The sequence below is a fragment of the Ixodes scapularis genome, unplaced genomic scaffold, assembly GCF_016920785.2.
Source record: "Ixodes scapularis isolate PalLabHiFi unplaced genomic scaffold, ASM1692078v2 PGA_scaffold2__306_contigs__length_199485367, whole genome shotgun sequence".
Taxonomy (NCBI): domain Eukaryota; kingdom Metazoa; phylum Arthropoda; class Arachnida; order Ixodida; family Ixodidae; genus Ixodes; species Ixodes scapularis.
In genome coordinates this window covers 54,438,553-54,702,935 of record NW_024609857.1, presented here as the reverse complement: position 1 = coordinate 54,702,935, position 264,383 = coordinate 54,438,553, and the positions used below count along the sequence as shown (strand labels likewise).

General features: G+C 46.1%; 8 protein-coding genes, 1 non-coding gene and 1 pseudogene across 16 annotated transcripts; 5 read left to right on the top strand and 5 right to left on the bottom strand.

The window, feature by feature from the left end:
* Window positions 1-825: 825 nt before the first annotated feature.
* On the bottom strand, window positions 826-1,983 carry LOC115326065 (the record flags this gene model as incomplete). The annotated part of the gene is made up of 1 exon (XM_029986793.2): window positions 826-1,983. A coding segment is annotated over exon 1 (1,158 nt), but the record flags the coding sequence as incomplete, so codon positions are not given.
* Window positions 1,984-20,959: 18,976 nt separating this feature from the next.
* On the top strand, window positions 20,960-21,841 carry LOC120847848. The gene is made up of 2 exons (XM_040219758.2): window positions 20,960-21,154; window positions 21,491-21,841. Exons 1-2 carry the CDS (start codon window positions 20,971-20,973, stop codon window positions 21,787-21,789), a joined length of 483 nt encoding a protein of 160 aa, XP_040075692.1. The 5' UTR covers window positions 20,960-20,970; the 3' UTR covers window positions 21,790-21,841.
* Window positions 21,842-22,407: 566 nt separating this feature from the next.
* On the bottom strand, window positions 22,408-25,825 carry LOC115328356 (annotated as a pseudogene).
* A 19,859-nt stretch (window positions 25,826-45,684) lies between these two features.
* On the bottom strand, window positions 45,685-55,590 carry LOC115326062 (chromatin accessibility complex protein 1). Of its 2 annotated transcripts, none has more exons than XM_029986792.3 (3): window positions 55,370-55,590; window positions 54,324-54,444; window positions 45,685-45,899 (listed from the first exon to the last, which is right to left on the bottom strand). In XM_029986792.3, the coding sequence occupies exons 1-3, from the start codon at window positions 55,484-55,486 to the stop codon at window positions 45,802-45,804; spliced, it is 336 nt and encodes a 111-aa protein (XP_029842652.1). In that variant the 5' UTR covers window positions 55,487-55,590; the 3' UTR covers window positions 45,685-45,801. The 2 variants fall into 2 exon arrangements, with proteins under 2 accessions (XP_029842652.1, XP_040075680.1); XM_040219746.2 differs by having other exon boundaries at window positions 45,820-45,946.
* A 207-nt stretch (window positions 55,591-55,797) lies between these two features.
* LOC115326061 (protein ELYS) lies at window positions 55,798-124,280 on the top strand. The gene is made up of 35 exons (XM_029986790.3): window positions 55,798-56,048; window positions 60,773-60,884; window positions 62,072-62,316; window positions 64,908-65,133; window positions 66,620-66,728; window positions 70,351-70,470; window positions 70,563-70,647; window positions 75,005-75,149; window positions 79,652-79,781; window positions 79,865-79,949; window positions 82,608-82,698; window positions 82,791-82,852; window positions 83,639-83,767; window positions 85,154-85,244; window positions 85,926-86,015; window positions 86,595-86,732; window positions 88,120-88,276; window positions 89,496-89,706; window positions 90,977-91,078; window positions 93,189-93,394; window positions 101,986-102,080; window positions 102,553-102,770; window positions 103,592-103,718; window positions 106,580-106,706; window positions 108,275-108,388; window positions 111,617-111,831; window positions 112,287-112,344; window positions 112,541-112,566; window positions 112,676-112,728; window positions 113,132-113,555; window positions 113,727-113,800; window positions 114,211-116,143; window positions 118,495-118,542; window positions 122,271-122,406; window positions 123,439-124,280. The coding sequence occupies exons 2-35, from the start codon at window positions 60,779-60,781 to the stop codon at window positions 123,614-123,616; spliced, it is 6,354 nt and encodes a 2,117-aa protein (XP_029842650.2). The 5' UTR covers window positions 55,798-56,048; window positions 60,773-60,778; the 3' UTR covers window positions 123,617-124,280.
* Window positions 124,281-128,860: 4,580 nt separating this feature from the next.
* On the top strand, window positions 128,861-160,909 carry LOC8027989 (protein FAM3C). Of its 4 annotated transcripts, none has more exons than XM_042291860.1 (13): window positions 141,289-141,366; window positions 145,157-145,196; window positions 145,725-145,791; window positions 145,871-145,969; window positions 146,623-146,712; window positions 146,853-146,929; window positions 147,057-147,156; window positions 152,374-152,423; window positions 152,490-152,616; window positions 153,900-154,164; window positions 159,131-159,304; window positions 160,449-160,580; window positions 160,688-160,909. In XM_042291860.1, exons 3-13 carry the CDS (start codon window positions 145,773-145,775, stop codon window positions 160,797-160,799), a joined length of 1,245 nt encoding a protein of 414 aa, XP_042147794.1. In that variant the 5' UTR covers window positions 141,289-141,366; window positions 145,157-145,196; window positions 145,725-145,772; the 3' UTR covers window positions 160,800-160,909. The 4 variants fall into 4 exon arrangements, 3 of the variants coding, with proteins under 3 accessions (XP_042147796.1, XP_042147794.1, XP_042147795.1); XM_042291861.1 differs by having other exon boundaries at window positions 141,298-141,366; window positions 145,157-145,168; XR_006077964.1 differs by lacking the exons at window positions 146,623-146,712; window positions 146,853-146,929; window positions 147,057-147,156; ... (4 more) ...; window positions 160,449-160,580; window positions 160,688-160,909 and adding exons at window positions 128,862-129,645; window positions 129,721-129,798; window positions 129,884-129,934; ... (2 more) ...; window positions 139,434-139,543; window positions 141,070-141,154 and having other exon boundaries at window positions 141,240-141,366; window positions 145,871-145,933.
* On the bottom strand, window positions 129,074-129,155 carry Trnal-aag. The gene has a single exon. It is a non-coding gene; the product is annotated as a tRNA-Leu (tRNA).
* A 2,999-nt stretch (window positions 160,910-163,908) lies between the features above and the next one.
* LOC115326059 (centrosomal protein of 57 kDa) lies at window positions 163,909-169,511 on the top strand. 2 transcript variants are annotated; one of them, XM_029986786.3, is made up of 9 exons: window positions 163,909-164,003; window positions 164,298-164,355; window positions 164,613-164,699; window positions 164,784-164,992; window positions 165,084-165,164; window positions 165,938-166,081; window positions 166,642-166,865; window positions 168,614-168,743; window positions 169,244-169,511. In XM_029986786.3, exons 2-9 carry the CDS (start codon window positions 164,298-164,300, stop codon window positions 169,406-169,408), a joined length of 1,098 nt encoding a protein of 365 aa, XP_029842646.2. In that variant the 5' UTR covers window positions 163,909-164,003; the 3' UTR covers window positions 169,409-169,511. The 2 variants fall into 2 exon arrangements, with proteins under 2 accessions (XP_029842646.2, XP_029842647.2); XM_029986787.4 differs by lacking the exon at window positions 165,084-165,164.
* A 2,414-nt stretch (window positions 169,512-171,925) lies between these two features.
* Window positions 171,926-189,111, bottom strand: LOC8027990 (reticulon-4-interacting protein 1 homolog, mitochondrial). 3 transcript variants are annotated; one of them, XM_029986781.4, is made up of 9 exons: window positions 188,706-189,111; window positions 188,479-188,630; window positions 180,556-180,624; window positions 180,369-180,496; window positions 175,154-175,202; window positions 174,225-174,361; window positions 173,955-174,138; window positions 173,414-173,506; window positions 171,926-172,251 (listed from the first exon to the last, which is right to left on the bottom strand). In XM_029986781.4, exons 1-9 carry the CDS (start codon window positions 188,929-188,931, stop codon window positions 172,129-172,131), a joined length of 1,161 nt encoding a protein of 386 aa, XP_029842641.3. In that variant the 5' UTR covers window positions 188,932-189,111; the 3' UTR covers window positions 171,926-172,128. The 3 variants fall into 3 exon arrangements, with proteins under 3 accessions (XP_029842641.3, XP_029842644.3, XP_029842645.3); XM_029986784.3 differs by having other exon boundaries at window positions 180,369-180,493; window positions 188,706-189,110; XM_029986785.3 differs by lacking the exon at window positions 173,414-173,506.
* A 222-nt stretch (window positions 189,112-189,333) lies between these two features.
* On the top strand, window positions 189,334-193,738 carry LOC8027992 (cytosolic Fe-S cluster assembly factor NUBP2). The gene is made up of 8 exons (XM_029986788.3): window positions 189,334-189,392; window positions 189,527-189,657; window positions 189,732-189,820; window positions 190,251-190,360; window positions 190,835-190,989; window positions 192,443-192,553; window positions 193,314-193,383; window positions 193,465-193,738. Exons 1-8 carry the CDS (start codon window positions 189,377-189,379, stop codon window positions 193,590-193,592), a joined length of 810 nt encoding a protein of 269 aa, XP_029842648.2. The 5' UTR covers window positions 189,334-189,376; the 3' UTR covers window positions 193,593-193,738.
* Window positions 193,739-264,383: the final 70,645 nt, after the last annotated feature.

Sequence of the window (264,383 nt, the reverse complement as noted above, 5' to 3'; positions counted from 1 at the left end):
GGGCTCTACAGGTCGTCAACGTATCATAAGCTGGATGATACTGAACCGAAATTTGGAGCTCACAAATCAAGGCTGCAGCGTCCAGCCTATCGCTTGGAGCGATAGGCGGGACGCTCCAAAACCCAAAAACGTCACTCATACAGCGATATCTCTAACGGATGACCTATTTGTTTTAAAAAGACGTGCGAAACTGAACACAACCGACGAGGCCGACGAGACATGCGACGTCACGATTCCCATCCTCTCTCCTCTTCGCTTCGTTCCCTCGAGCAGGTGAACCGAAGCTAGGAGGAGAGAAGCGAGGCCGCTTTACCTGACTCTCAACTGCTCGAAGAGAATCGTGACGTCACATTCCTCGCTTGAACGCGCCTTTCTTTTACAAAAATACGGCTATCGGTTTGAGATATCGATGTATGAGTTTTGCTTTGTAGTTCGTAGCGTCGCGTTCAATGCGTATGCGGCCTTATTTTGCGAAATCCAAATTTCGGTTCAGCGTTCCTTTAAAGTAGCCCATTACAAGTCTTCCTAAAAACTGGATTATTTTCGTTCTAGCAACATATAAAAAAACGCATCGGTGTAACACGGGACATCACGAAGCAATTTAATACCAATGAGCAGAACTCGGCCAAGTCGAGCACTCGGCGTACTACGCCTTCTTCTTTGTCACTTTTTGCCTTTCTTTCCCTTCTTTCCTTTCTTGCCCTTCTTCCCTTTCTTGCCCTTCTTTCCTTTCTTTCCCTTCTTTTTCTTTTTTCCGCCTCCTTTGCTGGACGAGCTGGAGGCCTCCGCAGGAGGCGGAGGCGGCGGCTCAGGAACCGGCGGTGGCGGCGGCGGAGGAGGAGGTGGAGGCGGGACCGCAGGAGGTTTAGGGATTTCAACCACGATCTTGGTCTCTTCCCTCGGTGCTATCCGCTTGGGAAGCGATTCCGACGAAGAACTGGCGCTGCTGGACGTGCTGCACGTGCACTCGGGAGAATCGATGGTGACCCTCAGCATCCCTGGGTACATGGGGCTCGCCATGAAGCCTCCTTGAGGGCCTCCAGCCGTCTGCATCAGTGGCATCATTTGTGGTTGAGGCATCATAACCATCGGCTGAGATACGCTTGGCGACTTTGGAGGCGTGTAGGATGACATGGAGGTGCTGATCGAAGACTGCGGGCTGTAGCGATTGCGTGGCGTCATCAGCTTGTAGGTTTCCTGCTTGAAGCTCTCTTTCTTGATGCGGCGAATGTCTTGTGCGGCACTGTTTTCGGCACTCATCAGCCGGCGCAATTTTTCTTCCGTCTGAGTTAGAGCGTTGAGAAACTCGGGATCTCTGACCCTTCCCGACGCCCTGTAGTTGGCGATTTCGTTGGCAAGCTTGTTTTCCAACGACATCAGATTCCACAATTTACTTTCCGCGGAATAAACTCGATTGAGTGGTGGCGCGGGCCTCTGCCTGCGGAGACGCTGGGTTGCGCGGTTCACGTTCTCAGATTCTCGCATCACCTGAGAGGTAAGGTCTCGGATACGGGTTGTCACGTTAACGGTCGTCGACGGCTGTGGCGAAGTCGTGGCTTGGTGGAAATGTTGGATCGCGGCGGCATCCGGCTGTACCTGATACTGTTGGACCGTAGAACTACCTTGTAGAGGAATTTCGGCCAAGTTGGTAATGCTGTTGCCCCGACGCACAATAATATTGCCCGGACTCCCAGGCGTGCTTTCATTGAGAATGATGGTCGTCTGGGCGATTACATCAGCATTACCGAAACCGTCATCGTCATCCATGGTGGAGCCACAGCCGATGGCCCTCAGGGACACATCTCTTCGAGGAGGAGGAGGCGGAAAGCGAATGTCGTACTCGTTCTCGAGAGACACGATGGCACGTTGTGCGTCAGGACCATATATGACTGAAGGAAGTTCTATCACTGGGGGTGGCTGATGCACCTTTACGTTGCCAGTAGCCTCGGTTAGTGTTTCCGATAGTTGAGGCAGCTGCTGCATCGATGTCGGTCGGAAAATAGGTATGAATGGAACCAAGGTTGGATCAGATGGTTTTATAGTCTCTTGTTCCGACTTTGCTTCGAAGTGGACGACGCAGGTGTCATCGGTCTGAGTGGGGCAGCTAAATATTGGCGCAACGTCTCTTCTGGGTGGTACTCGACTTGCAAAGGGCAACACGGGCAATGGAATAGAAAAGGACCTACGAGTATTGGCGATCGGGAACGTCTCCTTGGTCTTTGTGATGACGATACCTTCAGGAGTGACTTGACGGTGTACGGAGGCGCCCGTTGGCTTCCCTTTGTTTTCAAACCTTGTATTTTTTGGTGGATTGAATATAACTTTAGGCTCTATGCTTACTGGAATTTTTTCGGGTTTCCCCGAAGGCCCCGCTGGAAAGAACTCCACGGAAACTTTAGGATCTTGATTGGACATCGGGGCCTAACATATCAAAATTTTATGAGGCCAAATCCAAAGGATCGCTGGGACCCGTGCTCGACGCCATGCTCGTGGCCATGGCGAACCGCACGTGTCCGCCATGATCATGCACGAGTACACGTCTTCTACTTCAATAAGATAAACTTGTTATATCTGTTTACGATTCGCACCGAGACATCTTCTAATAAAGCACCGAATTCAAATGTTGCATGTGTTCTCAAACGAGCTCATATATTTTTCACTATAGTTCAATCGACAATGGGGCTTGCATCCTCGCGGACGCTGTTGTTTTGGTGACGCTAGTGGTTTGGGTAAAGGCCGGTTCACAGCGCCGTTCCGTTACGTTGCGTTATATTACGAGAGCTTACGTCGACTTAAGGCCGGCTCATACGGCACCGTTTGGTTACGTTGCGTCATGTTACAGAAGCTTCCGTCTGCTTACATCGAGTGTCATCAGGACATCTCTGCTTCATATAAAAAAAAAACATAAAGACGATTTTAAACTTTTTTTTTTTTTTAGAAAAGGGTGTTTTCTGACTTTCTAAGGAAGTGGCAATATTCTCAATCTTTTTATGCATTTCTATTGGGTTTTTTATTTTTATATCGTATTAAATAATTTAACGAAACCGAAACTGACGTTAGGCTTTCCCGTCACACAACCTCTCTTAAAACGGATGTGACGTCAACAGTGAACCGTCGGTTTCGGTAGAATTTAGGGATCGTGAGCATAGCTGGTGAGCTGTAGCGGTGCTTTGTGGTTTGAGAACCTTGTACCGCGCGTTGCGACTGCGATTCCACACGTGCTAGATCACAGTCCAGTCAGAGCTCGCTTGCAATTGCGGCCAGTCAGAAATTGCGCGTGCATAGCACACAAACACAGCAATTAACGCGCCCTCATACGCTTTTATGGAAAGGTCCTCATGATGATGATGATGATTCTGCGGCTTTTCCCTTTGCAGCGGGCAAACTCGAAAAACATTTCGTGCCCTAATCATAAATAAAACGGTGAAAAATAAAAAATAAAAAAAACATCAGACAACTATTTCGTCTTCTGCCACCAGTGCTCCGATCTCGCTTCGTCTTCTGGACGCACCGAGATCGCAAACCTCCATCCCCCATCGCAGTGTTTGCTGTGGCTACCTTGATCGTATTGGGGTTCCGACTGGCTCTGTCTACTTCATCGGTGTCGCCATTGTTGGCACTTGGAGTCAAAGTGAACCCCAGAGCGTCCGCTAGGGTCTTTTCGGGGTGAGGCTGACTAGAGTTCCTGTATATGCTCCCTTAAGGGGTATTCACACGAGGGAGAAATCCCGGGGATTTCTCCCCGGCACGCGAGAATCACGAGATGAAAACGCGAGGCTTTTGCACATTGCAAAGCCTATCGTTTTCGTCGTGGAATGCGCGTGCCGGGGAGAAATCCCCGGGATTTCTCCCTCGTGTGAATACCCCTTAAGGGAGCCAGAGTTGTGCGTTCATCCCTGTAGCGCCGTCTTTCCTGCACGGCACGTTGACCCAGCTCCTCACGTGACTGAATTCGGCGAATAGCGGCGCCGCGCGTTCGAGGCGCGCGGCGCGCTCAAAAGCAGCGGAACTGTGGGTGACCGGACGGGGCGGCCGAGAAAGGTGGAGGGCTGTGGCCGAGCTTCAAAGGACGCTCGACAACGTCATCTATCATCTCAGGCAGCTCGGACTCACTGTGTCGACCGAAAAAACTCTGGCCCTCATCTAGGCCCCCGCGCCCGGCCTCATTCCGACCGACACTGCACATCGAGGGGCAGCCGATCATCCACGAGCAGAAGGTCACATACCTGGGCCTTGTCCTGGACAGGAGGCTGACGTGAGGGGCGGTGGTGGCGAGCGTAGTCCAAAGAATGCGGCGCCGCATGAACACCCTGCGGTCGCTCGCCGGCAGCACTTGGGGGGCATCCCAGAACATGATGCTCCAGCTACATCAGAGACTGGTGCTGTCGGTGGCGCCCTACGCGCTGCCGCTGCTCAGCCTCAACACCTCACAGGCAGCAAACCTCGAGACAGTCCACCGGATCGCACTTAGGATCTGCCTCGGCATATCCAGGTCGGCGGCGTCCATCCCGACGTACGCGGAGGCTGGAGCCAACACCGTCAGCAACCATCTCCAAAAGCGCTCACTTGGGCACCTCATCCGCATTTCCACGTGCGAGTCCGCGGCAGCGCTGCTGGCACGCATCGCGGAGAGGCCCGAGTCGCGCTTGGGGCAGCTTCTGTGCGTTCTGGGGTCGTCGCAGGCCCTGCACCGGCGATCACTCCCCTCCCACCATTGCACTCCGACCCCCATCCACTGACTGTCCACCTCCGAGTCGACGAGATGGGCACTCGACGGAGGACGGCCGACGTTGCGGCCAAACAGCTGGCGGAGAACCACATCGAGCGGCACTACCCAGGCTGGGCAAGGGTGTACACCGACGGCTCCGTGCGGCCCGGCGACGGCTTGTCGACGGCGGCTGTCTTCGTGGAGAGGGCAGACCTGGGCGCGGGCGAACGGCTCGCCTTCCACGCCACCAGCACCACCACGGAGCTCGCGGCGATCCTCCTAGCGCTGCGCCTGGTCCGCTACAAGAGATGGCTGGTGCTCTCCGACTCCCAGGCGGCCCTGTCTCAGCTGTACGGGCTCGAGGGGGCATGCCCCCTCGCACGGGAGATCGCCGGTGAGGCTCTGCTTCTCGGCGGCCTCGGCCACCGCTTGGCGTTCCAGTGGGTCCCGAGCCACTGCATTCCTGGCAACGAGCGCGCGGACGCCCAGGCGGAGCGGGTTCATGACGCCGCCGAGTTCCGGACGTCGGACGTGGGCCCCTTCGCCGACGCCAGGCTTCTTATCGCACGGGAGGCCGCCGCAAATCACCCGGACGAGCGGTACGCGGTCGGGGACCGACCGGTGAAGCCCCCTCGGGGCACGGGCCGCCCAGCCGCTGCAGTCGTCCACAGGATCCGGACGGGGTGCACCCTGACGCCGGCACGGATGCATCTCCTGCGCAACGAGGCCGACCCGGAATGCCTGGCCACCTCCTCCTGGCCTGCCCGGCACACGCTGACGCCCGGGCGGCCAGGACAACATCCCTCGCCGCACTGGGGCTGCCCTGCAACACCACAGAACAAATACTGAGACCCAGGGGCGACCGGCGCGGCAACGACCGCGTGCTCAGGGCCCTACTGACCTTTCTGAAAGAAACCGGGCTCCTGTGGTCCCTCTGAATTTCCTCCGGGCGCCCGCCGATCGCGGCGGGGCCCCGGCGGCCGTGCTCTGTCGTGCCCTGGGCGCTCGCTTTGGCGCGCACCTGCCGCGTGCTCGACGATCGCGCCCGGACTCCGGCGCGGATGGACTAGAGTGGGACCTCCCACCACACGACGTGGTCACCCCCGGACGATTGCTTGATCGCCGGACAACGCGCCGTGCCAGCCTCCTGCGCTGGACCCCCAGCTCCCCCCGCCCCCCCATCTCCCGGCCACCCGGTATTCGATACAACTAAATTAATCCCACTCGCGCTTCCTCCGACATGCCCCCCCTCCCCTTCTATAAAGCTATTTCTATCTCCCCCCCTCCACCCCCAACCTTTCTCCCCACACCCCCCCTTCCCCCGAGAGCCCGGTGCGCAACCACTATTGGCCCTCTCCTACCCCCCCCCCCTCCCCCCCCCCCCCCCCCCCCCCCCACACACACACACACACACATCATCTTTCACAACGCTTAGAAGAAGAAAAGCAGGGAAACGTACGCCGGGGCGCGCGCGACGTCTTCTTTCCTGCACGACACTTGATCCGGCTCTTCACGTGATCCGATCTCGGCGAATAGCGGCGCGGCGGCAGGTGGAAAAGGGACGCGCAACTCTGGCTCCCGTAGGAACTGTAATGGCGAATTCCACTAACGTTTTGGAGCGCGCCGGGATCAGTTGACCAGATCCGGTCTGGAGCACACGATCCGAAAGGGGTCGCGCCGCCTACGGATCCCACGTGGAACATGACCACTGCTCCGGGATCGGCGGATGCCTTCCCGTCATTCAACTGCCCGGGAATCCCCTTTCTGCGGCCGCCGCGGTCGTTTCGAAGACGTTTTCGCAATTGTGGCGCTAACACGTGTTCGACGCACGAGCTACAGGAATGGCTCAGGCGCTTCTAGCAACGATTGCCGGAATGCCCGTAGCGCGGCAAATACCTTCTCTTCTCCTTCCTGGAAAACGAACCGGTTGTCGAGCCAAGGGGTAAGCAAGCGGCCATTACGAATTCTTCTGATGTCGAGACAATCTAGGAGCCCAGCCCGCAATGTGCTTCTTCTTCTTCTGAGGCGAGATGGGCGAGATCAGGGAAGTCACGTGTGTGCGCCCAGGGCTGGCCCGGCTGGCTTCCGGTTGAATCCGCCGAAATCGTGGGAGCGACTTTTCTCGGATCCAGATCAAGATCTGGAGCGGGAGTTAATCCAAAACGACCTGTGAAACACATCGGTCTCGATCCCGATCGCCCAGTGAAGTAGGCTCGCTCCAGAAAAGTCGATCCCGGCGCGCTCCGAAACGCCCTGTGGAATTCGCCATAAGGCTGACGATGGTCCATCACAGGTGGCAGAAGGCACTCACAGGCGAGCATCAAATGCTCCACTGTGTCAGCCCCGTCCCCGCACGCCCGACACACAGTGCATATTCTACCTTGTGGTGGAGTCGTTTCCGGTAGATCAGAGTTCACAGGGCTCCAGCTCTTGCTTCGAACAACAGTCGGCCACCCAAACTGTTGTCAAACAGTTTGGTTTCCGCCGCTGTTACTTGTTTATTGTCCCTTTAGAATAATAAGGTCGATTTTCCCTGAGCCGCTTCGAGCCACTGGAGGGCCTCCCTCTCACGCACTCTTCGCATTTCAACTTCCCACTTCTGCGCTGTTGTTTCCTCCATGAGCTCTTCGAAGAAGTCGTACTTGCTTTCAAGGTGGTAGAGACGCTTCTGCCACCGTGTTTGTAGCCCAGCCATGTGGGTGTAGTCAAATAACCTCCTGGCACATCGGCACCGATTCATGTGCCGCAATCGTCCGTCGTACCCGAGCTTGCTGGTAGCCTCTCGGGCTTCGAAACTCGAACTCCCCGGGTTCCCCTGGATGGCCTCGTTGGCGGCGTTCCCATGACAGCCCACTGCCTGCCGATCGACCCATTTCACGTTGTCGTCGCTCCATGACGTCTCGCGCGTCACCATGGGACGCACACAACCGCGTTGGCGAAAGTCAGCCATGGGACAATCACCGCCTTCCGCACCTCTCGAGAAGAACCTGTCACACCTCCACAGGCTGCATTTGTGGAGGACGTTGGGCTCTCACATGGCCTACTGGCGGAGGTGGGCATGGTGCTCCCGAATGTAGTTTGGAGAGTTAGATAGCATGACGCCCAGGTACCTGTATGAGCTTACAACCAGAACAACGCCGCCACCCAAGCTGAGTGCTTCTTGGGGGCCTGCGAAATGAACTACTGCCGACTTTGTGGCGTTGAAGCTTAGGTGTCTGCAAATATGTTTAGGAATCGCTCCATATCTTCGGCAGTCTCTGCTATGAGCACGATGTCATCGACGAAGGTAAGCCCAGGCAGTACCCAGCTTACCCGCTCGCCGCCCTCCAGGTGGGCTAAGGAGAAGCCCACTCCCGACAGCAATAGCCGCTTCTCTCTCCCAGCGGGGGAAAGTGGGCACCCCTGTCGGAGGCCTTTCGTGATCGTCACCTCCTTTGATTCGGCTCCTCCCAGTTCCGCTCGCCCTGTACTGCCATCGTACACAGAGGCGTAGTGTTGCCATCTTTCCGGAAAAGGGGAGGGGGGTGACAGGCGCTTCGGAAGTGATTGCATGAACACGCTAAAAGTGAGTCGAGAATGATACACAGAAGAAATCGGTCCTTCAGTGAGCAAGCTCTGAAGATTTTATTTCCGCATGGCGGGTGCATTCTTTATGAAGTGGGGTACATAAATGATATACAAATTCAAAAAGTATATTTGTAATATTGAATTACAGCACATACCATCATAGAAAGATGATATAGCAAAAATCTTTAGTGCTTGCCAAATGACAGTTCTCGCAAATATAATAATACGCTACAGCTTGTTACTTCATTACATTAGCCTTATAACTTTCACTCACAATAATATCGAACAAAAAAAAAAGAAATTACTATATTGGCAAAACACACATAAACGTGACACACAATTTCTATTTTTCATGACATCATATCATTTCTATTTTTCATGACATCATAGATAGCTAATCTACGTATTATTGACAACAACAAAAAAATATTATCGGAGTTTTCTTGGCTCTACTGCAAAAACTCTGTGTTTTCTTTCTTTGGTCTTTGATACGTACTTTAGCAATTTAATAAGTTGTACCACACGGCAATCAAGCCCCTCGTAAAATTTGGGGCCGTCTGTTCGACTATAATGTCGCTGTACGTTGAAATGAAGTTTTGGGGTGTATTATATCGGACAAAAAGGTGTATGGTGATACCCTCTTTTTTAGAGTGTGGTGTGGATTCCCAACAACCGTGCCAGAATCCAACGCATTTGCTCCAATTTATGGCACTACCTACCATCTTGCAGAATAAGACAGTTTCTTTCACAAGCTCGCTAACGCTTTCTGTATCCTTACAAAACACAGCTATATCGTCTGCGTAAGAAAGGAGCTTGACTTCACTTGAAACCAGCTTAAAACCACGTATCCTTTGACTATGAAGGATCTACAAAAGGGCTCGAGATAATGGCGAACAACAGAGGAGATAAAGGGCATCCCTGTCCGACCGAGGACCGAACTTCCAAATTTTCACTCACTTCCTTATTGACGATGAGACTCGTGAAACACTTTGCATATCACATTTTTTACGCCATCTAAAATAACTGAACCTACATTCACGTGTTCTAATATGGAAAAAAAGTACATCGTGTGCTACCCTATCAAAGGCCCTTTCTGAATGAAGTTGCAGCATAGCCACTCTACCGCCAAAAGCGTCAACACTCTAAAATACTTCTGGCCACGTGGATATTTGTACCAACAATAAACGTTATTATAGTTTGCATTCTTCTCGCCAAAACTTTCATAAAAATCTTATAATATACGTTGGTAAGGCTTATAGGGCAATAGGACTTAACCGATAACTCTTTTACAGGGTCTCCACCTTTGGGAATCAAAATGGTATGGAGCACACGGTGTAGAGCCTCAGCCATAGATTCTCAAAACCCCTAGATCTAGGGACAGATCCCTAAGGTTGGCAGCACTGGCGACAGACAAAGCGAGGCGACGGCCTGAAAACGCTCGCTCGGACAACACCTTCTAGAAATAAGGCCGTACCGCCCTTTTCGTGACGTCGCAAAGGAAGGCAATCAGGGGCGCGCGTCGAAGCGCAGGCAACGCGTGTGGATCGACCGTCGTAACGCGCTTTTAGTCACATACGCGTGTCTTATTAGCTAAGATGAAAGCTGCCCATAACAGCGGGTCTAGAAAACATTTTATTACACGGGTAAAACATTACACCGCTAAATAATCGTTACGAAATGGCACGAGGTATAAGTATGAGACGTCTATAGAAAAATGTCATTATTTTAAGTCGAAAACATTGAGTCACGCAATTATTGCTGTAGGAATGTATACTTTTTACAGAAATAATTGGACGAAATGGCGAGGCACGCGGTGATTGGACACAGCAGAACAGATCACAGTTAAAAATCAGGTGGACGCAGTCAACGCGGACACGCCTCGACAAGTGTCACTTACGATCATGTAAGCGATATTATCGCGTGCAGTCACTGAATTCTTACATTATACCCCGGCCACATGGCAAAATTATTGTAATTTCGATCGAATGACATTATGGGGTTGACAAACCAGCTTGCGACGCTCGTATAATCACTCGAGACCGCGAGCTGATTGAATCTCATATTATTTAATGAAAATATATTATATTTTTCCGCGTGGCAGGGGTACTAAACTTACAAGTTAGTCAATTAATTTACTCCTCCCTATGGGCTCGAGCTGCCTTAGAACAAAATATAAATTATTTTGTATATAATAATACTATTACCTTAATACAGCTAAAGAGTCTATTATAAATACGGTAAAGGCAATAAAATGGCATTAGTATAAATAAATACAAGCACAAGCAACGCACTTTCAATAATTACTAGGGCTGGGCGTCGATTAAACATTTTAACCCGATTAATCGCCACCCTTTAATCGATTAATTAATCGATTAATCGGTTGTGTTGATTTTTATAATATATTGAAAAGAATGCAACCACTTGGCTTGCCTTTGAAGACTTATCTTACACTCTGGTGCACGCCGCAGAGGACGTTTGGAATTGATGATACATATAGTTAAACCTAGAGCCACTAAAATCATGAGCTGCGCTTAGAGTATCGGCACTCCGTTCCCCGGCATTGTTGTGGGCGCCGAAATTTAGGCTCGTGCCGATCGTCATAATTCAAAAGTGCGACATCCTCAGCATTATATTCGGTGTTAGGAAGGTCACGCAATATTGATTTGCTGTGTCACAAACTGTTTAAACATTTGTGAATGGCAGAAAGGCGTTTCCTGTGATTTCAGATAAAGCTTCAGAGAACTGGCAACCATGATTTTAAGACACAATATGGCCAAATGTCGTTAATTTTAGTTTGGGCAGGACGACTTGCCCAAACTTTTTGTTTCGGCAGGTCGTCCAGGATAGAGCCGTGCGTGCGTTTAATCGACCTCTTTTTGGGTACTGATTAAAAAACCGACTAACCGGCTAAAAAAATTGATCGCGATTAATGCCTTAATCGATTAATCGGAAGGTTAATCAATCAATTGCCCAGCCCTAATAATTACACAAACTTGTTATCCCCCTTCCGGTAAAAACTAATATTACCACGCATATTTACAAGTGTCGACGCAATAGCACACGGATAACGACGAAGAACAAAATTCCCTTCTATCACAAAATCAAAAAAAAAAAAAAAAGACCAGGGGTGCTATTCTGGTCACAAACGGTCACGTTCGTGTTTCTCGAAAACTCCTCCCCCCTACGAACCGCGCGCTCCTATTGGCCACAGCCCGCGTGATAATTCCACGCGGTTCCCATGGGAACGTTCGCGAAACACGAAAGCAACCGTTTGCCGTAAATGTCTCTCTTCGAGTTCGGACCGTGACGACAAAGTGACGTATGACCACGTCCGACCTACGTAGCACATAGCGGAAGTCGCGTCACTAGATTAACTGCGGTATTACTCGACACACCCTACTCTCTGTTTCACTATGAGTGCGAGCTAGTGCGGGTGTAGGAGCTACAAGAACGTGCTCCGGGCTTTCAACGTCCCTGTCGAGCAGGCGCGCTTGCGCAGTGCAAGCCAACGTTCGTGCAAGATCGTTCGGGGTGATGCGTTCGTGCTTTTAACCTCTCTTTCTATTGCACGAAGCGGAACAAGCTTTGGGCAGGATTCTAGAGCGTAGAAAATGGCGGCGATGCTTGTTGCTCAACGATGGCTACGCGTACAATGACGGGTTTTCCGCGAGCACCCGGTTGCCTTCGCGATGCACGACGACTGTTTCTGACGACAATACCGCTTGTCGAAAAGCACCGTGTGATCGCAGTGTGACAACGAGAGACGGCGACGATGAGAGATGATGACCGTCGAGCAGCAGCTACTAATTGAATCGCACTGAGATTTTTCGCAACGGGGAACTATAAGGGCGCAGTTGCCCCCCCTGATCACATAGCTAATGCCCAGTGGATGGTGATCAGAGCCTTGACGGCCGTCGTGAGTGTCGCTGTCAACCGGCTGGGAAGAGACGGTTGGGTCGACAAAACCCCGGACCGAGGCAGCTGAGGCATGTGCGAAAGAAGGCTTTCGTCGCCACCATGACAAGCACACCGACGTCGTCGGGTGCGTTGACTAAACTTAGACTCTAACTAAACCTTTGTCACCGTCATCATCGGTCTGAAGGAGACCGTCACCATTCTGAAGGACTCCAACACTTTGCCGCAATCACCATTTTGCCATTAACAACATGGTAATAAGTTGACGTTTAAACTTCAGGGTTTCTACCGCTTCGAAGTTAGTGCACGCTTAGTACCTATGTCTTTAGTTGACAATTTGTTGCGGTCTGTAGCTACTGTCAATTACGCAATAAAATCTGGATGGGTTGCTGATGGCATTTCGTTGTATCAATTAGATGTTTTACCTTTTCACGCCAAGCTGCTGGAATTGCAAGTCAGTCATCGGAAAGTTATAAGAACACTTTTCAATGTCCTGCAATAAACTACGAACAGGTCTGTCCTAAAATAATGGTTACTTGTCTATACAGCAGCAGTTTAGTCCGACAGAGTATGGTAACATTGTTACACACTGTAGACGAGAAATTTAGCCAGTGTCTTGTGGATGGTTGTCATATTCGTGACCAAGAAAAACAATAAAAATAGAATTGTCCTACAGTCAACATACGTGTTATGATAGCAATTCAATAGATTGTCGTTTCAAAAGTGACAGTAACTCATTGAAATTAAAGAGTAGTGTGAGCTGGATTTTTGAAATTTGCCTGTGATGCAGAGCAAATACGCACTGTTGGCCTATCACCATCAAGCATAAACGACAAGCGGAGGCAGAGTAGATGTGTGAAGGAAAAGCGAGCATATGTACAAAAAAGAAAGAACTGCTACGTAACGTGAAGAATGTCAGCAACTATCTTGCCATTGTGGTAAGAGCTCAGTGGCTATGCACATGCTTATAGCAGCCTGTGAATGTAGGATGCTCCCCTTATGTGGCAAAGCCGGGGAGGGGGGGGGGGGGGGCGAGGTGGGGGGGGGGGGGGGGGGGGGTGTTTATAGGGCTTCGCTCCTTCCCTCCCCCAATCGGCGGGCCCTAGAATATACACACAAATTCCGAAACCATCCCCCTCGCACCCTAAGTCATGAACATCCCAGCCACCTCAACCCCCCTCCATCCTCACCCCCCTTAGAAGTTCCTGGCTACGCCACTACTATCAACAGCACTCAATAGATAGTCAACATTATCAAGATAAACGAAATTTCTTTTATTTTCTGCACCATATAGGCAGCGTTTTTGTCTTTATATGCATGCAGCCAAAGCACACACTGTAGAAAACACTTGTGTGAAGCCTGCGTTCACAATGCGGTTCCCGTCAAACTTTCAAGGGGTTAAAGAATTCCACAAATTAAATTTTCAACGAAACGAATTCGTTTTGCAAAACGCTGGCAAACTTACGTTGCGTTTTACATCATTCACCTTTGTCGTCCGATGAATTAGTAGTCAGCACTACACAAACCTCAATGAGCTTGTCGTTTGTTTTCTTGCCGTTGGGGCGTTCGCTGGCGGTCGTGGCGGCGGCACAATTCTTTCTCAGACCGTTGGCTGCTGCCTCCGTGCTCGCGGAAACGTCGTTCCCTTTGTGCCAAGGTGAGGTTTTGAATTTTAATGCACGGCAGCGCTGAATAAAGATCTATTACCGCCTTCATAATCTCAGCAACGGTACCGTACGAGCCACAACAACACCACCACTTTCAAGCTTCATAACACCGGCACAAATAGAAGCCAAGTCTTGCATCTCTTCAAGCGTTACATCGGAGACGTTAAACGCCAGCTCACTGTGCTCTTCGACCCGGTCCTGTCACCGAATGGGCTCATCCAACAGCACGAAAGTATTCGTGTGCGCGTTGATCAAGTGACCGATTGCATGTCAAACCCCAGCCGCGGTCGATCCGACGAGCATCGCGGCCATGTTCTTTCGAGTTTAACTCGCCAAAGGTACGGTTGTCGAGTTAAAACAATGCAAATAGTCCCGTGCATTCTTGTTCTTACGTCATTTTGTCGTCACAACCGGAACTCGAAAAATGACTGTTAGCGGCAAACAGAGGCTTTCTAGTTTCACGAACGTTTCCATGGCAAATGACGTTGAATCGTCACGCGCAATGAAGCCAATGGGAAAGCGAGGTACCTAGGGTGCCTTCTAGAGGTACCTATGTAGGGACGTGTAAAAACGTAAAAGCCGTTTTTTTTTTTTTTTTGCACGAGCTCTTCTGCAAATAAAAATAAGTAAAAAAGACTGCCCGAGATTATGCCGTCGCGTGCATTTCTTCAGCGCCGAAAGAGAAGAGCATGGCTTATGGAGACTATACCGGTATAATCACTGCAGTGAGCAAAGGAGCAAAGCATTATTAAAACTGCCCGAAGAAACTTTCCTGCATCATCCAGAGAATGCTCACAACCGTTGCACTCTGCGTCGATCTCATGACTTGTCATATACTACCACAGAGTCGTCGTCAGCTCTGTATCCATTTGGAGTCTCCTTCACAGGCGAACAGGAAATTTCATTTGCAGCTTTTGTTCACGACGGCTTCACAAACGATAACGGTGTCGCAGCGTATTTTCACATAATATTTTCTTATCGTAATGCCATCCGCATCGTGCAGAAACAGGGAAAGCAACCGCGCAAGCGAGACACAAACACCACAAGGTCGTTACCGCGGTTTTCGCCATGTTTGTTTTCAAAGACCGTAGCGAAAGACTTCGAGAAAAAAAAGCTGAGATATCTTAGCTAAATTTACTTTACGTCATAATTATTGAAATAATCATTCGTATTTTATAAAAGGATAATATTATTTTTCTCTGTTTCCTTCCATTTTCCGGAAGGTGGCCTTTTCTGCGTTATTCGCTCGTTCTAAGTCCCGGAGGAAAGGAAGAAGATAACAAAAAGAACAGAGGGAAATGCAGGGATTTCTTCGCCCCAACTGGGTAGATACGTCACCGCGACGTAGGGCATCTTCAGATTCTAGCTGACCGCGTGCGTGAACCCGAACGTTGGGGCGGAGCCTCAAACAAGAATCATTCTAGTTTGAGGCTCCGCCCCTTCTTTCTCGATACGTCACAACTCGAAAGGTACCCGTTTGCGACCAGAATATTCTGGTCGCAAACGGGTACCCTTCGAGTTGTGACGTATCGGGAAAGAAGGGGCGGAGCCTCAAACTAGAATGATTCTTGTTTGAGGCTCCGCCCCAACGTTCGGGTTCACGCACGCGGTCAGCTAGAATCTGACGATCCCCCTACGTCGCGATGACGTGTCCACGCAGTTGGGGCGCAGAAATCCCCGCATTTCCCCCTGTTCTTTTTGTTCTCTTCTTTCTTTCCCCCGGGAGTTAAAACGAGCGAATAACGGAGAAAAGGCTACCTTCCGGAAAATGGAAGGAAACAGAGAAAAATAATAGTATCTTTTTATAAAATACGAAATATTATTTCAATAATTATGACGTAAAGTAAATTTAGCTAAGATATCTCAGCTTGTTTTCTCGAAGTCTTTCGCTACGGTCTTTGAAAACAAACATGGCGAAAACCGAGGTAACGACCTTGTGGTGTTTGTGTCTCGTTTGCGTCGTTGCTTTCCCTGCTTCTGCACGATACGAATGGCATTACGAGAAAAAAAATATTACGTGAAGGTGCGCTGCGACACCGATCATCCTTTGTGAAGCCGCCGTGAACATAAGCTGCAAATGAAATTTCCTGTTTGCCTGTGAAGGAGACTTCAAATGGATACAGAGCTGACGACGACTCTGTGGTAGTATATGACAAGTCATGAGATCGACGCAAGAGTGCAACGGTTGTGAGCATTCTGTGGATGATGCAGGAAAGTTTCTTCGAGGAGTTTTAATAATGCTTTGCTCCTTTGCTCACTGCAGTGATTATGCCGGTATAGTCTCCATAAGCCATGCTCTTCTCTTTCGGCGCTGAAAAAGTGCACGCGACGGCATAATCTCGGGCAGTCTTTTTTATTTATTTTTATTTGCAGAATAGCTCATGCAAAAAAAAAAAACGGCTTTTACGTTTTTACATGTCCCTACATAGGTACCTCGCTTTCCCATCGGTTTCATTGCGCGTGACGATTCAACGCCATTTGCCATGGAAACGTTCGTGAAACTAGAAAGCCTCTGTTTTCCGCTAACAGTCATTTTTTGAGTTCGGGTTGTGACGACAAAATGACGTAAGAACAAGAATGCACGGGACTATTTGCATTGTTTTAACTCGACAACCGTACCCTTGGCGAGTTAAACTCGAAAGAACATGGCCGCGAGGCTCGTCGGATCGACCGCGGCTGGGGTTTGACATGCGATCGGTCACTTGATCAACGCGCACACGAATACTTTCGTGCTGTTGGATGAGCCCATTCGGCGGCAGGACCGGGTCGAAGAGCACAGTGAGCTGGCGTTTAACGTCTCCGATGTAACGCTTGAAGAGATGCAAGACTTGGCTTCTATTTGTGCCGGTGTTATGAAGCTTGAAAGTGGTGGTGTTGTTGTGGCTCGTACGGTAGCGTTGCTGAGATTATGAAGATGGTAATAGACCTTTATTCAGCGTTGCCGTGCATTAAGATTCAAAACCTCACCTTGACACAAAGGGAACCACGTTTCCGCGAGCACGGAGGCAGCAGCCAACGGTCTGAGAAAGAATTGGGCCGCCGCCACTACCGCCAGCGATCGCCCCAACGGCAAGAAAACAAACGACAAGCTCTTGAGGTTTGTGTAGTGCTGACTGCTGATTCATCGGACGACAAAGGTGAATGATGTAAAACGCAACGTAAGTTTGCCAGCGTTTTGCAAAACGAATTCGTTTCGTTGAAAATTTAATTTGTGGAATTCGTTAAAGCCTTGAAAGTTTGACGGGGACCGCATTGTGAACGCAGGCTTCACACAAGTGTTTTCTACAGTGTGTGCTTTGGCTGCATGCATATAAAGACAAAAACACTGCCTATATGGTGCATAAAATAAAATAAATTTCGTTTATCTTGATAATGTTGGCTCTCTATTGAGTGCTGTTGATAGTAGTGGCGTAGCCAGAACTTCTAAGAAGGTCAGGATGGAGGGGGGTTGAGGTGGCTGGGATGTTCATGACTTGGGGTGCGGGGGGGATGGTTTCGGAATTTGTGTGTATATTCTAGGGCCCGCCGGATTTGGGGAGGGAAGGAGCGAAGCCCCATAAACCCCCCCCCCTCGCCCCCCCCCCCCCCCCCCCCTGGCTTTGCCACATAAGGGGAGCATCCTACATTCACAGGCTGCTATAAGCATGTGCATAGCCACTGAGCTCGTACAATGGCTAGATAGTTACTGACATTCTTCACGTTACGTAGCAGTTCTTTCTTTAGTACATATGCTCGCTTTTCCTTCACACATCTACTCTGCCTCCGCTTGTCGTTTATGCTTGATGGTGATAAGCCAACAGTGTGTATTTGCTCTGCATCACAGGCAAATTTCAAAAATCCAACTCACACTTCTCTTTAATTTCAATGAGTTACTGTCACTTTTGAAACGACAATCTATTTAATTGCTATCATAACCTTTACATTAAACACACGTGTGTTGAATGTAGGACAATTCTATTTTTATTGTTTCTCTTGGTCACGAAGATGACAACCATCCACGAGACACTGGCTAAATTTCTCGTCTACAGTGGGTAACAATGTTACCATACTCTGTCAGTCTAAACTGCTGCTGTCTAGACAAGTAACGATTCATTTTAGGACAGACCTATTCGTAGTTTATTGCAGGGCATCGAAAAGTGTTCTTATGACTTTCCGATGACTGACTTGCAATTCCAGCAGCTTGGCGTGAAAAGATAAAATATCTAATTGATACAACAAAATGCCATCAGCAACCCATCCAGATTTTATTGCGTAATTGAGACAGTAGCTACAGACCGCAACAAATTGTCAACAGAAGACATAGGTACTAAGCGTGCAATAACTTCGAGGCGGTAGAAACCCTGAAGTTTAAACGTCAACTTACCACCATGTTGTTAATGGCAAAATGGTGTTTGCGGCAAAGTGTTGGAGTCCTTCAGAATGGTGACGGTCTCTTTCAGACCGATGCTGACGGTGACGAAGGTTTAGTTAGAGTCTAAGTTTAGTCAACGCACCCAACGACGTCGGTGTGCTTGTCATGGTGGCGACGAAAGCCTTCTTTCGAACATGCCTCAGCTGCCTCGGTCAGGGGTTTTGTCGACCCAACCGTCTCTTCCCAGCCGGTTGACAGCGATACTCACGACGGCCGTCACGGCTTTGATCACCATCCACTGGGCATTAGCTATGTGATCCTCGGGGTAACCGCGCCCTTGTAGTTCCCCGTTGCGAAAAATGTCAGTGCGATTCAATTAGTAGCTGCTGCTCGACGGTCATCATCTCTCATCGTCGCCGTCTCTCGTTGTCACACTGTGATCACACGGTGCTTTTCGACAAGCGGTATTGTCGTCAGAAACAGTCGTCGTGCATCGCGAAGGCAACCGGGTTTTCGCGGAAAACCCGTCATTGTACGCGTTGGTCCAGCCATCGTTGAGCAACAAGCATCGCCGCCATTTTCTGCGCTCTAGAATCCTGTCCAAAGCTTGTTCCCCTTCGTGCAATAGAAAGAGAGGTTAACAGCACGAGCGCATCCCCCCGTACGATATTGCACGAACGTTGGCTTGCACTGCGCAAGCGCGCCTGCTCGACAGGGACGTTGAAAGCCCGGGGCACGTTCTTGTAGCTCCTACAATCGCACTAGCTCGCACTCATAGTGAAACGGTGAAACAGAGAGTAGGGTGTGTCGAGTAATACCGCAGTTAATCTAGTGACGCGACTTCCGCTATGTGCTACGTAGGTCGGACGTGGTCACACGTCACTTTGTCGTCACGGTCCGAACTCGAAGAGAGACATTAGAGAGTTTTAGTAGATCGTTTCTCACTCCGATAACGATACCCGATACTGCGCCGGAGCCATCACGCATGCGCTAGAGTATCGGGTGTTTCGGGCGCAGGTATCGGGAATATCGGGAAATATCGCGCGCACTCTCGTGCATCGCGAGAGTTGACGAGATCCGGCAAAAGCTGAACGATCATGGCCGCTCCACTCGAACCTCTTTCTGCCCAAGCGGGTCGAAAACGATTCACGATCATCGAGGATATCCTCCTTTTAAGGGAAGTGCTTGCGGTGAATCCGTTTGTGAATTCTTCACGGTGGGATACAGTGGCCGCGAACCTAAATGAAGCACTGGGGAGGAACTTCAGTGTTCGCGGAGTGAGAGACCGCTGCGACCTGCTGCTCGGTCTGTTCAAGCGAGACGACCGCACAAACTTGAGAAAGTAAGTCGTTTTTGAGTCCCGTTTGAAAGTTCAGAAGCGTTTTAGCTGGGATGCCTTCATGTGCGCTTTGCTTGGCGTGATGACATCTGGTCATTTTGTTTCGAACGCTTATTTTTATTTTTTTGTTCTGAAGCGCGTGAAAGTGCATGTCCCTGCACGCGCTCGTGGTGCTGACTGTGCTACGGCGACATTTTGTTTCCTGCGATTTCTTTGTATTTTCCCTGTGAGCGCGTGCTGTCGGCATCGGGTACTACCAACGATGGCATCACCCTAAACAGAAGGACATTGAGGCACTCTAGTTTTAGCATACTGCCATACCCTGTCCAACAGCTGGCGCAACTGCAATCTAGCGCGAGCTTGTTGTTTGGAAACGCACATGCCTGTGCCGCTAGACATTTCGCGTAGGAAAGCGCGTTTTCAAGCTACCGAGTTCGCGTTGCAGCTTTCGCGACACGGAGATGTACTCATGTTCGTTGACTGAAATAACAGATCTACGCTTGAGGAAGACAGGCGCACTTGTTGATACCGCTCTCCCCCTGAAACCCTTAGATCCGGAACGGAAGAGCAGTACACCGAAAAAGAGCAGCTGCTGCAGGGTGCTGCTGACCTGGCCTGTGAATTTTGTTACAAGGTTAAGCCAGTGCTCAGGAAGGCGACAGCCACCGAGGAAGGTGCCACCACCACCTCCACCGCTGCGCTGGAACCGCGGGAACGTGCCACAGCCACCACAACCAGGCCGGCGACAAATCGGGCTGCTCGCGATGCTGCCACTACAGCGCGAGTTGTTGCGGCTGCAGCCGAGTACAGACCGGTCAATCATAATGCAGTGGCAGGGCAGTCTAGTGAGTATGACACGTGCGTCATGAACCCCACCTGGTTAGGAAAGTCAGGTCGTCATGACCGCTCTATCAATCGCGTTTGTTTACGACTGATATTAGGCTACTCGCGAGTTCCCATCGAATAGCCTACTGAGGACGACTTACATGGTCTGCTGCTCTCAAGTAAAAGTGTAATTTACTTGGGTACATCTGTAGTTCCCAGAGCACAGCTTTGAGTAAACTGCCGAGTTCTGATTAGGTATGTTCTAAACATACATTAATGTATGTTCTAAACATACATTAATGTTTCAGGCATTCAGAAAATGCAAAATGCTAAGCCGGCATGAACCGCTTCTTCTATTCATGGAACATTTTCCTTCACGCGCCGCACATCGGAGTGTCGTGATGTGTCGAGGAAACGATAAGAGGCACTACATATTTTGGAATGGTTTTTTGAAGATCTGACTCCATCATACCTGCGTTGTATTTTTCATACATTTTCAATGCCCAGCTCCACAGCGTGTGTCATGATACACCACAAATATTTATGCAATACTCTATTTACAGGTTCCGAGAACTGCCAGTCTATCTTTGCTGACATAATGAACGGAGTGGAGGACGCCGACGCCTGGCAACCAGGCAACACAGACCAAGTTGTGGAGCTGGCCCCAGCCCCTGTACCGCTGGTTCCGACCCCTGAGCCGCTGGTCCAACCCCCCTTGCCACCAGTCCAGGCTCGTGTTCCGGTTACTTCTGTCGCACGACCTAGGACTTGGGGCGGACAGGGTAAGCACTGCCATCTTTCAGTAGATGCTTCAAGCATACGTTAAACTTTTGAAAGAGGATACACATAACCCCATTTGTAGAAATTCTCCAAATCTGCTCTAGAAGTTTTGGGCTGTCATTTACATTTGTCATTTTTTGCTTACTAGACCGACATATCTCAGTCACTGTTTGAACACACATGAATTACCCAGTGTTTTTTGTGCAGTACCTTCATTGAATGGCCAGGTCCAATAAAATAAACAGTCAATCAATTGTCAACCTACACACTAAGAAAAATTTTAAAAAAGTTGTTTATTTGATGCTGTGTGCATTGTTTCCTTTGTTGTATTTTTCCAGCAACCAGGCAGAAGCGGTACAGGGAGCACCTTGCATCGCTGGAAAAGAGAGCAGAAGAGGACCGCAGCATAAAAAAACTAGAGATCGCTCTTGAGGAAAGGCGTCTCGCCATGGAGGAGCGCCAGATGGAGAGGCGCCTGGCCATTGAAGAGCGCCAGGTGACCTTAAGCGAAAATCGCTTAGCGTTTGAAAGAGAAAAATTTTATGTGCTACAGGAGGCTGGAGCAGAGGAGAGGAGGCTTCGTCTCCAACTGCAAGAACATTACCTTAAAGTAGTGAATGGTCAAATTAACAAGTAAAGTTAAGTGTGAGCAAGTGGTATGACATCATAATACATAATGCAATAAATCTTTCATTTCACTAAACAATGTCGTTGAAAAAAAACGGCAGGGGTAGGCCTGTTCGATTTACTATACAAAGAAATATTTTGAGTGTAATATTGAACAGACAGCAATTGTTATGTTGGCAATGACTGGCAAAGCAATAACATGAGACACTTGAAAATCACCACGCTGATAAAATTTATGTCAAGCTGAAGGCGCTTGACGAATAACAGAAATAGCATATACTTAACATATAAACCTGTATCGTTCACAAAACTAAAACAATATGGGAACACGGTTGCTGCTTTGAAAAGAACACAAGAGGCAGATAAAAGAAATGCAGCAGGTAAGCAACCAGACAGTTGCACAAAAGTCATCCCGTGGAATAAACAGTCATAAAAGATGCTATGGTCTGTTGCAACTAAGAAGGTAGGGTGAGAAAAAGAAAGACAAAGGAGGAGGAAGCAGATGAAACGCTAGAGGAGGAGGTTTCCCCCACTCCTCTCTAGGGTTCTGTCTACTTCCTCCTCCCTGGCCTCCCTTTCCCTCGCCCTACCCTCTCGAGTTGCAACATGCAACAGACTATAGGCACTCGGACAAAAAAAAAGATTGCACAAAAAGAATTCAAATTATACGAAGTCAATAACGAGGTGAAAGATATTCATCCAGCGTCGGCGGAGACAGCTGAAAGTACGTGGAGGTTTGGCTGCCATACAGGCACGTGTGGCAGTTTGTTAACTGTGTTGCAGCCTGATACATATCGCTCACGCGCTGCAGCCTGTGCTTCTGATTTTTTTTGAAATCTACAAAAGCGAAGAGAGTTGACACTTTCCCAAAGCCCCATTCTACTGCTTGCCTCACGCTGCTCATTTTTTTGTTAAAGTTCTGCTCTGCGGCAGTCAAGCTAGCACCCATGAATGGTTTCTGCAACAAAGGCCGCAAAGGATAGGCAGGGTCACCGTAGATCGTGTATACGCTGCCCTGCACGAGGTCCTCAAGCCTTTCATAAAGGCCGCTCAGCCGCAGGATACCTGAAAAAGGAGTCAGATGAGACACAACGATAAAACACTGAGTAGCATATAGTGACAATCACCACCTGCACGTCGATAAGCCACAAAGGTCGACACGCCCTTTCCTCACTCCATAGAGCAAAACATTGATTTGTGTGACCTTGTTTGGCTTTGCCAATTTAGAGGTCAGAGGGTACTGTTGCCACTGCCACAGCCACCTTGTTTAATGTTCCAGTTTGAAAACATCCAAATTTGTTGGCATTTCAAACGCGAAGGGATTTACATCAGAGCTGTGGACGCATCAGCCGCCTCGTTCGAGGCAAAGCGTCGGCCTACAAATCCCCAGGTGGCGGGTTCGAATCCCCGCCGAGGTGCCAGCACTCTGATGGAACAGTCAAATTTGGGGGTTTTACGTGCCAAACCAACGACGGGTATCTGGCACGCCCCAGCGGAGGACTAAGGATTTATTTGGACCACCTGGGGATCTTTTGACGTGCAACCGAAAGCTCGGTTACACGGCGCCTCCTCTGCAATAAGCCTCCGTCAGATTGCGGGCCCCTCGGCCGGGATTCGAACCCGCGACATGGGGATCCGTAGGACAGCGCTCTCGCCTCGGAGCCACCGAGGCGGCTAGCACTCTGATGGAGGCTTATTACAGAGAAGGTGCCGTCGTAACCGAGCTTTTTGTTGCACATCGAGATACCCAGGAGGTAGAAATTAATCCTCCACTGGTGCGTGCCAGTCGCCCGTCGTTACTTTGGCACATAAAGCCCTCAACTTTTACTTCTGCGGACAAATCATTCCCACCACGGCAGTTAGGCACAGTCTCAGGTTACCAGTTTGACATCGTTTTAGCTTGCTGCCCTTGTTCGGCCAGTGTCTTGCACTGCGTCAGCGACTGTGACTGCTGCCATCAAGTGTTCAATAACTGGGCTAATGGTTACCGAAACATTGGTTTACTGGAATGCCCGATGATCTTGTGAGCTGCCAAGCTGACAGCTCGCATGCAGGCTCTCGTCTGCACGATCAAACACGCTGGAAAACTATCCGCAACTCTGGCAAGCAGCCTAATGAAACAAGTAACCACGCAAGGGTAAGTGCTGCATTCAGTGGCAATAGGTCTACTGCAGTAGTCAAAACTGACATGTTAGGATAGGAGTAAAGGACTGCCATTCCTGATCCATTCTCAGCTTTGTCTTCTTTTATTCCACAGTCCCAAGCTTATACAACAACGCCCTTTAACAAAAAAGCAATGGGACAAGTGTTTGCTCCCTTCGTACTGTCACATTATTTTTCCACCCCAGTTTAAGAGTTTAACTCCCTGTCCGAAGAACACCAGCTTGACGTTCAGCATTTAAGCATGAAATAGTAATTCTTCTGTACTATCGCGGCCAAGATGAGCTGAAAAGCCAGGATGTGAGGCAGGCAGTACTTTCGAAGCCGCCTGCCGCACTGTTCTGCAAACTGTGATGCACGATGAAGCCAATACATACCCCTTTCTGCGCTCGTTGTGCCACCCTGAACTTCTGTGTTCTCTGCCTATGAAACAGCAGTTCTGTTCAAATGGATGCCTCCATGGTCGGGTCATCTTGAAGCTCCCACTCCAATTGGAAAGAATAGGCTTTTTGCAAAAATCCCTCATTGCCTGCCCCCCCTGACACTGAAGAGAGCAAGAGGTATAGCACAGTTGCTCGCCTTACTTTGCTGTCGCCTCCCCGGTGCTGTGGACAGCGGCATCGTGCTTTGAAAAAGGTCTATTCACCGATGCAGCTCTGGCAAGCTGGCGGTCCCTGTCCCTTGAAATACGAAAACGCCCTTTACGTGGTGTACCCTGAGGTCGAACCACATTCCTGTAGGTGCGATCTATGTGTTTCGGGCACTAAATCGTTTACCAATTATTGTGTTATCATAAGCACAGTCTTTCGACAAGGTCTGCAACAAAGATTTATTCTGCATCGTGCGTGGGTTTTGAGGTTTGGCGAAAGGAAGAAATGTCGCCACCATTTGCTCAATAGCAGACGACACGGAAATATAGAGGTGAGCCGCCAGTGTAGAAGGAACTCTGTGTTGGCCACGGCGCCCATCACAGTTTGCAGAACAATTCCACAGGCTGCCTTGATAGCAGCACGGGTCTTGCATGTGGCGTTTCAACTTATTTTGGCTGTGATAGAGGCTGTTCCTCTATTTATGAGCGCATCTTCCAAGAACCTGTAGGTTACGATTTCCGAGTTTTTGCTATTGACTTACCGGCGTCGTGTCGGTGTCCCGGGTAAGGGCCATTCATCTCCACGATGATGCCGTTGGCACACATGATGCCCTGATACTTGATGGCGTGCACACGCTTGTGGCCAGAGAAATAAAGCCGCTGGTCCTCCGTGGGTCGGCAGATGGGGCGGGCCGTTCCATCAACGAAACCCCAGCAATTCTGAAGAGGTGCCCCCTTCGCGCGGACCGCCTGCAAAAGCAAAATCAACAACGCAATTGCATTTTTTTTTCTTTTTTGTGTTTTTAATTTAACTTTACAATATGCTTACCTCGGAGAACTCGTCCAAGCTTGCACGGTTCAACCACGTGTGAGCTGACAGATCCGCGGTCAGCTGCCCGAACGTGGACGTCAAATGGTGTAGCACCACGGTCGTCGCACTCGAAAGTGTCGAAGAGTGGCGGCCAAACATGCCTTCCAGGTCGCAGAGGCGGTTGGGGTAGGAGAGTCTCCGCAGAAGAATACACAGAGCTTCCTGCCCGGGGATGGCGACGTTCTGGGCCGTCCTAATTGTATGAGGGACTCGCAGCGCGCTACACAGCTCCATTAAGTCCATCTGCTCAAAACGAAACTGATGGCGGAAAGCTTCACAATCTATGTTGAGCACATCCAAGTAGCCTCGCCCGGACCTAAACCTCCGCGGAACGGGGTACTCCATATCCAGAAACTAGAGTTCTTCAATTTCGTCCCACCTCAAAACAGCTAAGGCCAAGGGATCCTCGAAAACACACGTCGCCATGGCTCAGGTTGGTCACTCGCTCGACTCGCTCACGCCCGTGCCACCCGTGCTTCCTATGGCTTCCCGTGACAAGCCACGGGGGGGGGGGGGCTAAATTGGTTTGTCTTTAGTTGGCTAGACGTAGCTTGCTGCTACATTTCTCTAATTTCTGCAACTTATAAAACTTAATTGATGTTTTTTTTAATTCTATTAAATGTAAGAACTGTTATTTTTCCTTCAGTGAAACATCTTTCTTTTATTTCGTTATTTTTCGTTTTGGAAATTGCAAATCGTTTCCACTAGGGAGTGCCCCAGCGCCTTAAGTGACCGTATCGGATGTATCGTCTTCAAAACGGTCTACTAAACGTTCATTCCTGTTCTGTGTATCGGTATCGTATGGTTATCGTATCGTTATAGGGTATCGTTATAGGAACGATCTACTAAAACTCTCTATTTACGGCAAACGGTTGCTTTCGTGTTTCGCGAACGTTCCCATGGGAACCGCGTGGAATTATCACGCGGGCTGTGGCCAATAAGAGCGCGCGGTTCGTAGGGGGGGAGGAGTTTTCTTGAAACACGAACGTGACCGTTTGTGACCAGAATAGCACCCCAGCACTCGATTTGTGTTCTACATGACCAAGAAAGCCCGTAAATAAATTAATTCTCACCTGTTGATCGCATCCATACGTCCCACAATATCCGTGACGAAAACATTTGAAGACGAACTTTAAGAAGTCTCCCTCTGTTGACCCGCACGAAAATGTCAGATCGGAGCGGCTCCAGTTCGGATCCGCGGGATTCTAAACTTGTGGACAGTTCCAATCCGCGCAACGCAGTGGAATCACACGGTGTTCGGTGGTTCCGATCCGCTCCCCTTGTTCCGACTCGAGTCTGCTGGGTGGGGGTCAGGGGCCGGCGGGGAATTTCCGCGGTTTCTCGCAGGTCACGTGTTAGTGACAGGCGCATCCGCTAAGCAGGCGCTGCGAGCCGGCGTTATCTGCGCGCGCGCCTGGCTCTCCGATCGAGAGTCTAGTTTCTTCGCTCTCTTCGGAATGTCGGTCGGCGTTCGCCCGGCGGCGACATTCGTGCTGCGGGCGCACGGATACTGACGCTCCCATCGTTTCCCTGGATGGATACCCACTGACCTCGGCTTTAAATCTTTATATAGTGTGACGCTGCCGACCCATTGCAGTTAGGCTCGGCATCTGGATGCACTGGGGTGCTATGTTGCGCTTTTTGCACTCCCAGGAGACTTGGAAGAAAGAAGTGACGTCAACGACTAGAGCAAACGCAGATTGGATGTTGACAGAAGAAAACAAAATCAACGTCCAATCTGCATTTGCTGCGTTGTTGACGTCACTTCCTTCTCCCTAGTCTCCTGGGAGTGCAAAAAGCGCAACATAGCCCCCCTGGTGTGCTTGGTGACAATACTTGGACAACTCGGATACCGCTTGCCCACCGGAACTTCCCGATGCATTCAACACTGGACACTGTGCTTGTGCACGCTGTGTGTGTATTCCGTGCACCGTGTTTGGTGACGACGCCTGGACGACCGTGTGCGCCGCCGGAATTACCGCTGCGCTCACCACTGGACTCTACAGAAGTATTTCGCGCGATGCCCTTAGTCGTTACAAACGAGAGATCGTCGCGATTTCAGACCCAGTCCACCTGGTTCTGAAATCGCGACGATCTCTCGGTTCTAACGGCAAAGGGCATAGCACGAAATTCTTTTCTAGAGTCCAGTGGTTAGCGCAGTGGGAATTCTGGCGGTTCACCGCTTGGTCTAAAATTGGGGCTGGAAATGCGCGGTTCCAGGCTGGATACAAACCGGTGCCCCAATTTTGGGTCTAGGCGGAACCGGCATTTTTCATTCCGGCCTGTATCTGACATTTTCGTGCGGGGAGAGAGAGAGAGGTCTTCCGATAATCGATCAGTGTCACCGTTGGCTGGTTGCCACACACGTCAGTCAAACCGTAGCAGGACTTGTTCCACAAATCCACGTAAATGCCGCAGTATCAAGGGAACACAAAAAAAAACTACCCGAGACTGCGGTGACGTCAGAAAAACGACGCGAAGAACTAAACAAGTCTCAAAAGAACCACACACGAGGCACCGGCAGCAGGACGAAAGGCTTAACGTTGTCGACCCATCTCTTTCTCGTGTGCGCTCTCTGCGGCGATGACTGGATTTTTTTCCGGTTCCCTTCCCTTCTGAAATGTCTCAGCGTTCCTTTTCAGACAGTCAGCAGCTCACACACAACATAAATTTACCAGAATCGGAGCCCGTATGAGGGAAATGTAGCATCGCAGCCGGTTCATTCGAAAAGTGTGGGAGCTGCAGGACTGCATGTGGTCCCGCGGTTACGGGGAGAATCATAAATATAAGTTTGATACTTTCAACCTTGGTAACGCGTTGTATATTACGTTTATATTATATATATAATAAATTGTACAAGACTCAGCTTTTAAAACATAAATTAATGTCGTAGAAACGCGCGCGAACACCACCGCGCCGCTCGACAAGAAACATTTTTTTACTCCGATACCGGATATTTTCTCATGTAGTTACGCCATACATGGCCTTCCTTCTCCAACATTGTGACGTAACCACTCGGAGTGCTACGGCCTTATTTCTAGGAGGTGTTTCTCAGATCCGCGCGGCTCCCTCCCTTCTCCTCCAGTCACGCATGTGCGCGCCCGCTGGCTGGGAGCAAACACTACTGGAACCAAGGGGAACGGATAGGATCCACCCATCACCGTGCGGTTCCAGTGCACTGAGTCTCATTGGATCCGACTGGTTACACCCAGAACCGCTTGTACCAGATCGGATCCGCGCGGATCTGAGCTATCCACAAGTTTGGAACCGCGCGGCTCCGCGTGGATCCGGACTGGAACCGCTCCGATCTTACATTTTCGTACGGGAGGACACATAACGACCGGATCTCGATGCCTTTATAGGTGCATTAAGTTTCCATAGCTGCAGAACATTTCCGAGCTTCCCAAAAAATATAAAAACCAGCCGAGTTCATGCAACCGGCAGCCTCAAAATTCGGCGAGTGTTATTGGATTTTATCGGATTTATCCCAAAACGCAGAAGCCACATTGGCGATATTTATCTGGGACCATTTTTTTTCTAGTTTGTACTTGGAACCATTAGTTTCGGGATCATTTGTTCCGTTTCCCGTGACTAGTCCCACAAAAATGGCGGTAAACTAAGAAGAAAGCCGAACCGTGGACGTGCTCAAGCCTCCCGAGGGCCTAAACTTAACAGGAAACGTAGCGGAGGATTGGCAACGGTTCAGACGTGTGGAACTGTACCAACGGGCGACGGAGACCACACCACCAAGCAAACCGATGAACAAAGAGCAGCCATTTTGCTTCATGTGGCGGGACCCGATGCCGTCGAAGCAGCACCCTTACCGTCGCACCTGAAGAAAAACAGGACTACCAGACAGTACTGAAGAAGTTAAAAGAGTACTGCATGCCCCGGAAAAATTAAACCTACAAACGGTAAGTTTTTTGTTCACGAAAACAAGAAAGTTGTGAGCCGTTTGAACAGTTCGTGCGAGAGCTACAACTAAACGTGAAATCACGCAACTTCTCGACTTTGTCGGACTCCATGGTACGAGATCAAATCGTATGTGAGGTAACGGACAAAAAACTGCGAGAGCGTTTGTTGCGCAAAGGTCTGACGTTGGAAAAGGTCATTCAGCTTGGAAAGGCCTGTGATGTTCTTCAAGCTAATAATGAAACTCTCGACGGTCCCCGACGTGTCGACGCAGAAGACAAAAAGAAAAGAGCGGACATGCATGAGCGGAAAGTCCAACCGACGGGAAAAAATTGTCCCAAGTGCGACCGGAAGCCCGACCCAAGGAAGTATCCGGCATACAAGTACAACAAGTGCCACAGGATGAATCACTTCACCGTGTGTAGAAAAAACGAAGGCCTTTGTAAAGAAAGTAATAGAACAGGAAACAGCGACTTCGCCGTTCCTCAAATGAGCACATACATTGCAAGACTCAAAAAGGAGATGAGTGGCTGGTCAAGGCCCTATAGTAGCCAACAAGAAAGTGGAACTAAAAGTTAACACAGGGTCACAAGCAAATATTTTGCCAAGTTCACTGTTCCAGAAGCTACACAAGATGGCGAGCTTGAAGCCAAGCATTTCAATCCTAAAAAGCTACAACGATGGCGTGATTGCACACCAAGGGAAAGTACTGCTGGAAGTGAAATTCAAAGAAAATTTAAGAGCGCAAACATTGAGTTCTTCATCATGAAAAAAGGACGCCAGGCCATAGTAGGATTAGCAGCTAGTGAACTGCTGGGGCTGGTCCAGCGAGCGCACACGGTGAAAGAAACTGCATCTCATCGGTCACCGCAAGTCTTCCAACAGATCATGACTGAAATTTTTGATTTACTCGTATGGGGTCGATCCAAGGAAGAAAGAGCACGACAATAGACTATGGGAAGCATTCAAAGCAGCCCAAAGATCTGGAATGACCTTCAACAAGGAAAAGTGTCAATTTGCGGTCCAAGAGATTAGCTAACCGGGTGACCGAATCACTAAAAATGGAGTAGAGCCGGATCCATCACTGGTTGCGTCAGCGCTTCAGATGTCTACTCCTCAAAGCAAGAAGAAAGTACAGCGGATGCTAGGAGTTATCAACTATGTAGGCAAGTATTTGCCACACTTGTCGCAAAGAATAATTCTTCTCGGAATCCTTATCAAGGATGGGGTATTTGAGGCACGCGAAGCAGAATGAGCGACTAAAGAGAACACTGACTAACAAACAGTGTTAGCATTTTTTGACCCTGAAAAGAAGACAAAAGTGACTGCTGACGGATCAGTGTGGACTGGGAGCGGCACTCCTACAGCCCAAAGATACAGAGTGGCGTCCAGTACCATATGCGTCACGAGTGATGACCGACTGTGAAGTGCGATATGCACAAATTGGAAAAGAGACGCTCGCCATCACGTTTGCCTGTGAGAAGTTCCACGATTTCATTTATGGTCGCAAGTTCACACTGGAAATCGACCATCGACCATTGATCTCCGTAGCAAGCAAAAAAAAAAAAAAGAAAAGCATTGGAAACATGCCACCTCGTCTGCAGTGATTTTTTATTTGTTTTATTAAGCAGGCCTCCTGCATCATGCATTTTTTGTGCAAAATATACATTAATATGTATATTTTGCTTTGCTTTGCTTTGCTTTGGCAAGGAAACACCGGAGGCGCATATTGTATTCCGTAAAGTAGCGTTGGAACTGTTCGGGGCGGGTAATGTGAGGTGCCGTCTTATACAAAAAAGTATTAGGGGGAAAGGGGGGGAGCCCCCCCCCCCCCCCTTAAAAAAAGCATACTGAATAAAAAGGGGAGGGAGTCCCCCCTCCCCTTTTTATTCATTATGCTTTTTTTGTGTGTAAAAGTAGTGGAAGCTTGGAGTCCTCGCATTCTTAAAGGCCGACGTACACTTCACGCTTTCCACTTTTGCCCGCTTCCTCTTTTCCTATATCCCCTCCACTTTTTACCTTGCCCCAACTTTGCTCCCCTCGCAGTTTAGGAGAGCGGAGCGCTAAGAGGATTATCTTTCCTGCAGAAAACAGAGGTTGGTACGCCGGCCTTTAAACCAACTCAGCAGCCTGAGGCTGCTCTTATTTCCGTAAATGAAAGACCGGCTGTAAACGTTGCACCCGTCTCAAAGAACACAAGCGGGATGTGGCGAAAGCCACGCATGCCACAAGGGCAAAGATTGAACTGGTTGGTCATTGTTGACAACCGGTAACAGTTTTGGCTTCGAGAATGCATCGATCTTGGTGCGTGAACAAAAGTGGGGCCCACGAAGGTACTTGGAGTCGTGGCGTGTCTTTAGTGTCGTCTCATTCCGGCCAACTTGGCATCGGTGTTGATGCCGTGATGGAAGCGACATTTGACCTTTTGTAGCAGTTTCTGTAGCAGGCAAAATATTGGTTTGGAGCAGCCATTGACGTGTTTGGAGCAGATGCCAACATCTGTTAGCACATCACTTGATAATGAAAAAAATAATTGCATATCTCAACGAGTTCATTTATGATAGTGATCAAAGGTTCCACTTTGATACTCGAGCATATTACTTATTATCGTTTCCGACAAGAATAGATTGGACATAAAAGGATCATAGCAGTCTTCTTAAATAAGGCTCTAGTCAGAGTAAGTTCCATTTACAATGGATATTAACAAATGGTTGTAGAGTGAATTACAGCACAGCTCTTCACTGGGATAAATCCTCTCTTCCTTCTCTATTTTACTCGGTAGTTTGCCAAGACTAAAAACACAATTTCTGTAGAACGCCAGCAAGAACCAGGATATCCACTAACATGTCTACCAAAAGAAATGTCCCGTAATTTTAATGAACCCACCAAACTCTAATATCATAAACTGCAAAAACAACCACCCAAAAATATTTGAAAAGCCTACACTTGCGCTTCAAAGGTGACAATGCTCTTTAGCGACATTGGAACCAGAGTTAGTCAAAGTTGGCTGCGCTTTCGGTCGACAGCTGCATAGGAACTGTTTAAATAGATTAGACCCTTGTTTTCCTCTCTCTTTCTTTCTCTGCTGTTATTTCTCTTTTTTAAATTAGAGATGAATTTACAATTAGGACGAAAAAGTTCGACCTGTAATAATCCTGATCAGAATTTGTGTGCGTATCGCGCTAAGCCAGGCGCTTCCCCAAGTCAGTCGCTGCTCCTAGCATTCCAGTGCAAAGCGGTGAAGCTCGACGTGCACACGCTGGGGCGAAGGTTGGCGTGAGCGGCGCAAGTGCCACGGTACACTGCAGCCACGAAACGAAGGCGTGTGGCAGACATGATAATCAAGTGATCTTATCAGGAGTACAAGACCCTGGTTCTGTTTTATCACAGTAGGCAAAATCAGCAACCTTACTATTTAGCAAAGCTTTGTCCGGACCCCTAGTTCCTGACATCGACGACATTGTCTGGAAATTTAGACAATGTCAGTGATCAACCAGCCAGCGCATCAACTGGCCAGAGCGGTTGATACCCAGCATTAACGGCTCCGGCCGGTTGATTCGCAGCATCAAAGCGTGACATCATAGCATCCGTCATCTCATTTTACAAGTTCTTTCATTGACTAAACCAATCAAGTGCAGCGAATGCCAGCAGCACCCAGGGCGGTGGCCCACCGCGACCACCCCTACCTTCCCCCCATTTCAATGCCCAGCTGCACCCCTTTGAGCCGTATATTGGGAGAGTTTGGCCAGTGGGTGTGGCGACGAAGGCGCCGGAGAGGAGAAAAGTAAATGAAAGGGAGGAGCAGGGTGTAAGATAGACAGGTGGGGAAACGGCTCATAGAAGCCTACCGCAGCGCCGTGACCGGATTGTGTACTCGTCTGTTTGCGGGTACCCCCGATTTGCGACAGATGGCGCTGCGGCGAGAGAAAAAAAAGTCGGAATCGGATTTGCGTAGAACTCTATGGGAGAGTGCGCAGAATAAACCGAGAGAACGACAGTTCTCCATTGAAAATCCACGAGAAATTATCTCCGTCAGTTTAGCCGGTCGCCGCCACTCGCCCACCTGGAGTGAGAGTTCGCGGTGCTCCACATAGATGGCGCCACAAAAAAAGAGAAACCCGAGGGGGACACAATCCGGTCGCTCATTTGGCTCTCGTTTCCCCACCTGTCTATCTTGCACCCTGGGGAGGAGAGCGCCGAAGGAGCGCGGGAGAAAGAAGGGAGCAGAGAAGAGACGACCGCCATTTTTTTCGCAACGCTGTCGGAGACTGGTCGGAGAAGAGCACTGCTGAGGCTACGCGTCGTCTGCTACGGGCCGACTTCTTTTTCGCCTGAATAAAAGTTTGTGGCCATACGCCGAAAAATCTTCATTTATTAGCTTTTTAACCCACCGAGGAATAACAGTATGTCATTTTCTTGCCACAGCCAGCGATATAAAAAAAAAATAATCGAGATCTAGATGCCGATCCCACGCATTCCGCCGGGAAGAATGAACGAAAATGGCGGCCCTCCCCACTCAGCTAGGAGCAGCCGGGAGTTCACGCGCATGCGCTCATGCCTCTCGCTCTGCGCCGCAAGCTGATTGGCTCACTCGGGAGGAGAGCGTTACGGCGGCGAGATCATAGACCGACCGAACTCTCCCCATATACACCTTTCCAAAAAACACTCGACCCCAGAGGCTACAAACCGTTTTCGAGGCCGGCTACCGAGTTTGAGGCTAGACCAGGGTGTAAGATAGACAGGTGGGGAAACGGCCCATAGAAGCCTACCGCAGCGCCGTGATGTTTGTTTGTTGTTGTTGTTTGTTTATTGTGGGGTGTCGGGAAGGGGGGCAGCTAGGAGAAATGTGGGCCTCCGATGCAGGGGCAAGTCGCTACCTAGCTTTTGGGGAATGGGAGGAATAAAGAGGAAAGAGAGAGAGAGAGAAAAAGAAAAGAAAGAACGATTGAAGCGTTTGAACGGGGCGTTGAATCGATTAGCTGACAGGCGAGTAGCGTGACTCTGAATAGCCGCGTTTAAACGGGCATCCGTGCTTTGTGGAGGAAACAGATCTGGCACAATTGATTAGTGTGTAATTACGCTATAGCCGGCTTGAAAGTCCACTTTCGCGCAGATAAGCCAGGAGAGCACGAAAGGCCTTCTCGGCTACTCCTTGAGTCCCGTTTGGATTTAGAAGGTCTTCAAGATTGGAGTGGGAGAGGCCGGCCGTCGCATACCGCTGAATCAGAAGTTTCCGATGCTGGTCGTGGCTTGGGCATAAAAGAAGAGCGTGCGCTGTGTCTTCAGGGTCACCGCAAGATGGACAGTACGGGTCTGACTTGCGGTGGTACATGTGAAGGCGTTTGGAAGTATACGCACATCCAGCTCGAAGCCTGTGCAGCAAGGATGCCTCGGCACGTGGGAGTCGACGCGGAATAGTAGCGGGAGGTCTTCCGGTCGCCACTCCTCGGTGTGGATGTTGTTGTCTGAGGGATATCCGGATTAATCGGTGAGCCTCGTTAAAACGATCCAAAAGAAATGTTGGGGACGGGTCGTCATGTGCCCTTGCTGCAAGTGCGTCTGCTCTCTCGTTGCCGGGGATTCCAACATGAGAAGGTATCCACTGAAAGGCCAACTTCCAGCCAAGGTCTTCAATGTTGGCCGCCATGAATGCTACCCTTGCCAATAATGGAGTGATTTTTACATGTCTTTGAAGCTGCTGAAGGGCTCCCCTGGAGTCGGTGAGAATTACAGCTTTCGCCGGAGGTGAGACATTTTTGATTGATTCAAGGGCTGCCCAAATGGCAACTAATTCTGCAGTCGTGGATGTGGTCTCGAAGTCAATTCTGCCTGAGACGTCGTAACCCATGTCCGGAATGGTGACCGCGACCGTCGCCGATTTTTTTGTCCTGTCTACTGACGCATCGGTATATACCTGAATCCAGCCTTCATGCGCTTCATTCAGGCAATCTAGGGCAATCGACCGCGCGGCCAACACAGGGACGTTAGCTTTACGCTGGCCGATTGGTAGCGTCTCATGTATGACTAGGAGTAAGCGGGTTGAGTGCGGAGGCGTGGAAGTCAAGTATTCTCCAGGACCACCAATCTCATGTTGAAATAGAGATGCCAGTTGTCCCAGCTGAGAGTTTGGTCGTTCTAGAAGGCGGGTAAGAATGTTATCTTTTGTGGGGACGCTGTTGATTCGGGCAATATGCCGCATAGCTCTTTCCTTGAGTCTCAAAAAGAGTGGCCATTCTTCTGCTGCTGTCAAAGTCGCCAGATTTTCGGCAGATGGTGGGAGCCCCAAGCAGACACGCAGTGCTATACGGTGAAATATGTCAATGTCACGCATTTGGGCCGGCGCTATTCTTAGAAGTGGCAGGGAGTATAAAAGCTTGGACATTATAAGGCCTTTGTACAACTGTAGCATTGATCGCTGTGGTGCTCCCCATGAAGCACCTCCAAGGTATCGGAGAACACGTAGAAGCTCACGGCATCGCTGTAGAGTTCTATGAACTTCTGGCCTCCAGGTCACACGGTCATCTATAATCATGCCCAAGTAGGTGTGGTTTGTAACCCTTTTAGAGCGCAGCTCTTAGGGGCCCGTTCCCGGCTTGAGCGGCGTCGCCGTCGCCGTCGGCGTAACCAAGGTCATCCCAAGGTCACGTGACCCCCAAGGTCACGTGACCCCTCCAGGTCACGTGACCCCTCCCAAGGTCATCTCAAGGTCACGTGACCCCACGTGACTCCCAAGGTCACGTGACCCCTCGAGGTCACGTGACCCCTCCCAAGGTCATCTCAAGGTCACGTGACCCCAAGACCCCACGTGACCCTTTGAAGGTCACGTGACCCCCAAGTCACGTGACCCCTCTGAGGTCACGTGAACCCCGAGGTCACGTGGTCTCCTCCCCAAGGTCACGTGACCCCCAAGGTCATCTCAAGGTCACGTGACCCCAAGGTGACCCCCACGTGACCCCCAGGTCACGTGACCCCTCTGAGGTCACGTGACCCCCCCTCCCCGAAGTCACGTGACACCCCCCCCCCCCGAGGTCACGTGACCGCCCCCCCGGAGCATATTAAAGAATGAGGGGAGGAGGAGGGGTCTACCCTCCCCTCAGTACCCTTCACTCCTCCTCCTCAAGAGCTGCGCTCCAATTCGGCGTTACAGGGATTTGTAAACGGCTTTCACTTTTTACCAGAGTTCCTCCGATTGTCAGTCTCAGTGCTTGTTCTGAAGCACGGCCTGTTGGTCTATAAAGAATTGAGGCTGTCTTTTCAGATGATAGAGTCAGACCTAGATGTGAGATAGCTAGGGCTGTTGCATCCAAAGCAAGTTGAAGCCGGTTTCGGATTGCCATAGCGTTCTTCGAGGGTCCAGCACACCATATTGCGACGTCATCCGCGTATATTGCCATACCATCGGTATAAGTGTGATGTATGGCTGGGAGACAGTGAGGTAGAGAGGCCATTGCAACATTAAAAAGCAAGGGGCTAAGCACGCTCCCTTGAGGGACTCCTTGGGTTGTTAGACGGGGAGTGCTTGTTGCACCTGGCACTTTCACTCTATAGCTTCGTCCAGTCAAAAAGGCTTGAATAAAAGACAGCAACCTGCCATGTACCCCAAAGCGCTTTAGCCTCTGAATGATGATGGCATGAGGAAGCGTGTCGAATGCTCGACTGATGTCTAGAAACACACAATGAACCATTTGTCTGGCAGCTTTTGCTTCTTCAAAGGTTGAAACAAGATCTCCAATCGCATCGGCGGTGCACCTGCGTGTCCTGAAGCCTGCCATTTGGTATGGAAAAACATTTTATGGTCCAAAACCCAGGTAAGTCGCCGCATGACAATGCGCTCAAGTAATTTCCCCAGACAGCTTGTCAGCGATATAGGCCTGTATGACGAGACAAGCTCCGGTGGCTTCCCATGTTTTGGCAGAGGAATGATCGTCGATTCTTTCCATGCTTGTGGAACGGTCCCAGTTCGCCAGATGGTGTTAAGTTGTTCCAGAAGAACCGGATGGTATGTAGCATCGATATTTCTAAGTGACTGGTAAGTTATCCCATCCGATCCTGGGGCACTTTTTCTGTGGGAGAAATGAAGCGCATATGTGAGTTCCGCTGTCGTTAGATCAGTGTTGCTTGCTAGTTCTGACTCCCTGTCTTGGGGTTGAGCGATCGATGGGTTCAGTTTCAGCAAGTCTTGGAGGTATTGCTCAGGTTGAGGTGATGATCGGGCGAATTCGTCTGCCAGAAGCTCTGCCACTTCCGCCATGGTCCTACCAGTTTTTATGGCAACTTCTGCTACAGGGTGTCGCGGAATTTTCGCTCCTTTGAGGGCTCGAACGAGGCGCCACGCCCGTCGTCCTCCACCGGGACCGCCAAGTGCGGCACAGTCTCCCCTCCACTGCCATCTCTGAAGTTTTTTGGTGTGTCGTCTGACAGAGGCATCTATGCGATTGTACCGTGACCAGTCCCAGGGGGCATCAGTGTGAAGTGCTCTTCGTTGCGCTTGACGTCGGGCAGCTCGCAGGTTAAGCCACTCAAGGTCAGGTGTAGGGCTGGTGACCGGGATCGTAACGGTGCGTGAGGATTGTTTTAGGCACTCTGCGAGGCAAGCCGAGATATTCGGATGGGTATTATTTTCCATGGCGGATGCGAAGTTTTGACGAAATAGATCCCAGTTTATCACTTTGCATGTCTTAAGTTCTCTCGGAGAAGCACTGGGGTGAACCACGTTTATAGGAAAATGGTCACTACCTGCTGTGTCAGGCTCGGTGGTCCATATGGCATCAATATCAGGCGAAACGAGCGTTATATCAATAGGGCTTCTTGTAGCTCCTGGCCTGCAGAACGTTGCTGAACCGTCATTTATGATACGGAGATTAAGTGCTGTTGCCATTGCTTCGATCTTTCGTCCTCTGGTGTCCGTTCGAGAGCCTCCCCATTGCTGGTTATGCGCATTAAAGTCCCCACAGATAATAATATTGCCTCGGCTTCTCTTGCAGATTTCTTCAATGGTGGTCGGGTCCCAGCTTCCCTGTGATGTAATATATGCTGACACAACCGTCGTTTCCTGTCGGCCAATTCTGACTGTTACTCCAGCATATTCTTCAGACGGCGAACAGAGGTCAGAAAGGTCCAGTGAAGCATGGTGTAGGCTTGCACGAACAAATAGGGCGACTCGTGATCTGCCATTGGGGTTCACCGCAGCGCTGTGAATCAATACGTACGGTGAGAGACGAACATCCCCGGATGTAACGTTAGTTTCTTGTAGAGCCAGGATGTCGACTTTCTTGTTTGAAAGAAATTGGCGTAGTTCAGACATGCGTGTTCGCAGTCCGTTTACGTTCCACTGCAAAATGGAGGGAAATATCGGACCACGCCCCCTTCGTGAAGTTCCAGGTTGCTGAGGCGTTTTTGAAGTCCTGTGTTGAGAGTGATTTCCTTGTGCATCGTGTCTTATATTTGGATACGAGGGTCCCACTACCATCCTCCCGGAAGTGGGAGGACCGTGTATAGGATGTTTGAGATGGTGCTAGCCCATGATGCATCGATTTTCGCTAAGAGTGTGAACGCAATGTTGACGGCTGCTCTGACAATCGATTGCCAGCCGTATGTTTCTTTGTCGATGTTTCGAGAGTCTTCAGTTTCGTCCTTCCTTGGAGGTGACTTCTTCGTGTGGGAACTTTGAAACGTTTCTGCGTGGATGTTGGCTGATGCATAGATTTGTTGTTGACCGACGTTTGACTGGCCGCGGAATCGGTATTTGGGGCAGCCTTCTTGTTTCTAACTGTCCCTTTGAGGATCGAGTCATAAGACACTTTGTTTTGTATGTCCGTCCTGCTTGTTGCCTGCAGTGCCTGGCTTGTGGTAGCTGTCGTGATTGGCTTTGGTGTGGTCTCCAGAACGTCCACAGTATTTTTGCCTGCACTTTTATGTACGATGGCGTACCGTGCTTCTCGAAATCCTATATTGTTATTCTTTGAGAGCGTTACAATATTTTGCTCTTCTTTCCATTTGGGGCACGTGCGCGATGTGGCCTCGTGACTGCCACCGCAGTTGCCGCACTTCAGTGTCGTTGACTGACACTCTGCAGACTGCACATCGTGATCTTCTCCACACCGATTGCATGCCTTAGGGCGTTTACATGCAATCTTCTTGTGTCCGAATCCACCGCAGTTGTGACATTGCAGCGGCCTGTTCTTGAATTCAACAACGGGATGTCGAACATAGCCAAATAGGACGTGGCTAGGCAGCCTCGTACCACTGAAGACTATTTTGACGACCTTCGAGACTCCGAGGCGGCGCACAGTGGCAATTTTTGTTTCTGATCGAATGTGTTGGATTAGCTCTTCTTGCGTGACGTCTGTGTCGACGTCATGGATGACTCCGATGGAAGTTTGGCCGGACGGTGGAGCATATGGCCGAACTTGAATTCCACAGAGAACGATGGTGTTGAGCAAGGTTTTCGTAGTTTGCCCATTTCGAGTGTCAACTGCGATGAGGTTGAGCCGATCGTTGTAGCGAACTTCGTGTATACACTCTGAGCATATCTTCTTTAAGGCGTCTGTCACCTTGAGTCTGGTAAGGGAAGTCAGTTTCTGCTCAGCATAAACCGGAGCAAATACAACAGTAAGGCTGACGTCATCGTGTTTTGGTGAAGATATTATGTCGAGGTTGGAATTCGAGTCATTGCTTCGGACACGTTTTCGGCCTCTTCCAGCTTGTTGCCATGGGCCTCGTTGGTCATTGCCCTGGTCCATCTCCATAGCCTCCAAGTTAGGAAATTCGCCAGTTGGGTCAGAGTGCAGTGGGCTGTTGTCAATGAAAGCCGACACTGCCGTGTCTTGTACGGTCATGATGTCGGGTGTTTGGCCATCGTCGGTGCTGGGGGCATCGTTTCTGAGCGAGGACATTTCTCCTCACAGAGAAAGTCTGGCCCCAGATAGAGTACCCGCTACTTCCTTCACCTGTCGATTCAAGGATGTAATGTTCCAGCGCAAGAGATAATATTAGAACACCAGTATTCCGGGAGCACAAGAAAATGTGTACCTTAGCCGGCAAACTTCGTCGTCCTTTTCCGCAGCGCCGTGACCGGATTGTGTACTCGTCTGCTTGCTGGTATCCCCGACTTGCGGCAGATGGCGCTGCGGCGAGAGGGAAAAAAATCGGAATCGGATTTGCGTGGAACTTAATGGGGGAGTGCGCAAAATAAACCGAGAGCACGACAGTCCTCCATTGAAAATCCACGAAAAACCATCTCTGTCTGTTTAGCCGGTCGCCATCGGTCGCCCAGCCGGAGTGAGAGTTCGCGGTGCCTCACATAGATGGCGTCACAGAAAAAGAGAAAACCGAGGGGGACACAATGCGGTCGCTCATTTGGCTCTCGTTTCCCCACCTGTCTATCTTGCACCATGGGCTAGACCAACGTTACTAAAACACTCCGTTGGGAAACTCCCATAAAGACAGCTTCGAAAAAGTGGCCCCAATCTGTCTCCGAGCACCGAGCTAATGACGAACACAACGCCAACATTTCTCCCGCAGCGGCCACTCGAGGAAGTGCACGTGACATCCATTTTGGCTGTAAGAACAGATACAGCGGTAGAGGATGCAGGGGTGCCCCCCCCCCCCCCCCCCCCCCCCCCCCGTCGCCCCGGCGGACGCGCCGCGTTCAACTACCGAAGTCAAAATGCACCTAGGGCGGGACGCGCTACCTGAAAGGCCGGCTGAGGCATGGTTGAATAAAAACAATATTGTGCCGCAAAACCCTGCAAACTAAAGATTTTAAAAACATAACGCGCCCCCCTTTTTGTACTAAAGTCCAATAAATTTCATACAAAAAGAGTCTTTTTTTATTTGTTTTTACGCAAAAACAGGCTTTCAAAAAGCTCGAGGTGACCACAGTACAGGAAAACGAAAAGGAGTGGCGCTGTTGTCGCATTTAGCTCGGTCTCGGTGGACGCCAGCGGCCCAGGTTCCGACGGCGAGTTTCCCAACTGAGTGTTTTAGTAACGTTGGGCTAGACTCTCACCGGCGTCCCTCCTAACCCTAACCGAGTGGACTGTGATTACAACAGGCGCAGCCTGCGTAGGCGCAGTTTCAAACGCTGCTGGCGGCTAAATTCTCGTCTTTGCCCGCTATATTTTGTGTTTCATGGGACATGTATTTTCCCGAGGACATTCAGAAAGCATTGTGCCACATTTGAAAAAACAAAGAAAGCAAAAAAAGAACTGTGAACTATTTTTGTTCGGTACGCGCGCGACTGAACGAATGCGACTGGAATGTATAGTTCTGTTGGTTTTTTTTTTGTTTTTTGTTTTTTCTTCTTACGATAAGTTTTGACGGCACCGCGGGATTCGCCTTATGTGAAACGACAAAGCGTTTTGCTGTCAAAAATAAATTGCAATAGAAGAGGGCCGAAAGGCATGCATTTTTCACGCTCACAAATAGCGTGTTTACCGATGGACAGGACACGGACATACAATTGAGGAAGTGTTAACATTCGAACAATATATCGTACGTACCACACGATGCAGCGTTATCCGATAAGAATTTATTTGATAAAGATCTCAAATAACACAGTCACAGTCGACGACAGTCACATCTTGGCGATCGGACGGAATCCGAGATGACTTCGTTTTGGGGCACGTTTTGGGGAGAGCTTCCTTCTTTTTTTTTTTTTTAACAACCGCACGACGGCAAAGAAACAAACGCGACTGACCCGTTTCTCACCCCAACCCGGACAACTATTTTTGGAGATGACTGAGGATTCTACGCGGATTATCTCTGGGAGGGGGGAGAACAATGTTTGCAAAATTGCGTTGAGGGTCGCTCGACGTCCTTCACCTCCTTCGTTTCCCGTGAACAGTGATGGAAGTGCCATTTTACCTTTTGGAGCAGGCCTTGTAGCGGGCAAAATGTTGTTTTGGAGCAGGTAGTGGCCCTTTTGGAGCAGGGTCCGGCATATGTCGGCATATTACTTGAAAATGAAATAATTCTGCATTGCTATATAAAGCCCATCTCTGTCACACAGCGCCTGTCGCATTTCTAAGACAGGATATACAAAATTCAACAAAGTAAACACACACAAAAAAAAACATTTTTTTTAAAATAAAGTTTATCTGCTCGTCAGATAAAAAGAAAATACAATTAAATATGTCACTGAGTTCTGATGGTACAGGATAGTTAGTTTTCTCAGCCGGCACTTCTTTTAAGGTATCTGGAGCAGCATCTAACGACCCTCACTGTTGTGGAATGTTTTAGTTCAGATTAGAGTTGTCTTTCGGGCAGCAGCTTCAAATATTGCGGTATCTGATATTCGCTTTAAAAATTCCGATTCATTTTCAATGTGCTGGCGAAGTCACGATCGGATCACGGTGAGGTAACCCGTTGAGTGCGCTCCTTGGCATGCACCAACGCGCTGCAGAGAAGCGACACCCGCAGAGCAGACACCGCAGTCGCGCGAGTCGCGCTGTGCTTTGTGCTCCGAAAAGGACGGTGAGGCTTTACCAGCACTAACCAGCACTACATCCAGAGTTCGGTGCACGGTAGTTCGGTGCAACCCAACTATACTTCGCTTCAGCTTCGGTGCGAGCGCAGCCGAAGCTACAAGCGCGCGTGGAGCCCGTAACGGTGCCCACACTGCACGAGCCTACGCGCGAATCAGGAATGCACAGAGCATTGGGCTCGCGCTAGCTTTGACTTTGCTGGTAGCTAGCGCACGGGAACAGGGCGGGCCAACATTAAAAACATCCCCAAACTGGGCCTTTTCTTTTTTTCTTTTTTTTAATAGGCTGCTCAGCGGGATGGTCCTTCGCTTAGCCCGTTACTAAAACACTCAGTTGGGAAACTCGCCGTCAAAACCTGGGCCGCTGGCGTCCACCGAGACCGAGCTAAATGCGACAACAGCGCCACTCTTTATCGTTTGTCTGTACTGTGGTCACCTTGAGCTTTTTGAAAACCTGTTTTTGCGTAAAAACAAACGGAAAAGACTCTTTTTGTATGAAATTTGTTGAAGTTTAGTACAAAAAGAGGGGCGCGTTATTTTTTTAAAATCTTTAGTTTGCAGAGTTTTGCGGCACAATTAATATTGTTTTTATACAACCATGCCTCAGCGGTCCTTTCAGGTAGCGCGTCCCGACCTAGGTGCATTTTAACTTCGGTAGGTCGACGCGGCGCGTCCGCCGGGGAGACAGGGATGGCACCCCTGTAACCTCTTCCGCTGTATCTGTGTAACGTGCAGTTTCGTCGAGTGGCCGCTGCGGGAGAAATGGTGGTGTTGTGTCCGTCATTAGCTCGGTGCTCTGAGACAGATTGGGGCCGATTTTTCAAAGCTGTATTTATGGGAGTTTCCTAACTGAGTGTTTTAGTAACGTTGGCTTAGCCTCTGCGGCTTTGGTCTCAGATGTTGCTAACGTTGTTCCTTTCAATGATGATGATAATGCGCCCTCGCAGTTTCAGTTTGCGTAACAGTTGCGGCGCGGAAAATACCGCGGTAGCGCCACGCGCTCTGATAAGACTTCATTTTTTTTTTTTTTTTAGTTTTTATTGCTACACTTTATCTCGGCGCAGGCATGGCGCAATTCTTCGGTGAAATGACAATTTGGCGCTACATGTAGCAGAATTGCGTCCTTGGCGCAATTTGTCGCAATTGGCGCAGCACTTCCATCACTGCGTGAATGTCGAGCAGAAAAGCTTGAATGGCAGGCACTTACCAGCCTTATTTCTCACTATGGAAGATAACACAAAAAGGGTACGCAGCACGCATAAAAAAAATTAAGTGGAAACTTTCAAAAGGGGCGAGAAAACATCGCATGCAAAACCGCAAAAACGTAGGTAGAGAACCGCGCTGAGCTAGAGTTCCTGTATAGGCTCCCTACGGGATACGCTGAGCGTGTCTTCACAGCCCCAGAGTGGCAGAAAATTTCTAGCTGATAGAGGGCACGAAGTCGCACCAGCCGCATCAGCATCAGTAACATGGCGGCGGCCTAGGAGCGTTTTTTGGAAAGGTGTATACGGCTCTGGTGTGATCTACCCCTCCGCCCCCTCCCCACCCCCACCGTCACCACTGCCACGAAATAACACCACTGTAAACAAACGTGTTCTACAACTTCGGCGTATACTTTGCATAAAAGTGCAGCGAATGGGCGGCACGGGACGGAAGACGTCCTCGTGCAGCTGTTTGAGGCCAAGGCCCTGAGCTTTGCTCCTCAAGGTTCCAGAGGCTTGCCGCACTTACCGTCACGGCTAGGGTTGCTACCTTTTCCCGAAATTCGGGGCAAGGTGGTAACTCTAGCCGTGACGGTAAGTGCGGCAAGCCTGTGGAACCTTGAAGACTCCGTGATTATTGATTTGAATAATGTACTATTCGATTTGTCATTAGGATCAAACTTTGGCAGTACTCAGATTTTGCGATAGTTCTCGTTGTTCAAGGTCTGTTTGGGCTGGTAAGTTAGCTCTGTTGAGGGCGCTTCTCACGAGGGACTCGTGCACTGTGTGGAAGAAGCATCCACAAAATAGACACTGCGATTCGGGGTAGGGTGCCTTTATGTGCGCTTTGCTTAGAGTGGAGACATCTGGCCATTTTGTTCCCACTTTTACACTTATTTTTTGTTCAGAAGCGCGTGAAAGAGCGTGTGCCCTGCACGCGTCTGTGGCGCTGACTGTGCGACGGCGACATTTTCTTTTCGTCGATTTCTTTGTATTTTCCTCGTGAGCGTGATGTCGGCATCGGGTACCACAAAGGGTGGCATCACTCTAAACAGAAGGTCATTGAGGCACCCTAATTCGGGGTATCTCGCTCCGCCATGTTGCAGCCGCGCGCTTAGGGGATATAAATCCCTTCGGAGCAAAGCTCAGGGCCTTGGCCTCAAACAGCTGCACGAGATGCCTTCCGTCCCGTGCCGCCCATTCGCTGCACTTTTATGCAAAGGATACGCCGAAGTTGTAGAACACGTTTTTTTACAGTGGCGTTATACGGTCCGTCAGAGCTCTGCGGTCCGTAGGTAAGACCGGCAACCGGCCGGGCCAGTCAAAAACCGGGCAGGTGGCCATCCTTGTCACGGCCCGGCAGTGTTGCGGAACCCGAGTTATTGGTTGCGGCACAAAGAAAGAGGAATTTACATTTTGGTATAAAGTTGACGTAAACTATATTCAGCTTTTGGCGAATATACACATGGCTTGCTGCTGAGCATGCACCTTCTGCAGCCTGCATTTTGAACCACCAGCACAGGGCGATGACGTCACATGTGTATGGGAATGTAGCAGAGCACAAAAGGTGCAGCAATCACATCATTGCTCTTGTTCACAGTTAGGTAGGGCGGGCGTTCCAGCCCGACTTAACTGCAGCTGCACATGACGTGGACGGCAGTAAGCCAAGGAGAGGACACACCATGAAAGGAAAGCAAAATGCTTTATTAGGTTAACTGACAACTGCGAGACATAAATATACATGCTTCCTGTTTGCACCACCACAACAGAATGAGCAAATAAAGCAAAGTCTTTTCTTCTGTTCATAACTCAGCTTGCTGCTCACGTTCCTGCTCCTCTGCCTCCGTTTCTTTGAGGTATTTCAGGAAATCCTTGAACTTCACTTTTCGTGGGATTATGTCTGCGGTGGAAAGCAACAGGGTGTGGAATTAGCAGATACCCAGACCACTGCAAAGCACGGAAAGAGGCATATAATTAGTGCCCTGGTTGAGAATAACTTTATTCAGTGATTATCCCCAACACAATATGCAAAGGACCTCTTAAAGTGCAACTCCGCTCAATTCCAAAGATTTCGGGATAACGGGAGATTTCACATTAAAAGGCACCAATACAGAACATTACGTCATTAGCTTCGCCATCTTGGGATATATATATATTGTTAAATCTAATTTTAAACACGAGCAGAAATCGAAACCGGAACGACTCCCTCTGGCAACATCGGCCTCGGGCCGCCAAGAATGTGGCTACCACGTGGTCATACCTCGGCAAACCTCACTCATGAGGGCCCTCACTCACCCTCACTCACCCTCATCTTCACAGGTGAGGTGAGGGTGAGTGAGTTTCTGAACCAGGAAAATTCATGTGTGACTGTGAGGGTGAGTGAGTGCGTGAGGGGCGTGAGGGCGGTGAGTGGCGTGAGGGCCATAAGTGCGTGAGTGGTGTGAGGGCGGTGGGTGCGTGAGGGGTGTGAGGGCCATGAGTGCGTGAGGGCAGTGAGTGGCATGAGAGGCGTGAGGGCCGTGAGGGCGGTGAGTGCATGAGGTGTGTAAGGGCCATGAGTGCGTGAGGGCGGTGAGTGCGTGAGGCCCCCTTCAGATCGAGCATCTTTCTCAGCTATTCTGGTGTTAATGGCAGGTTGTACTCTAGCTTTCCCTAGATCGACACGAATTGCTGAGATCGGGTCTGGCTCGAAGTAAGCAAGCAACTCGGAGCAATTCGAATACGTTTGAAGCGGCTGCATCCAATCAGGGACGCAAACATTTCACGTGATACCTCGTGCCGGTGATGATGACACCGAATGACTTGGTTCTGGTTTGAAATCAATCTTTTTTTTTTGGAAATAAACTGTTTCAGAAAGGTGCATTAGTATTCTTAACGAGGTTTAAATGCATAAAAACACGTTTATAATGCGTAATTGTGTCTAAATAGTGCAAGAAAAATAAAATGTTATGATGACGATGGCAAATTGCAGCAATTGGTTGCTGCGTGTGATCGCGGGCGGCCCGTATTGCTGGTGTTGCGACGTAAAGTTTCTGGGCGAAATTACCCCATCTGAAGCTGGCCTGAGTGGCGTGAGGGCCATGAGTGCGTGAGGGGCGTGAGGGCCGCATGGGCGGTGAGGGGCGTGAGGGCGGTGAGTGGCGTGAGGGCGGTGAGTGGCGTGAGGGCGGTGAGTGGCGTGAGGGCCGTGAGGGCGGTGAGTGGCGTGACGGCTGTGAGTGGCGTGAGGGCTGTGAGTGCGTGAGGGCTGTGAGTGCCGTGAGGGCGGTAAGGGCGGTGAGGGCGGTGAGTGGCGTGAGGGCTATGAGTGCGTGAAGGCCGTGAGTGGGGTGAGGGCCGTGAGGGCGGTGAGGGCCGTGAGGGCGGTGAGTGGCGTGGGGGCGGTGAGTGCCGTGAGGGCCATGAGTGAGTGAGGGCCGTGAGGGCGGTGAGGGGCGTGAGGGCCGTGAGGGCGGTGAGTGCGTGAGGTTCAGTGGGGGTGAGTGAAGGGCTGAAGGTGAGTGTGACTGTGAGGGTGAGGGTGAGTGAGGGGCTGAAGGTGAGTGTAGCTGTGAGGGTGAATGAGGGGCTTAGGTGAGTGTGGCTGTGAGGGTGAGGGTGAGTGAGGGCCACCTAAAATGCCGACCTCTGCACGTGGTACAAGATGTCACGTTATCCTCCACACAACGACGGGTGGGATTGTGGACGGCGTGTGCAAGGTGCAAATGTTGTCTGCACTGCAGTCTTCACCACGTTTTGCTGTCTACGACACTCGACAACGTCTGCACAACTTTCTTTGTTTTGTTTTGGGGTTTTTTGTTGAGAAAAGCAAACTTCTAATTAGCCGAGGGAAGATGATCAAAGCTAGACATAATTTTAAAGCATCTGACAAAGTAATGCATGCCAAGTTGTTAGAAATATTATTCCCCTTGGTGCTCATAAAAACTTTGGTTCTAGGGATCAAATCTTGGGATGAAAAGGTTTGGTTCTCGGGATCAAATCTTGTCTTTCTAACAGGACAAAGTACAGGGACCATGAAATGATTTTAAAATCGAGTTTCATCCACCGGACGTCGTAAAAGGTGTGAAAAGAAACACAAAAACACAAAAATAGGGAGCCCAAAAAAATTATTTGCTATAGAACTTTTAAAAGAAAACTGGACTCTTTTGCGCCTTCCTTCCTTCGCCTGTTCACTACGATGCATACGCAGAATCGGTGCACGTCAGCCGAATCCACATCGCCTATTGGGTAAGAGCCTACCTCACCAGCACCGCGATCGTAAACAATAAATAGCCGGCGAATGTTTCCTAAAAGTTTTGTTAAATAATATTCAGATCCACATTTTGTAGCATAATTAGAGATGTGTGGCGAAAATTGCCAAATTTGATAATGCTGAGAGCCAAGCGCCATCTATCGTGTGGTAAACGAAGCAACTACTGCGCAGTAGGGCAGGGCCGCCAGTTACTTGGGTGACGGCGACCGACGAACATTTATTTTCTTTGTTTTCCTTCCTCTCAAAACTCTGACTGACTGAACGTTTATTTTTCTACGTGTTCTTCCCGCGCGTGCCGACTTCAAGCAGCAAGAAAACAGTACTTAAAACAGACCACGACGAACAAGAACGCTGGATTCACCGACTCCGACGAAGCGTATAGGCCTAGCAGGCATTCCGACTCGGCGCTGCGTTGCTTCGTCGCAAGACCGTCTGCCTACGACCGGCTGGCGTGCTAAATGGAATATGCCCGCGCGACCCTTGTGGACCCTTCCCGTATTATAGTTTGATCACTGACCTCAATTCTAGATTAAGAGGTGAGGAGGTCAATCTCTTCCCCTTGTTTTCCGAGGCAGTGTTGACGAACACTCGTCGAAAAGGGACTCTCGTCGATTCTATCTTCTTGTTTTGTGTGATATAGAGCTGAAATAAACGCCGTATGGATTGCCTTCGTAACACGGTATGTACACTTTGTTATTGGTATGCCATTTTTATTCTGACAGACTGCACGTCACTGTCGACCCCGGTCCAACCTTTCTTTGCCGAGTGTCGCGTCAGTATCGAGTTGCAATCGTAAAAGAACGGTCCCGAAGCGCTTACGAACAGCGCGAATACAAGACTTCCATCAAGCGCGCGCGTCCGCTCCGAGTGTAAGCAGGTATTTACGTGGCTCTTGCTGACACTCGTAGTTCAAACGTATCTTTTTTAACGTCGGCTCGCTCCTGCATCTCCGAGGCCGCGAAAAACGCCATCTACGTCGCTTTGCAAACGACTGACACGGGCCGGCCCTTCTGCCAACAATGACGGGGTGGTGACAAGACTCGCTGCACTTCCCAACAGGCATACCGGCGTATGGGACTAGTCCCATGCTGTCGCTGTAGCGCAACATGTCTCATTAGGGACTTTTCGTAGACCGCGCTGCCCCCTCCGCTAAGCGTTCCGCAACGAAGAAGTTGCTACTGCGCCTGCGCGCCGATAGCCTCGACTGTGGAGTTCCCGCTATTGTAGCGGGTTGCGGAGGGCCTTGCGGGACGCCGAAAACGATCTACGAAAACTCCCTATTGAATTTCGCTCAGCTGCGATGCGGCGATGAGAGGCGCCGATTCAGGATTCGTCGGTGACATCAGCGCAGTAAAACCTACCGGCGCACCCCAACTCGTTGCCGCTAACACTCCCATTCTCCTACTGCCGAGAGAACTTCCGGTTCCGGAAACGGTCTACGTCACGGCTTCTTTTGCGGTCAGTTGGAGAGAATGAAAAAGTCGATATTTCAATAATTTTTTGTGTAAAAGTTAATAAACCGAGACGAAAACGGATGCCTGTTCGGCATTCAGTGGACATTGACGGTTTAATGTAAAAGTTATCTGGAAAAAGTAAAAAGGTCATTTCATGGTCCCTTTAAGCTGAAATGGACAGCCTGTGTTACCTTTTTTTTTTTCCTGCCATGTCTCCTACCCTCCAAGATTCTATATTAGGGTCATTGTTTCTTTTGGTATAAGCTAAATGAACACTGAGTTTGTCATCTCGGCTGTCAAAGTGTGTCTGTTTGCCAATGATGGTTTAATTCAGATGACAATAGAAACAGTCTATGATTAGGCCTTAATAAATCCTTCTTATTGGCTATTGTTTGCTGGTCTGAAAAATGGGGTATGCAAATAATTTTTGGCATAAGTAGTGTATTAGGCAAAGCACTGAAAATGTCTCCCATGATGTTTTCATTTCAATGTTCTAACATTTCTAAGCATCTTGGTGCAGGATGGAGAATAAAAACCAAAATGATTTAAACCTTGATTATTATAGTGTTTTACTAAAATTATATCCTTCGCGGCTGCAAAGTCACGTCATACAAGCCTTGAAGGCTTTGATGGGCTCGAATATTTGTATTAAAAATACACACAAAAAAAATTATTATTATAAAACAATACAAAAAAACATGATTTAAATCAAGCCTTTTGCACAAACACAATCTCCATTTTTTTTTTTTATTTACTGTTAGCTTATTGTTTGGTGTATTCTATGTGAATTTTATATAACAAAAATAAACATAAAGCAAGAAAGATTTGTATTAAGCTGAACAGGAACAAAAAGTGGTGCTCTTAGGATAATATTAGAGATTTGAGCTTTGTTTCTACCTTCCAGAATGTTTGACAGATTAGTATATCTTATCTAGCAAATCAGAATGTGAAAAAAAAAGAAAAAAGAAAGTCTGCATGCATGCATGCATACATGCACAGACTGGCAAGGAGAGACAGAGACAGACATTTCACGTTACATTATATCTAAGGATAGTTTCACATCTGCCAATACATCCATTTTGCTGTATACAAGCTTGGTGCTTTTATTTTTTTTTTTAGTGAGACCATATACCACTGCCTTGCGCACTTCAATATCAAAAATACTGCCAATAGGCGATTTGTTAACTGTGCTCGAGTTCACAAATCACAATTTTATGCCGTCAAAATCTGTTGTTGTTGATTTAAATATTTGGCATTGCCCAGAAACTGTTATTATTTCATCTGGAGCCGGCTGCAGAGGTCATGGTAAGAGAGGCACTGTGTGCATGAAGCTGAAGGCAATCAATTGGCTGAAAGATTTCAAGAGAAGGAAAAAATGGCTGCAAGCTGTTTCCACAAGATACTCGTATCTATAAGCTCGAAAGTGGCACCCGTTTTAATTTGCTGAAGTATTACAGCATAAATACTTTTTTTACTAAAAGAAAGAGAAAATCAAGCTGCTTCTGCTGTAGTTTGATGCAGTTTACATCTAGGATAAAAAGTTCTTAACAAAACATTATGTTAGATGATTTCCTCGACAGTCAATTTTTCTTCCCTACCGTTTTCAGTAACCACTATGTTTTGACAGAGTGATATGTATCATATAAATCAGATTTATTTTATCTTCTCCAAACAATCATGAATTTTTTCCACCCTGATTTCAAGTGACCTCAGCTGCCAATTGAAATGTTGGCAATTGTACATGAGCAAACTCCATATGATGAGCTAAACTCAAAGTGAGACACATTCCAATGTCAGAACCAATGTACTACATAAAACTTTTGTGTGTCTAATTTTACAATATGCATCAATAACATGAACCTCCTAACCCCAAACACACAAAATAAAATAGAGCACATTAATTTTTCTTTTTCTCTGTACAGTAAACATGAATCTGTTATGGTTTGATGAGGAAAGCCCAGTTATCCCCAATAAAAAAAAAATAAAAAGACATGTCATTAAAAAAGACACCTCAACGTGGACATGCAAAGTTAAACAAGAGCCCTGGAAGCTGGCCTCGACACTTAAAAGGGCACTGCAAAAATAAATCTAAGGGGTGTTCTGAGGGGAGCGCCTACCAGTGGCAAACACAAGCGTTCAGTGATGCTCAGCTATTGACATTAGTTGAATAAAGAGTGTGGCACTCAAAGGCAGGATTGGTTGTAACCCCTTAACCGTTTTGAACGAGCCTAGCTCGCCCAACGTGGAGCCGTCCTCAAACCGTTCAGGGCGAGTATAGCTCGTCTGCTTTCCCCAGTTCAAGCACATAACCGTTTTAGACAAACCGGGTTGGCTCATGGCTTGCTCCCATTCTGTTTGCGGCTAGGAATCTGATTTTGAAGGCAACAACTTTGATATTGAGACAACAATTAAGCAGTTGTGGGTCAGAAATTTCCAACAACTAAAAACGGTTAAGGAGTTAAAGTACACGCAACTGCTTCTTTATGCTTTGTAGCAGGGGAATCGGTGACCAAGTGGGCTAGCGCACACCAGTTCGGAGCACGTGGACCGAAAGCTCGCACTGCAGAATCCCCACCTGTGCACGTTTCGATCTGGATGAGCATCATGCCGGCGAGCGGTCGTGTATCACTACTGCGTAATGCAGGTTAAAGACCCCAGGCTAGCGGTTGTACTGCACTGGCTGAATTTCTCATCTACAGCTGGGAGACTCGTTGCCCATTGAAGCAGACCAAGTTCTAGGCTATATAAACATACACACAACCCAATTTTGATACGCTTTGTAGCATGTGACTCTCGCTCACATCTTAGCCCGAAGCAACAGTAAATTTGCGGATCGTCCAAGTTCTCATAACTCAATGCAGATTCCAAGCTCCTTGAATAATAATGAACATTGATTGTGGAGGATGCATGCCCATGTCGTTTCGGTTCTCTATTGGTCTGTTCCAACAGTGCCATCAATAAAATAAAAAGGGACTCAAATTCTGAATTCACTCAAACTTTGAAATAACATCTTAATTGTCTTAATCAAGCCTCACACACCAGTTTGTGCTTAGGGCATTCAAGTTCAGAGCTAGTTACAAATGCATTGCAGGGTCACTTTAGGCAAACAATTTTCTGTTGACCCACATATAAGACCTACCAATATTAGTTTTTCATGCAAACCTGTAATAACTTGTCTAATTGTGTTTTCATGGGAGTTTCCTCTGCAGAAGCATTTAAAAAAATGTAACTGAAATTCGCTTCCTCCTGTGTATTTGTGAAAGCACTTACAGACTATACCTTGAATTCTCTGTAGCAATGTAATTGCAATCTTCATTTTATGTGTCACTTTCTTGTGGGATGTGCTTTTGAAAGCATTTCTGCACCCTCACCTGCAAGACTCCTCATGGGCTGGCATTATTTGAAATAAATAAAGGAACAAACAAATAAAAACCAGATGTGTCGTGATTGATAGAAGGCAAAACCAGGTGCCATCAGTTATGGCAAGTGTTTGATCTAGTAACTACCGGCTGAGCCATCAAAGGGCCACTGACAACCGCCCGGATCAATATTTTGTTTTTCCTGTCTCAAATGCTGAAAACGTGTACAGCAAAATAATTTAAAAAAAAATTATTGAAAAAAATTTGTTGGTTTGCAAAAGAGCCAGTCAAAGTTTGTGTCCTCCCCCAATTTGAGCTCCTCCTCGCTTCTTTTTTTTTTTTCGGTGATGCGATTGGCAAAGCCATTTTTGAAAATCTTAAGAGGTATCGGAAGTTGCCTTCTTGTAATAATTATTGTTGTCATTCATAAAATAAATTTTTTCGACGACTGTAAAGGCACTATACTGTCGACTCCGAAAAATAAAACTCGGAGACTGGAAGTGTTAATCATGAAGCGTCAGCCAACTCCTAGCTTTTTCTTCACGCTCTCAACATGCCAGTACCCGACGGCTGTGCTGAGGGCGTTGATAAGGGTGCATACAACGGAGAAGCCAAGGACAGCTCGGACGAGTAGTTTTTTTCGGTGCTGGATAACCTTTTGGATAACCTCTCATGCAGGCCCTTTGCGACATCGCCCCTCACTGAGGTCTGCTACAAATCGTATTGTTCTTTGCACTTTTAAAAATTGTTTTAGACCGAATAAAACTGCTAAAAAAATTGAAACCGAAAAGTGCCACGTCATTTGCATGCGGAGAAAGGTCTCGTGAAATACCTTTGCGGATGGCAAGGTGGCAAGTGCGCGTGCCCATGAACAATGTGAGGGAAAGAGAGAAAGTTCAAAGACACTACCTGTTTGAAGTTATCCAAAAAGGCAGGGAGTACACCATTTTGCTAACTATGTCATATAGTTAGTGAAATTGTTGTCAGTGGCCCTTTAAGAACAATAAGCTTGAACAGTCTCACAACCCTGAAACAGGGATGAGCACCTTAGCTGTTGAATACAAACTGTAAGAGCACCTGTGACAATGTCTACTATGCATAGGTCGTATCAACATATTTGAATTCTAGTCACTGAGGTCTGAAGGGACAACACAGAACGACCCTCCAACACAGAAGAAGCTTACAATGTCGGTATTAAACCAGCTGGACCAATTTAATACCGACACTGTCAAACTGCGCACGAAACATTTTCCGCTTGCCATTTAGAAAGTCCAGCCGGTCCTGAGAGTCCACCACAGCGGCCAGGTCCGAGTACTGGACTGTCTTCTTGTCTTTGCTGTGCTTGAATGCTTCACGTACCAGCAGCGCCACGAATTGTTCCTGCAAGTACAAGGACAGTGCATACTCTCAGGGGAATCGGTGACCGAGTGCGTTAGCATACCACAGCTCGGAGCACTGGAACGAAAGCTCGCGCCGCAGAACCCAGGGATCCCGAGTTCAATCCCTAGTCCTGCCCCTTTCGATCTGGACGAGCAACGTATAGGGTGTTTTCACTGACGTAATTTCGTCCACCATTTTGTTGTTGCGATCTGTCTGGCGTGTGCCAAACTCGAGCATTTCAAGGATTTGCATGCCTTCTCAAATGCGTAAGCACCGCTGACATCATTTCAACCGGTTACGATGTAATCCTTCAATGTAGTAAATTTGTTTGAAAAAACAAACTAACAACAAAATGGCGGATTGACGTCATGTGCAAACAACCTATAGGCGAGCGGTCGTGTACCAAGTGCACGTTAAAGGCGCCAGCCTTAGCCTAGAAGTGATACTGGACTGACTAAATTTCTAATCTACAGCGAAGACACCAGACAACCGCTGGGGTTGATTAACTTCTCGTTACCTAAGCATACACACAGCATTACACAGTTACAGTTTTTTGGGGGGGGATCGGTGGCCGAGTGGGCTAGCGCACACCAGCTCGGAGCACGTGGAGCAAAAGCTCGCGCTGCAGAACCCAGGGATCCTGGGTTTAATCCCCACTCCTGCCCGTTTCGACCTGGATGAGCATCGTACCAGAGAGCGGTCGTGTATCAGTGCTGCGTGATGCACGTTAAAAGACCCCAGGCTAGCGGTTGTACTGCACTGGCTAAATTTCACATCTACAGCTGGGAGACAAGTCGCCCGTTGAAGCAAAATAAGTCTAGGTTGTATAAACATACACACACCCCAATTGTTTTTACTGTTATTTTGAAAAATGGGGATTGGTACTCGGCGTCGATGTTGATTCACCATGGACGCGGCAACTCACAGAAGCTTTGGTGGTTATGTGGACGGAGTCCTGGCCTAAACATGATACTTCGGGGGAACTCTTCATGATCGTTCGTATTCTTGAAACGGGAAAACCGTGTCTCGTCTTCGGCTCCATGTTTTAAACAAAATACGCGTCTCGCTTCGCTCGGGAGAAGGCACAAGACCACGGTGATCATTCGCGAGCGCTCGCGAGTTTAAACGGCGTGTTCAATTGCTGTGATGGTGATCATATTGATATTAGTGCGCTTGTGATCTATGACGTCACAGAAACAATATTTTTCCACTTTTTGACCTTCTCTTAGCCCTTAACTGACTGTTAGCTTTTTTAAATCGAATAAAAACAAGCAAAAACCTAGCTTATTAGGATGTTTGATTAGTTTTAAAATAATTAACGGCGAGAGTCGCTGCACGCAATCATCATCACCTGTAGCGTTGTTAGACACGTGACAGCGCCAACAGCGCTTTTCAGTTTGTGTTTTGTCGTTTTCGGCGCTTCGGTATAAAATGGCGGCAAGTGCACATGCTGAATGAAGCCAGTGAGTGAAGCTGCTAAAACGTTTTGAAGCAGTCCAACCTGTGGAATCGGTTTGTCGTTTGGCCTCGATTCTGGACGAAAGAACAAATTGCCAGGAGGGTAGTTGCTACACCTACCCGTTTGTGGCATCCTTTGTCCCAAGGTAATGCTACTAATTGTGCTATGCTTTGGCTATGCATTCCAACTTGCAACCTTTTTACCCGGAGTGCATTTAAATGAGTCGCTCGCTGCGAGGTCCATGCATTTGTTTTAAATTTCGCCTTAGCCCTGTTTCTGTTCACCACCACTCTACTATGAAGCGACGTGCATTGACGCATTTGTGTTTCCGTGTTTATCCGCACACCGAGCGGCACCGGGAAAAAAAGGCTATGATTAAGATGCAATTAATGCATTGGTGTGGCTAGCGTTCCGTCTAGACGGAACGATAGTCGCTACTAGAGTTCCGTCTGGAACGCGGAGAGCTCGTGCCACCTCCGTACATGCCGCTTCGCGGCGTCCAGCCAGCAACCCAAGTCCGCTATGCCGCTATGCCCCATTGCACCTCCTGAAAGGGAGACTTATACCATTAAGTTCAGCGAAGTTTCGTCGACAACATGCGTTCATTTTATTCAATGATAATTGTAAAAAAAAAAAAAAAAAAAAAAAAAAATGTAAATATCGAAAAAAAAAAAAAAAAGTCTAGAGTCCCACTGCGGTTCGAACCCGGGCCCGCTGCGTATAAAGCAGACACCTTTCTACTACACTACACCTACACTTCAGAAACTAGCTTTCACCATTTGTTTTATATGAGACCCAACATAAACGGAACTTTAATGGTGACTATCGTTCCGTCTGGATGGAGCTCTAGACACTTCCTTAATGCAAAGGTGCAAGCGAGCTGGACAAGAATGGCAATACTAGTCCCTGGAGAAGGAGAGCAAAGGTCAAACACAAGACTCCAAACACAGCTATTCGCGACTCCAACTAACTATAGGTGGCGCCACTCATTTTCCAAGATGGCGGGTTTAGTGAGGGTCAGAGATACGCGCCGCTGTTGAGCCTGTCTAATGTGCTGGCTTCACTGAGTGACATAAATTATTTCTGGTAATACGAGGAAGCTCATGTTTTATGAGCGTAGGTCACCTCTTTAACCCGAAAACAAGAACGGTGTTTAGTCTATTCATTACGGAAGGATGCGCGTCTTAATTTTGGAGCGAAACCGAAACTTCTATTTTGGATTTAATTTCTCGACAGATGTCTTAATTTCGGATTCTTTCCTGACTCAAGATGTGTCTCACATCGTAATTATTTACTTAGAAAAGTTGATCGCGCAAACTTTTTTTTTTTTTTGACATACTGTTCGATCCAGGCTGATATTCGTCGTTGTTGAAAACATCAGTGCTGATATCTGAGCGTTCTCGCTGCCTTTTTCTCGCTCAGATAATTGTCATGGGAAATAATGACAATTGTCCCAGCTCAAGAATAAGAGAATTCCAATTTTTACAATATGTCCACGAAACGCATAAACTAATAAACGCTGCTCTCACTGCAACAACCCAAGACGAAATCCGAGTCAGACAGCTGAAGTGTGTGTGTGTTTTTATAGCACCGCGTAACGCGTAGGACTTCATATTACATCCAGCGTTTAACTGTTTGCCTATCTTGATAACTATGTAAGTGTTTTTCATACGCTAAAAAGAAAACAGCATTATACCTTTCTGGAAAGACTATTATGGTTAAATAGATTATTCTCATGATCTTGGCGTTAATTAGAGGCATACATTGCCGCAATTTGTATTATAATAATATATTAAAATTCGCATATTTGAATAAGTAATTATTCAAGCTTTAATATAATTTGTTGCTTATGATCTAATTTTAAACGCGCGAAGAAATATGACAATGAAAACTGTGCTAATTATCATCACTGGTTCCTATTGCTGCATTTTAATTACAAATAAAATAAGAATAGTCTAAAATCGACGAAAACATTCTTGCTAATGTGAGAAATCCATGTAAAATTACATTAATAGTGGGTAAAGTATATTGTGCTATCGAAGTCGCGACTTTTGAGAATCGGCGAAACGTCCAAAGTCGCAACCAATATACTTCCAGGCCAATTGCCCAAAAGTAAAAAAAAGCCTCTTTTTAATTACTAGTTTTTTCATAACATTTATTTACTTTTGTATTTGCTCGCCGTCGTTTTGTCAATCTCAGCCTTTCCAGTTCGAAGGCTTGCCTACCTGCTTGCACGTCTGCTTCCTGCAGCACGTTTTGTTGGCGTTGGAAGCCGGTGAAACAGTAGTGAGTTTTAATATTGCGTATATAGGAGCGAACTCAAGCCCTGTGTGTTTGCGTCAGCTTTGCGCGTTCCACACATCGCGTGCGCGGAGCCCGAAATTGCGGTCTTGGATGGCGCATGGCAATGAGGCGCACGCACGTCATGGGGCACGCAACTCTAACGCAAACGCACACCGCTTGCGTTTGCTTCTATGCGCAATATTGAAACTCTCCAGTAAGGCACAATCCCATACCGACTGCAGCACTACGTTGGGACAGTGAAGAGTGTTGTTTGCATTCGGAAACGGCATTTCGCTAGCCATGATCGCGAGCAGTTCCGCCATGCCCGCTGAGCAGGAGAATCGGGGGACCCTCACTAGAGCGCTTCCCGTTTCCGCCGCGGGAGGGCGAGCGTCGAGCTGGAGACGCGAATAGGTGACTGGTGCACGACCGAAAAAATCCGCCTGGTCCGGGCATCGAACCCGGCACCTCTCCATTTCCATTGTAGCGCTCTGCCAACTGTGTTCAACAAATGTTTCATTTCTCCAAAAAAGAAATGGAAGCGACGGAAGTGATGATATTGCGTCTGACTGGTTAAAGTATGGTACCTTGAACACGTCATGTATGAAGAATTGGTCCCCCTTTTCTGTCTGATGACGTCATAGAAGTGTCAGGCTGTCACCGGTCGCGATCCTGGTGGCGTCCCAACAGCTGTGTATGTGGAAGATGCCTGTTCCGCTGCAGGTCGCTTTCCAGTTTTGCTGTTCACGGAAGCTTCGGCAACCAGAAGTTGGGACGCCGTGACAACAGCAACACTCGCATTCAGTTGTGCTACTCGCAGCCTTCTCATTAGCATTTCTACGACCAACCACCAGGATCGCAACATGCAACAGCATGACACTTCGGCTTCTGCGACGTCATTTGTTGCCACTTCAGGACAATTTTTTATGTATGGGCAGCATAGGCCGCTAAACACACCAGTCGAAGACACGCTGTAGGCACCATTGTCGTCACAGAAGGGCATCGCGAACCGGTCGAGGTTCGAGTTTGACCAGGTTTGACTTTTTCGAACTTCATGTGAAAAGTTTGACAAAAGTTCGACTCGGGTTCGACTGCTCTGCGCATGCGCGACAGGCTGGCCAGCTGGCTTCGGATTGAATAGTGATGGCTAAGGGATGAATTAAAGGCAACACTGACTCATTATTTATTTTTATTTATTTAGAGGATACTACAAGCCATCGAAGGCCCAAGTAGGTGTGGGATACAACATATACATTCACACATAAAACGAAAGCAAATAACACGACATTAAACGGTTTACAACTAACTAGCAAATATACAGGATATATTATTTAAAAAAAGGGGGAGGGGGAAAAGCAAGCATCAAGCAGTATGTAATTCCATCATGCACTAAAACAAAATGACCTATCCAGATGTAGTATGAAGGTTTATACAATCCTAATGTTCATGCGAAAAAGATGAAGGTGCAGCAATGTACAAAGCAAAACATGTTAGTTATCAAGACGCTCGAGACCTTCTACGAAGTTGGTGTCGATAAATAGTTCGAGAGATAAACCGTTCCAGTCGCTAATAGTGCGAGGGAAAAAGCTAAACTTAAACATATTATTTTAGTTAATACAGTACAAACAATTAAGTTATTAACGTCTTCAGCTATTATAATTAGTTTCTTTTACTTGCAAGTGTTCATGAAATTAAAATAACCCTTTGCGTAAAAAAAAATTTCTCCAAACCTAGACATGCTTGTATCAAGGTCTGGCCACACTGTCCACCAAGTCGGACCGATCGAATCTAGTTCGAAGGAGTCGAACCCCGAAAGTTCGACCTAAAAATCCGGTTTGCCAAAAGTTTGCGACACCCCTAGTTAGAGGCTCAAATGACTAAAGTTCCCTCTTACATCATTTGAACCTCTAACCAATTGAGCGCAATATCATCACTTCCGTTTCCTTTTAGGAGAAACGAAACATCTGTCAAACATAGCCCCCCTGCTTAAAGGCTCACTCTTTGACAAATGTTGACAAATCATTCCTTTCTGCCCCCCCCCCCCCCCCCCCCCCCTCCCCCTTTTTCTCCTCGTGGAGGTATGCGAGTGCATGGGCTTTAACTCATTAAATACTGCCCATCGCTCCGTAACTTGCCGCATGCCTTCTTTTTTTAGAGCAGCAGCTTCTTAGGTGCCTGTAATACTGCTGAACACAAGAACTAAAACAAAACAACCTTATGATTTGTTTGACAAAGACCAACAGTTCCTCATTAGTTGGTTGACGATCATTCTGTCAGTCAATGAGAGACTGGAAAGCCTGCAATACCCAAAGCTCGTCATAGCTTTCTACTCCAGTTGTGACACCCTCCTTATCCACCCTGCATGCAGAAATGAATTTTTGTGAATGGCTTGTTACCCGACTGCCGTCGAGGTTTGTGAATCCTGACTGACATTACCTGGCATAATTTGAAAAAGGAACAAAGCATCGAGGGACAACTATAGTCTATTGTTCCCTGGTGCTGTGATTTTTTATAGTTATGCCAAATACACTTTCTCCAAGTGTGTACTCTGCTTCATTCTCTCGCATAATTGTTCTTTCCCGACAGGGTGCCATGGCGTTGTCGCCGGTGCCCCCAAACAAGATCTCTGACATTGCGTTTCGGCCTGTTGCGTATCCGGAGCAAGTTTGCCACACGGTCCCAGCGTACGTGAGCAGAGGTCAGTCAACCCTTTTGCACTATTGTCGAGCTCTGAAGACTATTCTTTCAGCACAATGCTTGTGTTTGAACGATGCCTGTTTTTGTCTGCCATAATTGTCTTCATTATGGGATCGTCTTCAGAGCAAATATTGTGCATTATGCGGTTCTAAGCAGCAACAAGTTACACAGAGATAAATATGGTATTTCTGGAAAAAAAGTTCACAATGTGCAGCAGGCCGTAAAAATTGCCAATCAGTTCGTGCAAGTTAACTTATCTTTAATATATTTTTCTAGCTAGCATAGTTCTACTAAAATTTAAATTATCTCTTCTCCTCTTTCATGCATGAAAATATTTTGCTTTTTATTTCAGCCATACATACAAAGATGTAGGATGTATTTCGAAACATTGAAAAGAATGAGGCCAGTAAAGCCCATGGCACAAAAATACGAAAGAAGAAAGAAAAAAGAACTTGGGTTACCTCAATTGTTTGGTGTCCAGGTACTCTTTGCATAGGCTTGGACGGAGCACAGGGTCAGTGATCCCGAGAAAAAAGTGGCTCCAGTTTCCCATCAAAGATTGGATGATTGACAAAAAGGCTGAAGATTTGTTCAGGACAACTGGTCGTTGTATTTCTGGCTCATGACAAAAGTCATTCTTTATATGGTTGTGCTGGCCGCTATTTCGTCCTGAGATTAGACCATTTATAAACTGTGAAGCTGTGATCTCGTAAAGGGAAGCTAAAGCTTTTATAACATCCCTGGCAGTCCCGCCACTTTGATGGCATCTGCGACTCTGAGGAGATCCTTAAACTTGGAGATATGGGAAGCAAATTAAAGCTTCCGAAGTAATACAGTTTAGTGGTTGTGAGAAAGTAATGTCTTGTGAAACAACCCTTGTTTGCATGTTTTGTTGTGCGACATTTAGTGTCAGAAATGGCGAGGGTGCCCTGAGGATTTCGGAGCATTTGCAGTCTCAGTGGCACATCAGAAGAAAAACCCCCTCGAGATTTATTTCACAAAAAATAGACGCTTGGTCAGGACAAAGTCGAAGATGTAAAAGAATTTAAACCTTTTTTTTTTTCCTCTTCAAAGTATTAGTAACTTGTCATGTGCTGGCGTTTCGCCAGTTGAACCAATTTGGATGCATTTTGTGTGGTCGAAGTCTGACACTAGCTCATGTTTTTTGTGCACTTCTTTTTTTTTTAGATGGCTCAGTTGCTTGCATCTGCCGGGGGCCACAGTTGGACCTCTACTCCACAAGAACTGGTTTCCTGGAGTGCGAGTTTAGGTTTAACAGTCCGAGCTCTCAGGCGGGCCCCTTCGTCTCGCTGCGCCACGGAAACCGCTCTTACATGGTGGTGGCCATCACGGGTGGTGCCGCCGGGCCCCTGCTGTGCATCTCTTACTGTGGGACGGCTAGAGTGATCCAGGCTATCGCCATGCCTGCTTCTGTAAGTTGGGTGATCGAGGGTAGTGAGAAAAGTGCTTCAGCTTCCTTACTTTTGATTTGGAGTTCCTTAGGGACCCTCTATCCAAACTTGTCGCTCTCGTTGGGGGAAAGCACTTGTAGGTGGCCCAGTTATGCTTGATGCCTAGTGCTTGTCGAGAAATTCTCCTTTATCGTTTGCTGCGTGCCAGACGCGAGTTTGTTTGTCGGCAGTGTTGGTTGACTGTTTGCCTAGTGTGTTTTAGTCCTTAAGAAGACAAAAGATGATCCGAATTTTTATTTTAAAGGATTTTTTCGGTTTTTGTAAGGACCTAGCAATATGCTCAATTTTTTTATACAATTCTATGAAAGTTGTGCGAGTAAAATAAATCGACAAACCCGAAAGTTACTTTCTGCTTCGCCCTTGTAGAAACCTCTCTTGAAAGCATGTCAGCTGCAAACCGTCTGTTCCTGCAAAATTCATTGGTCATAGGCGCGACTAGCGCAGTGAGCTATAGGACTCTTTGTGAAGGCGACTATATTGTTGTTTACATTCAACGTCTTCTATCGTAGCACGCTCTCAAACAAATTCAATTCCTTACACAGTAGGGCCTTGTTGATATATTTTTTGAAGGACTGCAGTAAGACGTGCGATGCGGGAAAATATAAACAACGTTAACTTTTTTGGTGGGGCTTAGGGATGAGACAAGAAGTGATTTTCACACAGCATTTTAATGTTTCAACTGACTGAATCTCTCATGCCTAGTTTGAGGTGTTGCCCACTTGCAACATATGGGTGAAATTATATACATATGTAGGGTGTCTGAAGTCACCAGGCTCGATCTAAAATGGACTGTAAATATTGACGCCTGCACGAAGCAATCTAAACTTTTCGCCAAAGGTGTATTTCACAGGTCCATTTTTTCTTGTCAAATTACAAAGCATAGTTCCCTTTCTGTAAAAAATGATGTCGTCGTTAACACAACTGTTGCTAATTTTGTATCTGCTCTTGAATTCATACTTAATTGAGTTTTTATTTATAAATCTGCATCTTGTATACATGTTTTGTACCCACTCCTACCATGGCTCCTTGACTGGAGCCAGTAGTATTCCTAAATAAATAATAATAAATAAAAAACTTGCCAGAGTCAACGGCTGGCGGCGATGCAGGTGACAGAGTCGAGCGGTGGGACACGTTTGACACACATATTGATAGATGGTGTTGGGAGCAGCATCGGAAGGTGTAGCCAACCAGCGAAAGAAAGCAAACGACACTCGGGCGAAATCCGTCAGCAGCAAGTATACCGTCATTATGCAACCACACTTTTTTTGTGCAAGAGCACTACATGCCCCATTATGTGAAAATCCGGCGGCGGCGTGACCCAGTGATGGTACCAAAAATGGCTGACAGCACAAAGAGTAAAAACACATAATAAAAAAAATGCTCGGATTGACGTCAAATTTCTCGGTGAGGTTCTTGTAAACGAAGTAGATGAATAGCTTTTAAAATAAAATTTGGTGCATTTTGGTCTGGGTGGGAATCGAACCCAGGCCTCCGGGGTGTGAGACGACCACGCTTTCCCAATGCCACGAAGGCTCCACGGTTCTGGCTGACTAAAGGTGTACCTAGTGCGTCCGTCATTGCACACGTTCCCCGCAGCATTTCTATGCACCTCAATGAGCCACTCTGAGGTTACGATGTCATCATTAACGGAGATTTAAGGAAACTGCCTCCGGTCAGAGCGTCCGAGGTCTACAAACAGTCGCCCCGTATGAGCGGAGTCTTCAACACCGCTCGGATGCAATGTTTTCGCATTCCCACACCTACTAAATAGTCTTGCATCTCTGCCAAATTTTTTTTTTTTTTTTTTTTTTTTTTTTTACCTTTAAGTTTTGTTTTTCTTGTCTGCAGTCTCGATAAGGAGGTAGCGCCTACTATCAATATGTGTGCCAAACGCGCCCCGCCGCTCAACTTGATCGTCTGTGTCGCAACCCGCCGTTGACCCTGGGAAGTTTTCTGGCCCAATTTGTTACAGGAAGGTAGCTAAGCTTTGTAATTTTACAAGAAAAAACTGACCTGTAAAATACACCTTTGACAAAGTTTAGATTGCTTCGTGCAGGCGTAGATTTTTACAATCCATTTTAGATCGAGCCTGGTGACTTGAGACACCCTATATATCCCTGTGGAAGTTCAACAGGACCGGTGTTTGGGAATGTAATGGCCGTTACAAAGTGGAGACGAGGTTCTACTGTGCCCAGGTTGAAGAGTTTTTAAGTCCTTCGGGAATAAGGCAGCAGCTCAAAAACACAATGTCTCTATGCTATCCCTTAGACGACTTGAAGACGAAAGCCCAAGCGCCGATGCATTAAAGACAGACACGTGATTTACTTTGTTTCACATTCTCTTTTTTGACACTCCCTTTAATTCCTCTTAATTCACTTGGTCATCCTTCTTAATTTCATTGAGTCTAATTAGCCTGAGTGGTTAGTAAACGTTTTGTTACCTTTCGTGTCGCCGACGTGTTTTCGCTCAACGACTTAGAAGGTCGACTGAACGATGAGGCGCGCAAGGCTTTCGCCTTAATAATCTTTCTGCGCTCTGGTACATTGTGTCAGGTCACAAAACTCGCTGCGGTGAGCGGTGGTCGTGTCGGATCCATGAGCGGCTGCGTAGCCGTGGCGACCTCCGATGGACACGTTGCGCTCATCGACTTGCGTCTCGGCTGCGACGGGTCATCGTCGGAAGAGAAACCTGCCAGCCTGTCTCGACAAGAGGCGGTTGACGTTGGTCCAGCCTCGTCCTACCACAGGGCCTCGCATCATGGATCCGTCTTTGTGTGCAGTAAGTGCCTTGGCTTTGGCTTTTGCTTCTTGTGATTGATTATTTTTTCTTTTTTATCTACAGTTTGGAGGTCTGTTATGATAATAGGTATTTCATCAATTGTCACCAGGACTTTTACGTTATATAAAAGCATGTCACTTTTTCATTGATGGTGGAGAAACAGCTTGAACTTTGAGCAGTTATGCAGAGACAGACAAGGCATGCAAAAAACTGTGTGCATCTTTTCATTGATCTTGAGAAGGGTGACGTCTTGTTAACCTGGCATCTGCATTGTTGTATGCGGAGGGCAAGTCGTCTGCTTCTTGCGCAGGAGTTGCAATGATGTTGGAACGACACCGAGTTCTGATTGGCTTTGATTGGAAGGATAGCGGGTAGACCTCAATGCTAGGTGCCTTGGGGTCTACCCACTATTTTTTTCAATCTGCCAAAAAGGGCTTGGCGTTCTGACGTCACTGCATCCCCTGTGCATAAAGCAAACAATCTTGCGCTCCACATTGATCTTTGTTCAACAACCTGCTGTCTATTGGGGAATCATTATCTTGGTGTACACACTTGTTTGTTTCATGTGTCATCTTTAATTGTGGTGTCCGGTTGCATTCCTAGATTACGATACCCTGCTGAAGCTTGATCCAACAACATCTAATGTGGACAGTGAGCATGTTCTCTTACAGTTTGGCAGAACGAAAGTAGTCTTGCAATCTTCTATTATTTTTTTTAAAACCCTCGACCTATTTAGTGTCAGTGGAGTAGCTGCTGACTTTTGGTGGAACCGTATTTACCATGGGAACTTAGGGCAGCCAACATAAGACTTTCTGTTGTATATGCGTTATTGTTGGTATTAGTGTGTGAAAAGGCTAACGGGTATATTATATGTACATTATTTTTTGTTGGCTCATCATCATGCAGACGTTGAGGTCGACCCCCTTTACCCTCTCCCTATTTTATGCCAGAGAAACAAGAAAGATTATACTTGTAAGCCTATTTCGCAGCATATTTAGAAAACAAATCTCTCGACAGATACCCATAAAAGCTCTTCTTAGGTGTCCGGGGTCATGAATACAGACAGAACGGCAAGGGGCTTTTGGATGGTCTTTGCGTTCGCTTGTGTAGCAGACAAAGTCGCGTATGTACAAGCAAACATAAATATTGAGATGAATAGTTGCATGAAACAAGTACAAAACTGCCCAATGTTTGGGTAGACGGCTTGAGTAAATAGTGATTGTAAACCAACCAAGGTGCTTCTGGCAACAGTGCTTGGAATTGGGCTAGTTGGTTTTGACATGTTGCGATTAAACTGCGCTGCAAATGTAGTTCAGTTTTGGCTTTGTCCAGAATGGCACGGTTTAGCTCCGTTAAGTTCAACCCTCTAGTTTTCGGTTTTGTAGTCCAAAATAGGGGGATTGGCCTACAGTCGTGAAAATATGGGAATGTACTAGGTGCATATCCATATTTGTGGATTGCGGCATTTTGTTGCTCTTGTTTACAGGAGATGTTGAAGTGAGCTTGCTCAAGTACATCCCTCAGCTGGATTGCCTGGCAGTTGGTCTTCAGGAAGGACGCGTCCATCTCTGGAGCCTTGAGGACAATGCTTTCCTGTGAGTTAAGCTTTTGCATCTGTTCTCGCAGCACCATTTTGCAAAATTTAGCTTGCACGAAATGGTCCACCTGGAGGCTCGGGAGGAGTAATGTTGTCTCCAAAAAAGTCAAACTTTTGTCCCCGTTTCTCTTGCACGCCACCAGACGGCAATACTGTCGTTGAGGCCTACGAAGGGCATCTGCTATGCGGGGAGTGAACAGTTCATAGACTTTAGCGAAGCTTTGCACTTGCTAGGCTCAACGTGGCTGTTAAACGTGGCACTTTAAAGCAGCGGGGGATATCCCTGACGTTATGTAAGGCTATTAGCCATTCCAAAAAAGGGCTTCCGTCCAGTGTCATTTTGAGCGTTTTTGCATACTGTGCTTTGTTTGTGAATCGAAACTAGTATGTGCTGGGTTGTTGAAATCCCGTACTGGGCTGTGTGTTGGTAAATGTCCGAGTATGTATGGAGCAGGCCTTCGGATTCAAGCGCACTATTGGCATGTGAAGTGCTCAGAATCTGTTACGAGGGTTGAGATGCTGAAGTCCTGTTTTGGCGACGGTATACCATTTGCTGATTAAGTATTCCTAGATTCCACGGCAGGCAAAACTTCTCCCTCAGTTGCACAAAAAGGTATGCATTAAAATAAAGAACTCAAAAATGGCTTACTATTGGCACAATTTTCATGATATAATAGTATGAATTGTTCATAAATCATGTTTACATCAGTGTTGCGGAGTTGCCACTCTGGAGTTGGAAGGATTCCGGAATCATTCCGCATTTTTGCGACCCCGGAATGGAATGGGGGAATGGAATGGCGGCAACGTTCAGGGGAATGGAATGGGAATGGAATTAGATGCCTTTGGCCTGGAATGGAATGGGAATGGAATGGAACCAAGTTCTTTGTATTTTTTTTTTTTTTTTTGTGTTCCGCTACACCGAGCCAGTCAGGGAGTCGGTTGTTCAGAAATAAAATGAGTGGGAATCTGCGACCCACGTAAGGCCCTAACAGACTTATACGCAAAAAAATGCAATACAGAAAACAAGCGTCGAAGCAAAGAACAGAGGGAAGGGGGGTAGAGGGGCGGTGGCGCCTTTCACCAGTGAAGTTCAGCACATATCCGAATGCGTCTGCGCCTGTAATATTGCACGGATCAAGGGCATGTCATCAGCCGACGTGAACGTGACCCGCTGTTCTGGGACCAGGAAGGAGGCCAGATGTGGCCTCGCTGTGCGCACCCAGACTTCGTACACCTGCAACTTGTCTGGAGTGCGCTGTTTCTCGGAGAGCTCGCACCTGTGCTGGCCATCTCAGGTCGCAATCCACGAGGTCTCTGTTTGAATTATGCTAGGCGAAACTTGAAGACTGCCATTCATGCGTTGGAGGCGGAGAGTCGGCAGGAAGGACCATCACAACAGGGATGCTACCGGATTGATTTTTCAACCTTAACAAAAGATAAGACATGTGCTTCAGTTTTCTTGAAAATTTCAAATGCAACTCTCTGCATGGTCTTCAACGAGGTCACCTACAACGAAAGTACATATTGTCCTTTCATACAGCAGCGTGGGTAAAGTTTCATGTTCAAGGCAACACCTTGAACATGGAAAAAAAAAAAATAAACCTCCACTTCCACTTCAAACTTAAAGCCTCACCTCAGTTGGCGTCTCAAAGAAATTTGAAAAATGTATTGCATTATCAGATTTACATTTCTGCCCTCTTTAAAATGTATTCTTGTATTTGTTTTCCAAAAGCTTTTTGCCTCTTTTTAAAATGTATTTCCGATACGTATTGCGATACATTTTTACAGATATATTTGAGACTTGAGAATCAGTATCTTAGCAACTATTTTCATCTATTCCAGTATTTGTACTACAGTCGAACCTTGATATAACGAACTTCAATGTAACGAAATCCTCGATTTAATGAAGTATTTTATTTTTCGTAATTTCTTGCCCATAGACCCCATGTATTTTTAGTCTCTATATAATGAAGTCTATTTTGCTGCTATTTCAATATAACGAAGCGCCATTGCCGTAGAAGGCAATAAATAAATAGACTCTAAAGAACAACTTGGCAAAAAAATTGTGGTTAAAAAAAAATTATGCTCAAACCCGAGCGCTTGATAGGTTACTTCACGGGGACAGGCCTTCTAACGTTCCTAGGCTGCCTGAGGATGCGGCGCCGGTAGCGCCGGCGAGGCATGCGGCAAAGCGCATTCCGTGGGGCTGGCCAGAAAATGCCGAAACGGCATCACCACTGACATTCACTGATCATCATAGTCCACTGTTCCGCGGTTAGCGCGGGAGCCAACTTCAAGGGGGGAGCGACGTGGTGGCGCGACCGCACGGGCAGTGCCATCTAAAAGAAGACCGATTATCGTCTTGCGAGCAAGCACACTGTGGGCGCAAGGGGGCAAGTAAACTGTGCAGGCAAGAGTGCTGTGTAGGTTGGAAACATTGGCACCGCCCAAAACAGCTTTATTTTTCAACCGGGCAGTTCGCTCACGTGCTTGCTGCCATAGGGAAATGTAAAGTTCTTTCTTTGGATGAGAAAGCAAACGTTTTGGACGCCATCCTGAAGAAACTGCCGAGATCACGAGCACTCGGGAAGTGCTCGACGCAATGGACGTACTGAGGAGGTACACGGTGTCGCATGGGCAGCAAGATGCCGTGCAAGCGCTCCGGGCGCTGCTATGTCGGACAAGGCGCAAGCAAAACTCGCGGACTACTTTGCCCCTAAATAAATATCATTTTCGGTGAGTTTTCAAACCCGTAAAATGTTTCGGAATTTTTTTTTTGCATGCTAAAGCCAAATTTTGATTTAGCGAAATTTCAATGTAACGAAGTGAATTGCGAATTTTACCGACTTCGTTACATCGAGGTTTAACTGTATTTCCAAATACATTTTTGAATAATTCTGCCCAACCCTGCAACAAAATGCAGCTGTCAAGTGACACTTTTAACGTTTAGGAATTAGAGGAATGGAATGGAACGATTCAGCCATTCCAGGAGTGGGAATGAGCCCAGTGTCCCCATTCCTAGGAGTTGAAAGGAATGGAATTATCGAAAACTCTAATTCCCCGGAATGGAATTGGAATGGAATGGGGGTGGCCATTCCGCAACACTGGTTACACATGTATGTGTCTACTTTTTTCTCTTGCATCATTAAAGGGGTACGAAAACAAAAATTGAAATATTCAAATTTCGTTCGGGAATGAGTCAAGTGTGACGGATAATAACCGTAAATGATAATCGTGCGTTCGTATTTTGAACGACTGGCTATATTTTTCGTTCCGAATGGTGCACTCGAGCAAGCGCTCGAAGAGAAGCAATTGCGGGAACCCGCTATGAACTTTTTTCTCGGACGTTCCGGTACCGCAGATCGTGCTGTTGATGCGAGATTCCCATCGATGATAGCTTGACGTCTAACGGGAATGGAGGGGTGAGCGATATTTTGGGATTTTTATGTTACAGATATTTAGCCAGAAAAACGGGATGGCGACCTCTCGGGAGGGGGCGTCCTTATGGGAGTTTATGCTTTTTTTTTTATTTTCTTCTGCATTTGTTTGGTTTTTGCACACTTTCTCTCTCTAAGCGTATGAGGCACTTCTCTATTTTAAACATTGTTTGGTGTTTCCAGGTTTTCTGTGATTCCTCCCTCCAATTCGCCTGCCATAGCAGTGGCCCTGCAGGAGCCAGAAAACGATCCTCGCTGCTTTTGCTACCTGTGGGTGATCAACGGAGCAGACTCTGCAGTTGGGTGGGTCCACGCAATCGCTTTGAAATTTGTCGACATAACATTGTCGGCGCCTCTCCGCTGGCTGCAATTGTGACGACACTCGCTTCTTGCAGGACCAACTGTATTACATCCTGCTTCATGTATGCAGTCAGCTTCACCAAGAAGCAAGCAAATCCAGAGGGACGCTGCATCTACCAGGTTTGTGAATGTGATCTCCTCAGGCAGCACACCAATGTTGGACCTACATTGGGCCAACAATGGCAAATGCTGGCTCCGGAGGTTGGTCCAACATTGGTATTCTGGCCGAGCGCAACTTCTTCCAATGTTGGCCCAGCCATTGGCACCAACGTTGGGCCATCGTTCAACCAATGTTCCAGCCATCATTGGCACCAACGTTGGGCCATCGTTCAACCAACCTTCCAGCCGTCATTGGCGCCAATGTTGGGCCATCGTTCAACCAATGATCCAGCCATCATTGGCACCTTTTTTAGGCCATCGTTAAACCAATATTTCAGCCATCGTTGGCATCCACACTGTGTCATTGGCTATGCCAATTTTGGCTTTCACACTAATTCAATGGCTATGCCATCATTGCTATACAACTTCACTCATTGAATAGGCCGTTATCGGCAGTGAAGCTGATTCATTGGCATGTCCCAGTGTTAATGCCATATCTTTAATGCTGGCTATGCAATGATGGCAATGTGTTTAAATCCTGGTTATTCCAACATTGGGTTTTAAGAACCCCTGGCCTGTTTCTTATTAGCAGCCCACTGCAAGAAAAACATTCTGGGCACAAATGGCAAGGTCCTCCTATGCTTTGTCTGTGCACTATTTTATCTGGCGAGCAAATGACTAATTCAAGATCAATTAATACTTTTTTCGGGACTTTTATTGAAAGGGGCTAGGGAGGAAGCTCAGCGGGGAGCCTATGCCTGGTCCTGGGGAAGGTCCTGGGGCGAGTCCTGGGGCTGGGGAGCCATTACGGCTTCCGAACGCCTCTTCCTGCAACCTCCCCTGTCGCAAGACCCTGGCAGCCACTCCAGCACCATTTTTAAGCTGCCGATTCTTCAATTGTTAGCTTCGCACTGATGGCATCTACGAAAAGATCCAAAGGTCAAAGATCACCGCTTTCAAACCCACATTGGTCTTAGTAAAGCACACTCCCAAGCAGCACTTCAACAAATGTTAAGGTTTGAGTGTCCCCTAAAAAGTCCCTCGCTCACGACTTTTCAGTCCTTGCGGCGTAGCACCCGTGGTAGCCGATGATCAGGGGTCTACGACGTCAGGGCCGAGGTCCGGACGTAGTGACGAGGCAGTTGACCGATGGCCGAAGGCTTGAATCAGGCCCCGTACGCCGGTGGCAGCCTATGACCAGGTGTCCGCCAAGGACTGGGCCGAAGGACGTAGCGACGAGGCAGTTGGGCGTCGGCCGAAGGCTTGAGTCAGGCCCAGAACGTCTGTGGCACGGAGTGGCAGCGGGTGTTCAACTGCGCAACGCATGCAGTCTTGTCTACCTCCGGAAGGTTGGCGCCCGGACTGCGTGAGAAGTGGGTTGTGGGTCGGGCCTCTTGACGTCTGGTCACGCCGACGGAGCTCCGGCCTGGTCGCGTCTGCACCGTCCTTTGTCAACCGCCCGAATCCCCTCTCGCGCTCCTCGCATGCCCCCACCTCGTCTTCTTCTTTCTCGTCCTCTTCGGCTGGTCGCGGGATCGCTCATCACACCAGACTAAAGGCCGGTTCAGACACTTGCGTTTGAGTGCGTTTGACTGCGTTGCGGCGAGAACCGAAAGCGAGTCACCGGCACATCTGTGCTTCGTATGAAGCGTGGAATCTTCTTGGCACTCGATATAAGCAGCAGGGATGTCCTGGTGTCTTGCTGCCGCAACGCAGTCAAACGTAGCTAAAATTATTAGTGCTTTTTATTTATTTTTTAATTTTGTCCGGTTCAGTCTGAATTATAGGCCGCGTTTTGCGGCTCAGCAAAGCGGGTTCCCTTGAGATTTTCAAGATCACATACAGCTGACAATACACCCGTGTCCTAGGTTGGGGAGGCGGGTGGAAATTTCGGGGTTGAACCCTGCCCTCCCCCCTCTTTGGAAAGGTTTCCCGGCTGCGTCGCTAAATGGGCATAAGAGAGGAGGCACTATGCTTTTTGCCGTATAAACATATACACAAATCGAAGGAAGCGTGCATTTTGTATTTCGTGTGGAATTTACTACGCATAACTATCAGTTTTGGGAAGACGCGTGTTAGTTATAGTCGGTGACAGGTGGTAGAAGCTCCTCCCATCTCTTTCCATATTTGTAGATCGAAAGATCAGGAGGAGTCGACCTCCTCCCCAGCGTTTATTTTTAACCTGTCACCGACCACGGTTTTTTTCTGCGTGGACGTTCAAACTTGCTACAGCTCGCAATGCATGCAGCGTTCTAATTCAGTTGCTAACTTGCTCTGCGTGTGAAAACAAGAATCGTTCCCCCCGGAGGCATAGCTAGAGATTGTTCTCAGCGTGCGCGATCAGCACATTAAAAGAACTAAGCCAATTATATATAACATTCGTAAGCCACTGGCTAAGACAGGCCAATGTTGCCCAGCCTAAGTCAATCGATTACCAATGTCGGTAATTGATTGGCTTAAGCTGGCCAACATTGGCCTGTCTTAGCCAATCGATTACCAATGATGGCAACTCATTGGCTAACATAGACCAATGTTGGCCAGCCTAAGCCAATTGATTACCAATGTTCGTAACCAATTGGCTAAGACAGGCCAATGTTGGCCAACCTAAGCCAACCAATAGCCAACGTTGCTAAGCCGTTGGCTGAGGTTGGCCAATGTTGGCCAGTCTAAACCAATCGATTGCCAACGTTGGTAAGCCATTGGCTGAGGTAGGCCAATGTTGGCCAGCCTAAGCCAATCGAATACCAACGTTGGTGAGCCGTTGGTCAAGTTAGGCCAACGTTGGCCAGTATATTCCAGTGTAACACCAATATTGGTTCTACGATGGCCACATTGGCCCAATATTGGACCATTGTTCGCCAATTAAATACCAATGTTGGCCCGACGTCGTGTTCTGTCTGGGGGACGTTCAAACTTGCTACAGCTCGCAATGCATACAGCGTTCTAATTCAGTTGCTAACTTGCTCTGCGTGTGAAAACAGACGAATCTTTCCCCCCGGAGGCATAGCTAGAGATTGTTCTCAGCGTGCGCGATCAGCACATTAAAAGAACTAAGCCAATTATATATAACATTCGTAAGCCACTGGCTAAGACAGGCCAATGTTGCCCAGCCTAAGTCAATCGATTACCAATGTCGGTAATTGATTGGCTTAAGCTGGCCAACATTGGCCTGTCTTAGCCAATCGATTACCAATGATGGCAACTCATTGGCTAACATAGACCAATGTTGGCCAGCCTAAGCCAATTGATTACCAATGTTCGTAACCAATTGGCTAAGACAGGCCAATGTTGGCCAACCTAAGCCAACCAATAGCCAACGTTGCTAAGCCGTTGGCTGAGGTTGGCCAATGTTGGCCAGTCTAAACCAATCGATCGCCAACGTTGGTGAGCCATTGGTTGAGGTAGGCCAATGTTGGCCAGCCTAAGCCAATCGATTACCAACGTTGGTGAGCCGTTGGTCAAGTCAGGCCAACGTTGGCCAGTATATTCCAGTGTACCACCAATATTGGTTCCATGATGGCCACATTGGCCCAATATTGGACCATTGTTTTCCAATTAAATACCAATGTTGGCCCGACGTCGTGTGCTGTCTGGGTCCCTTCTTGACCACATTTCTTGTCGTGCAAAAAGTGAACTGTTTCGTGGATAGGTTTCTTGACTACTTAGAACGATCAGATGAAACTGGTCCAAATAAACTGTTTCTAGTTATATATTGCCGCGAGCGCAGCTGACCAAGTAGGCGGTGGGCCCGTGGCCTAACGGTTATTGCGCTTGCCTTCTACGCAGAAGGCCAGAGTTCGATTCCTGGTCGCGACACGTCTTTTATTTATTGTTGCAATTTACTGTTCTCGGAAATTCGAGAACTCTGTTGCATGTTCGAGGTCAGAATGTTCTATGCACGAACCTTCTGCAGTCGATTGTTCGAGAAGCCCACGCATGTACAAAAAGGGCTCTGCGTGGCAAGCTGCACTCAGTTTCGCCCCAGCGTTTGACTCTGCTGTCACGCCGACTTCGACACTTGCGGCGCTCTACTTTCTTCTGTTCTCTTTTTATTTTTAGGCACAAGTTCGCCCCATTAAACGTTTAGTTTCTTCGGTTATTATCGCCTCTTCAATTGTCATTCGTGACAGTATAACCTTACCCTCCCTTTGGAGCAATTTCTTCGTCTTCAGCCTAAGGTAGCCCTGCATAAGCCAAAGATCTCTGATGCAAACTTCTTTCTTGCATCAGTAAGAAGTGTTTAGCTGACAATCACCCTTTAGTTATAGTTTTCTTTCACTCTGCACGTGCGCCCCTCCTAAGGCCTGCCAGCTGTTGGGGGGAACAATATACATGAATTTATTGGAGGAAATTTTATTTGTAATTTAAAACTTTCTAGGGCTTCCAGTCGTGCCGCCAGGTCTTCGAGTACACGCTGAATGCGGAGGTTGTCGGGCTTGACGAAGAGGCCTCCAGCTCTCTCCTCGTGTCCTGCCGCACGCTCCCCTCCACCAGAGTCACCGGTGACGTGCTAAAGCAGCAGGGTGAGCCACTGGTGAAACATAGAACTGCGCCGTACCTTAGCTGGATGAATTGTTTTCGGGCTGTTTGGCAACGGGCCTCGTTTCTTGCAGCAGACCTTCCTCACTTAAATTAATTTCGGTTTACCCGAGGAGTTGGTAAAACTGCCTCGGTGAAGTTTCACATTAATTGTAATATTCTGGCTCGGATGTTTGAAAACACAATTCTTTGGAAATGTCTACTGAAGCAGAATTCATTGAAGTGAGGTTTGATGGAGATCATCTTTCAAACTGTCTTCATGGATGCAAAAAGCTGTTCTGAATGAAGCAGTCCGTTTTTATCGGTCTCCATAATAAATACCTTGCAGTAACACAGAAGACATTCCCTGGGCCTAGTTTGTTTGCGGACTTAAAGGGGTAATGACATGCCAGAAATAAAATAAGATAACTATACTGCTAGGACCCATTGTATGTTCCTCTAATCCTGCGAAATTTGTTTTGAAAAAGGCGCGATAGTTTCGTGGATAAATCGATTTATAGCGGGTTCCTTGGATCAGCCCCATTCAAAAAGGACGCCGTGGCTGGGAGGCTGGGGATGTCACCAGCCTCCCGTGCGGCATCCCCTTGCACGCACTCACAGACTTGGCTTCGTCTCGAGCTTCAGCTTCCTCGTTTACCTTACGCATTTTGAGCATGCGGTCCGTGACGATTACGTCTACGGCATCGCTCGCCTTGTCAAAGTGTTGAACATTGATCGCAGCAGCGATAAGAGTGATTGCTATCAAGAGATGTTGGAAGCTGTTCACTTTGACTGTGACCCGCTCGCGACCAGCTCCAGCGACGGCGATTACGGATGAACTCGCCGTGGTCACGGTCGTCCGGGAATATCTCGCAGGCGCATGCAGGGGGGAAGGTCAAGGGGCGGGGGGCAAGAGCAAGAATTGTCTTCGGGTTACCAAGTTGTGTGAGTGGTTTTCATCGTACCGCGGCGAGGAGAGCTCGGGCGATCATGGAGGCCTCTAGAATGAGAAAGCGATCATGATCACGTGGTTTATGGACACCATGGTGTGACTAACTTGTACAGTGTTGCCTGGTCGCCAGATGAAAATGATAAAAATTCGTAAATTGATTATTGCAATTATCAGAGCTCTAAAAGTGTTGTAACTTCCTGTATATACAGTGTAGACCCCATATGACGTATGGCACGGCATATGACATGTGACGTATATCTCATGACATATGACGTATGACGTATCCGCACTATAAGCGGTACCGCGCTATAACCAAAACATCAATTTTTCAGGCCAAAATACATGCCATGAGACAACTTACCTTTGTAAAGCAATTTATTTTATATTAGATGAAAAATAAAGCTTAGTTTGAGGAAAGTCTTTATTTCACCAGACTAGTACACTTCTCTCTCAAGTATGTCACACATTTTGAAAGAAATGAGTGACTTTTGCCTGGCGCAGCCTTTTAACGGCGTCGCGGGTTGTGGACGAACGTTGCGAGCGTTCAGGATTGCTAACCCTAATCGCTTTTCTCCGGTGATGAAAACGCGTGAAATTTCGCATCCTTTATACGGTACGCGCCAGTAATACCTTCAACTTGAGCACAGGCAAGAAATGCTCCAAATAAGAAATCCTGCCGATGTTCGAAAACACAAATGCTTAGAAATCACCACTGTAGTCGAAGTAAACAAACACAACGACACGGGCGTTTCTGCTGTCTTGAGAGTGCCGCTGGTGCCGCCACGACATCGCCGCACGAGTAGGTGAATCTTCCCTTCTAGTACGTGCTCGGTTATCATAGCGACACACAACGAAAATTCACAGTCAAGGATAGCGCTTTTACGCGAACGATGAGCTTCCACCACGCCGTCTACGTCGACGATCACCACCGACACTATGTTAGTGGATAGAAGAAGCCGGCCCACGACCGGCATGCAACGCGTGCAAACACTTTTCCTCGACCTGGAATTGGTCTGTCGTTGCGGTTGTTTCCAGCGCAGCGGGAAAGAGTTGGGCTGGTTGGACTCGCTCCAACGCCTTGCACCGTGAACGACACGTGCGTGCGTCCCTCCGTCGCTATGGCAACTGAAGCCTCTCTCTTCGCTTCTCCCCGCTTCTTCGAGCAACCTCCTTGCCCCGCGAGTGCCGCTTGCGGCTAGCGCCGTTATCTAGTGTCGCACAGGGAAGTGTGCTCGCCGCTCCGGTCGGTCGGCGCGGTCGGCGGGCTGTTCCAGAAACCGCACTATAACCGGTATTTCTCTTCGCACGGCTGCATTTTAAGCAGTATGTAATTACATGGAGTTCTATGGGAGGCGAACCGGTGGTTTTAAAAAAGCCGCGCTATACCCGGTCCTGCACTATGAGCGGTTACGTTGTAAGTGGTCTATGCTGTACTAAGTAGCCTATGAACATTCTATTTCAAGAATAATCTATCCATTTAATTTTTGTGTCATAACCCCTTTAAAGGGACCATGAAATGACCTTTTTACTTTTTCCAGATAACTTTTACATTAAACCGTCAATGTTCACTGAATGCCGAACAGGCATCCGTTTTCGTCTCGGTTTATTAACTTCTACACAAAAAATTATTGAAATATCGACTTTTTCATTCTCTCCAACTGACCGCAAAAGAAGCCGTGACGTAGACCGCTTCCGGAACCGGAAGTTCTCTCAGCAGTAGGAGAACGGGAGTGTTAGCGGCAACGAGTTGGGGTGCGCCGGTAGGTTTTACTGCGCTGATGTCACCGACGTATTTACTAAATCGGCGCCTCTCATCGCCGCATCGCAGCTGAGCGAAATTCAATGAGATATGTTGCGCTACAGCGACAGCATGGGACTAGTCCCATACGCCGGTATGCCTGTTGGGAAGTGCAGCGAGTCTTCCGGTGAAGACTCCAGAAGTCAACCACCCCGTCATTGTTGGCAGAAGGGCCGGCCCGTGTCAGTCGTTTGCAAAGCGACGTAGATGGCGTTTTTCGCGGCCTCGGAGATGCAGGAGCGAGCCGACGTTAAAAAAGAAACGTTTGAACTACGAGTGTCAGCAAGAGCCACGTAAATACCTGTTTACACGCGGAGCGGACGCGCGCGCTTGATGGAAGTCTTGTATTCGCGCTGTTTGTAAGCGCTTCGGGACCGTTCTTTTACGATTGCAACTCGATACTGACGCGACACTCGGCAAAGAAAGGTTGGACCGGGGTTGTACGTATACCTCCCACGAACTGTTATAGCTCGACAGTGACGTGCAGTCTGCCAGAATAAAAATGGCATACCAATAACAAAGTGTACATACCGTGTTACGAAGGTAATCCATACGGCATTTATTTCAGCTCTATATCACACAAAACAAGAAGATAGAATCGACGAGAGTCCCTTTTCGACGAGTGTTCGTCAACACTGCCTCGGAAAACAAGGGGAAGAGATTGACCTCACCTCTTAATCTAGAATTGAGGTCAGTGATCAAACTATAATACGGGAAGGGTCCACAAGGGTCGCGTGGGCATATTCCATTTAGCACGCCAGCCGATCGTAGGCAGACGGTCTTGCGACGAAGCAACGCAGCGCCGAGTCGGAATGCCTGCTAGGCCTATACGCTTCGTCGGAGTCGGTGGATCCAGCGTTCTTGTTCGTCGTGGTCTGTTTTAAGTACTGTTTTCTTGCTGCTTGAAGTCGGCACGCGCGGGAAGAACACGTAGAAAAATAAACGTTCAGTCAGTCAGAGTTTTGAGAGGAAGGAAAACAAAGAAAATAAATGTTCGTCGGTCGCCATCAATGGTCGCCGTCACCCAAGTAACTGTCGGCCCTGCCCTACTGCGCACGCGCAGTAGTTGCTTTGTTTACCACACGATAGATGGCGCTTGGCTCTCAGCATTATCAAATTTGGCAATTTTCGCCACACATCTCTAATTATGCTACAAAATGTGGATCTGAATATTATTTAACAAAACTTTTAGGAAACATTCGCCGGCTATTTATTGTTTACGATCGCGGTGCTGGTGAGGTAGGCTCTTACCCAATAGGCGACCTGGATTTGGCTGACGTGCTCCATTTCCGCGGATGCATCGTAGTGAACAGGCGAAGGAAGGAAGGTGCAAAAGAGTCCAGTTTTCTTTTAAAAGTTATATAGCAAATAATTTCTTTTGCCTCCCTATTTTTGTGTTTTTGTGTTTCTTTTCACACCTTTTACGACGTGCGGTGGATGAAACTCGATTTTAAAATCATTTCATGGTCCCTTTAAGTATATTATTTCGAGCACTTGAAGATCATTTGCAGTATGGTTTCGAGCACAAGCGTTTGGTATAGAAGATCCACAGGTTCGGACCAAATAATCTTTTATTAAAGTTATAGTCGCGCACAACTTGCAAAACTTGGGGCATGATTTATTATGCTCACACTTGACTCGTTCTCGGCGTTCTTTTTGGCTAATGCTGCAATCTCATTGGCTGCATTGCGATGGGATGCACAGGGCTTGCCACGTCATTGGGGACAAATCGCTTCCTTTTTTCTTTGCACGTGCAGAGTACATCGAAGACCTCAGGCTCTTGCTGTTGACCTGGCAGTTGTTTCGCGGTCACAGACTGCTGGGTACTTATGTGTCTGTTTTTGACCTCAACCAGTGGTACCGAGCACTCATGCCTGGAGCGTACCGGTGAGGCACCACCTTTCGAAGTTCCTTTACTTGTTTGGAAGCTTCGGAACCTGTCCCTGAATGTGCAACAATGTTGACTACAGGTGCAATGCTCTCAAGCTGTGTCCCTACGTTGGTCTCCTCTCCCTGGATGAAGCCGTGGCTGAGTGTGGCAGCAGACAATTCCTGGTGAGGCCTTCCTTTGCCCCAACTTCTTGTAAACTTGGGAATTCTGTCTCCCGTACAGGATCAGTACACAAGTTGATATTTTTTTAAGTTCCCACTTTGGTTATACGTAGGACTCGCATGTTTTTGGATAAATGCTATAAACTCGAAAGACAAGCTCACCAGTAAAATTTTCGACAATTCGGATTTGGGCGAAAAGCTGAAGATTTCGATATCACGATGGCAAAACGAAAGGCCTACAAAAGACGGTATTCCGACGAATACAGTTTGTTAGAACACAGGGTATGTGGTCCTAAAAAAAAGTACAAGAGGGAGTTTCTCGTTTATCTCGTCAAGGTTTGTTCAGTACAATGAGCCAATGCACTTCTAGACCACGGCAAAAGCCACTGTTCTGGTTTCCAGTTTGAACCATACCATTTGTGCTTCTTGCGTTTTCATAAAAGTGAAAGATGTGAACCTGTAGATATCGTAGGATGGGAAGGGCAACTGAAAAGCTTTATGCGTCCAGGAGTTTGACTATTTCAAACTACCAACATTTATTGCATTAACATTCTTGTCAAGATTTGTCATGGGACAGTTGATACTGCCAACTGCAGGGCGCCAATGCCAAATACAGATGCAGAAATTTGGGTGATTTTTTTCATGCATTTAATGTATGTTTTTGTCCAGGCATTATTTATTTTCATTAAAAATAAGAACGGAGTAAAATTAAACTGAGTTTTGGGAGAATTGTGAATCTAAGATAAATAAACTCCGAGAGACCCCGAATTTCCAGCATAAAATAAGCTCCAAGGAACCACCTCCAAATGTTACAAACTCCGGAAACACCGAATCCTAGTTATAATACGGCAGACTTCAAAAGGCATTAGCCAATGCCGGTTTGCTGCCGCCGACCATAATTATGCCCAATGGAATGGAGAGGGGGTTACACAGCTGGGGGGTGTCATTAAATTTGTGTATTAGTAATTTGCAAATATGAGTTAATATTCACGCGTTCAAACTAAACGGAATACCGAGGGACAGGCCAACGGAAACAGAGCTGACTCTTTTCACCAAACCGGGCATGAGCCAAAGCAACAGGCGGAATGCTGCGTTCCCGTCGATATTCCTCAACGGTTGGGCCACGGCATGGTGCCTAAAACACATCGTCAACTGGTGTGTTAACCGTGTCTTTATTCTTCATTCATTATTTTCTACCCCGTGACTCTCTTAGTGGCTTGTGCTGTTGCCGGCAGCGATCCTGGCTGCAGCACAGCAGCGAAGTTTGGTGCACAAATCAATACCATCTAGAAGACTGGGGCTGTGCCCCTCCTCCTAAAACATCATCACTAGGGGATTCACGCAGTGCCGCCTAGCTTGTGTCAGCATCACTGCCAGCACGTCTCTCAGTATTGCACGACGCTTGCACGCGACGACAACAAGACTAATGTGTCCTCGTGCAGTGACGCTCGCGTCCGTGCGCCTTTTTCGTCCTATTTCGACGGAACTTCTTCAACGAGTGGCCGGGACTGTGACAATGGACAGCGGAAATTGCCACCTTCCACAACGCATTTCATTCCCCCTTTGGTACCACTCCGGCTGCGTGGGTGGTGTACCGTACTATTCCAAGATATGGCCAAGATGGCCCGTCCTCTATTTTGGCACAATTTGATATTTTTGTTCTGAAACACCGCGAAAACAAGCTTGCTTCTTGTAATTGTGGGGTTCCGGCCAATGGTCACCTTGGCAAAAACGGCGTTGCTGAACCACGGTGGGATACGGGGGAGCATTGCCGACTGAAAGGACGGTCGCCTTTGATTCATCGCTCCTTCCTGCAGTCACAAGTTTTGAGGGTAACAAAATCTAAATCTAGCCTTTCTTAAACTTTTTTTTTGCAGCGAAGCTGTCATGCGCTAGGATCTGGGAAAAAATGTGTTCGCGGATGTTGACAGAAATTTCTCCATTGGTCGTGGCAAGCATGAATAAATAAAAATAAAAAAGGTGCAACCAGCATGTGTCAGCTTTCCTTGGCATTGTTAGATAGTAAGGTCATGATCCCTTGTTGTCATCCCTAGGCATCGTCTTCGAGGTCGTCCTTGAGGTCGTCCTTGAGGTTGTCCTCTAGGCGTCGTCCTTGAGGTCGTCTTAGAAGTCGTCCTCGAGGTCGCCCTAGACGTTTTCCTCGAGGTCGTCCTAGACGTCTTCCTCGAGGTCGTTGTAGACGTCGTCCTCTAGGCATCGTTCTAGATGTCATAAAAATAACAGCTTTGCTGGTCTTCCATCTTCACGCGAAGTGGAAGGGCTCTACAATTTTTTTCTTATGGCACGCCTTAGGTTAGTTTGCCCTTTATTTTCATTTGATTGGCTATCGATTGATAGCCAATCAAACGAAAATTTTCGTTTGATTGGCCACCTCTTGGGATATTCCGGTAGAACACTAGACACACCAGCTGGAGACGTGTTCCAGGCAACATAGTCACGGTTTCTTCATGTTGGAATGTGCCTGGATTATTGTGACCCTATTTCTAGCCGTAAGGTGCCAGTTTCTCAAACATAATTCTTCCTCGAATAGTCGCTCAATTTGTTTGGATGTTACCGTAAATATTTCACAGTAAATGCTGTTGTCATTGGCTTTCGCCCTCACAATGTCTATATACTTCTTTCTTTGTGAACTCTCATCAGGACATCCGAGTCATTCCATCGTCGGTGAAGAAGTTCCGCTCCCCAAACCCGCTGGTGGAACAGACTCACTTTCCAGCTTCGCTGGCCTTCGGTGAGTGGGGACAGAATGTTGTCACATTGGATGTGCATTTTACTGTCATGTCGGGAGGTCCTGGGGCCCATTAAATTTCTGTGGTTTTTCAGACTGCATTTGCATCACTCGAGAAGGTTCCATTCTCGTGTCCTTCCTGGGAATGCAGCGGCAGGTAATTACGTTCACTTGTACGATACAACTCTGTTATACGTATGTGCACGATAAGAGAGTTTTCAGCCACTGTATCTTGTGAGCCATGTTGCTGGGACCGCTGTAATGAATACTGTCGAGACCGGTTATAACAAAGTTGTTTATAACGAAATAGCGGCTAGAGCAAAGCGATCACGATTTCCCATCCCCTTTTGCACTTCGTTATAACCGAAGTCGGTTATAACAAAATAGCGGATATAGCGACGTAATTTCCGATTCCTGTTCACTTCATTATAACCGGTCTCGACATCCACATTTTCTAGTCGCAAGCCTCGTCTCTGCTGCCCCAATGGGAACTTTAGTGCCCCTCCCCCCCTTGCTTCACACCTGCTTTAAATATTCCTAAATTTGACCGATTTAGGGGTTTTCCAGGATGCCTGGCAAGTTTCTAATGAAACTGTAATTCCTTTTCACTGTTTAGAAAGTTAATTAGTATACGTCTTTGTCAATTATTTAGCTAATTAGTAGGTTTTTTGCACTTGAGACGTTGGATGTGACTGGCAGTTTGTTCCCAAAAAGAGTTCATTATTTTTTTTTTCTCGACCAACCTATGCGGAGAGCAAGTCGTCTGCTTGTTGTGCAGGAGTTGCGATGACGTCGGAATGACGCTGAGCTCCGATTGGCTTAAGGTCTTCGCTGAATTGCCTTGTACGTCAAGGGTGCACTAAACATATGCTGCAACTCGACTGTGCTGTACCGACTGTGATACCCTTTTGTGTCCCTGTGCCTCCCCGCCCCTGTCTTCCAGCTGCTGTATGCCATTCAGGAGCTGGGTCCCAGCTGTCTCTCCACCGCCAGAGATCTCCTGGTGCGCTGCACTGCCGTCGGCCTCGTCAGCGAGGCAGCCCGCCGCTCTTCGCACCGCAGGAGCAACCCGGTTCGTTTTGTAGTGCGTCTTGGGATAGGGAAAACATCTTCTATACCTTAGGTGCAAGCTTCCTACCTCCGACAAAACTTGGGCGTCCCGCGCAGCTCGAGTGTGCGTGCGGCGCAACCAAAGCACGGTTGGAGGCATGGAGCACTTTCCGGAGGCCGGGTGCTCAAAAGACATTCCTTACCGTTTTCACTCTGTTGGTCACTATGAAAGATCAAGCTTTATTCAACTTAAATAGGGTTTATTTGATCTTAATTGCTTCATCTCGGATGTTAATTTTTTTTTTTTTTTCACCGCTGCTTTTTTTAGGTGCAGCATGCTAATGTGCAGAAACTGTTTTAGAATGAGTACCCCACTGTAAATGAAATTGTGCCATAAAGTATAGTTTAATTAGGAACTTCTTACCTTTTGTTAGACAGAGTGCTGCTGGATATTTTTATCTAGCAAGCGCATGCAAGAAATCAAGACGATGATCACTATGTGAGCGATTAAGTATTGATAGTATTGAACTGTCTGCCACACCGGAAATGCAAAGCAGCAAAGTCGAAACACTATGCGATTTGCGGCAGTGACTTTCGAACTCGAGCGCCGTTTACAAATTACTTTTTCTTATTTCAAAATGCCCGAGGTGGTGGAAGGGTTTTGCAAAGGAGGCAGCTAGCTCAGGCAAAACAAAGCAGATACATATACTAGCCGATGCAAGATCAACCTTGAGCATATGTAGTTTGCTACATCTGTCAGCTTCTCTTGCTCTCTCTCTCTCTATTTCTCTATCTCTCCCTTTCTGTTGGTTTGTATATATGTCTGTGTGGGCATATGCACAAGCAACTTTTTTTATTTTTTAATTTACATTTTATTTAGTTTGCAATTGGACGCTGCGTGGCTAACAAACGGAGTGAAAGGTCGATAATATGTGCCTCGAAGTGCTCGCCAGTTGTCTCGGAGACCGGGTGAAAAGTGGACTCAATGCTACGTTTGTTTTTGCCTCGGGAGCATGTTTTCTGCTCATCACTCTCATGCAAATCTTCCTTGCCCAATGATTGTTTGCTCCAAGTAAAAGTGTATGGTTATGTAGTAGTTGATTTATCAACATTGAAGTGGCAAACAGGAAGTTTCCAGAATTTCTTTTTAATATTGGCATTTTTAAACTCGCAATTGAAATCGGGATTTTAATTCGTAAATAAACAAAGCAGGATGAAGGGTATCTTCATCCTGCTTTGTCTAGTATGTTAATTTGGTGTTGCTGTCTGTTTGGGAGTTGTGACGCCTCGGCGCATTGCTTGGTCGTCGACTCGTTGGCTTGACAGCCGTTGCGCCTGTTGTCTGTGCATTGTCTGTGGATGCTGGAGTTGTGACGGGTGGCCAAGGTCTTTGTTGTTTTCTTTGTAGGTGGCCCAAAATGCCCTACTGTCCCTTGCACTGGAATACAGGATGGTCGGATTCCTGCAAGCTTGCCTTCGCCACCGGACAGCCACGCCAGGTGGGGCGGCACAGCTTTGTGCTGTACTTGGAGGAAATGCTGAAAATTGAGTCTTTGGTTTGTCGAAATGCGAGGTGGGACACTTCAATCTAAGGGTGACATGGAGAATGCTCAGGGAACCTGCAATGACAAGGAAGCGTAGCACGCACAGGGGGAAGGGGGGAAAAGCACGTCGGTGCATTTCGCCGGTGTACAAACACACGAGGTGTGCAAAGAGTGGACAAACTTGCATGCTGTGTAGTCACTGGCGGGATGAGACCAGCAAAGTGTCCCTTTTGGATGTTTGACCTCCGGCACGCGCTCGTTGCCTTTTTTCGTGCTTCGTCTGTGCATCCATGCTTGAGGATTATGAGACAGCAAGACGTTATTCAAGGTTAGTAGCTTGCTCTGAAGTAAGGACAACTGAAAGAGCTCTCTGTTGTTCTTGTATCTTATTGGTGCCTATACATGATCTCAGTTAGCGACACAACTTCGCTCCTAATGTTTCACACTGCCCAACGAGTCTTCAGTTATTTAAAAGTATTAGTGGTAGACGTATATTTTACTCAGAAGGTGCTCCTCGCCTCACGGTGACGAGCATTCAGTGTCTCTTGCAGTCCACGGTAAATTCGACGCCACCTAGTTTCAGCGTCCCTCGTTTGACTTCAGTTTGCTAATGGTAGTTGGTTTCCATTGTTGTAGGAGACCAGAGCGGAGAGCCACTGCTACCGTTCATGCTCAACTGGGTCTGGAACAGCGTCAAGGAGATCAAGGAGTCCCTCGACACACTCTGTGAGTCAACTACTCTACTTCGTTTGAGAGGAGGCCTCTCGTTGCGCTGGCTGCATTTTATCCGGCCGTATATGGCGCCTGAATCGACTGGCTGTCGAGTCAGGCGCCATCTGGCATACATACGTGCAGAACAATTTATTCGAGACATTGTCTCATCCAACGTAGTTACAGGCACTAAATACCTGCAAGGCCGTGCCACCCCTTCGACAGTTGTGTGCACAGTTTTCAAGAGTGCAGACGTAAAACTTGAGAAAGTGAACTGCTTGCAGAAGTATTCGTGCAAGGAAATCGCTTCCTAAAATAATGTGGCCATACCTTTGGTAACGGTGCTTTGTACTCTTAATGTGGATCGTCATGGCTGTTACATCTATAGCCACAAATGTGAATGCCACGTTTCCTCCGTCGTGCCTTTTCTTGCTTTGACCATGCATATTGAGTTATTAACTATGTTTTTGGGAATGTTTTTTAAGTTGCAATAGTATCTTGTGAATTGATAATATTTTTTTTAATGCCATCCCCTTGGATATTGACTGTTGGGGCCCACAAAGAAAACAAACGATGATGAGGAACCGTTTGCAGACGTACCACTTTTCGACTGCTCGGGTCGTGACATGGAGGAAGGCAGCTTCCTCATGGCATCTCACCTGGGAGAGCTGTCGGTGCTGGCACCGCTCCTCGACCTTGGCCGATGCCTGGCCAGCGGGGATGTCGACGTCGGTGAGTGGGGTCTTCACTCGCAAACTCGCCCCTTCCCCCCCCCCTGACAAACAGCATTATATACGCATTTGACCGCAGCGCCCTCTCCTGTATAGACGTTCAGCGGCTACATGCAACGTTTCATCTATGGCATCCCCAGCTCTTGAGTTACTACCACATCTCAGATACTCCTACTCGTCCCGCAGTCGTGGCCGAGTGGTTAAGGCGATGGACTAGAAATTGATTGGGGTCTCCCCGCACAGGTTTGAATCCTGTCGACTGCGCAAACATTTTTTCTTTTTTTTAAGAAGACAGATGGGATGGCAATCGATGTGAGCACGGACGCCGGACAAAGCTAGACCCTAAGGAGCTTCGCCCCTAATAATATTCGGGTAGAGGCGTACCGTTAGATCAAAAAAGAAAAATCGCTTGTATCAATTAGTATTTCTTCAGCTGGATCTAGCATTGATGCCATTGCCATTGGCAATACTAATTTGTTCCAAGACAAAAGATGCACACAAGTGTTGCTATGGTGGGAGTCAATACCTTAAAATCAATAAGCTTCTGGAGGTAGTCGCTAGGAAGCTCATACTCTTCCCATTGTATTTCATCAGCCTACCCTCGGCAGAGCGAGGTGGAGTGGTAAAGGAAGTAAGAGAAGTTTCAACTGCACCTTTTTCCACATTTTATGCAATCCCTATGGTCCATAGCTGTCACTGTTACAAAAACACGTCTCCTTCCTGTAAAGCCCGAATAGTATGGCCCAAACTGGAAACTAAAACAGTGGCTTATGTCGCGATATGAAAGTGGATTGACCTGTTTTACTAACGTAATCTTGATAAGATAAGGCCCCTTTGGACAGTGGTCAGAGACAGGCACGTAGCCAGGATTTTGTTTTGGGGGGGGGGGGGGGGGTCCTGCCCATGACAAAATGCTGTATGAGGGGGAGGGGGGAGAGGAGGTCCCAGCAAAATGAAAGATTTCGGGGAGGGGAAGCCGGGCCCTATGGGCCCTCCCCTCCCCGGCTACGTGCCTGGTCAGAGATTTGAAGAGTAACTGTTGTGGCATTTTCCTAGGACCATTGACCCTGTGCGCAGATCAAACTTAATTGTAAAATACCGTCATTTCTTTTTTTGTCTTTTTTTTTTTTTTTTTGTGTGTGTGTGCTTGTTTGTTTGTTTGGGAGGGGGGAGGCGTTGGCACATCAAAATTCGGAGTTTATCGAATAAATCCGAATTGACCAAAATTTTACCGGCGAGTGTTTTTTGGAGTTTTTCGGATTTATTCGAAAGCACGGAGCCCTATTCATAAATCTGGTGTCCTTTAAACATTATTTGGTACACATACCGCTCGAGGGTTTTGCCATTTTGCGGCACCTTGGATGCAACGGTTGCATTGTTTATTGCAGAGTTAGTAGACTTGCGCCGAGAGGTGCTGTCGATGGTGAAAAACCACGTGGAGGTCGTCCTTTTCCTCGTGGACTGCGAGCTTCTGCCTGAGCAGCGATCGTCTGGTGCTCCAGCCTACCCCTGGCCAGTTTTGCGCGACTGGTACCAGCGGAGAAGGTGGGCTGCCTCCCCGTCCCTCTTGCGCTTGGCTGTTCAGACAGCTTACCTTGCAGCTTCTGGAGACTTCACGAAATGGTACAATCGGTACTCTAGTGCTGCTGATTTGCAAGCCAAGTTTAGAAGTTTCGTTCAGCATCCCTTAAGGGGGGACACTGGCTAGAGGTCAAACTTTTGAACTACTCAAGTGATTGGAATGAAATTTGCAGGGCAGGTTTAGCTTCAGATGTAGGTGTACTGTGCAAACTTTCAGCTCTCTAGGACAAATTTACATACCTGCATAAGATGATGTGTCACTTTTCATTAAGAAATCTATGATATGCAAATGAAGCTATTAAGCATCCTTTTGACTGCTTGAATATAAAGTGGGGAATATGGGACTTTGGGCTATCTAGTTTTAATAACTTAAATGTAAATATTTCAGGAAGAGTTATTACCTCAAACTATGAGATGCATATCTGTCCTCTGTCAATTTTTGAAAACTTGGTTTTTTATCACTGAGGACTTCAACCTATAACAAAATAAAGTAGATAGCCCGATTCCTGAGTAAATTTCAGTTCAGAAACATCTTGATTGTGGTATCAGAATACTTTCACCTTCGAACAAAAGATTCCTTCGTATGAAATTTGCAGCAAAAAGTGGAACTGAGAAAAATGCATTCAAACATTGAACTCCTTTACTTTGTTACTGCCTCACAATGTGTTGAAAATATTTGATATCAATGTAACTATTGGGCATATGGTTATCAAATTTGGTGTAAGGGTGTATAATTAGTTTCTAAAACTGAAAACCTCAAAATTAAAAAATGAATTTTTTCAAAAAAATTTAAAATTTAGGCCCATGTCCCCCCTTAAACAAGCTCTCGGTCTCTTTGTCAGTTGTTGAAGTAATTGTGTTGCAGGTATGTTTAGACAGCGGCAAGTTGGTCAGCCCCAATAAGCACCTGGTGTATCTGCTGTAGATGAGAAATTTAGCCAGTCCAGAACGATCATCTAGCCTGGGGTCTCTAACGTGCACCATACAATAGTGATTCATGGCCACATGCCGGTACGACGCTCGGCCAGATCCAAGAAGGCAAGGGGGGGGATTGAGCTTAGCATCCATTGGCTCTGCAGCACGAGATTGAGCTCCACGTGCTCAGATGCGGTGCGTTAACGGGCTCATCAGCAAAAACCCCCTGTCAAGAAGTTGAAAGAGCAGTTCACGTGTGTGGATGCAGGGAGGACTTTGGCTTGCCACTCCTGGTTGATGTGCTCGTGGAAAAGGCGGGGAACTCTCTGCCCTGGGATTCTGGAGACTACCCTCCACCGTCGGTGCAGCAAGCCCTCGAGGTGTACCTCTTGCGTGGGCTTGCGCCCTGGGCAGCAGATGCCCTCTGCCTCTACTTTCTGCTGGATGTGGCTTCGTTCCTCAAGGAGGAGCATTCTCAGGTCTGTGTACCAGTCTCGGCTACCTCGGATCTATCCCGTACTTGCTTTATTAGAGTCCACACCCGGTGCGTAGCACACACCCGGTGCATACCGTATTTATTCAAATATAAGTCAACCTTTTTTTTTCCAGAAATGTTGTCAAAAATTAAGGGTCGACCTATAATCGTGACTAAAGAATTTCGACCTACATTCGCGACCAAATTTTGCGACCCTACCGACGGCATGGAGCTATCGAATCACCGAGCCGGCGTTGCCGTAGAGCTGCGCCGCTGCTCGTTTCAAAAAGCTTTGGTGCACAAAACCAACTGCAACAGCAGCAACCAACAGCCCCCCCCCCCCCCCCCGCCGTTGCCATAACTGCCGCTCGTGCACATCCCTCAGGTGTCGGGTTTTGTCATCGCGCCTGTAGCGTTCCCCTCGATGGGCAAGGGGAGGGAGAGGAACGCGATGCGCCATGCAACTTGCGCTCCATTCCTCTTCCTCGCAAATGCGCACAAAAAAAAAAAAAAGTGAGACAATGGAGGTTACTTTATTTTGTTCCACCTTCTTTCGTTTCTTCTCATCATCATTTTACAACGGACGGTGTCAGTGAGGTATTGTTGCAAATTTGCGAGAATGTTGTCTACCAAGCTGACGAATTCGGACGACGATTACATGTCCAGAAGTTCTGACAATGATTAAGTTTTTGGTCATTGCCCTGTGATTTAGCCGAGAGTGTTGTGAATAAAGGTTTGTTCCTTCCTTTTGCCCCAACTTTCCCCAATTCCTAAAAAAAAAAAAACTGTCGACCTATGTTTGAATTATTTTTTTTTATTCTTGGTGGGTCCAATAAATAGGGTTCGACCTATTTTCGGGTAAATACGGTAGTCTTAATGTAGCGAGGTGAGTTGGTTCATGATTGCAAATTGGTAGTAGCATGGAAAAAATAGACGAAGGGAGAAATGAACAAGACGAACGCCGTCCTGCGCTCGTCCTGTCCATTCCTCCCTTTGCCTCTTATTGCACGCTGCTACCAGTTTCTGTTGTGTTGTCTGCACCTGGAGTGTAGTCTGGACGTTAAAAATAGTTATGTGCAGTGTGCATGGACACATGCTTGTTTTATTAGCTCACAGAGGAGCTTGTCATTGTTCGTACCTGTGGATAATCTAGCACGTACTAAAGTTTATACTTGAACGTGTATTGTTTGTGGACCACAGTCCAGAAAACTATGCTGCAACTGACAGTTTTTCCTGTAACGACAGTTTTGGTGCTTCTTTCGTCCCTGCCGCAGGTTGAGAAGAAGCTGGGACGATTCCCATTGGCCGTCGGAATGAGTGCAGATCTTCAGAGCTTTGTTGAGGCCATTTGGAAGTTGGACCATGGCTTCTATAAGGTTGGTTCAATGTTTTGTATTGGTTGGCCTTCTGAAATGTGACCTTGTGTCTCTAGATCTCTAAGCTTTCCCTTTAAGAATGATGTAGGGCTTGCATTTGTACGACAGAATACTGAGTCGGCAGACTTTGCACTGGCAAGTCAACTAAAAGGTGGCCATTGGCTCCTGGACCGTAAGAGGACTACATAGTCAGTTCAGCTGCAATTTTAGTGCGAAAGCATTACCTGTCCCATGGAGTGAGCCGACGTCATCGGTTTGAAGTGCAAAAACGGCACCTAGTTTTCCAGATCCCAAAGGTCCCATTGGCTGGCACGCGGTGACGAGGCTTCCATTGGCCGCTATGCGTGTCAGTTTCAACGACCGCTGCCAGATGGCACTACGTGTCCATGCCGCCAGCGCGCCAATAAAACTAACCGCCACAACCCCATGCCACTACGGGACCCGCGTTGGTTAAAACGGACACGTTGGCGCGCGCTCGGAGGCTTCTGCTCGTCACGCCGCCGACCAACATGCCGTCGCCTACATCGCCCACGTCATTGGCAGTGCTTCTGCTCGTCTCGCCGCCAACAAACACGGCGCCACATCATTGCTGGTGTTTCTGCCACAACTCGAAAACTTTATTTGCGCCACAAAATTCCGCAGATCACTCCGCAGCGTTCCATTGGACATTCATGCTTTCGCATTCATAACTCATAAGAAGTGCGTAGGTGCCTTCCGACTTTTTGGGCAATGATGCCCCTTTGTGCCATCCTTAGAGGTCCACTCCAACCTAAATGGGGGGTCATTAGTTTTATAATATGAAATATTTCTGGCAGGTAGCAGGACCTCCTCATGGACGTGTTCGTGAAATTTCAGCTCGCGAATTGAATAGTAAAGCATGTAAAACTCCTCTGGAAGTTCCTGTTTTGTTAACTCTCGATAAACAAACTGCGACGTAGCAGGATCAGGACGCTGTCTCCTTTGGGCTTTCCTTCCTCCGCCCTCTGCGGTCCCCCCTGTTGTCATCGTGTCGGTTGCATCGCGTTGCTCAGCGCATCTCGATTTCATATTATCAGCAACAGCGTGTTACAATCGAGTACAAAAAGAAAGGACTTATGGGACAAACACAGAACTGACTTGCAGCTCACGTTTATGCTTCTACTTCTAAGAAGCAGGATGATGATACAAAGAAAACTTGAAAGAGTGAAAAAAACTTTCTGGAAATCTGCACTCATCACATTGACTACTTTGCCAAGTACTTAAATTCTCTGGCACATAAAGAAACGGAAGGGGCGCCGATACACTTGTCATCGAGTGGCGCAATCTTATCTGCCTCAATAAATTTTCTAAGTAGAGGGTTGCCACTCATTGTCAATACAGTGTTTTGTGAACTGAGGATCACGACCACAGTCTCGGCAGTGAATCTTTAGGTGGCCAAAGACACTCTTGAATGTGTCTTTTTGATGCTCTCGTAGCCAATCTTGGAGACATCTGCCAGCTTGTTCGACATAAATCTCGGGTTTCTCGGAAAAGCAGAACAGACGTGTAGCCAATCATCGCATTCCGCATAAAAAATGTAATCAATCATGAGGTCAAGAAAGCTATTCTCTAAAAAATGTGATCCGAGCAGATAGCATTTTTGTGTGAAGATGTCATCTCTGTCCCATATATCGCTGCCATTTTTCTGCCAATCGTGATGATCAGCGCGGCTATTAGTTGAGCAAATGCGGTATCTTGTTACGTCGCAGGTTTCATCAAGTGATGAAACGAAAATGTGTATCAAAATTTAAACTCCTCAGATTAATTTTCTGATTTTTTTTTTTTTTTTTTTTTAATTTCATATTTTAGCGCCGTAAGTGAAGGTACCATACATAATTTTGCACGAACTGTGAAAGAACTATGATCGGTACTTTCAGGCTGGAGAGGCCCTTTAACCCTCTGGTAAAATGGCAGATGCAGTGTAAGGAACAGAAGAGAAGGTGCTGCTAAGATTTCCACACTTGTCTTTACATGTTTTGGGTCATGGCCACCCTGCAAATTCACATTTCGATTTTGTCTCGAGTTATTTTAGAGTTGCTGTGTTTTTTTTTTCTTAGTTTTCATTTACCGTCTTCTTGCTGAACTTTTCCAGGACGGCGTGGAGTCCCTTCTGGAAGCCACCAGGCTGGCTGAGTCCCCGGTGTCCGCCTTCCTAAGCAAAATTTGGCCCACGGTCCTGAGGCACCTGATGGCTGCTGAAGAATATGCGCTGGCAATGCGCTACATGGGACGCCGCAACTTTTCCATCGAGACCGTGGATCACGTAGAGCTGCACCTGGATGTCTGGTTGGCTAACGAGTGGGTGTTGACTTCTTTGCAGTACTATATCGTAGCTCGCATCGAGTTGACTGTAGTACAGTCAAACCCGTTTATAACGAACAGCAGGAAACGCCACGATCAGTTCGATATAGCAAGTAATTCGATATAGCAAAAAACTATTTATAATGACCTTCCACGATGCGTTCATTGTAAGGCGAGGACTTCTTTTTCTTTCTCATCTCTTCGCTTCCGCCTTGTGACGCCTTGGAAAGTTTTTTTTTTTTTTTAACTTTTTGCCTACATGAAGAGTTTGTCTTTAGCTTATCTTCCCTTCTGAATCGCTTCTTTTCATGGGCAACAATTTTAAAATAAAAAGTTTTTTTTTTTTTTTGCTGTGCGTCTGTACAGAGAGTATTTTCTTGCTTTCTCCACCTTCTGATTCGCTTCTCTTTACTCAATTTTGTTCGCCACTTGAGCCTTTGGAATTTTCTTTCTTTCCTACTTTTATTTTTGTGAAAGGAACAGGCTATAGAAGAATATTTGGGCGTTTTTGGAAGCCTTCCCGGAGGGGAAAAGTTTGCTATAGGCAATAGGTTGTTTGTTATATTAAGTACTCTTTACATGCATTTTTATTTAATTTTGTTGTGAGTTCGATATCGACAATAATTCGCTGTGCGTGGATTCGTTCTAAACGGGTTTCACTGTAGTCACCGGCAGGACGAGAACTGGAGGGAGCTTCTTTAGAACACCCAGCCTCCAGCATGCGTTGCCGATTGTTCTTTCCTGGCTGTGCATGATCCTGGACCGTGGCATTAAACTAGGCTTGAAGGGAGTGCAGGCTTTCGCAATAGCCGCTTGTTTATCTTTCCATCTCTTTCCCTGATGTGCTGGGTTTTGCACTTCTTTTGTTCTTGGTTTCCTTGGTTCTACTAGTTTCATTTTATGTGGAATTCGTAATTTGTAATTGTGCACCGCATGTTTCTCAAGGCACACGCACATCGTTGCTCTTGGCAAACATACATCAGGTTTCACCACTTTGTACTGGCGTGCTAGTAGCAGTGAGTGACATGTGAGTGTTTGTTTGTTTGGTGTTGTCCAGAGAAAAGGGGGATAGCTGGGGAGAGGTACGGGTCTTCTTTACAGAGCAAGTCGTTTACAGAGCATATAAGTCGATGGGTTCTGTCATCATTCTCTGATCATGACTGTAGATGGGCCCCTATTTCTAAAATCAGATTCTCAAAAGGAAACGTCGACCTATATTTGAGTAATGATAGTTCTCCACAGCCATTAGACTCCATTGAAGTGAATTGCTGCATGGTAGTTGCATCCTGATCTTTCTATTTATAGGCCCTCAAAAGCCTTGTCAATGGTTAAGTTTTCTCGGATTGTACATGTTTTAATGCAAAAGCATTAACTATCCCATGGAGCGCAGCCGGCGGTGGCTGTAACCGCAAAAAAACGCAAAAGAAATGGCCATTCACCCATAGGCTACACCAACTCATGTTTACAAACAAACCGGAGCGCCCCTAGCGGACGCCACCGGCGCCGCGCATGCGCGTTGGATGGTGGGCAAGAAGCCCGCCGTCGCCCATAAACAAACCATTGAATTGCGTTGTTGTCGGCGTCGGTGGGAGTCCCCGTGCTCTTTTTCGCGTTGGAATTGTTGATTCTACGTCCTTCTAACGATGTCCGATTACTTGTGCGGCTTCAGCAAAACTAACGAGGCAAAACTTTGCGTGAATAATGTGACGTGCGGTGATTCATTTCACGTGGACGCCGCAGAATGGGCGCTAAACCTGACTCCCACGATGAGATTCTGCTCGCTATTTTTAGTCGCGACGTCGCTCGGACTGCAAAAGCGTGGACCGTAGCTGAGATGGTGGACGTCGATACTGAAAACCGCAAGTAGAATCGGGCATTACAAGTCGGTGATGGCCACCGGTAACAATAATGATAAACATCTTCTTGTATCTGTTTACACTTAGCCTACTTACCACAACCAACCTTCAAAAGTGTTTTGAAGCCTGCACTTAGTTCTTATCGCAATTACCGGGTCAAGATTTGGTTTACGAGCCGCTGTCGTTTGAACGAGCTGACGACAAAAGGCAGCCAAGTTTGAAAGAGCAGACGACAGTTCGAACGCATGCGCAATGGAGTACGGGCAAGAAGCACCGCGTCCCACGTCAACAAACCATTCGAATGTCACCTTGTCGGCGTTTGTGTGAGTCTGCATACTCTTTTTCGAGTTGGAATTGTCGATTCTACGTCGTCATCGCAATGTCTTTCTTACCACTTTAATCGCCTGAGCGAAATTATCAATTCTTGTTATGCCGCTAAACTTTCCGTAAATAATTTGCGATTCATTCGCGTGAACGCCGCAGAATGGACGCCAAAATCATGATGAGATTCTTCTAGCTATTTTCGGACGCGACGTCGCTCGTGCTGCAAAAGTGTAGAAGGCAGCGGCGATGATCGACGTCGATATTGAAAATCGGAAGCGGGAACAAACCAAGCGTAACAAGTCGGTGATGGCCACCGGTACCAATGATCAACATCTTGTATCTACTGTTTACATAGAGCCTACTTAAGTCTTTTGAGGCCTGCTATTACTTCTTATTGCAATTACCAGGTCAACGTTTGGTCCACGGGCCGCTTTTGTATGAACGAGCAGACAACAAAAAGCAGACAAGTTTGAAAAAGCAGACGAAAGTTCGAACGATCAGGCGGCCGTGTGAATTTGAAGACGCACTGAACCCGTGGGTGGTCCGGACAACTTGGCGGTTTTATCTCGTTCATGTGGAACGAAGCAAATACATCTGGCGACCACGAAGTGTTGCCCGCACACGCAATTGTAGAGCGACAGCGTCTGGTTTTCCCTTTTCACGGCTACTATTCACGTTCTCGGACGAACGGAGGGGGCAGAAACACATGAAAACTGATCTTCAAGCCTTTCCAGGCTCTCTTGGTACAGCCCTCGTCGCAGCATTTGACGAGAAGGCAGGTTTTTTGTCTCGTTTCTTCCAAAGGAACACAGGAATGCATGTCTGGCACGGCGACTTCTGCCCACCGCCCCAGACCGGAAGTGCGTCCGGCCCGCCACCACCGCGGCGTGACGTAGGAGAGTTGAGTTGGTGTATAGGCTGAGCAAAATTGCTCCTAGATAGCCATTTGCACTCGCTTCATGAGAGTGTGCGCTCGGCAGCTGCTCTCTTGGCAGGCGTTGCTGGAAAAGGGGGGGAAGGGGGCTGTGGCCACTTGACAAGAGTACGGGCTTGGCAACCTCGGCAGTAGCAAAACATGGCCATCCACGCTGGTACACCGCAGACAAACTAAGGGAGTGGAAGAACGACATTCATGCTTTCACATTCACAAATGTTTGAGTGTCCATAGAATTTTTGTATTGCAGACCCCTAAAAAAAATCTTAGGTGGGCAGTGCAGCAATCTTACCATAGAATGAATGTAAAACCACTTTTGATTGAGTGTGCTAGATTTCATTAAAAAGTGTTTTTTTATTTATTTATTTATCCTAAAGGGCCCTGATGGGCATTACATGGAGGGGGGGAACGATGGTACAAAGTTTAATACAATTGGGTCAGGTGGGAAAAAAAATGATTACATAGTTGGCATAAACAATGTTAAGCAAGCAATACACAATAGAAATAGGAAGAACACTGGATGAAAACATAACGCAAAACAGCGCTGTATAAGTTGATACATATTACTTAAAGAACTAATGAACATATCAGGTGAAGTGATTAACGCAATTTCTCTGGGCAGGCTGTTTCATTCAAAGATGGCAAGAACCAGAGGGGAATTTTTGAACAAGTTTGTGCGGGCAAAGATGGGCGATAGTTTAAAGTGATGATCTACGCGAGACGAAATATGATGAATGGGCTGAATGAATCAGTAGCCCGCTCATAACAGTCATTTGTTTGATGGCGGCTGTACAGTGATAACGTCCCTGCCGTTGTCCCGCGCCGGGACACGACAGAGGTCCTAAAGGGAGATGATCCATGATATTAGCGGCCAGGTGTTTTGGTGGCGCCCTCCTACGGTTCCCCCTTGTGACGTCATTACCTTTCAAACAATAAGTTCGATGGTGTTTGTTATTAGCATGGTGGAAGCTTGAAATCATTGCGCTCTCAAAGGAACACTGCCAACACCGTCAAAATTAAAGTTCTTTCATTCCTCTTATTTCCGTTGATGATAAATCCCCTTTCCGACGTCATAGTCAGCGTTCGGCCAATCGTGGAAGGCCAACCACAGCGATGCTTTCGGTCGCGCACGTCGCCAATAGAGCTTGTGGAAAAATGACATGCGAGCAATACATCTTCTGTACTGCAGTTGGGTTAGGTTGAGGTTACATTTTATGTTAGACACACTGGAAGTATAGGAGAAGTTGCGGGTTATAAATCTTTCGGCTTTATTTTGAAGTGCCTCAATATGGTTGGTTAAGTAAAGCTGATGAGGGTGCCATATGATGGATGCATATTCCAACTGCGACCTGACAAGGGTAGTATAGGCTAGAAGTTTGGTTTCTCGTTTAGCTTGAAATAAAGAGTGTTTAAGAAAACCAAGAGTTCTGGATGCTTTGTGGGTTGCATGTTCAATATGAAGGTTCCATAATAAGTTAGCTGTTAGGTGGATTCCGAGGTATTTATTTGACGTAACGTTATCACTGTGGTCCTCTCCAGTCATGTACACGTGATGAATGATTTGTAATTTCGTTTTAAAAGTGACAACTTTAATTTTGTTAGTGTTTATTTGCATTACCGTATTTACTTGTCATATTAGGGGCCAATATGACACGGCAAGGTACTGTGGCACGTCTCCAGTGATGGAGGCACACCCACGGCTGGTTGGCTCTTTGGGGGGTGCGCCACAATAACCATGCTTTATAAATTGCAAACCTTTTTAGGGCGCTTTCGCGCTGCCTTTTGCCGAAGGAAAAGCGCCCTTCGAAGCTCACTCAGCACGAAAAGCAACATGACCGTTCTTAGGCGATATATATTGCTAGTATCCGGCAGACACGCTCGGGTATAATCTGCGACTACTCGTATAAGAACACGTACGAAGTCGAAGCCCGGACCGCCGAAGCCCGCTCGCATGGATCAAGTTTCGTTTACGGGGACAAGAACTCGTACGAACCGCCGACCCCCGAAGCCCACTCGCAGGGATCAAGTTTTGTTCACGGAGAGGCTACTAGACACTCCCAGCCTACAGCTCAGCATGCACGTCGCTGTGCCACTAAGTGTGCACAATGCTCGGTTTCACGGTTGATCACTCCCGCAACTACCGCAACTACGCACTTGCGGTCATTACGAGAGCAGCTTGGCTTTAACTTGGCTTGACTTGGCCTGACTGCTTGACAGCAAAAGAAAACTGGCTTGGTGGCTTGCTAAATTGGACGCAATTCGAGACTCGCGGATCCGAAAATTGGAGGTGCATCGATTACGGGAGGGAAAACAAAAGTCAAAATATTGATGCCCATGGGGGGGGGGGGGGGGGGGGGGGGCGTTTATTATGCGAGTAAATATGGTAACCATGTGGTGCACCCTTACTGGACTATGTCTAGGTCCTGCTGGAGTATGTGAAAATCAAAGGGGTTAGAAATGACCTGATAAATGACGCTCGTCCGCAAAGAGACGTGTGGTTGACTGAATGTTGGAGTGAAGGTCATTTATATATAAAAGAAACAATACCGGGCCGAAAACAGAGCCCTGAGAGACGCAGGACTTCACCGACATAGGGGAGGAGACACACTTGTTAATTACAATAGATTGAGAGCGTTTTGTTAGAAAAGCAGTTATCCGCTGAATAACGGAAGCGTTTATATTCATAGTTTCTAATTTGTATATTAGTCTGTTATGGGGAACCTGATAAAAAGCTTTAGCGAAATTAATATTACAATAGCATCAATAGGACAAGAGGAGTGAACGGAAAGGTGACGGTCAGTAATCAATTCAAATAGTTGTTTTGCAGGAATGACTGCATTGAAACCCGTCCTGGTTAGAGGAAATGAGGCTGTTTGAAGATAAGTAGGTCATAATCTAGGATGAAAGTATATGTTCTAAGATTTTACATGAGATGGAAGTGAGTTTTATGCGTCTGTAGTTATTAAAATTATTTTTATCTCCGGCTTTGAAAATTGGAATACAGTCTAAGCTCATTACAACAGTCCTGGTTACAACAGAAATTTGGATATAACATACCGATTAGTGAAGTTCGGTTGGTTTTCCTCTACACACCATTGACTCAACTTCATGTCTGCATACAACGCACATACTCCTTTTGCAACAGACCAAAATCTTGGTCAAAACCGAGGCCTGTTATAGCAACCTTAGACTTTAACATGAGCAAGTTTCTAGTCATCAGGTAGTTGACCACTGGAGAGGGAATGTTGGAACAGCCTACACAGTAGAACTTCATATATGTGTTTGGTTAATTTTAGAAGCTTAGTAGATATTCCGTTGGGACCTGGGCTAGTTAGTTTCCAAACAATCAATGGCACACTCAACTCCGTAACTAGAAATGACAATATCGTTCATTATATTTTCGGTAAGTGAGGAAATAGCAGTAGGATGTGGAAACATGTTCTCCTCAGTAAAAACGCTGCTAAAAAAAAAAAGTGTTAAAACCAACAGCTAATTGATGTGAAGTTTGTATTGATTCGTCGTAGCAAATAATACAAGGTAATACTGCAGTTGGTTTTGAATTTATCTCTTTCAAACATTTTTTTGTGTCGGATCAAAACTTGTTTGAGACATCGTCATAAAAAAAAAAGACGGCTTGGCATTTTTTATTTTGTTTTTGCAGAACACTAAGTGAGCATGATAAAAGATCCAATCGTGCTGACTGTGTGAAAGCACTTCACGACTGTACAGACGTTTCTTTTTTTGTAGGTAGCACTTGATTCTCGTCATAAACAACGCTTTGTGCAGGCTAGGGGAGATTTTTATACAGAAACTCAACTCTGTGACGTCACGGCGCGGTAGTGGCGCATCGGTTGCACTTCCGGTCTGGGGCTGTGGGCAGAAGTCCCCATGCCAAACGTGTATTCCTGCGTTGTTTTGAAAGGAACCAGACAAAAACCTGCCTTCTCGGCAAAACGCCTCGACTGGGGCCGTACCAAAAGTGTCGAGAAAGTTTTGGAGGTCAGTTTTCACGTGCTCGGTTCGTCCGAGAATCTGGATATGTGCCGTCAAAAGGGAAAAGCAGACGCCGTTGGACTACGATTGCCTGAGCATGAAGCACTTTGGGTTGAATACACGGATACTTGTGGTCATCAGATTTATTTGTTTTGTTCCAACATAAACGCCAGAAAACCGTCAAGTTGTGCGGACCACCTGCGGACTACGTTCAGTGCGTCTTCAAGTTCAAACGGCCGACTGATCGTTCGAACTGTCGTCCGCTCTTTCAAACGTTTCTGCTTGCCGTCTGCTCTCTTAGACAACGCCGGCCCGTGGACCAAATGTTGGCCCGGTACTTGCGATAAGAAGCAAGTGCAGGCCTCAAAAGACTTAAATTGAAGGTTCGTAAGCAGGCTCGATGTAAACAGTTGATACAAAAAGATGTTGATCATTGTTACCAGTGACCATCACCGACTTGTTATGTTACACTTGGTCCGATTCTACTTGCGATTTTCAGTATCGACGTCGACTATCTTAGCTATGGTTCACACCTTTGCAGCCCGAGGGGCGTCGCGACTGAAAATTGCGCGCGAAATCGCATCATGCGAATCAGGCTTTAGCGTGCATACTGTGACGTCCATGCAAAATGAATCGCCGCATGTCACATTATTCACGCAAAATTTTGCGGTGTAACGAGCCTTGGTAATTTCGCTGACGCCGCTCAAGTAGTCAGACGTTGCCAGGAAGACGTAGAATCAACAATTCAAACATGAAAAAGGGCAGGGGGACTCGCACCGACGTCGACAACATTGCATTCCAATGGTTTGTTTATGGGCGACAGCGAGCTACTTGCCCACACTTCCATCACGCATGCGCGGCGCCGGTGGCATCCGCTAGGGGCGCTCCGGTTTGTTTGTTAACATGAGTTGGTGTATAGTGGGTACACATACAGCCCGAGCCTCCAGTAACTTATCCCGAAAGAGAATCCAGCTGTCGTTTAGAGACCCTTCATCAAACCCACTCAGGAATGTGCTAGAAAATTCACTTATAATACAGAATACAAAGTTTCCGTATCAACTCTTATAATCAAATGTCTTTGCTATTTTGGTCCAGTCTGTTTAAAGTGGTGGCAAAATCGCCGTGAATAATGCAATGATTACTAATTTTGTCGATGACACCTACAGACGCATGCTTTGGATGGGTGGTGAAAATTATTTTGTTGACTTATTTTGCCACGAAAGCTCGCATACTCCCAATGATGTGACCTGTGGTTCTAACGACCGCCACACGTGGCTGCAGACCGGAAAAGAATTTGGTCTTTTTTTTTTCCGATTACGCGGCAGTTTTTGAAGTTTTCGGGAGAAGCTGGCGGGATTTTTCTCGCTTGTTCCTAGGCAAACAGTATCGAAAATACAACTTGCAAATTCATTCAATGTTAAAATCGTTGCTTTAAGAGGCCCAAGTGACTATTCTTTTGTCTCTGGGCATCTGTGTTCTAGCCGGGTCGTGGATGCTTTGGAGCTGGTCCGCGACCACGAGAAACTCTGCGGCATGGATCACCTGCTCAGGCGAATCGTTGCCCTGGAGCACACAAGTGAGTCTTTCCATCGTTATGCATTACTGAACGCATGATGAGTGTTAATCTCAGAGTTCCAACTGTAGAGCTCACTAATTGATTGACCCTGTCTTAGACAAGTACAAAAATGATTTTTTTTTTTCTTTTAGTGCAGTTTTTTTATTTAATCCAAAATCGTAATAGGCTATATTTTGCTTCTTTTTTTTTACTTGGCACAGAAATCCTGCTGGAAAAAAACAAATTTAAACCTTAGAAGAATATTTTTTTAACCCTCCAGCGTAAAACAGGGAGATCCCAAAGATAGCAGACAACCAGATAAGGAAGCACGTCGCAGTCACGTCAGCCGTACCATTCAGCCGAATGGTACGCCCATCAGCCGTATAATTCAGAGTTCGGTTAGAGCCGAATTCTGAAAAATGAATTCGGCGTACAATTATCGGTTCAAACCAAGGCACCAAAGCCTACTGGTAGGTTTCGTCTCTCTGCGCAGTGGGTGACCAAGTGGCCAAATCGCGGCTGGAGCTGATGCTGCGGCTGCCCCTGTCGAGGAGCGAGGAGGATGCCTTGAGCTCGTTCTTCCACGACCTTGGGCAGACCACCTGGCTGTGCCACCTCATCGTCCACTTCGTCCAGGGCGGAAGGGTTGAGGCAGCAGTGCCCCTGGCCGACCGCCTCCGCGACGTCTTCCGTGGCTTCAAGGGGCACCAGGTCTGTGCCACATTTTTAACGCAGAATCTGGTAGTATGGGGCTGGTTTTACAAAAAGAAGATTGCACGTTCTGTTCGACTGACGTGCAGGTCAAGGTCAAAAGCAATGCAGAGTGCAAGTTAGTCTGCCTCATTTGCAGGGGTTGGGGTGATGTCAGAATGCAGAGCTCAGATTGACTGATTGAGGGGTATAGTGGGTAGACCTTAAAGCAAACTGCATTGAGGTCTACCCACTATCCTTCAATCAGAGCCAATCGTAGCTCAGCATTCTTACGTTGCCGCAACCCCACCAAAAGAAGCAAACAAACTTGCGCTTCGCACATATTGCTTGTGTGACATTAACATCAGTGTGTTATGTGACATGAGATCACATGACTTGACATCCAAGTTCTGATGTGTGTGTGTGCACACAATGCATGCAAGCATGTGCAGGATGTTCCCGGCTCATTTGCATCACATTTGTGCAAATCCAAATAGGTCAGATGCAATCGAGACATGCGGGCATTTTTCAGTCTGTGTTGTGTGCGAGTTGGATCGCCTTGCCTAGACCCAATGCGGTTGAAGAATTCTCTCCATCGATAAGCTAGTTTACTCTCTGGCGCCGGTGAAGATCTATTTCTTTTGGATTCAAAGTTGGGAGAAAGGCTGCAGTTCGAAGGCCTGGTCAGATTGTGAATCTTGTGGCTGTGAATGTGTTTACCATGACTATGTAAAACAAAAATGTATTTTCAGAAAAGAGCTTTCTCGTGGCCTGGTTATTTCTGCCCTGTCCCTGTGTCCTAACCTTTCTTCTTTTTTTTTTTTTTTTTGTTTGGTCCACAGTTTGCGGACTCTGAGGCTTACCAACAGGCTGAAGCTGTCCTGGAACTGGTGCAAGCCTTCCTGCGTGTTCGGCCGCTTTCCAAAACAAGTTACCATCGGGCAGCGCCATGTCCTACTGTCTCTGCAGGTAAAGTAACCCAGTTATCGGCACGGCTTATTGAGGCATTTGCCACATTTACCGTGCAATGAATTGTAATCTAGCCGCCGACCAGTTTTTCGGATATTCGAGCTAGCCAGCACGTTTGCCATTTTCAAAGTGCACCTGCTCGCTCCACTTTGGTTAGGCGTAGTAGGGAGCCCCTTTTTGGAAAGTGTTTCTTTTTTCGTTTACAATATGAATGATTATTCAATGCGGTGCATATCGTCAAGAGCACACTGTTATTGGCCAAGTTGGCAAAACGACAGCTTTGATGAGCTCTGGCTTACCATGTGACTGAATAATTTACCGTAATATCCCGAGTCATCGCCCACCCCCCCTTTTGGGCGGAATATCGATTTCGTAAAAGCACCCAGTCAACGCCCACCCCTGTTTCAGCAATGATCTCGTAAAAAAAGCACCGAGTCATCGCCCAGACCTGAAAAAACGTCAATTCCGAGCCCCACAAATGGCAAACAGAAAAAAAAAGAAAAGAAAGGGCGCCCTCCTGCATTTTCAGGGCTCCAAAATCGGAGGATGCGTGTGCAGAAGAAACACAATAAAGATAAGAAAGCAAACCTATATTTATCTGGCAGACAAAAGCAGACACGTTTCCGATCCTTTCTCTCCTGCCCGCGCCCCCCTCCCCCCCTCCCGAAAAAGAAATACATATAAAATGCCAGAAGGTCCGTTTGCAATATAGTGCCTGGACGCGTGGATCATAGGGTTAAAAAAGATCGTAGGAGGAAGAGAAAGAGATAACAGAATGCCGTTTTATGTTCTTTTTTCTGTTCATAACTGAAAGTCCGTTTTCACCGAAAAGATAAGTCAGGCCGCGAAACCGCAACTTAAATAGGACGCGGATCGCATGACTAACTCAATACTGCGAATACAAGTGGTTCAGAACAAAAAGCCTCGTTTGGATTCGATTTTCTTTGTCGAAAACCTACTCCGGCCGACTTGGCATTCTTTGAGAACGTCGCGACCGACAGACGTCCGACAGTGATGTGTCATTTGACGGTTTCGACGAGTAAATAAAGATTTGCTCGTACACCCAGCGCAAACGTTTTCTTCCTATTTTTTCACGCTTCGTTTATCTCGGGCGGCATGCCAGCCGCACTGTCCACAACGCAGCCAGCCGCTCTACGAGTCACCTTACGCAAGCCGCGCTATCTGTAAAAGAAAACACCATTGTCAGAGCTGTAGGCAATGGAAGCCTCTTTCGAGCTGTTTTCTCCCACTCCCCTTCCCCCAACATGGCGCTGACCTACCGGCAGTATAAGCCTGGAAACAAAGTGTCATTTTCCTTTCCCAAAGCATCACCCGCCCCAGAAGCCAACCGGGCGCCGGCGCAGAGCGTAACCGGTGGCTGCGTTCTGAAAACAACCAATGGCTGCGCTCCGCGTCGGTGCCCGATTGGCCTTGGCTGCCCGCAGCTCCGGTTGTACTGCCACAGAAAGTTGTCCCGGAGCCGCGCGCGCGCCCGCACAAACTCGAAGGTCATTGAGTTTGTGCATGCTCGCACTTTCCGCGGCAACGGTCGCACCCGCGGAGAGAGCCTTTTTATGGTTTTCGCTTTTGTCATCCTATTTTTGCTTTTGTACTGGATTCGTTTTAGGCGTCGGTTAAAGGCTGCCGGTTTGCTTGGTTCCGAAGTCGAAAAAGAAGCGGAGACTCGCTTTCCTTTCGGCTTTCGTCACATTTGCTCGGTCACTGTGGCTTCTTGCGATTTTTCTTTTCTTTTTCTTTTTTTTTTTCAATGATTCTCTTCTTTTTTTTTTTTTTTTTTTTTCGTTCACGTTGGACCGAAGGCTGCAGCGGTCGTGGCTTTGAATTGCTCTTGCTCGGAGGAGGCGGAAACGAGCTACCCGCGAAGCAGTGGATTTTGCTCGACAGTAAAATGAGTCGCAAGTAAGATACCAACCCGAGATTTGAGTTCAGTTAATCTCCTGTCTAGCTTCGCTACACACGGACAAAAAAAAATCACATTTTTAAACTTTTTCGAAACTCCCGAGTCATGGCCCACCCCACAATTTTTGAGAATTGTAGGCGGTGGGGGGGGGGGTGGGCGTTGACTCGGGATATTACGGTACCCGTTTTTATGCACTGTTGTGCTAAAGGTTGTGAAAATGCAGAAAGTATCAGGTGTTGCTCTGCTGTGATGTGGCCGCCTTGGTGGCTCCGAGGCGAGAGCGCCGGCCTACAGATCCCCAGGTGGCGGGTTCGAATCCCGACCGAGGTGCCCGCAATATGACGGAGGCTTATTGCGGAGAAGGCGCCGTGTAACCGAGCTTTCGGTTGCACGTCAAAAGATCCCCAGGTGGTCCAAATTAATCCTCAGTCCTCCGCTGGGGCGTGCCAGATGCCCGTCGTAAGTTTGGCACGTAAAACCCCCAAATTTTTTTTTTTTTCTGCTGTGATGTTGCACAGAGGGGGCATGGTACACATGCGGTAGTTCGACCGTGCAAAAAAAGCTTTTTGTTAAAATTTATAAAGATTTTGGTATGCACCTTACTTGTTCCCCATTTATCCAAAATGGCATTTATGTAAGAAAAGTGATTTCCTTCTTTAAATCATGACTAATTTTTTTCTGACAGAATAAACTGTAGCTTTGTACAGCGATTATTTTTAGGTTGAAATTATCCTAGCCTCCTGTGGTATTAGAATTGACACACATTCGGAGTTTCATTGAAATCGGTGCATTACTCAACGAGTCAACCTCAACAAATGCCAACTTTTCTTCGGTGTGGCTAGTTAGTTAACTCATTTATATTGGTAACATGTGCAGTGCCTACTTTGTCGCTTTCACTTCCTCCATTTCAAAAGAGAGCCATTGCCCTTTTTTGCTGCAGGGGCACCACTGCAGGGCCCGATCCCTACCAAGGTGGTCCACAAGGGCACCACACCAAGCCTGGCGTCCCGAACCATGGCGCAGGTGGGGAAGGAGGCGGCCGGCGCAGACAAGCATCCGCCGCCCAGGTAAGTGTTGGTGGTTGGCCGCATTGCTCGTTAGCTTGGAAGGTGATCTTCTCACTAATACTGTTCTTTATGTAGTGAGTGACAATTGGTATTAGCTAATTACTTTGAATTCCCTTCGGCTCAAGGCACAAATTCTGGAAGGCATTTATTTTTGTTAGATTGGTATAGATATGTTTATTTCTATGCCTGAAAACAGCAGAGGTCTGGACAGCAATACACTGTATTATAAACACGAAAACAGGTAAAAGCGGATAATGGAGAACAATAGAATAAAGCGAAAATATTCGTGTCTGCAAACATGGGATTGTACGTGTGTTGCACCCCGGTCTTAGCATTGAACCTTTGGACAGATAACTCGCACATCGGGACCAAATATGTCCCGTCATAGGACTTACGTCGAGTGGCATCTAAAACCTCGCGCCATCAGTAACTTTCACAATCAACCGAACTACGCGCAACTTGGCGCAGGAAATGCACAGCCCTTTCAAATCTATTATGAACAACAAACCGAGGTCAATCTATGCGCCACATGGCAAATGCTGCAAGGTTTCTAAGCTGAGGAATTGCACGATGTGCTCATCAGTCGATGCAAAATGTGTCTTTCAGCGAGCGGTACAACTTGGCATTGGACACTTGCCACCGCTCACCATGCTCAGAGAACAGTGTGGGCTAAACTCTATTTTCCAAAAGCGGTTCTGAAAAGTTCTCAGTTTTGGAGTTTTTTTTATTACCGTATTTACTCGATTCTAAGCCGGCATCGATTCTAGGCCGACCCCCCAAAAGAACGGCAGGGCCGAAAAATAAAAAGAAAATTCTCGATTCTAGGCCGACCAAAAAGTATAGGAAAAACACCATAAATTAAACACAGAACGGAATTTATCTGCAATGTACAGCACTATTTCGGTCACGAATCCGACGGTATGCTCACGGTTAATGTCCGCATTTTTCCTGATCATTCGTCGTCCTCACTGGTATCTTTGTCACTGTCCACTTCCCACAACGCGTGGTCATCCGTACCGTCCAGGGCATTCGAGATGCAACACTTTCGGAACGACTTTACTACCAGTTCCGCCGGGATGCCGTCCCATGCGGCCGCGATCCAGCTCGTGGTGCCTTCCCTTCCGCGGTCCTGAGAACGCCATTCTTGTTGCCGCACATGCAAAGAGCTGACCACGCTGCTTTCTCCAGCGACGTACATTTTTTTCGTCCACGCCGAAGTCACGCTGGGCTTGCAGGTTGGACGATTGTTCAGCAGCCAAGACAGCTTTCCTCTTAAAAGCCGCGGAGTAGTGGCATCAACTGGTCGATGCCACAGCATTGAGTAGAGACGAACGTTCCGTGCTTTCCGTGGTACACAGCGTATCTTCCCGAAGCGATGTAGACAAGATGGCGTCCCGCGGTCATGGCGGAGCCGGATCCTCGTATCTAGGCCGACCCCCGAGTTTCGGATTTAATTTTTTTGGAAAAACTATCGGCCTAGATTCGAGTAAATACGGTACGTTCTGGCTAGTTTGTCCCACAGACACAGTTGTGCAGTTGTAAGGGTAATTGCATCCTTCTTGCCACAGGGGAAGGCAGGAGGTTGTGTTTCCTCGCTTCGTGCCTGCAACAATTTCCACATCCGGCCCAAGCACTCCTGTGTCCGCGTTGCACCTGACTAAGAGGCTCAGTCTGCAAAGTGGGTGAGTTTCTGTCACACAACCAGCCGTGCCGTTTCTTGCATTTGCATACTTGTGGGATGCTTTCGACTGGATTTGTGTGGTGCCTTTTGCAATAGCCCTATACACCTTTCCAAAAAACGCTCCTAGGCCGCCGCCATGTTGCTGATGCTGATGCGGCTGGTGTGACTCTCGCGCCCTCTATCAGCTAGAAGTTTTCTGCCACTCCCTGGGACTGTGAAGACCCGCTCAGTGCAGTTCTCTAGCTATGTTTTTGCGGTTTTGCATTCGACGTTTTCTCGCCCCTCGAAAGTTTCCAATTAATTTTTTTTTATGCATGCTGCGTAGCCTTTTTGTGTTATCTTCCATTGCGAGAAATAATGCTGGTAAGTGCCTGCCATTCAAGCATTTCTGCTCGGCATTCACGGGAAACGAAGGAGGTGAAGGACGTCGAACGACCCTCGACGCTATTTTGCGAACATTGTTCTCCCCCTCCCAGAGGTAATCCGCGTAGAATCCTCAGTCATCTCCAAAAATTGTTGTCCGGGTTGGGGTGAGAAACGGGTCAGTCGTGTTTGTTTCTTTGCCTTGGTGCGGTTGTGAAAAAAGGAAGCTCTCCCTAAAACGAAGTCATCTCGGATTCCGTCCGATCGTCAAGATGTGACTGTTCTCGACTGTGACTGTGTTATTTGAGATCTTTCTCAAATAAATTCTTTTCGGATAACACTGCATCGTGTGTTACATACGATATATTCTTCGAATGTCAGTACTTCCTCAATTGTATGTCCGTGTTCTGTCAATCGGTAAACACGTCATTTGTGAGCGTGAAAAATGCATGCCTTTCGGCCCTCTTCTGTTGCAATTTATTTTTGACAGCAAAGAGCTTTGTCGTTTCACATGCGGCGAATCCCGCTGCGCCGTCAAAACTTATCGTAAGAAAAAAACAAACAACTAGAACTATACGTTCCAGTCACATTCGTTCTGTCGTGCATACCCCCAAAAAAAATAGATTACAATATTTTCTTCTTGCTTTTTTTTTTTTTTTTTAATGTAGTACAATGCTTTTTCAATGTCCTCGGGAAAATGCACGTACCATGAAACACAAAATATAGCGGAAAAAGACGAGAATTTAGCTGCCAGCAGAGTTTGAAACTGCGCCTACGCAGGCTGCGCCTATTGAGATCACAGTCCACTCGGTTAGGGTTAGGAGGGACGCCGTTGAGAGTCTAGCCTCAAACTCAGTGACTGGGCTCGAAAACGGTTTGTTGCCCCTGGGGTCGAGTGTTTTTTTGGAAAGGTGTAATGGCGAGGAGATGTTTCGGTGGCTCCCTCTTGTGATTCCTATCTGACATCACAACGAGGAATATCAATTCTTAGCAACAATTTCAATGATGCATATAAAAGCATAGTGTAAGCTTATAGTCAATGCATCCTAAACAAACACTGTCAAGGTTGAGTCTGACTTGGTTTTTATTTTCATTAATAAAAATAAAGTTTGTCCTTCTTTGGACGTTGCTGTTAATCTGTGACCAATCGTGGGCGACCCACCACAGCGACACTTTTGGTCGCGCTGTCGCCAATACAGTCGACTTTCCTTAATTCAGGCACTTTATTCAAATTTTCGGTTAGTTCAGAGCAGGGGTGCAGTCTTGCCAATTGCATACAAGTCTATGGGAACAAATGCACAATAATTTGAAGTTTACCATAGTAATTTGAAGTTTTCCATATTCATTCAAAATGGGGTTTACCATTTCATAAGCAATGCCTGCGTGTGTATTTCTCTGCAATACTCAAGAGCTTATCATTGCGATTTACGGAAGAGTCCCGGCGAATGGCAAAGGCGGCGATACGTAAAAACTCAAAAATAAAATTTGCATGTCACTTTTTTTTAATGTGTCGTCTCTATTTTGTTTATTGCCGGCTTCTTTTGTAAGTCTTAGCAATTGGTCTTCGTGGGTTCTGCAGGAAAGTAGACACACGGGTCTGTTCATAAAAAAGTCAACCTATTTTCGAATAGATACCGTAACTTCTGGAACTGGTTAATTCTAAGGATTTTTTTATGTGGCTGAGAAGTGTGGCTACTCTAGGAGCATGCAAAAGGCTCGCGATTAGGCCGACCAACTATCCATACCTTATCGCTTTTATCTGCCGTGTACTTGATCAAGAAAAGAGGGGATTAAGTGAGGCGCACAAACTAGCCACCAGGCGGCCAAGTCAACTAAGCAGCCAAGCTGCGGGCTCATGAGTCGTGGCATCATACCCGCGAAAATTGTGGAAGCGAGCGCAGCCGCGAAGCCCGTACGACTAATAAAGCTTGGCTCGAGGGATTGCCCAGTCGTACGAGTTGTTTTGTCCAATTTATACAGTGAAATACACTTATAACGATACCACATATAACGATATACCGCTTATAACGATCAGTTTATAGAGTTTCTGGACTAGAAAAGATCAGCTTCTAGTCCAGATACAGCTATAATCGGTAATAACGATTTTATTTTCGGGTTTTCTCTTTATAGTTATAAGTGGATTGCATTGTATTTATGTCAACAAACATGCTGTTGTCTGTAGTCTGCTTTCAGACGGTGACATTGTGCAGGTGGTTAGGCCTAGGAACGGGTGGTTAGGCCTAGGAACGATCGGGTCGCTTTCAGCGTCAAGTGGCTGTGTGCCGCCGACGCGGAAGCTGCTTGTGGCACAATGGAGTACAATTTTGAGTTTTCTTAGACAATGATAGTGCTCAAGGCACCCTAAGGAAGGTTTCATATTTACAGAGCAGAGTTAAGCACCCTTTCCAATGTGGGGTGCCTGTCTGTGCTAGGCCTAATGAACGCATAGCGAGTGCGCTTTGAAAATAACAAATTTGTGCGACCGCGAGCGTTTTTAAGAAGCGCGCTCGGCCACCTGTACATAAAAAATAATTTATTTCAGAGTAAATACTTTATCTACAGGAAGGAAACTTTTTGACAGCATTCTTCAGGAGTTAAACAAGCTGATAAAACTAGTTTACAAAAACATAACTTTTTAAAAAAAAATTGTGATTTTAAGGCCATGCAGATTTGTACCGCGAGTCTTCGTTGGCAAAACAGGTTAGCAGGGGAAAGCGAAAATCAACTTCTCCAGGTAAGTACCGCATGAAAACTCGATGGCTTCAGTGCCTTTTTCTTCTAATCGAAGTGTTCAATTCTAAGCATTTTGCAGTCCCCGTGAGCTTCGACTCGTTGAGGGTCAACCATAAGGCATCGAATTGTACAGGTTGGAGGCCGACGCCCTGTCGCTGCTTCACACACCGCCCGTGAAGCCCTGGTCCCCTCCGGCCATGGTGAAGGGGTCTTCCCTTGGGGGGGCTCGGACCAGCACTCCGGCCTCGATCCTCAAGCCCCGCGTCTCCCTCGCCCGCCCCATCGCCATTCACGCGGAGACTCCTCCGACACCGCCGGCATTGCCAACCGAGCCCTGCCCTACCCCAGGTGCAGCCCGTAACATTTCATCAAAGTATCGTCTCGCCTCCCTCGCAAAACCCGTCCACTGGGAACAATGTGTGGCATGTACTATCGCAGGCAATATGAGCTGAATCAGTCTTTCGCATACCTGCCAGTTTTTAGGAGAGCTGTGGTCCGAACTAAGAATGGATTGCGAAGTTAAGGACCCATATTTTCGGCTATTTTACAAATTAATAGTTACTGGAGCTTGCAGGAACCACAGATGTGGGAAATGCCGGATCAAGGGTTTCAGGTAGTAATGTCCGCAAGGTTACATCTCCTTTGCGACTTGTGAAAGTCTTTTAAAGCTTCCATGTTCAACTTTGTTTTCTCTAAAGCTGAGAAGGTTCCAACCTTTGCTTTATTGTCTGGTTTTACCAGGCACTGATGCTTTAGGATAAGATTAATGGAGTTTGACTGATCTTCCCATACGACGTTCCCAGATGCCGCAACGCGCAGACTTCGGTTTGCCATGTCCGACTCGTCGGCTTCGGACAACGGGTACGTCGGACATCTGCGCTGTTTTTCTCGTATTTACGAAACCTGGTGGGCAAGCCAGTTCAGCATACACTCGCTCTATGCTTCGGGTTAATACTATTCTTGGATAGATGCCTTGTCCTTGCAGTATTTCCAATTGCACTGTATAAATCTACAGATTTGAGACTGATTTGAGTTTTCTCTTTTCATGCAACTTCAGGCTCGACCTGGAGGAAACTCCGATTGGTGAGGAGCTTTGACAAATTGTTTAGTTTTTCAGCTGCAGCCTAGCATGCTTAGGCTTCAGCTTAGCATGCTAAGAGACCCGAAATTCACAGAGACTTCTATATTCCAGATTCGTCAGCACCAGAGCAGCAGAGTGATGCCATCCGGAGTCGTGAGGAGTCTGTAAGTTGATTGCACATTGGTTTGCCCACTCCGATAAATAGCAGTAAGTGGCATTCAATGTCTGTTATAGCCACTGTAAAATGTTACTTGCTCAAAAGTGGAGTTTCTGGGGGAAGGAAAGTACTGTATGTTCTTAATTTAGTATGACACTGCAAGGGTGGTCCACGCATAAAATGGCAATCGAGGAAAAAGAAGAGGAAAAACGTGCAACGAGAACAAACTTGTGGAAAACAAAGATAATGAATGGAGCATTGATGCCGGATCTATTCTAACTGTATTAATTTTGCTGCGAATATGTGCATAAATATATTGGGCCTTAACTAGATCCCTACATAATGTAATCCAGACACTATTCGAACACGCAAGCTTTGTTAGGTACCTTCAACACTCGTTCCGACAACAGGTGGAACAAACGGTGACCAGTGACGAGTCGGCCAACTGCTCCTTTTTGACTGCCGCCGGTTCCGCCAGTGACGCCGAGTCCGGCACGGAACTCGAAGACGAAAGCCCAAGGCAAGTCTCTGCTTTCCACCCTCAAGCTCCGGAGCAAGGAGCACCCACAAGGCCGGGCCACAACATTGGGGACAACACCCGCACGCCGTCTCCATTACCGCACTTGTTTCCGGAGGGCACCCCCTTGGCAGAGGAAGTTGTCAAGGAGGACATCGAAGAGGGTACAGAGCTTGCGGAGGAAGAGGGATGTGCCGGCGGCAGCCCCGCCCCCGTCGGGCAACCTGAACCTTCGTCGATTGGTCTTTCTGTGGAGGAGGCGGACGGCAGTGCGTGGGATGCTGCCGTAGCGGAGACCTTCGAGCCAGAAGAGAGCGGTAAGCGGGGCTGTTGTTGCGTTCAGTGGGATTCGTTGCAACGACTCCCGTCTGTCACTTGCTTGTCTGGTGCAAGCAGTTCTTCCGTAACCAAGAGATCGACGGGTTTCATTGTTTTTTTTTCCTGTGTGCCTTTGGAGGTATTTGAGTTTGGGACTTTTGTATTCTCAGGGGAGTTGCAGTGGAGGGATGAACCTGGGGACTGTACTGCACCCAGAACTCTGCAGATCTCCAGCTTCAAAGTTGTGAGTTTTTTTGGTTTTTTTTTCCCACTACACTGCCACAAAACTGTCTTGCGAATACAGAAACGGATTTTCATAAATTGAGCCCACATGAATTGCAGTGCGTTGTGAAATTCTCGTTCTTTGAACCCAGTATCCTCCTTTGAAAAAAGAATGTTTGTAATGACCCCCCCCTCTTCCAAAATAGTGCATCCGAAAATACAATGCAAAGCCTGTGATTAGGCAGTAATTCACAGTATTAAGTTTGCACACGTATATAAATTACACTAATGGACAAGTAAAAGGGGTGTGTTCTAGAATGTTTTGTTAGCCACTGAGCTGCAGGCCGATTCAGGGTCAACGGTTGAAAAGCAAAAGCAGCGAACAAAACAAAAATCCTAAATAGATTTTTTCTCGTCTTTTTTGCATTTCAGGGAGTTTCCATAGAGCCCACTGCTGTAGCAGACAGTGAACCGACGGCCGACATAATTTGCGTGGGGGTCTATCCCGAGGGCACCGATGCAAGCCTGGATGGGTCTTGTTCTATTCCCATGCCCGAGGAGAGGGACGAAGAGGAGGACATCGTGCTGATACTCTCAGATGACGAATCGGAGCAAGCAAACGCGGACTTGGCATCGACAGAGGAAAGTTGCGAGGACTCGGACGAAGAAGACGAACACGTTGAGCAGGAGAGCGATCGGCAGGTGCCGCGTCTCGATTCGGACGCGACCGGAACGACTTTGGAAGACAAGCGGAGTCTGGATGCGAGCTCGGTCGCCACAGAAGAGAAACTATCATCTGCATCCCAGCCAGAGACCCACGATCAGGCGGCACAGACGGGTCAAAGTCTGGTCGGAGCTTCTTTCGGCACGGACCAAGGAGAGAGTGAAAGACACTGCGATCGAGGACCCGGCTCAAAGAACGACGCGGAGGGAGTAAAAGGCGGAAGTCCCACTTCACTGACGAGCGCGGAGGAAGCCCACGTTCTTTCCGACGCGTCTGCCTGGACGGGACATGCCCTACAGCCCGAGGAAAGGTCCGGCAACATTCCAGAGCTCGGTGCTCACACGGATGTTCATTCAGCAGCAGAAATGCCGACCGAGGATTCAAGCTCCTCGGCCTCTTCATCAATGTCCGATCCTCTCCTCAGGCGGGTATTTCCGCAACAGGCAACTTCAGAGCATCCCTCTCCCGTGGTGTCCTCGTACCTCCTTCGACGTTCCGTCAGAGAAGAGCAGGAGCACCCCAACGTTGCAGTCAGGACAAGGCGAAGCAGCGGACCGACTACGCCGGCAAGAAAGCCGATCCAAGCCTCTCCGAAGTCGGCGCGGAGTACACGCCGCAGTGGAAGCGTCGACCCATCGAGTATGACCTCGATGCGAAAGTTGAAAACTCCAAGCCCGGAGAAGGAGCAGTCTACTGCTTTCTCCATCGCGAGGACAGACTCCGCACTTGGGAGGACGCAAACTCGAGGCGCCCGGCGGAGTTCAGAATCGTCAACGCGCAAAGACCGAACCCCGAGCCCCCAGAAGGTCCCCGGTACCCCTAAGGGGAAAGCAGCGAGTCGAGCCAGTTCAAAAAACGAAGGAGCCACGGCCAGGGGAAGGGTCTCGCCAGCAAGGACTCGGAGGGGCGAGAGCTCCAGCCCTAAGGGCCGTGGCACATTGAGGGCACTCGAAACACCCAGCCCATTACCGCGACTGGCAAGGCTCAGTGTCTCTCCGCTGGAAATCGATTCCGAAGGCTCCACTGTTGCCGAGACCACGCGTCGGGTGGCTCAAACGCCCTCTCCATCAAAATTGAGACGTGGACAAACTTCTCCGAGGAAGGCCAGGACTCCAAGTCCGGCGGAAGGACCTCGGAGTCCTAAGCGTAAGCAAAGGAGGTCGTCTACGCCGAGCCTAGCGAAAGAGCCTCCAAGTCCCAACAATAAGAGAGTGAGCTTGTCCGTTCTAAAAGACAACCAACCAACTGCAGCAGAGCCGAACTCGCCAGAGCGGTCGCCCACCCGCTTGCCAAAGCCACCGGTGAGAAGAAGCACTCGCTTGACACCAAGGAAACAGGCTCCCGAAGACTCAGCCGGCAGCCTAGAAGAAATGCAAGTCAGGCTTCAGTCGGCCAGAAAATCTGCAGGAGGGTCAAGCCGCAAGCTGCCGGTAATCCTCGAAGACGATGTTGTGGTGGATAACGTGGCCGGGCAGCCATCCACAAAAAGATTGAGCTCTCCACACAAGAGCCTGCCTCGCATTGCGACAGTCGAAGTTCCAATGACGAGACTCCGAAGTCGACAGCTCTCTGGTGATGCTGACATGGAAGGTGCAGTGGCAGGCACTGCAAAGCGGAAGATTGAGAGGGACGCAGAGCTGGGTGAGTGTGTGGTGACCTTTGTACCCATTGTTGCGAGGTACCCTGTGTCTAAAGTACAGTAGTTGCTATTTACCCGAGGAGTACTAGATTTGTTTGGTTCAAGCATTCACCATTCATGAACAAGATCCTTGTTTGTATTCTTGCAGAATGTGCTGGTAGGCAGTCGTTGCACCCTCCAGAAGGAGCGTTGCGAATAGCAAAACTTTGAAAATGTTTGCTTCCAAAGCTGTGATCTGTTCTGGACATGTGGAACGTCATGCTCACTTTTACAGCACGGATAGCAGTTTGCGCTGAACAGTTATCGCTGGCGTATCATCAACTGAACTCGTTGCATATCTCCCGGCAATTGGCTGTTGGCATCCTCTTCGTACTGCAATTTATTTTAATTGCAAGGTCGCTGCAGTTCTTGTTGTGCACCTTGTTGAACTCACACCCTTGACAATTTGGATGTGTTGCAACATAGCAGACGTTGGATGAGGAGCAAAGTAATAATTTGTTAATTAATTGTACCTGAAATTTTCTAATTATCTTTGCTTCAGCTAGCACTTTTCAATGACAAATTTGTTAGCTGTCGTCAAAATATATAATACCAGTTGTTAAAGTTCAGAAAAGGAAATTCTGCTACGAGTCCTTCTCTGTCGGATTTAAGCTACAAACAGACGAGATACCAGAACAAGACTCAAAAACGGCGGCGGAAGCCCCACCTGGAAGCAAGGTCGCTCACCACAGTGGACGCAGATAGCGAGTTGCCGCAAGCCGTTATGCGTCACGTGACCGTAGAAAAGGCACGCCCTATTCTGCTGTCTCCTCAGGCGCTCGACTTTCTTCACCCTATGTTAGTTTTGGTATGGTGGAAACTTGACAGCATAACTTTGCCAGAGGATAGCACAAAGCAAAATAGTTGTCCTAATTTTAACAACCACCATGGCAGATTTTGACGAAGAGCAAATTTCTAATTGGAATGTGCTAGCTGAATCAAATATTTTAAAACTTAATTGGTGAATCTTACTTAATTAGTTCGTTAATTATCACTTTCCACTCTGCCTGACGTCTGCCGCTGTGGTTAACATCATATCAGTTCTCTATTTTATACAGCGTAGACCGCATATAACGTATGTCGCGGGAGTCGCGAAAATCCGCACTATAAGCGGTACCGCACTATAAGCAAAACATCAATTTTTCAGGCCAAAATACATGCCATGAGACAACTTACACTTGTGAAAAGAATTTATTTTATGTTAGATGAAAAATAAAGCTTAGTTTGAGGAAAGTCGTTATTTCACCTGACTAGTACAGTTCCGTCTCAAGTGTGTTACACATTTTGAAAGAAATGAGCAGCTTTTGCCTGGCGCAGCCTTTTAACGGCGTCGCGGGTTGCGGACGGACGTTGAGAGCGTTCAGGATTGCTAACCCTAATCACTTTTCTCCAGAGATGAAAACGCGTGAAAATTCGCATCCTTCACACGGAACGCGCCAGTAATACCTTGAACTTGAGCGCACGCATGAAATGCGCCAAATAAGAAATCCGGGCGATGTTCGAGGACACAAATGCTTAGAAATCACCACTGTAGTCGAAGTAAACAAACACGACGACACGGGCGTTTCTGCCGTCTTGAGAGCGCCGCCACGACATCGCCGCACGAGTAGGTGGATCTTCCCTTCTAGTACGTGCTGGGTTATCATAGCGACACACAACGAAAATTCACAGTCAAGGATAGCGCTTTTACGCGGAACGATGAGATGAACGCCGTCTACGACGACGATCACAACCGACGCCGTGTTTGCGGATAGAAGCAGCCGACCCGCGACTGGCATGTAACGCGCACAACACTTCTCCTCGACCTGCGATTGGTCTGTCGCTGCGGTTGTTTGTTGACGCACGCACGTGAACGACACGTGCGTGCGTCCCTCTGTCGCTATGGCAACTGAAGCCTTTCGCTTCTTCCCGCTTCTTCGAGCAACTCTGCTCTGGAGCAACTGCCATGCGAGTGCCGCTTGCTGCTCGCGCCGTCAGCGCCGTTCTCTAGTGTCGCACAGGGAAGCGCGCTCGCTGCTCCGGTCGTTGACGCGGCCGGCGGGCTGTGCCAGAAACCGCACTATAACCGGTATTTCCCTTCGCGCGCCTGCATTTTAAGCGGTATGTAATTACATGGAGTTCTATGGGAGACGAACCGGTGGTTTAAAAAAACCGCGTTATACCCGGTCCTGCACTATAAGCGGTTACGTTGTAAGTGGTCTACACTGTATGTCCTTTTTTTAAAGAGTTATTTGCAGTCTTAGAACCACTGTATGTCCTATGCTAAGAAGTGGTGTGAAGAACTATAAAGGTGGTGTTGCTTTGTTCATTTCAGCCACTCCAGCAGCCAAACTGCACAAGCCAGATGCCCTTGCCAAGAAAGGTAGTACTGATCCAACTTTTGTGTTTATATGTTGGTATTATGCATAAATAGTTTAGCAGCATAAGATGTCCAAAACGCAGCATACATTTCACTCTTTTTGATCAGTTCTCAAATTTCTTTCTGTAAGAAACACATGGGCTTTTTTTTGTATATGGTAGAATTTTGTTAATGTGTTCTTCAGTGAGTCATGTGGTAAAGTCGACTCTCGTTTATTCAAAATCGAGGGGTACCGAAAATTTTTTTTAATTAAACAGAGTTTGAATTGAAGAAGGCTCAGTAAATGGAATACTTCCGTGCAGCGCTGCATTGGGTGGCGCATGTGCACTGAACTAACACATATGTGGCGAGTTCTGGGACATTTATTTACACCGATCACAAATGGAAGTAATCCCTGATGCATGCCTGTACGTGGTTCCTCAGTCGTGAATCAAGAACCATCGCTTGGAGCTTGGAGACTAGATCTAATCCGGCATCAGCATTTTCCTGGCAAGAGAGGTAGCGCACAGTAGTGTCCAGCGCCGACGCTACGTCAGTTGCACTAGGGGAGGGGGCATTTCTTTGCTGGCATCAGAATCTTTTCCACTGAGGGCTGAACGGTCTTCAGGTGTAACCTGTTGAGCGCATGTAGCCTGAATGATCTTGGCATCTGTTATTCATGACGCTTGGAATGATAACGTCAGTCGCGCGGTTACTGAGAACACGCCGAACCGCAGCAATGCGCGAGTGCAAGGCAAGAAATGTAACCGTCGCACTCCCGCCGAAAACATGCTGAAGTGCAGCAACGCAACACCGTCGCTGCCCAAGAGAGAATCACAACAGCTGCTGCCAGCACCGCACCGCTTATCACAGCATTCAAGGTCGCCACGTGATCGGTTCTCATGGTTACTTGGAACTGGAGACGAAAGTAGCAGCTGGCGCACGGAGTAGCGCGGCTACACAGCCGGATCAGAGGCGCCGCCGTGTGAGTTAGCCCGCTCCTGAGAACATGGTCGGCGGCGCGGAATGTTCAAGTTAACTGGCGCAAACACTTGAGCGTTCAATTTACCGGTCATTTTCGCACATTGAAATACATATAGTGTAGACGGGACCACAGCGTCAATTCGAATAAACCAAAAGTTTGAATTAAGCATGTTCAAATTAACGATTCGACTGTATATGAGCAACCGTAACAGCCGATACTCTTGAAGGCTGCATCGGGTACCACTTCTTGAAAGGCTGTAGATGCGATAGGGAGCAACCTGCATAACTTTAACAGCTTTGGAGAACTGCCCTTTTTCTTAAAATATGGGTGAAATTTTATTTTTCACTGTTTTATAGCGATTGATAGAAAAAGAGCAACTCCGCTTCATTTCGTTTTTTAAAAGACAATACACTCCTCTTCAGTATCACCTAGGAAGACCACAAGTTAGATATTACAACCTAGTTCTGTCTAAATGTTCCTTAAACGGTCCGGCAAACTTGGCAACGTGCCAAGTTGCCGAAATCGGCTGTGTCTAGTTTGCAAATTGAGGTGCAGCCAACAGCGCGGTCAAGGCTACGGTGTTGGCGTGGCCAACATTGAGCCAGACGTCACCACCTTTTCCCCTTTTTGTTTGTTTTTTACACCTCCCTGCGAGCGCAACGGTCGACGTCAGCAACGTTTCCTCTCAACGCTCAGCGGTCTCCACGTGATTGGCGTAATGCGCTTGCGCAGCGCGCTTCTCGGGAACCGTCCGGCTGTTTTGCTGTTACTGCAGTCTCCCACGTCTTAACAACCGTCGTCGTCTCACCGTTTGTGATTGTCTCTCGGAGTTTCATTTGTGCTACGTGCGCAGACCAATGCCGCAGTTGTGCAGATGTCGTTGAATGTCATAGACACCAAAACTTGGTGAAGAGTGCAGTGCAGGCAATTCCGACTTGCCCATGCCCGCCTCAACAGTGGCCCCCTGCCCTTCCGCCCCCCCAATCCCGCCCGTCGTTGCGTAGAGGATCACGTAACATCTCGTACCATGTGATAGCCATGTTTTTGGCGGCCCGGGGCCACTGTTGCCAGACGGAGCCAAAGTTACGGTTTCAATTTTCGCTCACATTTAAAGCAAGATTTAACGATATACTATATCTCATTTTTTGCGTAGCAAATGACTTGATGCCTTGTAGTAGTGCTTTTTAATGTGAAATTTCTCGGTCGTTTGAAACTTTTGGAATTGAGCGGAGTTTCCCTTTTAAGGGGGGACACTACCCAAAAACATTCATGTTTACACCACTTGTTTGATTTAGGTGACATTTACAGGGCTTGTTTCTGTTGATACACTTGTTAGTGAGCGCATTGGTAATGATGTAGGTTTAGAAAGAGTTATATACGTAAAGACAGGGGACAGGACAACACATATTTCATGATCATGAAATGTTCTCAACATCTTTTGATGTTGAGAACATTTCTGTCAAATTTTGTTAACCTGGATGAAAAGCAGAAAAAATTTCAAATGTTCAAAGACGAAAGTGGGCTTGTCTGCGTGGGAAAACTATCGTTTCGAAATTACTTATAAATTTCTTATTTTCATGTGTTATATTGCTTTAGGACAGTTCAAAGAAGATAGCTATGGAAAAATTTCCATAGCTGTCTATAAAAATTTCGAGATAAGCGAAGTTTCGAGATAAGCGGAGTACCGAAATTTCCGAAGTACCGACCGCGGATTTCGAAAATCTAGCGCTTCCGAAAATCGTACCAATCACAGCTTCGTTTTAAGCAAGAAATAACTTTCTAAAACGAGAAAAAATGACTTAGAAACAAGCGTCCAGCGGTCCAGCGCACGCACATATTCCTCAAAGAGCGCCGCCGTCATCCATGTGGACGGGGTTGAACGAAGGCGACGCGACAACGGCTTGGCGGCGTGGCGACTCCGTAGTGGCCACGCCGCCAAGCCGTTGTCGCGGCTCCACGAGATCGGGAGAGCCGATAGAACGCCACAAGCCAGCGCAAGCGTAGAGAAAAAGGGAGAAAGAAAAGTCCCCGGAGATGGGGAGAAAGCAAAAAGCAAGAAAACAAATGTCCTTGAACGCTCGTCGCGTTCCGTGCGCCCGGAACGCGTTCGCGGCGCTTCCCTCTTTTGTTTATTTTTCTGGGCGCTTCCTTGTTTTGTTTATTTTTCTCAGTGCTTCCCTTCTTTTGTTTATTTTCTCCGAAGACCCTCTCTCTCTCACTCTCTCTCTCTCTCTCTCTCTCTCTTTCTTTGTTAGCGTTATTTTTAGGTCGCGGTCGCTTCGTCCGCGATGGAGATAAACTTTCTCCTTCGGGCCTCAGTGTCCTTTCAGGAATATTTTTTTTATATATATATTTTTGCAGGCGAAGTTTCGAGATATCCGATGCCGGTCCCGGAAACTTTTCGAGATAAGCGATGTCAAAATACATGGTGCTAATGGGATTCATTTCGCAACGCACAAAAGTTTCAACTTAACCGATCTTTCGAGATATGAGATATCCGTGTTCGAGTTAACGGGGGTTTACTGTATCTGAGGCAGACTCCGAGCTACTTTTTCAAGGTTGCATGTTTGTTTACTAACACTCCAAAAAGGAGAGTTAACTGTAAAGTTAACTGTACAGTTTACCGTAAAGTCACCGATATGGTCGTAGCACTGCTCATAGTACTTTCTTTGGATGCTTCCAGCTGCATTGCAAGAGCTTTATTTTTAGACGTCTGTTGAAACTTGAAATGAGAATATATTGTGTTATTAATGTTGAACTTGTCCAGATGCCCAAGCAGTAGGGCCCAGCTCTGGCCCTTTGTTCTCGCCGCCCCTAACACGGCGACGCTCCGCCCAGCGGTCGACAGCGGACGGGGCAACTCCCCTCGAACCGGCAACCTCTCGCAACTCAGCAGCCCAGCGGTAAGGTTGCTGATACACTGAAATGTCGTAAAACTTGTCCCAAGTTGGCAGAAATATTATATTAAGTAAGAAAAGAAAAAAAAATGCTAGCCACCTTCATTTTTCTATTTATAAGTAACATCCACAAATGTACACTGGGTGGTTTCGTTTGCGTTTCAAGCGCAAGTCTCCGAGCTGGTACTTTTAATTTACATGTTCTAAAGCAAGGCACTTGTTCCACTATAGCGTGAATTCTAAAAATTGGTTCCTAGGAGCCCATTGATTCCCCAAGTACCCTCACGGGTTCTCCAAACTCCCAAATTTTCCCCAACTGTTTCCCGAATTCCTTTTCCTCAATTGTACATAATGGGACAGAATGCTTGTATTTACCCAGTTCAATCCTTGAAATTGTCTCTAACAGCTGGGTGTCCTTATTGACGACGTCCATATAAGTGAGACACGACCACAGAACTTCTGCAGAGTGCAAGTTCGTCTGACAGAAGTTGCGATGATGTCAGAACGCCGAGCTCTTATTGGCTGATTGAAAAAAATAATGGGTGCACCTCAAGGCATCTAGCATTGAGGTCTACTTACTATCCTTCGAATCAAAGCCAATCGGAACTCAGTGTCGTTGTGACGTCACCGCAACTCCTGCGCAAGAAGACGACGATTTGCTCTCCGCATTGGCCTCGTGTGCGGTATTCGGTAGTGTGTACAGGTTTTGTTTATGCATCGTTTTTTACGGGTCATGCAGCACTCTTCATGTTCATGCCGAAGACTAGGGATCCACACTACAGGGATAAATTGGAAAAGGCAAGGAGTGCTAGCTTTTAGTCGCGGAAGCTGCTTGTACTGCACCAGTTGGGATGCCGGGGCACCTTCCTAGGCTGTGATCTCTTGCCTGTAGCCTCGGCTGTGCTTGAATCTAGAGTAAAATGGAGCAACTCTCTACTGCAGCACGTGTTGCAATCTTTTGGGCAATGTGACAAACTGCCACCACTCTGCAAAATGCTAGAACCTGTGCCAATGGCATTCTTTTGTTCTCGCGTGCAGGGACGCCGCATCTGCAAGTTCGACTCTTTCAACATCGGGTCGGAGCAGGGCCAGTCCTTCGGTACAAGCGGCAAGGAAGAGGGTGAAGAAGCTCGTTTGGAAGAAGCGGTCTCTCCGCGTACCATTGTTGCCTCGCTCGAAACAGTCGTCGGCCAAGGGAGGTTCAGCGAAGCCTTAGTGTGCTAAGCTTCTTGTTTTGTATAAATTCATTATCTCATTTAAAGCTTTTACAAATTCTTGAATGTAGAAAGGATGAATTTTTATTTTTAAAAACTATGTGTCAGTTCCACTAGCTTGCATATTTTGAAGATTTTCTTAGGGACTTGGAAAGAATGATAACCAAATGGAATGTTTTTCGGTGCTGCAACTTTCAAGTGCATTAGAATTTGAATTCCTCTTGTCAAATGATGTTGCAGACAGAGATGAAACAATTTCTTTTGTTCCAACACATGTTTCCCAAATCTTGCATTAAATGTCACTTTAGATGATTTTGTAGTTTCTGACCTCTCAGTCTGACAACCTTCTTCTGACAAAATAGCCATTCACCAAAGCCCCATTCAACAAACTCAGTTTGTTGAATGTCGATTTCATTGCTTCGGTAAATGTCAATTTCGTCTGAAGAGGTTTTTTTCCCCTGCCTTCTATAACCGGTTATGGCATTGATAAGTTCCTTTTTAGTTTTTAGGTACAATTTTTTTTTAGATATTTCCCCACAGCTTTTTACTGTGTTTTCCTACTTTTTAATGCAGTACAGTAGCTGTAAAAAGTAGCGATGGTATGCAATTGTATCTTTGTCCAGCAACTGTGCCCTGCATGCACAATAAAAAAAAATACTAGTGGCATTCCGTTTGACAAAAACTGTGGTGTTATCTTTTTTTTTTATCTTGGGCAACAAGTACAGTTGAGGCCGGTTATGTCATACCCGGGTATTTCGAATTATTGTTTATATCGAACAGTCCAAACATCCCCTTGAAAATCACATGTAATAGTATAGGAGCCTTGTTTTTCTGTATCGAACTCCCATGGCCATGGCGGGGACACTCGATATAGCGAACAAGGCACGACCACCCGTCGCTTCTCCCGCAGTCTGATTGCTCTGGCGGCGAGCTCATAGCTCGCGTTACAAGGCTGGCAGACCGCCAAGCCAGCATACGCGCATGGAAGTACGCAACAAAAAAGTAGTTAAAAGAAAAATAAAAAGCTCGAGGTACACCTAAGCGTTTGTTATGAGTTCTGAATGCGAAAGCATACAAGCCACTCGTCCGCTCCCTTTGTCGTCTGCTGCGTACCAGCGCATGCGCGCTTCGGGATCTCGGAGGCCATGACGCAGCGGCCAAGGGGAGCCCCGTCGACGTGCGCCAGCCAATGGAACCAAAGGCGCGCGGAAACTATGCCATTTTCGCGCTTCCAACTGATGACGTCAGCTCGCTCCATGAGACAGTTGAAGGGGCCCTGCAATCATATTTAAGCGTCTACCTTTTTTGCGGTTTCCAAGTCTCTTGAAGTTCGGGCAAGCCAGCGGGCACGAAGAGAGTAACTACATATCAGTGCGTCATATTTTAACCGGACGACGCGGAAACCTCCTCCACCGACGAGGGCGACCCGCGGTACCGAAAGCGTGCAAAATGTGACGTCTTTGGTCCTGGGCTTACTACTGGTCAGAGCCGCTAAAAGCTTCTTTTTAGTCGAAATACAAAATATAAGTGTCGCGAACCGTTTCAATTACTTATAAAAGTAGTTTTTGTTCACTATTTCAGATGAGAAATGAAACAAATGCAGTTTATAAAGTACGGAAACAAGAAACAACCCGTCGACATACCCGCCACCAAGCGGTGGAAAAGGCGGTGCATACTAGAAAAAAGTAGTGGGATCAGGCGCCGACACGGAAAGGTCCCGGATGTACGCGGCAGCGCTGCGGTCGTATGGGCAGGAGGATCCGACCGGCTCCGAGCCTTCCGAAGGCCATCGGCGAGATGCTTTGTCTTGCGGTTTGGCCGTTTCGCGGTATGGCAGCGCGAAGTGGCTCCCACTCTGAACTGATCTTTACCCCGTGTTTGCTGTTGTTTGTGGCCAATGAAGTGTCATGCCGAATTAGTGTTTAATCACGCAGCAAACGCAGTGAGAGCCGCTCTGGGTGCCCGCTGCATACAGCCTGTACAGAACATGCTTTAGTGGCGCCCTCTCGCGCCGTCGACACGGAATGCGGCAGCTGTGAGCGCTCGCGATGAGCTCACTACCCCTCCTCTAGTTCACGGCCGCTCAAGCAACCAAGGACGTCATGAGGGAGGTTATTTTTTGCTTGTTTTTGTAATTTTGATTTGCCTATAACTTTTAAAATAAAGCGAATTTCAAGAAAATAAAAGTTACTCTAAGTTACTACGTTCAGTGCGCTCAGGTTTGGTGCAAATTAAAAATTAGTAAAAAAGTGCTTGCAGGGCCCCTTTAATAATGCTTTCACATTAAAAAGCAACTGTAAAAAGAAAAAGGGAGGATGGAAAACGCAAAGAGCACATGCGCCTAGAGAGGACAGGGAGTGCCCGTTGTTGGGACGGTAGCGTGCTCTCTTTCTCCGAACATCGCTGTCGCTGTGCGACTCCTTAGCCCCAAAATAAAATAAGAAAGAAAAGAAAAAGTCGAGTCTGGTGTGTTGACAACAACAGTTGAGCAATCACACTTTGAATGCCTTATCTTTGTTGGCCTTTTTCTTTCATAGTTTTTGCTTTGCCTGTTTTTTTAATTTTTTTTGCTGCCTGAATTTAGTGAGGTTTCTTTTTTGTTGCAAAACTTCATTCCATGTGAGCTTTTTTTATGCGGCTCACTTCTTTCGTTTTCAGAGACCCGCGGAAATTTCAACTGGAGTTAAAGTTAACATATTTTTGTATATCAAATTAGCGATATATTGAACTATTTTACGATCCCCTTCGAATTCGATATATCCAGGTTTGACTGTAAAGGTGGGGAAATTAAGAGATGTGGAGAAGATATTTTGCTTGAATTTTCTCTGGGCCGTCACCATTTCAAAAAGGTTCGCATACTGCACATGCAGTATGCGAAATCAACCATCTGCGTCTGTAATCGTTGCAGATCCCTTTCTTCTTTACATTGAGGATGGTTCTTAAAGTCTCCCAAAGAGATGGTTCTTGTTTATTTTGTTCATCACCTTTTGTTGTACATATTACTTGAAGGTGCTCTCACCAAGGTTTTGACTTTGTAGAAACTGCACCAGGTTCAAAGACAAAGCGCCGGCCTCGGGTCCCCGGGTTGCAGCTTTGCACTGGAATTTAGGGATGGTGAAGGAAAACTACTGAGTGATTCAAGGAGCGGCCAGGCTCTTTAAATTGACCACAAAATTTGGTTTCTTAACCTGTCTCGCTACGACTTTGTGCAGCGTTACCCACAGATGGTGCATTTTTTTTGTAAGATTTGCAAAGAGCGGGCTTACCCGAGGAAAAAGTAAAGAAAGAAAAAGGCTTAGCTCCTATGGAAATGCAGCAACACCACCGGTCTTCAAACAATACGGCACCGTTTCAACGGGAGACAAGAGATGGCGCAAGCAGTCGCGACGCCAACTGTCGCCAACGAACGAGCATACAGCGCCGAGAGCCGGCGTCTTTAGCAGACAAGCTTTTCAACTTAAAAGCAGCACGAGCTTTTTTGATATCAGTTGTCAATGCATTATTTTATTATCCTTACTAATAAACACATTGAATGGACACATAATCGATTAAAAAGATGGTTTGTCGAGTTATTTTGACTGTTTGTTTCGTGGTATGTTGTCTGCTTTGCAGTCCCTTGTTACCGCGCCAGTGTTTGTTTCTGTTTCTGTAGGGGGCACAGATGAGTACAATGTCTGCATTCGGCTGGAACTCTTGTTCCGACTGATTGAATGAGAGTTGTGGTGGAATGCTGATCGACATATTACTTGTGTCCAATAGGCAACCTGCAATGCTGTTTGGTTTGGCGCTGTGTAGCGACTGAAGCAAGAAACATTGGGCATGCCTGGAAGTGGCGGCTGCATTGTTCAAACGTGAGCTATCACTTTGGGTTGTCGCTTAGCGTGATGTCAAGCAAGAAATGCTGGGTACGCCTGGAGACCTATGTTGCGGTTTTTGGACTCTTACGGCGACTAGGGAGAAGGAAGCGACGTCAGCAACGCAAAAAACGCAGATTGGATGTTTTTTCTGCGGAAATTCGTCATCAGCGACTCTCACTAATCAGCATCCAGTTTGCATTTGCTGCGTTGTTGAGGTCACTTCCTTCTCCAAAGTCGCCATGGGAGTCCAAAACGTGCAACATAGGTCTCGTGGGTATGTAACATGCCAGTACGCCAGACACTACGGCTCCTGCGGGGCAATTGGAACAACAGTGAGGCAATTGACCACGTATCGCTGGAGTGCTCTTTTACTGCAAAGGAGGCTTTTAGCTGCATCATGCTCCAATATGTGTGTTGCACTTGCATATGTAGTGCATATCGAAGCCGTCAAAATGCAATGTAGGTTCTAGCATTCCCCCTTTGCCAGGTTACAACAAGACCGGGAGAAAAAATAGCCAGTCACGTTTTTGCTTGTCTCGAGGGTGTGGAAGAAATCGCCCACAACACAATGCAGCGAATCAATGGTGGTGCTTGTTACTTGGAAGGCAGTTGCGGAAGAGGAAAATTACGCGAGTACACATACGACTGCTTACGAGTAAAGCAAAAGCAATGTAATCCCGCGGGAGAAATGTTTTCGGGTAATGTTTCTACACATATTTAAGTTTAGGACGACTTCCTAGAGATCGACGCTAAGTACGGTGTCTAGGATGACCTATGGGATTACGTCAAGGACGACCTCTCGGACGACGTCGAGAATGACTCATGGAGGATGTCGTCGAGGACAACGTATATGAGGACGCCTAGAGGAGGACGTCAAGAACGACTTCTAAGACAGCCTCTAGGGCGATGCCTAGAGGAGGACGTTTAGGGAGGCTGTGGCGTAATTGCGTGGGCGGCCACATTTGCCTGCGGAAGCTGCCGTAGATGTAGACGCTGCTGCCGACGTCGCCTCGCAGTCCATCGCACAAAGCACACTTTGAGCACATACGAAGTCCGAAGCGCACCTTTTACACACGGCGCTCCGACGATGATATCATGCTGATGACGTATGATGATGCTTAATGGCATCATGCTGATGACATATGATGATGCTTGATGACATCACGCTGATGACGCTTGATGACATTTTTATGGCCATCTTTTGGTCACGACGACGATGGATGCCACTTGTTTTTCACGTATTGTGACATGCTGATGAATTACTTGAAAATTTTAACACCTTGCCTCTCACTAGGCTATACCACTATAAACTTGGACGGCAAGTTCACACAAAGGTAATAAATAGTTTTGATCAAACTCCTTTGATTGTAACGGAATATGACCTAAGGCAGGTTAGCAACCACGAACCAGAAACAATCAACTTTTAGCTGTTAAATGCTGTAGGCAACGACGTAACACTAGCCAATACGACTAAGGACAGCGTCATCCTTCAGCATATTTTAGAGTGGCGTGTGCAGCGCAATCGCATTTTTATGGCCATTTATTTCGAATGTTCCCAAGGCCTTCTGAAGGTTTTCTAAACTAACTTGGGGAAAAAAAGTATGGCAGCGGTGGGATTCGAACCCACGCCTCCGAAGAGACTGGTGCCTTAAACCAGCGCCTTAGACCGCTCGGCCACGCTACCCACATTGAAAGGTTAAAAGACGGTAAAATCCGTGCTCGAAATACTCAACTGCTCGCGTGCAAAGTTACAAACTTGTGTCGTTTTGAAGAGAGACGAGATTGATGTGGCCCTATGTCATATTGTGATAGAATGTCCACAAAAAAAATAGGTTACTCAAAAATAAAGTTCGGAGAGTAAATCGTTTGAAAATCTGAACCACGCAAGAAAATTCCACATAAAACGAAGTGTACTTGGCCAGGATACGCAATCTACCGCCCTTATCCCCCTAGTCTGGATGTCCATCAGTGGTCAGCTGGGTCAGCTGTGGCTTGGCTCTGGCCGGCTGTGGCGCTGTAGTCAGTCGTGCCAAATAGCCTCCCTAGTGCCAAAGTGCTGTTTTGGTTTCTCCGTCGACTGAGCTGAGGCATTAAAATTGCCTGCCTATAACATACAGAAATCATGGCCATATTGACCAGAACATTCTTCTATAAGCTAATTAAAGGAGGCGGTGGTAAGTACACCGATCGTCTTCCGTGAGTGAGTACATACGAAGAGAGAATGATGTGACTGCAACCTTTCATTTCAGCATCCCCGTCGCGACTAAAGTTCTTGCTTGTCCTTTCTTCGATATATGTCCTTATAAGGTTCCTCTTAACGTGGAATGGTAAGCACTTGGCCTATATATTGATTACATTGGACATTGACGTCTTATTTTGAGTTTTTGCGAACTTATCTGACAAATCTTTCAGGGTATCCGAAGGCTGCTGGAGAAAATGGACTGCCCGCCTCCAACTCGACAGGCAAGTATTGCGGATTCTTCAATCGTATTTTTATAACTTGGGTGCGCTTTCACCTTACTCGTGTACGAGCTGGTGGTGGTGGATGTTCCAGGCGCCAATCGGACGCCTTTCGTTTGCAGACGGCCGCCTTAGGTAGGGATTTCAAGAGTGGTAACTTGGACGAGTTGGTGATGCGTTACCGACAAAAGGCAGCGCGAAAATTGACGAAGGACAGGTAAAAGAAGTAGACATGACAAGCGCTTGTCGTATATGGATATGGAGGCCTAACCCTTTGTAATGGGCGATCACAGCTTCAACAAAACTGAATCAAACCAAGAAAACACACACACTCAAAAAACAAAAAAAAAACCTAAGTTTGATTGCCATTGTTTCCCACCCTCTTCACAGTGTTCCCCGACCAGTCCTCCAATCTTTTCTTTGTGATCTCAACCACATTGAGAACACCGGCATCTTCCCCCTGGCCGCACTGGCCACCATGGTCTCGACCTCCCACTTCATTGACGCACGTCGTCAGCGTCGTCTGCTCCTGCCCTGTCGATGGTGTCGGTCCCAACCTCTTCAGCCCCAGTGCAGCCGCATAGTCCGGATCTGGTGGCATTGGCGGCCTCGGCTCTCGGCACTTCATTATGACATGTTCGGCTGTCTCCTCCTGCTGGCCGCATAGCTGGCACGTGCCGTCCATCCTTGGTGCGTGCTTGGACCTCAGGTGGCGTGTCCTCAACACTCCACTTCGTGCCTCGCACTGCAGCCCACTGCCCCTCAAGTTGTCAACGAATTCCTCGCTCACAATGTTCTTCTTCTCCGCACCGTAGACGGCGAGGGACGGCCGAGCGCCGACCGCGGCGACCCATCTGGTCGTTTCTGTCTCCTTCACGCGTTCTCGGACCCGTTTCGCCGTCCCTGTCGACCTTGTACAGCAGCACCCGTGGCACGTCATATCACTCCGTGAGCTTGTTGATGCTTCGAAGGTGGATGTACTTGAACACCTGGCGAGCCCATCTTTGTTCCGGCAAAGTGCATAGACGCCGCTCGAAAATCAATTTGCTGCTGACCTCACGGTATTCAAAGCAGGATCAGCCCATGTCACTGTGGACTTACTCACTGGTGGTGTTTCCGTCTGTTCCCAGCGCCCGGTGACCCACCTCTCGCAGCCTCACTTGCAGATTTTCTCGTGTACATACCGACAGGCACAGCATGGCATTGGCAAAGGTCAGGCCTGGCACCGCCACCATTTATTTTCCAGAGTGCCCGCACCGTCTCGTACCGGCTGAAACTCCACTTTCCCCTGCATCCCAGGTAGCCCTTGCGTTTGTTCACCGTGGTCCGCAGCTCGGCTCCATGCTGTTCGAGGTACTTTTTTCCCGACTGCAGCGTCACTCCCAGCTACTTATATTCGGTTTTCCACCTTCCACTCAATCTCTTGGCCCTGAATGTTCAATCTCTGCGACAGCCGCGTAGGGGCATCCTCTGTGCCCTGGGTGTTCCTTTGCTCCACCCCTGCCCCAAAGACTCCAGACTTGCTGGGGTTGAACGTTAGCCCCAGGGTGGTTCCCTCTTCTCCACAGGTGTCCAGCAATTTCTGAAGCTCCTCCAAGGACTTCGTCATAAGCACCACGTCATCCGCATAGATCAAGGTAGGGACTCTCTGATCTACTTCCCTCCCCTCTTCACCATAGCACATCTTGAAATTTAAGTGACTGTCCTCCAGTGCTCTCTCCAGTCTTGCAATATACAACATGAACAGAAGTGGTGGAAGCGAGCACCCCTGTCTCAGTCCCCTTGTGGCCTTTATGGGCTCGGTGAATTCCACCCACCACTGAATCACAACGCTGTTGTCTCTGTATATCTCTCGGAGTAGGTCCCTCCATTCCACAGGCATTCCCAACTCCTCCAAAACCGTCCATAGCAGTGAATGGTTCACAGAGTTGTACGCCTTGGAAATGTCCAAGAAGCCGAGGTATAGGGGCCTCTGCTTATAATTGATAATCTCCATGGCTTGTGTGATGACAAAAAAGTTGTCCTCCAGTCTCCTTCCCTTGAGGAATTTATTTCGGAGTTCCCCCAGTATTCCCTCGTGCTCAGCCCAGCTCTGTATGCATTCCTTCAGTACATGCATGAAAATTCGGTAGAGCAGCGAGGTCACTGTTATCGGACGGTGGTTTTTCAGGATGAGCTTGTCTCCTTTCCCCTTGTACAGCATTCTGACCCGGGATCTCCTCCAGTCCTCTGGTATGTCGCCCGTTTTCATCACACAAGAGAGCCCCTATTGGAGCCGTTCCCTGGACTTTACTCCCATTTTCTTCAGAAGGCCTGCTGGAATATCATCTAGACCCGTTGCCATGTGGCCATCCATGCATTGCATGGCCCTGTTCAACTCGCCCTGGGATATAGCTCGGCGCTGTTGGATACCTCCCGTGCTGTCCCTCAGGGGGTCACTCTGTCTTACTGCATCTGGTTCTTCGAAGCTCTCCGCCATTGCTAGAGCAATGTGCCTGATACATTCTTGTCCAGTCAGGACTACTACGCTCGTGGCATCCCTTATTGTTGCCGGGTTTGGCTCTGCCCATCTCTCTTCACCTCTGACATGTTGCCAGAACTTTCCTGGGGCGTCTCTGCCACTGCACACTATAAGTCTACGACCTGTCCTTCAATTTTTTTTGCTGTCTTTCGTTAAAAATTTTATCTTGTTTTTTTGCAAGTTTTATTTTTTTATTTAGGTAAGTTAGTTATGCAAACTTTGTATACCCTTAAACAGCCCCTGAAAAGAAGAAAAAAAAGTGTTTTTTTTAACAATCTGATTGGGACAAGCAAATCAAAAAATTATTTTACGCGAAAAAAAAAAAAAAAAAAAATATTTAGTACAATATTGACGGCGTGAGACTTATTTCAAATTCTGCACGGAAAGTCTATGAGGTCATACACTCCTTCCACCCCAACAAGATGGTCATACGCTCTCCCCACTTCAACGTGAAGGCGAAGCCGATCCACCTCTCCTCCACGCGCCCGAAATGCCGAGAGAAGAAATAAGTGGAAAGGAGGTGAGTACCAACTAAATCTCGTTTCGCACCATCAATATCGCTCTAAAAAAAGTTCTTTTCGCACAAAATTAATTTCTCTATACGCGTGTCCCAACCAGACTGTTGAAAAAAACTTTTTTTTTAGGGACTCTTTAATGCACATTCTTCGGCCACCTCCATACAAAATCTTGGCTCAATACGTTCACAAACTGACTTATATAGTCCCTTCAAACAGCCATCTATCTTTTTGCTTCACGCTGTCTTTGCTCGTGCAAAAATATGTTGCCATTCTCTTTTTTCTTGTTATTGTTGGCGTTGCACCGTGAAATAATTAAGCAGGATCAGTCCGAAACAGTGTCATAACATTTTAATTTTTCCTTTCTTTCTTTTTTCATCAGGTTTAGCATACGATGACATTCACATTGGAGTTACGAGCCTGACCGGTTTTCTGAATGCTTTGAAGGTGGACACTGAGTATGAGTAAGCAAATTCATCTAAGACATCTTTCACAATTTAATTTGCCTAAATGCTCGCTGTAGAGCACACAACCTATCATAGAAAGTGATACAATGTATTTCCTTTTTTCTTACCAAACCATAAAGGTAATATAGACATTGACAGGAAGAAATAGAAAAGGCATTTTCCCTAGAAGTCTCAGTGTGGCAGTCAACATTTTGCTGAGAGGCAACTTCTTTAGGGGTGGACTTACCAATAGGCAGGGTAGAGAGCTGCTTAGAGTCGAGATCTGTTGGGTGTGGGGTGCATTTGTTTACCTCCCTGTGTTTTTGTTTCCCCCCACCCTCAACCAATGACGGCGAGCACTTTTCTGTCACATCATCGCGCATTCCCTGTGCGTTCTCTGTGTTGCCCTTTGATTGGCGTGCTCCTTTTTGCGTTCCAATCAGCCAAAGACGTACGTTGTAACAGTCGCTCGTCGTGTAGCAGGTATTCACTCAGCTTGAAGCGAGTCATCACAGGAAGGAAAATCACCTCCTGGCCGCCATTGCCATGGCCGAAGCTGAGATTCGCAGCAGGTGTTATGCAACTAGCTGCGCTGTCGTAGGTCCATACACAAGCAGATAACAAGTCTGGCTTGCCTAAATGCACATTTATTTCGTGCCGAACAACATATGTAGTCAATAAAAAGACAAAAAATATATTTTTTGATTTGCGTGTTGAGAGGCTTTGGTGAAGCCGCCGGTCGACCTCGGCGAACGGGAAGCAGTCGGTTAGATTCGATTTTCCCAAGCGACCAGCTTTTGATAGATGGCCGTGCATTATTCTTGTTGCTAGCCTTTTACGCCGATAACTCGCAAATTTGCTATCGAAGGAAGGGACGTCTAAATTTCGCAATATGTATGCATTCAAAATCGAGGCATACTTTAAAAAACCCAGTCGTAACATTCCGTCTTTTTTTTTTATCTCTTTACAGGGCGGCACACTCCTGAATTAGAAATTTATGGATGATTTAGTAAAAAACCGTGGTTAGAGCGGGGTTCGAGCCCCGCTCCCCCGTGTGACGCAATAGCGTGCGTTTCTATGCACGTCGCCACGCACGCGGCAGTATAACTATGTAGCCATTGCATGTGGTCGCTCGCATGCCCTTCCATGCGTCACAGCAAGTTGCATCCCCCCTCCCCCCTTAACTTGTGTCCATAATATTCCGGACTTCCATATTATATTTTAATGCTTGATATGGGGGGGGGGGGGGACTTCATGTATAGCAGCACAAACATCAACATAAACTAAAAATGGTATGGTTTGCCTTTTTTTTTTCTCTGGAGAAAAGCACGGTTATCTGTGAACGACATAAAGAAAGAGGGGGAAAAAAAATGAAAGCCGTTTACAACTCCCTGTAACACCGAATTAGAGCGCAGCTCTTGAGGAGGAGGAGGGGTACTGAGGGTCACGTGTTCTCGGGGTGGAGGGGTCACGTGACCTCGGGGGGGGGGGGGGGGGGGGGGTATTAATGTGACCTTGGGGGTCACGTGACCTCGGAGGGGGGTCACATGACCTGGGGGAGGCATCACGTGACCTGGGGAGGCGTCACATGACCCCCCCTCCTCGAGGTCACCGAAGGTACCCGAGGTCCTCCCGAAGGAACCCGAGGTCCTCTATAGGTCCTCCCGAAGGAACCCGAGGTCCTCCCGAAGGAACCCGATGTCTTCCCGAAGGAACCCGAGGTCCTCTGAGGTCCTCCCGAAGGAACCCGAGGTTCTTCCGAGGTCCTCCCGAAAGAACCCGAGGTCCTTCGGGAGGACCTCGGGTTCATTCGGGAAAATTTACCCATAATGCACCGCGCGGTTACGCCGACGGCAGCGGCGGCGCCGCTCAAGCCGGAAACGGGCGCCTAAGAGCTGCACTCTAAAACGATTGCTCCGCATGTATGCAATCAACACTTAACGCATGTTGTTTTGATTTTATAATCGCAAACGGGAACAGCTGTCGGTGCGAAGGGCTTGCAAATTATCACATTTGCTTTATGCATGAGGTAATCGGTCATTTTGATTTACTCTACATTTGAAATGTCATAGAGCTGCGTGCTCAGTTTTCCGACACTCTGTGCCAGTGCATCCTGGCTTTGCCGCTACAAAGGTTCTTGAGGGCATGCGTCTTTGAAGAAACGTCCTCACGCACGCTCACTTAGTCGAGCACATGGACGTTAGGGTTAGAATATGGACAGTGACAGTAACATTCTCATTGGGGTGGAAAGAGATGCCAGGTGTCTAAAATCCTCTCCCCGATTGCGGCTGGTGACTTCGATGGCAAGGCAGTGGCAACAACGACGACTCGTACATTCACAAAAACCTGCGAACAACACACAACCGACGCTGACGCTCCGAACATCTCCCATCAGAAACCCCCCCCCCCCCCCCCCCCCCCCTACCCTGACGGGGTCCAACTTACATACCGAAAGGGGACGCACGGATATACATTCCTCCTGTGGGGCGGGGCGACGGGGCCACACTTGACTTACGCTTCTCCACCAAAGATGGCTCTGTCCCCATTTGGCTGCCCCTTCTCCCCAAAGAAGCTTCTCGGTAACACCGAAGGGGAGAAAAAAATAAACAAACATTAAAAGAAAAGAAACACTAGAAGCTGTATTGTGAGAAAACCACATGATGCGCCGAGGACGGCAGGTAGAGATGCGCTTCCGCACGGTTCTGTACTCTCGCCAAGTGCATTGAAGCACACATCCTACGTTATTTACGGCGATGGCGGATAGCAGCCTAGCACTGAAGTGTGGCACCTTGTGAGTATTTCCTATTGTGGCATTGATACTTAACAATCTTGCCCATGCACAAAACGTGAAGAAGAAAGGAACTGGGCTTTTATGTCTTTGGGACTAACCGATGCGAGAAAATGCAGAGAAGGAATGAACAGGGCAACGCGGTCGAGCAGGACCGTTTTTGCATTTTAAAGCGCAGCCACGCACTTCTGTGTCGCCTGTTTCGATGAACACTAGCAACCACTGAAGCAAGGTGGCCTGTTTGTGTAGGCTCCAGTTTTGAAGCAATAAGTTCTTCTAAGGTGATCATAACTGTTGGGGGAGGAAAAAAAAAAAAAGGAAAAAGAAAGAATGCACTGTTAAGATGTTTGCTTGTGGAATTTTGTTACAAAGACTTTAGCCACATTTGTGTGTCCCATCAAAGTAGTAATAATTTTATTAAATTTTTAATGACAATGTCCAACAAAAGAAGAATGTTCGGTGGGGAACATAATACTTGAAATCCGAAAAAAAAGAAATTCGCTTTTTTTATTATTTATTTAGCTCTTACTGAAACAGACATACAGACAGTATGCAAACTTTCTGCTGCAAGCAGAGATCGGGCGAAGTGGAGTATCGACAACATAAATTGCGACTGGGTAGTGATGCACTTATTTTCACAAAACACAAACTCAAGGTTCCAGTTATAGAGGTGTCTGTACAGCAACTCTCATATCAGGTTCTTCTCAACAGGCCTCTTGGAAAGAAAACCTTGAAATGGGCAGAAAGGTCTGCACTCCTGGCTTGTTTGCGCAGAGAGTGAGGTGCATGAGTTTTGGTCCTTGTGGTTCTCAAATGAGCTATGGCTTTAAAGATTGCCGAAGTGCAGCTCTTAAACGAGTTTGCATCAGAAACGACTAGTGTCCAGAAGCTTGGAGAGAGAAGGCACAGTATGGAGTGTGTGGATACCATATTATTGTCCCAGCTTTGCGAAAAATTCGCCCACTTGAGCAATATTCTGTAAAAATATTCGAGTGCTGTTAAATTATGAATTTTCAGTAACCATGTATAAAATGACCATGCAAAATATTAGCCTAAATATACGCATAGAGGTTTAGAATTACCAGGGAAAAAGGGTCAGGTGAACGGGGCAGTGACACGTTTGAAGACTGCCTATGGCGGCAATATGCTAAATCCACCTGTGGTTATATATCCAGGGTGGTCTTTTTTAGGCTTTACAGATTTGTTTTAAAAGAAGACGTGAAAGGTACCCTAATTTGTTTTTGTACAGGTGAGTTAAACAGTCGGGGGGACATAATTTAGGGGGCTAATCGTCACGATAAGTCGGCTAAACTAATATATTTTAATTACCCTTTTAATTTGTGAGAATGAATGTGTGGTTCATGTTAGAAACTTGCTGAACGTCATTGAAAACCACTGAATCAGACAATTTTAGAAAGACTTGCAGCATGTCGGAAGCATGTGGAGCACTAAGGTTACTGTACTCAAAAAACAGCGCGGTTTTTTCGTCTCTTATCATCCAGATTTTCTCACCACCAGCATTGTGCCTGTTACTCGAGTGGAAACTTTCACTAAAGCGAATTTTAGCAAATTATTCGACTTACCGTGATGATAAGCTCTGTATCGTGTCTCCCTGGTCGTATAACTCACCTGCACAGGCCAGATTTGTGTGGCTTTCACGGCTTTTTTAACAGAAATATATAAAGCCTAGAAAAAAATGAAAGCCATTTACAACTCCCTGTAATGCCGAATTGGAGCGCAGCTCTTGAGGAGGAGGGTACTGAGGGGAACGGTACTGAGGGGTCACATGACCTGGGGGGGTCATGTGACCTTACGGTTACACCGACAGCGACGCCGTTCAAGCCGGAAACGGGCACCTAAGAGCTGCGCTCTAAAAACACTATATAAAATACATTCTAATTTTTTCCTGTCTCTCTGTAGCCATAATTGCAATGAATCTTGCTGACTTTTTGTTCTTCCTTCGTGAATAAAGGACAGTCCATATAGTTCCTGCAATCTCTGTTGGGGACCGTGTTCCCAACTGCGGCCTGCAAGACCCCTGCTCTGAAGACTCCTTTGCAGTGCACATTTTCACGGGCCAGGACCACCATGACCAGCCCAGACTTTGCGTCGACGGGAAATAGTTGGTTCTTCCTTCTACAAACTCGAATTTTATACCAGCACATCGAAGCTGTTAGAAATGGAGATGTGCTTGCAACAGCTAGGGATGCATGTGCTAAATTTGTACGAGTTTAGGGTACGGACTAACAACCACCATTACTTTGTTGATATCTGAAAGCATAATTTGACTCTAAAACCTATTTGTCTCGTGTGAACTCCACTAGTGCTTTTATGAAAGCTGCAGGTGCAGCCTCATTCTCTTCTATTATTGTGTAAATGTAGCTCATTGTCTTTTTGGTCTGTACTGAACTGAATGGTGTAAAAAAACCTGTATCTTTCATGACACTCAAAGGGTTGGTGACATTAATAGCGCACTGAAATGTAAATGTTACTTCACAGTTCCCAAGAAGTGTTAAATATGCTTCTGACAGAAGATTGGCTTTCTGCCCAGTTCACCAAAATTCTACATTTTTACAAAAGTGTTTCGAATTACCTTCACCGTTGTGAGTAGACTCATTGAAGCCTGTTATGCAATTAATCAGTGGCTGACTCACTGCCTTCATTTGAAGGCAGTCTCTTTAATGACGTAATACGAACACACTGTCTGCATTTTGAACATCAGCACTTTCTGTTTGTGGGGAAAAATATGTCTGTAGGACTTGCACTGCTGCATGCAGGGGCAGACTTACCAATAGGCATAGTAGGCAACTGTCTAGGGCGGCAGAATTTTGGGGGCTCTGAGTTTAGCTACTTTAGGAATTCTAACTCCAAATCTAGCTATGTTTAAAAATTTTAACTCCTAACTAAGCTACTTCCCTTTCCCCCCCCCTTTTCCTTTACACATAGACACACACACACAACCCCTGCTCCCTGTTGTCACTGACCATGGGAAGTGGGGGTTGATGGGTGTGGGAGCAGCACTGTGAAAGGCTGCCTAGGGCAGCAAAATGTAAAGTCTGCCTCTGTGGGGGGGGGGGCTGCATGTAACATATGTCCGGGGTACCTTTCAATATTATTTCAACTTTTAATTGAACATTGTCAGAATCTCATCTTGCAGCTGTGTCCCTGTTTTACTAGCCTTGGATACTAAAGGTTACGAGATCGTTAAGTGGATATTTAAACTGTTGCGCAGTATCTTGGGCACCAATCTGAACAATGGCGGCCGAGGCATCAACGTAGCAGTCATCGACAGCGTAACAAGATTCGTGCAGCGTGTCAGCCACTTCGACACCTACGAAGAAGGTGACTCCTGTCTGCATGGCTGCGCATGAGCAAAAATTGAGTCGACCTTCCCACTGGAATGTGCTATTGTAGCCACGGTACTGCCGCACTCCTGTTTGAAAGTACTTTGTCACTGAAGTGATTGCTACGCCATTTGTGCCAAACTGCGCTAAAGGGCTTTCCCTGCTGCATCCTGCTACATTTAGCCCAAATGCGAGGAACTTGCGACAACATTGCACCAAAACTTGATTTCACTCTATTAATACTGAAAATATAATGGCTCAGGCCATGCTACACATCCCTATCATTATGGTAGGCTCGTGCACATTTTCAGAACTTTCACTTTTAGCTGCAAATAACATACTACCCTATTTGATCTCTCTGTCATTGTCAAACGCTGATAGCACTCGGAATTTTCACAATATATCTTTTGCTCCTGGTCTGCCCTGGCGTGTAAGTTAGCTTTGTTGAGTGCGCTTCTCACTGTGCTCTTGTGTACTGCACTGAAGCGGCAACCGCAAACTAAGCATCGCAACTTGGCTTATCTGGCTTCGAAGTTAAAGCATTCCCTTAGATTAGGACGTTAGACACGCAGATGTTGGATATATTAAAAAAGGAACTTCGTGAGTGTAAATGTGACAACTCTTAGTTGCAGTAAAAATTTCTGAATTAAACTGCAGTTATTATTTATGATAGTCTGTGGTATTGTGTTGATACCTTTTTCAAATTAGGGATTTAGCGAGGGTACTTGTAAGAAAATTTCTATGAACTGCTCTATAGGTTTCTTTTTGTTTGATCTTCGTTTTTTTAGTTGTCACCTTTATATATGTTTCATCCGTTCAAGGCGCCAATAGAAGGAAGCTTGGGAATAACCTTAACGACTTTGGCTGGATTCTTTTAAACAGGCATACTGATTGTTCACATGGCAATCTCTGTTATTATGAGGTTCTACATACAAAATGTCATTAATTTTCATATATCAATGACAAAAGCTTTTTTTTTTTTAAATCTAAATTAAGAATATTTGTTTTATTACAACCTTTGGAACTTGAACGAAACATCACTTTGTGTGCTCAAGATTATTCTAACATTATTTTAGTGGAATATACCATTCGGTTTACATTTTGTTTAGTGGAATATACTATTCGGTTTACATTACATCAAAAGGACCATTCACACCAATCCATACTGTCCTTCATGATCAGCACCTTGTTGCCAGGCCTAGTGCTTCTGTGTGCAACCAAACAGCTAGTTCTGCATTTGAGAAAATCAAACCTGCTGTTTCACAGAAGTGTGAAGGCAAAACATGCACCTATTTTTAGTTGCATGGTCCTACACACGAATCTTAAGATATAATATTCGCAGTGGTATGAATAGAAATGAAGTGTGTGCTTGTGCTCCAAAATAAGTTTTTGCTGCACCATAATGGACTTTTGACTGCTCCATAAGGTGCTACAAAATGACTCAGTTCAATCGCATCATTGTATGTGCAAGTTATAGTTCTTATTAGAGCTCACTTCCTCTCGTTTTTCTTTTATGTGATTCAGATTCATCTCAGCTAGAAACGTTACTTCTAAATCTGAGGCAAGGGGACATCCTCATCTTGCTTACATTCGACGAGCCTACGCGAAAGTAAGTTTGTTTCAACTGAACGATAGAAAAAAAGCCAATGCGGTTTACATGTGTGTTTAATGTTACTCGACTTCTTCATGGCCAGACTTTCGCAGATAGCGAGGCTTTTGCTACATGAACTTGGAAGTGCGATGGCACAGAACCTTCATTACCGGTCTTCCTGGTACTTTATCACTCAGAAGGGAATCTCTGGCTTCTCCCCATATGAGGATGTAAGTACTTCCGCCTTGTTTTTGTCATCCTCTACTTTATGGCGACCTGGATGAGAATCTTACCAGTGCATAATCAGATGTCACTACTGCATGATGCACATTAAAGACCCCCCAGGCTAGCAGTGTGGCCATACTTAGGGTGCCTACATGTTTCCGCTGCGCTTTAGGGTGGCGCCAACTTCTTGTTACCCTTTCCCAGACCCTCTCCCACCGCCATTTTGACCCACTTCGTATTTGGCTAAACGTACACAACGTTGAGTTTTCGTAGTTTCGACACACCGGCAAAACTGTGAGGCCACTTCCGTTTCCGTTCATAAGAGGAGTCGGACAAGTCGGAGGCTCAGCGGGATGGCGGTCGTCGTGGCTGTCGCTCTCCTTATTCGGGTGTTTCATACTTTGAAGTTGCGAGCAGGAAGTATTGCTTTGCGTTTATCGAAACGTGAGTCCCCTCAACAAAATGGAACGCAACAGACCGGCATCGCACGCCGAAACCTCGCCGTCAGAACGAGAGCGGTGGGCGCTCCCTAGCCCTAACGAGGATTAACGGAGTTGCGCGAGCGCACGACTGGCGAGTGTGACAAAATGGTCGACGAACCAGCGGAGGCTGCCATGGTAACGAGGTAGGCAACACTGGTTTGTCGGCAACAGGTATCACAAACGTTGTCGCCACCCTAAACAGCGGAGCGGCGGAAACATGTAGGCACCCTAGCCATACTATGACAGACTGACCTCGCACAGTCTGAATATTCAGCATATTATTTGCTTTTTTTGCTCGACTTCCTGTACTTTATAAAAGCATTCGGTGGAAGTAGACGGTTGACTAGAGGTTCTGCTGTTTCAGTAAAAGTAACTGATGTTTCTGCTGTAGTATGCCAAAGCAGTGCAGTAAAGCGGTTATGCTGCCAAACATTCTGCCTTTTTTTTAGTTAGTAGCTTCAGTGTTGTGATTTGTTTCTGTTGTTACTGGCATAGTCATATAACTTTCTAAGCACTGGGTGTTTCCAGAACGGAACATTCTTGCAGATAAGCAGGATTTTGCTTGGACGTATAACCACGCAATACAGAGGCTGTGCCGAGATTGAAACCCGATCTGCCACCACCGTTCATTTATTTTTTTTCTTACGTGGCTTGTTAAAGGGCAACTCCGGTCCATACTTTCGATTTTGGGATTATGGCTGTTTTTAGTGCAGTTAGCGCCCCTGAATTGCAAGGTGGAATTTTTTTCTCGTTATTGTGCGTAGTTTTAAAGATATCGACGTCTCAAAGTTTTGTTTGGGGCGCGGCCGACAGAACCGAAACTAGCCGCTCGAGGTTCCGGCAACACTGGAAATCAGCTGCTATGTGAACGTGACGTCAAGGTCGTTCTCGTTCAACGAGTACGCAGTCCATGCGGCACCTACCTCTGTTGCGCTAGCCGTCTAAAGATAGAAGGTAAGCTGATTTTGTTTTAATTTTGTATACGTGGTAGTTATCGAGGATATGCAGCAAGAGTTAGTGCGTATACCCAAAAGCTAGCGACTGGAAAACCCGTCAACTCGTTCCGTGCCGTACACGGCGGCCGCCGCCGCGCGTGCGCTATGCCGTGCCGTATTCGTTGCTTGTATACACAAAAGCTAGCGACTGGAAAACAAGTGAACTCGTTCGGTGCCGTACTCGGCAGCTGTCGGCGTGCGTGCGGTCTCCCGCACTCGTCGCTAGGCCTAAATTGTCATCGGGGCTCCGTGGATGGAGCGGCGTTGCTCTACGCCGCGCTGCCAGTGACGTAAAGTACTGGGGGCCCTCTCGCTTTCGCGCTGCGGGTCAGACCCAGACACGAAGCTTTGAGGCTCTCCGGCGCGGGCCGCGACGCCCGAACAGACGTGTGCTAAGCTGTAGACGTCTGTTTTTTCGTTATTTTTTCCTCAGGTGCGAAAAAGCCGAATTTGTAAGCTGCGACACTAATTCATCACATAAGTTCGTCCAGGTAGTGAATCTTTGTACAAATAAAAAAAAACTTGCCGCACTAAAAAATAAAAAATAAAAGTTCTTTGGGCAGTCATTTTCTTCTCAAGGCTAGCAAAAGTTTTTGTAGGTGATAAAGGAAAACAGAGAACGTTAGCAAGGTGAGAACACTTTCTTTCCCTTCCGCATTCCGACCCCCACCCACAACAAGTTTTTTTTATTGGAATACATAGGATTTTAAGTTTTCCTTCGTAACTTTTAACTAAGGCAAGTGTTTTTCTTTTTTTTTTTTTTTTTTTTGCATTTTTAAATATTATATTTACCTCTAGCCTAACTCGGGTAAATCAGAGAGTTGTAACTTACAAATCCTAACTTTCGCGATTTCTTTAAAGTCCCTTGTGGTATTCACCAGCGCAATGTTAATTAATACTGCTGCGTATTGGGTTCGAACGATTGGGAGGCGAATGTTTATATCGCATGAGCTTCACGCGCCGGCTGTTCGCTAGTAGTCGTTAGGGACCTGAATACTACGCGCGAGATTGCGTAGTAAACAAGCAGTGACGCAAAGCAGAACATTGTTTTCCTTTTCATTACAAACTTCAGTGTTTGGAGCTAGTTAGTGGTTGTACTCTACATGCCCACCATTCCCCATTCAACAGACATTCAATGGAGCGTGAAGGCTCAATCTTCAACACTGCACTTGACAATGACTGTTTTATTTATTGATCAGGATACTTTTATCATGTTTACCTTTTCTGTACATGTACGATGGGCAAAGAGCGACGGCACGGCATCCTTTTTAAGCCTCGACCCCTTCGCTGACAAGCCACAAGCAACCAACACCTGTGGGTTTCGTTCGTAACTCTCCGGCGAAAAATGATCGGAGCAGAGCTTCGATCTGGGGGTCGGCGTCCAAGGCTTTCCAAAGTCCACTCGTCGAACAGCGTTCACCCACACCTTCTCCAATTTCCGATCCGTTGGAAACTTGTGAAAAAGCACCCCCGGGTTGCGCAGCGGGTTGTTTGAGCAGCCCACAGCGCTTTAAGTTGTACTCGGCATCTTTCGTGGAACAGCTGGGCAGTCTTGGGCGCACCGAGTTGCTCGCTAAAACGAGTCTAGGAGTCCTCACAAGCAAATAAACAAAAGGTTATACCAAGCTACACGGGCTACAGGTAAAAGCAACGGCTAAACACGCATTCACAAGCCGAAGTAGCGGTCGTAGCGGCACAAAGAAGTGCGTGCGACGGCTGCGCCGTGCGTCCGTCCGGAACGGAGGAAAAAAAGAGAACGATGTTGACATCACAGGCCCAATGTTGCTTTAGCAATCGGCAACCCGCTGGCCGCCCGCTAAGGAGCAGCGGCTCGCGGCGGGTCGTATTTTTATTATGGGTATTAGTTGAGAATGCGGCGTCCCACGGACGTGAAATTTTGGCTGGGGTCGTATTTTGTATCACTAAAGCGATACCAGTAATTTAATTCATTTTAAGTTTTGGCCGGAGTTGCCCTTTAAGCAAGAATTTGAAGTTACCTTAGACCCACACTAGTAAAGTTGGTTTAATTGTACTGTCCAATTTGTGTCCCAAAGCCCAAACCATGTTTTAATTTAAATATGCAGATGTTTGGCAGCGACCTAACTGATAGTATTTTCTCTTTGACACTAACCTACTTAAATAAAAATGCTGATGTCTTGAATGAGCTGTGTTGCACGCTGAAATGGCCTGATGTGGGAATATTAAAATGACCCAATATTGCCAGCAGTTTAATATTTTTCCTGTTTTGAACAGACAGGTTCAATTTGTGTTTCTAAAAATAATTATGATTGTTTCAACCTTTCTTTTTTTCTTTTCAGAAAAGCCTTTAGGTGATTTTTGTTTTCTGTTTGATTTGAGGTTTGTGGATTTCCTTGCGTTTTCAGCTAATTTGGTTTAGCACATTGTGTTGCCATTTTTACTTGCTTGTTTTTCTTTTTTTAGATGCTTTATCGATTTTTAGGAAAAGGAGAAATGTATTGTATTTAGCTATACATTTAGCATGTGTCATTAAAAAGCAAAGGATAATATAATGGGATTAAGGTTATGCAACTTTGTTCGTAAGTTAATTACACATGAAAAAGGAGTACTTTTAAAATGATTGTCTTCACAAACGGCAATATCTTGAATGCTTATCCAGCACTCAGTAATTCAGAGTGCATGGTTTCACTTGGGAAGGAACATTCTTGGAGCTCTTTTTGTTCAACTTGATTAACTTAACATTTTCTTGTTATCCAGAATATTTAGGTAGGATAATATGAAGGGCTAGTGCATTCGCTTAATTATCTTACTCCAAATAAATTTGTTTTGTGTTTTGATAAATCAATCAGTCTCTCTTCATATAAAAGTGTCAGTGTTTCTAAAATAAAGAATTTCTTCTTTGCACAGCTGCACTTTGTGGAAGCCAAAGGATGGGCTGTGCCACACGATATTCGAATGTGTGTCTCCTTCAAATGTAAGTGTGCTGGCCTTCAAGTTTGCCGCATTTCTTCCTTTTTTGTTTGTGTTCATCCATTGACATTTTTGCGTTTCAGTATCTGGAAGAACCATTCACCCTGACCCCAGGCCTCAGGAGAACCTGAAAAGGAGACAGTTTTGCATGAAGTACCAGCATTTTCCATCATTCTGTTCAGGTTTGTCTCTCTGTGCAGCATATGACACATGTTTGTATGCTTTGAAACTTCAGAAACATGTAGTTGGGATCAGCAAAGCCTGCATAGACTTTACTTTGCTAAGCCTTGACTTTTGCTGAAACAAAAGCTGCAAGTGTGAGCTTGTTCATTTGGCAGGCTCCTATATTGCATGAGTGGCAATGGTATACGTCCATACTCTCAACCTTTCCTTCAATAAGGGAGAACCGTAAATGATGCATAGCTGGCAACCTGAAGAAATTGCATAGATGTGTAAAAGTTTTGGATGCCGTGAAGACTAAACTCTCTCTTTATACCTGTCATAATGTAGCTCTGTCTAAACGACCGGTAATATTCTGGACCAAGTGATGTATGATTGAGGCTTGTGAGTCAGTATGCACTTCTGATGTCTGCAAGTTGTGGCAAGGTGTTTTAACTCTTGCAGTTCTTGGCCTTATATCGTTCATCATTGTGTATTGAGGTGATATCGAGCTGTATCAAATTCTCTAGCTCTCATAGCCATAGAGATTTGAAGATGGATTACTCTACCTAAGGTCATATAGTATCTGTAAAGAAACAAAGAAGCAGGTGGCAAAATCAATATAAAAGATGAGCCTTCGTATTCATGCTCTGCATTCCCGTTTTTTTGGTTGCAGGGGACATTATTGACAACCCTCTGGTGCCGAATCCCAGCATGAAATTCACAAACAGCAAAATCTTTACGACTCCTGTTATCGTCATGAGTGGTAAGTTGCCTGCTGCGTCCCTTAGGTTGCATGCGGAATTTTGCTAGAGGTACTGCTGTAAGCATTGGCCTGCTTGACCTAATTGTCGGTAGTATTTCGTGGTACAAAATATCTTTGGTTGTACATTCATGCCTCTACAGGTGAAGTCATACATCATTTGCCACTTACATTGGAAACCTTGATAATGCAGCCAGGAATAGACCCACGCCATGTTCTTGTAAGTTTGTTACTTTGACCTGGAGGCATATGATGAAAAACACAATTCACTGCTTCCTTTCGTTTTAATGAAACTTGCAGCTTCATATTTTATTTTTTACTTTATGAACAATGTGGCCTTGTTCCAGGTGTTCCATGTTCCCGAGCACCCCGAAGTAAGGGACCTCTGTGAGCTGTTTGGGTTTACAGCTGAACAATTGGACAACTCAAACCTTGCTAAATCCTGTGGTGAGGGACCTACCATATGCAGGCATTTTTGCTTTTGGCTATACTATGTACCGTATTTACTCGCAGAATGAGCGCACTTTTTTTTTTTTTCCAAAAAATCGATGCAAAGTTTGGGGGGGGGGGGGGGGGGGGGCGTTCATTACGCGAAGTAAAATTTTTGCGTCCGTATTTACTCGTATAATGAACGGCCCTTTTATCCTGAAAAATCGAAGTAACTTCTTATCTCTTTGCGCGCGGCGGCCGGCGCCCGACCCCGTAACCAAACTAAGCTGTGCGGAAAAAAAAACTCCTGTTTTCTTTTTCTCTTAGTTCCTTGGGTTTTTTTTTTCCGCTTTTCGCAAGTTGTTTTGTTTGCTTAGGCGCTGCTTAGGAGAGGGCTCTCCGCTTATCTTTCTTACCTCCTTGCACGCGACGCACGACCCCCCCCCCCCCCCCCCGTAACCAAACTGCGCTGTGCAAAAAACAAAGGAGAGAAAAAAGAAAAAGCAAGCTTCTCTTTGCTTTTTCTTAGTTCCGTGTTTGTTTGTTTTTTTGGGTTTTTTTTGTCGCCTTTCGCAAGCTGTTTGGTTCGCTTAGAGCGCTTTTCCTTCTTACCTCCTTGCGCGCGGCGGCGCGCGAACCCAAAGTCCAGACTGCGCTGAGAAAAAAATAAAAAAAAACTACTCCGTTTTTTTTTTATTATTGCTTCCGTTGGATCTTTGCGAATTTTTTTAACGCCTTTTGCAAGGCGTTTTGTTCGGCCACGCTGCCCATGCATTCGCGACCTCGCTGCACCAGGATAGAAAAGTGCGTTCATTTCGCGCGCGTGGGGGGAGGGGGTCAAAATTTTGACATCCGAGTGGGGGGTGCGTTTATTACGCGAGTGAAAAAAAAAAAAAAGTCGAAATTTTGAGAGCCGGCTTGGGGGTGCGTTCATTACGCGAGCACGTTCATTGTGCGAGTAAATACGGTAGTACTCAGGGATGGACAGTATTTCAAATATACAAGTATTTGAAATACGTATTTCAAATACTTTGTGTATTTTGCATTTGTATTTAATTACAAATTGGGTAAGGTATTTGACATGTGTACTTAAATACTAAAACATGGATATTTCAAATACAATTGTAATTAAATACAATTTTGTGGGCGAAAATGCATCCCTCAAATTTATTGTCACTATCCAGAGCAGGAAGAAAACTACGTTCTGCACCGAATGCAGTGTCTCTCAATCAAGTACAAGCGTTCAGTGACTTTGTGATTACGGTGCTAGTCCAGGGGAAGAATAGTGACGAAATCGACGTTCACAGGCAGGCTGGCTAAATAAGTGCCTGTGACAACTTGTGATGCTTTCCAGCCTGATTTCCCTCCATATTTTTGCCATGAACATTCTAAATGCGCGGGTCGTCCAAATTTTTGTAACTGGTGCGAGTTGCAACAATAAAAAATTCTCTAGCTAGTGCTGCGCGTCTTTGTCATCTCGGTTCTTTGTTGGTCTATACCAAAATGTAATCGACAAAAAAAGCTGCTTGAAGCTCTGTACTTTTTTCACCTATTACGTCCAAGCTGGTTACATTTTTTGTGATTATATTTCTATTACGTTGCTAGAGCCTCGCACACTAACTCCCGAGTGTGCAATGCAAAATTAAAATGAGATACCCCGAAACCCGTTGCAGGTGCCCTGAAGCGGCTGACGCAAATTTTGAGGAATGTATTTGGAAAAGTATTTGGAGGAGACCAAATACATTTGGTTGTATTTGTATCTTGTATTTAAATACTTTTTGGAAATGTAATTAGATTTGTAATTAAATACATTTTGACGAAGTATTTTGTGTTTGTATTTCGATACATATTTGCATGTATTTTGCCCATCCGTGGTAGTACTTCACAGTGTGCAAACTTAAGCTGGCTACTGCTGATTCCCTTTTGCATATGTTCAAACTAGCGTAAAATGTAATCATTCCTAATCATTTTATTGTGGAAACATATCTATTTTTTGTTAGAAAATGTGATAATTTGAACAATCCTGTTTGGATGCATAGGCCTTTTCACCCTCCGTCACATGGGCACCGCCATCTCGGAATCACATGACGCGGCCACCATTAGCTTGCCTCAACTCGTCGCTCCGCTCTCCCTTCCATGGCTTGGCGAGTGCGATTCGTAATTTTCGGCCCGTTTCACCGCGTTTTCTTACCTTACTCTGTAAAGTGTAATCAGATACTTATATTTACTACCTAAATGCATTACATCATTTTGTGCTCAACTTATACAGGTATTTTGTAGTGCATATCGACTATTTTCGCTGCCAGCATACCGAATATGCGTGAGGATGAAGCACAGGAATCATTGTTAGTTTTGAGGCACACTGAGCATGTACTCTAGGACAGCCCGAGGGTTCAAAGTCCTATCACTTGTGAAAACTCAGTCTTGCCTAGTAATAGCGGCAGAACATCCACAATAAAAGCCGTGCATATTAGTGATGGGGCATTAATGATCCTGGGAAACGTGACAAAAATAGTCAGCATAGAGAGAGTGTATGTGTTTCCTGATGGCATAGTCTTTTCTGTTCATAATAAATTGAAAACAATTGCTTTTGATTATATGGGAGAACTTGTGGAGAAGATAGGTAACGAATGTTTGACTGATGCTAAGAGTAACGGTATGTCAACATCAGGTGATTCATTTGTTTATATCACACCTACATGTGTTTGATGTTCTCAGTCATCATTGCGGTGTAAATATTCACTTAATTGGTTTATTTATGAATTTCAAGAAACTGTATGTACCATGTTAGGTGCCAATATCTGCCGTTTTTAAAGTGATTTAATTATTTTTTTTTATAAGGTGACCAGTTCAGTTTAAGTAATTTATTTTAACACAAAAGTTGGAACTTTTCACATAAGAAACTGTCACAGAGAGCTTGAGATTGTAAAATCAACTAGTGTGACGCAAAAAAAAAAAAAAGAAAACCCATCTAACATGAATATTACTTGAGTGCAGCGTTGTCAAGGGCAAATACAGGTCTCCTTTCAGTATCTGGTGACGCCAAAGTCTGCAAAACTTGCCTATTAAAAAAAAAAAAATTCCACATTTTTGTGAAGTGGCATTTGGGGCATTAGACATCAGCCAAACTTACCGATGTGACTTTTTTTACGACCTTTATTTATTTGGCAAAACGGAATAATTAATTTCGTGGACCTGGCACTTACGTCATATCTTGAATATGCAGTAAGCAAATGTCCATATAACAAATAGTTTATTCCCTAAGACCAGTATTGTGAAATGTTCAGAGCCCTTTAAAAGTGCTGATAATTCAAGAAATTTCATCTCGGCCTAGGTCGGACTGTTGATACATTTCTCGAGTACTTAGTTTCTTTAAAGAAAACAGGCCGAGACAATATCATCTCTTTTTATTGGTTATCTGCAAGATTTCTTTTTGTAAAGTTCACAAAACTTTCTGTCCACAAAAACCACACAATGAGTAGTAGACTTGCCGAGTTCATTCGTTCTCCACAATTCAGCACATTGTTAATCAGGATGTCGATCTGCTTCTTCACTAAGCATTCATGTATTAGACTCTTCATTAGTTCATTTTTCTGAAAACTAATGTCCTCGGATAGATGATAATCCTCCCCATGCACACTTTAGTTGTTTTACTGTTACAGGCGGCCTGAATTAACGATGAACGTAATCAGACGGCTCAAAAGTGTTCGCAAAAAATCCGCAATTTAGGCTTGAAATTACTTCGTGGTTCTCCAACTGACTCATTGCCATTGTTTCATTGCTTCTGTGCTACAAGGGTCACATTTGTATCGCCAAGTAAAGCAAAAACAAAAAAAAGCAGCAACGCAGTCACATGCTCGTGGAAACCGAAACAAACCTAACTGAAGCAACTTAATGGTGGCGAGTGTGTCAGTGCCCTCTCTCCGCCGGCCAGGAAACTACTGAGATGAAAGGGTCTATATTTTATTTTGTTACTACTTCATTCAATAGCACAAGTTCCAAATCCTTTTCAACAATCAAGCTGTTTTATTTACAAAAGAATTTACAAAAGAATGATATCTCTAGTACAATCAGTATCTTTATTATATCAGTTATTCTAATGCTTAAATGCTTGCACTACATGCTACGAGGGTCGTTTTACTAGTATATGTTCAAATATTTACTTAGAACAAAGTTTCTTTTCAGCCAAATTGCAGTAAGGTTACATTGCTGGTAGAGGAATTTGAAACACTTCTATAATTAAAATAAATCATATAAAGTTCATTTGTTTTTGTTATTTGACTTTCTATGAGTATACCAGTAAGTGAAATTAAAGTTTGTTTTATTATGTGTACTTTTGATTAGAGACCTTGTGTTGGAAAGGGTGGGTTCTTCTGCCTCTTGGTATTAACTTGTTTGTTATCAATATAGTGCTTGACCTCTTGTTTAAGGGGGACCTTTTACAGCGGAGCTGTTAAGGCCTAGTTTCCCCAGTTTCACGTCCGGGGACAAACAAATCTCGACACAAAACTCTGGACAGCTACTGCCATCTGTGAGGGATGACGGCAACTTTTCCTGTTTTCCACTCTGGTTTTCACCAGTGTGGAAAGGCTGAATTTCTCTAGGCAGCGTCCCAGAAGTCGTCCTTGAGGTCCTCCTAGACGTTGTCCTTGAGGTCGTCCTTGAGGTTGTCCTAGAAGTCATCCTTGAGGTCGCCCTAGACGTCATCCTCGAGGTCGTCCTAGAAGTCGTCTTTGAGGTCGTCCTCAAAGTCGTCCCTCAGGTCGTCCCAGACATCGTCCCTGAAGTCGTCCTGGACGCTGTCCCTGAGCGTCTTAGGCGTCGTCCTCTAGGTGTTGTCCTCTAGGTGTCGTCCTTTAGGCATCGTCCTCGAGGTCATCCTAGAAGTTGTCCTGGAGGTCGTCCTAGAAGTTGTCCTGGAGGTCGTCCTAGATGTCGTACTTGAGGTCGTCCTAGGTGTCGTCCTTGAGGTCATTCCACCAGTACAGCTTAGTACAGCTCCGCTGGTCTTCCTTCTTCACCAAAGTGGAAAGGCTGAAAGTTTTATTGCATAGAATGCATGCCTCTATAGAGATAGTATAGTAAAAATGAAATGTGATTCAGTCATCCTTGACGTAGTTAGTATTTTATTCTTATTACTAGTGTAGTTCCACCCAACCAGACAAATTTTTGTCTAAGATGTTTATATTCCAGCCTTTATAAAGATGCCTTTCTCTGCCTCCCCCATGTCCACAGACCAGTTCACTGAAGCATTTGACACCGCGGAGCGGCAGTTCCCGGATGCCGTAAGTAGAGCTCTCTGTACCACCGAAGGTGCTTCCTCTGATGCATCTTCTCGTCGGTTCTCCAAGGTCCACTTTGTGGTCATCGAAGAGGGCGTGATTCTGGCCCCCGACTTCCTGGCCTACCTTGCTCAGCTCCTTCCACTCCTTGACTTGGACTCGACCATCAGTAGCATCTCTGCCTGGAATGACAATGGTAGGATTGGGCAGAGGACATTGCACCTTATACTCTATGCTGCGGAGGAAATTTGAGCTGAATAAAGACTGACTGAACTGAAATACAGAGTTTGATTAACACTAGGGGTGGGTAAATATTTGAAATTGTGCATATGAATCGAATATTATAAATTTATGAACCATATTCTACCATATTTGAAAAATTTGATATTCACATATGCAAATGTGAAATAGTTGAAAGCATTAAGTCTGGCATATTTTTCTTGAGTGAAAGGCTTCAATTTATAGGTGACAAGTTAAGGAGCGGTCCTTAAAACCTGACGTGCGAACTCGTTTTTCCACTTGGCTAAATGTTTATCCTTGGTTTTCTTCTCTCTGTTTCTTCTTACACTTTCCTTTCCTCATCCTCCTCCTCACCCAAATAGAGTGGGTTTGTGTGGTTCAGAAGCTAATCCCCATCGAAAGGAAGATGGTTTTTCTTTTCTAGAGCAGGTAGTGAAATCAAAGAGATCTTATTCTTTTCTGGTCATACTTCATGCAGAAAGCCCCCCCCCCTCCCCCCCTCCCCCTTCTCCCAACTCTCCTCCCAATGCACGGAAGCATTGCAAGGAAGTAGCAAACCAGTAAACCCCACAAGGCTCATAGATGATTAGCCATCGTCACCAACAAGGTGAGAACGACAGGGCGTCTCTTTTGGACACCTGGCCTCCAGCACACGTTTGTCGCCTTTCGCCGTGCTTTGGCTGCACATGCTCATTGGAGGCTCACAAGATGCTGAAGCATCATCAAAGGTACCTAGCTCGTGCTGTAGGTGGAACAACCTAAACTCCTTCCATCTATTCTTACCCTATCAGTGACTACTTATGTCATTTTCTTCACTCTAATTATTATGGAGACCGTACAACGTACCGGGCCAGGCGTCGGTGGTTGAGCATGTCGGCGCACTGCGGCTCGGAGCACGTGAAGCCAAAGCTCGCACCACAGAATCCAGGGTCCAACCTCCATCCCCCCCATTTCGATCTGGACGTGCGTCATACCGGCATGCGGCCACGTATCACTACTGCGCGATGGGCATTAAAGGCCCCAGGCTAGCGGAGGTACTACAATTTCTCATCTGCAGCAGAGACACCAGATGCCCACTTTGGCCGACTATCTCCCCGCCGTCTGAGCAAACACCGCTTTTATTTTCATGTATTCAACCCTCATAGTCCGTGGTTCGGGTCTCCGTTCCATCCCAGTCTTTTTGCGGCTCCCGGGAACGGGCCGCCGCTCCGTCACCGATGTGCGTCCATCTCTGTGCAGGCTTCGAGGGCATCTCGGGAAAGAGCCGCCGGGTATACCGTGTGGAGAGCCTGACGGGGCTTGCATTCCTCGTGAGAAGGGGCTTTCCTGCACAGGGCTGGTGCGAGCGGCGCTTTGAGCAGCGCCCCGAGGGGTCCCCCAGCGGCGGCGACAGCCTCTCTCCAGACGCCTCACGCGTCGTGCGCCTTTCCGACATGCCGCTGGAGGTGGAGGCGTCTTTGGAGGTCTTCGAATCGCTCGTGGCCCGGGGCAGAGTTACTGACATGCAAGTCCCCCGATACGGATGCTCGCATTTTCGGCGCATTTTCTGTCATTTTTCCGACTTTTTACACTAGCATCGAGCATGCTGACAAAGACAAGGGGACATGGAATGCTGTTCAGCCACCAAATGCAGGAAGTGTGTGGATTCTATGTGCTGTCTGTTTGTGATGGGGGAGGGTGCCCGACGTGTCCGGGGCTAGCGCGATTGCGCGCTTCGTGTGCGTGGTAGTTCGACACATTCGTGTCCCCCAGTCTTTGTCAGCATGATTGAGCTGTTTAGTTCAGTCGTTATAGTGTCTGTCTGGGAATCACTTGGTCCCTAGTGTAATCCATGTAATAGTATTCTCGCATTCATGTTTTAATAATGGCCCCATGGGCAAACACGCATTTCCGTATTTTCCAGTGTATAAGACTTTTTTTCCAAACTTTTTGGTGGTGCCTCTTGTATGGCGGTGCATCCTATATGTATATTTCTTTTCTTTTTGGCAAACTCTGAAGGAACTCCTGCTAATGCTGATTAGTCTTTTTTTTTAAACTATTATGACAGCTCAATGCAAATGATGCGACATAAATGCAAGTCAGCCTCCCAAAATTAGTGTTCCATAACAAAAAAACAAAAAAGAAAGTCAGGAAATTGAGAAGAAAAAATACTTCGAGACGTTACTTGGTAAGTACAGCATTTCACAATATTTGCACAACCACATGTTATGAAGTTTCTTCGCGACAAGTGCATGAATATAGGTGCGCCTTATACACGGGTGCTTCTTATATACTATTTTTTACCTAGAAACTTGCGAAAAGTGGGGGGGTGCGTCTTATACAACAATGCATCCTATACACTGGAAAATACGGTACATATTACTTTAATCTGTGTAACGGGTAACTTTAACCTATGTGTAACATGTAACTTTAATCTGACGCATAGCAATCGGGCATGATGGTCGAGTGTTGCACTTTTTCGTGCAAATAACCGTATAAACACATTTTGTGTTCAAATTTTTCAGATTACCAGATCGAAGATAGAGAGCTATCGAAAAGTGGTGAGGTTAGCTCGTGCACAAAGTTGGCTGCTACGACCATGGGGAGTATGTAAATGGGCTGCACTGACCAGGACTCGTTCCATCTAGCGATATATGCGACAGCTTTACACTGCAGGGGCTCTCAAGCTTTTCAGTGTCGAGGGGCACCTGTAGCTTTTGATTGACAGCAAACAAACAACCTCTGGTCTGGGCAGTGTTGCAATATATCGGTACAGAAGCCTACAGAACACTGACGGACAAAGTACTGGTGAGTGTATGACACACAATAGTTATGTGTCACTGGATGGCACAGACCCGCTAAAATAGTTCTTAGACTGAAAATACACTTTACTTCGGTTACGGTGCCTGGAACGAATGTCCGATTGGCGTGTTTACCGCGTCCCAAAAAGTGGTCCCTCGATTTTCTCCCGATGACGTCGTAGAAGTGTCATGTGCTGTCACCGGCGGCTTCGCGACAGCGGTGGTGGATGTGGCAGACACGTATTCGCTGCAGGACACTTTTTAGTTTGACAGTCCACAAAAGATTCGGTGGCCAGGAGTTAGGACGCTGCGACAATAGCAGCACTCGCACCAGTCAGAGATGCGTCCCAGGCACCACAGTTTGGTTAGGGGTGGTCGAGGAAATTTCGGAAGCTGGGAGAGCCCCTGGGGCAGTTTGCTCACCTCGCGGCCGCGGTGGCGGCCAAGAGGAATTTTTATGTCGCTTGATGGGCTCTATGGGGACATGGAAGTACCTACCGTCCCTGCTCAATTGCAGAAAAATCCGTGTCGCTTAGAGTACAAAAGTTTAACTTCGCTCGCAGAAACTGACCGCAAAGGCTTTCGGCTGGAGTCCATTCAGCCGCCCCTTTATACTGTCGAAGTGGCAGGTAAATTTGCAGCAAGGGGAGGTAAATATGAGCTGAAATAATAGAGAAATTTTGCGATAAAAGCGGTGGCAGTATATTTATATATCTGTGCCAGCAGCCCAACTTGAGCCATCTGCTGTAGTCGAGAGGTAAGAGACGCGGGACTTGTCATTGTGGCGCGAAAGTTCCAGGTTTAAATTGCGTCGCCATTTTCTTTTGTTTATAAGTTTATATTTTGTGCATGTGTCTTTTTCACTGTGTTCCTTTTTACAAATCGTCCCCATGCACGACTGCACCTTACAGGGTTTTTATTGTTCGTCCCACTTTTCCAATCATCACACCGGAAGAAAAAAAAAAAAATCTACCCAAGTTAATGCGCTAGTACAATCGTTTCAAAATGTTCATTAAAAGGAAACCAAGATGGCAGCATTGCTATGACTTCCATACAAACAGGGCCAAAACAAGCATCCTTTCCCTAGCAACTCCAATTTTACGTGTTTTTAAATGGTATACAACGTGCTTGCTATGACTCTTCTCAATAACGGGAAGTGCCTATTTAGTACTAATACACACTATACATCAACTAATGTTCACAAACAATCCGGAGCGCCCCTAGCGAATGCCACCGGCACCGAGCATGTGCGATGGGGTGTGGGCAAGAAGCTTGCGGTCACCCATAAACAAACCATTAAAATGCAATGTTTTGCGTTTGTGTAAGTCTCCATGCTCTTTTTCGCGTTGGAATTGTTGATTCTACCTCTTCCTGGCAATGTCTGACTACTTGAGCGGCCTCAGTGAAATTACCGAGGCTCGTTTCTTTGCAAAACGTTTCGTGAATAATGTGACCTGCAGCGATTCATTCCGCGTGGACGCCGCAGAATGGACACTGAAGCCTGATTCGCACGCTGAGATTCTGCTCGCAATTTTCAGTCATGACGTCGTTCGGGCTGCAAAAGTGTGAACTGTAGCTGAAAATCGCAAGCAGAATCAGACCAAGTGAATCTGGCATAACTAGTCGATGATGGCCACTGGTAACAATTATCAACATATGTTTCTATCTACTGTTTACACTGCGATTATTTATTCCAAACAGCCTTCAAACTTAAAAGTCTTTTGAGGCCTGCACTTACTTCTTATCGCAATGACCGGACGTTTGGTCTACGGGCCGGTGTCGTCTGACAGAGCAGAGGACAAGCAGAAATGTTTGAAAGAGCAGACAACAGTTGGAACAATCAGGCGGCCGTTTGAATCTGAAGACGCACTGAACGTAGTCTGCAGGTGTTCCGCACAACTTGACAGTTTTTCGGCGCTCATGTTGGAACAGAACAAATAATTCTGATGACCACTAGTATCCGTGAATTGAACCCAAAGTGCTTCCCGCCCAAGCAATCGTGGTCCGACAGCGTCTGTTTTCCCTTTTCACGGCAGATACAGTATCCACATTCTCAGACGAACCAAGCACATGAAAACTGGCTTTCAGACCTTTCTCGACTCTTTTGGTATATGTAGCCCGAGTCATGGCGTTTTGACGAGAAGGCAGGTTTTTGTCTGGTTTCTTTGGAAACAACGCAGGAATGCACGTCTCTTATGGGGACTTCCGCCCACCGCTTTAGAGCGTAAGTGCGCTCGACGCGCCACCACCGCGCCGTGGCGTAACAGAGTTGAATTCACGTACAAATGTGCCACTTAAAAAAAAAAGAAAAGAAAAAGAGCTTCTACAAAATAAACACACAAGAAAAATATAAATTTATAAAGAAAAAATATTGTGACGCGATTTGAACTTGGAATTTTCGCGCCGCAACAACAAGTCCCGGCAGGCACGTAGCCAGGGGAGGTGTTCAGGTGTTAGAACACCCCCCGAAATTGTACTTTATTATATATATCTATATGTTTTTTTTTATTGTGCGTGTCATTGCACCAGCACCTTGAAACACCCCCCGAAAATATTTTCTGGCTACGCCACTGAGTCCCGGCTCTCTTACCTCTCGACTGCGGCAGATGGCTTGAGTCGGGATGCTGGTGCAGATATATAAATGTACTGCCACCGCTTTTATCTCGTGTGATTTCTCTTTTATTTTGGCTCATATTTACCTTCCCTGGCCGTAACGTTCCCTGCTGCTTCTAAATTATAAAGGGGCGGTTATTTGGACTCCGTTTGAAAGCCTCTGCGGTCAGTTTCTGCGAGCAAAATTAAACTTTTGTACTAGAAGCAACACGGATTTCTTTGCCATTAGGCAGGAGTGCAAGGTACTTCCATGTCCCCATGGAGCTCGTCACGTGACATAAAAATCCCTCTTGACCGCAACTGCGACCACGGCCGCGAGATGAGCAAACCGTCCCCGAAGGTACTTTGGAGAAACCTCGTGTTTCTAGGGACGTGGTTCGAGAACCCACGCTTTACATGTTTGCTCGTCATCCAACTTGCAAGAGTGCATGGCTTATCGTATTGTGCCGGAGCTTATTCATTTTGAACCTGCAGTACCCTCAAACATTAAAAAAAAATGCAAAAAAAATATTTTTACATTTGTTGTGCAAACAATCTCACGTGGCAATTTCATCCTTGTGCGGAGCTCACATATTTTGTGGATATGATCTTTACATTGTGAAATTTAAGTAGGAAATAAAAGGTACTATAAGCTATTGATGGCAGTGAATTTTGTGATAGATACTTTATAAAGACTTGGACAAATTTTTCCATCGGAGTACCAATAAATTTTATCCTAGCTTTTTGATCACATTAGTGACACTTGAGTAACGTTTGTGCCATCCAAGGACAAAGAGAGCAGCTCAATTTTTGTATTCTTTCTAGTTTTTCAATCTAATTTTCGTTAGAAGGGTCCCGGACAGTGCAGTGTAAGCAACACTGGGCGTCTATAGGTAATGTAGGCAAGCTTTTTTATAGATTGAGTTGATTTTTTTTTAAGTTTTGGTGCAGAATATTAGGTGCTCACCTAGTTCTCAACTACAAAATATTATTAGAGTATGTTATTTAGATCCTTGACTTTGTTTCTGAAAGTTTTGCCACCAACAAGACCCAGTTTTACATACTACAGCAGTTGAGGCAGTCTCTCACTTTGTGCAGGGAGCTGGGTGTGACATTGGAAGACATTGACAAGCTGGAACGCTCCCGCTATGAAAGACTTTTACATGACCTCCTGAGCACCAGCTTGACATGGGCATTGAATCGGGAGTTCCTTGCAACCTGCAATATGCGCACCCGCTTGCCACGCCCTCCTGCATCAGCCACTACAGAAAGGTGCTCTTCTTAAGTTTAGTAGGACTAAACACAAATTTATGTCTGTGCTTTGGCCAGGCAGAGGTCAGGCTAATGCGGTACAATATGTTAGAGAGGGGGCCCTAAACTCGTAAAACACAAAGTTGGAACCAAAAGTTTGCGGAGCGCGCCGATTGGACGTCGGTGAAAAAAGCGTAAAGTCGTCGTAGTGATAGGCCAATCGGTGCACTCCGTCCCCAACTTTAGGTTTGACGAGTTTAGTGGCTCAGGGGTTTTCAAACTTTTTGGTCCCACGGAATCCTAGGAAGCCTAAAAAATTGCCGCAGAACCCCCCCCTCCTCACTCCATATTTGATGACCAAGAAGCAACACTAGCACAATCATAGGCAATTTTGCTTGTGTTGCTTCTCATATATCCCCACCATTTCAATCGTGATATCAGTACATAGTGAGATGAAGGCGCTTTGCCCGGCCCCGCCGTGCAGCCTGCGGTGTGGGTGTGAGGGAGGAGGGGGGGTGCAATTTGGGTGTTCGCGGAGCCCATGAGACCAGTTCGTGGAGCCCAGTTTGAGAACCCGTGTTAGAGATACTTACATTGTGGAATGCTTGATTGGATGCAGTCTAGTACCAATGTTATTAGATATATACTCAGTTGTGGGATTGCTCATTGGTGCTCTACAAAGAAAGGCATCTGAAACTGTACCCAATTTTTACAGAAGATGACCTGGGATATAAGTAATACAATAAAACCTCGTTATAACAAAGTTGAAGGAGCGGTTGTAATTATTTCGTTATAACCATTAGTTTGTTATAGCCAATGTCCATTTCTTCCCCCTATTAGCAAGCAAGGGGAATTATGATTCCTTTGTTATATCCATTAGTTCGTTATATCCCATTTGATTATAACATAGATTTTCTAGACAAATATTAAGATTTAAAATAGTTTAAAAGAGGGCTCTTTGCTGCTAAGAATAAACATTCTAGACCTAAAAAGAAAAAAACAAATGGCACTCCAATAAAGAAATAATTCTGTATAATGTTATCAACTGCAGAGGGCTTTAGTGTATGAATGTAAAGTGATAATTAACAAACTAATTACCTATGTTTAACTTATTAGGCATGATGCAAGTTGTAATTAAGTGAATTATTTTTGTTTTGTTTTGCAGGCATGCTGTGAGCCTTTACTTTGATCAAAATTCTCCAGATGACATAGAGTCATTGCGGTCACTGTGCTCTTGCTTCGGCCTTTTTCATCATCCCAAATTTTATCCGAGAGGCTTGTATCGTGGAATGTTAAGGTAAGTACATTCAACAATATAAAAAGTAAACTTTCCTCAGAGGTTCATCTATAGATTTCAAGTACTTTGTATAAATAAGGAAATACTTCTGACTTTTATCTTTCCAGGTTTACATGGGAAGACTATGATGTATTCCTCATTGGAAGATACTCTCCCTACTACAAATTCAAGCCGAAAAATATAAGCCCCCTCTCATTGGAACGAGCTGTTTCTGGTTGATGGTTTGTGTGCTTTTGCCTGTAATGATTGTGTTACCAATAAAAATTTCAGATTAAAATACCTAGGTAATTATTGCAAGAGCACAATAAAGATAATCCTCCTAGATGAAATGAGGACCCCTATCTCCTTTTCTTATCAGTGTTCCTCTTGCAACAAGAAACCGCCCCTCGTTTTATCATGTAAAGTGTTGTTGCTTAGCATTTGTTCTCAAAGGACAAAGGAAGGCTGAAAGGCAAAAAAAGGAAATTTCTGCCTTGCACTGAATGAATAAATGAATGAACGGACTTTATTTGCAGCAGCTCGTAGTCCGAGACGTTTTGTGACTGATTTTGCCACTATGCGAAGCACAAGTTCATCTGCTTCTCATGGAGGGGTTGCAGGGACGTCAGAACGCCGAGCTCTTATTGGTTCCGATTAGAAGGATAGTGGGTAGACCTCAATTCTGGCTGCCTTGGGGCCTACCCACTATCCTTCCAAGAGGAGCTAATCGGGGCGCCCCTCTACAACCCCTGTGCAAGAAGCGGACAAACTTGTGCTCTTTGCATTAAATACCAGTCGTCGCTCGAGTGGGACGAGTGTCCATTTTGCTTTGTGTCATTTGCCAAAAATCTATTCTGTAGGAGGCCCTTTTTTGTCCTCGGACTGTTTATGTTAACTTTAAAACAAGTTGATACAAAGATTAAGTTTGCTTACAGTATGAATAAAAAAGATGGAGGGAAAAGTGGGGGGGGGGGGGGGGGGGGGGGAGGGAGGAGGAGGAGGAGGAGGGGGGGTTGAGAAGACCAATTTTCTCATTTGGTTAGATTTAACTTGCACAACAAGTAATTTCTAGCCAAAGTAAGTTTCAATCATGTACATTATTCCCAACAAGGTAGAGGGGTTCAGAGCGATAAACTGGTATCTCGTTCACGAGGCAAAAGTGATTCCCTCTGCCACCTATAAAATTTTTACCCACTAGAGACATACCGTACCAAATCCTGAGGATTTTACGCAAAACTGAGCCGAGATTTGTATTATGATTGCTGTAAAAAAATGTGATAAACTATTTTTCAATACTGTTAAGTACTGTTAGCCCCCAGAGATCAGTGTCTAGTTCTGATAAAACCCCAAAATACAGTGCCGCAGCTGACAGCATCTAGCGGAGTCATTGCGAAGCTGCCCGAGTTTTAATCCGAAAGCATTAACCCATTCGCTACCGTACGCGTCGTACTACTAGGCCGTCCGTACCGCACATTTTTCCTCTAAAAGCCTTAATATATTAATAATAAGTACTGAGGCGTGACTGTTTTGCTTGTATAATAAGCTTTTACAGTGCAGAAAACAAGAAAACATGTTTATTTAGATGCTTAAATGATTTGTTTAAGTTTTTAAATCAATAAGCCCTCACAGATTCTTCCTCGTATGAAAGATCTCGAAGCGCTTCATTCTCGGTCGCACAACGAGTGCGCTCTTGTTGTGATTCGGACTCCGAAATGCTGTTGGAATCGCTCCCGTCGTCGACAGAAGGCTCCGAAAACTCACTATCCTCACCAGACGTCCCGTTATCGCTGTCGAAGAGGATATATATGATTTCATCGTCAAAAAGGCCACACCGCACACTGGACACTGCCATCTTCTCCAAGCAGGCAGCGATTGAGATGGAAAGATGACACACAAAAGAACAAGCTCTAACAAGCACAGCGGACAGAACGACCCTCGCCACCTGTTGGCAATGTATCTAACTGCACTACCCCAAGTCTGTATAGCGCCATCTATGAATGGCTCTTTAAAACAAATTTATGCAGACTGGCGAATCGCCGGCTTTGGCAATATAGCCCCTGACGGCACGCCTGGCGATTCACCGGCTTTGGTAGTGAATGGGTTAACTGTCCCGTGGAGCGAGCCGATGTCATCACTTTTGGAGCCGCGCCAAACGGAACCCGAAAATCGAATTTCAGAGAACAACACAGAATTGATAGGCGGGACGCTACAAATCCCAAAACGTTGCTCATAAAGCGGTATCTCCAACGGATCTTCGTATTTTTTGTAAAAGAAGAGTGCGCTCGCACAAAGCCGAAAAATCATGTGACCTTGCAATTTTATTTCCTCCTCTTTTCGCTTTGACTCCGAGAGGGCGCGGGGAGGAAAGGGAGCGAGGCCATTTCTCCTCCTCCTCAATTCTCTTCTGCGATAAGATGACGTCAACATTCTCCCTCATTCGCTCCTTTCTTTTCTAGAAATATGGCCATCCGCTCGAGATATGGCTATATGGGTGATGTTTCGTGGTTGATGGTGCCCTGTTGAACACTTCTGCAAGCTTATTTTGTGAAGTCCGAATTTCGGTTCATTATCCCTTTAACTCCTTCCGCAAAGTGAAGCCGGCTCCCAGCTTTGAAACCACATGGAAAGCCTAGCCAAACGGCACCTAGTTTTTCCAATCCCAAAGGAGCGGAGTGAAGCTGATGGATTTCGGCTTCGGTCCCATTGGCTAGCGCGCGTCATAGTTTCAAGGATTGAGGCTCCCATTGGCTGCAGCGCATCAATTTCAATGACCGCCACACCATGGTGCTGTGTGTCCGCACCGTCAGTATGCGGTAACATGAAGCGTCCAAGGTCAGAGTGGCAGAAGAGAGCGCGCAATCTGCCGTCAACGTAAATACGTCGCAGACGAAATAAGGGAGCATGCATGCTTTCGCATTCACAACTCGTTAAGAAGTGCTTAGGTTTTTGAGCCTTTTTGTCGTAAAAGCACATTTTGGACTTAAAACAAACGAAACATAAGTTGTCGGTACTGTTATTAAAGATCAATAATAATAATAATCTAGACGTGAAACTATAATGTCACGTGCCTAGCGGTCAAAAATCTGCAACATTGCGGCTGCTGGGTGGGGGCAACGTTCACTTTCAGCTGCCAGTCTATCGCTCCAGAGTTCAGAGCCGCTCGTTGACGTTTCCTGCCGAGTGCATTTACGTGAAGTTTAGGAGCATTATTTCTTAGCAACAACCGATAGCCTAAGAAAGAAATGTACGACAAATAAAAGTTTATCCTTTCGGTAGTTAGATGTAAAGTTTTCGTCTTGTGTGATTTCGAAAGCGAAACAAAAGAATCCGTTAAGCAGCCAGGCCGGCCAAGCCTATCCAAGTCCATGCTTGGCTCTTGGCTCGCTTGGGCTTATGTGCTTGTGTTTTGATTGTTCGCCGCTACAATTTTGAACATCAAATCAAGTAGGTCTTCTTCTATTACGTATTAACGATGCGTGCATCTGATCAGCTGTTAAATGCTTGTAATACGTACCTTGCTAGCAATTTGATTATAAAGATGCTCAAAGGAGCTTGGAGTTTACCGGCTACTCGGCTGCACCTCTGCTGCACTCTTGCCGGAGCTGGTAGATCTACCTGTCAGTCCTGTCTTCCTCGCCTTTGTGTAGCATCCCCACCGTCTCTAAAGACGCGCGTTGTTCGGTAGCGTTTTAGGGAGTTGCAGGGTGTTTATCTGTAACTGCTCGTTTGTAATTTCAGATGTCACTGGAAGTTCATGTCCCGAACGGGGTCGGACTCCACAGCACCAAAGGCGATGGTATTACACAGCGCGCTCATGTTTTACCTATTTACTCGTTCGAAAAAAAAAAAAAAAAATTAAAACTTTAGCACAAATAACGTGACATTGACTATTTAAAACAATAATCGAAGAAACAAGACATTTGAAGCACCGCCAAATGCAGCATTTAAGCAATATCTAATAAATTTTGCAACAGTGTAGTCGCACATCTGTCAAGTATTCCGAAATCTCGCTTATTTCAAGCATACTCACTACAAAGATTGGTTCTATTATAGAAGTCATTCGATCGTTGGCCAGACTGCTTGACAAGATACATATGCTGGAGACAAGGAAACATGCAGTTCAAGAATACAGAGACTCTGGTAGTATGAATCACCATATGCTTGTTGTTGTGTTCCATCTCTAGTATATGGTATGGGATCTCATTTTTCTTTTTATCACAATAGATCTCAATGAGCACATTGCCCTGGTGGAGGCACAGTGTTCGCTCCTTGAAGAACAGCTAAGGTGTGCGAGGCGAATGCTTACTTTCTCGAGCAGCCTAAGAGCATCCCCGGACCCATACTACGATGGCAATTTTAAAGAGCCATACAGAGTGGACGACGTTGACAGTCACTTCCCGACAATGAAACCGCAGGACAACTTTGCCTCCCAGGTCTGTACACATGTTTTGTTTGCTGGCAAATCGGGGATTGTAGTCAGTTCTCACAAGACACCTCTCCCCTATAACTTTTGTTTTTTGTCAGTTGGTCTTTGCTGCGAGAAACATGAGGGGAAAAGAACATGACTCGGACATTGGCACGAGTTTAGCAGCAAACACAACAATGGTGATTTCAAACTATTTCCTGCCTTTTATGCTCCAAAAGCCCTTCATCTAAGAAACTAACCAACTCTAATAATATCTAATAATATGGAGCTCCGGACTTGGAGCGAAAATAAAGGTTTTCTCTCTCTCTCTCTCTAATAATATTTTGGCACTCTTCAGTCTCTCTAATTGGTCATAGCTGGCCTGCCCCATTTCATATTGTCCATGACAATGTTATGAAAATAAATGTTAATTGCATGGGCTGCTGACAGGCAGTGCTGGTGGCACACAAGGTGTAGTTGAGATAATAATTACTAGATGGTGAAAGAGGTGACTCCTGTCTTGGCTACCTTTTATTCCCAAGGTGTGGCTCACAGGGAAGACCTACTTTTGGGTTGGGAGAGCCCTTATAATTAGATGCTTGTTACTGAGAGCAAGCGTACCTATGCGATTCCTCCATAGGGGGTAGACGCCGCCACCGCAACTGGTTGTCCTAGCAGTATGTTTCCACGAGCCGTTGTCGATCTTCTCCATTTTCTTTGGGTGGTTCTGATCGCAAGCAGCTTTGCCGAGGCACGACCGGCCAGGCTTGGCTCCCCAATTGGGCCACCGTCTTATGTTAGATTATGGTCGTAACCATAGCATGTCCATGTGTTGGTAATCCTTGTGGTTTCCTCCAGCTACTGATGATATTTGGTGGCTTTCTCTTGTATTGAGCTATCAAAGGCACATGTGATTCTTGAATGACACATTTGAAATCTCTGCCATATTTTCACTGCGTTAATGATGTGTTAGGTTCGTGGGAGTGCAAAACCAAGGCCGCCACCGAAAGTCCGGCGGACAAAGTCTACATCGGATGCTGCATTTACACACCGTACCAGCCAGAGGCCTGACCAGTGCAAGCTAAGCCTTGGTGACATACCGTTCATTCTTGGCAAGGCAAGCTACCCCTTTCAGACAGTTGTTTGTGTGTGTTCAAGCAATCTTTTTTTTTTTTTGGCCAAAGCTTGTGACAATATGCTTCCATAAAAGACTTATGCAAGGTTCGGGCTTGCCAAATCTCCTAGAGACAACTGGCATGTAATAAATTCTAGGGTTTGGGAAAATACAAATGCTTCTGGCATGTGTTACCAGGCATTCAAGTTGAGCAGCAATTAATATGAAATTTGTATGCATTAATAAATGCCACAAAGGTCTACACAATAATCTTGGAAGGGTTCAACTTCTCTAGTAAACTTACATATTTTTTTTGTTTCATATTTCTTTTAAGTTTATACATACCAAGATCTTTAGCAAACAGGTGTGCACCCTGTATGGTGCTCTGTTGCTGCGTTTATATCAAATTCAGCTATAGAGTTGTCGGAAAAAGTTGCATACCACTCACGAATGCCTCCTTCATATTTAAGCCTGAACAAGTGTGTTTTTCCGCCCACATATAATTCTGGAAAAATGTGTTTCGCTGCAGTCTTATTGTCCATACCACTCGTGCCTTTCCTCAGAGCACCACGGCCAGCCACTCCTTGCCAGCTAACCTTCAAAATCTGGTCTCGCTCCTCAAGAAGACTCAACCGATTTCCGACACGAGGAAAGGTGCGGCGGCCGATTGCAGGCGCCCCATGCGCTTCGCCAGCGTCGGCTGCCTGCCAAGGAGCAACAGTGACCACAACCTGCACAGGTCCTCTCAACTGGACGGTCCCAGCAAGGATTTGGTGGACCTACTCTGGTGCGTTGTGCCCACCATATTCCCCTTCAGTTTGCATGTCATAACACCTTGCCCAATTTCACTGGTCATCATGTCGATAAATTTGCGCCCCAAATCTTTTCATTTTATGCGTGGAGGCAGCGTTTCCCTGCTCACTCGAGTTATTTTCCGTAATAATCGACCACACTAGTCAGAGTAGTTGGGAAAATAAGAAACATCGGCTAGCACTTAATTTTTATGCATACCAGTCTTTATTAAGACCAACGATTGAGAAGTCACCCTGTCGGTAGGCAAAATGACCACAGTAGATGCTACTAAGGAAACCCTGAAATATAAAAAATAAAATAAAACAAACGAAGCATTGATTTATGTTGCCCTAGGGTGCCATCATGTGCGTTTTCCTTAGGGTGGAGAGATTTGGCCATTTTGTCCCACACTTTTATTTCTTGTTCAGAAGCGCGTGAAAGAGCGTGTCCCTGCACGCGTTTGTGGCGCTGACTGTGCTATGGCGACATTTTGTTTTTGTCGATTTCTTTGTATTTTACCTGTGAGCGCGTGCTGTCGGCATCGGCTACTACAAAGGGTGGCATCACCTTAAACAGAAGGAAATTGAGGCACTTTATGTTGCCCTAAACACACCCTTAGTTGTACTTGCCGAGTTGTGTCGTCAACAGAGCCATTCCCCATGCTTGTGCATTTCACTAACAACAAAGACGATGCCAGTAACTAATCGTCTGCATGCAAACTAATGGAGAGAATGGGAGACGCTGCCGATAAATTTGGCAGAATGCTGATTAGTGCAAGTTAAACATTGTTTTGTGAAACTGCCTTATGTCGATGCAACTATTTGTGGTAGAATTACGAATTTGGCTTTGTACCAGGGTTTCTTCAATTCTGCCCGACTGAGCATTCTTCTGGGTCAACTACATGCGATTTGTAGTGCAATTTGTTGCGCAATTTGTTGCAAGAAGCAAAAATCTGGGACAAAAGGACCAGTTGTCGGTGGCTTCTGTTGGGTGTTGTCATTTGTGCCGTTTCCCTACAAGTGTTCTCAGCTGCAGCAGATGCATGAGAAGCATTAACCAGGCACGACATGGCACCATTTTAATGCCAGGGAAACTCTCTTTTCCTTCCATGTGTACAAACCAGCTTTCATTTTACATTGTTTGTGTGGAAACATTGTATGAAAAATACACCAATGTAGTTCATTGACTTTGCTAAACACATTAATGGTTACTAGCAAACAGTTTGACACATCTTCCTACACATGTTAAGAATATAGACATGACACACCTTTGTGTGCTCTTCAATCTTCTGTAGTTCAAGTTCAAATGAATGTCTATTAAACAGAAATTAGCGGAGATCAGAACAGAGATGTCTTCACCCTAGCGGTGCAATGGCCACCAGACCTGGCATCTTCATTTCTGTATGACGATGAGGCGATGGTTGAAGAGGTCAGCATCCTCATATGGAGTGTTCCAGTCCACCTCTGGCAACGCAAGCCAAGAGCAACCCGAGAACGTTAGTTCTTCGTTGGGAGTTCCCAGCCGGATGTGTCCAATCCATGAGGCTTGAGGGTCTTTCATCTTTCTGTAGTTGTTGTAGCATTGGGTGAAAGGTTCAAGTGCCAAGCTTGGGAAAGTGGCTCATTTGCTGTGCTCTGCATTTTCCCAGGCTACCTGTGCCACAATTGTCAGTTTTCTGCAAGAGCAGAGTAGAGATGTGGTACTTGGTGTTAAAAACATGTGGATGGGGTATTGCGGTTACAGTCAAGGAGAGCAGCTTTTGCGGCAGCTGCAGCGTCACCAAGTCCCCGGCACCAGGCACTCCCTCAAGTGCCAGTCTCGGCGGCTGATAGTCAAAATTGAAGCCAAGCTGAATGACATAAAGAGGCAAGAGGTATTTACCAGTGTTTTCAGCCATACTGAAATAGATACAAGGATGGATGAAACGACGAGTCTATATGCCGATTCAAAGGATGTTTCGTTTGTCTATGCATATTTTTATTTTTCCATTGTTGCTCGACTGTACCAACACACTTGTTTTCAACTTCAGCGTGTTCATTTTAAGATTCAATCGCTTGAAAGTTGGCCTCAGTTTCTCCACGTGCTTCGGTTAACAAATGGCCCAGTTACAATTCGTACACGGGTCGGAATTGGTAGAGCACACTTTACTTGTTTTTTCAGCGGCTCTTATGGCAGGCCTGGACGTTCTGTTCAGCAGAAACAGTGCCACTTGTCAGTGCGGCTTCTCCTTTTCTTCGTATTTTATGAGGACAGTGAAATGCAGATTCCAGGATATTGTCAAAAGTTTGCACATCCCACCAGTGTCTTGAAGGCTGGTTACTGTATTGATACTAGGGCCATACACCTGCAGTAATTTTCTTTTATGCACTGCAGTTGCAGGGCGTTGCAGTGGAGGAAAGAACTCGCACATTACCAACAAGGAAAAACGAGGTCACAAAGCCACGAGCGTCGACATTCGCTGGCACCAGCGGCGATTTCAACCGCATCTTTCTGAGAGAGCTGAAGAAAATACAAGGACGTCTTGAAGAACAAGTATAAAAAAGAAACTGCTGCACATTCATTGCGGGAAATTGTGCTTGAACAAAGAAGTGTAACCTGAACTGTGCAGATCCAATGAAAGTGCCTGTCACATTAGCACAAAGATTTAGAGCCATTCAAATGAATGTCTGCATTGAAAAGTGGTGCTTCGAACTGCTGCCTCATACACCCACACCCCCAACAAAAAAAAAAAGCATTAGTACATTGAATTGACGAGTCTTATGATACGTGCCATGTTCTACCATACCGTCTTGATCATGATGTAGAACACCCGAGACTGTGGTAAAAGCTGGAAAACTTGGTCGAAAATAAAAGACGGGAAAAGAATGTCTCAAACTCAGCTACTGCGTTTATTTCCTCAAAGCCACAACCTAGCTAATAACCGACCTTTGACATCACAAAGTGAACCTTTGTTATAACAAAGTCAACCTTTGTTATACGTACAATCCTACCCACACTGACGTTCACTTGACCTGTAAACAGTGACCTCAATCCCAAGCTGAAACCTTGGGACCTTGAAGAAAACAATCGCACCGACCCGCTTCCTTTTGAGCCGGAGTCTGAAAGGGCTGTGCTTTATCTAAACGAGGGCTGATATGTCCTCCAACTGAACTCTTGCCCGCAAAATGACTCATTGCATGTTCACCTACAACTGTTCAAATAACATTTGATGAAACTTCTTGGAACTACTTCCAAGTTGCATCGAAGCATGGCTGATACAGTTACCGATGAATTTGATACGAATTGGCTCTCTTATGAGCCTTTTAGTGTTGTTACGCTTTATGTGCACAATGTCCGTTTGCGACTAAAGTGCCGTACAAATGTTGCGCTCACTAATGTGTTTAGCAATCTCTAAACTGGGTGCGTTTACTTTTACATTTGTTTTGTGCTCTACCAATGTACCATTTACACACCTTGCCGTTTGACCCCCATACTTGAAACCGCATTCCAATGGTATTTTATAGGCCATCCCTTCCTTGCAATCAACCGACTTACCACAATGCGCTTTCTGACATACTTTCTGACTCGTCTGAAACGTTGTCAAACGGTTCAGTTTAAAGTCGGACCTAAACGCTACATCTATTCCAAATTTCTTTGCACATGCTTTAAGGTTGTGAGAAATTGTGTGAAAATACAGAATAACTGCATAACGCTTTTTCGCTTCCTTTTCTGCTTGTTGTTTAGCCCTTTGCTGCAATTCCAATTGTCTTTTTATGAACTCACTGTCATAGCCTACATCTTCTAACCTTGACCACTGCCTCTCAACCGCACAACCCATAAAATGTGCACACGACTTGTCCAAAGCGTTGCTGATTAGAGATTTAAGTACACCTGCTTTTACTGATTTAGCATGACAACTTTTCCTGCTCAAAACAAGTTTTGCGGCCATTTTTCCATACTTCCAACATGAACCCCCTCCACGTGAATGCATAGGTCAACAAATTGAACGACGACCATAAAAGGAAGCGAAAAAGCATTATGCGGTTATTCTGTATTTTCACACAATTTCTCACAGCCTTAAAGCATGTGCAAAGAAATTTGGGACAGATGTAGCGTTTAGGTCCAACCTTAAACTGACCCGTTGGACACCGTTTCAGACGAGTCAGAAAGTATGTTAGAAAGTGCACCGTGACAAGTCGGTTGGTTGCAAGGAAAGGGGGGGGTCTATGAAATACCACTGGAATACGGTTTCAAGTTATGTGGGTCAAACAATAAGGTGTGTAAATAATAGATTCATAGAGCACAAAAGAAATGTAAAAATAAACGCACCCAATTCAGAGATTGTTAGACACATTAGTGAGTGCAAAGATTGTAAGGTACTTTGGTCGCAAACTGACTTGTGCACAGAGAGAGTAACAACACTAAGAGGCTTATAAGAGAGACAATTCATATCCAATCCATCGGCAACTGTATCAGCCATGCTTTGATGCAACTCGGAAGTAGTTCCAAGAAGTTGCTTAAGTTAATATTTTGGTTTTTTTTTTTTAGCAGTTGTAGGTTAACATGCAATGAGTCATTTTGCGGGCAAGGGTTCAGTTGGAGGACATATCAGTCCTCATTTAAATAAAGCACAGCCCTTTCAGACAACGGCTGGAAAGGAGGCAGGGTCGGTGGGATTGTTTTGTTCAAGGTCCCAAGGTTTCAGTTTGGGATCGAGGTCACTGTTTATGCGTCAAGTGATTGCCAGTGTGGGTAGGATTGTATAACAAAGGTTGGCTTTGTGACATCTGTGATTAAGTTGTGGATAGATAAGGCTTTGAGGAAATGAATGCAATAGCTGAGTTTGAGACATTCTTTTCCCCCGTCTTTTTTCTTCGACAAAGTTCCTCAGCTTTTACCAGTCTCGGGTATTCTACATCATGATCAACATCCCCCAGCTCGCGTGCGCACTCACTGTTTTTTCATTGATACTGTCTTGCTATGCCAAGCTTACACTCCCAGCAAAACAAATGCATCATTTTGGAGATTGGCAAGTTTTGTGATATGTGCCATGCTTGAAATCACTGTGAGCCATCGTCTATTGTAACAGCATTTTATTGAGTGTGTCATAGAGGCTCACAAAAGTGTATAATACATAAGATTAGACTTGGAAGCTTTAAACATTCCATGACCAGAAATATTTTTGTTGGTGACCAACTTTTTAAGCTATAAAAGTAACATATTATGCTGTCTTTGAGAAGTCTTCGTCGGCAGCGTAAATAAAAGTACAACATGCCTTCCTAAGGGTGGTCTTTGTTCACAACAGACACAACGGTCTTGCCTCTTGCATGTCCTTCTTTGATCTTGCGGTATGCACCAGGCACATCTTCGAAAGGAAAAGTGTCTTGGATTACAGGAGCAATCTGTAAGGTAAACATGCTTCAACTTTGTGCACTTGATAAGCATTACCATTAACCTAATTTGACTGACCTGCTGAACTTGAGGCATTATAAGTTGGAAACTTAAACCCTCTTTTAAAAAAAGGAACAATGAATTGCAACAAGCTGGCCTTCACTGCTTGCTCATTTAACACCAAAAGTTTGAAAGGTGAAATAATTCCCTGTTGAAGCAAACATGCAAACCTGACATTCTGTGCCATAGTTGCAGTCGGTTGCCGTGGATCATGGGAATACGTATATGATGCAGTAACTACAGTTCTGTGTGCCCACAAAAAATAATGCCACCTATACAGTAAGGTATCATATTTCTGCACTTGTTCAAAGATGAATTTTGTCCTTCGAAATTTCCGAGCCTTTCAAGCCAACTGCGGTGCTCTGCCATAGTGCACTGGGGCAAAGCAGTGAGGCTAGTTGCCAGTAGCACAGCATGAGCACCATAACATGGAGGCACACATGGTTGATATGATAATCGTGTGATGTTATCAGGAGATTATCTCTGTCTTATCATAACCACCCCATCCAGTCATTTTGTGAAGCATCTCTGGTCACATAGGTGTCGGCTGGTCATACAAGCTGACCGAGCATCCAAGGAAGAGGGTCATTCCGCAGCAAGTGCAGCTGATGAGTGAATATAAGCTAAAATTAGTAGGGAGACTTCAAAAGAAGTTTTACATAAATTTACTTCTCTAGATTGACCCTTACTACATAAGGGTCAATCTATCTCCAAGTAAAAATGGTACTATAGTCGGTGACCGGCTAAGAACCCCGTATACATGCTGCTGCAAAGTGGTATACAAGGCAGAAAGCTCGTAATCAAGGCAATGCATCTTAGCCTGTCACTGATAGGACCATTTACAGGTCCTGTGCACATGTATTACTCTTGGTGGTATCTTAAATGTAAATACTGTGCAGTGTTTACACCTAAAGAGACCAGAAAAAATTAGCTAGAATTTTAAATAAATAAATATTATTATACAGTGTTTCTACCCCCTTGTTTATGGTTAGAAAGACCACAGGATCTTATTCTTGAGATGCAGTAAAAAATGGCCTAGTAGCGCATAAATTGACGTCCTAATTACTGTTTCATGCGCCCTTTAGATATAGGGCAATTGGAATGCCCTCTTACCTTGCCAAGCTCAACTAAGCCACTTATCTCTTCTAATGCATTTGCATTGGGACAGAAGAAGGCCCACCGCACACTCCGTGCTTCCATCAGTTCCTGCACATTAAGCAGAAACATGATACGTAAAAAGATAAGATGTACCCTTCACGGCAAACTCTGGAACAATCCTCAGGAGCCATACTTTAGGAACGCAGAAATTAATTTTCAGCTTATACATCACAGCAAACATCTCTGAATTGCATCTCCCCAGAGGTGCCAATAAACCAGGTCCTAACAATGCAGTGAAGATGCAGTTGAATTGAGGCGATGAAGAAAAGGACAAAAAGGACAGTTTGGGAGCAATTCTAATGAATACACAGAAACAAGCTTTCATCTTTGACAAGTGCTGGCTGCACATGTAGCCATGCTAGGAACACCAAGCTTTTTAGCAATTTAAAAACATTCGTTACAAAATTCCTTTTATAGCATACTTGACCCTTTCACTGCTCTGTCAATTAATTCCTTCAGTGCTGCTGGATAACTCTGAATGGATTTCTTTTCTGACCTTGACGGTGATTTGAAGTGCCTGGAGAGCAGACGTTGCCAGGCCAGGGAGAAGGCCAAGGTCATCAGTATTTTTTAAAACCGGAGAGACAACGGTCACACAGGTTGCAAGTCGGCCCTTGCGTAGCAGCTCTGTGGCAAGTGGCCTCTTCTGCGTTCCCACGCAGTCAAGAATGAAGTCAAATCTGTCGTACAAAAAACAAGATTGTGCTAAGCATGATCAGTTCTTGGTAGAACAGCCCATGTTTCCCTCCGCAGTTCTACTACACACCGTGGGCTCTGTCGTAGCTGCTGCTCGAAATCTGGCGAAGTGTAGTCCACAACATAGTCTGCTCCAAGACTGGATAGCAGCTCTACGGCGTCGGAACTACATGTTGTCGTCACGCTCGCATTCCAGGCTTTGAGGAGCTGAACCGAAAACAAGGGTTGAGTCGTATGACAGTGCGCAGCTAAGCAAACCAGAAAAAGTAGCGCATATCAACTTCAAACAGCAACGCAAAATGCACAATGGAAATCCCTTTAACCTAAGGAATGATGAAACCCCGAGACCAAACAAATGACAGATCATACGGGACTGTAGGGTCGGGCTGTCAATGGCAGTGGGACGAGTAGATTTTGTGTCCATCTGCTATCTAAGCTAGATGTCTAATGAAATCTGCAGCGTGTCTCCCTCAAAAATATGCAGTGCTTTTTTCATCGCAAAAATAAACCATGCACTGATGAATCCTCATTCTCTGCTCGGACCGCTAGCAATAATGTAGCACTAGCGGTCCGAACCAGGTGGCAAAGTTTCAGCACAAACTGTCATCTTATTAAAAAAAGTTTAAAGTTATTCTCCGAAGATTTCAATGGGAAAATGGGGCCCATTTTCGCCTGTTTTTGGTAACCGGCATTACAGAGCCCTACGCATTCGAAAGCCCTGCTAGCCACTATTTTTCCTATGAAAATTTCAGAAAATCGTGTACAACTTTTGAATAAAGTAACGGTTGGTGCTGAAACTTTGGCATCTGGTTGAGACCGCTAGTACTACATTTGGGCAGAGAATGAGCGTTCGGCGATGCACAGTTTATTTTTTCAGTGAAAAAAGGACCTGTAAATTTTTCAGGGGGCCAAGTTGTTATAGCATTTTAACTGTCTTTATGCAATGCAGATCCTTTAGCCTCCTGGGTCTTTGCATACTCTGAGTACACAGAAGCTTACCTGAATGGCAAAGGTTCCAATCCCACCAGAACCTCCTAGGATCAGGCACCTAGAAAGGACAAAGTAAACAGACGTACCATAAAATACCGAGCAAGTGGCCATTGAAAAGTAGGCAATAATCACGAAAGAATGGGAAGGGGCATTTGTCAAGTCTGAGAACAGAAATGCAGAAGTGGCACATGGCAAGATAGGCCGTTTGATCTGGCAGAACCCCCAATATTTTTAAGTAGTCGCCCCGCTCTCATCAAGCCTCCTCCATGCCGGTGTTCTTGTGACAAGCTTCGCTGCTTCACACCGACGCCCACAGGTAAAACTTGACCACTCTGGACCGGCTTCTCAGAGAAAGAGCTGACACAGAGGAGCATCTCGGTCAGCTCAGCTGCTGGATTGATCGGTTTCCTGCTCAAAGGGACACTGACACCCCCAAAATGCTTGTCTTATTTTTCGCCAGGCGATTCAGTATGATGTCAGAGGACAACCCAATCAATATTTTGCTACAGCGTCACATATATTTTTAATAAAAGTAAAAAAACTTGTCCAAACCGAAACTGGACTGGGGAGGAAGAAGAAATATAGAGGAGGAGAAAGTTGGCGAAAGGCTGTGCAACTATTTTTTTCTTCAATCAACGTATTTGTGGCTTTTTAGTAGCCACCAAAAGTGGGTATCATATTCCTTTTCTAATTTCTATATTGAGTGTGCAGTGATGTGATTGGCCTAAGCCGTTTTGGAGCACCTTTCGGAGCAGCCAAAACAGTGTTTCGGAGCAGCAAAAGTGGCCTTTGGAGCAGCCATAACAGTGCTTTGGAGCAGCAAAAGTGGCTTTTGGAGGAGCCAAAACAGTGTTTCGGAGCAGCAAAAGTGGCCTTTGGAGCAGCCATAACAGTGCTTTGGAGCAGCAAAAGTGGCTTTTGGAGGAGCCAAAACAGTGTTTCGGAGCACCAAAAGTGGCTTTTAGAGCAGATTTTCTTAGGAAAATAAAAATATTTGTTTTAAGTGGTGGACAAACGAAGGGCACTTTGCTCGCCGCAATAAACAAATTATGGTCAAGCTAGGCCACCTGGGAGTCTTTCAACATGTAACTGAAATGCCAATGATATGACACATTTTGCAATGCTTCAGTTAAAGGGTACATATATATGTACACCCGCCGGCAATATGAAGGTGAACACCTTACCTCGTTTTTTGCCTGTTTTACGGCTCCCTAAAGCTATATTAACTCTCAACGTCTCACAAATGGTGCGTGGCTTCGGGGTCTAAACTTTGCGTTCTAGCCCTCTTCTGAAACAGAACTTGTACCAAAACTTGCAGGAGCGTCAAAAAAAAGAGGGCTGTTCACTTTCATATCGCTCACGGGTGTACCCGCTTTAGATAAATAAGAACAAAACTGCACATATTCAAATTTATTTGAAAATGATTAGTTTAGTAGTAAATAACACAGCAGTAGGTTGACTAGCTATATAATATAACGGAAGCAGTCTCCGACTGATGAAACACGTAACTACTGCAGAGCAATGCGAATTTGTACACAAGACAAAGGTGCATTACGAGTCTTAGCAGGTGCTTTTCTTTTCGCTTTACGAAACTTTCTGCAAGGCTGCTCCAAGCCTCGCTTTGCCTTCGGAATGAATGTCAACTCTCAATCTCTCCAAAGAGACATTGAGACATCCCAGAGATGTACAGTGCTGTAGGCGTTGCCGAGCAATTCCGAAAAACCGCTTGCTACCGATTACTGGTTCCCGACGTGTTCGCTTTTCGTCAAGAGTAAGCAAACGTAAAACAATGGATTGCAAGCGTTTCGGCTGGTGCCTCTGTCGTGCAATCACGTTGGCATGCACATGAGGGCAACTTCGGCAGGCCTGCAATTGCACATGCTTCGTCGCGCGAGCGGAGATGGCTGTTCGACCGAAACCGAAACCATGTCACTCCGATCCTTTCCTCCTCCTCCTCCTCCTCCTCCTCCTCCTCCTCCCCCCCCCCCCCCCCCCCCCCAACTGGCTCCCAAAACTGTAAACAAAATGTAACTGTCCAGCACACGACAAAAAAGTCCAGCGGCACGTGCTTACAAGGCGGGCAAACCGGCTACATGCTAAACACACACAAAAAACAGAACCTGAGCGCATTGATGCAAGACATCGCGAGCCAGGGTCAAAATGTTCTTCGAGCGCTTTGTGCAACGACTGAACTCGAGACAAACAAGCACGTTGTTCGTGTTCAGCGTGCATACATTGCCTTCTTTGTATTAGATCACTTCTCCTCACCAACTTTCTTTCGCGGGAGATTTTTCACATACCGGGGTCCCTCTCGAAAGAAAGCCTACCGAGAGAAACCTAAGTAATCAATACTTTGGCACAGCAAACGGAGGTAAAGAGGTGTTCTTGCAGTAGCGTATGATTTAAACAAGAACGGGAATGTTGATGAACATGCGGCAGTCCTTACATTTCAGTTTAGAAAGCGCCACATCTGCAGCGACGTGGGGACGGCAACACCCGACGTTGCGCGACCACGGTGACTGGAAGGCAGAGACCAAATATAGTTTTCTCAAGGCCGTTGTTTTCGGGAGCGAGTGCTCCAGCTCACAAAGTAATTCCCGCTGCGCAAAAACTTCCCAGTAAGACGGCATGGCTGGCCTGGTACCCGGTACGCTACCGTCGGAGCATCCACACATGGCCGCGTCTATCTTTGAAAATTTTTTAAAAAGACGCGAGACGAGACTTACGAGACGACGAGCGCGAGAAACGAGAGACGGGGGGAAAAACCATGAAAGATCGAATGCACATTGATGCAGGGTACTTTGTGTCGGGCGGCCGCTTGCGCCACCTAACTCACGCATGCTCAATTACGGTACTCAGTTTAGTTTCGGTTTGGAAAGGCGACCAAAATCGGTCCTTTGGCGCAGGCTTGGCGCAGATTACCCATATTTTGGCAAAATGTAGCAGGATGTAGCAGGGTTAGCCCCTTGGCGCAGTTTGGCGCTATTGGCGCAGCAATCACGTCACTGAGTGTGTGCCTTCGATGACCCACGACTATGATTATATTTGGTGAATAACAGGTTGAAGTTGAGCTAGTTGGTACATAATTTAGGTAAATGGTCAGCTAGAACGAGAGGGACAAACACAGACAGAGAGAAACAGAGACATACACACCGCTGACTATCAACTAAGACTTTATATTTCTTCTTCATCACTGTGACCCACAGTTTCACACTTAAAGTAATGCCAATAAATGACCCTAAATCCTTACAGTACACTACTAAATCAAAAGACTGAATAAATAAAATTAAATTAAAATTGAAACTAATTAATTACATTAAATTATTAATTATTAATTTTGGTCCAACCCACAGACCACCGCCGAAACATATCCCTCCTAGTCCCTTTCACGGCGCCGTGTTGAAACTAATTAATTACATTAAATTATTAATTATTAATTTTGGTCCAACCCACAGACCACCGCCGAAACATATCCCTCCTAGTCCCTTTCACGGCGCCGTGTGTGGCACGGCGCCGTGAAAGGGACTAGGAGGGATATGTTTCGGCGGTGGTCTGTGGGTTGGACCAAAATTAATAATTAATAATTTAATGTAATTAATTAGTTTCAATTTTAATTTAATTTTATTTATTCAGTCTTTTGATTTAGTAGTGTACTGTAAGGATTTAGGGTCATTTATTGGCATTACTTTAAGTGTGAAACTGTGGGTCACAGTGATGAAGAAGAAATATAAAGTCTTAGTTGATAGTCAGCGGTGTGTATGTCTCTGTTTTTCTCTGTCTGTGTTTGTCCCTCTCGTTCTAGCTGACCATTTACCTAAACCTATACTTGGTGGTTGTGTCTAAACCATAGAAAATGGCACATGACCATGGAGAAGAGAGTGAGCGCAACTCAAACCGGCCAGTTCTCGATCGGAGGTTTTCGGTTGGAAAGAAAACAAATTTCGAACCGCAAATTGGGTTCTGGGTAGTTGGGCTCTCATGTCATGTACAAATAAAAACCTTGGTGAGCATAAATACCCCGTCCGTGTCCCTTTAGGGAGAACCTGAAGAGGTTCTTGAAAAAAATGAGTTAGAAATGATTTCTAGCATATTTTTGTCCTGTGAATCTGAATATCACGAGCATTTGACCCAAACATATCAATAGATGTAAAAATAAACGAAAAACCAGCCACTAGGTGCGACGTCATACCGAGAGCTTTCAGCTACCTTGTGCGTGTTGTTTGGGAGAGAATACAAGCAGCGCATCTGTTTGTGTAAGGCACACGGAAATGTTGAGACTTTTGTACAATATGTCGAGATTCCCTCGCACCGAAACGTGACAGGAAGGAGGGGCTTCAGTGCTATTTTGAAAGCGATGTTGTGGCTACTTGGTGTATCAATCTGAAATATAACTTCAATATTCGTAATCCTAGAGGTCAAATAAAGGCAATATAAGTTTTTTTTCTCAAATACAGAACCGCTTCAGTTTCTCTTTCAAAAGCGACTAAAAAGAAAAAAAAAAATTTAAACAGTCCGGTTGAGACATGCATGTCAAAAAACAAATTTGACATGAAAAACATTTTTTAGAGCAATATTGATGGGGCGCGATTTATTTTAGTTGCGTCTGAATTAAGCGTGCAAAGTCCATGATGTCATGGAGTGGTCATACACTTCTTCCACCTTAACGAGATGGTCATACACTCTCTCCACCTCAACGTGATGGCCACAGCTTCTCATTGAAACAGCTTCTCTCCTCCACGTGCCCAACCCAAAATGCTGAGAGGAAGCAAGAGGAAAGGAGGTAACTACCAACTAAATTGCGTCTAGTGCCGTCAATAGTGCTCTAATTTTTTTTCCCGCGTAAAATGTGTTTTTTAAAATGGGTGTTTTAACCAGACTGTTAAAAAACAAACATTTTTTTTCTTTCAATGGCCCTTTAAGAACAAGAATGACCCTTTCATATGGAGAGGTTAAAAAAACATGGTAGGACTTGGACTTTCGTCAATCTGTGTTATTGCTTGTCTTACCTAGCAACATCGATATGTTAGGCTAGGTGGTGCAAGCTGCCACCCGTTACAAAGGGTGTAGCCATTACAATCCATCCATCCATGTCCTTTGCTCATATTTCAATTGTTTCCAAAGGAGGCGGTCATTGTGACTTGGGCACATGCTGGGTGTTTTACGTTAGGCACAATGCTTGCACAGCACCAGCAATGACAAGTGAGGCGAACGAGATTCTGCTTGCCGTTTGTTTGAAGCGGTCTGTCTGCTCACATTCCCAACGGTGCGGATGGCTGCCCATGCAGTGAGGCCAGCATAGGGAATGGCCGCACTCTCCAGATGGGACAATGTCTTGGGCTTCTTAGAGATCTGCTAACAAAATGGCACTGATCATGACAGGGGCATTCAGGGCAGAGTGAAGCACAGCGTACAATATTCGAAGATGCAGCGATGTACTCGGCGTGTGAGCCTTGGTGGCCAGCCATGGTAGCTCCCCAGACCTGCAATTAGAAAGAGGAGAATGTTGTGCAAGATGTATTTGTTACTGGTGGACTCTAGTGATCATGTAGAAACCAAGTATATTTGATGACAGAATTTACAGGACATTACAACAAATACCCTTTTATTGGAATTTTAAAGCTGACTTCGAGGATATGCACTCACGACGAGTACTTTAGTTACTACAACATAACAGTCTTATCTCAAGGTGTGCAACCAGGGTGTCGAACTGAAGCTCATTTCGGTTACGGTTCAGACATATAGGTTCCGTACGGGTTCAGCTCTGGAACAAAAAAAAAATGGTTAAAAGCAGTTTGCATCGGTTCATAATGGTTCTGATAAAAAGCAAATGTGTAATGTAGATAAAGTTTTTAATCTTTGAAGTGGTACAGAAAGAAAGAATTGAAAACAAGATTGTTACAAAATCCCCCCCCCCCCCCCCACACACACACACACACACTGACATCAGGGACAGTTTAACAAGAATTGTCTTTGCAACAACAGCAATTAAATGAATCAACTATGAGAACGACTACGGGCCATTTAAAAATGGATGGAAATAGGCAAGTTTAAAGCAGTGCTTCTGCCTAAGTGCTCTAATTGCCGTAAACCTGTATTTTTAATTTTTTTTTGCAGTAGTTACAGAATAGGAGGCAAACACACACTAATTTACGGCTTAACGTTTTAGGCTTTCTGGAGTGCAGCCAGAATAACAACTCCTCTGTGGCTTGCCCCCTTATCATAAAATTGTGTTTTCTACTGTGATAACTCTGTAAAATGCGAGCCCCTATTTTTAAGCAGATTAGACATCATTTATTTTCCGAAACAACATGCAATATTTAGGTCACAAAGACTTCTGTTCCTTTGACAGCGTTCATACACCGAGCTCATTTCACTGTAATGTTTATGTTAAAGGACCAAAGAAAGAGGACGTTGTCAAGAAATGCCTGGCTTCAAGCGGGTTTGTTGACAAGACAAAATGTACTTCAACCCAAAAAGGCCCCCTCCACACAGACTTGCGTGGCAGGTAGAGCAAGAGTGATGACAGCAAAAAAATGCAGCTCGGAAACCACAATCTGTCATTCTGCCAAAATTGTAGGATATCTGTATCTTTGGTTATTCAAGGCACACGCTCAAAGCTGTCCAGGAGACTCTATTTCCTGAAACTTTGGCAAAAAATTGATAACGCTTGGTGGCCGCCCTCCAGTTCCTTGAAAAGAGCATCAAGATCGAGGCCAGCAAGTTTTTTTTTCGGAAGCTCTTGATGTTTCAAGCAGCTCTGACTGGGCACCCAACTTCTTCTATGCAAGCAGCAAATGCCACTTTGCTCCGCATCTTTCTTCACTCGTTAGAACTACATGGTAGCAAGGGTCCAAGAGGGCCGCACAGAATACGTCGTTCCCGAGCATGAGCTTTTCTCGCTGCTTCATTGCCGTAGCAAGTAGGCTCGTGAGGGGGTGTCAATCTGGGTGCTTTCGATTCGACACATCACCCATGTTCCGTAGAAGTCTCCCATTGTGAGTTGATCCTTTGGAAGCTACAGTCGCCTTTTCGGCTGGCTGCAAGGAGTAACTACATTGCTCACTGACTGCCAGTCGTGTTCGCCAAGATGGAGATTGTGGTTATCAGCGAGAAAATCATTGCAAAATTCCTTCAGTTAAAGCGGCCGCTGCATCATAGCAACAGTCGACATTCACCTTGTAATGCAATTGAATTTTTTTTTTTTTTTTCAGTTTGAGTTTTTAGTGCATTGACAGTGCAGTTTGTGACATCATTTTTCTGACTTGTTTCACACTTTTTTACAACCTTGTCAGCTGCTTTGGACTTAAAAACGACGTGAACGGCGAGCTGCAAAGTGTGTGCAGCACAACGCATGCCTTAAGCGCGAAACACATGTACAACGAAACCACCCGATCCGACGTCCGACCACGCAATACGAAGGTCGGAGGCGAGGGTTTTCAATGCTCTCCGATGCTACGAACACCCTCTCCCCCGAAGGTCATTCCGGCAGTCCGCACGTCGGATCGGACGGTTTCGTCATACATGTGTTTTGCGCTTTAAAGCAGAGTCTGTCCAGCATCTGAAAGGGCAACGACCCCTTCGAGCTCATCAAAGTGGGAGGCATCTGTTGAGGAGTCACTGGGCGTGTTGATGTCTTCATCTGCTGAATCTGACTGACCCGATAATGTAGTGGTGGGAATTCCAGGTTCTACAAAAGTGCAACTGCCTTAACCATGACCAGCTTTGTTGTTCGTCGTTACGCTGTAGATCAGCCCCGGGTCGACATCATATCTTGAAAGTACCTCAAGAACTTCCCTCATCAAGTTCCCCACAGTATGTTGGTCAAGCATAACCTTTATAGCAAGTGTTTGCAGGCGAAGTTTACCTTGTTACTGGAGCGTACTGGACATTAATGCCAAGAACTGAGCATTCCAGACGCATAGTAGAGTCATTCTTCAGTGACAGAAGCCGCATCTTCAAAGATTCGGAGACCTCCTTCCTAGCAATATTGGCTTTTTCTGCCACTTTCAGTCGCTTTCGGCACTTACAGTGAGGCTCTGCATGATGCCGTTCAACGCGAGATCAATGATATTTTGAAACTCAGAATTATTCATTAAGCGGAATGGCCGGCCGTTTGTGGCGGCAATCTCCACACATGCATTCCATAACTCTAATCCCCGTTATGTCTACACTTATACTTGTGCCACGGTGAACGACAGAGTGTAAGCCTGGCTGATGCTTTCCTGGGCCTGTTTGCTCTAAGCCGGTTAACCTTAACCAAGGTAAAAGGTTAACCGCATTTCCTTACGAGGGAGAATTTTAGGTCACGTGACCGGCAGAGTAAGGACGACGGGGAAACACAGCAGTGCCCCTGCGAGCGAGCGCCGCTCGCTTTGGAATTAATATGTCATAGTAGCTGCAATATCGGGTGCTTTAGTCGGCAATGAATGGTGCAGAAGGCTTTCGCTTTGCCTTACCTCACTTATAAAAAAAAAGCGTGAGCAATGACCTCGCCACATTTTGTAGATATTCTTTTGACTCTGGCCAGAATTCCTAAGCCTAAATGAATGTGATAATTGTTGGTATGGCAACGTTTTTGGAATACTATAGTGGACTGCCTTGACTATATCGGCCAGGTATGGATAGCACACAGAAGCAGGCAGCGTCCCAATAGACCTTTTGCTAAATTTCCCAAGCACGAAGGTGCACGCTATGAGTGTAGCTACACGCACTGCACATGCTGGCATCTGCAGTAGTAACTGTTCTAAAGCAAAAGCCTAAAACAAATTTTGCCTTGTATGTGCGTTCGTCAAAGCCTTATCATGATTATTTACTTTGAATTGAATGAATTGAATTGAATTGGTTTTATTTAGACACTAGGTCAAGGGTAACAGGACAAAAGTCAGATTATCTCTGCCTGACGTGGTCCTATCACCCGTTTACAATTTATACGGAAGTATAAATTGTAAACGGGTTTTATACGGGGAAGGCCAGCGTGCGCAAAGCACAGAATCCACTTTCAGCATTCTCCTCAGTGCTTGGGTAATTTAGTAATAGGTCTATTTTCACTGGAGCCAAATTACATGGTTTTGAATTTATAATGGTGTTATATACAGTTCTTACATGTGGGTCAACCATGCTGCCGGCATACCGCCCGCCTTTCACTGCTCACTCCTTCCTCATTGTTTCTAGGACTGAACTTCGTCGTCCACTTTCGAACTTGGAAGGAATTTTCCACGAGGCTCGTCTTCAATTTAGACAGCCAAACATTTAGAAATTTTCCGAACAAGGGTTAATTTAGTTTTCCCTTACCCAATATCGGTACCACGAGCAACAAAAAGTGTTTCTTAAGCTCAAATGTATACCGCGCTGCTTCGCGAAAACCCGGTAATGCATCCTTAGGTCTTCCCTTTTCGGAAACTTTTCCACGAAAGCAACTCATATTTGCTACAACCAGTAGGTGACACCTGCTATCTGCCCCATAATAAAACATGGAGCTATCGCTCATCCAGCCCTCGTCAAGCTTGGCTAGGTACTTGTAGGTACCTTGTAGGGAAGGGCGGTTAACTTTCTACCGTGGTTAAGGTTAACCGGCTTCGAGCAAACGGGCCCTGGTGCACAGCAGGAGTCGCAGCCGTTGATGGTAGACGGTTCAGAGGAGCTGCTGCATGGCCACTTTTCATGGAGAAGCAAATCATACACGGTCTGGCAACGTCGCTGCACACAGCATTCAAGTTGGCAGCATGCTCTCCCGATAGCCACCAACCACGTTTTTCTATTTGGCAAATGGACTGCTTTTTGTCCGAGTCGAGCTTGATATACTTTCGCACAGGATTATGCTTGGGGTGCACAATCTTCACTAACAATCGTTGGTGCCTATAGACCACCACGCGGGCTTGATGTCATGGATTTGCGGCGGCGCTGCGATCGCGCCGGAATCAGATGGTGTGGGCAGAAGGGCGCACGTTTTGCATGGGCGTCATAGCATTTCAGCATGCCGCAAAGCTGTGTAGCCATTAATTGCACCAAAAGGTACAGCCAAAGTAGCAGGGTGAGTTTCCACAAGTTCCCAGCAGACTCTGAAAGGCACAGAAGGTGGATAATATCCGTAGATAGAAAAGAATGGTCGCCTCGCACGGACGATTGTTTGCGCGGCAACAATGTTATGAAGGCAAGCGTGGATTCCATTTTAATATCCGTCCCAAACTTGCTTATGTGCAGGAAAACCGTCGTCTGATCGAGATCGCCCAGATTTTGTCCACACGGTGTTTGCACACAAAGCACCAGCCAAGTGCTCGTCGGTGGCTCGCTACGCCTGTGCTACCAAGCGAAAGGAGATCAGCAGCAGAACGGACAAAGCTTTACCACTTGTCGTGCCTTGTGGTCATGAGGGTAAGAAAAATATCATACCTTGCCTTCAAGGACACTGTGCGTATTTAACAAATAAGTAAATGCACTTCCACAGACCCACAGTCTGCTAATCTTGCCAGCAGTGCGGAAACCGGCTCGAAGAGATTGTGGGCCTCGAGAGGCTTGTACGCCAGCACAGTGTTCGCCATGAATTGGCTTGGCAAAAAACCTCAATAAACGACGACGTGAGACATCTATGTTGGTGACAGCAACTTCATGTCGGAACTCCTTGTTTACGACATACGGATTGTCAAAGGCAACGCCATCCATGCACAGTTTGTCTCGATACCGCCGCCGTTGAGGCTCGAGGCTCAGGTAGCAAGCTTAAATAGTCGGGCATAACATACGACATACGTTGGCAGGAAATATGATGCACAAATAAATCTAGAGGCGTTTCTAGAATGTCAACAGCGAGCGTGTGCCACACAAAGCAATGGCGAAAACCCAGAGAGCCTGGCCGCTTCTGCCCACATAGCTTCTGCACATGCACGACCTTCCGGCCATGTTGGTAAACAGAGCCGCGCCGCGTGTCAATATATACATAAAAAAAAGTATGGAAAACTTTTGCTGGTGCTGGACTAACCTGCGCTGTGCCACTGGGCACAATACAATCTTATAGAAGAGTGAAATAGAAGTAAGCAGACGATCGTTGGCTTACATTCACTAGGTACTGGGGTCACTTTGTCGCAGACACCGACTTGCTGCTCTTGAACTTAGAGTTCCGAAGAAGCTGATGGCCTTTCGTCGACGATGCAATCACTGCGGTGACAGCAGGTTCTCAGAGGCACGATGGGCAGGAGTCGAGCTTGAGCACCACTCCACATCTCGCACTGTTGTTATGACTAAAACTACAAACAGCCAACGGAGCCACCACCGGCTCGGCCAGGCAAAAAGGGGTTACCGTACAGACCGGGCCTTCTTGCTTCTTCCCAAAGTTCCTTCACTTTGAGCATGCGGTACCCTACTTTTCCCGAATGACACCGTGGAGGTGGCTGCATGTGTACAAACCGCGCCACTTGACACGACATCTGCCCATTCGTCAGCCCTGCCTTTATACATTTATTTTTTTCATAAATTGACACATGGCTGGTAGTAAAATTGTGCGATGTGAGTATGGGATATGTTGGCTTTCCTTCTATCGGCACGCAAAGAACAGACCGCCTTCCGTGTCTCAAAGGAATCACGTCTTTGTTATGTTGCTGTATTGTTACGATGTCATAGTTTTACATTTCTTAGTTATATTGATTTTTGTTGTTAGTAGGTTGTACCTCTCCTGCTTAGACCACTTGGGGGGCCTTTACTCCTGGGAAGTAAAAAAATAAATAAAAAATAAAAAGGCTCTAGGTACACCTAAGCACTTATGAGTTGTGAATGCGAAAGCATGCGTGCCGTTCCTCCGCTCCCGTGTTTCGTTTGCGGCGTATTTGCGTCGGCCATGCGAGCGCTCTCCCAGCTCTCCTCGCAGCTTTGACCTTGGACGCTTTGTGTTACAGGCATGCTCGCGGCACGGATACGCAGCGCCATACGGTGGCAGTCGTTGAAACTGATGCGCGCAGCGGCCAATAGGAGCCTCGTCAACGCGCGCCAGCCAATGGGATTGAAGGCAAACCCATCAGCTTTACTCCGCTCCTTTGGGATCGGGGAAACTAGGTGCCAATAAAGTCGAGGATTTTCGCGTGGTTTCATAGCTGGGAGCTGGCTCCACTGGAGAAAGGATTCAAGGTGCCGTTTGGCACGCTTCAAACTGATGAAGTCGGCTCGCTCCATGGGACAGTTAATGCTTTTGCATTAAAATGACTCATCGCAAACTGGTTTGGAACTGTTTCTTCGTTTTGCTTCGGGAGTTCAGATCCAAGACGGCGACAACCATTTCAGTTTGGGTTCTGCTCCAATTCGAGAAAAAACAAGCGGTTCAGCTACGGTTACAATTCGACACCCTGTGTACAACTACTGCACTTTCTAGTCCCTAACAGGAATTCCTCATTTCAGATACAAAGTTGGTAAAATATTATAGTCTGTTGTAGGTCAAGAGAAGCAAGACAAGCCTCTTCCGCAAAACTCTCTGCTTGCCATAATTGATGGTTTCCTTCTCTCCAGCTTTCCCCCAAATGCTTTACTAGTGTAATACTGGACATGAAAACAGCGCAAAAAATTGAACAAAGGACAAGTGAAAGGAGTGCACGGACGAAGCGCTTCGTCCGTGCACTCCTTTCACTTGTCCTTTGTTCAATTTTTTGCGCTGTTTTCACGTTTGACGATGTTAAACCAACTAGCCCAACTTACCGCCTTGTTAATACTGGACACTTGCCTCATTTGCAAGAGACAGAACTGTTAGAGAGACACCAAACCGAGAAATGGCTCTAGCTTCCACCATGAAAACAGGACGCATAAGAAGCCCTTTTGTTTGGGTGGTGTGTCTTATATTGCTAATGACCTGTCATATTTGTTGTCGGAGAGATTAAAGCATTTCCAATACCCAATACTTTTTCAGAATACAAAGGCTCCAGAGTCTCTAGGTTATTGCTGTGTTTGCTAGCACCATATCTTGACTTGGTGTTTAGATTAGAAAGCTTTTACCTCCAGAGCATTTGTATTCATGTAGTGTGTCCAGCATTCACCCAGCCCTTTAAGTATTTGGTTAACTTTCCTCATTTGAGAAGATTGGAAGACTCAGTGGCAGGGAGCATGTCCTACTTTTCTTTGCCTGCAACAAACCCCAAAAGTACTTAGAAAGGTAGATGATCGTTAATGGCAGCGAGGGCAGAATGTTATAATTTCAGTTATTGCTGAGAATGAGTAAAAAATGTACGGCAGTCTTTTTTGTCAGGGTAACGAGGCGTGATCTCGCACTCATTTGACTGGATGCTAGATATTTTGGTTCTCAGCCGTTCAAACTAAACATCCTGCCATCCTTGCAAATCAAGAACCGAAACAAGGGCACATGCCTCGTCACCAGCTTGAAAGTGTTTAACTCCTTGACCGACAGCGACCACCTCTCCGGAAAAATCTCTTCCAAGGATGAGTGGAAACCTATCGGACGAGTAGGGAAAGTGCTGGACGCTCCGAAGCACATCGATAATGTTCCTTCCGTATCCATCTGAAACGAGCACACAACTGGAAGTTTTCTTTTTTCGATCCGCGCTCAAGATATTTCGTCCGCAGGGTACCTTACCCATCATCGCGACGTCGAGAGGGTTGACGCTTGCCGCGTGTATTTTGATCAGAACATCCCTGGGACATCGTAGCTGGGGCACTCGGACTTCTTCAAGCAGAACATCGTCGATGCCACCAAATTTGTGGGTTTGCCAAGCTTTCATGCGTGCGGGCAGCGCGTGCATGTCCCTCTTCACGAGTGCTCCGATGGCCCGCTGGCTCCATAATAAGGGCATTAAAAGCATTACTGCTACTCCGTTTTTCAAAAGGCGCAGTTACGTTCGGTTTTAAGCTGAGTTAATGGCTCCTCCTTCAGCAATGAAAAAAGAGAAGAGCACATGAAGTTGTTTTAATTCGCATTTTGCACCTTTACTTTACTTTAGCACGGTGTCGCTTACCATTGTTTACTACTCCTTGAGTGCCTTGAGTGAACAGCAGAGGTGAACAGCAAATCTCGATTCTTAAACTTAGTTCAAAGCAGAGCTGAACTAAGTTAAAAAAAAAATGAAAATAGATAGAGAAGGAGTATTTTATGGTCATGAATACTTTAGTGGTTTGTTTTTTCTCCGTAAGTTGCTTCAACTATTGTTGTTAGGTGACGCAAACAACCACCCAGATTTTGTTTTGGAGCCTCTGGCATTTGTGGCATTTTTACGCTCTCTACTTGTTCATACGAACTTACAAACATAAATGGCGGCCCCCATGGGTAAGTCGCGCAACAAGCGATTGCGAGACCAGTTTTTCGTGAATTCCTCGCTCACCGCTGTGTGACGAGATTTTATAACGTCGACACGGTGACTGCAGCAATTCGCCTCGCGCTACAATTCCCTGCCTTTCCAGGAGGTGGCGGTGATGGTAGGATCTTGCCCGGAGTCCGGCACATCTTCCTGGTCTTATCTGGCAAGGGTGGTGTCGGTAAAAGCACCGTAGCGGTTGAATTAGCCCTGACCCTCGTGTCATTAGGCAACAAGGCAAGTTTCAGTGAGCAATTACGGTGCCGGACAACCCTGATGTAGATATATTGGTCTTGTCAACGGTGACACAGGTGGGCCTGCTAGATGTGGACCTGTGCGGACCCAGCGTGCCGCGGATGCTGAATCTGGATGGTCACAGTATACATCAGTGCCCCGAAGGGTGAGCTAGTTGCTGTCGCAGCTATACCTTGTAGAATTGCTTGTTGGAAGGTTGTGGAAACATTGACAACAAATCTTTACAATAACTCACGTTTGTGACGTCACTCCAAGACTGGTGCTGTTGTAAGATGGGACATGAGCAGACCTTTCGCCCTCCTGCGGGTTTCTGCGCTTGCGCTGTGCCCAAAGACGAAGAGTCCTCAGTGCAGGCTGCGGTACTTCTGAGTCCTAAGTGCTTTGAAGGGTTTCACCCTGCGAGGGTTCTGCACACAATGGCAACTAGCGCCTGTGACAGTACGAGAAATATGGAGTGTGGTCAGTATAGATGATTCCATGGTGTCAGTGGACCAGAAGGATGAGGGGCAGATTACACGGGAATAAAAATAGACATAATATTCTACGGCCCGCATTCCCCAATGTTTAACTTTCAGATGGGTTCCAGTATTCACGGACCAAAGTCAGAGGCTGGCCGTCATGTCGATCGGTTTCCTACTTAAGAACAAGAATGACCCCGTCATCTGGAGAGGTCCGAAGAAACATGGTGAGATTTGGACTTTCAGCACTCTGTGCCATTGCCTGTTTCCCCTAGCAACATCCACTACTTGATTGTGATAAAACCTGCCAGTGTGCATAGTGGAAAGAAATCATGCATAATGAAAAGACTCCTCCTTTGAAGAAGAATATGCCATGAGATGGAATAATAGGACTGAAATGCATGTTCCATGTTGCAACTTCTTAGGAAACCCAGTTCTCTTTTACTAAATGATGGAAAGTATGAAGATGTTGATCTTGTGCACTGGTGCCCGGCTCATCCTGTTTGTATTGACGTAACATTATATCATTGGTTAGGATCTGCAACTCTATGTCTACCCATTTATCCTTTCACGTCCGCTTTAGTGTCTCTTGAATGTTGCAGCACTATTTCATTGATGCTGTGCTTTAAATTATTGTTTTCTTGGCTCGCTTTTGCTCGAGGTCTGTTAGGGTGTCCCCTAACAATAGCCTCTACCTGCAGCCATGATTCGGCAGTTTTTGGGGGATGTCCACTGGGGTGAGCTGGACTACCTGGTCGTGGACACGCCGCCCGGAACATCTGACGAGCACATGTCCACGGTCGAGATGCTGAGAGGCCTCCATCCAGATGGTGCTATTCTGGTAACAACACCTCAAGTACGCTGCATTCCTTCAAGTTGAAATCTGTGCCATCATTTTTTATTATTAATTTCATCTCAATTGTGATTTCTAACAGAACAAATGATTACAATTGAATTGGAGTGACTTTAAGCTTCCTTCTGTGTTGCATATGCGATTTAGAGTATTTAAGCAAAACATGAAAGTGGTGAAGGCTGGTAAGAAGGTCACTAAAAGAAACCTCTTGAGGAATAATTAAAAGAACCAATAAAGCGCAACATAGATGTGGACGTAGGGATGTGCATTTACAACACAGAGGGCACATGTCTGCTGTATGTTTACATTCCTTCATCCGTGTCTAACTTGTGCTTTCTAGATTTATTATGTGCTGTTAATCAACTAGATCAAACCAAAGTTTTAATGATCTCAAGGTGCCTCTTTCCCTCTAATTCATAAATGTGACTTGATCTGAAGCCAAACTTCGGCTTGCTCAAGTCACCCTCAGCACCAAGTTCGATTTGAAAACTCCTAAACTGGCCTTTGTGTTTCATAGACACTCCCACAAACTTTTTTTGTCAAGCCGCGAACAGTTGTGGGCAATGAGCGGACATTTCGCTAAGTCCGTTATTGAGACATTGCCTTGTCATTCAGAGTTCCCCAAGCAGTTTTTTTTTAGTTCAGTAATTAAACAATAATGATAATGAAAGTACTAATAGTGATAATATGCAACTGTAAAGCAAGGCTAAAGCGCGAGACACATGGACATTAGAATTGTCCGATCCGACAGTCCGAACGCCGCTCCGAATTGCTGCACGCGACAGTTTGAGACACACGCTTCCGACCTTGCATGCGACACGACAATCTTTTCGGCTCCGCCCAGGCCCCAGGAGATCCAAGCGCTCCAGCGAATGTCTGGTCCCAGATTGTCAGTTCAGCTCGCACGAGCGAATTTATGAGCTCGTTCTGGCTAGCGCGTGCATTCTTTGCTGTGGCCATTTTTGTCGAATGGGTCAGCGGGATTCACGCGTCCGACAAATACTTCTTCCCCTCGCCCGTCCCGTTATCTTGTTCATCTCGCCGGACCCAGTACGTCATCATGACGTTTGCGCTTGCTGCGCTGTCATTGGCTGGACGCTTCCGACAGTTCGTCTGCCGTGCGAAACTATCTGGCACGTTGGACGCATGCCGGATCGCTGATCCAACGTCTGAAGCGACCAAATATTTCGGATCAGGCAGTCGTACTGCCGGATTGGATGTCGGATCGGATGGATTTTTCGTGCATGTGTCTCGCGCTTAATAGTAGATGACGAAATGACTTTAGCAGTCTGTGTGTGACCCTTCTTTCCCTAATGTGTTGGTCTTACCATGGCTACTATTGCTTTATATACATTGTATTGGAAGGACAGAGTAGAAGTCTTTAAAAAAAATTAAATCTGTGCAAGGTCATGCTGTATATCTCTTCTATAAACATACCCTATATCTTTTATTTTAGGCATTGTCTGTAAGTGATGTTCGTCGAGAAATCACCTTCTGTAAGAAAACAGGTCTTCCAATTCTGGGCATCATTGAAAACATGAGTGGCTTCGTCTGCCCAAACTGTTCTGTGAGTCTTTCATTTTGAACTCTTAAAGACTGAGTTTAAACACCTCAGTTAGGGCAGATCCAGCTATATGAGCTACTCAGCTTGTGAACTCCACTCATTGGGGGCATATGTCCAATTGTTCCCCCCTTAACACGTGGCTGGATGGGCAGATGCATACGGCTGTACTCTTTCAATTGGGTAGTGGCTAGCACCACCTAGTCGGCGTTTCTAATTTTAACAGTTAACCTCTACCTGATATACAAAATATTAAGATTAAACTTTTAATTGTTTTTTTTTTTAATTGTAATATAGGAAACGAGTCAGTCATGCTATCCGATGGTTACTGAACTAAATGTTGGCTAAATTAGGACCAGCACCACAATTATATTGCCTGGTTTAGTGGCATTTTTGTGTTTCTGCAGTTTTCTTATGTATTCATGCATAGGTGCAGTATCTAAACTGTTTCTTTTTGCCTAGGTATTGTAATAAGAAGGCTTACTATAGTAATAAAATAAGTCATTAGTACGGGAGTGATTTCCTGCAAAGTGGAATATGGCTTTTATTACATAGCAGATATATCCACTCTGCACTTGGCAGTGCCACACTTCTCTGCCAGCACCTTTTGTGTTGCACTTGCCTTGAGTTGACAGGCATACTAGTGCAACTTATATAAAAGGCTGATGCACTAAAGTTCCGATGTAGTGCTGATGTACTACATGTTGTTGTGAAATATCTGATGTGCCCAGTTGGAAAGAGTCATTCAACAAGGTATGTCTTGCAGGAATGCAGCAATGTGTTTTCTAGTGGAGGTGGTGAGGAACTTGCCAAAATGGCAACTGTACCTTTTCTTGGTAAGTTGAATCTTTGGCCTACCGTGTTAATTTGAAACAAAAAGTAGAAGTGTTCCGATCTCATTGTGACCTTGATTACAGGTCGGATTCCAATTGAGCCTCGTTTGGCAGAGTCCATGGAGAATGGAGATAATTTCATTGAGAAATATGCTCAGTCAGAGGCTGCTGTGGCTTTTAAGGCAATTGTTGCAAAGATAGTTGCATCCTGAAAGTACATTTCATCTTATCTTCCAGTCCAGTACATTGTGTATAATATACTGTGGGTGACCCTTACGTTCGCAAGTTAAATTTTTTCACAGTAATACAATAATAAAATGAAGTGGCTTTTATATTAAAGGGGTTGTACTGAACTGAATCGTTTGTTGTGTCTCCAATCATTTATTTGTTTGTATTTATGCCCAGTGTCATATATAATGGGGCTGCTAGCAATGAGACATGTAAATGAGTTACTAAAGGTCTTAAAACAAGTCAGAGGTAATGATTGGTTCCAGTTTAATTTTTGAAGATGCGGCAGTCTTCCTTTAGTTATGTTTTAAAAGGTTTAAAGAAATTGCTTATTTTATTCTTTACTGTTGGTTGCCAGTGGCAAGCTCTGCTGAACAACTGTGACTGCTCAAGGTGGCTAAATAGTGTCATACAAACTTTTGGAAGACTGTTCTCTAGTGTGAACTACTAATCTTGCTGCCCTCCGGATAAAAAACAAACAAACAAATTTGTGAAAAAATTGTAAGGGTGCAGGCGAGCTGGTGGAAGTTAACCATAGTTTTGTTTAACCCGAGACTGGGGTATTTTGGTTCATGGTTACCCTCTTCCGCTTTCCTTCAATGTGTAGTGCGGGTTAGAATGACCGGTTGCCGTTTTTTTTTTTTTTTTTTTTTTGTGCTTTACGGTGATTAAGTACCGGCTAGTTTAATGGTTTGTTGCTTGGCTTTGTAATTAGGTCTTGTATGCCCTCTTTCCCTTTGGTTCCGTGTGTTTGCGGGTTTGAAAAAACCTTTTAACGGTTCTTTGTTGACTTTGTGTAGTTGGAGGCTTATCTTGTCCTTTTGTCTGGCTGAAAGATTTTTCTTTTGTAATGTTTTGGGCCTATGTTTGGCTTAGTGTATTCCGGGTGTTATGTTGTCATTGGTCGACTTGGTTGGTGGTGTGTGGACGTGGTGTGTATAAAAGTGCATACGATGGAATAAAATCCTTAGCTGTGTTTGAGACGTCGCCTCCTTGTGGCCTCTTTTCTTCTCGTCCCTTTTCCGAAATACCCCAGTCTCGGGTTAAACAAAACTATGGTAAACAAATTTGATGTGTTTTTTTTTTTGTTTTGTTTTTTGTGTCACTTTTATATTTCCAGGTGCTTTTCATGACCGAAGCCTCACAAGCGAGGGGAAGATATATGTCCATTAGTTGGAAAAAATGTAATAGATTACAACCTTGTTTCTAATGCTAATATCATTTTATACAAGCTGTGTTTTTTGTTTAGACTGAAGACGGTAAAAAAATATCACAGTATTGAATATCCTCGGAAACGGTTTTTGCCGTGGTGAACGTCAGCACGAATGTGACGTGATAATTAGTGAGATAATTAAACTAAAATACATTGATTAACTTCGTATTTATTCGTCTTAGCTGACAGATTACGACCCCGTCGTCAAAATAGGCCATACAGTTGTTAGGTTTCAGAAAACAATCTTCGTGGAATCCATTAAGCTGTGAAGGGTCCGCGATACCGAAACTAAAAGACAAATGAGCGACAGAAGCCCAGCACCGAAGTGACGCCAGTTGCCGCTGGAGGTGGCGGTGGCACGATATTTGAGTCATGCGGCTGTTGCAAAATCGCGTTACACTCTGAAGCGTGTTTCACATGCAGCGGTTTTGGCCCTAGAGCGGCGCGATTTCTGCCGTCGCGGCGCCCCGGCCAGCCGCAGCGGTTGAGCAGCGCGAGCGCCGCGACGGCAGAAATCGCGCCGCTCTAGGGCCAAGATCGCTGCATGTGAAACACGCTTAGGGTGCCTACATGTCTGTCTGTCTCAGGGTGATGACATCTATTGTTGCACTGAATGTGCCAGCGCGTGACGCTCTCGCGCACTCGGTCCGTAACTTGGGTGGTAAAATGGCGCCTATACATCAGCCAAAGCTACGAGCTCGAGCTGAGTGACACCGGATTGCACGCACTTCAAAATGCATAAAAAAACGATTGGGCGGAAAAATGGCTGAGTTGTCACCACTCAAGCAAAAGCGCGCGTGTGTATGAAGGCACTCTAAACACGCTTGACGTTTCTTCAACCGCGGAGCTCTGCGTGCTTTTGTTTTCTTTTTCTCTTTTTAGTTTCAATATGAGACAGCCTAAATATGTCGCTGAGTGAAGCTCGATTCACATGCTGCAAACGTTCTCCGCGGCTGCGGCGTGGAGCACCGCAGCTGCGCTCTTTTTGCCGCACGAGCGACGTCGCAACCGCGAAGTCGCAAGCAAAAACGCAGCATGTGAATCGCACCAAGGTTTCTTTTCAAGAACAGAATTGCCCTGATCTATATTGACGACGGGCCACTAATACTTGATTAGAATCAGACATCTAAAACGAACTATAAAATAATCGACTATTACATGTGAGGTAGTTCGCTAATTATCACATCAAACTCGCGCCCTTGTGTTCGCCGTGGTCAATGAAATTAAAAATATATTTATTTATTTTATTTTAAAGGCTTGTTTTGTTTTTGCAGTATTATTTTTAGTCTAGGCAAAAGCAGGGTTGGCAGAAATACTCAAAAATGTATTTGGAAATACAAATACTTGGATACATTAAAATAGTAGCTAAAATACTGATACTAAAATATATCTAAAAATGTATCGCGATACGTATCGGAAGTACATTTAAGATAGAGGAAAAAAGTCTTTGGAAATACAAATACAGGAATACATTTCAGGGAGGGCAGAAACGCAAATACAGAAAAACTGATACTGCAATACATAAATTTTTTTCTTTTCAAATTCGTTCGCCAATAGGCCATATGCGAAATTTAGAGCGCCATCTAGTAGCGCACCGAGAACTACGTCCGCCATCTTGTTAGTGGCGAGAAAACGAAACCAGAGACCCGACCGGCAAAGACCCCATGTAAACAAGCGACCGCGCTTCGTGCGAGATGCGATGACAACGATTGCTGCATTCCGCTGCGGATGCAGCAATAAACCTTCGACTCGTGCGTGACATGAACGCGAACGTAAACAGGGCTCACAGTTTTTTTTTTTTTTTTCTTATTTTTATCTGCTACTTGAGAAGCAGCTTTTGACAAAAACAATCGGTGACAACGCGAAGAAACATGCGGACGTTATCGCGCGGCGTGAAGCCATTTACAACTATTGAACCGGGCCCTAATCTTTTCACGAAGTTGTACCAAATTTGCCTATGACCTTTTTCTTTTATGTGCGTTGTAGTGTCGGCCTGGCCTTTTTCTTGGTGCGCAAGCAGCTCAATGCATGCGGACGAGACCAAGGCTGTTAAGCGAGGCAAAACGATGGCAGTTTTAATAATCTAGGCCACCAACCATAATTGGAGATGCGTATGGTTAGGTTCATCGCAGTGGCTAAAACTTCGATGTCGGTGGCCGGAAAAATATTTACGTTGCGGACGTCGAATGAAGCAACACGGGCGGTGCCAACTTTATTTTACAACCTCCTTTTATTTTATTTTTTTATTTTTGTCGCAGCTGAGGTCGAAGTTTTGTTTTGTGCAAAGAAGCTGGGGGTAGTTTGGGAAAGTCACTGCAGTTATTTTGTCAGGGTTGAACAAATTTTCATTAATAGCGCAACGTCCGTCAACTGTGCTTGACGTCAATGCTATCTGAAACCAATTTTAGCCCTTTGGAACGCTTGAAAAATATTGCCCAGGGCACAGTTTAATTCTTTTAGAAGAACAAAGAGTGTCCCACCAAAAAACCCTAGACCAATATTTAAAAAAAAACAAAAAAAAAACGACTGTTGAGTCATTATATTTGCGTAGAACAGTATACGATTTCAAGCGTATTCGCACCAAAAAAAGAATTAAAAGTGTTCTCAAAGATGAAAGGCGCATAACGGCTTAGATCTTTCGGAGGCCCGTGCACACGCTGGCGACAACAAGCTTCCACAGCGAAGGCGTAGGACTTGGTCCGCTGCTTTGACGAGGTTGTCGCCAGCGTGCACGGACCTCCCATAGTTTTGACACACAGTTGCGGTAGGTTGTTTGAACTGTTCGTCCACATAATATGGTCAGAAGGCGGAAAGCAGTTGCTGCTCCATCGCACATTGCCCGTACGGCTGTCTCCGATGCCTCGGTACCCACAACGCTTGCCAACATTAAAATGGCGACGCTTTCAGTGTTGTCAGACCACAAAGCAATTTCGCATAAGGTCTATTGAGATGAAGCTTGAAGTTTGAAGTGGAAGTTTTTGACCTCGAAATTACTTTCCCGTAGGCTTGGCACTTTGCCTTGAAGGTAGTGGTTTCAGACGACGAGGAGTCTTTAATGGGCTCAAAAAGACGTTCCATCAAGGACTGACCGCGGACCCTTCCCTGACATTCTGTCTGTCTGACGAGAGATGTGAAAAGACTTCGACCTCTAAATAAATTCTATGTCACCCCAAATCCAATCAAAACGTCATCAAGCCCCTGTCCCATAAGGACGCCCCTGTCAACATTGATCACATGACGTCACGGTGGAATGAACTGGTATGCTTTATCTGTAGGTGGTGGCCTTGAACATGAAATTTTACCACTCTGCTGTATGAAAGGACTTCCGTTGTAGGTTATCTCGTTGAAGATCGTGCAGGCAGTGTCATTTGGAATTTTCGAAAATAGTGCACCACCTGAAGCATCCTGGAACACATGTCTTATCCTCTGTTACGGTTGAAAAAACGATTCGGTGGCATCCCTGTTGTGAAGGCCCTTTCAGCCGACCTTCCGCCACCGATGCATGAATTGCAGTCCTCAAGTTTCGCCTAGCATCATCCAAACAGACCTCGTGGATTGCGACCTGATATTGCGGGCACCGGTGCGAGCTCTCCGAGAAACAGCGCGCTCGAGACGAGTCGCAGGTGTACGCTACGAAGTATGGGCAGTAGGGGTCGGCGCAGCGAGGCCAGGTCTGGCCTCCTTCCTGAGTTTCGAATCACCAGAGTGGCGGGTCCCGTTCACGTCGGCTGATGACGTTTACAGGCGCAGCCGCAGACGCATTCGATTCGAATATGTGTTGAACTTTACTGCGTGAGTCATCCTACTATTTCAAGTCAACCACCACCATCCTCGTGCTGCATTGAACTGTGACTCGGCTTTGCCGGCTGGGTGTACTGTGTACGCTAAGGCAAGAGGGATGGTTAGCAGCGGGCAGTGGATGCCAGCAAACAATGACTCGAGAAATCCCTACCTAAGGACCTGCGGCAGAAGATGCTCTGACTCCACTCCTGGCACGCCACCTGGTTCGAGTCCCCGACTATACGCAACACTTCTCAGAAGAGGGAAGAGGACGCATAGAAAAATAGTTTGGAGAGTCGGAAGGAACCTTGTTCAGCATAGTAACAATGCCCCAGCATCTCTTTGACCCTGCAGATGATGCCCTCAGAAAAAAAAAATGCTATCAGACTTTTTTTTTTTTTTTTTTGGGGGGGGGGGAGTATTTTCCAAGAAATGTAACGAAATATATTTAATCCTGATTGTATCGCGATACAAAGAAACGTTCCAAATGTATTTCGATACAGGAATACATACAGTAATACCTCGTTACCTCGAAGTAATAAAAACCGTAAAGAAATTCGGGATAAGCGGAATTTCGAGATAAGCAAAGCACCGGATTTGTTTTAACCTTTGATCGCGCGATGTTCTAAACTAAACTTCTAACAATCGCGGCAACATCGACTTCTCTGATGAAAGCAACTTTCCTCTCACGCGTCAATGATTTGCATGGTTTGGGCTGTGCCATCTTCACAGTCAATCGAGTCACGCGCCAACAACGTCACGGAATTCACAACCGGTGACCAAATTGAACACTTGACCCTTGCTCGTATGGCGCCGCGAGACGATCGAAACATCCGGATAAAAAATGACGGACAAGCAACAAAGAGCAGCAATACTCAAAACGAACAAGGGGCCTGTGCGAAACACGAGACTGGTAACACGAGACTGACAAGACGACCACTGGACCGGGAAACGGAAGAACCGAGAAGCAAAGGGAAAACGAAAGACAGAGCGGAACAAAACGCTCGAGGGAAATGAGGCACCGAAGGCAAGGTAATGGCTTGCCAACAAACGTTTCTGAGTCACACGTCTCTTCGCGCCTCCATGCATTGCACCTGCGTTTTTTTTGCGCGCATATTTTTTTGCGTTAGCTTTTGTTGTGTGTGTGTGTGTGTGTGTGTGCGTGTGCGTGTGCGTGTGCGTGTGCGTGTGCGTGTGCGTGTGCGTGTGCGCGCGCGCGCGCGTGCGTGCGTGCGTGCGTGCGCGCGTGCGTGCGTGCGTGCGTGCGTGCGTGCGTGCGTGCGTGCGTGCGTGCGTGCGTGCGTGCGTGCGTGCGTGCGTGCGTGCGTGCGTGCGTGCGTGCGTGCGTGCGTGCGTGCGTGCGTGCGTGCGTGCGTGCGTGCGTGCGTGCGTGCGTGCGTGCGTGCGTGCGTGCGTGCGTGCGTGCGTGCGTGTGTGTGTGTGTGTGTGTGTGTGTGTGTGTGTGTGTGTGTGTGTGTGTGTGTGTGTGTGTGTGTGTGTGTGTGTGTGTGTGTGTGTGTGTGTGTGTGTGTGTGTGTGTGTGTGTGTGTGTGTGTGTGTGTGTGTGTGTGTGTGTGTGTGTGTGTGTGTGTGTGTGTGTGTGTGTGTGTGTGTGTGTGTGTGTGTGTGTGTGTGTGTGTGTGTGTGTGTGTGTGTGTGTGTGTGTGTGTGTGTGTGTGTGTGTGTGTGTGTGTGTGTGTGTGTGTGTGTGTGTGTGTGTGTGTGTGTGTGTGTGTGTGTGTGTGTGTGTGTGTGTGTGTGTGTGTGTGTGTGTGTGTGTGTGTGTGTGTGTGTGTGTGTGTGTGTGTGTGTGTGTGTGTGTGTGTGTGTGTGTGTGTGTGTGTGTGTGTGTGTGTGTGTGTGTGTGTGTGTGTGTGTGTGTGTGTGTGTGTGTGTGTGTGTGTGTGTGTGTGTGTGTGTGTGTGTGTGTGTGTGTGTGTGTGTGTGTGTGTGTGTGTGTGTGTGTGTGTGTGTGTGTGTGTGTGTGTGTGTGTGTGTGTGTGTGTGTGTGTGTGTGTGTGTGTGTGTGTGTGTGTGTGTGTGTGTGTGTGTGTGTGTGTGTGTGTGTGTGTGTGTGTGTGTGTGTGTGTGTGTGTGTGTGTGTGTGTGTGTGTGTGTGTGTGTGTGTGTGTGTGTGTGTGTGTGTGTGTGTGTGTGTGTGTGTGTGTGTGTGTGTGTGTGTGTGTGTGTGTGTGTGTGTGTGTGTGTGTGTGTGTGTGTGTGTGTGTGTGTGTGTGTGTGTGTGTGTGTGTGTGTGTGTGTGTGTGTGTGTGTGTGTGTGTGTGTGTGTGTGTGTGTGTGTGTGTGTGTGTGTGTGTGTGTGTGTGTGTGTGTGTGTGTGTGTGTGTGTGTGTGTGTGTGTGTGTGTGTGTGTGTGTGTGTGTGTGTGTGTGTGTGTGTGTGTGTGTGTGTGTGTGTTTTTTTTGCGACTTTTGCTGACGAGATTTTGAGATATCCGAAGTCCGTCCTGAAAACCTTACGAGAAAAGCAAGGCCAAAATGCATTGTGCCTATGGGAGCTTACTTCATGACAAGGAAATTTTAAGACTTAACCACTATTTTGAGATAGCCGTGTTCGAGTTAACGTGGTACTACTGTGTACTGGTGAAATAAATGTATCGCGATTCAGAAATACAGATACGAAATGTATTTCTGGAATACTATCGCGATACATTTGTATCGCGATACTGCCCAACCTTGGGCAAAAGCAACATGTATCCGGATTATTGTTACTGGTTAAATTGGTTGAAGCGTAGGTTTTTACTTTACTCTGCATGATACATATAATTTTTGTTACTCTAAAAAAGTGAACAAGGTCGATACATATTTGATTTTTACTCGTTTTTTAGAGTTGGGGGACAGCAAAAGGAAAGGAAAACAATAGGAAGCTTTTCAGTCCATTACCCGGAGAAGTCGTCGCAAATCATATAGCTGTTAACATATTCACTTTCCGGAAAGTCCCAGGAGACCTTGCAAGGAGGGGAATTTTGGGGCTTTGTCATTAGGAGCTCAGAACACACAAAATTAAAGCGAACGGGAAAGGAGGTAATTACATACTCCGTTTTGCTTTCCTTCTGCCTTCTTTGCTTTTTGGAATCACGACCTGTTAAACCAACGACAACTTCGTCTTCGCTTCGTGGATAATTTCATGCGCCGTACATTTCAGTGTCACAACGCGTAAAGCTGACGCTGGGGGCACTATACATATTCCCAGAAAGGTCTATTCGAGCGTTTTATTTTGACAATGATATTTCTCAGTAAAGTAGCAGTTTATTTGTCATCATTACCATCGCTCATAGCTCGAGCGCTCCATTTCAGCGACATTCCATTTCCTCTTACGCAGTACAGGAGCAACGAGCATCACTCATTCGACGTTTTCATGTTTGCCAGGTTAGGCCATTAAGTTGCCTCCATGGAAAGCTTGTCTCAGTGCTGTAAATACGATGAGCGGTCGGAAAGGTCTTCGCTAGAAGTCCTCGTGGTGCGTACGGGAGCTGCATCTCTGGATACGGTGGAACAATCTGAGAAACCAGGAAAATTAGGAAAGAACACAGCTGGTGGAAAGGGCATTGCCCCGAGCAAGCCGAAGGGCAAGCCTGGTCACCTTGAGACACCAGGCAAGTCAGCAAATGAAAGTCCCGGCGATACCGGACGCCTTAAGCCTGCGGTCGACGCAAGTGCAAGGAAGCAAAAGGATACTGAGGTATTACCAATATCGTGATTTATGATAACCGCACATAGCAATTAAGTTCTCTTCCCAACGTTCATGCAGCAACCGAACGTCAAGCATTGAAGGCGATTGTTTGCTAAAAATGACAATCTTGATGATGTTCAATGCACGTTGCCAACAAACTATTTCAAAAGTTTCCCGTTATCCAGCTCTAAGCCACTAGACCGTCCGAAAAAACGCTTCTGTTGGCCATTTCCGGAGTATGGCGAGTTCGTTTTTTCCAGAGCGACGAACTACACTCTCAGAAAAAAAGGAGCCAAATGAGCAAAAAAGGGTTCTTTTCGCTAAAAAAGAACCGATTTCGGGGAAGATCCCTTAGAAGCGTGCTTTCTCAACCAAAAGCACACCTCGCAAAATAAAAAAAGAAATGCAGAGCTAGTTTCCGGCACGGAAAGAGCGAAAAAGGTGCTTCTTGCAGCCAGGAAAGAGATAAAGCGATCTTTGGAAAAAGAAGGTCACTGAAGTCTTCTACCGGATAGAGGGACACAATGACCAGGCTCGAAAGGCTTTGCACGCGAGAAATTGGGTGCGCCATACCGTGGAAACAAAGCTGCCCGTGCGAGCTGTCAAGTCCTTGAAAGCTTAGCGAGGTGGAATGTCGTAGCATAGCCAAGTCGCGTTGTGTTATTTACCAAACCGAGATTATCTTCGCCTCGGACCACAGATGAAACAGGCTTCGATGCCTTTGACTCCCGGGCCACCTGCTTCAGGGGTTTGAACACTGGCGTTCGTTTGCAAGCGTAACTGCTCGCCGTGTTTTATTTAGTAAGAAATGTTAGTATAAAGCTACTCTTTGGTACTCATTTGTATAAACCAAACGGGTCATTGAATAAGAGTTTATTTGAAGAAATATGTACCTGCGGAAATCGATTGTGTACTTTATTTCCCGCACCCCAAAAAAAAAAAATGCATACAAATTTCAAAGGCGCAAAACTTCGATGAATGAGCAACACACACACACAAAAGTGCGTGTTGCGTTGAATGAGTGATACGGTCATTAAGCGGCGTCGTGTTTTTTTAGTAACAAGAGCTATTTTTTAACTTGCTTTCGTGTTTAAACAATATACGTATAACTGCGCGTATGAATGAAAAATAAATAGAAAAGAGGAACGTTTTTTTTGTTTTTTTGTTGTTTTTTTTTTAGTATAGAATGCAGTTGTCCTAGCTTGTGGTCATGAGTCATGACACCACCCGTCTCCCAATACGGCGCCTCTGATTGTTTCGCGGCACGCGTCAAGCCGCAAAAATAGAGTTGGGACCCATCCGCCAGTGGCATCAAAATTCCTGCTGCGCGGAAGGTTCAAGTGATGTGTTGCAGTCATCTTTATCTTCAAAAATAAATCAGCCTGTAAATGGTGGTTTTTCGATTTGAAGGAGCAGTTATGTCTTGAAGAACACCCCGAAATAATCCCATAGGCATATTCTATAAGTGCGTTTTGAGTGAAGCAAAACTAAACTTCGATATGTCGTGCGTTAAAATTTATGTGTAATAACGCAGTGTAAAAAATGAGTGCTCCGTCCGCCGGTGAACCCCGCTCGCTACTTTGAGGTCGCCCACCAAAAGTTCGGAGAATAGGATAACATGAGAAAAAAAAAAAGAAAAAACGCAGGAACGTGGTCGTTGCTGTTCTCGTAGTTTTCGCGAGCAATATGGCATGGTAGGATGCACAACAAAATGGCCTCGGACGAAATGGCCCTGGACGAAACGGCCCCGAACAAAATGGTCCCAAGTGCAATCCCGGAGAGAATAGTCCCAAGTGATTTTTAGACACTCATCTTTTAATAAGGTGCTACTCTGAAGTTCTATTAAGTACATTCAATGCTCTTATAATGCAACTTTTGTAGAGACTATAAAAAAAAAAAGAAGCTCAATATAGACGCGACAATGTTGGGGAAACACACACACAGGGCAGGCACCTGTCTCGTGTGTGTTTTTCTTCGACTTTGTACCGTTTATTTTGCACTCTTCTTCATTATGCCGACCAACCAACTAGCCCAACAATCTATTTTACTGCTTGATACAACTCTTTCCGATCTCCCGCTCGAAGCTTTAAATTGATGCGGTACAGTTACATTTTGTGAATTTAATGTTTTACTTTAAAGGAGTTCCCTTGATAGTTCAACAGAGCTACAAGAAGACGTTTTGAGTGAAGCCATACGTAGCATACATTTACAACTAGTTTCTTTGTGTAATGAAATGTTTATTTCACAAAAAAAAGTATTGCATTATGCGAATATTTATCTTTTTATATGTTGGGATTGTACCAATTAAAGCTAATAAAAATAAGGAGCAAGAAAAAATACGAAAGCAATTATTTGAACCATTTTGTCCGAGTTTACTATTCGAACAATTTTGTCCGGGGCCATTTTTCCGGTTTTCGGGCTGGTTTTGTGTTTTTGATTCCCATTTCTAGTGTAAAAAGGGTAAGCGCCGACTGTACGCCCAAGGATTTGCTTGACGTGGCGCTTAACTGAGCTAATATTTGTTCAGAAATGGCAATTGACGGTTCGAAGGTCGCTCCGATTGGAATAAAAATTATTTTTCAACGACATCTATTCGCTCTGTCTAATTGCTTTATTATCACTTCTCTTTCCAGTTCCAAAATAGGCTCGATTATCATTCAATCTGGTTTTCCAGGCCTCTATTTTGGTAAATTCCTATATAAAACACGTCACTGACTGGACACTGAATCATCGAATCTAGGTGCGTTGTCGTATTGCCGTCACAAAAGTCGCTCAGCCACCAAATAGGCCAACACGCGTTGCTCAACACAATTTGTTGCTTGTTTCCGTTGACGGAAGGTGTCACACCGAATCGAGAATTTCGCTCTTGTTTATTTTGTGTTTCTTTTGGGCAAGAGAGTGAACTGCCAACAATTTTACCGGCGGTTGACGGACGTGCTTGGTGATGTGATCGCCGTGTTTCCTGGCAGACAGGGACGGAAAAGCGATGACATGTGCATATTATCTTCGCCAGCGAACCATGGTTCGGACAGCTCAACGGCACCCCAGAAGGTAAGCCATAATGTGTTCAAAAGCGACGTTTCGGGGGCTAATCTGCTCACCACTAGCCTGACAGTTCGGTGGAATCGTCATGCTCGTTCGACCAGTGAACCTTCTGTCTTGCACCATGATATCACAACCGCAGAGAGAGGTGTGAGGTGATAAAAACCAGGCGACTAATTGGTTCGGCAAGCACGTAGCTCCCACCACGCTGTCAGCTTAGCGGTGAACAGGGATGGGTCGCTGAAGGTCACCAGAGCCAACAGGATCTAGCTTCGTTGCTCGAGGGAGTGCAAGCGCTCGCTCGTCCGAGTGGTGGATCGGAACAATGTTTGACCTCCTCTCCCTTTGGGTTTGAAGCTCTAGAAGGAAGTACCTTCCCTCCTTTCCTTTTACTCATCACTTGCAACATGTCAGTGGGCGTGAGCACATGGACGATTGGAGACGTCTGCAGGTGGCTTTTTGAAAACGAACTGCAATCGGCCTGTTCATCATTTCAAGGTAAAACTTCTTAAGCAGACAATATTCGTAATTTCTCTTAAAAATTGCTATAAGTACAGTAGCGCTCAATATGGCAAGAAGGTGTTTGACGCATAGGCATAATAAGTAGGACAGGGGGTGGCCTCTTATTAATTAAGCTACTTGTCGTTTGAAATTTGTTATTTTGCGATTTTGGCTTGCAGTTGTCCAAACAAGCACGTTGCAAACAAAAAAACAACATTATTTCGACAGTCTCGTATGTTGAACTACACAAGAGAAAAACGTTTTTGAAGCGAACACTGATCTCATTACTACAATACTGACTTTATATAATATGACAAAATACCGAGTTCAAGCTTTTCCGCCAGAAAGATGTCAAGAACGGAGCTTCGAATTTACAGCGCGAATGAAATGAGCAATGATATATCTTCGTAAATGTAAAAACTTATGCTACCGGGCTTTAATTAGCTAATGTATCCGTATTTATGGCCCCAATAAACGCGAGCAAATAGTGCTGTAAACGTTTCTGTTTTTTGACCGGCCAGGGACATGACACTTCGAGAGCCAATCACTGCAGTTTACGGCACCGCTCAACTAATGACGATGCCGAACATTTGGTTAGACCCAAAGATGCACTCTGCGCTGTGACATTAAGCAACGCAAAACGTCCCGCTTGCATTGCTTAATGTAACAGCGCAGACTGCATTTCTTGGTCTAAACGTATGTTCCGCGTCGCCATTCGCTGAGCAGACTTCACAGGTTGCAACGATTGGCTCTCGGAGTGGTGTGCGGTAATCGACAGGCGCGAACTTTTTGAGCATTTTGTGTTTGCACAAATGTGGATGTATGTTTGATAAAAATAATTGCTTTACTTGGTCTTATATTCAGTGCTGCAACTATTATGTCAATAGCTTACATGCGTAAACGGCGCATAAACGTAACAAATTGTTTTTGTTTTAGGGATTCGTTGATACTGACAAATGTGAAGGCGCCGTGAGCGTTCGCCGTCATGTCTTGCTCATGAAAGAAGAGATAACTAAAGTGCCCCTGAACGTCGACCTGATACAAGACCGCATGATGCGGACGTTTCAGTCTTGCCAAGAATTGATCCTCAGCGAGGCTGGAGTCCTCAAAGTCCTTGAGGAATTTCCGGCAATGACGATTCCCGGAATGGTAATTCAATATTGTCTTCTTTATATTTAGTCTTAAAGTTTCGAGATTTTTACAGGTCATCAGGACTTCAAAAGTTTCTTACTACCCGTTTTATTGCCTGTGAATGAGACAAGGACTTTTGATACGTGCTAAATGATATACTTTTACCTCGTAATAAGGCTAGGCAATGAATTAACATTCCGATTAAGTAACTATATGTTTTATTCTCAATCACGTGAGTTTAATCGGCAAATTGGTTGAATTTAGAGTTACGAAAAGCTTTATGAACAAAACAAGTAAGGAGAATGACATTTAATTCTTTTTGTGTGTTTATAACACAATTGCCTCTCATGGCTACTTAAGTGTTTATATGATTATTATCTAGAGTGGTTTTGAAATTTAAATAATAACGTACAAAAAATTTTATTTTAAATGTTTGCCATGCTTTTCTTGTGTATGAGGCACAATGGCAAGTTGCTATTTGAACTTGTTATCGTACAAATATGTACAGATACTTTATTTTAAATGTTTGCCGTACTTTACTTCTGTATGAGGCACAATGACAAGTTGCTATGTAGTACCCATTATAAGACGTAGTAAAAAATTGTCAAAGAAAAAATCGGTTGTTCTAGGCCTTTTCTGAGATACAATATCATGCCTGGAGATCAGCGCGACCTATGAATTGATTAACTATTCAATATAAAAGAAAACATAAATCGAAATTATTTTAATTGACGCTCAGCCCTACTCCACTATAGTCACAGGAAGTGGTCATTTAGTTAATATATATATATATATATGGTTTGTTTTTTTAGCTTAAGAGGTTTTTTTTTTAAAAAAGCCCTGAAAGTTACACTTTTGCCGCTCGTAGAGGTGAGTTACACGGCCAGGGGGACATATTAAAGAGGGCTAATTGTAACGATCAGTCAGCTAATTAATTGCGATTCATTAATTAACTTTTTAATAATGAAAATATACATATGGCTTCGATTAGAAACTTGCTCAGCGTCATCGAAAACCACTAAATCAGTAATTTTCAGAAAGACTTTGAGCGCGTGAGAAGCGTACCTGCTCCACGAGTGGTAACTTTAGTACAATACTACGCTTCTCACGCGCTCAAACTCGCTGAGGAAGTTTCTAATTGGAACCATATGTCTATTTTCGTAAATTAAAAAGTTAATTAACGAAATTTAATTAATTAGCCGACTGATCGTTACGATTAGCTCCCTATAATATGTCCCCCTGGCCGTATAACTCACCTGCACAAGCGGCATAAGTGTAACTTTCAAGGTTTTTTTAAAACAAATCTGTTAAGCCTTAAACAAAAACCTGTATATATATATGTGTGTGTGTGTGTTTGTGTGTGTGTGTAAGCAATCCGTGTGTACAAATCTATAGCGCATAAATGTACTTTTGTAAATCAGCAACACTCTCCATTCGTTGTTTATTTTCCAGTTACTACAAGAAGTTAAACTGCCGTTCGGCAAAGACATCCGGAGGACATGAGAGCCAAGATGGAGGCATTTACAGCTTCTACACTGGTGTTCTTCAAAGGAAAAAAAACAAAAAACGTCACTCCGAACCTTGAAGAGCTGCTTGAAGGTATACTTTAGTCGGTGTTTTTGTAATCTATCACAAGTTTCAGACTGCGACGACGCAGAGGTTTACCTTCGTCCACCATAAATATGCTGGGTTAACTTATTACCTCCTTACGAACTCATGACCGCATATCGGCGCCATTCGTTTAAGACAGGGTTAACTTATACTCGGAAACAACTTTCTGTGGCGTTTCTGAAGTGAAGAGTGCGTGTGCATAGCCTTGATTGGCGCTCAAGATGCGCGGGTGTTTTTAACTTCGACTACATTCCCAAAAAAAAAAAAAGTTGCCCAAGTCACCTCCGAGTATAGTGCATAGTCACAGATGATAATGCAAGCTTGTCAGGGGGGTTATATTTTCAATATACGAGCTAGTAATATAAAACAGATCCTTGCTTTATTTTCTAAAAATAATTTAAAGGAAATATAAGCGACTAAAGTCAATGACAGGTTAAGAAATATCTAAAAGAAGAAAGCCGGCGGACACTTGGAATGGAGAGAAGGTTTCTCCTCTCCCCTACAAGATTCTGTCCGCTTCCTCCTCTCCAGCTCGTAGATTTTTTTTTTTAACCTGTTACTGACTATAGGGCAAGAAGGATTAAGAATGGGTGGAACCAAAGTTTCTTGAAACATGCTTAAAATTCCTGTGCATCTACTTTCCCGCAGAACACTCGAGAAGCCAATCACACCAATTCACGAAGAGAGCTCGGCGAATAAAAAGGCCAAAGCATGTTTGACATATGAATGAAGCGAGAGATGTCACTGAGCATGACGTCATGACGTTCCACGTGCTGGCTGCATGCTCAGTGTCACGTTAAAGACTTCATTTTTAACTCGAAACAAATTTTCAGCTTCTCCATTGGCCGAGTTTTCTTCGTATAGATTGCATTGATCGGCCCTTCGAGTATTCTCAGGGGAAGTGGACGCACGGGGATTTTTAAGAGCAGAGAAAATGCGGTGGCACGTTGGGCATTGTTTCACGTGTGTACTGTACATATATTGTAACTCATTGACTTCCGATTTTCTTCCTTTACTACTTCTTGTTTGGAAAGGGAACACTTGATGCTGCGTGCCATTTTTCGCTTTTACACAGTGTTGTAGCGAAGGGGGCTGACACACGAGGCTGATAGTAACGAGCCGTTTCTTGCTACATGGTCGTCTTGACCATCGACTACAAAGCGTCCGGAGCAAAAGGAGAGAGAAGCAGAGCGAGCTCATTTTTTAATGAGGATCATATTAAGTCACGTGATAGTTCGGGTGCTCCGCGCAGAAAACGTTTCCGAGCAAAGCCCTCTTTTCAGGCTTCGTCATCCGCTGGTCGCGCTCTCTAGATCGCACTGACTGACCCACTAAATGTTTTAAAGGAAATCAGATCTGCGGGTATGTTTTAGAGAGTAAGGCTAAACGAGAAATAAAATGCTTAGTGAAACCTATACAATTATAATTGGTCTGAAAGCGTCGCGAATGAGGAACTCGCAGCATAATTATGCAAAGGAAAATACATGTGTTTATAATCTTGCTTTTGCTTTCTTGTTGTAGGAAGTCCGGACACTGATGCCACTAATCCATCTCCAGGAAAATAAATTTGACATCTCTTTGGACAGTGTCCTCAGAGTGAGCGGCATCAGAACGACAGTAGAAGCTGTGTGCACATTGCTGACAGTGATACCCGTCTCGTCTTAAAACTGTTTCAAATTTTGTTTGTATTTTTTACTGCGAACAGAACGATCAATTTTTGCGACCCCAATAAAGTATATGAATGCACATGATCTTTACTTTTCTGCCTGTCACCTAGTTAATTACGTACCGGAATGAAGAATCCGTAAAGAACCTCGAAATAAGGTTCATTAAGAGCACGAAGAAGGGTTCTGGAAAGAACCCAAATAGGGTTCATTAAGAAGAACCAATAAACGATTCGAAAAGAACCCTCAAATAGGGTTTATTAAGAGCACCGAAAGCGGTTCTAGAAAGAACCCGAAATAGGGTTCATTAAGAGCACCAGAAAGGGTTCTGGAAAGAACCCGAAATGGGGTTCATCAAGAGCACCAAAAAGGGTTCGGGAAAGAACCCGAAATAGGGTTGATTAGGAAGAACCCAAAAAGGATCCTAGAAGAACCCCGAAATAGGGTTCGCTAAATAGAACCCAGAAGCGTTCTGAAAAGAACCAAAAATAGGGTTCATTAGGAAGAACCAATAAACGATCCGAAAAGAACCCCGAAATAGGGTTCATTAGGAAGAACCCTTTTTGTGGGTTCTTTTCTGCACCTTTAAGGGTGCCGCCCATTGGACAAGCGAAAGAACCCTAAAAGGTGCTAGTTGGCACGTTTTTTTTTTAGAGTGTAGCGCCTGTTAGGCTGTAGAGATTGCACGTTAGGGTATGGATTTATCAACGTCAAAGTAGTCAGTCAAAGCTAGAGGCGTGTACACAGTGGCGTCACAAGGGCGGTGCGGGGGGGGGGGGGGGGGGGGGAAGCGAACCGCCCCGGGTGCAGCACTCCGGGGGGTGTCGCGGCGGGCCGCGAGAAAGGGGGGGGGGGGGGGGGGGCGACGAGCGGGGAGGGCGGGGGAGGAGGCGGGCAACGAGCCTGTGTGCGGGGGGGGGGGGGGGGGGGGGGGGAGGGGGAGTGTAGCCGCGGGCCACTGCCCCGGGTGCCGCTGACCCTAGTGACGCCACCGCGTGTACATGTTACCTTGAGTGACGCTTTTATTGACACGAGCATGCGTGCATGCATGGCACACGCTAAAATTGTGTCGTCCGTATTTCCATTTTTTTTTAAGGGGGGGGGGGGGGCATAGTGCACGCAATCTCTTTCATCCCAGGCAACACCAGCTAGCTTACAAGCCGTGTTCACCTCGTCGAGGCGTCAGTCACCATATACTTGGTATTCACTGGCGGGGCGGTCAGGGTTGAGCCCATTGTTGCTAAACGCTTGCCAACTACAAGTTTCCATGGCCTTTCATAACACTTCCGTCCCGTGCATACTATGTTTGTTTAATTCTTTGTTAAGATTTTACGCTATACCAACGTGCTCACCTCGAAAGGTGCGCAATCAAGATTGTAGTTTTTTGTGGACGATACGTGGAAGCTTGCCTAGAACATGTGCTGTGTATAACACGTGCAAATATGCGTTGTTGAAAAAAAAACAAAAAAAAAAAACCGGCAAACAAGGAACTGTGGCAATTCTTTGTTCCCATATGGCGTCCACGGTCCAGTATGACATGCCCCTTCCAGAAAACTCTCTGCTGGCCATGTATGGCGGTTTCCTCCTCTTCACTCTCCTCCTTTCCACCGATTGCTCTGTTAAGGCAGAAAGAGTGGAAGCCTTCATGGAAGGAGTTTGTCCTGCTATTCTTTAGCCGCAAAAAAAAAAAAAAAAAAAAAAAACTAGAGGAAGGGACATGGCGCATGCACCATTTCAGGGCCAGCGCAGCGTCGGTGCATGGTTTCTCCAACGATGCCATCTAAGTAGTTTGAAAGCTTTTTTTTTTTCGGTCCCCTGTTCATCAGTTGATAGAAAATCAAGTTATTCTATTATTATTGTTTCAGCGAGGTTGAGGGCAGGCATGAACAGAACTTAAATGTTTTTGTTATCTAGGTCAGGGATGCCCAAACCACGGCTCGCGATCAGGGGTTTCCCCAGGATTCTAATCAAGGGGAGGTGTCCCAATGGCTCAGGGGGGGGGGGGGGGGGGGGTGATGCGAGGCGAGGCTAGATAAAATATAAAACTGTTTCTTTTTTAGTCCACTAGGTAAATTACAGACGTCTATTAACCAAATGCTCAAACCCGTAATGTATGTTTCCCTTTCTCTGTATATACACCTAAGAGGTGGTGATTTCCACTTATTCTAAAAAAAAAAAAAAAAAAAAAGTTTTAGATTTAAGGGAAACTAGGGGGGGTCTCAACCCCCCCGTAGGGGGGGTCTAGGGAAATCCCTGCTCGCGATCCCGATGCCGCTCTTCGGGGGCCCAAGCACGGCGTGTGGCTTCCTGGTAAACCTACCCGGACCCTTCCCCACGCAAAAAAAAAAAAGAAAAAAAGAAAAGGGAATAACATATAGAAGAAATGCAGGTTGTGTTTTATCAGCTTTGTAAGCTCGGCCGTTATGCGCTCATTGGACAAGGTCTTTGTTTTACGAATAGGGACTCACAATGAGTGAAATTCGCTCTAGTCACCAACTGAAAACAAAAGCACAAGTCAAAAGGGGACGTGGCACAAGTGCCACGTCCCCTTTTGATTGCGGCTCTTCACTTTACAATTGTAAATTTTCGTGGCTTTTTTTAATATGCCCGTCAGGTTACTCCTGATGTTGCCGGTGTAAGTTCGGGTGGTGTGTCAAGGGGGTTGTCGAGGGCATGCTTACTCGGACGCAGAAATTCAGGGCCTAATATTGCGGTCGAGGTACGATACTGCCGCGTGCATGATCGAGAAGATACGTTTGCTTCTCCGTTGTAGAAGGTTCGAGGATACTCTTACCCTGAGCGTGAACGACAAGGAGGCCAGAATGACCTTGTCTAGTCAGCCTCGCCCTAGCTCTTTCCCGAACATTCTAGGTCGAATATTTGACATGACGAGCATAATAGATAAGGAGCCGAGCGCCGTATTGCCGATTCATTCGCTGACTCTTTCTCGCGATAGCCAGCTGTTACTCCGACGGACCGTCGCTTGCTGCTGCCGCTGCCGACATTCGCGCTGCTTTCTCGACGTCTGTTCTTCTCTTTTTCGTTTCTGGCACAAGTTCGACCCCATGAAATCTTTAGTGTCATTCGTGACAATATAGTCCCACCATGCAGGACGTGACGTCGAGGAAGATGGCAACCTTCTATCCGACTTAAAGCCAAGGGCCGTGCGCACCAACGTGATGTTTGCAAGTTCCACGTGACCTTGCACTGCACGTCCAATCCACGATGGTTTGTGATCCCCATGGATTGGACGTGAATAAGATCGTATATCTTCTTTCTAGCCGTAGAGCGTCTGATTCGTGGGGTCGTTTTTGCTTCAAATTTGAGTTAGTTTGTGACATCACAGTTCTCAAGCCTGACCCGATGTGCTGCGAAAAGTGCAGGCCGAGCTCTGATTTTGAAGCAGGAGGTTACCCTTGAACTGGTGATAACCAACATTTTGTTCCACGAACCCCACATTCTCACATCTTTGTACCTTATACAAAGGAGTTCACGAATAAGCCACAATCGCTGCTGGCAAAATATTTGTTTAATTTGTTTTGACAGCGGTGCTTTTATTGCAGGCCTCAGCATGTTTAATTAATAATGTTTGCTTAATGCACAGGCTATTGAGTCAGGGAAGGCAGAGCAAGTGAGTTGGCTGAAGCTTCCCATACTAAAACACGATGCGGGAAAGAAAAAATGTTCTTACTTTTCATGTCTTATTTTGTGAAGAAACAAAATAGCGTTTTAAGCGGCACGCCTAAGACTTCCGGCCTCAAAGCGATCGAAAGAGGTTATGCTCCTGTCATGTTCAAACTGTTAATACTGTTTAGTAGTTGAGGAGACGGAGACAGCGTCGGAGGTAGTTCTTTTTAGCGCCCAACGTGAGGCCAGATATATTAGTCGCAAGGGTTTGATTTTTTTGCAACACAAGAAGGTCATTTGGTCCTATCATGTATCGCTCAGAAGGAAGAAAACAAGACCGAACAGAAGAACAAACGGGAGGCCGAAGGCGACCAGGGTGTTACTTATGAGGGCGCCAAGGTAACCTCGAAGACTTCCAAGGGCCCACCAGATTTGTCTGAGACTCCGTGCGTGGAAGTCGTTGGCGGCACCGAGACGGCGCTTGTCCCAAGGCAAAGCCAACCGTCACCCGGCGGCAGCGCAACGGGTCCCGGGTCAGAGGTATGCATGCATTTTATAAAACCAATTACACAACTTAAAAAAAAGAAAGAAAAAGAAAATAGTGAAAGCTTGGAAATGCATTAGCACTATCTATTTCGCGATTGGACGGCGACACTTATAGACCGATGCGCTGTTTTCAAAGTCCCCGTTTGCCCTCACAAGGTGAGGGCACTGAATGCCCTCACCTTGTGAGGGCATAAACAAGATTCGCATGTAATATGTGCGCATGCGCCATACCGACAGCAGCGCAACCGCAGCGGTGTGACTTCAGAGCCGCGTGTTGGTGCACTCTCGTCGCCCTATTGCAGAACGTGCGGCGCCATCCGCGGCGCCGAAAGGAATGACAGAAACAGTATGCAACAGTATGTACAGAACCGGTTGTAGAGGACAACGGAGGAAACGCGGGCGAGGGCAGGCGAGAAACTGCTCTAGTCTTTCGCTCTCTTCAGAGTCATGTGGTACGCGCGGCCTTTGGGGATTTTTTCACAAGGTCTATGGCAGCGGCATTCCGCTGTAGCATACTCGCCACATGAGACTCGACAGATAGACTAGTCTTGCTTCGAAAGAAACTCAGACTAGCCTTGCTTCGAGAGAAACTCATATTACAGATGCCGTTTAATTGATGTTACCTCAGTAATGTTGCTAGACACTTCAGAATTAGTTAAGTGTGACACTGGAGTGTTTTTTTTTAGATCCTCGTTGTATGGTCATAACTCAATCTACGAGCTCTAAGCATCCTAAAAAAAAAAAAAATTACTTTCATGACTGACTGATCTGCATATTAAAGAAGTCTTAAAAGATTGCGACAACACTTACCGTTGGCGCAGAACGACAGATGGCGCTACCGAACCTTGCTGAATATGGTCGAACGACGGACGCGGCTGGTCAGCCACTCGCGAGCAATAGGGACCCGCGTAGACGAGCAACCGACCAGTCCCACGCGTCCACGCGGAAATACATCGCTCGCGATCGAGTGGCTGACAAGCTTCATCCGTTGTTCGACCATATTCAGCATAAAGCACCTTCATGTTTCGAAAGTAGCGCAGGGTGCGTCGATGTACGAGACACGTGCAACGTGCAGCCCTTAGGAAGATCATGGCGGCACAGCGCAGCACTGAGCTAGATTTGAGACGCCATATTCTTCCCAAAAGTGGCGCGCGGCACGTGTCTCGAGCATTTCCACAACAATGAATGGCGCCACTTTTCCTAGGATTTAGGAGCTTTAATTCAGCAGGTTCGATAGCACCATATGTCGTTCAGCGCCAACGGTAAGTGTCGGGATCTTTTATCACCTTTTTAATATCACCCACCCAGGTCGCGCATGAATCCAACTTCGGTCTTTTTAGGATGCTTAGAGCTCGTAGATTGAGTTATGACAGTAAAGAGAGGATCTGAAAAGCACTTTCGCTCGGAGCACGTGGAGCGAAAGCTCGCGCTGCAGAACCCAGGATCCTGGTTTCAATCACCACCCCTGCCCGTTTTGATCTGGATGAGCATCGTACCGGCGCACGGTCGTGTATCACTACTGCGATGTGCACTTTAAAGACCCCAGGCTAGCGGTTGTACTGCACTAGCTAAATTTCTCATCAACAGCTGAGAGACTCGTCGCCCGCTGAGGCAGACCGAGTTCTAGGCTTTTTAAACATACACACAACCCAATTTTTTTTTTCAAAAGCGCTTTAGTGTTTTATTATGTGTACGCGAGAAAGTGCGGCAGTAACCTCGCGCGCGCACCAGATCGAAGCGCGACAATTTTTTTAAAAATTTGGTTGGTTGTCGTCTTTTAGTATTGTTTTCCCACTCGGAGAAATTTCCCTTAAATGTTTACTTTCGAGACATTTTGCCCGTTTCAGTTTTAATTGCACTGTTGAGATGCTGCCATCGAGGATATCGTACGAAGACAGTTATAATTGCATGACTTCCTACTACACGCGCGCTGCACACTGGCGAAAAAAAAAAGATTTTCGAATAATAAAATTTTTTTTTATATAAAAATTCCTACAGATATCATTTACTTGCACTACAAATAAATAGTTGGTGTATTTTGATGAGATTGGCTGTCGTACATGTAGTGACACGTACACTACATGTACGCGTTACCGAAATCATGATGACGTGATAAAGACGTAAGTTAATGCTCACGAGCAGGGCCCTGCCGAGATAAGGATTTCATCGCCCGTCTTTGACCTGCATCCTGAAGACTAAATTGAATTTCACTAGAACAACATCTGAACGTCTATTAATTTTTAGTGACAGTATCTAAAGGGTTACCCAAACTTCAATCGACTTTCACGAAGCAAACATTTGGTTATTTTTCACACCCTTTTTATCGCAAAACTTCTAAAAAAGATTCTTTTTTTTTGTTTTTTTGATTGTGCATATATTTTAATTAGCTAATAAATGGTAACTCAATCCTTGCAGGTCTCCAGCACCCGCTCGTATACGGTGTTTCCTCCAACGCAGGCGATTTCTTGTGCCGTCTGTATATGAGTCTCGTGTGAACAGTCGTTACTGGCCTAGCCTGCTAAAGCGAGTGTTTCCCTCTTTTGATTTATCTTCGGTTAAATTACTATCGTCCGCAGGCTGCGCTCCGAGTACCTGGGCGCTGCTCTCGATTCTTCTGGGCTCTGCTGGAGACTGTGGCTTTCATCGGTATGATCGGATGTGCGGTTGCCATCGCGCTGAACACGGCGAGGTACAACACCCGCACGGTGAATGTTCTACGGGATATTCAGAACTGGAGCGCACTCTTCACGATGAACAGTACTTTCTCGACGGGGGCGGCCGTGCTGTTCCTGGACCAGGGTGCTAACACAGATGTCCAGAATGAAACAGCATATCGAACGTTTGTCACTAGTTCGTGATTATTTATGTGATATACAATTTTATTTTTTATACGCGATATCGATGAAACTTTGTCTTTGTCGCGAACAAACGGGTTTCTGAAATTACGATGATTTAATTAAGATAAATTTCACTTACACAATGGGGTATACGTTGGAAAACTGCATACGTTCAGATGAACTGTACGCTCTAAGAAGACCGAATCACATTCATAACAAGTCCTGAAAGGCCCCTGGTCGCATTTGACTGCTTTCACTCCATATTTGAATCAATGGAAGACATTGCATGCTTGCAGTCTATTTGTAAAGTGAAAACGTTATTTTTTTTTTCACAATGTAACTCACTGGCGTGAGCGGAGATTTCTTTCTACGGGCAACTGAGTTTGCCGGTGATATCTTTCCTAATCACAAAAAATGTTGTATCCTGATATCAGCAGTCGACCTCAATATCAAAAAGCTGTTTTTTTTTACAGCTATGCACAGTTTTATTGCTAATAAAGACATGCCAAAGAGAAAGCAGTACGATACCGGACACTCAACACAGAATTCCAGTGTGTTACTTGATTTCAGTGCCGGATTAACAAAAAACGACAAACTGAACTTTGTATATATAACGCTATTATTTCCGATCCAGTTCGTATATTGTTAGGGTTCTTCAAAGCAGTCCTGTTTTGTCAACTGCATGTGTTAATGCGCACGCACTCACGCACGCACGCACGCACGCACGACAGAGAAAAACAAAATCTGAGAGCGCCAGAACGGCATATTCGATTTTTAAGTTTTCGTTTGTGTCATGTTTGGTGAAACCTACTACGAAAACTACACATATAAGACATGTAAAATATATTGCACTTATAATAGATCATGTAAACTATTTATTTAAATATATACAGCCTTGTATAGGTTATATATTTTGCGTTAAGAATGGGCAAACATGGTTCCTTTAATGTTTGGTCACTAGATTTCTGAGCCGTTATCTAAAGAAGATAAATATCTACGACATATAAACTTGTGTCATATATTTTTATTAAACATCTTCGATATTTTTTTTTAAATTTATAGCGATAGTTCTCCATCATACTCTTGTGTTCATTCATAAAAAAAACATGTTGCGTAAGTTTGTTTCCTGCAAAGTTACAGAGCTGCAAAGTCTACCTTCCACGCCGGCATTTTTGCTCAATGCCACACACGCGGTTATCTTTCGATTTCATGTATTTTATGACAATATATATATTTTTGCGTGTGCTAGATTCGGGCGATTCGGGTACCGGGTTTAAGTTCAAGTATTCTACATAATAAAATAACACCTGAGTTGCTTTCTTTTTTAGAGCGAAGCTGTATATGAGTCACAAATCGGACTTCTAGAAATTTTTCGTGTCGTCGCACTCGCGAAAAAAAAAAAAAAAAAGAAGAAAGCAGCGATTGAAGCGAAAAGTGCGAATCACGCATACAACGTAAAACAGATTATTCGTTTCATAAAAGAACAAGCACAAAACAAGCATCTGAATCACATAATTGATAATAAGGCGCTTCTGATAACAATGCGAAGCACGAAGCGCTCACCGCGTACGTTTCACGGTATAGATTACTGTTGCGCATGCTGCCGCGGCGACGGCAGCTTGTGACGTGGGGAGTGACGTCACTAGCCTTTCATACATCAAAAGTTTTTGTACAGTGCATTTACTTTTCTTTCGTTAATCATTTAGTATAGACCCTTCTGCTGTTTACAAACATGAACTGTCGCTCGCGTCCCAAGCGACTTCCGGTATCTCTCCTCCTTTGCAAGCCTGTTGAGCTTGCTTATGTCACCAATGCTAGAAAGCATCAATGCTACACGGACAATGAAGTTCGAAATTTAGCGAGGGCCTTCGGCTGTACAATATTGCATCTTGGAGGAGGCAAGTTGGTTTACAAGAATACTAGAAAAAAATTAACAGATCTCGCACTCCTTCGTTCTTTTGGCATTCACCCGGAGAATAGGTGGTTAAACGTTTCGTCTACATTTAGAGCAGCGGTGTTTCGTTTTATAAACCGGAAGTTCTCAGTCAGTCAGTCAGTAAAACGTTTATTATTTGGCCGAAAAAAAAAAGAAAGAGGAAGGATAGAATGCAGCGGTGGCCGGTCGCCTGGCTGCTAGGCCGTGAGGGAAGTAAGATATGCGTTGCAGTCCCGCCTCGAACACGAGGTCGAGGAGGGTTTGCAGCACACGCTTACGCGCACCCTCTGTTCCTGGAGGGTGCGTCCAGCTTTCGAGCTGGATGATATCGAGTGGCCGGTGGCAGGATCCTATTGCTGCCAGGTCCGGGCAGGACCAGGCAAGGTGGGCGAAGGTAGCCCGGGCTCCGAGTTTGCAGCGCTGGCACATGCCCGAGGACTTGTTTTGGCTCCATGTTGCTATTTGTGCTGGATCGACCGTTGTGTCCGTTCTGATGCGCAGAAGGAGGACTCCCGCTCGACGACCCAACCCCGACGGAAGAGGGTCCGGGTCCTCGGGCAGAAGTTCCTCGAGCCGAATGCGACATTCGTTTCTGATGAGAGTGCTGTGCTCGTCCGGGTCCAGTTCCGCGTGATCGTTGAGGGCGGCGGTTGTAGGTTGTAGGTTCGGAGACAAGACGCGCGATCACGCTGCGCCGCGTATCCGTGTTCTGATTGATGTGAGGGACTGGTCTCCTCGCCCGAGAGGAAGAGTGCGGCACGGGCGATTCGATGAGCCTCTTCATTTCCAGGAATCCCGGCATAGCCAGGTACCCATTCGATCTTGACGTGAACTCCCTGGCCACGATGTTGCGAAGCGAGGTTTTTAAATTTTTGCACTAGCTTGGAAGGGCTGGCTCTAGCCTTGCATTCTTTGATTGCTTCCTGTGAGTCTGAAAATATGCGAAGGTTCGCATGGAGGGCGGATGTGGATGAGGACATAGCTTCCTGAGCTGATGCTAAAGCCAGGCAAATGGCGTGGAGTTCTCCCTGTTTGGTCGAGGAGGAGGAGGAATGGATGACGTCGTGGTATGCAGCCTTGCTCATAGGAGAGAACGCTGCAATGGTCTTCCTTGGTTGTGGACCTTCGGGACAGGCGACGTCAGTGTATACGGCAGCGAAAAAGGCGGGGTCCCAGCTGTTGACCGTTTTTATGTGTGCGCGACCTCGACGGGCGAGCTGTTCACCATCACCCTTTCGGGGCAGTGGGCGGGTGGTGGTTATGCCAGCCAGATCTTCCCATGGAGGGAGTGTGGCTGGATAGCGCGGAAGTTGGGTGGTCCTCTTTTCCAGAAGGGACAAAATGCCTCGGCCTGAGGGGGTGAGTTTTAGTCGCTTTTCGTGAGCGCTCATTCTCGTCTCGACGACATCCCGAAGGTCGTTTATTCCAGATGTTGCTAGAACTGGAGCCTGGAGCACTACCTGGTGGCATTTGCCGTAAAATGGTCTATAGTGGAGTCGGCAATCGTTGCAGGTGATACCACAGCTTCGCTGTCCAACCATCTTCACGGTGTGGATTTGAGCGCCAACTTTTTTTTATTGATTTAACCACTAAGAATTACCTTTAAGAATTACAAGTTCTAGGAGCTTTAACTGAACATTTTCCACAAAAGCGGGACGAAGACAATTGTAATTGCTGATACAACATTTTTTTTAGAGAAAATAGAAAAAAAAAGTTAGTACAGCGGTGCGAACAATATGTAAATATTTATTATATCTAAATTCGCGATGAAGTGGAGACGTTTGAGCCCAGGCTTGTTACTCTGCTATTCATGACGGTCCGTCCGACTGACCAAGGTAAACCTGCCACTTCACTGGCAGACTTCCAATAAGACGTCCGTTAAGATTAAAATATTTGTAATTATTGATCCTAATAAAAACATTAAAAACATACCGAGTAAAGATATCGAGCGCGCTATAGTTGCCCTCGTTGGCCAAAGGGCGTCTTGAGAAGTCCGTCTTCTGTCCCTCTTCATACCAGAGTGACGAATTCCGCGAAGCCCTCACCTGTGCTGCAATAATTCTAACGATCGAAAGCACGCCATCCTTTAAATACACCGACAGCGTGATTATCGAATGTTCTGCCCGGATGAATTCAGGCTTAGTATTGTCAGCTGTTTCAAGAAGAGCTCGCTGCCACATACCTATGATAATCAGAGGGCCGGAGTTGGGCTTACTCCAAAAGGCTTTCGGGTTCTCCCCCCGAAACGCTACGCCCGTGAGACAACGTCAATCAGTTTGTGCATTCCCTATTTGCACATTCGAAGTTGACGAATTTTCCCGCACTCGTTGTAATTACTGCAATACATGTGAGCCTGCTTTAAAGAGGGGCACAAAACGGACTTCTTAAGACAACCTCCTGCCTACGCGGGCAGCTATATAGTGCTCTCGATATCTTCACTATATATTTTTTTTTTTTTTTACTTTTTCAAGTTCATTTTTTTATTTACTCGAATAGAAAATTACTCTTTTTTTATTTTAGCGGTCGTCTTGGTGAAGTCACAGGTTTACCTTGGCCAGCCGGACCTACAACCGTCATGAATAGCAGTTTAACAAGCTTGGTGGCTCAAACATTACCACTTCATCGCAAAATATAGATACGAATATTTGCTTATGAATTGCACCACTGCTTACTTTTCTACTACTTTATGCACAAGAAAAAAAAAAGAAAGAAAGAAAAGGTAGAGGTAGCGATTAGAAGTGGGAAAAATTCAGAAGAATGGAGAGTTGGGCGAGTTGGTGGGAATTCATCTTGGGACACAGCGCGAACAGACGTGGACGAAGAAGAAACCCACAAGACGAACAATTCGGCTAAAGCTCCTTGAACTTGTAGCTTTAAAAGGCAAAACAAGCAAGTTGGTTAAATAGATGCAAAGGACGAGCAACGCGGGTATTGTTTTAATTAGTTGAATACATCAACTTGAGCCCAATTCCACAATACAGCAAAAAAAAAAAAATCTAGTTATAAAATAGACGGAATCAAAAGATTACACCGTCTTTGGCATAGGGCAAAAATGTCGGCATGGAAGGTACACTTTTAAGGCCCTGTCACATTGAGGAAACACGGCGGAAACATGAACAAAACATGTTTCTCAACAGTCGGGAAACATGTCGGCTGTCGGCTCTGTTGCCCGACAACCCGGTCACATTGAGGAAACAGCAACACAACATGGACGACAGCGACAATGTTGTCTCGGTGTGACAGCTTTTGGCAACGGAAACCTCGACAACTTGTGTCGGACGACAGGTGTTGCCGATTTCGGTGGCTGAGCGAATTTTTTTCCAGCAACACGGCAACATCTATATTTTTCTGTACAGATAGTCGCACGAGAATACTTCAATAATAACGTCAAGCGTGAAGGGCCATTTTGAACGCGGCTTCTTGCGCGGCGGCAGCTGATCGTCAGAATCATCTGAATCGATGGCACAAAGAAGTACCAAAGCAGAAGCTGCTGCATGCTGTGGCCGGCGCGTATGCCATCCTGCAAGGGTCTAGCCCTGTAGCAGAACGCAGCCGCCAAATCCAGAGAACACGAGATGGTTCGCGCGGCTGATGAATCGACTACGGTAGAGCGACGTCGATGAGACGTCGATCCAAAATGGCAACGATTCAAGGGGCGAGCGGTGCCAGCGGATCTGAGCCTAGCCGCCTAAGGGGTATTCACACGAGGGAGAAATCCCGGGGATTTCTCCCCGGCACGCGCGCATCACGAGATAAAAACGCGAGGCTTTTGCACATCGCAAAGCCCGACGTTTTCGTCGTAGGATGCGCGTGCCGGGGAGAAATCCCCGGGATTTCTCCCTCGTGTGAATACCCCTTAGGCGGCTAGGCTCAGATCCGCTGGCACCGCTCGCCCCTTGAATCGTTGCCATTTTGGATCGACGTCTCATCGACGTCGCTCTACCGTAGTCGATTCATCAGCCGCGCGAACCATCTCGTGTTCTCTGGATTTGGCGGCTGCGTTCTGCTACAGGGCTAGACCCTTGCAGGATGGCATACGCGCCGGCCACAGCATGCAGCAGCTTCTGCTTTGGTACTTCTTTGTGCCATCGATTCAGATGATTCTGACGATCAGCTGCCGCCGCGCAAGAAGCCGCGTTCAAAATGGACCTTCACGCTTGACGTTATTATTGAAGTATTCTCGTGCGACTATCTGTAAAGAAAAATATAGATGTTGCTGTGTTGCTGGAAAAAAATTCGCTCAGCCACCAAAATGGACAACACGTGTCGTCCGACACAAGTTGTCGAGGTTTCCGTTGCCAAAAGCTGTCACACCGAGACAACATTGTCGCTGTTGTCCATGTTGTGTTGCTGTTTCCTCAATGTGACAGGGTTGTCGGGCAACAGAGCCGACAGCCGACATGTTTCCCGACTGTTGAGAAACATGTTTTGTTCATGTTTCCGCCGTGTTTCCTCAATGTGACAGGGCCTCAAAGCAGAAGCTGCTGCTGTGGCCGGCGCGTATGCCATCGTGCAAGGGTCTAGCCCTGTAGCAGAACGCAACCGCCAAATCCAGAGAACACGAGATGGTTCGCGCGGCTGATGAATCGACTACGGTAGAGCGACGTCGATGAGACGGCGATCCAAAATGGCAACGATTCAAGGGGCGAGCGGAGCCAGCGGATCTGAGCCTAGCCGCCTATACTTCGTTTCAGCTTCGGTCCAGACGCAGCCGCGCGAGCATCTGGCCCAGAACAGTGCTTGCACTGCACGAGCGCGCGTGCTTGGCAGGGAGGCTGAAAGCCCGGAGCTCGCGCTTGTAACTTAGCCGAGCCGGCCGGGCAGACGAGGGCGAGAGAGAGAGGGAGGCAGCGCGCAGGAGAGGAGGCAATTTGTGTTCTTCCAACACGCTTTCTCGGTGTGACAGGATGTTCCCCGAGTGTCGGAGAACAAGTTGGGAAACATGGTTTTCGGACGACAGCGACATGTTTCCGGACTGTTGCTGTTTCCGCAATGTGACAGGGTCCCCGAAAACATGTTTTCCTCGTGTTGAAGGACAAAGTTCTACGACTGTTTCCGCAGTGTGACAGGGCCTTTAGCAGCGCTGTAATTTCGACGAAAACAAAATTAGGCAACATGTTCTTTCTCTTTTTTTTGTGAATAAAACAATCACTATACCATCACTATACTATCACAAGAACTATCACTATAAATTTACGAAAAATCAAACATGGGTTTCTTTTTAATTGCCCCTTAAAATTTCTTGACTTCGCACTTTAGAGCAAGTTTTGAGCGACATAAAAAATTCAAATTTTGAGATACAGCAATGATTTATATATTATTTGAAAGAACATTTTAATAAGAATACATGACAAATCTTTATGTTTTGGCTATTGAATCTTTTTAGATACCGGCTCAGAAATCCAATGAACGTCACAGGAGCCATGTTTGCGCATTTTTGCCGCAAGATATATACCCTCCACAATGCTGTACATACCTTAATCTTTAGTTTCCATAATCTATTATAAGTAAAAAATATTTGGAAAAATACGAAAAAAAAATTTTTTTTTTCGGACTCGCGTTTGCGGGCCCGGAAACGCGTCTGGAACATTTGCGTTTTCGGAGCTTCGTGTATGTCCGTCACTTTTTTTGTCCCCCCGCTCCAGGGTTGCCATGTCAAAACTTTGTGTTTCTTTCCCCGCGAAAAGGAACTATATTCATTGCCAAACGCCCAATCTCCGCCCAAATGCAGCGCGACCAGATGTTAAAGTTTCAGAACGAACCGTTATTTTACTCAAAAGTTATGGGATTTTTCTTTTTTTTAAATTTTTAATGTGAAAATGGAGTTTGTTCCCTGTAGCTTGCGCGATTCAGCTCAGGAAGCAGATACATTTCGGACCGAAATAAAATGGAGTCAGTTATAAATCCTGTATATCTCGCATTTTCCTATGGTTGTATTTGTTTTTTCTTTGCCACGTGCGCGGCACTTACTCGGACGTCGGGACCCTCCCTAGGCGTTCACCAGTGGTGTCGGATTTCACAAGACTCCGGCCCGTTCGCGCCTCGTCCGAACTCCCCTTAGACCACGCCTTCGCTTCCCTGACCCTGGTCTACAGCCCAGGTGCACAACACTCTGACCCGTTCATGTTTCATCCGAGCAACGCTTCCAACCTCGTTGGTCTCACGCTACGTATGTGGCTCGTGTTTCGTCGTTCGCCTGTTTGCCCTTGTCTAGTAAAAATTTGTCTTATAAAAGCCCCTACTGTTCCGCTGTAAAGACGAGTGTAAACATTTGCCTTAGAAAGCAGTGTCGGCCCCCCGTGCCCGTCTGCCATTCAAGAAACGTAACACTGCCTTCTTAGCCTTCTTAACGACACTTCCAAGACAGAGACTACGATTCGGCCCTACAATTCCCGACACTGCATGGTGCAAGGTTGGATTTATCGCGAGGCATTCTTAAACTTTTTAGAGAAAAAAATTATACCCCTGATAGACGGGCTAGTTTAGTGTCACTAGAAGCGAGTGCACTTCAACCCGTTGAAACACACTCCAAGTGTGTTGGTGCTACACGGGAAAACTTAGTGTCACTCCAAAAGGACGGCACTGACGATGGGTAAAGTGATGGGCACACAAAATATTAAAGTGCATACGAATTTGTTCATAAATAACTTTGTCGTCTTATTAGAAACACGTTACCACACGTTGTTCCGCTAAGTCACGAGCTTTGATCCAAATTTAAATCCAATTTGGTCATTACGATCAGCCATTACAAGCCAATGATACATGTCCGCACGCCAGTACGATGCTCATCTATCCTCGTTTTCACCTTATGATGTACCGCAGGAAAGGCTACCAGCGCGATCTCCTTGCTCTAGGACACATCTCGGCGGCACAAGCTCTCGTGCGTTAAGAGTAGCTCCCAACGCTATGAGCTCGCGTTTTTAGCCTTGTCTGCGGTACAACATAAGGTGAAACGGAGTATAGGTCGAAACGAGCAGAAGTAGGGATTGAACCCAGGATTTCTGGGTTCTGCAGCGCCAGCTTTCGCTCCGCGTGCTCCGAGCTGGTGTGCGCGAGCCCACTCGGCCACTCGCCACTCGCCACAACGAAACATCATGGAGTGTGGAGGACGAGCTGGAGGGCGATATCCGCTATGTTGGACAGTGGACGCGCGTGGTTGGGGCACTTTTCTCCGTGAGAGCGCGACGCCTTTCAGATGAGAGGCAGCTGGACCTGGATGCCGACGGACAGGCAAGAATTTCAAGTGACATCGATAAGCAGCTGCAGGCCAATGCCTTCACCACAGCCGCCCGCTCTCATGACCGACAACCTACCCGTGATCAGTCAAGAACGGTGGACTTTCCAGGGGAACGAACGGTAGTTCGAAGACACCTTGCCCCATTTGGACGAGTTCCATTTCAAGCAAGCCTTTCGCGTCTCTCCTGCCACCTTAAGATTCCTGGTTTGAGTCTTGCAGGAGCCTCCTGGCCGTCACTGGCCGTCGCGCAGGGGCCAAGGGTGGAAACAAAATTAGCCGCTTTTTCTACAATGAACTACTTTCCTCCCAATAAAAAACAAGTGCGCATCTAATATTACTCCTATCAAAATAATACTAATTTTACGCAGCGTTAATTTCTTCTATTATTTTCACTCCTTGAACACCGCTATCGAGATTACACACTTGGTCTACCGAAGCGAGCGTAGTGTGCTCCCCGAACTCACGTCATTGCACGTGTGTTCTTCGGGCAAGGCTGGGGATTGAGCTCAGGACCACTGGGTTCTCCAGCGCGAGCTTTCTCTCCACGTACTCCGATCTGGTGGGCGCTAGCCTACTCGGCCACCGATACCCCTTAATAAAGACACGTTAAACAAATTAGACGTTTGCAATTCTCTGTAATGCCAAATAGACCGATCTCACGAAGCGTTCCACGCATGCGTGACGCCGCCATAACTGTAGTTCGTAGGAGGCAGACGCCAGTTCACGAGACAGCTCATGCCAATCGTGCTCTGCTCGCGCAGACCTCCAGCAAGGTTATCGCGCGTGCAGGAAGACTACAGCTCCCACGATGCATGTCGGCAGTGGTGGCGTACTCAAACTAGCTGTGAGATCGGTCTATTGGAGCACATCTCTTGAAGAGGAGGGGGGAAGGGTACGAAGGGGAGGGTATGCCAGCTGCTCCCCCTCCGTACCCTTCCATCCTCCTCTCCTGTTCCCATTCCACTTAGCGTAAAACTTTCGCTAAATTTCCTGCCAAATTAAGCCAGGAAATTTTCCCGCTGAATTGACGTGTGACGTCACATGACACGTCACCTGATATTTTAAGTGTGACGTCACGTGACGTCACACGGGTAAAATTTGCCCCCTAAATTGAGCAGAAAAATTTTCCAGCAAGCTTAGCAAAACCTTTTACCGCGAAGTTTAGCGAGAAAATTTTACCCTCGTGACGTCACACGTGAAATGATTTTGGGAAACGGCCCTTAATGCAACGCCCGGTTACGCCGACGCCGCTCAACTCAGAAACGAGTTCCTAGGAGCTGTGCTATAAAACAACGTTACATTAATAAACGATTTTTATGCCAATTGGATGATTCTCATCGATCATCGCAAGCCAAGATAAAGAACGAAGCATATCTAACTTTGGCGTTCTGCTTCGTTCCATGGAAGTCTACGAGGAGGCCCTGAAACTGTCTAATTAGATCATAATTATCCTGTTGTCTCGAATAGTTACATGCTGAAACAAATGTAGGCTCCATCATTCTCTGCTAACCAAGAGAGCCATTGAATGACTGACTTTGTCGTCGTCTTTTATCAATTCACGCTGCGCTAATCTTGCTAAAGTTGAGGCTTGGGCGAGTTGGTACATACTTCGGAATTAAAAACAGCGCGGAAAGAAGAGGACCAGACAAAGAAGTGACACGGACGTAGCGCTGTCTAATCTTGGTTCAAATCAGCCTAAACTCCAAGTCCACCCCACCATTTTTTGCAATGCCACTCTTCTAAATGTCATCTCTTTCACGAATTTCTTTTCCTTTATCAAATAAAACTTACGCCACCCTTTTGGTTTCTGTGTTGTTATGTTTTACTGTTGAAACACACATTGATGCCACGCACTCGATCGAGCGAAGTGAGTTCGTCAAACTCACTCCAAGCCAAGTGTGTTCCTCAGGAAGCAGCCGTGTGGTACACTACAGAAATGACACTAAGGACGAAGTGCACTCGCTTATAGTGACACTAATACTCCTGTCAGACGGGCTAGTTTAGTGTCACTACAAGCGAGTGCATTTCAACCCGTCGAAACACACTCCGAGTGTGTTGGTGCTACACGGGAAAACTTAGTGTCACTCCGAAATGATGGCAGTGACGATGGGTAAGCAATGGGCACGCAAAATATTACTGTGCATGCGCATTTTTTCATAAATAACCTCGTCGACTTATTAGAAACACGTATACCACACATTGTTGCGCTAAGGCACGAGCTTTAATTCAAATTTAAATCCAATTTGACAATTACGATCAGCCATTACAAGCCAGTGATACACGTCCGCACGCCGGTACGATGCTCACCCACATGGAAACGAGCAGGGGTAGAGGGGTAGGCGAAACGAGCAGAAAAGGCTCTATGTTGGTTGACAAGAAGGTGTCATCCCTCTGAATACGTTGGATATTAATGCCCTTGAGTGTAAATATAACTAAATCACAAACCTCTCTTTGTGTATTGTGTAACTGCCCTTGTATTTGATAGTAGAAACTATGGTGGTGATTTGGACCTTTCAGACCAGGCTCCCTTTTCTTAGTTTTCGCCTCATACTCCTTTGCGGTTTAAGTATGCTTCAAGAATCTTTTGGAACGGGGACACTTTACGTCAACGAGGCCATTTGTTCCAAGTAGTCAATCAGGGAATGCTGCTAGAAATCCGTCCCTCATATTAACGAGTAAGCCGCACTTCTGCACAGTGCAGTTTTCCTGTTCCACGTACGTCCATGTTCCACGTAAAGCAGCATCCTCATTGATTCTACCGTATTCTGTTGCGGGTGAGGAAAGTCTTTGGGTACACGATACTTGAAACAAGTCTGGCACTGTACGTTGTGGTTCGACACCCACTAATGTCGTCGTCCTTGTAGAGCCACATCATTTAATCATTACCTCGTCACCTCATATTGCTCTTCATCAACAGTAAGTACAATAGGCTACCGCCATATTACAATCAAAGAATTGAACATTTGAGTCGTTTAGTCTTTCAACAAGTTTATTATTTATATAATGTTATTACGTTACATTACCTCGATCGAGACGATCGACGCCCATCGTCGATCTTCAAATACTTATACCTGTATATACATTAGACGCACAAGGGGGGGGGGGGGGGGGGGGGTTCGGTGGCCGAGTGCATGGTCTAGCGCACACTAGTGCCACTAAATAAGCTACGCTTCAGAGTAACGACACTTCGCCATATTGTGTCTTAAAATCGTGGTTGCCAGTTATCTGAAGCTTTATCTGAAATCACAGGAAACGGCTTTCCGACCTCCACAAATGTTTAAACAGTTCGCGAAAGAGCAAAGCAATATTTCATGACCTTCCTAACACCGAGGCTAATGCTGAGGAAGTCGCATTTTTGAATCATGACGATCGGCATTTGCGTCTGCTCTGCATACGAGCCAAAATGGCGGCGCCCACTACAATGTCGGGGAACGGAGTGCCGATACTCTAAGCGCAGCTTATTTAGTGGCTCTAGCGCACACCAGCTTGGAGCGCGTGGAGCAAAAGCTCGCGCTGCATAACCCACCCCGCCCCTGCCCGTTTCGATCTGGAAGAGCATCGTACCGGCGTGCTGTCGCGTATCACTACTGCGTGGTGCACTTTAACGACCCCAGGTTTGCGGTTGTACCGCACTGGCTAAATTGGTCATCTACAGCTGAGACACCAGACGCTCACTAATGCAGACTAACTTCCGGCTGTATAAACATACACACAACAATTTACAATTAGACGCATAATAACAAAGAACACAGCGTGCCGCCTCTTTTCTATGGATGCCTTTTTTTTTTAAACCAGCGCAAGCTCGCGCGTTCTCTCTTTTGAAATGGTTAGAACGGTCGCACATAAAACTCGCGTTTCTCCTACCCGCCCGCTTCCTCCTCTCAATATGTGTATTTGCTTATAACTAAATAAGCTATAATAATGGTGTATTATTCATATTTACTTTCAGTTTCAGTCAGGGAAAAGGAGTTTCGCGGGAACTAGAGCCAATAAATGAGCTGCGCTTAGGGTATCGGCACTCTCTTCCCCGACAGTGTTGTGAACGCCGCCATTTTGGTGCTTGTGCAGAGCAGGCGCAACTGCCCATCGTCATGATTCAAAAGTGCGGCATCCTCAGCATTAGATTTGGTGTTAGGAAGCTCATGTAATGTTGCTTTGCTTTGTCGCAAACTGTTTAAAGTGGAGGACGGAAAAGCGTTTATTGTGATTTCAGATAAAGCTTCAAATAACTGGCAACCATGATTTTAAGCCACAATATGACCAAGTGTCGCTACTCTGAAGCGTAGCTTATTTAATGACTCTATTCATGCTCTTGTTCAAGAGGCTTGTAATACCTGTAGGGGCCATGAGGTAAGCCCCGTGGATTCCACAAGCCACTACGTTTTGACACGTGCCTCTTCCTCATTGTTCCCGCTTGTGCCAGTAGATTAGCTACAGTTCAGGGTAACGACACTTGGTCATATTGTGGCTTAAAATCATGGTTGCCAGTTATCTGAAGCTTTATCTAAAATCACAGGAAACGCTTTTCCGTCCCCCACAAATGTTTAAACATCCCGCGACAGAGCATTGCAATAGTGCATTAGCTTCCTAGCAGCGCATCTAATGCTGAGGAAGTCGTACTTTTGGATCATGACGATCGGCAGTGGCGTTTGCTCTGAACAAGACCCAAAATGGCGGCGCCCAAAACATTTTTTGGGGACGGAGTGCCGATACTTTAAAGCTCCTTTGTTGGCTCTAGGCATAAAGTGAACTCGGGTTTATTCTTTTCCTCTTCGTCTTTATTGTTTATTGATTTCAACCATATCGAATAATGAACACATTATATCACGCTACGCTTGTGTAATTTTTTGTCTTAGATTTATTAACCTGACCCAGTACTTAAACCATTCATTTATCGATAGTAAATCTTTCAATATATTTTTTAAATGTGAGGGTAAGAAGACACGGAGATTGATGATGATACAGACGCCAACGCCGCCCTCGGAAATTTTTTGAACATTAGAAATCAGCAGTTTGTCTGCCATCCGCCAGGTAGCGCAACAAAACACCCAAACAGTTTTTAATTGTTTTTAAAATTAGCTAAGCTCTACACCTATTAAGAAACCACAGCAAGATCATTGTTAAAATTTAATACATTGCAATGAATATCTAATCCAACCAATAAATGTTATTACATGTCAATAAATCTGTTTGATGTGCAAAGAAGAAACGCGTCAAAACCAGGTAAGTTTGAAGGGCTCCTGGAGCGTTATGACTTTGAAAATGAAAAAAAGCCATCGTCCACCTCTTGGGCAACCATTGAAGCTCTAAATGTTATAAAAGATTTTATCATAGTTTAATTATTTCCGCAGCGGCATTTGAAGTACCATGACTCGAAGCACAAAAAAGTGCTACGTTTGATATAAAATATCTAAACAAAAAAATTTACACAACATTAAATTTTTTTCTGCATATTACCAATTATAGGCACTACATTTGTAGCTAATTTCATTACCCTAGCGCTTTTCATTAACAACATATTTGTGCTGTAAAATGTCACTTTTAGGGCAATATTTGGAGGGATGAAAAAAACAAAGTAGTGAAAATACCAAAAAAGTGTATCGTTAGATTCTGCTCCGACATCATCTTAACAAAACTGTTATATTGGAACCGTGTTACCTTTAATGGATCGTTCATAAAACATGAACTAGCGGAGCAAGTGAGGGTCCGCGCCATCATATTCGCAACGCTACAAATGCGCATGTACAGTCAAAACCAACACATACATAATATCAAATGAAAGAGGATTGCATTGCCTTTCGAATGACATCAATCCCACAAAATAGTATTTAAAAAGAGATGAGTAATGACCTGCCAAAAGGTACCTAAACTGCCACATTCAGTGGGACCATGGCCTTAAGTGTAAATATAACTAAATCACAAAACTCTCTTTGTGTATTGTGTAACTGCCCTTGTATTTGATAGTAGAAACTATGGTGGTGATTTGGACCTTTCACACTAGGCTCCTTTTTCTTATTTTTCGCCTCATACTCCTTTGCGGTTTAAGTATGCTTCAAGAATCTTTTGGAACGGGGACACTTTACGTCAACGAGGCCATTTGTTCCAAGTAGTCAATCAGGGAATGCTGCTAGAAATCCGTCCCTCATATTAACGAATAAGCCGCACTTCTGCACAGTGTAGTTTTCCTGTTCCACGTACGGTTGTAAAGCAGAATCCTCATTGATTCTACCATATACTGTTGCGGGTGAAGAAAGTCTTTGGGTACACGATACTTGAAAAAAGTCTGGCACTGTACGTTGTGGTTAGACACCCACTAATGTCGTCGTCCTTATAGAGCCTCATCATTTAATGATTACCTCGTCACCTCATATTGCTCTTCATCAACAGCAAGTACAATACGCTACTGCCATATTACAATCCAAGAATCGAAAAATTTAGTCGTTCAGTCCTTCAACAAGTTTATTAGTTATATAATGTTATTACGTTACATTACCTCGAGACGATCGACGTCCATCGTAGATCTTCAAATACTTATACCTGTATATAAATTAGACGCACAAAGGGGGGGGGGGGGGGGGGGGGGGCGGTGGCCGAGTGCATGGTCTAGCGCACACCAGCTCGGAGCGCTTGGAGCGAAAGCTCGCGCTGCAGAACCCACCCCGCCCCTGCCCGTTTCGATCTGGAAGAGCATCGTACCGGCGTGCGGTCGTGTATCACTACTGCGTGGTGCACTTTAACGACCCCAGGTTTGCGGTTGTACCGCACTGGCTAAATTGGTCATCTACAGCTGAGACACTCACTAATGCAGACTAACTTCCGGCTGTATAAACATACACACAACAATTTACAATTAGACGCATAATAACAAAGAACACAGCGTGCCGCCTCTTTTCTATGGATGCCTTTTTTTTTTAAAACCAGCGCAAGCTCGTGCGTTCTCTCTTTTGAGACGGTTAGAACGGTCGCACATAAAACCCGCGTTTCTCCTACCCGCCCGCTTCCTCCTCTTATTATGTGTATTTGGTTATAACTAAATAAGCTATAATAATGGTGTATTATTCATATTTACTTTCAGTTTCAGTCAGGGAAAAGGAGTTTCGCGGGAACTAGAGCCAATAAATGACCTGCGCTTAGAGTATCGGCACTCTCTTTCCCGACAGTGTTGTGAACGCCGCTATTTTGGTGCTTGTGCAGAGCAGGCACAACTGCCGATCGTCATGATTCAAAAGTGCGACATCCTCAGCATTAGATTCGGTGTTAGGAAGCTCATGTAATGTTGCTTTACTTTGTCGCAAATTGTTTAAAGTGGAGGACGGAAAAGCGTTTCTTGTGATTTCAGATAAAGCTTCAAATAACTGGCAACCATGATTTTAAGCCACAATAAGGCCAATTGTCGCTACTCTGAAGCGTAGCTTATTAGACAGTGTTAGTAGACCGTACGCTCTAGCTTTGCGTACGCAAGGAGAATGCGGGTCGTGAGTGCGCATGCGCAGAACGCAATAGAAGGGCTAGCGTATTGCGTACGCACGCAACGCTGGGGATTTTGCGTTGCTGGCTAGCGGGCCTTGCGGGACGCTCTCGAGAGATCTCGGACCCAACGAGAGCGCCAGTTTCAAGATGGCGGTTGCCTCGACTGGCGCAGCAAGGGCGACGTTGTGTTTTCGAAGTTCTGTGTTACGTGAAATTGCGTGGTGTTCAGCTCGGCGATTCTTTCTGGGACTTACCGCGGTCGAATTAGATCGCCCTGCAACTGAAGGAGTGCACAGTGGAAATGTTCGCCGCTCGCAGTGTGCGTCGACGCTGCGATCTGCTCAACGCTAAACCTATTCGCACAGTTCATCGCCGACGGACGAACGACTCTAAAAGAAATCGCCGAAGTTCTAGCTATGCACTGGACATCAGGGTCATGAATTTCATTCCGCGATAGCATTGATGAAAGGTGCCGTTTCCACGGGACGACTGACGGGGGCTCCGTGATCGAATTTGGCTACGCACTGGTACTCATAGCCTCTATACCCCGCAGAAAAGCGCGATTGACGAAGCAGCTGTGGCTTGGTTTAATCTGAAATAAAATGATTGGACACTTTTTCTTTTTTAATTTTTCTTTCCAGGAGCATGGTTGCGCTATAAGCACGCGGAATTCTACGGCTCTAGCAAATTTAACCTAGATCATGCGCGGTGTTCACTCGAAAACGTAACGCACAACTAAATTCGGTCCGAGCAGGTCATTTTTAGCGTACGCTATACTATAGCGTATTGCGTACGTAAGATCCTGCAACGCTATACTAGAACTGTCTATTTAATGACACTATTCATGCTCTTGTTCAAGAGGCTTGTAATACCCGGAGGGGCCACGACGTAAGCCTCGTGGATTCCACAAGCCACTACCTTTTGTCACCTGCCTCTTCTTCATTGTTCCCGCTTGTGCCGGTAAATTAGCTACGGTTCAGAGTAACGACACTTGGCCATATTGTGGCTTAAAATCATGGTTGCCAGTTATATGAAGCTTTATCTAAAATCACAGGAAACGCTTTTCCGTCCCTCACAAATGTTTAAACAACCCGCGACAGAGGATTGCAATATTGCATCAGCTTCCTAGCACCGCATCTAATGCTGAGGAAGTCGTACTTTTGGATCATGATGATCGGCAGTTGCGTTTGCTCTGAGCAAGACCCAACATGGCGGCGCCCAAAACGATTTTGGGGAACGGAGTGCCGATACTTTAAAGCTCATTTAGTGATTCTAGGCATACAGTGAACTCGGGTGCATTCTTTTCCTCTTCGTCTTAATTGTTTATTGATTTCAATCATATCGAATAATGAACACATTATATCACGCTACGCTTGTGTAATTATTTGTCTTAGATTTATTAGCCTGACCCAGTACTTAAACCATTCAGTTATCGATAGTAAATCTTTCAATATATTTTTTAAATGTGAGGGTAAAAAGACACGGAGATTGATGATGATACAGACGCCAACGCCGCCCTCAGAAAATTTTTGAACATTAGAAATCAGCAGTTCGTCTGCCATCCGCCAGGTAGCACAACAAAACACCCAAACAGTTTTTAATTGTTTTTAAAATTAGCTAAGCTCTACACCTATTAAGAAACCAAAGCAAGATCATTGTGAAAATTTAATACATCGCAATGTATATCTATTCCAAACAATAAATATTATTAAATGCCAATAAATCTGTTTGATGTCCAAAAAAGATATGCGTCAAAACAGGTAAGTTTGAAACGCTCCTGGAGCGTTATGACTTTGAAAATGGAAAAAAACCATCGTCCACCTCTTGGGCAACCATTGTAGCTCTAAATGTTATAAAAGATTTTATCATAGTTTAATTATTTCCTCAGCGGCATTTGAAGTACCATGACTCGAAGCACAAAAAAGTGCTACGTTTGATATAAAATATCTAAACAAAAAAAATTTACCCAACATTAAATTTTTTTTCTGCATATTACCAATTATAAGCACTACACCTGTAGCTAATTTCATTGCCCTAGCGCGTGTCATTAAAAACATATTTTTGCTGAAAAATGTCAATTTTAGGGCAATATTTGGAGGGATGAAAAAAACAAAGTAGTGCGAATACCAAAAACGTGTATCGTTACATTCTGCTCCGACATCATCTTAACAAAACTGCTATATTGGAACCGTGTTCATAAAACATGAACTAGCGGAGCAAGTGAGGGTCCGCGCCATCATATTCGCAACGCTACAAATGCGCATGAACAGTAAAAACCAACACATACATAATATCAAATGAAAGAGGATTGCATTGGCTTTCGAATGACATCAATCCCACAAAACAGTATTTAAAAGGAGATGAGTAATGACCAGCCAAAAAGTACCTAAACTGCCACATTCAGTGGGACAGTGGCCTTAAATGCGGCTGTGGAGCCAAAGATGCGTTTGAAGCTTTTGCTATTATTTTGAGGATGCGATACTCTATTCGGTGGTTCTAGAAGCAATGAGCCTGGTTGACCGGGATTAAAATGCAGCCGATGTAGCAGACAAAGTAGTGAGATTAGGCGGCGGGTTAAAGTGCCATTCGGAAGAGTGCACATTTCGGGAATTAATAAATAAATTAATGATGGAAAAACATTTTTTTTGCTTTTACACAATGATTGAGGTATGTGATCAATTCAAAAGCGAACTTTTATTATAATCAAAACAAAGAAACGCACGGAAAAGTAAGGAATTTAATCGATCATATGTGCTAGATAATAGCGAGTTTTAGAATAGGGGGCCCCACAGCTTCGGGTGCCCCAAACAGCATGGGGCGTCCAACTGCGCACGCGTAGAAGTTCTGCGCATGCGCAGTTGGACGCCGCCACAAGCTGTTTGGGCACCCAAAGCTGTGGGGCCCCCTATTCTAAAACTCGCTACTATTCCACGCAATTTTATGCGTCGAGAAATGTGTGCTGAGTGATTCGGGTCATTTCTTTATCCAGTATATTCCACCGATAGAAATAGTGAGAGGTCTCGTTGGAGAGACTGGAGTTTTCTCGAAAGTTTCGTAAGCAACTCACTTCCTGTAATCACTTATTTATAGCTGCAAACTTCACTGGGCAGCCTATTCGCATAGATTTAAGGCTGGTTCACGGATTTGCTTCTGAGTGTAATCGACTGCGTTACAGCCGCTCGTAACCGCTTACGACTAGCGAACACGCCGGCACAGTGGCGCCATCTTTCACGTAGCCCGGAAACGTTTTTTTTTCTTTTTTTTTTTTTTTTTAATTTGCGCGTACATATAACTAGACGGACGGTTTTGCGGCATTTGCGACCTTAAATCTAGGCACTATTTACGAAAAATGATTTCTTATAACATTATCAAGATTAATCCAAGCGCACGGCGGAAAAGAAAAAATGATGCGCATTGAAAGACCGCGGATACGGGAGTCGGAAAGTGTTTTCAAAGGCGCCATCGTGGGCTCTCGTTGTAAGCCGTCACAATCGGTTTAGTCCATCACATTCAAACAAAAATGTGTGGACCAGAATTTGTCGTAAGGAAGGATCGTCCTTCATATTTACCGCACGGATATGAAATGCTTTTTTTCAGTTGGACCAGGTACACTTGAAGAAATCTGGATTGCCTATACTTTAACGCCAAACACTTGGGAGAGCAAACCGCAGCATTCTACTCTCTTAGAAAAAGTCTGTAATCCTGAACCTTTTGTCCCATATAAAACACCCCAAAACTTCAGTTCGGCGTACAGCTCACTGACATCGAACTGACGGCCGCAACTTTTACGAGGGGCTTTATAACGGTGCGATTTAATTTATTAAACAGCTGAAGTAGGTATCAAAAACTACAAAAAAAAAACACTGTGGTTTTGTGTACGTCAAGAAAACCCCGCTTTTTTTGTAGTCAGTTACATGCACATTAGTTATTTAAAGAAGCTGTACCACTCGGCTATCAAGACGCTCGTGAAAGCTGCTACCGTCGTTTCGACGTCTGTGCGCTGTCCGTCGAAATGAAGTTTTGGGGGTATCATATGGGACAAAAGGTGTAAGACTATACCCCCTCTTTTTTCTTCTTTAGAGTGGACAGAGGGAGCTAGGCGGATGACGAGGCTGACAGCAAGACCTATACAAACAGTCTCCTCTGTGGCACATCGCAGATTGTTTGTTTTGGGAAGATAGACGCTCCAGACTTCGTAGAGTGTACCTGTGCGGTTATACGTGCTGCATCGAGTCCTGAGCACAGTTATACAGCCGAATCGTTCGGCGCCTTCTGTTTAGGAAGCTCTGTTCTCGAGTCTGTGCCATCGGTTGTATTGGAGGGCGCCGCACTAAAGTTCTGCAAATTTCTCATCAGCTCCGCGGTGCGACTGTGCTGCCTGGCGGCGTCGAGGGTGATGGCGAGGGACCCTCCAATGAAGAAGACGAAGACCCCGATTGTCAGCGATGTCCACAGCCATTGGGAACAGCGTCCACTGGTACCGAATTGCAAGTCCTGCGCCAGAAGAAAAAGTAGCCACGAAGTGACTGATTTTTGATCGTCTGGTCAAACCTCTTCAGTGCTTTCGTTTAAGCGAATAGGTATATTCGCTTAACCCGAAAGCTATATATATCTATCTATAAATATAAGATTGAAGCTAGAAAAGAGTGAGATTCTCCAGGGTAGTGCTGTGAAATACAGGCTAATGCAATCTAAAAAAATAAAACAACAAAACATCACCTGAGTGAAGCATATGCCTTACCACGGGAGCGCGCTCCGCTCTCCCATGCTGCCCTCTCGCGTTTCAAACGCACAATAAATCTTTCGTTGACCAACAGGCACACTCTTGCAATACTTCTATAATTTGCGAATGTCATGCCTGCAAAAGCTGTTTTCGACCCTTTAATGCCCCAGCCTTACGCCCATTCGTTGAACATATCGTTGAAAAAATTAGGTCAGTTAAAGTAAACGATGTTTTTCTCATAACTGACGACACAAGCTCTCTTCAAATAAGGGGAAAGAAGAATCGATCGGAGTATAGTGGGCCAATGCAAGCTTTTTCGTGCACGCTGTATTTTTCACGTTTTTACACACACACACACACACACACACACACACACACACACGCACACACACACACACACACACACACAAAATATCGGACGTCAGGTAATCTATCATAAACGACGAAGCATATAGGGCCGTTTCATTTAATCGTACACCATCTTTCGTAGTCTGACTTTTTTACGCGCAAAGTCAGGTACAAAAAAAAAAGCGAGTCTTAATTATTAATGCAAAATAACCTCAGTGTGGCTTGTATATACACTTCTTAACGCACTGACAGATTTGTTGAAGATGAAATGGAAAGCCGGGTTTGGGGATTTTTACAGTTCTCGAAACGTCATGTACGAGATGTAATGCCATTCCGTTCCTGAGATCCCCTAAAAAAGGCTCAATGAACGACATCCCCGGAAAATATTTAAGACAAACGCTGAATACGCTCGGTTTTGAATGCCACAGCTCAACGAGGTCCGCAAGTTCAAGAATTTTTCCCGGATAGTGAGAAATTCGTATAAAACTCGGAGCGGTATCTCAGCGTATGACGTGGAAGATTTTATTGAAATTCAAAGTTTCAACAGTGGGTTTTCGACAATGCGAAAACAACTTGGAAACGGTACAAGGTTCCAACGACTGTTTAGTTCAAGTAGCGAGCATTCACTTATAACTCAGCTGTCCTACGTGAAATCCGAGCTCTGAACGACCGTCCCGAAGCCCTAGGGCACATTACCGAAGCCCCACTGTTCCGTGAAAATCTTGCATTATGTTTTATACATCACCTTACTGAAGTAGAAAATAGATTTCACATTCATTTGTTGAAGTTATTCATGCGTTCCTTTTTTATTTTTACTTTTTTTTTTGCAATTTTATTGTCATCTTTTATATTTATTATTTTTGTGTTGAGTTGTTGAGTACATGCTACTGTTGCATTTGTCGTTGTCGCATTGATTTTTGTTCAGTTGTTCAGTTCTACTTACTGACTTTTGTGCATTATCGTGTTGTACGTTTTTTATATCTTGAATTCAGGTATTTTATGTATTTGAATCGAATAGCAAAGCGTCATCCCTAGCTTTCATACAGTCAGCATAGCGGGGGCCCTAAACTCGTCAAACACGAAGTTGGAGCCGAAAGTGCGCGGAGCGCTCCGATTGGACGTCGGCGAAAAAAGCGCGTAGTCATCGTAATATTAGACCAATCGGTGCTCTCCGCCAACTTCGGCCGCAACTTTGTGCTTGACGAGTTTAGAGGCCCCGGTGTGTCTTGGGTTTCCCCATAGCACTGCGAAGGCTATCAACGACCCTGTTCTATTCGAGCCGCTATTCGCACACCCTTACTTTTATGATTCTCCTTTACTCGACCTTCTACGTGAGCCCGTAAGGTACTGCGAATGAATAAACATAAATAAATAAACAAACGAATACCGTGCTGATATTCGAAGTCGTCTGTCCTTCCACCGGAACGGGCTCCTGCGCGACTTGGGATGGCTCCGGTGGTGCGTTGCTCGGCGAAGCTCCATGGAGAGATGATGCTTTATCCCGTTCTGTGAGCTCTCGTGGTTTTTCACCGGGGTCGCCATGGGCCTTCGTCTGCGGCCCCAAGTCACGCACCTGTTCTGCGTGCTGAAGAGAACGGCGACGTTATGTCATTCTGAGTCTGTTGGCGGGGCTAAAATTTACAGTTGCAACACAAACCCAGACAAACAGACAACAATGCGATGTCACGACGTGTTATTTGCTCTTGATTGGATTAGTTGCTGGTAACACACGCATAAAAACGCGAAAGATACCGTGATCTAGCCCTTTCTGAGAACCATGAGTAGCCCTCTTTTTGCTAGTGGCGCTCGGGCTTTAAGATGACAGGAAATATATAGCAGTTTTTATTTCTTCCGTTTTTCTGTAACCATGTTTTTAAATTTCTGGCGCGGTTAAACTATAATTCAAAAATATTATTATGGTTTTGTTTTTTTGTGCAGTGCGCAATCGTAACAAAAAAGTAGAACACGAGTTTTTCGCTATATTTAGAGGGAAAATGTCGTATGTCGCGCTATAACAGTAACAAAAATGTGTGAGACGACCTCCGGTCACTTACGGAGAACGCATTCTGTCTCTCCTAACTTCATGCGAAGTATCAAGCTATGTAGGTTTAAAAATGTACATTCAACGGTCAATTTTGTTGTATGAAGGCTCAAGGAGGCTGCACCGGCGACTTAACCGCCGTTCACACTCTGGCGACCGAGTAAGACCTAGAGAGACCAGACCGGTTTTTAAGCCTTTTGCGACTTCTTAGGACCGGATGCGCTACAGCGGAGCTGGTCCTAAGAGATCGCAAGAGGTTTAAAAACCGGTCTGGTCTCTCTCGGTCTTACTCGGTCGCAAGAGTGTGAACGGGTCTTTATTTGTAGCCTCTTTCTCATAGATGGCGCAGATTTTTTTTCCAAACATACGAGTTGATCCATTTTGGTTGATCCCCACGGCTCTCAGCTGCGCGTGCAGGTCGGGCGCTCGGGGTGGGTTCGGGCCACGGGCTGTTCGCCCCCAATCTTGGCGAGCTAAATTTTGATCGCCCAGCGTCTTTAGCTGCAGCTGAGACTGCAGCCAAAGCTACGAGCGTGGGCTAGCCCGCGCTCCTGGGTTTGAGACGTGCATTTCTAGAGCGAGTGCTCGTTCTGCGGAAGAACGCTTCAAAGCAGCGACTTTGAGCTCTCGTGCTTGTCGCATTGGCTTCAGTCTCAGCTTAAGGGAGAATCGAGTATGGTCATAAAGTTATTACAATAAACGCTAGAGCCTCAGGTGGCGCTAGTGTGCTTTTGCATTTTGAAACAGGCAGCAACCAGTCTAAATCTGACTTCCGGTAATGCATTCCTATGGGAAAACGCAAAAGCGTTTTCTCTTCGAGCTCGATTGCTTAGTGTCAGAACACTAAGCAAATATTGCTTAGTGTTCTGACATAATAAAAAGCTTGGAACGTCCTACAATCGGATGTACAAACATATGTGTCAGTTGGAGCGTTTTTCTTTAGAATTCATGGTGTCGAACACTGCGCTAAAATAGCCCAATACACATGTATAATACGTGTCGACGTTACAGACTGCCTATTATAGGGCACATATCTACGCATATAGTCAATGCTACGAAGCACGCAGAGTGAATCAGCTTGACAAAACACCAAAAGGACGCTAATATGTGCCAAACAAAACAATCAAGAGAAACGACAAGAACGAAGCATGCAGTTATGGAACGGAGAACACGTACTAGATTACTAACGCACTGTGCATGAATAATTAAAATAAAGCAGTACCCGAATGTTTTTTTTTGCCTTTCAATTGTTCTTATTGCGTGGATTGATACCTTGTATTGACATATCATGCTGTGCAACATAGACCTGGGCCTCAATTTTTGCTAGTTAAACATCGCTCAATAAAGAAAATAAAAAAAACAATAACTAAATAATTTACACTTTTATAATGTGAATAAAGCACATACATACACGGTACCCGTTGCGAATACATAAAGTACCCGTTACGAGTAAAGAAACTGCGCTGGTTTCTATTATTCCCTGGCGAAGAGAAAAATATCACGTACGTCTTCCCAAAATACACAGGAAGACTGGAAACACTGGAGAGTAGTTGATGTCTGCTTCAATTTGCAGCTGGAAGTACCGTAAACACTATAGCGCCAGCTGAGACTCTAGCGTGTATTGCTGATTTCCGACTATACTTCGTCTCACCCTACGATGGACTAAAGGCAAAAGCTACAGACCGCCAGATCCAATCACGAGCCACTTAGAAATTGCGTATTGTGCTTTGATGCACGTATCAGTGCCCGCGTCTCGGATCACTGATGGGGATGGGCGGACACTGGTTCGAATCGAAATAGCACTGAGTGACTCGACGATTTTGCATTACAAAAAAGACGCTGTTTGCAGTGTCGAAGCTATAGAAATGATGCAGTGTTTTTGGGTGCGGAGCATTATTCGTCCACCCCTAATCAATGCTAGGCATGTCATAGTGTAGCGTGGTACGTGATTGGACCTGCCTGCCCGTGGCTTTGGCCTTTAGTCCATCGTAGGATGAGACAAAGTATAGCTCCGAAGTTGGAACAGTTTGAACCCAAAAAAACGTAATTTGTGAACACACTATTTTGCTGATGACGTTGTGCGTTGGTACATACTGCTCTCCTATTATCGGCGTTTGCGAGTGCGTCATTTGCGTGCAGATGGAGTTGCTTACGGAACTGACGCCTTTGGCATCAGGTTGTGACCTCTAGCTCACCTTTGGGCGGAGAATGAGCGTTCGGCGATGCCTAGTTTATTTTTGCGGTAAAAAGACCGTGCAAATTTTCTTATGCGAGACCCTGTACATATGGCGCTCAAGCTCCGCCACTGCACGGGCGTTGGTAGCTTTTCTTCATGGCCACGGAAAGCTGTGCCAAGCAAATGGCGCCCTGCAGCGCCGTTTGCTTGATACCGGGTGCGGCCGAGATCGGTTTTGAGCAAGAACTGCAAGTTTTTCTTGCCGCATTGGCAATGGGTCTGAATAACTCCGCCTAAAATAATCAAAACCTGTGGACTACAATTTTATCGATCGTTGACACAGATTGGATACGAACGCCGCGTCAGCGCTCGGCTAGAAGCTGGTTCACAATGTTGTGACGGACTATGACCGACTCCGACGCAACTGGCTTATTAAGCCGCTTACGATCGCCATCGCTGCTGCTGCGCTGCCCGTTGTGACCAGTCCCAAGAGGCTTAAAAACAGGTAGCGTCGGAGTCGGTCGGAAGTGTTTGAACCCGCATTTAAGCCTATTGGCAGGTCCTTAGGGCCGCTGGAGGTCCGTTTCAAGAGGGGATCTCACGAAGATAGATGGGTGCAATGCAAGCGAGTGCTGGCTTTATGTTTATGCAGTGCTGAGATGCACTACTTCGACAACGGGGTAATCAAAATAGAAACCATGCCACTCTTATCCATGGCCAAAAACGTCCCATATTGCTACGCGCGCAGTGCTTCATACAGGAATTTTTGGAACTAGTCTATTTGCTCGTGCATTAATCTTCATTGGAATTAAAATGCCCCCAATTGGAAACAAGCCGTCTTCTACCGTAGATAATTAAATTATAAATAAAACAAAAACAACAACAGCGACAACAACAACAACAACACTAATTTGAAAATTCTGAAAGTGTGTACCTCAATATTATTTCGAGTGCTGGAGGACGGAGGCTTTAAATTCCCGATGATTTTATCCGAGTTCCTTGCCAGTCGTCCCATTTGATCCCTTGGTCGTTCCGTTTGTGGACTACTTGATTGATGCAATTTGTCAGATTCGTTTTGTTGGTTAGATTGAACTTCGTCTGATTGGAGCGATTGGTCAGATTTGCCTCGTTTCTTTGGTTGGCCTTGCTTGTCCGATTGACCTGGTATGTCAGATGGACCTAGTTTGTCAGGTGGACCTGGTTTGTCAAAGTTGCCTGGTTTAGCAGATTGCCCTGGTTTATCAGATTGACCTGGTTTGTCGAATTGGCCAAGTTGTCCAGATTGACCTGTTTTGTCAGATCGGCTTGGTTTGTCAGATTGTCCTGGTTTGTCAGATTGGCCCGGTTGAGGAGGAAGCGGTTTAGTCTGATTGGTCCGACTCAGTGGATGGGGACCTACATATTTCTGTTTTCCTTCGGGCCCTTGTATAGAAGACGTCAACGACGGTGGCGCCTCAGAGATCGTTGCTCCTGGTGGTACAGCATTCGGAGCGGCTTCTTGCAGAACGTTTTCTTCCGAAGTCAAACCTTGGGCATCGGCTTGATTCCCATCGTCTTGTACGCAGCTTTCCAGTTGACCCATAATGTCAACTGGCTCAAGTCATTCCTACGGCTGTAGAAATGACAGTCCTTGTGACTCTTGTTGTAGACTGACGTTTTTGCTATCCTTGACTTCCGACTGAACCGATCCTTGTAGGCGCGCGCACGAGAAAAAGATTTGGAGTTTCGTTTGCGACGCGTGCCTTGCGCCAGGCGCACGTGGTTGCAGCTACGACCTTCATTTGCTTCTTCGAGGGTACAAAAACAAAAGAGTAAATTTTGATACAGTTGTGGAGGTTATAGTTATAGTCTACTTCTGAGACATGGCAATGCTGGTGTAACCCTAGAGGAGAAGAAAACAAATAGCCAGCGCAATGCGACTTATACCCCTGTCAGACGGGCTAGTTTAGTGTCACCTCAAGCGAGTGCACTTCGCCCTTAGTGTCATTTCTGTAGTGTGCCACACGATTCCTTCCTGAGGAACACACTTGGCTTGGAGTGAGTTTGACGAACTCACTTCGCTCGATCGAGTACGCATATTTCAACAGTAAAACATAACAACACAGAAACCAAAAGCGTGGCGTAAGTTTTATTTTATAAAGAAAAAGAAATTCGTGAAAGAGGCGACATGTAGAAGAGTGGCATTGCAAAAATATAGTGGGGTGGACTTGGAGTTTAGGCTGATCTGAATCAAGATAGCGGAGCGCTGAGTTGGTAAAAGACGACGACAAAGTCAGTTATTCATGGCTATCTTGGTTAGCAGAGAATGATAGAGCCTACTTTTGTTTCAGCATGTAACTATTCGAGACAACACGATAATTATGATCTGATTAGGCAGTGTCAGGACCTCCTCGTAGACTTCCGTGGAACGATGCGGAACGCCAAAGTTGGATATGCTTCGTTCTTTATCTTGGCCTGCGAAGATCGATCAGAATCACCCAATTGGCATAAAAATCGTTCATTAATGTAACGTTGTTTTAGAGCACAGATCCTAGGCACCCGTTTCTGAGTCGAGCGGCGTCGGCGTAACCGCGTGTTGCATTCCCAAAATGAGGTCACACGTGACGTCACGTGTGTCATCACGTGTGACGTCACGAGGGTAAAATTTTCCGCTAAATTTTGCGGTAAAAGTTTTTGCTAAGTTTGGCGGAAATTTTTTCCTCTAAATTTAGAGGAAAATTTTACCCGTGTGACGTCACGTGACGTCACACTTAAAATTTCAGATGACGTGTCATGTAACGTCACACGTCTATTCAGCGGGAAAATCTCCCGGCTAAATTTAGCGAGACATTTAGCGAAATTTTTACGCTAAGTGGGATGGGAACAGGAGAGGAGGATGGGAGGGTATGGGGGGGGGGGGGGAGCAGCTGGCATACCCTCCCGTTCGTACCCTTCCTCCCTGCTCCTCAAGAGCTGCGCTCCAATTCGGCATTACAAAGAATTGTAAACGTCTAATTTTTTAACCGTGTTTTTATTAAGGGGTATCGGTGGCCGAGTGGGCTAGCGCCCACCAGATCGGAGTACGTGGAGAGAAAGCTCGCGCTGGGAGATGGAGAACCCAGTGATCCTGAGCTCAATCCCCAGCCCTGCCCGAAATGTTTACATTTAAGAACACACTTCCAATGAAGTGAGTTCGGGGAGCACACTACGCTTGCTCCGGTAGACCGAGTGTGTAATCTCGATAGCAGTGTTCAAGGAGTAAAAATAAGACAAGAAATTAACGCTGCGTAAAATTAGTATTATTTTGATAGGAGTAATATTAGATGCGCACCTGTTTTCTGTTAGCACGAAAGTAGTGCATTGTAGAAAAAGAAGCGGATAATGTAGTTTCCAGTCTTGGCCCCTGCGCGACGGCCAGCGACGGGCAGGAGGCACATGCAAGACTCCACAAGGAATCTGAAGGTGGCAGGAGAGACGCAAAAAACTTGCTTAAAATGGAACTCGCCCAAATGGGGTAAGGTGTCTTCGAACTACCGTTCGTTCCTCAGAACGTCCGCCGTTCTCGACTGATCACGGGCAGGTTGTCGGTCATGAGAGCGGCTATGGTGAAGGCATTGGCCTGCAGCTGCTGATCGATGTCACTTGAAACTCTTGCCTATGCGTCGGCATCCAGGTCCAGCTGCCTCTTATCTGAAAGGCGTTGGGCTCTCACAGAGAAAAGTGCCCCAGCCACGCGCTTCCACTGCCTAACATCGCAGATATCGCCCTCCAGCTCGTCCTCCACACACTCCATAGTCTTCGTTCTGGGTGAACAGCTGGGACATTGTACTGGTTTTCGTTCGCAGTGCGCCGACATTATGCCGACAGCATCGAGGTTTCTACATATCCCCGGTGGCCAGTAATTCAACGGTGACGAGAAGCTTAGCTTCTCGTCACCGGTGGATCGGTTGGGCGAACGGAAGAGAGGGTAAAGAGTTGAGATCACCAGGAATCGCAGAAACGTGCGTCGCAAGGAATAAAAACGAGACTACAGCACCGGCGTTGCCAGACTGGAAGGCACACGGGAAAGTTATGCGTTGTTTATGACGAAACATATTAGAGGAAATGTTTCTTACATTTTCGAATATTCGTCGACAAACTCTAGCATATTAGCTAAAATTTCTTCGTACCATCTGAGGGAAATAAATTGGTCTTCAAGTACATTATTATATTTCGACTTAAAATACTATACTAATCGATAACAACCAGCGGAAAAAGAGGATAAACAAAATGACTGGCTTGTTTCACCGATAGATGGCGCATCTTACTGCCCAATCAAAAATAATAATTGTTGTTTTATATCCAGCCGTTTATAACAGTACCAAGGTACTTTTTCCTTCCTCGGCACCGTGGTTTACCAAAATGGGTATACCATCGCTTCGAGAAAACCGGCCCTGATCGTTTGAATTGTCGTTTGCTCTTTCAAACGTTTCTGGTTGTCGTCTGCTATTTCAGATGACACCGGCCCATAGACCAAACGTTGGCTTGGTAATTGCGATAAGAAGAAAGTGCAGGCCTCGAAACACTTTAAGTTTGAAGGTTGGTTGGAATAAGCCGGCTCGATGTAAATGGTGGATACAAGGAGATGTTGATTATTGTTACCAATGGCCATCATCGACTTGTTATTCTCGATTCACTTGGTGCGAGTCTGCTTGCGATTTTGAGTATCGATGTCGACCATCTCAGCAGCGGTTCACACTTTTGCAGCCCGAGCGACGACGCCACTGAAAATTTTGAGTGGAATCTCATTATGGAAATCATTCTTTTGCGTCCATTCTGCGGCGTCCACGCGGAATGAATCGCGGCTAATCAAATTATTTACGCGAAGTTTGCGGTGTAACGAGCCTCGGTAATTTCGCTTAGGCCGATCAAGTAGTCAGACAAAGCCAGGAAGACGTAGACTTAACAATTTCAACGCGAAAAAGAGCACGGGGACTCGTACCGATGCCGGCAACATCGCATTTCAATGGTTTGTTTATGGGCGACGGCGAGCTTCTTGCCCACACCCCATCGCTCATGCGCGGCGCCAATAGCGGCCGCTAGGGGAGCTTCGGTTTGTTTGTAAACATGCGTTCGTGTATACGACGACCCGATGGGGTCAATCAAGCGGTGCCAAAAGTGTATCGTCATGGCGCTCATCGTCTCAGGGCGTTTCCTATCGTCGACGAAACCAATCACGCACAGTAAATGTGGCGTGATCTTGAGCGTTTTTTTTTTCTCGCGCGTGATTGGTATGCGGAGCGCAAGGTCGTTTGCTTTTTTTGCAGGGATTGTGCCGACGTCAGAACACGGAGCTGAAAACGACACCGACGCGGCGCCGACGCTGTGTCGAGTTGTCGGTTTGGCGGTGATTTATCGGCGCTGTGTCGCCGCTCACCACTGTGGAACATTGCGGAACCAGATCGGCGATAAATCACTTGCCAGTCAGGACTGCGTCAGCGCCGTTTTCCAGCGCTGATTCGGCGCCGCGCTGTGTGTGTTAACCGGCCTTTACTCTGAAGCGTATAGCCAGTTTAAAGTGACAATGACAGGATATTTATGCTCGCCAAGGTTTTCATTTGTACATGACGTATGAGAGACCAACTGCTCAGAACACAATTTGCGGCTCGAACTTTGTTTTCTTCCTCTCGAAAATCACCGATCGAGAACTGGCCGGTTTGGGTTTCGCTCACTCTCTTCCCCGTGATCACGTGCCGTTTTTTTTTTACGGTTTAGACACACACGCCAAATATCATCAAAGTCGCGGGTCATCGAAGGCACACACTCGATATTAAAAATTAGAAAAAAATATGATACCAAATTTTTGTGGCTTTTAATAAACTGCAAATACGTTGATTGAAAAAAAAAAAGTCGCACAAAGAACCGGAATAACTCTGTGAATTCTCTGCGCAATTCCCTACATAACGTCGTATAGCGGGATGCGGGCTGTACGGCTGAACAAAGCGGACAAAGCAATGGCGGCGGACGATGGGCGCGGGACCTCTATACTTCAGAATTGTTTTTCACGATACCGGCGAATTCGCCCAGCTTCGAAAGATCAATCGTTTACGGATCAAAATACTTAACATTTATTCTGTACGACACGCCCGACCACCAAGCTTATCTTCACAAAAACGTCGCAGAGTCGTCGCCTCTTGTTGTGACTGAAGACATCGCTCGGCTTACGAACACGAATAGACCGATCTCACAAAACGTTCGGCGCATGCGTAACGCCGCCATAACTTTAGTTCATTCGAGGTAGACGGCAGTGTACGAGAGGGCTCGGGCCGCCTAGCGGTCTACACACACAGAGCTCGAGAGAGGTTGTCGCACGGGCTGCAAGACTAAAGTTTCCTCCACACATTGCTGCAGCGGTGATGTATTCAAACTGGCTGGTGAGATCGGTCTATTGGTAAGAGCTTGAATAACGCGCAAGCGTCAAGTACGAAGTGCTTCACTTTTGCGTTTTACGTGCGACGTACGACGTGCGCGTTTTTCGTCTGATTCGTACAACCAGATAACCGAAAGGGGAAAAATAATGAAAACTCGGCCGGGTGTAATTACGCGAATTTTAGTAACGCTCTCAAACTCTATATTTCTTCTTGCTCCCTAGTTCTGTTTCAGTTTTCGAGCAGTTGCGTTTTTTTTTTTTTTTTACTTTATTAAAAATATACGTGACTCTAGAAAATATTGACTAAATAGTCAGTCTTCTAACACAATATTAACCCACCTGGCAAAAAAAAAAAAAAAAAAAAAAATTGGGGTGTCAGTGTTTTTTAAAAGGGAAGCTGAAGCGGTTCTGTATTTGAGTAAAAACACTTAAATCGTCTTCATTTGTCGTCTCCAGGATCACGAATATCGGCATTATTTTTTAAGTTGGCTCACAGAGGCCGCAGAAAAGTATTTTGAAAGTTGAGTAATGCGGATTCTTGGTACGAGTTGGTGCTGAAACTTGGAAAACATGATAGCGCTTCACGACAGAGACGGAGAGGTTGAACGATGCAACACAACGCGCTAACTTCAACTGGTTTAATCGTACGAAATTCAAGACTTAGATCACGTGATAAAAATACTCTAGAATTCAGCTCTAGCTCTTTTTTGTTGTTGTTGCTATTTTTTTTTTCAAGATCATCTTCAGCTTTATTTTAAGAAATATAACTCTGACTGCGCTGTCTCGGAAGGTTTTATACACGAATACGGCCAGGTGAATATTTCTGCCTAACGGCATAAAAATGTTAGACCAACGTCCAACAATAAGGCCTTCAAAGAAAGCTAGATTTTAATAAAATTTTGGCGAGCATTTATGGTTCGCTCTTTTCGTGTGCTGGGAGAGACAAAGTGAAATACCCACTTGCCCTTGTCAAACGTATAGGTCCTATTTAGGGAGTGTTAGCTCAAAGTATAGTGCTTTGATGTGGTTTGCGGAAAATGAAACGATAGGAAGACAGTAGGTTTTTTTCCACTTGGGTAAGAGGTGGCGATTATTATGCAACAACGGTTGCGCGATAGGAATTTACGTTTGCGAGGCGTTGGTTTCGGCGATACAATGTGGAGCTTAAACATGGAAACGGGCCGAAATTGAACTTGCATAAATCATGCATGCAAACAAGTTTGTGATACAGAAAAAAAAAAAGAAGAAAAACCCGAGGCGAGAAAAAAACGAGAAGGGGACAAACATAACGACGTTTCAGAACAAAGCTGCCCTCTTTTCGGATATCTTTTTTTGTTTTTGGTATGGTAGTGCATTATGTTGCCTAAGCAATAGCAAAATACCTATTTGTAGTGCTATTGTATGTCAAAAATGCACTTTTATTGCTCTGCGACACAAAATGGAATCGAGGCTTTCGTTTTATTTATTTTCACTTTTATTATTAATCGGTTTGCAACTTTTTATATCCTTCACGAATATGTATCTATTTACACCTACTTCAGTACCACACGCACGAATTTTTTTTCAAGGAGTTAGGGTAATGTATGCTTGGCGTACATTCCCATATCAAAGAGTGAGTTAAATGTAATTTGACGAAGATACTCCAAAATTAAAAGCCCAAAGAAGTGCCTAATACACGAACAGAAGGGACGCATCAACTGTAATCAATGGTGAAGAAAGGAAAGAAGAAGGAAAAGTGTCGGCAAGGTAATTTTTACTTGTCCTTTTCGGGGTTTATTCCTTGATACTTTTACCATCCCGTTTGTTGTTGTTTTTCACCAGCACCTTCCTATATTTGTTCGGGCTTCAATATCACTTGGACATCGCATTTTGAAAAGTATTAATACACGAATTCTAGATAAGCGTAAACATGTACACGGTCCTGGAGCAAACGCGCCGCTATTGACGGATTTAGACTCACATTCTACGTATGCCCGGAAGCGGGGGCTCATAGCACGTAGAGTTACTACAAAAGGTTTGGTGTGCTATGGCTCCTTGATGCATAGTAAGCTTTATGATCCAGCTATAGTTCACAATCATATGCGATAGTAAGAAGTTTGTCCGCCACTCGTATTGGAATGTAGTCTATTTATAGTTCACCTAACAAGTTTTGTAGTATTATCAAAAGCAGAGGGCGTTGAGAATACTCTAAATGCTAGGCTGGCAAAAGCCGTCTGACAAAGATTTCGTTTTTTTAGAGCTGCACACTCGCTACGGTGCCCTGAACAAAACTCGCCCCCAACCATGCACATTACAGCCGAACGCTCACGCTGAACCACTTATTTTGTAATACGAACTGAAATATAAAGTGTACGCAAAGCAGGATGAACACATAACACATAAGGCAATTCGTTTGAGTCATCTATGTTACAGTTCATAATACCAGAGTAATATTTCGAGCGTCATGTCAGTTTTCCGTAGTATAGACAAAATGACAAAAATGAAAATTATTTTACCTAGTTAAACAGAAAACATGACGTGCTGACGTATGAACAAGTGCGTAAAAAACCTTGAAGCACTTAGAGTTGTTTCTCTTTCAAAGTTAGCATCATTAGTTCATAAAACATACTCCAAAGGATAATTTTTTATCGTTTGTGGGGAGCATATATATTGTGTTATAGGAAATGAAGCATATGGATTTCGAAACTAGTTAAACGCGCACTGACCTGAATGGTTAATTTAAAGAGTGGAGTAAGGACCAGTAAAATATATATTCGATGAAAATTAAACTCTTGCTATTTTCAGGAAATTTGATCCCAGATCGAGCTTGCCTAAGATTGTAATTCTCACGTAAACTCGAACACAATCCGTGGTTGCCAGATATTTTTTTAAACATTTTTGTTTTTAAGCCTTACTGGACAGCCGCTGTTTAAAGAGAGAATAAATTATGTTGTTACCAAAGTTCATACTCTTCGTGTAGGTTCTTTTTTCGTAAAGAAAAACAAAGTAACAAATTTAAAAACGGCGTCTTCTTCGGACGCAATATAGACTGCAAATACGGGCGCCTCGTCCATTTCTTCGCCGGCTGCGATCGTCCGTCCCCCGGAAATATACGATCATCGATTGGAGCATTTCGGAGACGAATGAAAGCCGCCAGGAAGGCCCCCTTTTCCCTGAGAAAGATTGCTGGTAACTTTGAGGACAAGGAACAAAACTAGAAAGAAAAAGAAAATTAAACAAAAAAGTGACGATAAAGAGGAAAAACAAATAAGAGCGCCGTGTTTTGGACACCTCAGCAATGAATCAGGTAACAGGTGGCTCTGAGGTCGGTTTTATGTTTCCGCTGTCCGGAAACAAAACAGAAAAAATAGCCGCGACAAAAAAAGAAAAGAAATAAACGTGACGGGAGAGCAAGAGAGGAAAGGATGTTCTGCAGTTGCATACCATAAAAAAGATTAGCAAACAAAATTAAGGAAGATATTGGAAGGCATTACAATAAAATAGGAATGAGGCTCCAGTATACCATTATCTGTACATTCTGCTTTCAAAGATGGCAGGTAACACGTCACAAAATGATATACAGTAGACACTCCCATGCACATGCATGTATGCATATCCAACAAATATAGATTCTGGAATTTAAAAACAATAGTAGTAAAATATATATATATTTGTTTTAATATTCAGTGCACTGTGTCTGAAATGGTTTTAAGACTGCTATGATACTGCACGAATTTCGAACTTGGGACTCCTAGAATCTTTAGACAATATGATTTTAGAAAACCCTCTCAAACCGTTCCTCTTCAAATAATTTCGGGCAATGGGAAAAATTGAAATATATAAATACACAATAATTTAAAATAGCAAAAACACATAAAGATATAAAAAGAAAAACATATTTTGATGAATGCCGTTGCATGATACGAGGTCAAAGATTCATTCTCAGAAAACCTTATGTTTTATCAATGTTTTGATTGAGGACTCATTTAATTTGTGCTAAAGAAACAAGATTGGACGTCGTCAAAGTTTATAGAAGAGTCCGACCTCCTTCAGACATATCGTGACAGTTCTTCAATGTTGTCTATGAAAAAAAAAAATAGGCAGTAGTGCGGCCGCTATCCTCGGTCCTCCAAGGTGCATTAAGAGATTGCAATTGCAAGACTGCACGTCCGAATACCTGCACCAATACAAAAAAAAAAAAAAAAAAAAAATTGCATCGCAAGGGACTGTAGGAGAACCATGTTAATCTGAATAGTTTTTGCAAATTAAACAACAAGAGATGAGGTAAATATTGCTTCGAATATAAGATTTTCAGCACAAATAATAAAGATCGCAAATATCCAGGAAAACACACACACACACATGCACACACACAAAATAAAATATTATGTAAAAAAATAATGTCGGATACATGAAACTGCGTACATTTGGGCATTTTAGGTGCCGCAAGCTTTGCCATCTTCGTGGCAGCCAACCAAAATTTCATCCGTCCACTGTAAAATAAAACCCACCCCTCGGTAATATGATCTTCGGGGGGTTTGTGTTTTACGAGTTTGTCCGGGCCAGCCGGTAACAAAAGGTCCGTTCTCGAGTCTCGTTTGTAAAGGAAGCGATGAAAAACGAAAACAAGCTCACAAATATCAAGTACATGGGTAAAGAATATAAAAACAAAACAAGTATCTTCGATTCATACCAACGAGCGGAACTAAAATGCACCCTACAAAAGGTGTCGGCCCATAGCAAAGAGTCGACCGCAGAAGCGCCTGTTTCTGCGGGTTGCCAACCATTGCTTTCGTTTTACGGTCGTTCGTTCAGCGCGGTTCGGCGTAATCCAGATAAGAATTGGCGGAAACCCGAATCGTGCGACTGGCAACGTGGGTAGAATGAGCGACGGCTCTGGGCATGCTCTGTTTCTTTCACTTATCGCCTCCTTATTTATTTCGGGCTCGGGTGCTGCTCTTGTTGTTTTTATACTTTTAATTTTCCTTGCTACTTTCAGCGTGAAAAGTATGATAATAAGCGGAGAAATCGGTCGCCGAGTACACTGTTAGCAAAAATAACACGCCCAGACGTGTAAACCGTTGTCCCATAGCGGACACGTCGAAACGTGTTCGTTTTACACGAGGCCCTCTGTGTTTTTCGTCTACACATGAGGTGCTGTGTAAACTTAACACGCTACACCGTGTCTGCCTTCCGCAAAACCGTTTCGAGCGTGTTCCGTATGAAACATGGCGGCCAGCGGCCGAGAACAGGCGAGAGACGAGCCCAGCGAGCCGCGCGCCTTTCAGCCGAATTGAAAGCACACAGGGCGCGTTAGTTCTCGTTCGATGTCTTTTATACACAGTAAAGTCTCCAAGCGGCGGACGTGGCTACTTGCAAAGGTAGGTACGTGCGTTGTCGGCGGTCGGCGGCGTCGGTAGCTTCAAGCCGCTAAGCACACAAAAAAAAAAAAAAACGAATGCCGAACTCACATGGATAAATAACTTGAGCAAACTATTTAGAATCGGGCGGTAACTTGCGCCACCTATCGAGACTTCTAGCAGCCCGTTTTTTAGAAAAAAGACGAGACTGTTAACACTGCGAACGACCACGACTACACAGCAACCCTACATACAACGCAGCCAACACAGCATACAGCTACACAGCACCGACATGTACACAAACACAACAACCGACACTACGCCCGACACTTTTTTTTTATTTACATAAAATGGGCACTATGTACATGGTTAAAAACACATATTGACGTAGGGAGTGCTCAGCGTTCCAGTTTGACAAAGCAGCACCCATCACCTCTGGCTTCGAAGTGACCTTGGCGCTTTGAGACGCGCTGCCAAATCAGACCATCCATCTAATTCACAGCTTTTCGCTGCCTCAACGAGGCTGGTCGTACTCATGAAGCTTTCTTCAAAGTGGCGCCACGCCGGCTTGCCCCCTTCAAGAATCAAGAGGTGATCTGTGCGGGATTTCCATATTGCATGCAACCCGAGCAAAGCAAGTACTTCATAACATTTACTGTCGGGGCCAGTGCCGAATTCGAGGTATTTTGCACTGTGCCAGTCCATGTACAAATCAACTTGCAGTTTAGAGCGTAAGTCCGCCCAGAACAGTTCTGCATTTGGGCAGAAGATGAAGACATGCTGCAGAGTCTCTGGCGTTGGACACAGTGCGCAGTTCAAATTCCACGGAACAAAAAATCCTTTTTTCTCCTGCCACGTCTTCACTGGCAGTACTTCGGTGTGAAAGCAAATAAAGAAGTCCATTGCAGCTTTTCGGACGGGATAATTTCGGAGGCGCTTAAAGACTGTGGATTTCTCACTGGTCCCTTGGAAGGAGCGATAAAGTGGCGGTGGAAAGACAGTGTCTATGGTGTCCCAATATAGCGCTTTTCTTTTCACTTTGCTCAGGTATTGCCGAGAGAAGCGCGCTTCAAAAAATTTAATGGCATCAGCGATTTCTTTATAGAACCTCAGTACTGCACTTGACGTCGCTCCTTCCAGGGTTACAACAAGCCAGGGGGCTAAAAAACGTCCGCCAAGTTTTACGAATGATCTTACTATGACCGAGTTACGCTGGTCACGAAAAAATAAAAACCTTTGAACTTTTAGCTTGATCTCAAGATTCACGACTCCGAAACCTCCTTTGGCTTGACTGATAAAAATGTTTGCGCGTCTCATGCGTTCAAAACTAGAATTCCAGACGAAGGTAGCACAAAAACGATGCATCTTATGGACTTCGCTTGCATGACACGGCACAACCTGAGCCGCATACCATACGGTAGGGAAAAAAACGGAGTTGCAAACAAAGGCACGGTTTAGCATAGAAAGGTTTCGGCCGCGCCAGTCCAGCACTTTGGCCCTCAAACTGTTAAGATGAATTCCTCCCTTGCCAGTACTTAAGCAGTGAGGTTCTAGACTAACACCAAGGTAGTTTTGGATACTTGAGCTCCAGGTAATATTTATAAAACGCTCTGGCTTTACATCAAAATTTCCTAGCCACGCGCCTGTAGATTTCTCGTGATTCATTTCAGCCCCAGACACTTCACAAAAATCAAGGAGGTGTTGTACGGCGAGGACAACCTCATGTCTAGATGCAGCAACAACAGTAACGTCATCTGCGTATGCTAATATTTTCGTTGCATTTCTGGCAAGGGAGACTCCCTGAATTCTATTATCGTTAATAATCTTTCTACACACAGGCTCAAGATAAAGTGAGAAAAGTATTGGCGAGAGCGGGCAGCCTTGTCTAACAGAGGCTTGCACTGCTATCTTTTCAGTTACTATTCCATTGATCAATAATCGCGTGGATATATCTTTATAGCACAGCTTAATATATTTGGCTATAGTTCTCCCGACACCAGAGGCCTCGAGTACACTGAACAGAAAAGAATGCGAAACCCTGTCGAAGGCTTTACTTAAATCAATTTGTAGCACTGCTGCGGATAAGCCTGTCGCTTCAGCGGTTTCGGTAAGTATACGCATAGTGTGAACGTTGGAGGTGATGGACCTCCCTTTAAAGCCATAGGCCTGGTGGTCACCTACAACAAACTTAAGACCCATCTCCAAGCGTTTTGCTAGTATTCTCGCCAGTAGTTTGTAATCAGTGGTGAGGAGACTGATTGGCCTTAAATTGCTCGATGTGAGAGAGTCGGAGTTCGTGTTTTTCTTTTTAATAAGGACCGTTAGTGCCTGTCGCATAGAAGGTGGAAGTAAATTTCTTTGAAGGATGTCAGCAAACACGTCACATAGCATTGGAGCTAAAATATCAGCGAACTTTTTATAGAAGGCTGAGCCTAGACCATCCACCCCGGGGGATTTTCGCGTTGGTAGCTCTTTTATAGCCCTCTCGATTTCAGCTTTCGTGATCTTTTTGTTCATGCGTTTCCTTACACTTGAGGGGATCTTTGGGAGCTCTTTGAACCACTCATCCAGCGGGATGTCTGCCGCCTCGTCTTTCCTAGTAAATAGTTGTTGGAAAACTCTTACGAGTTCCTTCTCAATGTCTTCTTGTTCTGTTAGCACTTTGTCGTCGACACTGAGTGCGTCTATCCTGCTACGCTGCGCTCGCGTTCTTTCTATGGTTTTAAAAATTTTGCAAGGATCTTCCTCCCTTTCTTGTGCTCGGAGTCGGCATCTGATCATTGCGCCTTTGTATTCGCTTTCCATTAGGTGAAGCAAACGCTCTTTGCAATCACGTATATCTTCCCTGAAGACTCCAGGGGTTTTGTTTTCTTCAGCAATTAGCATTTCAAGGGCTTGTACTAGCACATACTTTGTTTCGCGCCCTTTTTTTTGCCTGTGTTTGTCCGTGTTCGAGACAGAGCAGTTTAATTATTTCCTTGACCTCTTCCCACACTACCGCGTCAACTTTCCTTTCCGCAGTTGCTTCTGATAAAATATTTCTTATCTGAGAGGACAGATTCTCGTCGTCAAGAAGACTTTCGTTAAGTTTCCAAGAGCTCCACCAGAGCGGCTTTCTCGTTCGCCGGTCCGCCTTTCCTATTCGCATCGTGACCATTGCGTGGTCAGAAAAGGCTACTGGGGACACCTTGTATGCAGTGACCGAACTTGTAAGCTCACTGGACATATATACCCGGTCTAGTCGTGCGTGACAATCGCCTTGCCAGTGCGTGTATCCAGGAAGAGGGCCTTTACACCCGTCGGTTGCATCGACGAGATCAAAGTCGCGTAATAATTTCCTGAGTTCCGCAAGGCTTGAGTCTGATTGTAAGCCGCGCGAACAATCCTGTGCATTTAAAACGCAGTTAAAGTCCCCCGCAACAATTGTTTTGACCGGCGTGTCCAAATATTGCCGGAGATTGTCGAAAAAAAATTTTCGATCCGACGCTTCGTTGGGGGCGTATACTGATATCACTTTTAACGACTCATGCCGCCAGATAACTTCCACCGAGCAAACCCGCCCGTTCTTGTCAGATTCCCACTCGGGGTACACTATGAAGCCTCTGTCTTTACGTATCATGATAGTGCTGCCGCCGCTGTGTCCAACCGCCCTCGCGTGATAAGAAAAGAAGTGTCTATCAAAGAAAAGCGTCATGTCATCTACATGGGCATCGGAAGAAAGTTTGGTCTCCTGTAAGCAAACTATGTCAGCGTTCTCTTTCAGAAGCAAATTTAACAGCCACTGTTTCCTTATTCTCGAAATTAAGCTAACCGAGTTGAACGTTGCAACTTTAGCTTGCTTCATAGTTTAGAACATGAAATAGAACCAGAAAGTACAATGAAGTCAAGTTCACCGTGTTGCGAGCGAGACTTGGCCTTCCCGGAGTGCTTCCTCCGGTTGTCGCCTATGAGGGGTCTGGGCGCCGCCGGTCGTCCGGGGGAATGCGGGGCATAGGACTAAAGCGTCCTATTTTGGAGAGTCCTCCCTTCCACTTCTGGTCAGCCTTGCGTGGCTTGTCTTGAGGGTCCGTCGGAGGATAGGGGCCAAGGGGTGGGAATTCTGGGAGGTCGTCCATCTTTGACAGGTCGACGGTGTCGGCGGCAGTTGCTTCTTGTGGAGGAGCCTGGTTCGCAAGTAGGGTGTCGGAGTTCGCCGCCGCTCCTTCTGTGGAGTCAACAGCTGCAACGAGTTCCGTGCCCTGGGTTCCTCGCTCCGAGATGTCCGGGAGGACCTCGTACAAAATCTTGGCCTCGGCCGGCTCGGTGGCAGGGTGGGCTTCTAAGCTCTCCTGGACGTCACCAGTCGGAGCTTGTAGTTCTTCGCGCCCTTCGCTACGTGCTGTGGCCTCTGCCTCGTCTTCATCCATCTCGAAGTCATGCGGTTCGTCTCGAGTGGTACCATCCGTGACGGCGGCATACGTGCGGACGCAGTCTTCGGTCACGTGTCCGAAACTGCGGCACTGCTGGCACCGGGGTGTTCTGCAATCTTTCCGGATGTGGCCAGTTCTTTTGCACCGTAAGCACAGCGGTGCGCGCCCGGGAGCCACAATCAAGACGTTACCGCCGCATACCTTGAGCTGGTGTGGAAGGCTGTCGATGGTGACACCCTGCTTCATGTCGAGGCGAACCACCCTGGTAGATGACTGTATTCCTTGAAAGCCTTCTGCCCTCCACGTGTCTCGGGATATTTCCTGTACTTTCCCGTATGGTTCGAAGACCCTGCGCAGGGCGTCGTCGGGGACTGGGAAAGGCACCCAGTGCACTTTCAGACGGACTTCGGTCTTGTCCGGGTCGATCACAAGACATCTTTTGTCTTTCACCGTAAGCTCTCGCGCTTCGACCAGCCTCTTCTTGGCCGCCGCCGAGTGAAGTGACAGCATCCACAGATGATTCATCTGGTAGGCACCTATCGCTGCGGTCTCCTTCATGACGCCCAAGCGTTCGAGTTCGGCCCTGAAATGTTCCACCCGGTAAGGGCGACCGGTCACGTCGCAGTGAAGGAAGACTGTGTTGGCAGCGAAGATTCCTGATGGCAGGGCAGGAAGAACTACACGGTAATCATCCGTCGACGAAAAAACAGATAAGCCGCGGCCAGAGTTGGCCGTTATCACTGCTCCATCGGAGCCAGCCATTCTACGTCTGTGCGGTGCGAGCGCAAGAAGCAGAATGACACTACGCCCGACACTTCCTACTCGATAACCATTTCTCCCCGCGGCGCATATAAGCTTGACATGTGCGGGTGAGCTCTTTGGTCGCTGACCATTACAGATTTATAGAAGAATACACAAAACACGGCGCAATGGACAGCCGTGTGCTAGAACTGTTTGCATTTAAAAAGTATGGAGGCAAAATCTATAATGTTAGTCCGTTGCAATAAATAACGATATGTTAACAATAAATCTAAAACCGGTCATGAAAAAGTTCAAATTTTTGTTATTTTCTTGCTTGACCAGTGTTATGATCAGTCCGACTAGCTTGAATCAGATAGGAAAACAAATTATTGGGATTTTGTCATTACGTATACAATAATAAATGAAAATGATCCTTGCGCAAAGCATTTTTTATGTATTTTTGTGAAGGACATCCGGACATCCGCCCAACACTTCACTTCCGCTAGTTGCAGCAGTTGCAGTACGGGAGCGACGGGAGCAGACGCCTTCACTTTTGGGGCGTTTTGATGCAGTTTGTTGTCGTATGTCGTGTCGGTGTCGAGAAGAGCGGTGGGGCTTGGGAGTTTGTGACCGGTGTTATTCGTGAACACTGGTGTGGGGCGCTGATGCGTCTTTTTTTTATACTGCCACCACCCCGAACTTTGAAGATACACGGGCCCGTAGCAGTCCTTTATGCTGAATCGCGAGCTCCTTCTCTGTTGACGTCGTTTTCCTGGTACCACTCGTGGATACTGCAAGCGTTTAAACAGTGTGCACAGTCTCGCCTACATCCCCGGTGACGTACTCGACCTGTTGAAACTTATTGCTTCCGTCATTTTAGAGTACGCAAGGCAGTTATCTCGTTGGTCTGGTTTCGGTTATAAAAGCAAGGCAAAACGCTCGTAGTTCCTGCCCTCAGTACACGTTGGACATCTTCCACACTTTGACACCGGATAACTGAATGAACGAGGATTAACATTCACTTCCGAGGTTACTCTCGCCGCTTCCTCACCGTTGAGCAGCAGGATGAGCTGGCGACAAGCCGCGACTGAAAGGCTTGAGCATCAACAGCCCAAGCGCACTCGGTGCCGATGCGGGCGACGCGGGTTTCTGTCAACCGGGAGGCCAGCACAAAACCGTGACCATTCCAGCTCTTCGTCATGACACGGTGTTGCAGAGAACAGGGTAAAATACAGCTACACGGATCACCGAAGCAAACGACTGCTATCTTAAATCTTGGCTTGTGATTGCGCCTTTGTAGTAGATCATCTTATTCGTTTTGCTGGAGAGACGCAAACGACGGGCATAACAAAATCGCTTGCATATTCCGCATATCTCACAAAAGCATTTACCCTGTCACCTTGCGAAAAGCGCGAAACACGGAGTCCGCACCGTCCTAAGCTTCCTGTTTTTTACCTACTTTAGAGCAGTTTGTACCTGCCAGTAGATATGCCTACTGAAACTGAAACAGGGCAGTGCCAGAGAGAAAGAGACAAAGTTGAGAAAGTTTGCTCGCTCTCCAATTTCTCAACTCTCAAGTGATTGTACCATAATAAATGCACCAACGCGTCTTCCAAAATAAAGAAAGAGCACTACGTTCACAACACAAAAAATGGTCTCAGTACATGCATCTGTGGGCAGGTAGGAAAGCTTGCCCTAATTTATTCACGCCGCATGATTGGCGCAACAAACTCGTTGCAGGAGCGAATCATCTACTCGAGCGGTGTGCGTCGCTATGCAAACGCAGTCCAACACGAAGCATAAAAAACGGCAGATTTAAGACAACAATCCGGAGTCCATTATTCAATTAAAACAACGTAATTTTGTTGAAAACGCCCGCTGCTTCTTACTCGCGGTATGTGTCGGGATACTTCCACAGTTTGAAACGGAACGAAGGAAGATTTACTTTTAAAAGCGCTCGCGGCGTCCTCCCGGACCAGCTGGACCGGATCAGCTGACGACGACGGGACTGTACCCGTTGAACCTCCACCACGCAACAAACGATTTGCGCTCCGTGTTAAAAGCGTGGTTCAAACAGACCCGGAATACAAAGCACCGCACCACACACGACGAATGTTTCAGCTCTTTTTCGCATCGCCGGGTTGCACCAAACAGAACGAGATCGCCGAAGTCAACGCCGCGCTGTCGTGAACCTTGGCTGGTGGTTGCGAACTCGTGGACCCTGTCACTCCCTTCGCTTTCAAAGCACACACGACGATTACGAATGCTACTTTCCGTCTTCCAGGAACATCACAGGGGCACTTCTCCGGTCACGTCTTCACTATGTGCTCGCAAACTCCGAAGCCCTATGCGAAGCTTGTCGCGCCCCGTCAAACCAAGCAGTAGCGGCGCCATGCGTACTTGCCAGATTTTCTCCGGTCAAACAAAAACAACGAAAGCCAACCGGCGCTTGCTTCCAGCGTACATCGGCGTTGCGCTTGCGCCGTGGCCAGATCGCTTGCAGTTGAAGGTTGAAGCAAAAACGAAACCAACTGCAATGTCACGTGTTCACATCGAGGACACGCTTTTTATATCCATTTTAACTGTTTGGAACGAATAATTAGACCCATAACTTTATTTGTGGTGTCTAAGAAACTGTTATCAGGACCTCTAAACTAAATAGAAACATGGGCGACATGAGGGAAGCCGCATTGCCATCGACCAGAAGATGGCGGCGAGCACGGTAAGCGCGGGTTTCGCCAACGTCCTGCGACATGGCGCAATTGCTTTTGGTGCATATCTGTCTCCGAGACATGTTTCTTTCCGCGGCATTTCTCTCGACGGTCCTTTCTAAGTGTGTCCCCAAGCATTCCAGTGCTTCGATAGCCGGCAATGCCGCGGTCGTCGCCCGGGGCGATGCGTGTTATCGAGGTCGGCTACACGGTTATGCGTGTATGACCGAACCAAAACACGTTTTTTACAACCTCGCATGATTTCTGAACGAATTATCCGTTACTCATCGTGTAAATTTATGGTAATTTGTGTAAATAGCGTGTTTTTCACCCCAAATATTCGCCAAATACACGGGACTTGCTAACAGTGTACGTTAACGCTCTTCAGCACGTGGAAACCAAATTGTCGTTCGTGTTTATACAGTAGAAAGTCAGTCTGCCTTTGGGGTGCGGCAACACTAGTTCGCACAGTAGGTTAGAAATTTAGCCGTTGCAGTACTACTGCTATCCTGGGGTCTTATCATGCAGTAGTAATACACGACCGCCACGCCGTACGATTCTCATCCATAAATATATACGGGAAGGGGCGGGGATTGAACCCTCCGGGTTCTGCAGCCCGAGCTTTCGCTCCACGTGCTTTGAGCTGCAGCGCGCTAACGTATTCTGCCACCGATCCCTACAGTCGTACTGCTACAACCTGGCATTATGCGAGATAGCAGTAAGGTCAGAAGCCGCAGTAATTTGCAAGTCGCCAAAGTCAAGACTCGTTATCGAAGCGTTTGATCTCCAACTATTTCCATCTGCCAACACGTAGTATTAAGTATAGTCGTCCCGAGAGCCTTAGGATCGCTCCGCAGTCAATGAGAATGCGGCGTTAAGGTACGTTTACACTTGCGAGAAAAAGGAAATCGCTGCCGCCGAAGCGAATTCGGCGTTGGCGGAGAAGAGGAGAGGTTTACATGTATCTCTGCCAGCGGCGGCCGTTTTCTCGTCTGCTGGCGGAGCCTCGCGTCTGCGACTAGAAGGTGTGAAATTTCTTGTCGTCTGCTGCCCTAGGTCACTCTCGGCAAGACCTCGGGGTCACTCGGAGTGCGTCCAGTGCGAGTAGGTTTAATGCGCGTTGTTGACGCGTGATCGTGCACCGTCGCGCTCGCTTCGCCAAGTCGGAGGAGCCGCGTGAAGATGGTCAAGTTCTACTGCAAAGACGACGAAACTACGACAATAAAGAAATGAGAGAAGGCGCGCTTTGCTTTCTTTCTTGTTTTCGCGAGTGAACCAGGCGAATCTTTCCCTAGCCACGTGCAGTGATGTCATTGCTAAGAACAAACAGGAAGAAGACCCCCTCCCCGCTTCATCCCACACCTCGATTGAACGTAATTAGGAACCTTTGTTTCAAGTGGACTCTTCCCGCATGAATAGCTGACCTTGGTTGGGTGATCTGCTGGTTCCCCTTCGTTTCTTCGTCGTTCCAGCGTTACTTCTTGTAGAGCGCTGCGGTGTTTGAAGAATCTGTTCTTCATTCAAGCCGGTCGTGGTTTGGATGATGTCGAACTACAGCGTGTCGGACACAGTCGCTCGTCGCAAAGTGCTGCTGCTCTGCTTTTATAAAGA

Coding starts and splice junctions, on each gene's coding strand:
- LOC120847848 (XM_040219758.2), top strand. CDS start 20,971: ATGAACGGAGTGGAGGACGCCGACGCCTGGCAACCAGGCAACACAGAC. Junction 21,155..21,490: donor TAGGACTTGGGGCGGACAGG/GTAAGCACTGCC, acceptor GTATTTTTCCAG/CAACCAGGCAGAAGCGGTAC.
- LOC115326062 (XM_029986792.3), bottom strand. CDS start 55,486: ATGGAGCCGAAGACGAGACACGGTTTTCCCGTTTCAAGAATACGAACG. Junction 54,445..55,369: donor ACATAACCACCAAAGCTTCT/GTGAGTTGCCGC, acceptor TTGTACTTGCAG/GAACAATTCGTGGCGCTGCT. Junction 45,900..54,323: donor CCGGCTGGACTTTCTAAATG/GCAAGCGGAAAA, acceptor TTTCCACCGCAG/ACATAATCCCACGAAAAGTG.
- LOC115326061 (XM_029986790.3), top strand. CDS start 60,779: ATGGCGTTGTCGCCGGTGCCCCCAAACAAGATCTCTGACATTGCGTTT. Junction 82,853..83,638: donor TCCTGGGAATGCAGCGGCAG/GTAATTACGTTC, acceptor CCTGTCTTCCAG/CTGCTGTATGCCATTCAGGA. Junction 86,016..86,594: donor GGAGTCCCTCGACACACTCT/GTGAGTCAACTA, acceptor AACCGTTTGCAG/ACGTACCACTTTTCGACTGC.
- LOC8027989 (XM_042291860.1), top strand. Junction 147,157..152,373: donor AAACCTTGCTAAATCCTGTG/GTGAGGGACCTA, acceptor CCATGTCCACAG/ACCAGTTCACTGAAGCATTT. Junction 159,305..160,448: donor GCATCAGCCACTACAGAAAG/GTGCTCTTCTTA, acceptor TTTGTTTTGCAG/GCATGCTGTGAGCCTTTACT.
- LOC115326059 (XM_029986786.3), top strand. CDS start 164,298: ATGTCACTGGAAGTTCATGTCCCGAACGGGGTCGGACTCCACAGCACC. Junction 164,356..164,612: donor CCACAGCACCAAAGGCGATG/GTATTACACAGC, acceptor GTTCTATTATAG/AAGTCATTCGATCGTTGGCC. Junction 166,082..166,641: donor TACCGTTCATTCTTGGCAAG/GCAAGCTACCCC, acceptor GCCTTTCCTCAG/AGCACCACGGCCAGCCACTC.
- LOC8027990 (XM_029986781.4), bottom strand. CDS start 188,931: ATGCTTTTAATGCCCTTATTATGGAGCCAGCGGGCCATCGGAGCACTC. Junction 180,497..180,555: donor TCGCTGCATCTTCGAATATT/GTACGCTGTGCT, acceptor CCATTTTGTTAG/CAGATCTCTAAGAAGCCCAA. Junction 174,362..175,153: donor TTGGAACCTTTGCCATTCAG/GTAAGCTTCTGT, acceptor TTTTCGGTTCAG/CTCCTCAAAGCCTGGAATGC.
- LOC8027992 (XM_029986788.3), top strand. Junction 190,361..190,834: donor GAGAGGTCCGAAGAAACATG/GTGAGATTTGGA, acceptor CTCTACCTGCAG/CCATGATTCGGCAGTTTTTG. Junction 193,384..193,464: donor GGCAACTGTACCTTTTCTTG/GTAAGTTGAATC, acceptor CCTTGATTACAG/GTCGGATTCCAATTGAGCCT.